The 243,793-nt window shown below is 40.1% G+C and overlaps 1 protein-coding gene and 1 pseudogene across 1 annotated transcript; both read right to left on the bottom strand.

Moving 5' to 3' along the window:
* Nucleotides 1–919: 919 nt before the first annotated feature.
* Nucleotides 920–204,500, bottom strand: LOC136885466 (uncharacterized). Its single transcript, XM_067158029.2, has 13 exons — nt 204,401–204,500; nt 99,484–99,644; nt 87,199–87,255; nt 80,062–80,249; nt 68,471–68,591; nt 63,332–63,585; nt 52,372–52,485; nt 44,425–44,585; nt 24,455–24,660; nt 15,550–15,787; nt 13,978–14,111; nt 6,879–7,134; nt 920–1,544 (listed from the first exon to the last, which is right to left on the bottom strand). Exons 2-13 carry the CDS (start codon nt 99,615–99,617, stop codon nt 1,428–1,430), a joined length of 1,980 nt encoding a protein of 659 aa, XP_067014130.2. The 5' UTR covers nt 99,618–99,644; nt 204,401–204,500; the 3' UTR covers nt 920–1,427.
* Nucleotides 16,457–16,571, bottom strand: LOC136885835 (5S ribosomal RNA; annotated as a pseudogene).
* Nucleotides 204,501–243,793: the final 39,293 nt, after the last annotated feature.

Below are 243,793 nucleotides of genomic sequence, written 5' to 3'. Positions count from 1 at the left end.
ACTGAAGAAGGAGAGAAGTTCAGGGACCGCAACTGGTGGAGAAGCCTCGTTTGCCGACCCATCGCTTAAGATGGAACGACGTGGGATATGTATGTATGTATGTGTGTATGTATGTTGTTATGTGGAAATTTGTTGAGTTGTTGTTTTTGAAGAAATATAACCTTCAGTTCAAGCTTTAAATTAATTTTGGTATTGTAGATAGACCCATTCACCCCGGCACCTTCTTTCACCATCTCTGCGTTCCACACAAACCCCGGAACAGATAGTATTGAGGAGTAACCATAGATCAAAAATCTTTCAAAACACCACCTTGAAAACACAGCTCCCAAAATCAGAAGCTGTACTAACATTTTGAAGCTTTGTGGTACAAATTGGGGTGCTTCTGTAGCAACTCAAGTGTTCTCATTAAGGCCTGGTCTTCTCTACATCTGGATATTGTGTCCAGGATTGGTTGAACAGCCATCATGACCAGTTAATAAATACCTAACTTAACAATTCCAAGGAGACTAATGACTGGCCTAATCCCTAGACTCCAATGAGTTCTGCATTTTTTAAAACCTTTTGCTGTATCTGTATGACAGTTTGTGTTGTCTGTCTCACTCTCAAAGAAATACGTTTTCGTAAGCGCTAGAAACAAAAATATCTTCACGGTCTTGAATGTGGTATATTCTTCATCCATTATCAAATGTTTTGAAACTGCCAATTCCCCTCTGCTACTACTCTGCAAGTATATATCACTTGCACTTTCTCCAGCTTTGCTTTGTAGAAACTTAAAAGCAGTAGAGCCACAAATGTACAGAAGTACTGAGCCAAAGTTCATCTTCATCCCCAGAAGAATTGGAAACTTCAGCCAAAAGTGCCCTTAGTGACTTTTACCTTTAACCCAACGACATAGATCCATACGATAATGTTGTCACAACCAGGTACATGATCAATTTTCAGCATTTAAACAGCAAGAAATGAATGCTGTTAAGCTGGAAACACACTGCCTCTGAAAATCAACTCTGCCAATATACATGCCTTCAATAAAGAGTGCCATGGTGCATAGTTAAGAACCTACCTGTTTCATTTGAAAAATTAAGTGCCTTGGCAAATTTAATGTACCATCATTGATAATAGTATCTATCTGCGCTGAATTCTGGGAGAGCACTTTGACACAAGTAGTATGGTAAAATGTTGCATGATTTGTGATATCTTCTTATAAAACTAAAGGTATAATAATTTAATTCATGCTGCAGGTCCTATAGAAAAAATTTTAACTCAAAAAATGTATATCCAGCAATGAATTTTACACTGTTCCTGAATAAATTTCATCAAACACACTGTGGTAACTTCTGATTTAACGCCGGTATCGCAACACTCACACTCACACAAACACAAACACACGTTCATTCTAAAGCAAACACCATACTGAGAGGAACCGTCCACTAGTGTTCTTTAGGAGGAGGCTCCTTGCAATAGCAATATTTCCGAAGCTGCTCTTGGGTGTTCGTGATACAGTGAGCATCCGAGCCGTACTTATTGATGCGGCTGATGTCCGATATCTGAAATGGTAAAAAGAGAAAAACATTTAGCTTTCTCTCAAGAAGGGTCTTAGTTCTCTCTGGCAAACATCTCAGCATACACGATAAACTCTCAGAGGTTGTTCAGGGATACTTTCTGAACATACAAGGTGTATCAAAACTATATGAAAATCCACAGCCTGTTTCCAGTCATTTGACCAGGTCAGGAATGGAATAAACGATGCCCCATCTAGCGGTGAGGATGGGAATTGTGTCGGCTGCCGAAGCCTGTCACTTTCCTCTGGGGCAATGATTAATGGATGACCGACGAAATTAAATGATACTGGAGAGTGTTCTGTTTGAGAGCTCGCTGCGTACGTCACCCAACCACAACAACAGCAATAACCATAGCACTGGTACACAAATATAGACAAGGAAGAAGTTACCACCAAAAATCGAAATTCAACCAAATCCCATAAAACCAAGACTTCATCATCTGCATCAAACTTTTAAGAACAAGCTTACAGCTGAGCCACATATTGTCTTTGTCCACAATATTGGACCATTTAATGATTTGTGTTTTTATTGTAAGCATACATGAAGACATCTTTTAGTCAAATAGAACACTCTCAAGAACCTACACCACTGTTTATGAGCACAAAATCAACCAATATAAATATATGCACACAAGACTAACTAGGAAGTCTGAACAAGGAATACACAAGCTATGAACTTTAAATTCATCCCAAGTGTTTTATATACATGTTTTCAATGTTATTAATGTGTTTAATGTGTACGTACAATTAGTTTTAAGTTTAGGTTAAGTTTTTACAACAATATTTAAATCTCAAAAACAATTTTACTTTCACGGACTTACAAATGAAATGACGATAACATCCAACTCATATCCCCATTAGACATCCGGATGTGCTAATGGATGAAGACATCCTTTTAGATAAGCAATACAAACCAAGCCTAACAGATGCAATATTATGATTTGTCAGCTGATGATGACCAAATAGAGTCAAAACCAGTACTGATGTTAAGTCTATATTTACAATAAACAGTATTGATAAGGTGGAATTTCTTTCTTATCCATATACACGTAATCAGTCAATACGGACATGAAACTCATAAATAACTATGTGGCAGGGAAATGGATGGTGGGAAGACCAAGAACCCACTGGATGGACATCGTAAAGATGGACATTACAGATCGGGGAAGGACACTGGAGGACGTCATTAACAACAGAACGTATCTCAATAAGACAGAATGGAAGAGGTTCGCTAGCAGTACCTAGGACACTGGACTGCAAAATGAACAGCCGTAACTGCACACACAGTACAAGAACACACTGTAATTAAGACGCACTTGTCAGTCAAGTAATCCACCAGATCATTTCCCTTCTCGCCTATTGGTTGCAGTAACGTTCTTTATTATTTAACATGCTCGAAGATGCAACGCTGCCATGCCACGATTGTGTATTCCTTTACTCACATGGAATTAAATACTGATCGAAGGAAACAATACGTCCAATGGTTTGATTACAGTAGATGTTCAATATGGCCCCCTCGTACTTGGATGTACAGTATTGACTTCTGGACTGTGTTCAGGATACGTGGTGCGTTGCAAACGACCTGGAAATCTGCCCATTCTCTTCGTACAAGTTAGTCTTCTCTTTCTATGGGGTTCGCATAGTAGTAAATTTGTGCGGAACAAACTGTAAACTGCCTACTGGGGCGGCGGGGAAGTGACTATGCAAAATGAATGAGAAACATGTGCATTTGCACCACCATTAGCTCTATCTCACTATCTATTTCCCCTCCCTTCCCTCCTCTGATGCACAACAAGCAATGGCTGAAAATGTTGAAAATTACACACTATCAGTTGCTTAATGCTGCGGAAAAGGAGTTAAGAATGCAATGGTGGTATTTCCCAACACATTTAAGGTGTCTTCTGTTAGTAGTCTAAGTCTCCCGTACAAAGTATGAAGAAGTATTACTATGGCATTATAGACATACTCGATGACTAGTATGATTGTCTTCCTCAGGGTTAGTTCTTAAATGACTGTGGAGGCCAATCCTCAAACCACAAATTCTTCCACAGTGGTGGCAAACATTGCCAGTGTTGAGATCCAGTTATTGAGGGTTATTCACTCTGAGGAACGCCTGCTCTTTCCGAGCAATTCTCTTCTCAGTTTCAAATCTCCGGCGTTGCTGTTTGAAGTTCTTAGTACCTTCGTGGATAAGACAACACCATTTCAGGCAGTTAGCTGCTTTCGTTTCCCAGTTAGTGGTGTTGATATGGCGTTTCTTCATGTCAGAATTTAGTATGTCCCTGAATCTTTTTTGTTGTCCACTGTGGTGTCGACGGCCACCCTTCAGTTGCATACGTAATTTGCTTTGGGAGGCAAAAATCAGGCATATGAACGACGTGACCTGTCCAACAAAGTCGATGTTTCACGAACATAGCCTCAATGCTGATGGTGCAGGCTTTTTCCAAGATACTGATGACAGTTTGGTGATCTTGCCATTTAACTGTAAGGATCCTCTTCAGACAGCGCTGATGATATTTCTATAGGCACGTTATGTGCCTCCTGTAAGTGGTCCAAGTTTCACACCCATAAAGACATAGTGATGACATTTTTTGATATTGAGAAAGCTCATGACAGTATGCCCAGACAGTTGGTATGGGACACATTAAGGAAAAAAAAAGAAGTTAACAGAGTGGAAGTGCAAATGATATAAGCTATGTACAAAAATTGTGTTAGTAGTGTGAATACTAGCATAGGAAAAACAAAATGCTTTAAAGTTGAAACTGGTCTCTGACAGGGAAGTGTACTATCCCCCCATACTATTCATCATAGTCATGGATGAAATTCATAAGAACATTAAACAGAGACTGGGAAGACAGGCAACAAAAGCCATGTTGTTTGCAGATGATATAGTGATATGGGGTGAGGATGAAACAGAAGTGCAAAAACAAGTAGATGTATGGAATCAAGATATAGAAAAATGTGGGAAGAAAGTAAGCACAGAGAAAAGTGAAATAATAGTGATGACAAGAGGAAGGAAGGAAGGAAGGAAGGAAGGAAGGAAGGAAGGAAGGAAGGAAGGAAGGGGAAAGATAAAACTGAATGGTAAAATTCTGGAAATGGTTAAAAGTTTCAGGTACTTGAGAAGTGTGATCACAGAAGATGGAAAGATAACTGAGGAAATTGGGAAAAGAATACAACAAGCAAACAACTTCTACCAGAGTGTAAGGGGTATTTTGTGGAACCAAGATGTCCTGAAGAAATCTAAGAAAGTATTATATTCAACCTATTATGAACCCATACTAACTTACGCAGCTGGATTGTGGACTACAACAAAACGAGAGGCGAGTAGAATACAGGTAGCAGAGATGAAATTCCTAAGAGGTATTGAGGGCAAGACCAGAAAGGATAGCATTAGAAATGAAGAGATCAGGAAAAGGACAGAAATCTTGAAACTTCAAGACAGGATAGAAACAACAAAGCTAAAGTGGTATGGGCATATGATGAGAATGGGAGAAGAGAGAGTGCCAAAAAAAGTTTTTTCAGAGATGTTAACAGGAAAGAGACCACGAGGAAGACCCCGAAAGAGGTGGACAAATTCAGTGTGGGAGTGCATAATAATAAATAATTTCATGTGGCTATTTCTAGCCGAGTGCAGCCCTTGTAAGGCAGACCCTCCGACGAGGGTGGGCAGTATCTACCATGTGTAGGTAACTGCATGTTACTGTGGTGGAGGATAGTGTTATGTGTGGTGTGTGAGCTGCAGGGATGTTGGGGACAGCACAAACACCCAACCCCCGGGCAACTGGAATTAACCTAGTAAGGTTAAAATCCCCGACCCGGCCGGGAATCGAACCCGGGACCTTCTGAACCGAAGGCCAGTATGCTGACCATTCAGCCAACGAGTCGGACGGGAGTGCATAGAGAAGAGGGGAGAAGAACCAGAAGTGTTGTTGTTTGAGTCATCAGTCCATAGACTGGGTTGATGCAGCGCTCCATGCCACCCTATCTTGTGCTAACATTTTCATTTCTACATAACTATTGCATCCTATGTCTGCTCTAATCTGCTTGTCAAATTCATACCTTGGTCTACCTCTACTGTTCTTACTGCCTACACTTCCTTCAAAAACCAACTGAACAAGACCTGGGTGTCTTAAGATGTGTCGTATCATTCTATCTCTTCTTCTCGTCAAATTTAGCCAAATCGATCTCCTCTCACCAATTCGATTCAGTATCTTTTTATTCGTGATGCGATCTAACCATCTTACCTTCAGAATTCTTCTGTAACACCACATTTCAAAAGCTTCTATTCTCTTCCTTTCTGAGCTAGTTATCGTCCATGTTTCACTTCCATATAATGCCACGCTCCAGATGAAATCTTCAGAAACATCTTTCTAATTCCTGTATCAATGTTTGAAGTGAGCAAATTTCTTTTCTTAAGAAAGCTCTTCCTTGCTTGTGCTAGTCTGCATTTTATGTCCTCCTTACTTCTGCCATTGTTAGTTATTTTACTACCCAAGTAACAGTATTCATCTACTTCCTTTAAGACCATCTCCTAATCTAATATTTCCTGCATCACCTGACTTTGTTCGACTGCACTCCATTACTTTTGTTTTGGACTTATTTATTTTCATCTTGTACTCCTTACCCAAGACTTCATCCATACCATTCAGCAGCTTCTCGAGATCTTCTGCAGTCTCAGATAAAGTAACAATATCATCGGCAAATCTCAAGGGTTTGATTTTCTCCCCTTGGATTGTGATTCCCTTTCCAAATTCATTTTTTGATTTCCTTTACTGCCTGTTCTATGTAAACACTGAAAAGGAGGGGGGACAAACTGCAGCCTTGCCTCACTCCTTTCTGAACTGCTACTTCTTTTTCAAAGCCCTCGATTCTTATCACTGCAGACTGATTTTTATACAGATTGTAGATAATTCTTCGTTCTCGGTATCTGATCCCAATCACCCTCAGAATCTCAAATAAATTGATCCAATCAAAATTATCGATGTACTTAAAAAAGGAGAAGAATGGTGGAGAGACAGACAGCGATGGAGGTCCTTGATTTACAAACCGACCCGGGAAGGTGGAAACGGGAAATGAAGATGATGATGAAAGGAGTGTTGGTATAGGGTGAGAAACAATGTGAACTTTATAGGACGGTCATCTGATCTGCCCCATGCAGATTTAGCAATACCACCTCTCAAAGTGTTTTTTTTTTTTCCCTTTCTTAATTTTTTTTTTTTTTTACAGGTATGTTACAGTGTAGTATTTATATTGTACTTGTGTGTTTGACAGAGTGAAAAGTATGGCTTCCTTCTTAATACAGACTAATGATACTTACCCTGATTGCGAAACTTTTGTCGTTAACATCATATCTTAGAGATACCTCAAACAGCCCATTTCCTGGTGTGGTAGAGAGCTTCAGTTGGTACGTTTCCTGGGAGATGCCAGTGCGAGCTGTGAGGTCAGCGACGAAACCATCTTTGTCTGCATTTTTGAGGAAGCGTAGCAATCCTTGGGTAGGTACCAGTTTGGCAGCCCACGTAACTTCATTAAGGTGAAGTATATGGCACAATTCTCGAGATTCTTCTGTGTACCTGAAAACAGAATTCAGATCATAAAAGAATTAATTATCAATTAAAAGGAATATTCAGGAAAGGCAACATTAACTTTTATAAAGACGAACAAGATTCTGTAGAGATTAAAAAATGGGACTCAGAAGTAAAACATTACTTACGACTGTATCCATAGAGAATCCCTGCTTAAAATTTTAAGACGCCTTGGACTATACCCCAAATTAATAAACATGATAAAATTGATTCTTACTAACACCAAATCAAAAGTTTAGGGGTGAAATATAAGAATCATTTGAAATTAAAACTGGACTACAGCAGGGAGATGTACTCTCACCACTATTATTTAATTGTGCTCTAGAAATGTTAATGACAGAATGGTTTAGGAAATGTTTCCCAAAAATATGGATTGGCCAAAAAATCAAAACAAATTGCCTGGGTTTCGCCAATGATTTAGCATTACTAGCAGTTGACATCATCATCATCATCAATGTTCCACTCCAGTTGCCCGGGTATGGTTAGCAGTCGACATAAAAGAAGCAAAAAAACAGATATCAGAACTTCAAAATATTGCAAATAAAATTGGCCACAAAATATTATTTGAAAAAAAACCCCCCCCAGAAATTCACCATCCTCTTCATTTCCCATTTCAAGCTTCCCGGGTCAAGTTGTGAATCAATGACCTCCATCGCTGCCTGTCTCTCCACCACTCTTCTCCTTTTTTAAGTACATCTTCTGGTTTTCCTCCCCTCTCGTCTATGCATCCCACACTGTATCTATCCACCTCTTTTGGGGTCTTCCTAGTGGTCTCTTTCCTGTTAATTTCTTTGAAAAAAGCTTTTATTGGCACTCTCTCTTCTCCCATACCACTTTAGCTTTGTTGTTTCTTTCCTGTCTTCAAGTTTCACAATTCCTGTCCTTTTCCTCATCTCTTCATTTTTATGGAAAAACTCCAGAAATTATGCCCCAAAAACCAACATAACTAAAAGAAGTTACCATGAATGGTAATAAAAACAAAATAGAAACACAATTTAAATATCTTGGAGAAGAACTAACACATAACCGAAATGAAAAAATTCTCAGTGCAAACAAGAACAAATAGATTAGCTAAAGCACAAAAATTAACACGGGATATCTACAAACAGAGCCTCCGTGGCTCAGACGGCAGCACGTCGGCCTCTCACCGCTGGATACCGCGGTTCAAATCCCGGTCACTCCATGTGAGATTTGTGCTGGACAAAGCGGAGGCGGGACAGGTTCTTCTCCGGGTACTACGGTTTTCCCTGTCATCTTTCATTCCAGCAACACTCTCCATTTTCATTTCATAGCATCTATCACTCATTAATGTAAATCACTTAGGGAGTGGCGACCCCATCGTAATAACAGCCTATATATGATTCATTCATTACATCCCTGACCCGGTCAAAGACTGGAAAGCAGGTTGTAGGTTTTCATTCATTCATTCATTCATTCATTCATTTTCATTCATCTACAAACAGAAATGTCTATCAATAAATGCAAAAATAAAACACTACAACACAGTTATGAAACCAGAAGCTACATATGTATCAAGAACACTTTTCATCTGAATAAACAATCAAAGACTGACAGACTTAAGAAAATTGAAAGGAGGATTGGAAGAACCTGCATCAACAAAAAATACCAGCAAGACGGACAGTGGTGGATAATACCAAATACATTAGAGACAATACGCGACACTTCCGGATTTAGCCTTGTTAAAATGGGAGATGCCGGGCTGATTGGCTCAGACGGTTAAGGCGCTGGCCTTCTAACCCCAACTTGGCAGGTTTGATCCTGGCTCAGTCCAGTGGTATTTGAATGTGCTCAAATACGACAGCCTCGTTTCGGTAGATTTACTGGCACGTAAAAGAACTCCTGCGGGACTAAATTCCGGCACCTCGGCGTCTCCGAAGACCGTAAAAGTAGTTAGTGGGACGTAAAGCAAATAACATTATTATTAAAATGGGAGACAAGGTGCAAGTGGCGCTCCTAGTGGCGTGACCTGAAAATTTGCGCTAAATTCATATATTAATGGAAATGTATTAACGGAAATGGATAAACAAATTATGTCTTGAAAGAAAGTGTTACTGATACTAAGATATTAACTTCAAAGTTGCTAAAGCAATTCTGGATAAATGAATGAAGAATTATTTAACAGGTTATTATTTAAAGACTGAAATTAGACATATAATCAAGATGTGAAATGGACTGCTGTGAAAGAGCTTGATCTTTCATTCATGCATTACTTTTTTTAGCTTTAGCATCCCTGCCTGAACTTTCACGGCTAGATTTTTCTTTTTTCTCATTTAAAAGCATTGTATCATCACATTAAAACACTTATCAACAAACAAATCGGCACATTCCTTACACACATGATTCAATGAATTTACATTTAAGAGCTGGACAATTTTCTTTTTAACTTGAAGCCTGCTAACAGAAAGAAAATCTATAAATTTAGCCTCAAAATCATTCAAACTTTCCCTATAAGCAATACTGCCATTACATTAGGGTAAAGCAAATTTGCATCATCATATTGTTCCAACAAAATATGTACATTTCTTAAAGCACCCATATTTCCTTCAGTGCTTGACAACGCATTACGGCATTCCAAATGGGGTAACTTGGAACACAACCAGACACACACATACAGTATATAGTTTCCTAAATTAAATCAAACCCACAGATCACACCTACAACAACACATCGGTATTGAAGGTTAAGTGCTGCATTATACAATAAAATAAGCTTATTATATTTTAAGCCAGTTAAAATGTAGGCCGTGCAGGTCAGAAGTTTAGGAAGTACTATACAAATCTCTTTGTAACTGGAAGAATATCTATGCAAACACAATATTTACTTACATTTTCTTGTCATGAGGGAAACGGAAGAAAGACCGCGAATCCTTCTGCACTTCATAGTTATTGCAGTCAAACACAGCACATATCTTTCCACTCGTATTGAGACGAGATATAAAGGAATGACACACGCTACTATTTACTTATGTCAACTTAATGCAAACGCGTAAATAACGCCACAAAGTTCACAAACAAATACATGTGCTGTTATGACAGAATCAGTAATTCTCAGGTCACTCCGCTAGACAGAGCTCTAATCGCTGTCCCTCGATATCTTGCAGAGTGTCACGTATTGTCTCTACTGTATTTGATAATACTTAACAAAGTCATGTACAAAGAGCTAGAACCCATTACAGATACTATGCGTAAGAGGAGACTGGGATTCTTTGGACATATCATGAGGATGCAGGATTCAAAACTTCTGAAACAACTAGTACCAACACAATCTCGTCTCAAAATATACCACAACGGGATGTAAATGGATCAGAGAAGAAAGAGAGGATCTGAAGGAAATAGGCCTTACAACAGAAGAAACAACAAATAAGATAAAATTGAATACAAAACTCAAGAATTAAAACCTCCGCTTTACCCTTACACGAAACAAACTAACAGCACACATATTTTTAACTGAGGAAAGGGCACAAAGATTGGAGCGTCTGAAGAAGTACTGGGAGGACCGCAAAACTCAAACAATCCCTTCAAAGAGATATGAACGATGGACTGACTAAAGTGATCATATGCGGTTATAAAACAAGAAAAAGAAGAAGTATTTGTCATGTAAGGCTATACACTAAGAGACAAATATCACCACCCTATTCTCTTTTTCTTAAATGGCTCATTACAAAATACAAAAATAGTTCACGCATGCTGTGTCCTTCACATTTTGTTAGAGAAGGAGATGGTACAATTTTGAAGATAAATGATATAACGCTTTCCAAAACACGAGACCACTGGTATTTCCGACATTAAAGTTATTAAGTTCTCAATGTCTATTTCAGGTTCCATAACGACCACTGCACATCATACGGGAAAAGAAAAACGCACATGAATAACTTTTAAATTGAAAATGAGAAATAAATACAGCATGTCAAATGGGTGAGAGCAGGCCTACTTTTGTTTATTGTCTAAAACCATTTCTACTTTCTTATAGTGCACTATCGGATTCTGTACTGGTGTCGCGAGCACGGTCGATCCGTTATGTATGACGACATGCATAAAAACTAATGTCCAATTACAAGTAACTGTGGGCGTGGGACCGCGATTCACCACGGACTGCCTGCCCAAACATTTTTCCTGCACGCTGTTACTCTCCGCCTCTGCATCATCTGAAAGATTCTATTTGAACAATCAGTTCTTAGTTTAGGCCTAGGCTGACCAGAAGCGGGTCGAACCCACGCCATCTGAAAGAGGCCTCACGAAGTACCAATACGCTGATGATGATGATGCTTGTTGTTTTAAGGGGCCTAACATCGAAGGTCATCGGCCCCTGATCAATACGTCAGACGCAAAGAGAATAAGACTGGCTTGGGACTGATGCCCCCTGCAACTGTAGGCCAACACGCAACTGCGCTCTGCGGCTGTGAAATTAAGTTCTCTACCAAATGCCAAATGCTTACCCAGGCCAGCAACAACTGTCGTGCGCGCAACGTGGCCGGGAATGGTAATTTAAATTGCTTATGGTGGGAGTTACGAATGTACTAAAGTGACGTAAATGTTCTATCTAGGTTTCTTTAGCATGTATTTAATAGGACACGTCCTGGGACTTTGGAATAATGGCATAATAACCAGGGAAACGTGCTAGAGAGGAATGTCTTAACCAGTATATTTACACTGGTTTTTTTTTTTTTTTGCAAGTTGCTTTACATCACATCGACGCAGACAGGTCTTATGATAATGATGGGACAGGAAGGAGCTAGGAGTGGGAAATAAGCAGCTGTGGCCTTAATTAGGGTACGGCCCCAGCATTTGCATGGTGTGAAAATGGAAAACCATGGAAAACCATCTTCAGGGCTGCCGACAGTGGGGTTTGAACCCACTATCTCCCTAATACTGGACACTGGATGCAATTAAACAACTGCAGCTATCGAGCTCTTGGAGTGCGATTAATTTTAATTGGAACGTTTTATTATGATTACACTATTCTTGATTTTCAATATACTGTATTAGAGGTAATTTTTGTGTATTTCAGTACGCATTTCTATTGCATTAACACAGAATCTGATCTACGTATGCGCAAAATATGTTTGGAGTTTGCATTTGTTTGTATCGCACGGTTCAAAATCCGCAACACTGTCTGAGAAACATCAGGGTCGGACAGCCGGTGGCTGGACTATAGTCCCACTATCACAACAAATGTAATGTAATCATTACATAATAAAGGTAATGTAAAGGTGGACCATTCAGATATAACTGTTACTATTGTGATCACCGGGCTGAGTGGCTCAGACGGTTGAGGCGCTGGCCTTCTGACCCCAACTTGGCAGGTTCGATCCTGGCTCAGTCCGGTGGTATTTGAAGGTGTTCAAATACGTCAGCCTCGTGTCGATAGATTTACTGGCACGTAAAAGAATTCCTGCGGGACTAAATTCCGGCACTTCGGCGTCTCCAAAAACTGTAAAAGAGTAGTTAGTGGGACGTAAAACAAATAACATTATTGCTATCGTGATCACAATTCAATAGGGTCAAACATGAAGTTTATAACTTACGATAAGGCACGCTATTCATGAGCCAGTCAGCTGCCGAATCACTTACTTTACAAAGAAAAAAATTAAATGTATCCTCCTAATTCAGTACATAACATAATTACATCATTAAATGAAGCAATAAAATTCTAACAAGTTTCGACTTGTTTGAGCCATCTTCAGTGAAGTAGGGGGCGGGGGGTAAAGTAATCTACATAATACAAGAAGGAACAAATAAAAAACAAAAGAGACAGACCGAAATAAAAACAATAACAATATACAATATTTACATTACTAGATGGAGCAATAAATAACTTTGCTGAGACAAATTCAGAGAAAAAAGGTTAATATAAAACATAATTGAATCCAAAAAATGTGCTAAACCTAAGAGGAAAATAAAATAAAATAAATGATACAGACGGAAATGAAACAATAAGTGCTAATAGTGAGGTTGTGAACCTCTTAGACTAAAAATTTTTTGATAACAATTCCAAAACAGGACAAAATCACTGTGTTGAAAATTCAGGCTGACAGTCTGTCTTTATAGAAGCACCATCCCACAAATGGTTAGGAGGGGAGCGAAAAAGCTTGAGAAACCAAGTTTGAGAGGAGACAACGTGCCAGGTGAAATGTATTTGACAAGGGAAGGAAAAACGCCGATGAATTTAAAATTTTAGAATAGCAGCATTCTCAATTTCTTCTCAATTTAGCAGTCCCTTTATCGAAGATTTTTTCCAATATTAACTAGGTGTGTTTGCCTTATTTTAAATGGTCGGGAGGGCAGGGACAAAATTGTGAAAGCTGTGTTAGAGAAGTAATAGGTGCATGGTAAACTGTAAGTGACCATAGTGGAAACCTTCAATGAAGTTTCAATCTGTAATGGATAAAACGAGGTTGTGTGAGAAACTTGGGCTGATAAGTAAAAAGTGTAAAATGGGTGTGAAGAAAACGTTAAACTTACGGTATTTAAAAGGTGGTTGTCTTATCGAACCAGCCTGGCCTTCTTAAAGTTAACGGCCCTGTTCGTATGATCGAGTCTATTGTTGGCTCAGCTGTGTTTGTAAGGATGGGAGGAGCGGAGGGAGAAGGGTGGTGCAGGTCTCATGGGAAGAGGGTGGGGATGAGGGAGTGGTGGCGAGTTGGAGAGATGGAGGCGGGTTTTGTTTTTATTGTAGAAGTTCTGACAAACATGGATGGAATGATGATATTATGTATTGTACTGAATTAGGAGGATACATTTAATTTTTTCCTTTGTAAAGTGAAAACTGTCAATACGGAATGATTCTAGTATCTTGTAATGAATCACTTACTTGTTAATGAAGTCAACTACCGCATCTGCTGCTCGTTGGACCATGCTGTCCGAGAGGCTGACGGCTTGCCAGTCTAGACAGGCACACCAGTGAGGCTCAATATAGGCATCAGCACAGGTTCGCTCCAAGGGAATCTGAAGCAAGGGAAACTATTTTCTTGTGAAAATTACTTGAATATTTAAGTACATAAAAGTTCAAAGCTAAACGCAACAAAAATTTGGATTTTAATAAACACATGGAAATGAAACAATTCTTCTCGTTAGTTTTCCCTCAAATACTAAGTAACAGATCAAGGATGATGGATAATCACTAGGAGTGGATGTGGTTGACAAAAATGAACTGAAAATGATCAATAAAATGCCCTTACATGTATGGGAATGCCTACTGAAAAGGAATGTACCAAGAAAAGGTCTCAAGCAAGGAAGCGCACTGTCACCATTATTGTTTATTATATTGATGGATGAAATGATAAAATGTGTAAAACAGAGTATCAGTAGTGATGAAGTTAATGCTTTGGTATTTGCAGATGATGTGGTGATATGGGGAAAGGGAGAAAAGGAAATACAAAGGAGACTGGACATTTGGAATGAAAATCTGAAGGAGTTTGGGAAGGTAATTATTAAAAAGAAAATTGTAGTCATGCACTGTGGAAAAGAGAACAAGAGAAGCCAAGTGAACATAGACGGTTAGAGAATGCAGAACTGTTTACATATCTGGGTAGCATTATTAATGGAAGTAATGAAATCAATCCTGAAATTAATAACAGACTAATTAAACGTACAGAATTTTATCATCAAGTCGGAGAGCTTTTATGGGATGACAAAGTACCCAAGAGAATGAAATTAACATTATTTAAACAGTGCTTCATACCAATTATAACATACAGACTAGAAACGCTGGTAACTAATAGCAGACAAGATAGTAAGATCCAAGCAGTAGAAATGAAATTTTTAAGAACGTTGGTTAAAAAGACAAGAAGAGATAGAATTCAAAATATTAAAATCAGAGAAGAGCTAAATATACAACCATTAGTACAGAACATACAGAAAGCAAGACTGAGATTGTTTGGACCTGTAAAAAGAATGGGAGAGGAACGGGTAGCAAGAAGGGAATTCGAAAGAGAAGTTAAGGGAAAGAAACCACTTGGAAGACTGAGAAGAAGGTGGATGGATCAGATTTGGAAGGACATTAGAGAAGCTGGGTTGGATGTGGCAGAAGTAATGGAGTAGGAAAAGTGGAAGGACAGAAAGGAGTGGAGGAGGCTTGTTAACCACACCCAGGCAACGGGAGTGGGACATTGAAGAGAATGATGAAAATGATGATTCATGGAAAAATGTTATAAAATAAATTATTTCTATAAAATTTTGTTTGAAAATACAGTGAAATTACGCTTTTCCTTAAATTTTCATCAAAATATCAGGGTGCATCTTATGGTCCAAACAATACATGATATTGTTCTATTGGGCTATTTTTCTCTTTTTGTCTTTGCCCTGCAGAATATTGAAAAAGGAGGAGGAGAAAAAGTATTAAAAGGGTGGTGTATTCCTTAACAAGTGTCGAACACACACTCACCTCCTTGAAGAGACTGATAGAGCGGTTGCGTATGTCTCCCTTACCAACACCTTGGTAATGGAGTACGTTTTGTAGGGTAGGATGTATGTCAAAAGGCGAGGTTAGACGCTGTATGTTGCGTTTGAAGTTAGCCACAGCCTGAGGAAACGAGCGTATGAACCATGGAGGGAACACAAATGAGAACATGGGCAATCGTTCTTCTTGTTTACCCTGCTGTGTGTTGCGGATGTCTGCGAACCTGTGAACAAAAAATCAATGCAGTCAGATGTACTTCATCTACATGTGCCTGTAAGTTAAATAATAGAAAAAATGTATATATATGACTTTCTTTAGTCACAATCAGGGCTTTTAGAAACTCCACTCTTTAGCCTGCCCCAATCTCTTATTTTTAAAAACATCTTCATCTTTGTAGTTTCCCCTATATGAGGATGGTTTAAAAAAAAAGAAGAGGTGTCCAAGAAGGGATTTCTCTTTCCCCATTGTTCTTCATTTCACTCATGGATACTATTATAAGGGAACTCAAAGGAATAGCTAAGGAAGATCTTAATGTATTTGTTTTTGCTGATGATGTTGCCATTTGGGAAGAACCAAACCCCATGGCACTACAGCCCTTGAAGGGCCTTGGCCTACTAAGCGACCGCTGCTCAGCCCGAAGACCTGCAGATTACGAGGTGTCGAGTGGTCAGCACGACAAATCCTCTCGGCCGTTATTCTTGGTTTTCGAGACCGAGGCCGCTATCTCACAATCAGATAGCTCCTCAATTCTAATCACGTAGGCTGAGTGGACCTCGAACCAGCCCTCAGGTTCAGGAAAAAATCCCTGACCTGGCCGGGAATCGAACCCGGGGCCTCCGGGTAAGAGGCACGCACGCTACCCCTACACCACGGGGCCGGCATAAGGGAATTGAGCCAACGGCACGTGGTGTTCCCAAGTACCCATCCAAGTACTGACCACGCCCAATGTTGCTTAACTGCTGTGATCGGACGAGAACCGGTGTATTCAACATGGTATGGCCGTTGGCCATTTGGGAAGAAACTGAGAGAAATATTGAGGAGATTGTACCTTTGGAACACCAAGTTTAAAGAATATAAGTTAACTGTGAGCAAGAGCAAAACAGTGGTAATAAAAATTAACAGGACGAATATACCCTGTAACTTCACCCTCAAGGGAGAGAAGATTGAATGTGTGAATACCTTTAAATATCTGGGGAGTATCTAATGATGGAAGTGCCAAGAATGCAGTGTTGAATAGGGTGCAAAAAGGATCCAACTTCTTCCATCAAGTACGGAACATGGTATGGGACAAGGAAGTTTCTCGGAGCTAAACAGACCCTGTTTAAGACTTATCTCCTGCTCATCATGACATATAATCTGGAGAACTGTGTCATACATAAAAGAGAAGTAAGTCAACTGCAAGCTGTTGAAATGAAGTTCCTTAGATCAGCTGTACAGAAAACAAAGAAGGACAGAATCAGGAATGATCAGATACAAAGAGACCTGCAGGTCTGCCTGGCCATGGAAGAAAGGATGAGTGCTGCAAGGCTGAAGTGGCTAGGACACATTTAGCAGATGCAGGCGACTCGAACTCCAAAGTTGTATTTTGAAAAGACCCATAGAAGAGAGAAATGAAATGGCGTATGGCTTTTATTGCCGGGAGTGTCCAAGCACAAGTTCGGCTCACCAGATACAGGTCTTTTGATTTGACTCCTGTAGGTGACCTGCACGTCGTGATGAGGATGAAATGATGATGAAGACGACACATACAGCCAGCCCCCGTGCCAGCGGAATTAGCCAATTATGGTTAAAATTCCCGACTATGCCGGGAATTGAACCTGGGACTCCTGTGACCAAAGGCCAGCACGCTAACCATTTAGCCATGGAGCCAGACAGAAAAGAGAGAAGAAACATAAAAAGACCATTATAAATGGAGGCACATTTTCAAACACACCATACCCGGCTCGCTGGAAGGAATTCATGATGACGATGATGATGATGATGATGATGATGATGATGATGAGTCTGCCTTCTTGCAATGTTTCCTCCACTTCAATTGATCTATAGTTTTGTGAGCTGCATGTCATCTCTCACCCAGTCAGCCAGAGTATTTGAGGTTACCCAACCCTCCGCGTACAGTTGAAGGACAGTCTTTGAAACTGAGGTTTTCACTGCCATTGAGAGTTCATGACCACACCATCGCAGCCGTGATTAATGCATTTTCACTGTGATTGGGGCAACCCTAAATTTTTTTCTGCAAATCATCGTTCCCGATGTTGTCTAGTCATGTCAAGCCCTGGCCAGGTTCATCTTGCTGCGGTAATAAAGCAGACTGTGGAGCCAGTGTCTCTGCTCCAAGAGTTGGGCGGCAGGAAATAACCGAACACGCTGAAGGAGCCAACGGCTTTGGTGGTGATGATGCTTATTACAAGATATTAGAATCATTCCGTATTGACGGTTTTCACTTTACAAAGGAAAAACTAAAAGTATAATACAAATCATAATTCCATCATTAAATGGAGCAATAAAATTCAAACATGTTTTGACTCATTTGAGCCATCTTCAGTGAAATAAGAGGATTTAAAGTAATCTACATGATACAAGCTAAACATGTGCTTAAAAACATAATGGAGGAACAAAAGAAAAAACAAAAGAGACATGACTGAAATAAAAACAATAACAATATTAATAATATTCCCCCTCTGCTCCTCCCATCTTCACAAACACAGCTGAGCCAACAATAGTCTCAATCGTACGAATGGGACCGTTAACTCTTGATAAGGCCCGGCCACTTCGAGAGGACAACCACCTTTTAAATACCATCAGTTTAAAGATTTCTTTACACCCATTTCACATTTTTACTTATCAGCTCAGGTTTCTCATGCAACCTTGTTTTTTCCATTACAGATTGGAACTTCATTGACGGTTTCCACTATGGTCACTTTCACTTACATTTTACCATACACCTGTTACTTCTCTAACACAACTTCTCAATTTTGTCGCTGCTCTCCCGATCATTTAAAATAAGGCAAACACACCTAGCCAACAATGGGAACAATCTTTGAGAACGGGACTGCTACACCGAGAAAAAACTGAGAATGATGAAAATCTAAAACTTTAAATTCATCAGCGTTTTTTTCCATCACTTATCACTTACATTTCACCTGGCACGTTGTCTCCTCTCAACCTTGGTTTCTCAAGCTTTTTTGCTCCCCTCTTAATCATTCGTGGCGAATTTTCAACAAAAATTTCGCTTTGTTTTTGAATTGTTTATGAAACTAACATTTTTAGACTAAGAAGTCTGCAACCTCACCATTAGTACTTATTGTTTCGTTTCTGTCTGTATCATTTATTTTTTCTTCTTAGTTTTAGCACACTGTTTGAATTCAATTATGTTTTACGATAACCCTTTTTTGCACTGAATTTGTCTCAGTGGTGGTGGTGGTGATTATTGTTTTAAGAGGAAGTACAACTAGGCAACCATCCTCTATATAACACTAATCAGAGGGGAAAAATGGAAGGGATCCGACACTTCGAAAAATGAAAATATTGGTCAAAGGGCCAAGGAGGGCATGAAATTGAAAGACTCCCTAGCCCTCGCAAACCTAATAGTGTCGGGGTCGAAAAGAACAAGAGCTGACCAAGAGAGGTCGAATAGGATAGATGAAAGTCAGGAGCCTGGCACAAGTAAGTGGAAGCAATGCCAGGACTCAGCTAAGGGCCCCGTGGTCGCCAACTCACGCTCCAAAGTTCAGACCCCCTGGGGCCCTTTTAGTCGCCTCTTACGACAGGCAGGGGATACCGTGGGTGTTATTATTATTTATTGCTCAATATTTTGATGTAAATATTGTATATTGTTATTGTTTTTATTTCCATCATGTCTCTTTTGTTTTTTCATTATGTTTTTAGCACATTTTTAGCTTGTATTATGTAGATTACTTTAATCCCCTTATTTCATTGAAGATGGCTCAAATGAGTCGAAACATGTTTGAATTTTATTGCTCCATCTAATGATGGAATTAGGAGGATACTTTTAATTTTTCCTTTGTAAGGATGAGAATGCTTGTCGTTTAAAATGGTCTAACATCTAGGTCATAAGCCCGTAATGGTATGAAATGCAATGACAACTTTAAAGTCCAAAATTCATACACTGATCAGAATTCAAAACCTGAAGATGAAGACCGAGTGGATGAATATGAATTTAAAACAATCAGTGGATCCGACTCGCAGTGCCTCACCTTCTCAGAAACTATATCAAAACAATATTATTAATGACCAAGGGGCTGCTTCCAAATCACAATCCTGAATCGATGATGCTTGTTGTCTAAGGGGCCCTTCAAAATGGTACTTATCGCTAGTAAAGGAGAACCATGGTATTTCTCAAGTTGCGGTGATGTAAACTCACAGTGTTCCAAACATCATTGTGGTACTACTCACAAGACTTATGGTGTTTCTCACATAATAGCGCCATTCGTAGGCAACGCAAACCCATGGTGCACCTCACATAGTGGGTACAAATCGCAGGCAAAGTAGCCTGTTTATGTTCCGCATACAGTGGTACTAATTATGGGTACTGGAAACCCACAGTGAACCACTCTCTGCTGATACTAATCACAAACCTATTGTGTACCTAACATAGTGGTACTACTCGCAAGTAAAGGCTTATATAACACTAGGTCGTGTACACGAAAACAGTCCCAAGGCGGTGGAGTATAAAAACCATTCCAGAAAGATCGTGAAGCAAGCTGCCCAAATCTGAGGACCGCCATTTCACGCAACTTAATAGAGAAGTCACCATAGGACCATTGTAAATTAACAGTTCAACACAACCTGCTACTAAAATTAAAAAGCATCTTTCAACGAAGATAATCAACACAACAGACAATCAATAAGAAACATGAAGACTGTTAATACACATCAATTTTAACATAAGCAAGATCAAGCCACCTAGAGTTTTTACAAAAAAGTGCCTAATTACAGATTTTTTAAGAGTTTTTAAATATGTTTGATTAGAAAATAAGTTTTTAATATTACCATAGATGCAAATTGTAATTTAAGTAACTTTTTACACACCACATCACAAAAATCCCCCCACCCCCCAAATTTCAAGTGCTTTACGCAATAGTTATAAGTTCCCATGGGAAAGTAATTTAAGATTTTAATGTACTTACTAGTTAAATTGTTTCATCTAAGCTATTTAAAGACAGCTGAAGATGACCACTAAGTGGTCAAAACATGTCCTGTATATGATAATGTTTCTATAATTCTGCCAAAAGGCAAGAAAAAGTATCGATTAGGTGGTGTATTAAAATTAATTTGTTTAATAATTTATTGGTATTTCATATTGACCAAAAAAAATCTTCACCTAAAAGCAGCCTTTAAACATTATTATCTGGCGCAAATTTCAGTGTTCCGACTGTTCCTTAACGTTCTGTGCAGCTTTATGCCGGCCGTAACTTCACACGGCACGTCTGGTACAGCAGCACATTCCTGCTGACGTGGAGCATGTCATCTTGCCTCACAAAGTTCTGTCTACTGCGCAGTTACAGTTGCGTGTTCCGTGTGCTGTCAAACTGTACCAAAACACTCCACCTCAAGCTCCTAATGTTCCGGAACAACTGACAGTTCCGGTCTGCCCAACCCTAATTCATATACTTCCCATCCGTTATCGTGAAAGGCTTTTGCAATAAGGCCGCAAATTGTGTGATGGCGAATATTCCAAAGCAATTAGCTGAATGGACAGACATATCCCAGTGGGCGAGTTGACCATGCGGTTAGGGGTGCGCAGGTGTGAGCTTGCAACCGGGAGATTGTGGGTTCAAACCCCGCTGTTGGCAGCCCTGAATATGGTTTTCTGTGGTTTCCCATTTTCACACCAGGCAAACGCTGGGGCTGTACCTAGATTAACACGTTCCCTGCGGCAGTGAATTTCGATGACTTAATGTTACGCCGTATCGGCCCACCGGTGACCTGACGAATTTGACTTTGTTTACTCCCTAGTATGACATCCTAAACCATGCATGTGCTCTTGTTGTGTGTGTTATTGTTGAGGAGACATTCCAGCGTATTTACCTATGCGACAGTGTTCTGATTCAACAAATGCGTGAAACAGAAATGACCCCGGAAATAACTGGGTCACCGGTGGGCCGATCAAAACTAGCAGTATCCTTTACTTCAATTGGAACACTATGTTGCCATTAGTTAACAGAAATTCGTAACTAGGGCGTAGTTACTTACTTCGCAATTCTGGGAAGTTCGCACCGACAGATAAGAGTAACATGTTTCGGGGCACATGGTGACCCGAACCGCATGGAACGTGATATAGGCCCACCCCAGTGCTGTCCTAACCCTCTTTCTTTTCCGTGCCACCGGTGTGTCAGAATGTGAAAGCTCCATACCTAAAAAAGGACGTGAAATTGCTTGTAAATATTATATACGGAAGATAGTAAATATGTCAATAACTATTCCAATAACTCCAATAACCTCTATTGGCTTTCCTAAGAGCAATGTAGAAAGCAGATATCAGAAGGGTGGTACTCCTTAAACAACAATCTATGATCTGCGGGCAGCAACACTCTAAGCTTCATTAACCGTAACCGCGCTAAGCGATTCCCGCGTAAAAATATAGGTCAGACAACAATCGGGACTCAGGGTGACCCGAAGCGATATGAATGGAAGATGAAAAAAACTTCCTTCGGGTCACCGGTGGGCCAATCAAAACTAGCAGTATGCCTCGATCCTTTGCTTCAATTGGAACACTATGTTGCCATTAGTTAATGGAAATTCGTAACTAGGACGTAGTTACTTACTTCGCAATTCTGGGAAGTTCGCACTGACGGATAAGAGTAACATGTTTCGGGGCACATGGTGACCCGAACCGCACGGAACGTGTTAAGGCCACGGCCACTTCCTTCACACTTCTAGGCCTTCCCTATCCCATCATCGCCATAAGACCTATCTGTGTCGGAGTGACGTAAAAAAAAAAAAAAAAAAGAAACATATCCCAAAGATTCAATCTCGCCGCAAGCACACCTGCATAGGTTGTTCTCCTGGCTTCCACCATACAAGATTCTTACTGGAGCCACATCTGCCATCATTTTGATGCTTCCAGTCCACTTTGATGTTGAATGGCCTACCTTTTCTACGAATCACTTACTTCCTTGAGGATGCTGTGCGAAGAGAGCAATTCCTTTACCTTTTTGAACTAGTCATTTATTAGCTTTTCCCTGATAGCTTTGCTATTTGTTTTTTTGATGCTGTTTTTCCCACAGGCAATGTTTAAATTACGGAAGCAATCTGCTTTTTCTTTCTCTGTATTTCTCCCACAGAGTGCATATATGTTCTTAGATTTTTCTAGAATGTTACGTTCAGATGTTGAATAAATCATGGCAGATGTAAGGCTTTTCAGGCGTTTGCTCTATTAACCAGCGTTTCGTCTTAGGTCTGACACTAGACTCTTCAGAGTGGGATGTGTCAGACCCTACCCACTGACGCTGGGTGTATGCAGGTGAGCTTATCAGAAGCCTATATATGAGGCACAGTCTGATAACTGCATAGGGGAGATAAATCTCCACAATGGAATTATTGCCCGCCTAGCAATTCCGAATGGAAAATTCTGATTCCCATGGAGGGAATTAGATATTTTTCACAAATAGAGCATGACAAAAACATATCAGATGTAAGGCTTTTCAGGCGTTTGCTCTATTAACCAGCGTTTCGTCTTAGGTCTGACACTAGACTCGTCAGAGTCATGTGTCATGCTCTATTGGTGAAAAATATCTAATTCCCTACATGGGAATCAGAATTTTCCATAAATCATGGCATCCGGAACATATATTTTTTTGCTATTTGCTTTACGTCGCACCGACACAGATATGTCTTAATGCGACGATGGGATGGGAAGGAAGCAGCCGTGGCCTTAATTAAGGTACAGCCCCAGCATTTGCCTGGTGTAAAAATGAGAAATCATGGGAAACCATCTTCAGGCCTGCCGACAGTGGGGTTCAAAACCACTATCTCCCGATTACTGGATACTGGCCGCACTTAAGCGACTGCAGCTATCGAGCTTGGTCCGGAACATCAATAGGAAGGGAAAGAATCTCTTAGGCACTCCAGTTTTCAAGATGGCATTTTCACAAAAGGTCAGATTAAACTTGCAGACAAGCCCCTGGAAGTAGTGGAAATGTTCAAATACCTGGGGAGTGAATTAATGGAGAATGCTCGACTGGATGCTGAGATAAGCAAGAGGATTCAAGTTGTTTCTATCATAGTGTAAGAAACATGTTATGGTACAAAGATGTGCCAATGGAAGTGAAGGAAACTATGTACAAGATGTACTGCGTACCCATAACAACTTACAGAGCAGAAACTTGGACAATGACGCAGAAGGATGAGAGTCGAATATAGGCAGCCGAAATGAAGTTCTTGAGGAGTACGATACAGAAGAGTAGATGAGACAAAATAAGGAATGAGAAAATCCGGAAAGAAATTGGAGTGGAAAAAATGAATGACAGAATAGAGAAGAGCCGACTAAGATGGTTTGGGCACATAAAGCGAATGAGTGACGAAAGAATGCCAAAGAAGGTGATGGAAATGCAAATGAAATGAAGGGGAGGCCCTGGACAACCACGATTGAGATGGAAGGACACAATCCAATGCAGTATTATAGAAAGAAACCTGGACTGGGACACAGTGTTGGAGGAGGAGCGGTGGAAAGACCGAAGAAAGTGGAGAGGAACCATATTTGCCCCTACCTGGGTACAGATGGATAAAGGGAAATGATGATGATGATGAGGATGATGATTTTCTCAAGGAAAGTGTGTTTAAAAATTTTGTGCATAGGGTTATTTTATTTTATGACAAATGAGATAGTGAGGAAGAGGTTTAACAAACACAAAAGAAAAGGACTCACCTATGCCCATGATCACTCATGATTATGAGTAGTGTGTTATTAAGGTGGCCCTCCTGGTTCAACGTTTGCAGCCACTCCAGCAGGTCCAGGTCCGCACTACCTACGTTGTTGTACGAGTCGTGTGACAGCTCCCCGTGGAATGCGAAGAGAAACTTGGGTTTCTCCCGATATACTTTGAAGAAGTCGTGGACGTAATTCATCATCACCTGGAATAATAATAATAAACAACGTACACACTATTAAACAAATGACTTGTTTTATTGTACAAGAACATCCTCAGATTTTATCAAATCACTTCATCATCATCAGTTAACTGTCTCCAGTTTCCCAGGTGCGGTGTATGAGCGCTCGCCACTTCAGTCGATTCAGGTACCATTCTTCTTCCTGTACTTTGTTCCAATCCACTCCTCTGTGTTCTAGATCTTGTTTGACTTGTTCGATCCATCTCCTTTGAGGTCTGCCTCTAGGTCTTTTGCCGTCTAAGATTTTCTCCAATCATTCCTTAGCTACTGAGCAAGAATCCATTCTCATTACACGGCCATATCATTTCAATCTTGATCTGATTATGGTATCACATAACGATTTTCTTATTTGAATCTCTTGATGAAACCTCTCGTTGCGGACCTTGTCTCTCCTGGTTTTTTTGTTGCACTGTCCGGAGGAATTTCATTTCTGGAGCTTGGAGTATACTTTTATCTCTGCCTGTGATGATACAAGTTTCATGGCCATAGGTTGTTATGGGCAAGAAGTAAGCTTGATAAAGTGTTCGTTTGGCTAGTATTGGAATCTGGCTGTCCCAGAAAAGGCTTCTAACCTGATGGTAAAGGACAGCTCCTCTTTGAACTCTGTGATTTCAGCATTTGATCGGTTATCTTCAGTCAGGATACTACCGAGGTATTGGAAGTGGTTAACTTCTTTCAATTTCTGTCTGTCTACTGTGATATTTGCTCCTGACTTTTGTCTGTTGACTGTCATAACAACTGTTTTCTTAAGGCTGATTTTAGGTCCAAATTCCTTAAATTCACATCATCATTTCCCTTTATCCAGCTGTAGCCGGGTAGGGGCAAATATGGTTCCTCTCCACTTTCTTCGGTCTTTCCACCACTCCTCCTCCAACACTGTGTCCCAGTCCAGGTTTCTTTCTATAATGCTGCGTTGGATGGTATCCTTCCATCTCAATCGTGGTCGTCCACGGCCTCTCCTTCCTTGGATTTGCATTTCCAGCACTTTTTTTGGCATTCTTTCGTCGCTCATTCGCTTTACGTGCCCAAACCATCTTAGTCGGCTCTTCTCTATTCTATCATTCATTTTTTCCACTCCAATTTCTTCCCGGATTTTCTCATTCCTTATTTTGTCTCTTCTAATCTTCTGTATCATACTCCTCAAGAACTTCATTTCGGCTGCCTGCATTTGACTCTCATCCTTCTTTGTCATTGTCCAAGTTTCTGCTCCGTAAGTTGTTATGGGTACGTAATACATCTTGTACATAGTCCTTAAATTCACAATTCCAAGCATTAATCTTTCCTTGAACCTTTTCCTCATTACCTCCCCAAATAACCACATCATCTGCAAATGCAAATGCCCTGAATGCACTGTTCGTGCTGTGCTGTTTCACTCTTTTCATTATCTCATCCACAAATTAATTTTAGTAATATTTACATGTCCTCAAGCAATCAGTGAATCGTCTCATCAACAGAGGTTCGCCATTAACATCTGGGCAGGCATTGTTGGCGATTCCTTGTAGGGACCCTACGTTCTTCCGAATAGGCTTACTGGACAGAACTACACTCGTTTCTTGCGTAATGCATTGCCTGATTACTTGGAATACATGCCACTTGTATCCTGTCGACAAATGTTTTTCATGCACGATGGTGCTTCCGCACATTTCAGTTTGCTGCCCGCAGGTACCTGAATACCCATTTTCCTGAGCTATGGATAGGTAGAGGAGGACCGACTGCTTGGCCACCACCACGCTCTCCTGACTTGAACCCCCTGGACTTTTACCTGTAAGGACACGTTAAGTCTCTCGTGTATGCAACTCCTGTTCCTGATGAAACTACTTTATATGAGCGCATTGTGACAACCTCGCAGGCAGTACGCACTACACCAGGCATTTTTGATCGCGTGCTTAACTCCATGCAATGATGAGCGGAGGCTTGTATTCAAGCTGAAGGTCGTCGCTTTGAACATTTCCTCTGATACACGCTCAAGGTGTTTCAGCTGCCGTTACAGATGCACGGTGTAAATGTACAAAAGTTTGAATAAATCTGTAAGTATAAGTCTCCGGACCCATGTCATAAACTTTTTTCTTCTCTGTATGTGAGGAATCCATTCCTAAATTTTTGCTGTTGAGTTTTGGTACACCCTGCATATGTACTGTAATGTTGTCAATGATTGTGAACTGGTGATGTTATGAACAAATAAGACAAATTATGATTGTAGTAGTCCTCCACTGTCACCATAGTAAAAGCTGTTTCTCGTGCATGCAAAATTGTCAGACCAGGTATTAACAATTAAATTGAAATAACAAATAATGTAGTTCAACCTATTCAATACAAGTAAATAAGAAATGTAGTGTTACATTCCTATTTAATTATAAGCAGAAGTGGTACCGGTTTCAACCCCAATCTGGGTCATCATCAGCTGTGACCCATGTAAGAGAAGGCTTTATGTTTAGCTTGGTTAGCTTGAACATTTAAAGATAAAAATTTCATGATGTTTCGTATTGAACTGTAACACTACATTTCTTATTTACTTGTATTGAACTACATTATTTATTATTTCAATTTAATTGTTGATACTGTTCAATACGGAACAACATACATTTTTTTAAATATTTAAAGACCAGGTATATCGAGGTGATGAGCTAAGTGGTAAGAGCGAAAAATCATGACGCAATAAGCAAAGTATTTTTATATAAATTCAATATGGTGGGAATTGGAACTTTGAATTTACAATGTGTTAAGCGAGGAAACGTCTTGAGGATTGCACTAATGAAGTTTCACAGCTAATGTGCATGTTATAGCATAACAGTGAATTGGGCACCACGTGCTTCTACACAGCTAGCGTAGAGTGAGATGCGAGGGCGGGGGAGAATGAGATAGTGTGACAGTGATGTGAGGTGCCTTTCCAATACAAGTGTTCTGTACAGCGAGCAGTCTTACTCAAAATAAATCATCCTCATTTTACAGTTGCAGTTTCCCGTGTACTGTTGGCGAGCCTCTTCCATTCTGTCTTGCTTCCTTCGTCCGCATCCGCGAATGGTTATCCGCGGATATTATAAATATTTACCTACAGCATGTTCAGCTGGCCCCGTGGTGTAGGGCTGCCTCTCGCCCAGACACCCGGGTTCGAATCCCGGCCAGGTCAGTGATTTTTCTCTCGACCTGAGGGCTTGTTCGAGGTCCACTCAGCCTATGTGATTAGAATTGAGGAGCTATCTGACGGTGAGAATGTGGCCCCGGTCTTGAAAGCCCAGAATAATGGCCGAGAGGATGCGTCGTGCTGACCACATGACCCCTTGTAATCTGCATGCCTTCGGGGCTGAGCAGCAGTTGCTGGGCAGGCCAAGGCCCTTTCAAGGGCGTTAAGTGCCATGGGGTTTGGTTTACAGCATATACATTTTGCTTATTCGAACTTTATCACCAATTTTATATTTTGGCTTATACTTCAAAGTTATATCTCTATTAATATCAATATCAAACTGTTTCCACATTTTTTCTTTTAAAGTTCTATTAAATCTTTCTACAACAGAAGATTTTATTTCTGAATAAGCTGAATAATGATTAATATTCATTTTAAATTTATTCAGAAAATTCTTTATTAAAACTTTCTTTATCATTATCGGTTTGCACCGAGCTCGATAGCTGCAGTCGCTTAAGTGCGGCCAGTATCCAGTATTTGGGAGATAGTGGGTTCGAACCCCACCGTCGGCAGCCCTGAAGATGGTTTTCCGTGGTTTCCCATTTTCACACCAGGCAAATGTTGGGGCTGTACCTTAATTAAGGCCACGGCTGCTTCCTTCCCACTCCCAGCCTTTTCCTGTCACATCGTCGCCATAAGACATATCTGTGTCGGTGCGACGCAAAAAAAAAAAAAAAAAAAAAAAAAAATATATCGGTTTGCAGATTCTTTTAAGAGTCTATCTTTTTAAAATAGTTTTGAAAATTTTAACAATATGTTTGCCAGTTTTATCTTCAACGAAGTTAACATCCTTCTGCGATTTGCAATGTCCATCTTTATCATGTCCATCCAGTGGGTTCTTGGTCTTCCCACCATCCGTTTTCCTGCCACATGTCTCCCTCAGAGTTAACCTTTTAAGTGCTGAGTTACCAGTTGACTGTTTGGTACCTCAGTGCTGAGTTTTTTCATTCGTATGTAAACATTTTTGTAGAAGCCTCAATTTTTAACTTATCAGTGGGGTGATTAGCTTAAAATGTTTATAAATGTTGATTGTTTATAAATCTAAATGCAAATGGAAAATCCTACACTTATGTTCAATATTATTTTCAGAGAAAACAAAATTACACTTATGTGCCCATGTGTGCATTATCTTTATACAAAGTAAAGAGCTCAAAATAATATTATTTCTTAAAATCTGTAGGCAACTAATACGTGTAACTTCTTAGAAATATATAAGTTGATTATTTTACTTTCCAAACCTGGAATGTGATGATAGTTACACGTTTTCCACGAGTTTTTTGTGATGCCGATTTGCTAAACTATCTGTACCAACTCGACTGGCAAAATTTTTTCTAAAAAATCAACGATTTTCGGGTTGTCATCAAACACTACTTGGCCCTCAGAGCCTGTCACAGTTACTTGAAACTCTGGTGGAAAAAAGTAATCCGTCCGCCACGAAAATAGTGATAAAATAGCTTTTGTACTCATCGTGTTTTTCTTCTTTCGTTTAGAAGAAGGCTCTGTTTCTCTCTCAAATACAATATTTTCGGCACTCTCTCTATCACTAACTTTCAAAATCGCTTAACAATTCATTAAGATGATCATCTCCATAATCACTTTCCGCTGTGGTTAATAACTGAAAGATTCTCTGATCCAAAATAACATCGCTGCAAGAGCAAGTAAATTGTTGTTCTGCCATGTTTGTTTACATCACAGATGTCTACAAAAAGCTCTGTAAGTTACTTCCCGAAGCTATAATCTCTGATCTGTTAGTTCTATATAATGCCCAATAGATGGCAGAACATGTCAGAGATCAAATTGGCACTCAAAAGTGAACCGAGAAACTCAAAAAAATTAAAATTCTCGCGCACCGTCTATAGACGGGCGTAGGAGCGGTGGACCGGCCACGTCAGCCCGTCTATAGGCGGGCGTAGCACTCATCGGGTTAAAATACGCCGTCCTTGTTGGCTCCATCCTCATTACATGCCTAAACCACCTCAATCTGGACATGCTGACCCAATCTAATAACGATGTAACAATCCCAGATTCCTTGCTAACCATATCATTCCTTAACTTGTCCAGTTTGGTTTTCTGAATCGTGAACCTAAGGAACTTCATGTTAGATGCCTGCAACCTTGATGAGTCTTTCTTAGTGTTAGTTAAAATAAACATTGTGTGAAGTTATTTAAATTCCATCACCAGTAATATCTGGTTATATCAGAGGCTCACTTTACTGACATTTTTCTCCCCTTGCTAGCTTACTGGGCCTAACACAAGGTCAGGGTAAACTCCCTTAGCCGTTGCAAGGCAGCAGCGCTGTGATAAATTTGTGTTATTTCCTACACACAGGTTTTATCAAACCTGCTAAGGGAGAACTCCTCCGCCCGCAGCCACTGGTTCACCCTTATGGTGCGTCCACACCAAGATGTTTTTGTTAACTTTGTTAACAATGTTAACCCATTCCAGTCTGGGCCTTAATATCCCTAACAAACGTTCTGGACTGGGCATTTTTAAGGATATTCAAAACATTATATCTCTGTACCTGTAGGAGATATTTGCATGATTCTTTTTTCTTTGTGCTTGTTTGAGCATCTAGTTTTGAAAAATGCTGTTTGTATTATGTCAACTATCACTCGACATTTTAAAATTGTTTATATATTACACCATGTTTTGCAAATGGGAAAAAAGGTCTGACGGATAACTAAGCAAGTACAGTGTTCTGAAATACTGTTATATTTACCCTATTTTGGTAATATAAAATGTGCATCGCAATTACAAAACAACAACAATAATGAGTAAGATATAAAAATAATAATTTTTCAATGATAATGGTAATAATTACAATAATGAAAATGGGAGCTCTTATGAAATTTTATTTTAATTGATAAATTCTGTCAAAAGTTACTGAAATGTAAAAATATCGTTCCATTTACCACAAAAGACTTCTGAGAAAGAGAAAATATAGTCTTCTAAGCCGACAACTTTACTAATATGTAGACAATCTTACGTATTCACGCAAATTTGAAATATGCGGGAACAAGCGCTTGGCCATAAAACGAACTCCAATCATAATAAGAAGTTGTTTTGAATTCATCATAATAAGAAGTTGTTTTGAATTCATATGTCAATAATATGTTCATTTGCGCATTAACTTATATCATAAAATATCGAAAATATCACTTTCGTCAGCACGTTTCTAAGACTTATAACAATAAAAATCTTCCACCTTTTTGATACTTATATTTGCATTTTAGCAAATTAATTACACAAGTACATGTTTAATTCTTTTTTAGAACATCTTCAGCTGTTTATATAGCTTAGGTAATTCACTAAGGCCCGGTTTCACAGTTTGAGTTTAAGCCGAAGCTTTAGTAAGCCACACACGCCGCTTAAGCAAGGCTTACGCTTTGGCTTAAACACTACGAGTTTCACAGTAGGGGGACCATGTGCAACTTTACTAAGCTGAACATCTCCGAAGTTGGTAATGCTTGCGCATGCGCAATGATTCAATTCTCATCTTTGTTTACATCCGTAGCCTATGATTGATTGACTTGTAGGTTATACATTGTTTATCAGCCAAGATAATTGAGAAAAATGAACGGAAAATGTGATTCCAATAATAGTAACAAAAATAAAGTTTAAAAAAGGTCACTCGCCCGTCCTGCTGAGACGTATTACCACTACAGTCTAAAATGGCCATAACTTCTGAACCATTCATGCAAATAATGTCCTGATAAGGTTATTGTAATCCTTATAAAATACTGGAGGAGGTCAAACAATTTATTTCGATGAGGAATTTGAGGATAATATAGAAATATTTATTTAATACATACATACATACATACATACATACATACATTATCATTATAGACTGTTATGCCTTTCAGCATTCAGTCTGCAAGCCTCTGAGAATTTACTAAACGTCGCCACAATCCTCGATTTGCAACTAGTGTTGTGGCCTCATTTAGTTCTATACCTCTTATCTTTAAATCGTTAGAAACCGAGTCTAACCATCATCGTCTTGGTCTCCCTCTACTTCTCTTACCCTCCATAACAGAGTCCATTATTCTCCTAGGTAACCTATCCTCCTCCATTCGCCTCACATGACCCCACCACCGAAGCCAGTTTATGCCTACAGCTTCATCCATCGAGTTCATTCCTAAATTAGCCTTTATCTCCTAATTCTGAGTACCCTCCTGCCATTGTTCCCACATATTTGTACCAGCAATCATTCTCGCTACTTTCATGTCTGTTACTTCTAACTTATGAATAAGATATCCTGAGTCCACCCAGCTTTTGCTCCCGTAAAGCAAAGTTGGTCTGAAAACAGACCGATGTAAAGATAGTTTCGTCTGGGAGCTGACTTCCTTCTTACAGAATACTGTTGATCGCAACTGCGAGCTCACTGCATTAGCTTTACTACACCTTGATTCAATCTCACTTACTATATTACCATCCTGGGAGAACACACAACCTAAATACTTGAAATTATCGACCTGTTCTAGCTTTCTATCACCAATCTGACATTCGATTCTGTTGGATTTCTTACCTACTGACATCAATTTAGTCTTCGAGAGGCTAATTTTCATACCATACTCATTGCACCTATTTTCAAGTTCCAAGATATTAGACTGCAGGCTTTCGGCACAGTCTGCCATTAAGACCAAGTCGTCAGCATAGGCCAAACTGCTTTAATGTTGAGTTATATTTTTTTACCGCTGAGTATAGCATAAAATCGCTTCTAGAGGGCAAACGGTTGGAAATAGGTATATACCATCGCAGACTTTTTTGTAGAGGTTTCTATGCTCTACAATTCGTATGCTTACACTTGGGGTCTATCGTTGATGGTTCACGCAGCGTAAGCCAAGAAAGCAAGTGACCGACCGACACGTTTGTCTCTTTTACTGTATATCGGAACACGGAAACTGTATTATTTCACAAGCCTCGAAATATATTCAGAAATATAAGTTATTTAATGTTAATGTTATTGGTTTTACGTCCCACTAACTATGAATTTGAGCACCTTCACCACAGGACTGAGACAGGATCGAACCTGCCAAGTTAGGCTATAAGAAGGCCAGCGCTCTACCATCTGAACTGAATCTTTAGCTCGCAGTTAGACCAGAAAGGGTTAACCAACAATGTTCATGAACATTTTTGACTGTTAATAAACAAAATAACCCGTCCGTAAACTTTTTGTGCATGTTGATAAACAAAATGGGCCGATGGCATAAACGGTGTTTAGACGATGTCTATGGTTAAACAATGCCTATGTATGGCTGCCGCATTGCAGAGATGTTATTTATCACTTGGACACTGTCTAAAACCGATGTTCAACCGGTCATGTTTAAACACTGCCGAGAACACTCTTTAACCTCAAATGAGAGGAGTGAATCACAATCAGAGGTTATGTACCATGAAACATGTGATTATGCCGAGACAATTCCGGGAAAAAGGTTAGTCCAATGGCCTCTCTGTGGGTCGCCCGCTGCTAAATCGCAGCAGTTCATTTGGAATGTATGGGGAGGTAGAACACAAAATATGATTTCGCTTATTTCTTGAGACTGACAAAGGGACAGTCCGGTAAATATAAACTTGAATACAATTCTTGGCAACCGATATATTTTATCATGCATGCGGTGATTTCAATGGAATTATAGGTCACTTTGACTACATACATGTCAGAATTACTTGTCTCAATCGTCAGAGGGTTGTCACATACATCAATCGGCAGGGATTCACTTATATTTACTGCCAAGTAAGCAAACATAAAAGTTAAGAACTAAAAAGTAGTTTGTATGTGGTTTTTATATACAATCGTCGCGCTAATTCAGGTAAGTTTTCGGCAACTATAAGATAGGAAAAGGCAAGTGGTGGTGATTATTGTTTAAAGAGGAGGACTGGGGAAGAAGAGCTGTGGCCATAATATCAGGCCTAGTATTTGCCTGGTGTAAAAATAGGGAAACTACAATTTCCAGAATGCAAGCTACATCTGTATGGCCCATACAACACATTCGGTTACACATTACTATTGTTTCATCTTCCCTTCGTCGAAGCTATTTACGAATAGATTACACTCACCATAACAACGCTATAATCAAAGCTACACTTCCCTGTACAGTGGCGTGTCGCTTTAGTGTCTATAATATTATGAGATTTAATTTCCACCGAAAACGATACTCTTATCTGTGGGCAGGTCATGCTCATGCTCAGCCATATCTGAGTCATGTGTAGGAAGACAAACAGCTGACTGGCGTTCGGCGCATGCATCGACAAGCAAAGAGTTGCATAAAGATACTTCTGTCACCATTTTTTAAAGCAATATTGAAACTTTAAACAATGTCTAGTTAAATACCAACTGAACACTGTTTATGCAATAGAAGATCGTGATTGATTTAGACGTTGTTTAGGTAGACGTGGTCTAAGGCTTAAAACTAGTCATCGTTTCTGCTTAACTTTTGTGAATGAAACTTTTAATTAACTTTTCGTGTTTTTGTTAAATTTCGGTTTGCACACGTCCAAGGACACACACAGAGCATGCAAATTCATAGTTCAGAATATGGTGCTTTCTTATTTATAGGTCACTGACTATCAAATTGCAAGCAAAATTTCTAATATACGGTATTTTTAATTCTGTATGATGTTCAGTGTTCTCTGCAGAAATTTTTGTCAGTCGGGTGGCAGGAATAAGTTGCTGGAAGGGAAGAACTAGGTAAAAAAATGAAAATAATAAAATTTCAGTTTATTCCCCTCAGGGCATTAACAGCAATGTCCGGCTCCATGACTGAATGGTTAGCGTGCTGCCCTTTGGTCACAGGGGTCCCGGGTTCGATTCCCGGCAGGATCGGGAATTTTAACCTTAATTGGTTAATTTCTCTGGCACGGGAACTGGGTGTGTGTGTCGTCTTCATCATCATTTCATCCTCATCACGACGCGCAGGTCGCCTACGGGTGTTAAATCAAAAGACCTGCACCTGGCGAGCCGAACATGTCCTCGGACACTCCCGGCACTAAAAGCCATACGCCATTTCATTAACAGCAATAGGTAAACATTAACTGCAAAACTGAACTATTTTAGTGTTATTATCATGAACAAGATGTTCTACTGCTCATTCATAACCATGTAACACCAGGGCTTACCACTCTGTTGCTGTGAAGTGCCATACAGGTTCGTGACGTTATGCGAATAGAGTGCTCGCACGCAGTTCCACACTAATCCAAACCCCGCTCGCGCATGACACTATATGATAGTCAAACTAAACATTTAAACTCTGATATAATTTATGCAATTATGCTAACAATGAATAAGATTTATAATTTACGTAAACAATTTTACAGTACCGTATTTACATTTTAATTTGGAGCACCTAATTACTCAAATATATGTTAATATAATGTAACTAGCATAATATATCTAGGTTATGTTAGCCGGGTGGTCTGTAAAAATGGCAGGGTGGTGCGCTTATTAAAAAGGTCCTAGGGAGAACACTGATTATTATTTTAGCCATGTTAATGTACAGAGAGAACTCTAATTCAAAGTTGGTTAATTCGAAATACGTGCATTTTGAAGTAAATGCCATTCCCCGAATTCAAATATAGGCCTTCATGTGTTATTTCGACTGGTTAATTCGAAATATGGTTAATGTGTAGTTCGAAGTTCTCATCAGGCCCCTATTCTATGTAATTCGAAATCAGTACTGTAATCTGGTTGCTGCAGCGCAGGTAACAAATAAAGTCAGTGTAGACAACAATTGACAATAATTAACAACGAGAGACATCTTACATATCTCATTATCGTATATGCCGTACTTCAGTTTTTCAGGAATTAAGGCTTACATTGTTGCTTCTTTGTTACATTTTTATCGCATTGTCAATCATCATCATCCTTTTACAGTTCCAGTTTCTTGGGAACTGCTGGCGAGCCTCTTTTCTGTCTTACTTGAGATACATTCTGTTGTTAATGACATCCTCCAGTGTGTCCTTCCCCGATATGCAATGTCCATCTTTACGATCTCCATCTAGAGGGTTCTTGGTTTTCCCACCATCCGTTTCCCTGCCACATGTCGCTCCAAGTTAACGTATGCTGTCCTTGTTGGCTCCATCCTCATTATATGCCCAAACCACCTCAGTCTGGACATGCTGATCTGATCTAACAATGATGTAACAATCCCAGCTTCCTTCCTAACCACATCATTCCTCAACTTGTCCAGTTTGGTTTTTTGAATTGTGGACCTAAGGAACTTCATCTCGGATGCCTGCAACCTTGGCGAGTCTTTCTTAGTGAGGGTGCAGGTTTCAGTACCATATGTTAAGACTGGTATGAAGTACTGATTGAACATCACCAGCTTTGATTTTGTTGGTACTTTGGGATCCCAGAGGAGTGTTCATACTTGTTGGTAAAAGGGAGAGCTCTTTTGCACTCTACTTGCCACCTCCTTTGTGGCTAGTGTATCTCGAGATATTACACTGCCGAGGTATGTAAAGCTTTCCACACTTTCTAGTGGATGGTTTCCTAGCATGATGTTCGCTGGTCATCCCTCTCTGTTTATTGTCATTGTCAATGAGACTTCTTATTGTCATGAGGTACACGTTTGGTACGGTCGTGGAGTTATCTTTGTTCAAGTTTCGTAGAGTCTAAATTTGTTTATAATGGAATCGCAAGCAGCAGATGAAACGGAGTCTCTTCTCACGCACCCACTGGCGACGACTTGGTGGCGTACTTAACCAAATTTCTAGCCTGTCAAGTGTGCATAACTTGTCAATTTCAAAGTTCTTGCTGCGTCCGCATTTTATTGCTGTATGCTTTTCGTGATTGTAGACACTGCCTATGAATTGTTTCCAATTGTCTAATGGAATTTGCTACAATTGCCCATCCTTTCTGCCAATAGCAGGAGATCGACAATAGTTTTGTTGCTTCAGTTTATTGTTTTGTATTTAGGAAAGAAGTAATCAAAATAATGGATAGGTGTGTTCTAAACATTCAGGAATAGCTGGCCAGTCTATTTTAAGACTGGTGAACCCTGGACTTCTTTATTATTACGTGTCTCTGTACTGGTACCCTATTTTGTGAACTTCCTTTCATTCTTGTTTTATTCTAGATTGAGAAAATGGGAATTATTATCTTTCTTACAATTTCTGCTCTTTTTGTCTTGAAGATCAGAGGTATCTGGGTTCAAGTCGCGAATACATCACTAACATATTTTCAATACTTTTTGTTGCGCAGAAATTAGTTTAATTCAAAGTTACTATCGTTCTGCGACGCAATTTTATTTGACGTAAATAAATATCACACGAGAACACGTTCACTTCCTTGTATAAACTACTTTATTTACACTGTACGTCACAACACACAATTATACACAGTAGTAAATGACACTACATATAACACTCAATAGCGGAGTACCCTGAACTCGATTCTGACAAGTACAGATATCAACAACACTGACGCGTGCACTATAACATACTCTCCTGAATTCACCGCCTCACTCACTTGACTTCACCTCGGAGCCCAACAGTCACTCCCAGTCCATCACTTGCCTGAGTCCCAAGAACTAAGAACTGCGAACTTAGAACTCAGAACTGACTTCACTGACTGACAGCTCGATATTTATACTACTCGATCAACCATCTAGAATGATCGACTTCTGGAAGAATTCTTACAACACTCTAATGAAACACACTCGAAACATTGATTGACTAGCTAGTCGAATGGGTACTCGAACATTCGTTTCGTATTTACAAACACCTATGGAAATATCTACAACATTCGTAATGTCTCTACATGTATGTGGATAATAAAACCTTACAGTAAGTTTCCAGAACCCTTCATATGTACCAAATGTAGTAAAACAAGTCTAACATATGAACATTATGGAATTTTCTACCGCTTTCGACTATCTAGATTTTGAGGTTACACAATACATATTTGAGGTTATACAATTTTATACTACATATTTACAGGGAAACCATATACTAGTCATGTTTAACACTTAATAAAAGATAATTTAGCATTAAATAAACTATAATTAAAATATATTAAACATACTAATTGAAGGTTTTACACCAATTAAGATGTCGTACCTACGACATTACATAACTCAAAGTCCGATTTTTTGGTTCCGACCACTTTGAATTATCAAAGTTTTACTGTAGTTTCATTTCCAGCTTCACTGCTCGCTGAATAACCTAACCTTCCATAATCACTTGTATATCATCAAAATTATACTATCCTAACTAGTTTAAGTGAAGATTTTCATTATTTCGTACCTTGACCAATTCCTTGAGACTGGTATAAATCTTCAAACACCTCAGGCAAAACAACTGAAATGGCTTGTGTTGATACTCTTAGACAAATATACACAAGTGAAATGTAAGAGTCACAAGTTGCTAGGAATCAAAGTTATACCTAGCCTGTCATTAGCTGAACTGGCTTTCTGATAATCTGCATCGTTTCTTGCAATTTCAGGCCCAATTACTGTTAACAAGAACCTGAAGACATGTGGGGGCATTCTCAAGAAAATTTTGAAAGCCTGCTGCACACCTACCAACTTAACAAAACCAAAAATCAGGAGGTTTAGATATGAAAATCAGGAAAAATCAGGAGGAATCAGGAGATACAATTGCTCAAAACTGCTTATTCTACATATCTTGCACAATACAGGAGTACTATGGTACCGTATATTATAACACTTATTGTCTCAAAACACGACTGTTGTTATATGAGGCTCACAGGAAGTATGTGAGCGAGATAATCGGTCTCTGATAAGCCTATCGAAAATAGGATGGACTCATGCTCCACACATGTAAATCAGTCATGCACTTAGATGCCATTACTTAGAAAATGCATAGATTAATATACTGCTTCTCGCGCCCGCACAATTATGAGAAGCGCAATGCTATTTTTAACAAGTAATAAATTAAAACTCGCCAGAATTGTCTCCAAATGGCTCCTAAATGGTTATCATTGAAATTCTGTCACTAAATTACTAAAACAGACTCCAAATCTAGTGACTAGTCTGTAGAATCAACTAGACTGATGCGAACGAACAGGAACATAGCACGCGAGAACGAGAGATTGACAGTAGATATACGCATCGCGATACACAGGTTTCAATAAACATCGCACATTCGTGCGCATTTCTCGTATTAATAAACGTCGATATTTTTCAATTCAAAGAGGCCAATGAGCGAAGGACTTTCAGCCACTTGCGTACAAAGCTGAAATGGTGGGATTTGAAAACAAATGTTTAAAGTTCACTAAAATAAGCTAAAATCGGGAGAAATATTATAATAATCGGGAGGCGGGAAAAACTGTCGAAAATCGGGAGTCTCCTGCCTAAATCGGAAAAGTTGGCAGGTATGCTGCTGCATTATGAATTTAAAGTTCTGACAAAAGTGTTCTCTTCAAACTTAATTCTAAACTCCTTTCCAATATTTTTCTTTTCCACACTTTGCGTCAATTTTCTTCTTCCTGACTCTATGCATCGTAACCTCACAAACAGCTACTTTTTTTGTGTGTGGAAATAATGCTTAAGAAGTTTGTTAACAAAAGTTTATTAACTATGTTGAGAAATTTTTTCATTAAACATTGCTTATTAACTTTGGTGTGGACTAGCCGTAAGTCTGCAGCCAGACAGTCACAGGTAGTACAGTCTACCGTCACATACGGTAGCAGGATAATCCTGACCTGACAAGTGAGATCTGTGTCAAAGCCAGTCTGAAATGGTTTGGTCATCTCCAGAGAAGCAGTCAAAGATGATGTGTACCGACTTCGGAGCAACTTAGAAATATACAACCACACCAAAAAGATTTCAGGCGTAATCCGGAAACGAAGGTTTACGCTCGCCTCTTCAGACTGCCAAGTGGAAGAATCTGGAAACGTTTGTTATCCTACTTGAGAAGTCTCAAAACGATTCCTCCTTGGGCAGTAAAGGTCGATAAGAATCTTTTAAAGTATGGTATCACAGAAACAGACATTCAACTCCAAGCATCACTAAAACCCAAACTTAGACAGGTTCACCAAGAAATAGTCCAATCTCGCAAGAGGACAAACAGTTGAGATCTGGCAGTCCTTAGTGGGCCTAACGATGAATAATAATAATAATAATAATAATAATAATAATAATAATAATAATAATAATAATAATAATAATAATACCAAGCTCGATAGCTGCAGTCGCTTAAGTGCGGCCAGTATCCAGTATTCGGGAGATAGTAGGTTCGAACCCCACTGTCGGCAGCCCTGAAGATGGTTTTCCGTGGTTTTCCATTTTCACACCAGGCAAATGCTGGGGCTGTACCTTAATTAAGGCCACGGCCGCTTCCTTCCCACTCCTAGCCCTCTCTTGTCCATCGTCGCCATAAGACCTATCTGTGTCGGTGCAACGTAAAGCAATTAGCAAAAAAATAAATAAATAATTCTCAGCAGATGAACGAGCATGGATATAGACTGAGATCACGCAAAGGGACAGAAGACCTTTCCAACATTGCCGGCAAGTAGACTGACACACAAAATTCTCACCTACATAGAACATCTAAAAAATATTCCATGGGTACTGGAAGCGAAGAAGGATCTGGAAAAAACCCAGATAAACTCAAATGATACCACGGACAGAAACCTCTACAGGAAAAAATTAATCGATGGATAGTGCAACCAGAGAACGAAGTGAAAAAAGAAGATTGGAGCAAAGTGGACAGAAGAACGAAAAAGGAATAATAATAATAATAATAATAATAATAATAATAATAATAATAATAATAATAATAATAACCCGTGTGGAGATTTACCGGTTACCTCCATCAGGCGCGTCCCATTGGAATTGGGGAACCTCGCTGGCTCTGCCGCCAGCAGAGTTAGAGGGTAGTAGGGAAATAAAATACCACCGTGAAAAAAAAACTGGTCCCTTGCCAGGGTTACGGCGAAGACTGGTAAATGACCAGAAGCCAGAAAACATCTTGAGGCAACCTCTAGGGCTAATAACCCTAGCTGTAAAAGGATAGGTACCCGTCCAAAGCAAAGTCAAGTCAAAAAGCATGATGGCACAACATTTCAAGAAACATACCCCAGGGGGTAAATCTTCGGATAAATGCCTCGTCGTGAACACCGCGGCGCACGAGTCTCGTTCGGATTCTGGGGGAGACTCGACATCATGCAAGAGACGAGTCGGAGCGTCTCGGTGTACCCCGAAGAGTCAAAAACTCAGGCCAAAATCTAAAACCTTTCTAGCAACTTTCAACATAAATTCACTTACACAAACTGGCAAGCTGAAAACCCTCACCAAAGCTCTTCACAAAAATCAGATATCCATAATGGCCCTACAGGAAACAAGGTACCCAGATGAAGAGATTTTTGAATCCGAAGGCTACGGATTTTTCAAGAGCAAAGCGCAAAGAGGAATCCTCAATGGAGCTGTGATGCTTGGAACCGCGTTTGCTGTTAGAACCAAGATCCTTAAATTGGTTGCAAATTTCGAACCTGTGAATGACAGATTGTCTATACTCACAATTAAATGCGCGAACAAAACCTACGCCCTAGTTAACGCACATGCTCCTACAAATTATAAGAACAAGTCTGATGATAATTTCTGGGACCTACTGGATGAAAAATTAAACAAAATCCCCAAACACCATGTCAAGCTTCTTTTGGGTGACTTCAATGCCCAACTAGGACGTGAACAGAAGTACAAGAAAGTTCTAGGAAATTACCCTGCTCACAAAAGAACCAATCCCAACTGAAAAAGACTGGTGTCCATTTGCGAAAATCACAACCTGCAGGTCATGTCGACCCACTTTCGCCATCTACCCAGAAAGCAAATGACTTGGCGTTCTCCCGTCCAAGCTCTCGGAGAGTTCCAAATTGATCATGTTGCAATCTCCAGGAGAAACAGCCCTGAGATTATGAATGTCAAGGTAAAGAAAGGCATCAATGTCACCTCAGATCATTATATGTCTCTTATCAAATTCAAACCAATTCCCGCAAACACAAGGAAGACAACCAAACAGATCACACGCTTCGACAATGATAAACTTCGGCAAAGGGTCGAGGAGTTCCAGGAGAAGGCTAGACCAAATGACTGTGACTTTAACAATGCCAAAAGTCTCCTTGTTGAGGCCGTTGCAGAAATCAAGAGAAGCAAAAAGCATGCCTGGTGGAATGGTACCTGCGAATCAGTCCTCCAAGAAAGACTCAATGCGTGGAAACAGTACTACTCTACGAAATCCGAAAATGATTGGGAAACCTACAAAACCTAACGTGCCCAAGCAGCTAGGGTGTTCAGAACTGAGAAACGTAAATAAGAAAAATCTCTCATTGAAAATATAGAACAAAACTTTAGGAAGAATGAAAGCAGAGAGTACTACAGAGCCTTCAAACGCAAACTCACTGGCTATAAACCACTATCTCTATGCTTTGAGCGAAAGGACGGCATACTGGCGACGTCAAATGAAGAAAATTGCAGCATTCTGGCAGATTACTTCAAGAATTTACTTAACTGCTCTAAACCGCAAAGCGCCATTGAGACCAAGGAACCCTTACTCAGATACCCAGATTCCATACCACCCGACAGAGATGAAATCAAGCGCCACATTGCCCGTCTCAAAAAAAACAAAGTGCCGGGGAAAGACTCAGTAGTAGCAGAACTATGGAAATATGCCCCAGAAGAATCACTTGATATCTTGCAAAAGCAAATAGAAGAAATTTGGAACAAGGAGACCCTACCTGAAGATTGGAAAATAGCTTTGATCCATCCATTACACAAAAAAGGCAGCATGAAGAACATCAACAACAACAGAGGAATATCTTTGCTACCCGTGACTTATAAAATTCTATCACTTGCCATCCTGGAGTGTTTGGAAGCACAAGTCGAACATCAAATAGGTGAATACCAAGGAGGGTTCAGAAAAGGTCGCTCAACAGCTGAACATATCCAAACTCTCAAAACGATCATCAGATATTGTACACTAAGGTCCAAGCAGTATGTGTCTGTCTTTGTGGACTTCAACTGTGTTCTTGAAAAGATCATCAGAACCTGGCGGGTGAGATTACAGGAAACCAACTACAGTCCATTGAGAATAGGAACCAAATCTATGGGGATCGCAACAGACTGCTTAGCATTTGCTGATGATATTGCTGTTCCCTCAAACGACATAGAAACCGCTAGAACTCAAGTTGAAATTTTAAAGGAAATTGCCGAACAAACTGGTTTGCAGATATCGTTTGAGAAAACAGAAGTTATGACTAACATCAAAGAAGCTCCACCAAAACTCCATACAAAATACAGGGACATCACCCGAGTAGATAAATTCAAATACCTGGGTGAGATAATCATGAAAAATGGACTGGACAAAGAAGCACTTCAGGAGCGAGTACGCAAACTGGAAATAGCCTACCAAACATCCCGCACAATCTAAAACAAAAAATGCCTTTCCCAAAACACCAAGATACGTCACTATGAAACAGTTCTGAAGCCAGTAGTTCTATATGCAGCCGAAACCCTGTCTCTAAATGCCAACAAAGGACTCCTTGAAGAACTGGAGAAAAGAGAAAGCAAAATTGTGAGAGGAATCTTGGGATCAAAGTACAGAAATGGAATCCATCAAAAGAGATCCAACAAGGAAGTCTACAGCAAAATAGAGAAAATTACCGACACAGTCAGAAAAAGACGGGCACGATTTTACGGTCATCTGAAAAGAATGGACGGAAGAAAGTTAACTAAAGAAATCTTTCACTTTTTTGATTCAAACCCCAAAACCACAATTCCCTTGTTTAGAAATACCAAAGAAGACCTTCAAATGCTACATATCTCAGCTGAAGACGCCCTTAACAGAGACCTCTTCCGCAAGAAAATATTGACGAACGGGATAAACCGAGACGAGCAACCGAAGAGAAGACACGGTGCCCCTTGGACAGAGGAGCGTAAGCAGGCCCACTCACAAAGAATGAGGGAAATTTGGGCTCTAAAGAAGGCCAAGTTCAGTGTCAAATGCAACGAGACTTAACGTGGTCCTTGATGGCCCCAGCGAATTATATATATATATATAATAATAATAATTGCAGCTAGCTGCATTCACTTGATATCTACTTACAGTATGAATTGTAGAAACAATGTTTTTCCATCAATTCTACAAAAGTATCATTATGTAAACTTTCCTGTTCAGAATGGCTTTCGGGTAAATTATTTACTAATTTACTTATGCTGGTGAGGAAAGCTGTGCCAGGTCCACCTGCATTGCAGGCCTTTTAGGCCCTAATGTTATGCCGCTGTTCAATTCAAAAGAATGAACCTACAAGGAACAGCTAAAGTGTGGTTCAAGAGATGGATCGATCAAATTAGAAATGATCTAACTGGACGAGGTCTGGATATGCAGCAGGTTATAGCAGAAGACATCTACATAGACAGAAGAAAATGGCGAGCGCTCATTCACCGCACCCGGAAACTGGAGGTGGTTCATGATGATGATGATGATGATGACCGTAATATCATTAAATCTCGGAAGCTCTGTGGCACACCCATTGAGAATAATGAAAATATCTGTGAGTGATAAAAGACTTATTATTTCTTAAGACTTACCTTATGTCTAGGGATTGATCCTAAACAAAATTTCTTATTCTTATTGTACATTTTCGAAGCCTCCACGTAGAAGGTCCTCATATAATGATCCGTTGGGGGAGAGTCAAATCCCTTCAGGCGGTAAGTGAAGGTGCCGATACTGGGACAATCCTCAAGGTAACCTGTCAATACAAAATTTCACATTTAAAAACTAATGGTCGGTAGTTTTAGTACAGTAACTTTTTCTGGCACATAGAGACAGATTACATTGAAAGGAAATACACAGGAGGATAAACATAATGACAGGTCAATGCAGAAAGAGAACACAAGGACAAACATGAAAACACAAAAGGGCAAATACTGTATTTACTCAATTCTAATGCACACTTTTCTGCAGCATTCACATATGAGTTAAGCCTAATATGTAAGACGTGACCAAAAAGTTTCCGTTTGAAAGCATCGTTGCAGTAGACATGCAACGTAGTGTGACTCCGATGCGGGTATATAAGCATGGATATGTAGGCAAAGGGATTATACCCTATCTCAAATAATCTGGGAGATAAGGTAAACACAAAAAACATGTGACAAATGCGGTGGTCCTGTCTATCTTTTGGTAAAGAGTTAAAAATACTTTACATGTGTTAAGTGAAGTTATTTCCACGAAAAATGTACGTATATCGTTAAAATCTGTTTATCTTCACTTCTAAAAAGCTGTTTAATTTCAATTTACACTGACTGACAGAGCAAATGCAACACCAAGGAGGAGTGGTTCGAAAGGGATGAAAGTTGGGGAAAAAACAGAGACGGCACGGACGAATAATTGATGTTTATTTCAAACCGATATGCAGGTTACACAATGCGCACGGCATCGACTCAGTAGGATGTAGGACCACCGCGAGCGGCGATGCACGCAGAAACACGTCGAGGTACAGAGTCAATAAGAGTGCGGATGGTGTCCTGAGGGATGGTTCTCCATTCTCTGTCAACCATTTGCCACAGTTGGTCGTCCGTACGAGGCTGGGGCAGAGTTTGCAAACGGCGTCCAATGAGATCCCACATGTGTTCGATTGGTGAGAGATCCGGAGAGTACGCTGGCCACGGAAGCATCTGTACACCTCGTAGAGCCTGTTGGGAGATGCGAGCAGTGTGTGGGCGGGCATTATCCTGCTGAAACAGAGCACTGGGCAGCCCCTGAAGGTACGGGAGTGCCACCGGCCGCAGCACATGCTGCACGTAGTGGTGGGCATTTAACGTGCCTTGAATACGCACTAGAGGTGACGTGGAATCATACGCAATAGCGCCCCAAACCATGATGCCGTGTTGTCTAGCGGTAGGGCGCTCCACAGTTACGGCCGGATTTGACCTTTCTCCACGCCGACGCCACACGCGTCTGCGGTGACTATCACTGACAGAACAGAAGCGCGACTCATCGGAGAACACGACATTCCGCCATTCCCTCATCCAAGTCGCTACGTCTATGCTGTGGAGTCAATGGTAGTCTTCTGAGCGGACGCCGGGAGTGCAGGCCTCCTTCAACCAATCGACGGGAACTTGTTCTGGTCGATATTGGAACAGCCAGGGTGTCTTGCACATGCTGAAGAATGGCGGTTGACGTGGCGTGCGGCGTGCGGGGCTGCCACCGCTTGGCGGTGGATGCGCCGATCCTCGCGTGCTGACGTCACTCGGGCTGCGCCTGGACCCCTCGCACGTACCACATGTCCCTGCACCAACCATCTTCGCCACAGGCGCTGCACCGTGGACACATCCCTATGGGTATCGGCTGCGATTTGACGAAGCGACCAACCTGCCCTTCTCAGCCCGATCACCATACCCCTCGTAAAGTCGTCTGTCTGCTGGAAATGCCTCCGTTGACGGCTGCCTGGCATTCTTAGCTATACACGTGTCCTGTGGCACATGACAACACGTTCTACAATGACTGTCGGCTGAGAAATCACGGTACGAAGTGGGCCATTCGCCAACGCCGTGTCCCATTTATCGTTCGCTACGTGCGCAGCACAGCGGCGCATTTCACATCATGAGCATACCTCAGTGACGTCAGTCTATCCTGCAATTGGCATAAAGTTCTGACCACTCCTTCTTGGTGTTGCATTTGCTCTGTCAGTCAGTGTATAATTGATACTTGTGCATTAAAGTGCCTTTTGAGAGGGGCGATGTGTCAACAGCAGAACAGCCATTGCAGTGTTCAGTAGTGGTTCAGTTAGCTAACACACAACCCATGTGCTTTCTGTTTATTGCTGTGTTCCGGGTGTTATTGGTGTGCTAACGACTTTGCATATTATTACGAGTTGGTAGTCAGTCTTTGTCTTGGTGTTTAGGATTAAGTTAACTGTTTTAATTTATGCTTACTTAACCTTTGTATGTAATTGTAATTGAAAATTGTATATAAATTTGAAACAATTAAGTTTATTGAAGTGGTCAACCTATTCAATACAATACATTTGTGAGAATGTTTATAAATTAAGCATGACACTTAAATTGGGACGAGTTTCACCCTTGTTGTGGGTATCGTCAGCCTATCTCTCAGCCTCAAAATCACTCACCATTGGGATCCCGATACAGTCATATTAAACCATCATATAACTAAAATAGTACTACGAGTTAAAAATACAATGTGATGGTCCTTTACTGACAGGTAAACAAGATTTTGTGGGGTTCTTAAAAGAGTCTTTGAAATAATTTGTAAGATATCTGGTGTTGGCACCTATTAAAATGATTATCATCTGGTTAGGCACTCTCAGTCTTATGAAACAATGTTTAACTTTTAAAGAATACACTAACACTTGATACAAAATAAAACACTACGTTAAGACACTACGTACAGTCACAGGATAAATATTTAAGCGAAAGTTATCTGGATGCCAATTACAATGTTTGATTTTTGATAACATCTATTAATCGTGCTCGAAGGATGTTATAAAACCTCTTGGTGTTTCTATGATCATGGTCATATTGTTCTAAGTTGAAGTCTTCTTTACAAAAGGCATATCAACAGACTGTGGAATTGAAACAGCTGTGAGTTGTATTGTAGTCAACCCTTGGTTCACGCTATTTTAAATGGTCTATTGTTGACTGGTGACCTAATTTGCACGCTGTAATGGTTTAGAAAATAAGCAAATAATAAGGATAGGTAGATCAATGATAGTTCCAAAGTGTTTGAGGGGTGGTGTCGGCCACTGTCTTGATCAGTGTTGCCAACTTATATTTTCAAGATCCGCGAAAATCTGCTAAAATTCCACCAAAAAATCCGATCTCAAATAATAAGCAATGAAAAATGAAATGGCGTATGGCTTTTAGTGCCGGGAGTGTCCGAGGACAAGTTCAGATCGCCAGGTGCAGGTCTTTTGATTTGATACCCGTAGGCAACCTGCGCGTTGTGATGAGGATGAAATGATGATGAAGGGAACACATACATCCAGCCCCCGTGCCAGCGAAATTAACCAATTAAGGTTAAAATTCCCGACCCTGCCGGGAATCAAACCCGAGACCCCTGTGACCAAAGGCCAGCACGCTAACCATTTAGCCATGGAGCCGGACATGAGCAATAAAAATGAGCAATAATAATAATAATAATAATAATAATAATAATAATAATAATAATAATAATAATAATAATAATACATGTCTGCACTCACCTGATCTGCGAGTTTCACTGGGATTAACCCCCTGCCTCGAAGCCGGCGAGCTAAAATTTGTAGGCGTTTTAGTGCTGGGTGCAAACTAGGTGAATCCCCTACCTACAGGGCCACACACAGAACTGGCCAGTTCATTAAACGGTCTTCCTTCATAGCACAAAATAAATGCTACTCTCACAGTTTCATTATCTGTCGTCATTCATCAACTAAGAGATAAGCAACCTTTCCCCACGCATTACAATTTTATGATACAATGATCTCATAACATCAGATCCAAATAGCTTGTTTTCCTCATGTGACTGCTAGCTCCTGACAAGAAATATGGAATAGCTCGGACACAGACTGGAGTACAATTTTTTTTTTAAACGTAAAATGGATAAAACACTAAATTCCGCTGTAATAAATCTAGAATTCCGCCAAAAAATCCACTGTCCGCTAAATGATATATTTCTCCGCTGACAGTCTTCTAATTCCGCCCAATTTAGCGGAAAATCCGCTAAGTTGGCAACACTGTTTTCCTCATGTGACTGCTAGCTCCTGACAAGAAATACGGAATAGCTCAGAGACAGACTGGAGTACAATTTTTTTTTTAACGTAAAATGGATAAAACACTAAATTCCGCTGTAATAAATCTAGAATTCCGCCAAAAAATCCGCTGTCCGCTAAATGATATATTTCTCTGCTGACAGTCTTCTAATTCCGCCCAATTTAGCGGAAAATCCGCTAAGTTGGCAACACTGGTCTTGATGTTGGTTGAATGGGAGACTCACAAAATACTAACTTTTTAGATGGAAGAATGATATCCATTGGGGAAATGAGGTTGTTAGAAATGTCTGTAACAAAATTGAAAAATGATGTTTTTTTTACAAAGATAGTGTTATTAATTGCTTAAATTGTATTGAATAGGATGACCACTTCAATAAACTTAATTGTTTCAAATTTATACATAAGCTTTGTTAAAGTTCCATGTAGAGGGAAGACGGTGAGCCCGGCCATTGTCCGTAAAGGATAAGAAGGGAAAAGCATTGAGAAGTGTAGAAAAACAACGTGTTCTCAACGTTTCTAAGAAGTTTAGTGGCGCAAATCCTGGTAGCGCCCTTGAAAATGTGACGAGCTTAGTAGCCGCTACTTCTTAATGCCATCCCACAGCATATTAAGGACTCTTGTGGTGCGTATCAAGTAGATGATATCGCATTCCAATCGGGCAGGCAAGTTTTAAGGTGTCCAAACCATTGTTCTTTAAATATAATTGAAAGTGTGCGGAGCCGGTTACGGGTCATGCGGCTAGGAACAACAAAACTGCTGCTGGAAGGGATTGAACTAGTGACCCCTCAATGGTGGGAAATGTATGTAAAACACGTGATCAAGATGGAAGAAAAATGAATTTGGGACATAGACCATTTAGTAGACAATGCCATTGAATGGATAATGATAAATGTGAATGACTCCAACAGTGATGACAACTATAAGAAATAAATTGACAAGAGGGTCCACCCTTTCAGTACAATAATATATCAAGTAAATAGTATTACAGGTAATTTATTTCTTATAATTGCACTCCAATACGCAACAAAAATGAAATTTATAGCTTATAATTAAGTGATGACGACGACGACGACGACGACGACATGGAGGGAATTGAGTAACCCATCTTTCTTCTGAAGGCGACACTGGTGAGTACATTAACCCTTTGCAGTCCAATTTTCTATCACTAGTTCCAATAGTCTGCTCCAAATTAATTTTGCACAATTTTACCTAGTCAGATTAAACTCAGAACTTTTATTAGTAACTATAATTATATTATTATGATTATTATAATATTCTATAAACGTGAGTCCAGTGAATTATTTACAGCTTCACATGAAAGTCATCTGTGCAGGAGTGAAAAATAACGTAAAAAACTGAAGTGGAGTGATTCAGCTAGGAGGAACCTGCAGTCTTCTAGTTTTCTGACCTGATGAATAACTTAGTCTAGGAGGCTCACGATCATGAAATGTTACATTCCGCTAAACACTATTGTCGTTTGCATTCCCATTTTCTGCATCACTGTTAGGCCTACTCAAATTATCAACACTGACCTGAGAAGCGTCATTGCCATGTGCCGTATCCCCTCCTCCACTCCGGCCAACTACCTTCACACGTCTTGCTTTTGTAGCATTAACTGGAACTTCCTCTTCCGAATCTTCAGAAACAGAATATGACAGCCCGGGATAATTCTGTGCTTTTTTACGCACAGGTTCAGTTGCTGAAGTTTCACTTGCAAGTTCATTACACCTTCATTTTCACTAGACAGTTCTCTAAACTCTTCGTCTAATTCAAATAAATAATCATCTTCAGTGCTGTCTAAATAAACGTGCTTAGGTATTTCGTCATTCACATTTGCCACTTTTATATCACAAATTCAACTGAGACAATTCACATTCACAGATAAACACGCCTAGTACAACACGCGTGCAGCTCTACTCAATGCAAACACAGGTGACAGGCCACGGGTAACCATGACGATACACGGCTACAAATATCTCGTACTATTTCCATGGAAATAACAGAACGCTTCCTTTGTGCACACAAATTTGCTCTAGAAACTCCAGGGATATTGATCGACCTCAATGAGGTCAAAGAAGTTCAATGAATAACTTCTCAAGTAGAACGAAACATGTCGAGGTAACCTCGACGTTGGACCAGAAAAGGTTAACCTTTAGAATTGTATTGAATATCATCTCGATTCATTCTAGTGATTGTATAAATGTTGTATTCTTCTTATAACATGTAGGGAACGATGACCTAGATGTAGGGCCCCTTTAAACAGCAAGCATCATAATCATCATCTTATACATGTTCGTTACAGAATATTTGAACTAGTTATCGATTAAGAAGTAAGTATAAATAACCACCTAATCGATACTTTTATACTTACTTCTTGATTAAACATCGATACGGTCATGAAATGGACAACTTGTAATAGTTATCGATTAGCGATTTCTTGACTGATGTATGTATGAGACTAGTACTACAATGCACACGTGGCCGTACTTGTTATTTGAGATAGAGTATAGTGTGGCAGTTGTGTCATGCCGAGGTGCGTGCGTTAAATCACGTGAATTATGGCAACATTATTACCAAATACCAGTATTCGGGAGATAATAGGTTCGAACCCCACTGTCGGCAGCCCTGAAGATGGTTTTCCGTGGTTTCCCATTTTCACACCAGGCAAATGCTGGGGCTGTACCTTAATTAAGGCCACGGCTGCTTCCTTCCCACTCCTAGCCCTTTCCTGTCCCATCGTCGCCGTAAGACCTATCTGTGTCGGTGCGACGCAAAAAAAAAAAAATTACCAAATACGTCCGAACTGGACCAACGTGCTGTTATTCTGTTCTTGGCTGCCGAAGGAACAAACACCGGGGGACATCCATCGGAGAATGAAGACTGTGTATGAGGCAACCTGTCTGCTGAAAACCACCGTTGCAAAATGGTGCACCAAGTTCCGTGCAGGTCGCATTTCGACACAAGACACCGGTCGATCTGGGAGGCCAACCTCATCCATTACAGACAACAGCAAGCAGGCAGTGGATGAGGTGATTAGGGTGGACCAGTGCATAACCATTTGTACGCTAGCAATGGATCTCTACATCAGCTTCGGTAGCACGAAGGGTCGACGCTTCCTGTCGGACGAGGATGTGCAGTAGGACATGGTGATTTACCACATGGGGATTTTCAACCTGGTGCATCGGTGGAGCGAGGGTCTCAATGCTCACGGCAATTTTGCCCAATTGGCATCCCGATTCAGGACTGTACGGCCATCGAATGGAAACTTTTTGATTGCCCCTTATACTTTTACAGTTCTTTTATATCCTATATAGGCTATGTGATTTAACATTTAACTTCTGAAATCTCTCGTCTGACATTAAAACAAACTTCTTCCTTATCCTCAGTGGACAACATTTTTCAATGATAGAAAGGTGGCACAGAAAGTTTGCTATTTTCTTATGTCACTGTCACTTGCAGCTTAACCCACCCGATTCATTTGACGTGACGTTCATGCGAGCATTTAATCTCCAAAGTCGGACTGCGAGTTAAATTGTTGGTGTATTATATTTGGCTGATGTTTCTTGCTTCTTTAGAAAAATGGCAAAAAAACATCAGGATTTATACACCAGACGGACTTTTATAAAAATTCATGCAAATATTATCAAAATGTTTATCTGTTAAGTCATTGCTGGCCATTTATTTTGTTAACCTGCAATAGACTAGGGTATTGACTGTACTTACTATGAACGAGAGTTAACAGACAACACACAAAAATATGCTCACCTACCAGTCACATATCCGTTGTTCTGGAACTCTTTCCACACAAAAGGGTAAACATTTACAAATGTAGCCTTGTCGCCCATCCTTTTCCTCGTCTCTGGTAATTCAAGTTCCGTCTTGCCTGGAACAGAAAAGTAAACTTATACAGTTGGACCCGAGTGATAAATATATCAAGGAGAAGAAGGCATTATGAAAACTGGTGGTTAACCCTTTCCGCTCGTGCGTCGAACTCAGGTCGACAGCCGTCACTCAGCGTTATAGCTTGTGAGTCGACAATGTTTTGCCGCTCGTTGCTAGGTTACCTGGCATGCCAGGGCTTTGTACTCCGTTTCATAAGTGCTGGTTCCTTCCAGAAACCGAAAGAAACCAAATAGGAGTGTTTTAGTTTCTTTTTGCTTAGCAAAATTGCTCCGTTTCCTTGACAATGGAAAGCAGTTATGTGAAGCAACATGGTGGCACACAGTCTGACCGAAGCTGAGATTCTTGTGTCTATTTCGCCTGATTTTGATGATAATGACCATGAAAGTGATCATAATTTTGAATCTGGCGATGAAAGTGATATATCCATTAGTTATTCAAGTGACGATATTGATATTAGCGTCGTAAGACATCATGGAGGAGGCGATAGTATTATGACTCGTCCTGGTCCTGGTCATACTATGCTGACTTCAAACATACCTTGGAGATCGTGGAGAATGGGTGATGCAGGATTGCCCAAATTTCCTTATAGGTGAGTCAGTGGATTCATATGTTGTGGCAATAGACCTAAAATAGAACTAGGGTACTGGCAGCTATTTTCTACTGATCAGTTGCTAACCTCTATTGTCCATGAGACAAATATGCCGAAATTAAAGTACAGCAAAACACTCCACTCCAGAAGAGATCTGTCTGGTTGTCTTGGAGAGCAGTGACTTCAGAAGAGCTGAAGGCATTTATTGGTGTAATTATCAACATGGGGATGAACAGTAAGGTAGAAATGCAGGATTATTTTAGTGAAGACTGGTTGGATAAGTAACCAGGGCTCCATCCAGGCATTTGCTTTGAACGCTTCCACACACTCAAGACATACCATTAAGAAAGTGAAAAAACATTACTTTTTGTCATGTAAATACCAAACATTAATTAATTTGGTAGTTCCTTCCTGTATATATTGTTACAACCAGTACTTAATACCAGGTTTTAAAATGTGAAGACCGAGCTCGATAGCTGCAGTCGCTTAAGTGCGGCCAGTATCCAGTATTCGGGAGATAGTAGGTTCGAACCCTACTGTCGGCAGCCCTGAAAATGGTTTTCCGTGGTTTCCCATTTTCACACCAAGCAAATGCTGGGGCTGTACCTTAATTAAGGCCACGGCCGCTTCCTTCCCACTCCTAGCCCTTTCCTGTCCCATCGTCGCCGTAAGACCGATCTGTGTCGGTGCGACGTTAAACAACTAGCAAAAAAAAAAAAAAAAGTGAAGAATGCAGACAGAAATAAACACAAGTTGGGAGAAATGAGGACTTACAAATACGGTATGTGCCAAAACATACAGTACTCATTTTCGCGCAGTGCGCATGCGCACGCCTGAGTGACTGCGTGTTGTTAGATTGCCATGATGAATTGTGAGTTGTGTAAAGAACGTTGTGCTCTGTGATTGGAAGTTACAATGGGTCTTGCGACGGAGGAAAAAGTGTTTATAGTGGAGTATTATTTTTGCTTGTACGGAAACGGTTATCCAGGTGGGCCGAGTTTAAAGTTAGTGGTGGAACAATATTGTGAACACTAGAATAAGCCAGCACCTAGCTGCTATCTACTGTTAAAAAATTTCGTCGTATGGGTAGTGTATTGTGTCAACGCAAGGGAAGGTCTGGTAGACCAGTAACTGTGTCCATAAATGACAATCATGGATGTGTCCTCAATCAGGTGTTGCAGTCTCCAAAGTGAAGTCTTTGGCGAACAGCCCTGAAATTAAACATCAGCCCTACGTCATTTCGACGGCTGTTTAAAGACATAGGTGGATTTCCGTTCAGAATACAGGTTGGACAACGATTGACGGAGCACGATAGGCATGTGCACGATTTTTGGCCATGGTGTACGAGGATCCAGATTTCTTGTTCAACGTGTGGTTCTCCGACGAAAGTCACATGCACTTGGACAGTTTTATCAATCGCCGAACAACTCGCTTTCTTGATTTTGAGAGGCCAGACACTATAGTCCAGAAACCGCTACATAGTGTGCGTGTGACAATTTGGTGTGCAGTGTCAGGAAACGGTGTGCTAGGTCCATACTTCATAGAGAATGATGATGCTGCACCTTTTACTGTTAACCAGGAACACTATAGGAACATGGTGATCAGGCCATTTATTCAGTATCTAAGAAGGTTTTGTCGTGCCAGGAACATGCAGATGAATAGACAGTGGTTCCAACAAGACCTGCCACACCCCTTGACAGACTACGGCTATGCTGCAAGAAACCTTTCCAGCACGAGTAATTTCCCGTGGGGCTGAGTTCCCCTACTCATCACATTCCCCCGATCTCACACCAGCTGATGCTTACGTGTGGGGGAATGTTAAAGGAGCAAATTTTCAATTGTCCAGATCCATCCAAAACTGTGCCTGCATTACGTCAGAAGATTGCCTCATTCTTTGGGACTCTGCAGCAACCTATGTTCCAGAATATGTTGGAAAATCTGTGTGATTGTTATGAACACTGCCTACAGCGCAATGGATCACATTCTGAACATTCACACTATCATCTTGACAAGTAAGGTAATTTAAAGATAAAAATTTCATTGTTCCGTATTGAAAAGTATAGCAGTTAAAATTGAAATAATAAATAAAGAGGTTCAACCTATTCAATACCAAAGAATAAGAAATGCAGTGATTACATTCTTATTTAATAAGTAGAAGTGATATCGGTTTCGACCCTAGTCCAGGTCATCATCAGCCGATTAAAACATGAAAAACAATGCATAGGAAAAAGAAAATAAAAGATCGAGTTCACTCCGGATCAGTAGAAGAGGCGATATAAGAAATGACGGGGGTAGACACTGTAAAATTCAGAAGTAAAATGTAAGTCACTTAAAAGAAACAGTGCGTAATTTTCTGAGCAGCAGTATGGCACACGCAGTGTTAGGCAAAGTCTTATAATGTTTATGAAAAGCTTTTTTTTTTGAGCACGGTTAAATGAGCTAGCTTGTATACACTGTTATAATAATAATAATAATAATAATAATAATAATAATAATAATAATAATAATAATAATAATAATACAATCGAACACATATGAAGATCCATAGTCGTGCTGAAGCTGAAGATGAGTAGATCAATTGAAGTAACTTGCCAGCTCCCGGTGATCAGCACGATATATTCAATGTCAGGCAATGTGGTTTCTTTTTTTTTTTTTTTTTTTTTTTCTTTTTTTTTTTTTTGCTACTTGCTTTACGTCGTACCGACACAGATAGGTCTTATGGCGACGATGGGACAGGAAAGGCCTAGGAGTGGGAAGGAAGCGACCATGGCCTTAATTAAGGTACAGCCCCAGCATTTGCCAGGTGTGAAAATGGGAAACCACGGAAAACCATTTTCAGGGCTGCCGACAGTGGGGTTCGAACCTACTATCTCCCGAATACTGGATACTGGCCGCACTTAAGCGACTGCAGCTATCGAGCTCGGTCAATGTGGTTTCAAACGCCAACGTAAAATGAAGAATAGCTTAAAGATCCAGTTTTTTTTTTTTTTTCACAATTTTTTTTTCACGTCAACTGTTCCAAAAATTCTACAGGATCACAATTACTTATTCAATTATATTGAATTTTATTACATGTATCTACATATACCTACATTCCCGCAACCGAAACAAATACTGATCTTTAAGCTATTCTTCATTTTACGTTGGCATTTGAAACCACATTGCCTGATGTTGAATATATCGCGCTGATCACCGGGAGCTGGCAAGTTACTTCAATTGATCTACTCATCTTCAGCTTTCGTACGATTATGGATCTTCATATGTGTTCGATTGTATTATGACTTTGTGCCTAACAGTGTATACAAGCTAGCTCATTTAACCTTTCTCCGCTTTTCATAAACATTATAAGACTTTGCCTAACACTGCGTGTGCCATACTGCTGCTCAGAAAATTACGCACTGTTTCTTTTAAGTGACTTACATTTTACTTCTTCTGAATTTTACAGTGTCTACCCCCGTCATTTTTTATATCGCCTCTTCTACTGATCCGGAGTGAACTCGATCTTTTATTTTCTTTTTCCTATGCATTGTTTTTCACGTTTTAATCGGCTGATAATGAGCTGGACTAGGGTCGAAACCGGTACCACTTCTACTTATTATTAAATAAGAATGTAATCACTGCATTTCTTATTCTTTGGTACTGAATAGGTTGAACCTCTTTATTTATTATTTCAATTTTAACTGTTAAGTAAGGTAATGACAATAAGACTAGCATAATTTCCAGTACTGTATATTTTGGCGCATACTGTAATTTGAGTGGAAAAGGTTAAAGCCTTGAAATTGTTGACAGTTTCAAATACCTAGGGAGTGAATTTAAGACAGAATACAAGGCTGGATGTGGAGATTAGCAACAGGAGCAATGCATTCTACTAGGGCGTAAGAAACCTTGTCTGGAATAAGGAAGTGTAAAGAGATAATGTAGAAAATGTATTGTGCACCTATACTGACTTATGCGGCTGAGACCTGGACGATGACAAGTAGGGCAGAGAGTAGAATTCAGGCCAGCAAAATGAAATACCTAAGAAGTGTGATAGGAAAGACTGATTGAGAAACAAAGATGTAAGAGACTAGATCGGAATGCAAAACCTGAATGAGAGAATTGATACTACGATGGTTTGAATATGTGAAGAGGATGGCTGAGAAAGGAATACCAAAACAGATGATAGAGATGAAGTTCTACGGAGAGAGACTAAGAACAAGGTGAACTGATTCAATAAAGGGGAGTGCAAGAAGAAGAAGAAGAAGCCTGGACTGGGACAAAGTGATGGAAGAGGAATGGTTGAAGGAGAGAGGAAGGTGGAGAAGTGCCATAAATACCCCGACCTGGCAGGAGCTGGATAAGGGGAAAGGAGGAGGATGATCAGTACAGCAGGATAAACATTTTTCACTTCCTCATCTTCTCAGGAAACAAGTTGCTTCAACAAAGCAACAGTTACAAGGTGTACAGGGAAGTTGTTTGCCTGTCAACAAGTGCTGGCTGATTCTGGGATAGAGTTCTACTGTGAGATAAGACGTACTGAAGCAGAAAACATTGCAATGGAAAAGTTTGGCGATTCCATGCATGTGTAAAATCTCTCTGTCCGTTATCTCTCTCGCACAACAAATGTCACGAGTTGCATAATTACTACAGCCCATCTCTACGGCAATGTCTACAAAATTGTCAGCTGTCAAGTGAAATTTTACAGTGAAAAATCCATATAATCCTATTTTTTAAATATTTTTTTTTTGCCCACCAGACTTCACGATGATTGTTAACCAAATCACGTCATTTGACAAGATGAACTTGCCTTATAGAGCATGAATCGTTGACAAGGTCAGCTGGCAGCAATAAAAGGCCAAGTATAAACACATGCAGTTCAAATCCTAATCTAAAGATGTCTCTTGAATGCATTACAGAATGAACTACAGTCTTGTGTCTTTGGAAGTATCCCAACCTAATACACACCCCTATACACCTTCGATGAGAAACAACAGTTATTTGTTGTGTGTTCTATCAAGACCTCAATTGCCATTATGATGGTGAAAAGGTGTAGTTGCACAGAGGAAGAAGAGATAAGAAATCCCCTAAAAAAGTTTTAGACCGTGATTCTGAAGGTGCAGATTATTAGTGATCACACAAAAAATTGTGCAAAGGAAATTTCCATGATACTGATAACAGTATATGGGAGAGCCTCTCAAACGCCCCAAATCTCACGCGTGCAAACAGCGGTGCAGGGTTCCTGTGCACAGTGCATCGGTCCCGCTTGGCTCGGACCAACGCTTCGTCTCTGGGCTACTCGGCTAAGCTCGGCTCAACTCAGCTCGGATTTGGAGCGCTACGGAGCAAGTGAGAAAGAGGGAGACAGGGGGAGCGAGCGGGACAGGCGTGGGGAAAGAGAGAGACAGTGCTATTGCTCCAAATCGAGGAGTGGGGGTCTGCACTCTGGTCAACCAAGCAAAGTCATCTTTTGCGCAGTGCATGCACCAGGCACATGCATCCTGAGAGGCCCTGGTATAAGGAGTACTTTACAAAGGAAAAATTGCAGTAAGTGTATCCTCCTAATTCAATACATCATATAATTCCATCATTAGATGGAGTAATCAAATTTGACTCATTTGAGCCATCTTCAGTGAAAAAAAGGGTAGGGGGTTAAAGTAATTTACATAATACAAGCTAAAAATGTGCCAAAAAACATAATGAAGGAACAAGTGAAAAACAAAAAACAGACTTGACTGAAATAAAAATAACTCAGTATACAATATTTAAATCATCATATGGAGCAATAAACAACTCGCTGCGATAAAATTCAGTGAAAAAAAGGTGTTGATACAAAACATAATTGAATCTAAAAACTGTGTCAACCTAAGAAGAAAAGAAATGAAAACAAATAATACAGATGGAGGCAAGTAATAAGTGCACATAGCGAGGTTGCAGACCTCTTAGTCTAACAAATTTTGGTTTTATAACAATTCAAATTAGGATGATAACCGTGTCAAAAATTCAGGCTGAAAGTCTGCCTATGTAGAGACGCCATCACATCAAATGGATAGAAGGGGAGCAGGAGCATAAAAGTTTGGGCTTCTCAAACTCTACAAAGGCAGACTTTCGGCCTGAATTTTCGACACAGTGATTTCATCCTATTAGTATCAACATTTGACAGTCATTCAATGGACGACCAGGAAAGGCAATTAGTTGACGAAGAAATGGATGAAGAAATTACAATGAATGAAATTGAAATGGCAGTAAGAAAGATGAAGAATGGAAAAACTGCTGGGATAGATGAAATTTCAGTGGAGATGATAAAGGCAGCTGGAGCTGTAGGCCTGCAGTGGACATATCGGGTTCTCAGGAATGTCTGGGAGAATAAGGAGGTCCCTGAGGATTGGCAAAAAGGAATAATCATCCCAATTTTCAAGAAAGGTGATAAGAAAGTTTTGAAGAACTACAGGGGAATTACTCTAATATCCCACGTTGCTAAGATAATGGAAAGGATACTGGAAAGTAGAATAAGGTTGAGGGTTGAGAAGCAGATACAGGAAAATCAGTTTGGTTTCAGAAGTGGAAGGTCAACAATAGAGCCCATTTTCATTATGAGACAACTAATGGAAAAGCATTGGGAGTACGGGAATGATATGGTGATGACATTCATTGATATTGAAAAGGCATATGACAGTGTCCCTAGGACGAAAGTTTGGGACAGTCTGGTGCAAAAAGGAACTGGACAGGGATTAATAAAAATGATCATGGCATTGTATAAGGAATGTTGTAGTTGCATGCAAACACAAGTTGGCAGGACAAGTTGGTTCAAAATAACTAGTGGGCTGAGACAGGGAAGTGTTCTATCACCAATCCTGTTTACAATAGTAATGGATGACATCATGAGAACGGCAAAAGCAGCATATGGAGGAAGAGAAATGAACATGATGTTATTTGCAGATGATATTGTAATTTGGGGAGAAGACGACAGGAAGGTTCAAGAACAGTTGAATGTGGTGAATGGGAAGATTGAAGAATGTGGATTGAAAATAAGTGTAGAAAAGAGGAAAACTCTTGTTATGACTAGAGGGGAGAAAGAAGGGAAAGGTCAGATTAGACTTGCAGACAAGCCCCTGGAAGTAGTGGAAACGTTTAAATACCTGGGGAGTGAATTAATGGAGAATGCTCGACTGGATGTTGAGATTAGTAAAAGGATTCAAGCTGGAAGTTGTTTCTATCATAGGGTAAGAAATATGTTATGGGACAAAGATGTGCCAATGGAAGCAAAGGATACTATGTTCAAGATGTATTACGTACCCATAACAACTTACGGAGCAGAAACTTGGACAATGACAAAGAAGGATGAGAGTCGAATACAGGCAGCCGAAATGAAATTCTTGAGGAGTATGATACAGAAGAGTAGAAGAGACAAAATAAGGAATGAGAAAATCCGGGAAGAAAATGGAGTGGAAAAAATGAATGATAGAATAGAGAAGAGCCGACTAAGATGGTTTGGGTACATAAAGCGAATGAGCGACGAAAGAATGCCAAAAAAGGTGATGGAAATGCAAATCCAAGGAAGGAGAGGCCGTGGACGACCACGATTGAGATGGAAGGATACCATCCAACGCAGCATTATAGAAAGAAACCTGGACTGGGACACAGTGTTGGAGGAGGAGCGGTGGAAAGACCGAAGAAAGTGGAGAGGAACCATATTTGCCCCTACCCGGCTACAGCTGGATAAAGGGAAATGATGATGATGATGATGATGATTATCAACATTATCACTATCACTTGCTTGGCTATGTACAGTCACAATCCGCACAGGTAGTTCATTGTCTGAGGTGGAATCGGCACTTGATTCATCACAAGATCGGAATCACTGTCCACAAAGTCCGAGAGTATACCAGTCATTAAGTATATGGCAGTTTATTTTCACTGCCATAATTTAATTGTGTTTACTTGTGTGACTGCCATTGTTTGTGTATTAATATGCTAGATTTTTAGAATTTTGGATTTCTGACACTCCTGCAGATATTTTTAGCACAAAAAATGTGTTTCTTTGTGTTTCTTTGCCTTCCAGTGTTCATTCTTACTCCATTTGTATGCATGTGGTAGCAGGAATAATAACATTTTCCAACTTTTATTTTCCTGATCAAATGATTTTAATTCATTAATTAATAAAGTGAGAAATACATTTCATAATGATCTCAAAATTATCCTTACCGAGCTGGATAGCTGGAGTCGCTTAAGTGCGGCCAGTATACAGTAATCGGGAGATAGTGAGTTCGAGCCCCACTGTCGGCAGCCCTGAAGATGGTTTTCCGTGGTTTCCCATTTTCGCACCAGGCAAATGCCGGGGCTGTACCTTAATTAAGGCCACGGCTGCTTCCTTCCACTTCCTAGGCCTTTCCTATACCATCGTCGCCATAAGACCTATCTGTGTCTGTGCAACGTAAAAGCAAATAGCAAAAGAAAAAGAAAATCCTGAATTTAGATCACTATGTTTTGCACACCCTGATTAAGTTTCGGTTTCATATCTTGAACAGCAGAGGAGTTACATACATTTTTTCAGAAAGCCTTCATTTTTCATTAAATCACTAAAAGGATTGAACATCGCACCGACATAAACAGGTCTTATGGAGATGATGGGATAGAAAGTAATAGGTCAAATACGTCAGCCTCGTGTCGGTAGATTTACTGGCACGTGAAAGAACTCCCGCAGGACTAAATTCTGGCACCTCGGCGTCTCCAAAAACCGTAAAAGAATAGTTAGTGGGACGTAAAACAAATAACATTATTATTAGAAAGTAATAGGAGTGTGAAGGAAGTGAACGTGGCCTTAATTTGCCTTCAGGGCTGCCGACATTGAGGTTCCAACCCACTACCTCCAGAAAGCAAACCAATAGTTACGTGACCAGAAAGGAGCGTTGTTTGCTACTTTTGGGAGAAAGGAAGTGGAAGCTCTTGACAATGTAAATAGCGTGGTGTTACTCTTCATTTAGAAGAATGTTTTGAGGTCTACCATTCCAAGCAATCGTGGTGAGGCAATGTAAAGCCGTGTATACACTTGAGCATTCGCCCCGAATGAGCATGCGTTTGCCCAGTTTTGCTCAGATGAGTACAGGGCGAACTGAATGGATCCGCATGCCTCAGCCCGATCCAAATGTTGTCGGTACCTCAAAGTGAGCACGTGCTATGTTCGTGCTCAGTGTGGACGCTTGATGACGAGTGGGGTAGCCCGAACAGTATGAGCTGACTGCTTCCGCCTATGCATATGCGATCTCGCTCGTGCAAGTCAAGTGAAGGAAGAGTGTGAAAGTAATTTCAAGTTGAAATGGAATTGTCCCAGGATAATTCTCTTATCCTCCTGGGGTACTACCACAAGTATCCCGTTCTGTGGAACCCCAAGGATGAGTTCTATTACAATACCTTAAAATCATCTCTCTTCGTACAGTTTTCTTTGCCACCACGCTTTCTCCTTTTTGTTTTCAAGGAATGCAATAAATACATATAACAATAACTGGCGAGATCAATTTTCAATTCACCATTGTAGCCTCAGGTCAGGTAAAACAATATACCACACCTAAACACAGACTGTGTTTTTGGTCCGCTCGAGGTCCGAACACAGTGGAAACTTGCTCAACAAATTGGCATGCGAGTCGTGCTTGTGCGCTCCCGCATTGACAACACATGCTCATTCGGGGCGAATGCTCAAGTGTATACCCGGCTTAACTGGCCAGTTCATAACTACATACAAAATTAAAAAAAAAAAAGAAAAAAAAAAACAAACAACCTTTCCTGGTAGATTTTATATGATATTTTTATATGTTAGCATGCTTCCAATCTCTCTGCTAGGTCATTTAAATATGATTTGTAACTGAATTCATCAAGGTATTTAAATACAATGTTACATATTTTTATTTTACAATTTGTTTTATGTTTTACCGACACAGATATTTATTTATTTAATTATTTATTTATTTATTTATTTATTTATTTGTGTCTTACAGTGATGATGGGACATGAAAGGATAGGAGAAGGAAGGAAGGAAGGAAGGAAGGAAGGAAGGAAGGAAGGAAGGAAGGAAGTGGCTATGGCCTTAAGGTACAGCCCCAGCATTTGCCTGATGAGAATGGGAAACCACACAAAACCATCTCCAAGGCTGCCGACAGAGGGGCAGTGTTAACTGAATCCCAAAGGTTAACGAAAGTTATTCCAAACTACTCATTTTAGGATTTGTAGAAAATTAATAGTAATACCATGTAATAATCCATTATACCAGTAAGAATGGGTATGAGAGCTTGAGGCGTGCCGTCTCCCACGATGTTGTATCCCTGAAGCTCGATGGACTTCAGAGTCTCCCGCATGTAGTGGTGAGAGCGCGGCAGCTTGCGGATGAACATGTTGCGAGACAGAGAGTCGAAACCCCACATCAGTACGTTCAGGCGGAGACTGTCCTTGGGTACTTTGTCCCATCCTGTCCGGTCGACCACGTCCTGGTCGTGTCGAATACCTGCCATAATGTTGTGCCACCTGGAAGAGGATAAAGAATAAATCATCTATCTTTCACTAATGTTAGGTTATTCTACTTGCAACCAGGGTTGATTAAATGACCAGTTCTGTTTAAAATTACTTAGAAAAAAAAAAAAAAAAGAAACAGCTAACAAGTTAAAAATTTCCACCTTTCCACCATTTTAATAATATTTGATTATATATTAAGAGTTTACTAAAAAAAGCTTTGGCAAATCCATCCATCAGTTCTACCGGACCGATGTGCTTCATTTTTGTTGTATTCTCTCCGGAATTACCTGACAGTGAATCATGAGGCATTGATAGGTCTCTAAGTTCAGTAATCATAAAATCAAATCATTAAATGATCACTCCAGTAATTGCAGGCAAAGGCTTACCCTAATCCGCAATACACTCTGTACTTAGCAGGTTGCTAAGCAACTAACACTCATTAACTCTTTCTGGCGAGCATAGCTCGCAGCGGCTGAAATTACGCTCAGGCCGCACTGCGGGCATAGCCCGTAGTAAGGTTTGACAATTCACTAAAAATCGAACGAGCTATGCACGCATTCTAGTGGTTACATAGTGTTTCTTCATGTATTAGTTATGAGAGTATTTAAACAGATGGCAGTATTATATGTGTAAGTCAGAGAATTTACGATATTTTCGATAAACATGCATAAGTAGATGTTGTCACTCAGTCAGCTCTAAGACATTGCTTCTTGCAGCAAACATGTGCTTGACGAAAGTGATATTTTCGATATTTTATGGTATATTATAACTTTATGCGCAAATGAACATATTATTGACATATGAATTCAAAACAACTTCTTATTATGATTGAGTTCGTTTTACACCTAGCGCATGTTCCCGCGTATTTCAAATTTGCGTGAATACGTAAGATATTAGTAAAGTTGTCTGTTTAGAAGACTGTATTTTCTCTTTCTCATAAATCTTTTGTGGTAAATGGAACAATATTTTTACATTTGAGTAACTTTTGACAGAATTGATCAATTAAAATAAAATTTCATAAGAGCTCCCATTTTCATTAATGTATTGTTATTATTAAACTATTATTATTGAAAAATTATTATTTTTATATCGTACTCATTATTGTCGTTGTTTTGTAATTGCAATGCACATTTTATGTTAGCTAAATAGGGTAAGTATAACAGTATTTCAGAAAACTGTACTTCCTTAGTTATCCATCAGACCAACGTGGCATAATACAAACAGTGTTTTTCAAAAACTAGATGCTCAAACAAGCACAAAGAAAAAAGAATCATGAAAATATCTCCTACAAGTACAGAGATATAATGTTTTAAATATCCTTAAAAATGCCCAGTCCAGAACGTTTGTTAGGGATATGAAGGCCCAGACTGGAATGGGTTAATATTCTGATATATGTGATTTTCATCCTTGGTAATGTCATTGCAAGCAGCCGTGTTTGATTACTAACTGTCAAGCCAGAGAGTATACACTTCCTCTGATCACAGAAGATTAGTATTCCCTGCTAGATATATTCAACAGATGGTAGAGTATTCCTAATAACTTACATGCTGCTAAGGGAAAAAATGTCTACACACAAACAGATCTCATCATGACACACGTCTCAAGACATTATCTGGGAAAACCTATTGAAGGATAACCTAGCTACACTAGAAAGAGTGGAGGTCATTTATCTTACGAAAGTTCTCTGCCGGGCAAAAAACGCTCCTTCGGGACTAACCCATGAGCTCACAAGACAACCATTCTATATAGGCAGAGCTGCCAACCTCTGGAATGGCTTTTCCGTAATTCCCCTTCCCTACCCTCGGAAAAATGTTGGAGTCAAATCCAAAGCACACTCATCCCTTCTGGACACTCTCTTTGTCTTTCCCGACAACAATCTGTTCTAAAATATATCCTATTACACAATACGTTTGCACATTACCTGTTCTGTCATAAAATATTCTTTATAGCTTGTTTCACATGCAGCAGGTGCTTTTGTGGGGGATTTTTCTTTTAGCATCCTTCCTCCTGTGAGGACATTTTCCGCTTATGAACAATAAGCGATTCCAGTGTAGATGTGATTATTGTAGCCCTGAAGTCCTTCTGTTTTTTCCTATTAACACTGAGAAATCTTTCTGTGGGAGAGTTACTGGAAGGTATACTTAATACTGCAATAATAGAAAATTACATTTTATAGTGAAAGATAGCAGAGTAGAGTTCCTCACAATGAATTTCACAACGCTCACGGGTATGAAAAGGAAGTGACGATCGAATAAAAATCGTTGCCAACTCATAAGCATTGAAATGAAGAGAGTCGAGTACTAATGCTCGAAAAGATTCATTTTTCCTTTTTTCCTTATTTTTTCCGTAGAAATTATAATGTCGCTTTTCCGTAATAATTTACCCTTTGGCCGTAATCCCGTAATCGTGAGGGGAAATCCGTTATAATTACGGATAATCCGTAACAGTTGGCACCTCTGTATAGGAGAACTGTGATTAAAAGTACCACTGCCTTCTACAACATAATACCAAGCTTTACATCAAGAACTGCAGGATTAAAAAGCAAATACAGGGTGTCCCAAAAAAACACCGACAACGCTTAGTATGTTGTGCGGGAAGGCAAACTGATCCATTTTCACGAAGGAACCCATATTCAGAAACGCACGGCTTGGATGCTGTAGCGCATTGAACTGTGAGATGGGTGTGCGCTCCGCATGTCGTCTGTAAACCCAACACGAGTAAAACATCGGGCTCATTACAAACGGTGTTAGAACTGTGAACCTCCTACATCACTGCACAGCCTACATCGCCGGTGGTGAGCCTCACACACATAACTCGATAGTGTGGTTGTCTTTGAAGAATTTCAATCACTCCGTGGATTTGAGCAATAAAGTCCTCGGCTGACGTTACTGCGGTGTCATACACCATGCTCTTCATACTATCTACGTGGAACTGTCCGGTTTCTCTTAGTCGTCTCTCGATGGCCGCGAACGTGGAATGATGTGGGGTACATCTGTTTGGAATACGTTCCGCATACAACCTTGCAGCAGCTCTACCATTGCAATTCGCTTTACCGTATGCAAGCACCATGTCAGTCATTTCCTCAGCTGTGTACTGGTACATGTCGCACTGCTGTTAACGACGTTACTGCACCGGCAGACTGCAGTACTCAAATAATGCAGCAGAATGCGCATCAAGAAATGTTGTTAGGCTGAAGTTGTCCAACCGCAGTACACAGATAGCTAAAGGTATGCATACCTTCCGTGTTAAGACACCAAATCAGAACAAATTTTCACAACCGTTCTCAGACTTTGACGCTCTCTAGCGCCCTACTGGTGCATTTCTGGACAGAGGCTCCTTCATGAAAACCGATCAGTCCACCATCCCGCACAACATACTAAGCCTCGTCGGTGTTTCTTGAGGACATCCTGTATATAGATAGAGTTTTACCAAACACGGCAATATGATGTCAGAATGGATGAATTCAGACTACAAACTGCGGCATATCATAATGCGCTTCTTACTAAATGTTCATAAAACTATTGAAAACATCACGCAAAACAATATGACTACGACAGACATATCAAGACGAGTTTTCTGACCTATTTATAACCAATGCTACGGAGCAGCGCGGGTCCTTCAGTTCTTGTGCATGTTTTCAAAATATCCTCAGCCGTGTTCATAGTTCAAGATTAAAATACATAGAAAGTACAGGTTTCACAGATATACACAGTTAACAATGCATTGTTATGAACATCTTGCCCTAATCGTGGGAAAGGCTTAAAAAAAACTGAGTCTTTGAGTCTTGAGCATGCAAGATATCTCGTTTGTAAAGGCATATTACACGTGAAATCCACTTAATATTTTGTCTTCAATTATCTTAAAAACCTTCCAAAGAATGAAGAATTACAACTATATACAATTATTGAAGAGTAGAGCGTTCAGCAGGTCACTTCCTGTGAGTGAAAAGGGAAGGTTTTTAAATTCGGACGAAATAGACCAACTATGTTTGAATTAAAAGAGCATCTCCATGTGCAGTTGTATCCAAATCCCGTGTCACCTCCCACAGCTGATTCACATCTGACCACCTACTGTCCTCACAGCTGCCTTCCTCCTATAAAATTACGCACCGTTTGCAAAGGGAGAAAGACAGGAAAATGATGTGAAGCACTACATGAAGTAACGGTGGTGGTGGTGATTATTGTTTTAAGAGAAAGTACAACTGGGCAACCATCAAATCATATCAGTGTTTTTCGGGCTCGTAGGCCGTGCGACGTTTCACTGAAGACTGTGCTCCGAACTATCAAGGGTTACAAACCATCATTTTCGTCATTATTCCGTACTGAAAATAGCTTTTCTTTTTTTTTGCTAGGGGCTTTACGTCGCACCGACACAGATAGGTCTTATGGCGACGATGGGATGGGAAAGGCCTAGGAGTTGGAAGGAAGCGGCCGTGGCCTTAATTAAGGTACAGCCCCAGCATTTGCCTGGTGTGAAAATGGGAAACCACGGAAAACCATCTTCAGGGCTGCCGATAGTGGGATTCGAACCTACTATCTCCCGGATGCAAGCTCACAGCCACGCGCCTCTACGCGCACGGCCAACTCGCCCGGTCTGAAAATAGCTAATCACAAAGTTTACACAAGGAGTAATTTATAATACCACCTATTCAATATAATTTATTCTACTATTGTGTGGTCAAATACACATAGAAATTACCAGAATTTTAAATGTACATGTTTCGCCCACTTTTTATTGGGCATCATCAGCCTCGTTCAATCTTAAAACGCACACTGCTCTGAGGAATCTTAACAAATTACATAAAACGTATCGATGAGAAGTGAACTCCATCGCAGCAAATGGTCACATATTTCTCCAACAGAGTAAAATGAACCGACAGATCTAAAATCGAACTTACGTGTCTCCTTTTTCAGACTTGCAGTAAACCTTGACGAAGTCTGACCCTTCTAAGTTGTATTCGGTATGCGACTTGGTCGTCAATCCATCGTGCGTGTTTTGGTCACTACCCCTCAGCACATCTGTAAGAGGAAAATACAGAAGTGAGTAACAATTCTAAACGCTGGGGAAGTATTCAGTACATTACTATGGTGGTCTGATGAGAAGTCACGAGAGGTGTGAGGGGTAAGCATGACTGCCGCACATGTACGCATCTCAATTCTCAAGGGCTGACAAACATCTTTTCCATCCATGGTGACTTGTGAATTGAGGTGCTTAATATTAAAACTTTTTAAAAAATTATTATTATAATTTTTTTTTTTACACAGTCCGCTTTACATTGCACTGACACAGAGATATCTCATGGTGATGATTGGGATAGGAAAGGGCTTGGAATGGGAAGGAAACGACCGTGGCCTTACTGAAGGTTGATGCAAGTGTGATAACAGGTATAACTTGAAAACATTACTCTTTCACCCATGGGTAGGGGCATAATTTTTTAGCATTAATTTTTGTTGGATTCCGCGAAAAAGGAAACAATTTTTCACGTTATTTCGCGAAAAAGGGCTGACCTCATCGCTTTAATTTCGCGTTAATCATTTCCTAAAATTATCCATAAAAGTTCAATTCGTGAGATTTGTGAATTATTCATAAACCAAACAAAAAACCAAACCCCATGGCACTACAGCCCTTGAAGGGCCTTGGCCTACGAAGCGACAGCTGCTCAGCCCGAAGGCTTGCAGATTACGAGATGTCAGCACGACGAATCCTCTCGGCCATTATTCTTGGCTTTCTAGATCGGGGCCGGTATCTCACCGTCAGATAGCTCCTCAATTCTATCATGTAGGCTGAGTGGACCCCGAACCAGCCCTCAAGTCCAGGTAAAAATCCCTGACCTGGCCGGGAATCGATCCGGGGCCTACGGGTAAGAGGCAGGCACGTTACACCTACACCACGGGGCCGGCTCTGTGAATTATTCATGTGAAAGATAAATAAATAGAAACAATATTGATAATGATTTATTATTCGTTATGTAATCTTGATGAGACTAAAATATAGCCCTAATCAAGATTACATAACAAATTACACTTTCACCCTACATGGCCGTAGCTTTCACCCTATATGGCCATGCTTTTAAGGGATTTTATACAATGTTAATAAGAAGAAATACTTCTGTCGAAATGATAAACCTTATTCTGTATCCTGTTTCCCTTCACACACGTGATATTGGAATTAAATTTCATTATTTTCCATGAATTTCGCTGAATTTTGGCACTTATCGCAAAATAAGTAAATTTCGCTTTAAATAGGCCTTGGCGCTGTAATTCGCGAAAACAAAATGACTAATTTCTTAACTAGAACCATATGATTCATTATGATATCTCAAAATCGCTTCAAAATATTTCTTGTTGCGCTTATCGTTAATGAAAAAAATCATGCCTCTACCCATGGGTAATTAATACAAGTATTAAGCTTGAATTATTATTATTATTATTATTATTATTATTATTATTATTATTATTATTATTACTTGTATGTATAGCTATGAAGTGTACATCCATTTAGTATTAGTGTTGTTATTATTTACATAGTTCAATGATCACGCTGTTTTTTAGGTTATGTAATGAAAGAAGCACTGTATCTAGACATTTATATCAGTTAATGTAAATACCTATTCTTACCTGTATATATATAAATTGTAATCCCTAATTGTGAAACACACTGTCTCCCAGAATGGTATAGACCAAGGTAACTAGAATAAAAGGTAGGCTACTCCGGCGGTTGAAGCTTCCATTGGCTGGAGCGCTATGACGTCACGGGATATGAACGATAGCGAGTAAGGTACACAGTCGCAGTACAGCAAGCCTGTGAGTTCTCCTGCCTGTGAAACATCTTCTCAATCTTTCATCAAATAATAGTCTGGTTTAGTCCGATTCGATAAGTAACGGCACTTCCAATAGATTTAAAAACGTGAAAATGCGTTAAATTTCGTCACATGCTGAGCAGGTAGAACATCAACTATCAAATACACAACATATAATACGATAAGAAATAAAATATTGCCATGCAACTCAAAATAATTAATTTATTTCCTGATGAAGTAAATGTTTATATCAAATGGCATAGGAAAATATGCATCATATGGACATCTTATGGAATTATATTAAATTATTAAAACGTACGTATCAGGAGACTTAATTACTTGATGAACCAGCCCAAAGCTTAGCCTTCTTATTGGCATATTTTCTCAGTGCTAGCTCCTTACCCTTTGCATTAAAATGCCATATCCTAATAAATGTCCTGGTCCTTATGTAGAGACAAATTATTTTGTCATGGAATACTAGAAATTTTGACTAAATAATAGAAATAAGAGTTTTCATTATGTTTTTGCAACTGGATACAGTCTTACTGTGAAATACACCATATGAAATTTCGAACTGGGCTATATTATTTAACTACTCATGACTCGGATGTGTGAGGCCCTCTTTTGAAATAACCGAGATCCAGTAACAGGTCTGTTTTCGCATGACATTTTTGTCTCTTTCTTCGTATTTACTATATATCGGATCACGGATACTGTATTATTTCACGAGCTTCAAAATATATTCAGAAATATAAGTTATTAGCACATAATAATGTTAATGTTATTGGATTTTACGTCCCACTAACTATGTATTTGAGCACCTTCACCACCTGACTGAGACAGGATCGAACCTGCCAAGTTGGGCTAAGAAGGCCAGCGCTCTACCATTTGAATTGTTACTCAGCCCGGCTATTAGCACATAACAATAATTATAGAAAATGTGATTTTCATTCAGTCATTTATATCCGACACCTTTTTACCGTATGAGCTGTAATAATGGAGATATTCAAGAGTTTATTACAAAGTGTTTCAACAACCAAGCATTGCTGACGAGGAAACATTGTTATGCCATCACAGTAGCAAACTAACTGGCTATGATGGTTGTTGTCGTTATTGTCTTTATAATATGCAAAATAATAATAATGTTATTTGTGTTACGTCTCACTAACAACACTTGCGGTTTTCTGAGGGTCGAGGTGCCATAATTTTGTCCCAAGGGAGTTCTTTTACGTGCCGACAATTTTTAGCGCCACACACGTTTCCATAATACGTTGACTGCATTTTAACCAGTACAGTGGTTCTACTTCAGATACTGACAACACGAACACTTTTCACGTAGTGAACCACTATAAAAGTATTATGTATCCGTGATCTGACATACAGTAAATATGTAGAAAGAAATAAAAATGTCGGGCAGTCGGTCACTTGATTTCTTGGCTTACGCTGCGTGAACCATCAACGATAGACCCCAAGTGTAAGCGTACGAAATGTAGAGCATAGAAACCTCTACAAAAAAGTCCGTGATGGCACATACCTACTTCCAACCGGCTGCCCTATACAAGCGATTTTATGCAACAGTCCGCGGTAAAAAAATAACTCCTTAAAATTAAATAATTATTTCGATATTATCCTCGAGTTCCTCATCAATAAATTGTTTGACTTCCTCCAGTATTTTATAAGGATTAGAATAACCTTGTCAGGACATTATTTGCATGAATGGTTCAGAAGTTATGACCATTTTAGACTGTAGTGGTAATACGTGTCAGCAGGAAGGGCGAGCGCTGTCTCGTATCACATGACGTCACTCAGAAGGCGGCCAGGGAGAGAAAAAAGTGAGCGCGATGCGGGAAGAGACCTCCTTGGGTATAGACATTAGAATGACTGAGAATATTCTGTACACTATTTCTATGTATTGGGCACTCTAGAATATTCAAGAAGGTATTTTTTTGTAACGTATCTTTCTGGAAGACTGGCCAGCATATATATAAAGAGACGATCTTGATGGTGAAGTGAGTGACAGTTGTTGGATGAGTTGTGGTTTGGAAGAGTGTTACTGTTTAGTAGCACAAGGCTGTCACGCCGAGCCAGGCAGTCTCCATGTTGAATTGAACAGTAGTCATCTGTTTTATCTTTGTTGCAAAGTGTAACCTCTGCGGTATTCGGTGTCAGTTGTCAACTGTTTAAAAATGGGGGCTTTGCTGATATCCTACAAGTGAAGTGTTTTTGTTTTGTTATAGAGTGATTTAAGGTTGTGTGTGTATTAATTTGTGAATATGTAAATAAAAGTATTGTACTAACTGACAGCATCTCGTGTGCACCTGTGTGGCTACATTAAGGTACAGCCCCAGCATTTGCTTGGTGTGAAAATGGGAAACCACGGAAAACCACCTTCAGGGCTGCCGACAGGTGGGTTCGAACCTGCTATCTTCTGAATGCAAGCTCACAGCTGTGCGACCCTAACCGCACGGCCACTTGCTCGATAGAGGTGCTTAATTAATAGAGCTATGAACATAACTAAGTCTAAGAAGAATTATAACAGAAAAGTAAATATAATATATAATCCACCAAACTGCTCGTAACAATGGATACTTCAGAAAATGTATTAATAGAATGATAAATAAAGTGAAAAATGAACCAAAAACAACTTTAGTTAAAGATCGAAAGGAGGAAAATAAATCTGCAGTTCTAACTTTTCTAAATAAGCACTCTTATCAACTGGCTAACATTTTCAGAAAAAGGAACATCAATATCGCATACAAAACTGATAATACTAATAAGATAATTTTGCGTCTGGTGAAGTAAAGCAGCATCAAACGTTCCTCCAGGGTCACAGTAGATTCGGAATTCAGTTATAGCAAGAAATTTGAAACGAGGCTCCCTTCACATTAATAGATCAGCAATCAGCTCCAAAGTTTCCACATTAGACTCAATCAAAAGCACTATAAGCAAGCACACAACATACAAAAACTTACCTGGAAGGAAAGGAAGAAAAACTTTCAACAATTCAAACAATGTTATGAAGTTAAACATTTTTTAAAAATTTGTAATTGTATACAGACTTTTTATGTAACAAAGTGAAAAATTTTTTGAACAACTATTCTAATGAATAGACAGTTTTAAGTCAATCAACCATGTAATCATCTACTCTCATACCAGTAACACACTAACCCCACATTGTTTTTAATATCATCTATCTTAATTCGTATTTAGTTTTTAAGTGAATCAATGTATTGTAAATCTATGTGTTTAAAATCTTAACCATTCACCTAAGCCACTATAACAGCTGAGGATGTTCCTACATAGGGAACGAAACATGTACTGTTGACATATAAATAAAAAATTTGCCAAAAGGCAAAATAAAGTATCAAAATGGTGGAAGAATCTCAATAGTGTAAAATTTAGTGAATAGATTTTGATACGGAAAATGAAGCTGATTACTTGCAAAGTGTCCAGTGAGCCGAAAAGGAGCCGTGTGTATCTTGTGTCTCACTGAGCCGTGCTCGTTCACGATTCTTTCGATGTGCCATGATTCACTGTCTCACTGCAGTGGAAGCTCGGCTCCCCGTCAACGTCCAGTGAGTGTGCCACTCAGCACTGTCCGCTGGGAGTAAACTGAATCGTGTGCCGTGAGCTTGCCTTTCCTGTGAATCAATTCACTCGGATACTTGAATGAATCGATACACTGCTTCGAATCATGCATTCAGTAACCAACACTAGTGTATTGACAATGTGGAGCAACACATACTATTTTAAATAGTTTTTAATAGCAAATGATGTACTGTCATGAAGTTTCAGAATGGTAGAGCAATTCTGTCTTAGTTACACATTTACTGTTCGTACCTCATAACGAACAGTTAGATAACGAATATACATTGATTCAGAGAGCTCGCATTATCTGTCCCAACTGTTGTTTGTAGTCAAGAGTGTAGTATATGTTACTCATGCCGCACCTACAAGCTGCCGCGATTTCTCATCAGTCGCAGATTGTAATTATTTACCTAAATCAGAGTGTGTAACAAAATTGAACCAGTGATACTAACAGAATATACTTTATGTCAAATACTCTCTTCCACATCATTTTAAACAAACAATATAATGAACATAAAAGTATAATTCATCATCTGAAATCTGTGGCCAGCAGTAATCTTGCTAGGAAGGATGCAAAATTTCTGAGTGTCATGTCATCGTTGAAACAGGCGACCTATTTTTAATTCACAAATGACAATAGCCGATGGCAGTGGTTTCTTATTGATTTACATGTCTTATATTGTGTTCCAGTATTAGAAATCTTATTTCCATTTCTGGCAGGCTATTGAGAAATGCATTAATTTTTTGTTAACAGTACTTTTCATGAATTGAGTGTTCAGCAAAACAATAAATACTAAGTATTTCATGTTATTTTCTTTTATAAGGAGTGGTCATCTTATTTCACATAAAAATACACATTGCCACAAATTTTTTACAATACCAATATAGTTGGTCCGTTATTGGACATTATAAATTTTCCAGCCAACTCATTCCTGGTTGCCAGCGTATTGCCCCAGCGTACCACGTCAGGCTCATCATTTGGTAAATACCACACCTACCAAGACGCATGGCTACGGCACACCGTGGAAGCCTCTGCGTAGGCTATTTGGAGCCACCGGCAGTGCCAATGTGCTATGAGAGACTCTGTCTCAATTTCAAAATCTGATGTCTGCCCGGCCATCAGATGATATAGATGTTGATTCCAATAGGAAACCTGAAATACCGTCCTTAATGAGCAAATTTATAATACCAATTTTGTTGGTCTGTTAGCTAGAAGTTATAAATTTCCAGCTAACTCGTTCCTGGTTGCCAGCGTTTAGCCCCATTGTGCCCAACTAAATTTATATTATAAATTTGCTAATTCGGGATGATATTTCAGGTTCCCTATTGGAATCAACATCTGTATCAATTTTTTAAATGTAAAAATGTAAATGTTGCATCTTGCAGCACCAGTCAGTGTCCGTATTCATAGTGAGAGAGATGGAGCAAGAGGTAGGGCCATCGTATGCAGTGAAGCACAAAAGAGGAAAAATTCTCAGAAGTGACCATAGGCAGTGCACTGTGAATGTGTTCAATAAACTAAGTGAACAGAATCCAGGTTTAGTCGTAAAAGAGGTAGAGAAAGTAAGTGCAGAGTTGTGTGGTGTGTCGGCTAACTAACTAACTAACTAACTAACTAACTAACTAACTAACTAACTAACTAACTAACTAACTAACTAACTAACTAACTAACTAACTAACTAACTAACTAACTAACTAACTAACTAACTAACTAACTAACTAACTAACTAACTAACTAACTAACTAACTAACTAACTAACTAAAGTAGGCCTCAATCTTCAGCAGATCTCCCTTCAAACCGCTCCGTTTAGTTTCACACAGCTCAAAAACTGTTCCTAGTCTATTTTAGGTACGGTACACAAATATGTTTATTCAGAAGTTCAGATCTTCGCACTGTTGTCATGTGCGATGCACAGCTCTGTACGTCTAAACACGAGACGTTGATTGAGTGGAGCCGGTACTACATGCTCAGTGAATCACAACTCTTTCTTTGGTGGAGGCATGGGATTGTGTCATTCCTAAGAGTAACTTTAGTTGTTCAGGTCCATATATCATTCCTGTGGTCATGTGATTTTGTCTGAATTTCTAAGAGACAAGAAATATTTCCTTCACTGTCTGCTGATATTCTTTTCATTGAAATAGTGATTCACTGTAAATGCGTGCGTAACCTGCAAAACAACAACAAAAGTGAAGTTGAGTACAGGAGCAAGTTTTCAACAATATGTAGAGAAATTTAAAAACTTTTTCACTACTGATGGAAGAGTATTATTTTGCCCACCATGTGGTAAAACAGTAAGTGCAGATCAACGTTCTCAAGTAACCCAGCATTTGTCTGGAAATAAGCACATTGCGACTGCTTCACGTGTGCATTTGCGACAATTACTAATAGATGAACCAGCTACTTCAAATGTAGGCCCATTCAAATACTCTCAGTATTATTTAGATTTATGTAGAGCATTTGTTTGCACCAACACTCTTCTTGGCAAAATAAATAATCTGGGACTGAGAAATTTCTTAACAAAATACATTAATTTTGAGCCTCCGCTTCCTTCCCACTCCTAGGCCTTTCCTATCCCATAGTCGCCATAAGACCTATCTGTGTTGGTGCAACGTAAAGCAAAATATCAAGCCTCCAGATGAATCCACATTAAGGAAAAAACTATCTCCCAATATGTTACGAAGAACCTTTACAAAGAATTCGGGCAGTAAGTGATAGCGAAAAACTGTGGGTGAGCATTGATGAAACCACTGATTCAAGTGGCAGAAAAGTAGAAAATATTGTAGTTGGTGTGTTGAAGAATGACAAAACTACTTGTGAACATTCTTAGTTGCTAGCATGTAAAGAAATGCCTGCTGCAAACCATGTCACTGTAGCTAGGTTGTTTAATGAAACCATGTACTTACTTTGGCCAAAAGGTGTAAAATACCACAATGTATTGTGTTTCTACTCACTGATGGTGCAGCTTTCTGAAAATTAAGCATGTCACTTGCGTAGCGTAGTTCATGCTTTACACAGGTTATGTGAAACTATAAGCGCTCAGTATCCTAAAGCGGATAAATTACTTTCTAATGGAAAAAAAAAAAAAAAAAAAAAAAAAAAAGTCTTTGTAAAAGCACCCTCAAGAAACAATCTGCTTAAAAACAAAACCCCAAGTCTTGCACTTCCTCCTCCGCCTATTGTCATCCGGTAGGGGTACCTGGCTTAGCGATGTGGTATACTATGTAGACAATTTTGAAAGTTTCACATCCATTGTGAATGCTATAGATAAAAGTTGTCAATTGAGATTATTCAAGAATTACTGAAAGACAGCTCTTTGAATAATGATTTAGCGTTTATATCTGCCAATCTAAGTTTCTTGTGTAAAACCGTAGACATACTTGAAAAATCCACTAACATGTTGTCTGAAACATTACAGGAAGTGTGTGCTGTTGGAAATAAATTAGATTCGCTCTCGGCTTCGCAGGTACGGGGACTGTTAAAGGTCAAATATCAAAATTTGTCTAAAAATACAGGATTTTTTAAAAAATGTGCAAAGTTGCTAAAGTATTGGAGGGTGCTCATGTTGGTGACATCGAAGGCTGACAGTCCCCCCTTTAAATATGCAAGTCTGATGTCCTGTGATATGAAGTGATCGTTTCCGCAGTATAAGGCATTCTTTAAAGATAATTGGCACGAATTTGTGATGGACAATTTGGAGATGACCTTCGTTGTTCACTGAAATTCTGAAACTACTTCTAGCAACGAATATTCCTTCGTATGATTGGCGAGTTCAAACTGGTACGATGTTTTCAAAGATGACAGGTTGTTTTTGCTATATTTAAATGAAACATTATCATTTTTGTGAATACCGTAATATCTACTCGGGCATATCAAAAATTAATATAATGGTACCATATTGTACTTTTCATATACAGACATCCATTTGCTTTAAGGAGCACGTTTGGTAGCACCATACAGGGTCGTCCAAAAATGTACTCGCTATTGGATAATCTATATATTTTGACACATTTAACTTGCAGGTACACCCTTTGGCACTGAAAGAGTTATGTCACAGCATGCTCGAAATGACCACCACCAACTTCCATTATTGCTGATGTGACCGAGGTGGGTACTCAGCAACAGAACCTCTGCGACCTACCCACTATCCTGGTAGAGTGTCTTCCAAGTACAACCTGACATCTCAATGGTAGTGAGGTGGGACTCCATCTTTTCGGAAGTAAAACATTTCATTGCCATAAAGGGTTTGGATGGCAGGCAAAATCCTTGTCTGAAGCATATCGAGGTACAAGTGACCAGTTGCAGTACCCTCAAAGAAGAAGGGACCAACTGAACCACGTGATGACAGGCCGCACCAAACAGTAAGCCCCTCTAGATTCACTGCTTTGTCCACATGAACTTGTAGATTTACAGACGCCTATTAGACACAACTGTGGCAGTTTACTGTACCGTTAAGTTTGAATTGCACCTCGTCAGACCACACAAATTTCCCAGCAAAATCCTCATCCTCGCAAACCACGTGCCCAAACCAATCGCAGTATTCATTCCTTTAGCCCGTGTCATTTTTGTTCATCACGTGTAGCAGTCATGGAACGTACACTTTCTACTTTACATCCTTAAGAACGTGTCTCACGCTCGAATGGCTCACCCCACTTTCGTGCGTGCCCTGGCATGTTGATTTCTGTGGTGATCGTGTATAAAGTTGCAACACCGCAGCACTGGACGCTGGGCTTGTCGCTGTTCGTCATCGGCCAGATCCTGCCTTGTGCACATCATGCACCGTTCTGTCACTTTCAAACTTATCATGAATACGGGTAACTGAATGTGTTGGTGGAGGTGTTGCAAACTTCTACTGCCAACGCCTTTGTACCTCCTGAGTGTTCTCGCACTTCCAGCACTGCTTCAACACAGCAAATCACAACCTTACTGCGACCATTGTCCCTACTCGACTGTTGTCCGTTGTTCTGGCCACCACCACTTGTGCACGTGCAGCGAATTGCCAGCGTTACCTACCCATGATAAACGTAACGGTTACACTTATTAATCTCATGTGCAAGTATAATATAAGTCCCTTTGTTTTGAAATGATTGAATTAAGTTACAAACAGTGTGTACAATTTTTTTGAACCATCCTGAATTTTGATACTTTATACTTATTTACTTCTTGAACCAGCCCTTGCTGGCAAGATGTAGTGGTTTTTTTTTTTTGCTAGTTGCTTTACGTCGCACCGACACAGATAGGTCTTATGGCGACGATGGGACAGGAAAGGGCTAGGAGTGGGAAGGAAGCGGCCGTGGCCTTAATGAAGGTACAGCCTGGTGTGAAAATGGGAAACCACGGAAAACCATTTTCAGGGCTGCCGACAGTGGGGTTCAAACCTACTATCTCCCGAATACTGGATACTGACCGCACTTAAGCGACTGCAGCTATCGAGCTCGGTGATGTAGTGTTTACAGTGCACTACGTCTTCTGGTATGGGCTAGAATAAATTTGTTACTTTCATTGACCTGTGTCAGTCTTATCCTTGGCTTTGACAATATGAAAGTGGCTGGAGTATGAGTGACGCTAGTAATGCCATTCCTTATGCAGCCAGTCCCTGCTATGAATGGTGTGAAAATGTCGCCGATAGGGTCAGTTGGTGCATGCATTTCAGTGGGCTTGGCAGACTGATATGCAATAGCAACTTCTGGCTCAGTGAGGAAAGCAACGGGAAACTACCTCACTCCTCACTTCCCTAGTACGCCTCTTCAGTGACACCTAGGCCATCTATGACAGCTAATGGTGAACCTGTTGAGGATCCAACCAGCTTTCGGGCTGAAAACCCAACATACATACACTTCTTGAACATGAGTTGTTATTTGATATATACAGCAGAATATTTTAAAATTTTTATCAAATGATTTTAGGTTTTTTAGCACATAAAAATCTGCTCCCTAGTTTTCACACATAACTTAAATTGTTTATCATGTAATAACCTTACTCTGCCTTCACTACCTTTCGATTCATTTGCTCATAACATTATCTACAATTAATAAAGTTTCCATTTAATTCTGATGCATAACATGGCCTGTATTCAAGACTACTAACTAGAAAACATGTAGACCTGTGAAGTCGCACTCGATGTTGCCGAACTGCTCACGGGCGTGGTCTGTGATGCGCAGGGTACTGCCATCTACTTCCACCCAGTCCTGCACATTTGAACATTTGATTGGGCCGATGTCTTTGATGAATCGCATTATGTCACTGTTCTGAACCTCCAGGTGTGGATGCCGGCACGCCTGCCCTCCAGCACTGCAAAATAACAAGGTCATTCTTTAGAACACCAATAAATCATAATTAACAGCGAAAGGTACCAACGATGTCACTTCGATGTCATTACCTTTTGCTGTTTTGACATGGTTTTGACATTACATATTTAGTATGTGGATTTTCCTCCCCTGCGAACCACGTGACCTTGCCATGGTGGGGAGGCTTGCGTGTCCCAATGAAATAGACAGCCGAGCCGCAAAATTATGTTTATGTATGAACAACAGCTTATTCATTTAGGTTGAAGTGAAGAGCTACCACTCTAGGGAGTGTTCGGGGACAGATAGAAATACCATCAACATTTAACTGACGCAATTACTGAACTGGAAGATTTTAGTAAAATTTTAAGACCCGCTAATTTTAATAAGTTGATAGTATTTTTAGGGGCTGCCTGGCCAAGCGGTAAAGGCGTGCTTGGTTCGCCCGGAAGGACATGGGTTTGAATCCCCGTCAGGAAGTCGTAAAATTTAAGAAACGAGATTTCCACTTCCAGAGGTGCATATGGCCCTGAGGTTCACTCAGCCTACACCAAAAATAAGTACCAGGTTAATTCTTGGGGGCAAAGGTGGTCAGGCGTAGAGCTAACCACTCTACCCCATCACGTGCTGAGGTTAACAATGGTGGAAGCCTTTACCTTCTACTCCTCCAAGGGCTTTCATGGCCTGTACGGAGGTGACTTTGCTTTGGTTTGCTTTGCTTTGCTTTGATAATATTTTTACATAACAGACAAGGATGACATTTTAAGAATATTGTAAATAGAATAATGGTGTTTAGTGTTCTTTTATGACATTTAAAATATATTTTATTTCATTTATGACACACATTAGATATCAATTAAGATACGTTTAGAACTTTGATGTTTGGTGTTAAAAAATAAGTAAAGAGGTCCAAGAGATATTTGGTAGTGTGAAAAAAAAATGCTGAGAAAGAGGACAATACGGTCCTTGAAACATGTGTGGTGTATTAGGTGATAACAAATAATTAATTAAATAACTCTAAGTATTGACAAGGCTGATTTTAAATGTCCAATGTGTATTTATTGTAGTAGAGATTGTAGTCAGTATGGACCATTATAAAAATCAAACCACAATGGTTACGTTAATAAAGACCAGACTAATGAAGGGTCCATTGTAGGGAGGTAGCAGCCTTTCGGAAGGTGCAAGGGCAGCAGTCTGACTGATATGGCCTTGTAATAATACTCAACATGGCTTAGTTGTTGCTACACAGCTGAAAGCAATGGGAAACTACAGCCATAACAAACTCCCGAGAAAGCGCAGCTCTCTCTGTATGAATGATGTACTGATGATGGCTTGCTCCTGAGTAAAATTTTCCAGAGGTAAAATAGTTCCCCATTCGGATCTTCGGGTGGGTGTGGAATGTCAGAAGTCTGAATCATTGTGGTAGGTTAGAGAATCTGAAAAGGGAGATGGATAGACTAAAGTTAGATGTAGTTGGTATAAGTGAAGTACGTTGGCAGGAAGAGCAAGATTTTTGGTTAGGTGACTACAAAATTATCAACACAAAATCAAACAGGGGAAATGCAGGAGAATGTTTAATAATTAATAAGAAAATAGGGCAGTGGGCAAGCTACTACGACAAGCATAGTGAAAGGATTCTTGTTGTCAAGATAGACACCAAGCCAATGCCCACCACAATAGTGCAGATCTATGTTCATACTTGTTCGGCAGATGATAAATCAAAAGAATCTATGAAGAGATAGAAGATTTTGTACAATATGTAAAAGGTGACGAGAATCTAATTGTGATGGGAGACTGGAATGCAGTGGTAGACCAAGGAAGAGATTGTAATACAGTAGAAGAATTCAGATTAGGACAAACGAATGAAAGACGAAGTCGGCTGGTTCAATTCTGCACCGATCATAATTTAGTCCTTGCTAATACTTGATTCGAACACCACATGGCTGTATATGTGGAGGAGACCTGGAGACACTGGAAGGTATTAAATAGATTTCATTATGATTAGAACAGAGATTCAGAAACGAATTGTTGGATTGCAAGACATTTCCAGGAGCAGACATGAACTGTGAACACAACTTACTGGTCATGAAATGCCATCTGAAGTTGAAGAAATTGGAAAAAGGGAGGAATGCAAGGAGATGGGATCTAGACAAGTTGAGAGAACAGAGGGTGAGCGAAACACAATAGAGGAAGAATAGACAGTTGTACAGAATGAGGTCAATAGGCCTGTTGAAGAAAGGTTAGGAAGAAAGGAAAGATCAGCTAAGTATCAATGGATAACTCAGGAGATACTAGAATTGATTGATGAACAACGAAAATACAAGAATGCTAGAAATGAAGAGGGCAGAAAAGAATACAGGCAATTAAAGAATGAAGTGGAAAGAAAATGCAGGACAGCTGAGGAAGAATGGCTGAAAGGGAAGTGCAAGGATGTTGAAGGTTGTATGGTCCTACGAAAGGTAGATGCTAAATACAGGGAAAACAAGGAAACTTTTGAAGAAAGGAAAACTATGTGTATGAATTTTAAGAGCTCAGATGGAAAACCACTTCTAGGGAAAGAAGACAAGGCAGAAAGGTTGGGAAGAACATATCCAACAGTTGTATCCAGGTAACGATGTAGATAATATGATTCTGGAGTAGGAAGAGGCTGTTGATGCTAATGAAATGGGAGACCCAATTTTGAAGTCAGAATTCAACAGAATTTTGAGAGACCTAAATAGGAACAATCCTATTTTTGGCAGAATGTTGTTATACCTATTCCCAAGAAAGCCGGTGTGAAAAGTGTGAAGACGACTGCATCATTAGTTTAGTACCTCCTGCCTGCAAAATTTTCAGACGTATTATTTACGTAAGAATGGACAGACAAGTCAAAACTGAGTTGGGAGAAGATCAATTTGGCTTCAGAAGAAATGTAGGAACACGTGAAGCAATCCTGACTTTACGTCCGATCTTAGAGGATCAAATTAAGTACAAGCCCATGTACATGGCATTCGTAGATCTAGAAAAGACATTTGATAATGCAGATTGGACCAAGCTATTTGAGATTCTGAAAGTGAGTGGGATCAGATACAGAGAACAAAGAATCATGTACAATCTGTATAAAAATCAGTCTGCTGTGATAAGAATCGAGGGCGTTGAAAAAGAAGCAGCAATCCAGAAAGGAGTGAGGCAAGGCTGCAGTTTGTCCCCCCTCCTTTTCAGTGTTTACATAGAACAGGCAGTAAAGGAAATCAAAGAGGAATTTGGAAAGGGAATCACAATTCAAGGAGAGGAAATCAAAACCCCAAGATTTGCGAATGATGTTATTGTATCTGAGACTGCAGGAGATCTGGAGAAATTGCTGAATGGTATGGACGAAGTCTTGGGGAAGGAGTACAAGATGATAATAAATAAGTCCAAAACAAAAGTAATGGAGTGCAGTCAAACAAAGTCAAGTGATGCAGGAAATATTAGATAAGGAAATGAAGTCTTAAAGGAAGTAGATGAATATTGTTACTTAGGTAGTAAAAAATAACTAACGATGGCAAAAATAAGAAGAACATAAAATGCAGATTAGCACAAGCAAGGAAGGCCTTTGTTAAGAAAAGAAATTTGCTCACTTCAAACCTTGATATAGGAAGCAGAAAGATGTTTTTGAAGAGTTTCGTCTGGAGCGTGGCATTGTATGGAAGTGAAATATGGATGATGACTAGCTCAGAAAGAAAGAGAATAGCTTTTGAAATGTGGTGTTACAGAAGAATGCTGAAGGTGAGATGGGTGGATCGAATCACGAATGAAAAGATACTCAATCAAATTGGTGAGAGGAGATAGATTTGGCTAAGTTTGACCAGAAGAAGAGATAGAATGATAGGACACATCTTAAGAAACCCAGGACTTGTTCAGTTGGTTTTTGAGGGAAGTGTAGGCAATAAGAACAGTATGGGTAAACCAAGGTATGAATATGACATGCAGATTAGAGCAGATGTCGGATTTAGTAGTGACGTTGAAATGAAAAGGTTAGCACAGGATAGGGTGGCATGGATAGCTGCATCAAACCAGTCTACGGACAGATAATTTAGAGAACATATGGTTTTTAATGCTGGGAGTGTGCGAGGACATATTCGGCTTGCCTGGTGCAGGTCTCCAATTTGACACCACCCATCTGCAAACTTTTCTTCTGGATGGGTAATACACCTGTTTCTTTTCCTCTCCCCTAAATCATCGTTCGTACTTCTGCAGCAATTAACTGATCTGCCGGTTCAATGTCAGCTTGGCTGGCAGGCAGCACACAGCAATTCGAGGCCACTGGGGAGTGAATATGTAAAAACTGTCTCTTGTTTCTTTTCTTCTTCTTCTTCTTCTTCTTCTTTTTTTTTTTATTTTTTTGAATAATTTTTTCTTCTTTCATTTCTACACATTCTTCAAATCTACTTAAAAGTAACACACCTTTTGCTGCCTCCATTTTATCTTTATGCAATATCAAGCTTTTCTGGCAGGAAGTTTTTTAACAGAGACTTTTTTTAGGAGTGGTGGTGGTGACTTTTGTTTTAAGAGGAAGTACAACTAGGCAACTATCCTCCCTGAACAAAATAAGAGGAAAATAAAACTATTTATCCAACGGAGGAATTTAAAAAAGATTTTAAAAATAAAACAAACTGCTATATTAAAATGAAAAAGTCACAAATGTATTAAAATGGAACGAAGCTTCCTCAGTAAGAGAACACTTGACATTTATATGCTCTTGATTATTCCACTCTTACACATAAAGCAAATGACAAGATTAGCAGTATTTGTTAGGATGAATTTGAGTCTCTAATACGGGCCAAGGTTCCTGGACTTCTTTTATGGGTACCCGATATATACTGGCTGGACCTAGGTAAAAATCGAGAACTACGGACAAGAGCACCAGAAAACCAGATCAAAAATCAAACAGAAAGGAGAGACGTGGCTAGGACACACAGTCGGGAAAGCAGAGAGTGGCAGTGAGAAAGAAGTACTTGATTGGAATCTCCGAGGTGCTCAAAGAAGGGGAAGGCCTAAACACTCGTGGAGATGTTCCACAGAGGACAAGAATCGACAACAAGGAACGACAGAGAGGTGAAGAGGATCATGAGCAATAGTGAGAGGGCTCGGCTTCATGGATGCCCTACGTTCCAGTAAAAACTAAAGGAAACAATAATTATATCGCCATGGGGAGTATACATAGTTTGGAAACTGAGAATTCACTTCTCCTTTAGCGGGTTAGCAATCCCTATTTGCTAACACGACGGGACCACGCAGATTTTCTACCACTGCTAGGTAGAGCCTTCGAGGGGCGTGTCAATCCGACTCATCATCATTATCATCATAATCATTTCCCCTTGTCTAGTTCCTGTCAGGTCGGGGTGTTGATGGCACTTCTCCACCGTTGCCTCTCCTTCCACCACTCCACTTCAGTAATTGTATTCCAGTCTAGTCTTTTTCCTACGTATACTGTTCTTAACAGAGTCCATCCATCTTGCTCTGGGCCTCCCTCTTGGCCCTGTTCCTTCTGTCTTAGCCCCTAACACTTGTTATGGCATACCTGCCAACTTTACAAAACAAAAATTCAGGAGATTTTGATATGAAAATATGGAAAAATCAGGAGATATAGTATTGGTCAAATCTGCTTATTCTACATGTATTGTGCAATACAGGAGTACTATGGTATATAGGCCTATTATAACACTTTCTGTCTCAAAACCCGACTGTTGCTATACGAGGCTACAAGGCTAAAAATCACCTATTGTATTTCTATACATTGAATCACGCGCCCACGCGATTATGCGAAGCGCAGTGTTATTTTTATCAAGTAACAAATTAAAATTCCCCAGAATTGTCCCTAAATGGCTCCTAAAATCTTAAGAAAGGTCACTAATCGCTATCTTTGAAATTCTTTCACTAAATTACTAAAAAAGACTCCAAATATAGCGACTAGTCTCTAGAATCAACTAGGCTGATGTGAACAAACATGAACATAGCACCCGGGAACGAGAGATTGATAACAGATATGCGCATTGCGACATACAGGTTTCAATAAACATTGCATATTCGTGCATATTTCTCGTATTAATAAACGTCGATATTTCATTTGAAAGCGGCCAATGAGCGAAGGACTTCCGACCACTGGTGTACAAAGCTGAAATGGCGGGATTTGAAAACAAATGTTTGAATTTAACCAACAAAATAAACTAAAATCAGGAGAAATAATAGAACAATCGAAAGGCGGGAAAAGCTGTTGAAAATCGGGAGTCTCCCGCCTAAATCGGGAAAGTTGGCAGGTATGTTATGGTATATTCTCCATCCTATCACTCAGTATTTTTCTGACCTCAACATTTCTTACTCTGTCTCTCCTTGTCTTCACTATCACACTGCTCAGGAACTTTCATCTCATTGGCTTGAATTTTACTCTCATCTCTTGCTGTCAAAGTCCAAGTCTCGGATGCATAAGTGTTAATACAGGGGTATAGTACATCTTGTAAGTTATCTCTTTACATTTCATAGGAACTTCTCTGTTCCACACCAGATTCCTGACATTCCTGCTTGTAACCTTCTGCAGATCTCCATATCCAACCCTGCATTATTTGACTTCCCAAATATTTGAAGTATTCAACAACCTCAAGGTTTTGTCCCCTGATACTAAAGATTCCTTTTCCTTCTCTTTCTCCTCTTGTGATCGCCATTGTTTTTCTCTTCTCCACACTGATTTTCATACCATATCTTTCAATATTGTCATTTAAAGCCTCTAGTTAGATTTGAACTTCTTCCAAGTGATGAGCCCAAGTGGCACGTCTAGGCAAAACTCTGCAAACATACACAGCCTAACCATCCAAAAGCTAGTTCTATTCCTGTGATTTTTAAAGAAAAAAAGTTAAAGCAAATCATAATCATTTCCAAAAATCAGGTGACCTAACAATACCAACTGAAAGAAAAATGGCAGAATAATTATAAGTACTTACCCCAATTTTTTCCATACTGCACCTGACGACACATCCAACAAAATAGAAATCTGCTTCCTACAACAGAAAAAAAAAAAAAGAGAATATTTTAATCAAATTCTGAATGAAAGAGTCAAAACTTCACCTCGAGCATTATACCTAAAACTTGACAAAAACAGTAATAGCAAGCTCGATAGCTGCAGACGCTTAAGTGTGGCTAGTGTCCAGTATTTGGGAGATAGTGGGTTCAAGCCCCACTGTCGGCAACCCTGAAGATGGTTTTCCGTGGTTTCCCATTTTCACACCAGGCTGGGAAGGAAGTGACCATGACCTTAATTAAATGACCTTAATTAATTAATTAATGTTCAGTCCCAGCATTTGCCAAACTTCCAAATGGATTCCAGCTACCACGTAAAACATGGTCTGCTCTGAACAGAATAAGAACAGGCCATGGCAGATGCAGGGACATGTTGTTTAAGTGGAACAAGTTGCCGACACCCGCATGTGACTGCGGAGCTGCACGACAAACCATACACCGTATTGTCAGAGAGTGTGAAACGCGGCCATACACAGGCAGCAAAGTGGATTTTCTGATGGCAACTCCAGAAGCAATACAGTGGATCAATGATCTTGACATTCAGTTGTAAGGAGTCTTTTCTTGTTCATTGTTTTCTTGTATGTAAACATGTATATAATTTATTTCTGTGCTCAACTTGATTGCATGCGCCATACGCTAAATAAATAAATAGACAAACAATGGTTGCCATGGTTACAGCTGTGTCAGGAAATTGATGAGCCTAATTCCCGATAGACTTCCAGCCTTTGTTAACAAGATAAAATACAGTGACTGGAAGCAACAGAAAGAGGAGATGGGGACAATCTCCATATCTTCAATTACTGTTGTCTTCATATTGATCTCATCAACCCATTCTTAAAACATTCATTTCTTCTCAGCCTACAATGAGCTTGTTCCTGCTTCGCAGCTTCACCACGTGGGTGGGCATCAACACCTGACTTGACACATCGCAAGTCTTGACAGGGATAAAAACAAACCGACAAAAAGACAGAAACAACAAGTTACAATGAGCTCTGGACGAAAATAGATCAGCCACTCCTAACATGTGGCACAGACACTGTCGGGGTACTGTCACTAACATGTGAAACCGTCATGCCCTTTGTCCGTATCAACCTTGGACAATAGGTTGTCTCCTCCACCGTCTTTTAACATCTGTATTAACTCTTTCCCCCTCCGAAAAGCAATGTAACAACCATATGGCCTATTTTAATTTAACGCCATTTCAGTGTTGACATATTTCTCTATCAGATGGCAGAGAAATCAGAACTCTACTGGGCAACCTAGAGTCGAGTTTTAATTACTTTTGTCAGGCAATAAAGGAATGTATCACTAAAGATCCTTTACATGCCGACACTGTATGACGTAGAAGATCAGCTGGACTTTTATTCTGTCCTGCACAAATCTGCCTAGAACCAGGGACTGTGGGATGTGGAAGCCGGCCATCAAAATTACTGATCCACTCAGGGAGTTTATGAGATTACAATGGTGATAGCATGAGCAAAAAACTTGACAATATGTCCCTAATTAATCAAGAACAGAATTCACTGTTTATAAACCAATCTAGTACAGGCTAAAACTTAATTTTAAAAAAATTAACAGACTGAAGAGCCAGGTGCGACCAATATTAACATTTTTTTTGCATCATATTTCCAAGTTTGTATGTCATATTTTGTTATCATTTGGGGGAGAACTGCATGCATTTTTCCAGAAATTTTAGGTCATAGTAAATCAAGCCCAAGTAATAACACTGTATTGTTAATCAATATAGACCAAAACTTGTTCTTCTTCTCCTACCCTCCTCCCTTATCACTCCTAGTCATACAGTTTTGACTTCCTTAATCTCAAGGTGCCATTTTTTTTTTTTTTTGCTATGTGTCTTTTTTCAGTGTGACCCAACTATTTCATGTCCCTGATCTTCTGGAAGGCATAACCAGAATGTTCTTGTTCCGGCTGCACCCTGAAAAGTCTGGACATGCTTCAGCAGGAATATAAAACAGGCTTGCTGCGAACAGACAGTCAGTGTAGGAGAGTTGGACAGCAGTACTGCTGGCTGTCGTCGGAGTTAGACAATGTGGCACTTGAAAACAGTGTCTGGGCTGTACTGAATGAAGAAGCTTTCGCCAGTATTGAAATTATGAACAATTTCTTCAAGTATACTATAGTTAGTGCAGTATTATTTATTCATTTATTTATTTTCCAAATAATGCTTTTCCAAAACATCTGCAAAACATCTTCCTTTGTGCACAGTGATGGTAAATGCGGACAAACCAGAAGGTGGTCTTCATCCTGTAGTAGTCCACAATCACAGTTCATGTCTCCCTGTACATAGCCCCACTTAACTAGGTTAGACTTGCACTTTGAAACACCGGTCCGCAGTCCATTGAGGGTCTTCCAGACGGCATACGGAAGGCGCAAACCTGCAGAAGGTTCTTCCTTTAAACTCAGGGATGAATTACGTACTTCTTGTTGTCACAGTTCATGCCTTCGTTTTTCTGGCATATCAACAAGTGGTATGGTTGTTCTTAAAAAAACCTCTTACTTGACCCGAGTCAAATGGGCTGCATTTGATGCCCATAAAGGCAGTAACGTGGATTGGTTGATTGCTTCCGACATTCAAGGCAGAGTTCCTCCATATGCCATACACACCTTTTGTTTGGTGTTCTGTCCAGTTTAACACCAAGGTACTTTGGTGTACAGCAGTGTTCAAGGACTACTCCTCACCATTCCACGCGCACTTGCTTCTTTGTGACATAGATGAAAGGCACAAACTTGAGTTTTGCTGGGGTTGGGTCTTAAATGATTGTTCTCGTAATTTGTAGCAAGTTCTTCGAGAGATTTTGCCAGTTTTTCTTCAACCTGTTCAAATATGTTCCCCTGTGATGCCAATGCTGTGTTATCAGTACTTCGGTAGGATTTGGTTGGTCGTTAGTGTAGATATTATAGAGCAATGGTGCAAGAACACTTCCTTGGGGTAATCCATTCTTTTAAGTTCTCCAATGGCTGTTCTTGTTTTGAAGAAAGATGTAGAAACATTGTTCTCGAAGAATGCATTCAACAGATTTTATAAAACCATAGTCAAATACCATCAGATTGGCGACGGAGCATTACCGTACCAATCTTCAAGAAGAAGGGAAGTCCTGCTGATTGTTCTAATTATCGCCCAATCAGACTTCTGAGCCACGCGATGAAGATCTTCTAACGTATTCTCGACAAAAGGATTCGCCAGATAGCTAAACTTACAACGAACCAAGCTGGATTCGTGAAAAACTGTGGCACAACGGATGCAATCCACGCTGCACGGCTGTTGGTTGAGAAACACCATGAAAAACATAAGCCTCTTCATCTCGCTTTTCTGGATCTTGAGAAGGCCTTTGATCGGGTGCCACATGACCTAATCTGGTTAGTGCTACGAGAACATAGCATTCCAGAGCACCTTGTTAAGTGGGTACAGATGCTCTACGTAGAACCAAGGAGTTATGTTCAAGCTGCCGCAGGAGCGTCCGATGATTTCCGCATCACTGTAGGAGTACATCAAGGCTCTGCCTTATCACCACTGCTGTTCATTCTTGTGATGGACACTGTTACATCCAATCTGCACAAGCCAATACCATGGACACTTCTCTATGCTGATGATGTCATGTTGGCTGCTGAGAATAAGTCTGATCTCCAGCGCCAAACAGAAGAGTGGAACAACCGACTAGCGAAATACGGCCTGCGCCTCAACAAAAAGAAGACAGAGTACATGACATTAGATCCTCGAGAAGTTGGAACCATCCACGTTGATGGTGAAGATCTACCACGAGTAGAGAAATTTAAATATCTTGGCTCCACACTCTCTGCCGATGGCAGACTTACTGATGAGGTCAATACAAGGATACACGCAGACTGGCTGAAGTGGCGAATGACAACGGGCGTCACCTGCGATCGTCGGATGAAGGAGCATCTGAAATCTAAGATCTACCGGACTGTTATCCATCCCGTCGCTCTCTACGGCACCGAGTGTTGGCCTGCTACGAAGGAGGTAGAACGTCGACTAAGCGTCATGGAGACAAAGATGCTTAGGTGGACAGCTGGCATCACTAGACTGGATCATATTTCAAACGACAATATTAGGAAACGCTTTGGCGTTGCACCAATCCAGGAGAAAATGGAGGAAAATCGTCTGCGCTGGTTTGGACATGTATTGCGTGCAGAAGACAATACATTGGCAAAGTCAGCGTATACACTGGAAGTCGCTGGAAAGAGGCCCAAGGGACGACCAAGACAGCGATGGATCGATACAGTGCACAACGACCTGAAAGCTGTAAGACTACATCCTGACGTGGCCCGTGACCGAATTAAATGGAGACAATGAATCCATACAGCGGACCCTGCCACCAGACGGGACAAACGCTAAAGAAGAAGAAGAAGATAGTCTTTTGTTATTTGATACAAGTTATAAACCAATCTTAATAATGTTATTAGCTTTACGTCCCACTAACTACTCTTTTATGGTTTTCGGAGACACCAAGGCACCGGAATTTGGTCCCGCAGGAGTTCATTTACGTGCCAGTAAATCTATCAAATACCACTGGACTGAGCCAGGATCGAACCTGCCGAGTAGTTGGGGTCGGAAGGCCAGCGCCTCAACAGTCTGAGCCACTCAGCCCAGCTTATACACCAATCTCTTATGATTAATGATATCATAAGCGGTAGAAGTCCGCAACTATATGCCAAGTACGATGACGAGCTGAGGAGGCAGAGATCTTACAGTGGCAATTTCCTTTCTTTTTTTTTTTGCACTCGTACTGGAGCTTTGATGAAGATTTTTTAATAAATTTCTGTGATTATTTTGTCCACATGAACACATTCACGCCCATCATCTGAGCGGCTAATTAAAGGGCTGGCCCAGCTATTCCAGCTGTTAGTGGCAGAGCAAACAACAGTGAATTCTTTTCACAATAAGTCCTAAACTAAACAAGATACGGAAACAAAAATGTCCACATACCTTAATGAAGTCCTCTAGTATCTCTGTAGGGTGTGGTAGGTAATGTCACACTTTCCTGGGTGAATGGGAACACCACACTTTCAAAAAAATAGCGTGTTTCACTAATAATTTTATTTTTGAAGCACAATTTGCACCTTCTTCAGGGGAACTTGATTATATTTAATGAAGGAAACTTCAAGAGAATATGCTCTTTTCTCTTCCCATCTAACCTAAATGATGGATCGTTGGCCGGTACCCTTTTTGGCGGCACAATCGCGAACGTTTACTTGGAGCTGATGAAGTAGATGGAGCTGAGATTTCGGAGAGAAGTGACTGTTTTTGTATGTCGGGTTCACTTCCCCCTCCCCCCGTTTGAGAATTGCCTGGTGTTCCTTTAGATCTTTTGGTACACCCCTATTTGACCGTATTGTTCAACATATGGCAGTGTTCTGTTCCCGTAATAGTTTCGCGAGTCCAACGCTATTTGTAATAATTGTCCGTATAGACTGTATACCCCTGGCCAAGATAATTTTCAAGCAGCTAAAAAACTGTGCTTTGTAAATTCGCATCACTTGCATCATTTATATTGTCCCTACATGCCAAGTTACACTACAGAACGCGATTATACCAAAGGATTATACACACACTTGTGCAATCACAAACCAACTACGCAGCTAGTTGTGCCAGCGCTAGGCTATCTTCAGAAACAAACGAAGAAAGTGCATTAGGAGGGAAAATCGCCGTGGCCATGTGGTTTCTGATGAGTAGAAGCATTCATAAGGGTATTACTTTCATCTCTCTCGCACAAATTTGTGACCAAAATAGATCCCAGCTGCGTAGGAACGGCTCCAGTTCAAGGTTGTGCTTATCCGGGCTAACTCGGATACGCTCCACAGCATGGTCACGCGCTATAGGCAATAACTCGGATACGGGCGTGAATGTGTTAAGATAACTTCCTTCCTTGAATATTTTCAACCAACGTTTGTAACAAACGTGCATCATCATCACCAAACACCTTTTATGCATTAGTGCAAACTAAATTGAAGACGCGTATCCCAACATAACGATACGAGTTGAGAATTTTCCTCACAATGCCAGTCTCAGTCGTCTCATATTAGAGGAGCTTTAGCAAACTAAAGACAATTAAAAAAATACTACAGAAACTTAACATACCACAAGAAATGCATTTCATAATTAATCCGTATTGTCAACCTCAACAAGATAGAAGGTCTTAATGATTGGGTAACTCCACCTTTACAATGCTGTATAATATTATTCCTTTTTATTTTATTTTTAAAAGGGACATGTTTCGTCTCTTTTGTGTGAGGCATCTTCAGCTTATATATAATTATAATAAAAGACACATCATATTCTTGGTAACACTGAAACAATGACTTATCCATACATTTTTTGAGAGTCAAATGACTCAGTCTATCATATGTGGACATAGTTAAAAAAAAAACAGTTCATGTTGCTAAAATATTTTGTGTCACAAGAACAAATTACTAGATGATAAAAGTTCCATTGAGTTTTGATTTTCAAAATAAAACGTTCTAAAAGTTGAAAGTAATATCTTGATTAAGTTGATGTCGTCTCAAGTTTATGGACGCTTGATTGCATATGTATCTGGTTGAATAGGGTTTGTTTTTCCCAGGTGGAATTTCCCAATATACCGGATGTGAACCGGACAAATCGCATGGTCCATATATTGAGAAGGTAAGAAACTCGTACAAATTCTAAGGTAAATTAGGTTTTTACGGTCTGAGTACTTACTTCTCCGCCGCGTTTTTTCTTCCAGGCAGTGGCATGCGGTGAACATATTCATTAACCCAGCTGCAAAAAAGTTTTTTAAATATAAATAATCGTAGCCACACTACACTCTCTAAAGTCAACGTTACCATTTTATAAGGCTGTATTTTTCGTGGGAAAGGTCTACCTGGGAAAGATTTTTCAAGAATATTTTCAACCATACGATCACACATATTTCCAAATTGATATTCACAGCAGTGACCACACCATCACAACTTAATCTATAACAGATTTTAAACAACGCACTTACAGTTTCATCCGGTGACGCTTCGTGATAGTACAGTCATGGTTTTCACAAAAATACACTGGGAATATTTGTTTTTTACTTAAAAAGCCTAATCTAAACTAATCAGCAAAATTTAACTGGTATTTTACTGTCGAAATTTTATAGTTTCACTCGCATACTGAGTGTATGTGCATCAATGACAAACGAGGGAAAATATCTGGCACGACGTATAACACGTTTTATTCATGAAGAATGCCACAGAACTCGCAAAACCTTCACCTACAATCCAAGAGGAACACTATAAAAATTCACCATATACCATCATCACAGACAACCATTTGCGCTTGACACTGTGTTCATGCTGGGCAACTAAATATTTTTCTGCGGTTATTGGAACACGTACTCTACACGTGCCATCAATGAATCGCTCAAAAAAAACTGTATACATGCCGAAACACAAGACTAAAATATATTCTTCTATATTATAATTGATTTCATACACTGGCCATATTTTTATTAGCAAGACGATGTGCAAGTGGCTATACTGTTAAGATGTTGATATTTTTCTTGCAGTCTCTAGTGTGTGGCACTGAAGACTTCGAGTGTCAAGTATTAAAACTAACACCCCTTACCTAAGCTAGCTGGCCTGTCACCGTAAATTGTTGTCAGGGGAGGGGCCACAGCTCCGCCTCGAGGAAGCTTCAAGTGCATGCGTCACCCAAGCGACCTTAAATTTCACTACGGGTAGCTCTCTATCACGCCAGCAAGAAAACCCAGCTTGCTGGAGAAGCTGAACTGCGGTAGTGCGAGCGGATTGTCGAGACAGCTGTACTTGGGTTGGCTTAGATATTCACAATTTTTTAAACATTATAAAAAGCGTTCTAAGGAATGAGAAGATGTTAATACAAAGTTCTTTACCCCAGCAGCAACAGGGTAGATGGGGTTCAGTGCACGCCACTGCTTCCAGGCTCATTACGGGTCACTTTTACTCCTTCCATCCATTCAGAAACAGAGAGACCTGACTGATTTAAAATCCACTAATTTACACGTGAGTATTCTCCATATAAAATCAATCCTTTTCCTTTATGCCGTAACGCACACCAAGAATCAAATTTGTGATCTTGTAATATAGATCTGACTTTTCTTCTTTGCAATGTGCAATGCAGTTGTCCTTTGTGTTGAAAAGGGTTGGATCAGTTGTTATACAGTATCAAGGGCTTGCACACAGTGCTCAGTTTCACTGTCTATAATTCTTGTGGATTGGATGTGTATCAGATTTTGAGAGCACTTCTCTCTCTCTCTCTCTCTCTCTCTCTCTCTCTCTCTTTCTTTCTCAGTCTCATAGAATCTGGTGTGTCTGATGAAATCTGCAATACAGTCGAAATAGGTTATAACGACACCGAAGGAACAGTCAGTCAACAGTCGTTATAGTCGCACAAACCGATTTTTCTATGTTTTGTTGCTAAAAATGTCGTATTTGTAAGTTTTAGGCTGCACTCTTACATGGTTAATTAACATAATTAAGTTAAATCTTCAAAAAACGTAACTAAAAGAAGTCATCATCACATCATCATAGGCATTTATTTGTCAACGAATATATAGTAAATAAATACCATATCATTTGGACATATTAACTGTGTCGTCTCAGATGGCTGAACAGTCCGATTCTGGATGCACAGATTTTACTGCAGTGACAGCACACACTAGTTGTTGCAGCTGATGGTTCTTTCCTGTGGTTCCTCCTCTAAGCTTCTAATCTTCTATCTTGTTCTAGATGTTCAATTCCGTTGTATAGAATGCTACGCCATTTGGGCCTCTCCTCGGCTGTAGTTTCCCAGTTGACCGTATCAATGACACATTTTGAGATTACACTTTAGAGCATCCTTATATCGTTTAAACTGTCCTCCATAGTTACGCTGGCTATTCTTAGTTGGGAGTACATGATTTTCTTTGGGAGGCATGTATCTGGCATGAGGACGATATGACCAGCCCAACGTAGCTGATGCCTGACTATCTTTGCCTCCATGCTTATAGTGTTGGCTTCCTCGAGGATACTAATGTTCGTTCGACGATCTTGCCATTTAACTTTCGGTATTCTCCGCAAGCATCGTTGATTGTATTTCTTCAGGCATTTTAGGTTTATCCTGTAAGTTGTCCAGGTCTCGCAATCATAGATAAGAGTAGGGATTACAACAGCATTGTAAACGTAGAGTTTCGTTCTCACACTGATATCGTGATTGTCAAACATTCTTAGGAGCCAACCGAAAGCCGCACTAGCACATCTTAAACGATATTGGATTTCTTCATCAATGTTTGCACATGTTGAGAGGTAGCTTCTAAGGTAAGGAAAATGATTTATGTTCTGCAGAGATTGGCCATTGATTGTAATAGTTCTCTTATTGGAATTTGGTGCCGGCTGGTAAAAGATCTTAGTATTATTAATATTAAGAAGTACTGTATTTACAGCATGGTACAGTATTTGTGGAGTCGGACTGCGAGGAATTTAATTGGTTTTCACTCGAAGAACAGGTCCATTGATCGGCACATTATTTGTTCTTTGCTGCTCAAACCATCAAAGTTAAGATTATTCAATGCCTTTGTGTTCAGATATTGTGGCACGCTTTATTTTTAAATAATATTCTGCGAAAAGAGACTGGATTTTCTCTCTGACCTTCGAAATTGTGGAAATCATTCAGTGTGATTCACACAAATCCTCCACGATGCTGACATTTCTTTTTCCAATTTTCTAATCGCAATATTATGTGCGACTTTTCTACAATATTAAACACTTTCCTTTAACTTTTCAACGTCTTCCACAACGATGCTTGCCTTGACTATTTAACAGAGAGAGTAATTTGAAATCTACAATAATAAGCGATACGTTGTTGTCAGCAATCCCCATTTACTTAACAAACAAAAATCAACATTGGACGTTATAGCCGATACATTTTCCCGGAAATATGATGAAAATATGTCGTTTCGTACGATGTCGTAATAAGTGATTTTTAAAATACAGTGTTTATATAGGATTTGGACAGGACAGTTAGATTTTGCAGTTATATACTGTTGTGTGTGTCCTCCACGCTCAAGCGCCGTGCCTACAAGCTCCACAACCCGCCGCATCACCGATGTTTCCAGAGTTTACAAGAGGACTGCACTGCGCCTGGCATGCTCGTCGGTGACGTCAGCCAAGCGCTATATAAGGAGCAACATTCCTCGCCTTGCGGGGTCTACCCCAGTGTCCAACAGCCAGCCCACACCGCAAGTCAAACACGGAGGCATTCCTCTTAAAAAGGTGTCTTGAACAGGTGGACAGATTGCTGGTTGTGAGGTCTCACCTCAGGACTCTGCCTCATCTTCCCTGATTCCCGTAGCTACGTCGAGCCCCGAGTCAAGCATTCTGCTACACTCCCAAGTCCTCACCAGTGCTCCGATGACTATCTTAGCATTCTGCGAATTAAGATACTGATGCAAGTTCCTTGCAAGCCTAAGTCCAATACTAGCATTATATTAACGCGACTCTCTCTACAAGTTACACTTGTTATCCCACGACAGATAGTTTTCAACTATCTAAGGACATTTCCCAGTGAAATAGACTATCTCTTCAAGATAGGTGTAAATGTGTATATAGGACTCTCCCTGTATATAAATGTATATATGTTACAGACTTTCAGTCTACCCTTAATCTCAACATTAACTGCGTGCAAATCATTCAAGTTTCGAGACAAGTTTTGTTATATTTATTGTAAATACTGTGTCAAACTATTGAAACAATAAACTTTATGTTGTGTTACTGTATACCAAGTTCCTTATATACAACATATACAATACATCGTTAAATGCAATGTCGCAATAAATGGTTTCGACTGTAATTCTTTTTGCAAGTGATAAATATCATTATGGTTCCGTATTGAAGATACTATACTTGTACGATGCTAATTAGTTTATTATTTAACCACCTATTATATACATGAACATTCTCTCAAATTACTGGAATATTTTTCCTAACATTCCAAATAATGTAATATTTAAATTTTCAGATCAGACCACTGCTACCAAGCACTGCATATGTACCTTTGTCACAACTGGTAATCAACAGCCAGCGGCTGATATTGTTGTTTTACTCATTAATACTGAAAATTGTATTCTTTTTCCTTAGACTGCTCCTATTGTAAATATGTTAATATTAAACTTAGTAGTTATATTTCCTATAACATTCCAAATAATGTAATATTTAAATTTTCAAATCAGACCACTGCTACTAAGCACTGTATATGTACCTTTGTCACAACTGGTAATCAACAGTCAATCAGGTGCCTGATTTAACCTTGAGGAGGTACAAAGACTGATGATGCCTTCTACGAAAGGCGAAACGTCTCACATTCATAAGGTAACAATGATCACCCTAATTGTATAAAATTTTTAATGTACTGAATAGGTGGTTAAATAATAAATTAATTAGCATCTTACAAGTGTAATTCTTTTAGTGCATTTTTGATAATTTTATCGCCATCCAACAAAAATTGGTGCCTGGCTTCAAATATCTAAAAAAGATAAAAACTGAGTGGTTATCTACTTCAGAAGCATTCTATGTTATGACTGAAGCATTGTATTTAACTACAAAGTATTTAAATATTTCAGGACTGAAACAGAATTTAACGTAAATTTCTATACATTTATAAATGTTTTCAAGGGTGATTTTTGAAATGTGATGATTATCTTTTAAGAACAAAACATGTAATTCTATTTTGAATTAAGTAGTTTCATTTTCAGGCATAATTCTGTTCTAATGTGTTTTATTTTTCAGGCAGTTTCTAAATTTATTTATTCGTATGTTAATTTCAACAGACTGAAGAAATTAAGAGTCTTAAATTGACCAAATCGAAACTGAGAAAAAATGGCTTCAAATATGGCAAGAAATAAAAATTGAGAGATATCTTCCTCAGAAGTATAGTCTGAAAATTGATAGATTAACGATGGACAGTTGGAAGATTTCATTATAGTGAATATCTGGTCAAAGTGCAGAAGTGGTGATGATGTTAACAGGTCCAGTTTTGTCCTCAACTCATCCAAAATAATGCATGGATTGAAAACAGGAATGTTAGCAAAATTAATACCCAAGTAAAAGACTTATTCTTCTGGCAATATACAGGCAATTTTAGTATACAAAAAACAGGAGAAAATAATTGAAAGATTAAAAATAAACAGTAACATTAATAGACTACTCACAGCCTGGCATTTCTATCCAAATCGTCCACAAATCCATTCCCCATCTGTGTGCGCATGATCTGTATGCCGACATAGACGAAACCAAGAAACACAAAGATGTACAGCAGTCGCCTCAAGTGGAACGTTGATGTCATGCCGTTCCACGTGCCAATGCGGGCAGACTGAAAAATACAAGAAAAGACACACAATAAAGTATGGGGCTAAAAGCTCTCAGGGGGTCTATTATGAAAAATCATATCTCAACTTGTTCTTATAACTTTCTTAATGCTTTTTCACTATTTTTTTTAAAGAATTGTTTGAAATGGTAGATCGAATTTCACCAATTTCTTAAAAAAATTATTTGAGTTACTTAGAAACTATTTCTTTTTTAAATTAATATTTGACCAAATAAACACTTCATACCTCATTTAAAGATGCACTAATTTTTATACCTTATATAGACCCAAGTCAGAACTAATTCATTCTTTTATATCATTTCCTTGTTTAAATATTCATTTGGTCTGAATAGATTATTTTTGATTTAGAAAATATAAAATCCAAACTTCAGCAGTAGATGAGCCCTCACAAATGCCAGTGCTAAGTCTTAACCATTATAAAAATGGGTATGGGATCCATACCAAATCTTTAACTCCATGCCAACGTCACTGTGGACATTTTATGCAACGTAGCATTCATGAACAGCTGAATGTGGTGAATGGAAAGATTGAAGAATGTGGATTGAAAATAAGTGTAGAAAAGAGGAAAACTCTTGTTATGAATAGAGGGGAGAAAGAAGGGAAAGGTCAGATTAGACTTGCAAACAAGCCCCTGGAAGTAGTGGAAACGTTTAAATACCTGCGGAGTGAATTAATGGAGAATGCTCGACTGGATGCTGAGATTAGTAAAAGGATTCAAGCTGGAAGTTGTTTCTATCATAGTGTAAGAAACATGTTATGGTACAAAGATGTGCCAATGGAAGCAAAGGATACTATGTACAAGATGTATTACGTACCCATAACAACTTACGGAGCAGAAACTTGGACAATGACAAAGAAGGATGAGAGTCGAATACAGGCAGCCGAAATGAAATTCTTGATGAGTATGATACAGAAGAGTAGAAGAGACAAAATAAGGAATGAGAAAATCCGGGAAGAAATTGGAGTGGAAAAAATGAATGATAGAATAGAGAAGAGCCGACTAAGATGGTTTGGGCACATAAAGCGAATGAGCGACGAAAGAATGCCAAAGAAGGTGATGGAAATGCAAATCCAAGGAAGGAAAGGCCGTGGACGACCACGATTGAGATGGAAGGATACCATCCAACGCAGCATTATAGAAAGAAACCTAGACTGGGACACAGTGTTGGAGGAGGAGTGGTGGAAAGACCGAAGAAAGTGGAGAGGAACCATATTTGCCCCTATCCAGCTACAGCTGGATAAAGGGAAATGATGATGATGATGATGATGATGATGATGATGAGCATTCAATGAACAGTGTTGCCAACTTATATTTTCAAGATCCGCTAAATACTAATAAAAATCTGCTAAAATTCCGCCAAGAAATCCGATCTCAAATAATGAGCAATAAAAACAAGCCATAATAATAATGGTAATGATAATAATAATAATAATAATAATAATAATAATAATAATAATAATAATGTCCGCCTCTGTGGTGTAGTGGTTAGTCTGATTAGCTGCCACCCCCAGAGGCCCAGGTTCGATTCCCGGCTCTGCCACAAAAATTTGAAATGTGGTACGAGGGCTGGAACGGGGTCACCTCAGCCTCGGGAAGTCAAATGAGTAGAGGTGGGTTCGATTCCCACCTCAGCCGTCCTGGAAGTGGTTTTCCATGGTTTCCCACTTCTCCTCCAGGCAAATGCCAGGATGGTACCTAACTTAAGGCCACAGCCACTTCCTTCCCTCTTCCTTGTCTATCCCTTCCAATCTTCCCATCCCCCCGTGCAAGGCCCCTGTTCAGCATAGCAGGTGCGGCCGCCTGGGCGAGGTTCTGGTCATCCTCCCCAGTTGTATCCCCAACCCAATGTCTCGCGCTCCAGGACACTGCCCTTGAGGTGGTAGAGGTGGGATCCCTCACTGAGTCCGAGGGAAAACGAACCCTGGAGGGTAAGCAGATAAAGAAAGAAGGAATAATAATAATAATAAAAGTAAATGTCTGTACTCACCTGATCTGTGAGTTTCACTGGGATTAACCCCATGCCTGCGAGCCGGCGAGTTAAAACTTGTAGGAGTTTTAGTGCCGGGTGCAAACTAGGTGAATCCCCTACCTCAAGGGCCACATACAGAACAGGCCTGTTCATTAAACGGTCTTTCTTCATAGCATAAGAATATAAATGCTATCCTTTCACAGTTTCATTATCTGTCGTCATTCGTCAACTAAGAGATAAGTAACCTTCCCCCACGCATTACAGATTTATGATACCATGCTCTCATAACATCAAATCCAAAAAAAACATGTTTTCCTCATGTGACTGCTAGCTCCTGACAAGAAATACAGAATAGCCCAGAGACAGACTGGCATACAAATTAAAAAAACGTAAAATGGATAAAACACTAAATTCTGCTGTAATAAATCTAGAATTCCGCCATAAAATCCGCTGTTCGCTAAATGATATATTTCTCCACTGACAGTCTTCTAATTCTGCCAAATTTGGCGGAAAATCTGCTAAGTTGGCAACACTGGCAATGAATACCAAGAAATATTTTAATTGCCACTGGTGTAAGAAGTGGTTTCAATCCTTCGTTCTTCTCTCATTGGTAGTACTGGCTGGCACACAGTACTGTACACTCTAAGAAATTTTCATGGAAGCACTCCTGGAAGTAAATCGCTCGGATTCTAGTTTTGCCTACATTATTCATTTCAATTTGTCTTTAGGTATTTTTCTTCCCCTTTTTGTCATTTGACAAATATTATTTCAAATGAACTGACACTGGTGCTCCCCTTCCAAATTCAATTGTCCTGGGTATAATAGTATTCACTTTTTAATTTCACTCTTTTATGCAATTGTGAAATAACGTTTTAAGCAATTAAAATTATTAAACGTTCATTTCAATTGAACTACGCATGTTCTTTCATACGGGTACTTCTATCTGCGGAATTTTATAAAAAGTGGCCTATTATTAAAGTGCGGCCTGCGAACATGCCGTCGAGCCCTTGCTAATTGGAAACCCCTGCTCTAGGTGTCACTGAATGGGTGGCTATATTTCTAAAAAATAGAACTCAGAGAAGTAGAGTAGGTGAAGCATTGTCTGATCTTGTAACCATTAAGAGGAGAATTCCTCAAGGCAGTATTATTGGACCTTTATGTTTTCTTATATATAAATGATATTCTGTTTAATCTAGTGCTTGATAAAGTCATCAAGAACTGGGAATGTACACTGAGGAATCTAGAAATCAAACCAGTTGCCATTGGAGCCGGGACCCGAAAGATTGAGATCAGGTGCCTAGCATTCGCAGATGACATTGCAATCTTAACCAAGAACTCTAAGGATGCTGTCATTGCTATCGAAGCCCTGCATGAGATAGTGGTGAAGGCAGGATTACACATATCGTACGACAAAACTAAGTACTTTGAGACTCGGCATCCCGGAAACCCCCCTTTGACGACCATACATGGAACGATTGGGAGAGTCAATCGCTTTCGCTATCTTGGTGAATGGGTCCACCCCAATGGCAGAGACGGTACATCCATCCTAGAAAGGTGTAACAAACTCAATGCAGTGTACCAACTATCCCACAACCATTATAATGAGAGGTGCATTTCAAAAAATCTAAGATCTATCTGTCATTATAAAACTGTTGTCAGACCACAGTTTTTGTATGCCTCAGAGACCCTCCTGATGAACAAAAAAGACACTATGGATGATCTAGAGAAAGCCGAAAAACGTATCCTCAGGAAAATTTATGGACCGAGATTGCTCCCAGATGGAACCTACAGACTTAAATCAAACTCTGAGCTGTATCGACAGTTACAATCAGCCAATACCAGCATGCGACGTAGGAGGCTTAAGTTCTACGGACACCTACAACGAATGGTCAGCAACAGGCTTAGCAAGAAGATCTTCTCTTTGGTTAAAAGCTACAAGACTGGAAGCTTGTGGCTTAATGAAGTAAAGAAGGACTTGGATTCGGCTGGGATTTCAGACATTGATATAGAAGATCGTTCCAAATTTTGTGCTATGGTACAGTCTTGGACCCCACCACCTAGAGTTCCTAGAAGTCGGAAGCCCCTTTCACAGGAGAGAAAGGAGAAATTATCAGCAGGGCTCAAGAGATATTGGGAACAAAGAAGGGCATCGAGAAAGAACTAGTCATCAGCGCTCCTTAGTGGGCTTAAATCATTAATAATGATATGAGTAAAGAAGTGGAATCAGAGGTAAGGCTTTTCGCAGATGATTTATTCTGTATAGAGTAATAAATATGTTACAAGATTGTGAGCAACTCCAAACAGACTTTGACAATGTTGCGAGATGGATGGCAGTCAATGGTATGATGATAAACGGGGTTAACAGTCAGGTGGTGAGTTTCACTAATAGAAAAATTCCTCTCCAGTTTGATTACTATCTTGATGGGGTTAGAAGTCAGGTGGTGAGTTTCACTAATAGGAAAATTCCTCTCGGGTTTGATTACCATCTTGATGGGGTGAAAGTTCCTTTTGGGGATCACTGTAATTACCTAGGTGTTAACATAAGGAAAGTGCTTTACTGAAGTAATCACGTAAATGGGATTATAGTAAGGATGTAAAGGAGAGGGCATTTAAGTCTCTGATAAGACCCCAAATAGAGTATGGGACCCTCACCAGGATTACTTGATTCAATAACTGGAAAAAATCCAAAGAAAAGCAGCTCGGTTTGTTCTCGATGATTTCTGACAAAAGAGTAGCATTACAAAAATGTTGCAAGGTTTGGGCTGGGAAGACTTGAGAGAAAGGGGACGAGCTACTCGACTAAGTGGTATGTTACATGTAACTAATCTCATGATTAGACCCGTATTGAAATTTGAAATTGAAATTTGTATTGAATAGGTGGATTAAAATAATCATTATATTGTAAGCATTTATAAGTGGTATGTTACAAGTAACAAACCTCGTGTCTGTTCCGTATTGAAGATAACAATAAGTAAAATTCTTTCAAGAATGAAATTTACTGTATCCACCTATTCAATACAATTCACAGTTTATAGTGATTAAATTCTACATGAATTACGGTACATACACTTTTCAGGTACATGTTTTGCCCGTTTTGGGCATCTTCAGCCTATTGACTCTTTGTCAGATGATCAGATGCAACTGGAACAGGTGGATCCAAATAACATCAGACTGGATGAACAATATTCGTAAGGCATTCCAGGGTGGAACAACGAATCAACGAGAACAGTAGTCTAATAAGAACAGCATGAAAAATCCAGGAAGCATTTTGTTAGAGGAGCAGCTGCCTATGAAGGATATTTGAAAACAATTTCAACACACATGAAATTTAACCCATAATTATACCAAATTCCTTAAAAAAATAGTATCGTCCAACGTCGTTTCTTTCCACATGGGATATTCAAGCTCTGCATGATTGACAACATGCACAGTTACGGTTTTGTTGCTGCCAAACGTACGACATAGGTGATTAAAAAGCACCTCTGGATGAACATACTTTTCACAAACTTTATTAACATAAATATTCATCCAATAATTGATGAAGATCCAATTTTTGCTTTGGACAATTTTAGTTAAATGTAGATAATTTTATTGTATTCATGTAACAAATTTTCGTTTTATTCAAGGTACACATTTTAAACCCATGTGTACAGCATCTAAAGAAAAAACTTTTTTTTTCACAACAAATTTTTAGAATAAGATCATTTTGTATAGTATTAAGTTCAAATGTTTAACTCAAACAAGGCCTTGGACTTGACCTTAAGATTGTCAATAGGCTGAAGATGTCCAAAACAGGCAAAACGTGTACCTAAAAAGTGTATGTAATTCATGTAGAATTTAATCGCTGTGAATTGTATTGAATAGGTGGAAACAGTAAATTTTATTCTTGAAAGAATTTTACTTATTAATTGATATGTTCCGAGCTGTCAGTGGAGAGTTGGCGTGGAATGATATTAGTAGACGAATAAGTCTGAGTGGTGTTTTTAAAAGTAGGAAAGATCACAATATGGAGATAAAAGTTGGAATTCAAGAGGACAAATTGGGGCAAATAGGAAGAGGAGTTAGGGATTGGAATAATTTACCAAGGGAGATGTTTAACAAATTTCCAAATTCTTTGCAATTATTTAAGAAAAGACTAGGTAAACAACACATAGGGAATCTGCCACCTGGGTGACTGCCCTAAATGCAGATCGGTGGTGACTGATTTATTGATTGACTGATTGATTGATTGATTGATTGATTGATTGATTGATTGAAAAGGCATTTTCAAATAGGCAAAAACGTTATTTGTATTTTTAAAAATGTGTATCTCTATTCAACATCTCAATATATCCACACAAAATAAGAGGCATTTTTCCCAACTTACAGGCTCTGCAGACAGTAAACAATACAAACACACCCACTCTGCTCGTCATTGTGAAGTTCCTTCATTTCCATGTTTAACCTTGCCGAGGCGTACCCAGCATTAGAAACCACGCCATAACAGGCCTCATAGTGAGAAAAATGAGTCCCCTATCCATCCCACAAAGACAGACACTGTTGATGAAACTGTTATTTGAGGAAAGGAGGAATCCAAAAACAGCCAGATGTAGTAAATAAGAAGTTGGGAAATTGGACAACTAGAAACTGTGTGGTGAAAATCAAGATAAAAGTGATAGCATGAGGAGAGGGAGGAGAACAACGAGTAGGGCTCGGAAGTTAAAACCTATAAATTGCATAAAAAGAGACCTAAATCTGGCAAAAGGGCACAAAAATGCGATCCAAATTGATTCATAATTTTAGTTTTATTTACATATTTAATGAAGGAATATACACTGAGTGGCTAAAAGTCATGGGAAGACACTGAATGTGATGTTAATAACGAGTTGCTCCTCCGCGAGCCCTTAGAACGGCAGCAGTACGGTGAGGCATCGACTCTACAAGGTGTTGGAATCGTTCTGGAGGGATCTGGACCCACACATCTTGCACTGCTACCCAAAATTGGTCTTGTCTAGTTGGTGCAGGGTTCGTGGAGCGTACACCAGCATCAGCAGCATCCCATTAATGCTCGACTGGATTATGATCGGGGGAACTGGAGGGCTAATCCTTGGTCGTAACTTCACCAGAGTGCTCCTGCAACCACCTGCGTGCCACCACAGAGCGGTTGAAACATGGCATCTCCATCAGGGTACTCCAGGGCCAGAAAGGGATGCAGATGGTCTGAAAGGATGTCCACATAACGTGCACCTGTCAGTGCCTCCTGCAGCCGGACAATGGGGCCTGATAGCGACCATAAGAACGCCACACAGACCAGACCTGTGCCGCCTCCCGCCTGGACACGACCTTGTTGACACGCAGGATCCATAGCTTCATGGGGCATAAGCCACACTCTCACGCGCCCGTCAGCTCAATACAACTGGAACCGGGATTCATCGGACCGTACCACACGCCGCCACTGTTCCATGGTCTATTGCCGATATTTGTGGGCCCACGGACGTCGTTGAGCTCTGTGTCGAGGTGTCAGCAAAGGGACACGAGTTGGTGGTCGGCTGTTGGAAGTCTATGCAGCGTAATGTTTAAAAATGCAAATTTCTGGTGGTGTGCAACATATAGTGCAAAAATATATGAGTGAAAAACTTCTCTCAGATATTACTGTATAGTTTTAGTTTCAAATAAAGGAATTCTGTGCTCGATAATAAAAGTACTTCCAGAATTTAGAATGAAATACTTTTTCTGCCTAGAATGAATTCAGTGAACCCACAATGGACATCCTGGAGGAAGAAATTGAAGTTACTGTAACTGGAATCATATTTTTCTTAACCACACTAGGGTTTCACAAATTGGAATTCGGAAATCAATCAATACTAATCTGCATTTAGGGCAGTCGCCCAGGTGGCAGATTCCCTATCTGTTGTTTTCCTAGCCTTTTCTTAAATTATTTCAAAGAAATTGGAAATTTATTGAACATCTCCCTTGGTAAGTTATTCCAATCCCTAACTCCCCTTCTTATAAATGAATATTTGCCCCAATTTGTCCTCTTGAATTCCAACTTTATCTTCATATTGTGATCTTTCTTACTTTTAAACATGCCACTCAAACTTATTCATCTACTAATGTCATTGTTTATAAATGAACGCAATGAACACAACCAAAAGCATTGCCTTTTTGAAGGAATGCATTTCAAACAACTTAACACCAAAATTTCTCCAGAAATACAATAATAAACACAGACGAACTGCTCAGACACGCAAAACACAAAACAGGACTAATGAAATTTGGTTAAAAGAAGAAATAAAATTCTTATATCGTAAGAAACAACACCTTAATAAAGAACTTTATTCAACACATCTGAAAGCATCCCATGAACTCCCACACAGCTATTGGAATTACTTTCAACAAATTTCCAGAGATAAAATAGAAGACTTAGCCATAAAGAAACAAAACACACTAAACAAAAAACGGGAAGCACTGAAACAACAAAGTAAACCAAAACCACTAACCATAATCCAAAACAAAGATCCCTCTCTTCCTAACAAGGATTCCCAACATAAATTCCATCCACCTATAAAAAACCTTACACTAACCACATCTGACGACGTAGAAACGGATATGTTGAGCAAGGGACCCAAACACGACTGGGGTAATGCATCATCCTACAGAATGTTATAACTACCGTTACCGAAACAGAACATGCTTTACAAAGGATCCCATATGATATACGAGACGAAGTTAGACATGAAATCAGTAGAAAGATCCCGCAATACATCAATAATATTCACAATAATGACTTTAACACGAATACCACCAATAGATCAAACTTAAACAAACTCAAAAATAAAATAAAACTGAATAATCTACTAATAACGAAGGCTGACAAAGGCAACACTACGGTCATTATAGATAAAAATGAATACATAACAAAGACTAAAAAATGCTTTCAGGACAACACCTTTTCTATTAAACACAGAGATCCAACCAATAACATACAAAGGAATTTAAAAAATTTACTCAAAAACACACATTTTCTTCTTACCAAAACTGAATCTGCTAAACTTATAACAATGAACCCCCAATTACCATCCGCGAAAGCCTACCCGAAAATTCACAAAGAAGATGTACCCATGAGACCAATTAGAAACTACAGAGCCAGTCCAACCTATAAATTATCACAATTCATCCAAAAATTTAAAAAAAAAAAGCATTTTTAGCAAACAAAACAATACAGAACTCAATAGATTTTTGCAACAGATTCAAAGAACTAAACAAACATGTACCCGAACATTCCTGTTAAACAAACAATCAAAATAATAGAATCTAATTTTAAAAACCATAGCAACTTGAGCACCTTAGAAATAAACAAATTCATAAATTTACTTGAATTCACCATAAACAATAACTATTTCAGATTTCATGACACCATATATCAGCAACAAGGCCTACCTATGGAGTCTCCTGCCTCTGAAATATTAGCAAAAATATATATAGATTACTTAGAACACACGTCAATTAATAAAATAGATAATATACATTTTTGGTGCAGATTTGTTGACGATATCCTTGTAATTATAGATAATAGATCCACTGACGCACAAACTATACTAGATAAACTTAACATTTAGACCCCCAAATTAAATTCACTTAAGAAACCGAAATTAACCGTACACTAAATTACTTAGACTTGACAATAACCAGACACGACAACCACTTATCTTGATGATGATGCCTATTATTTTAAGGGGCCTAACATCGAAGGTCATCGGCCCCTAATGGTACGAAATGAGACGAAATGAAATGACAATTGAAAATTCCAAAGTCCTCCACTGACCAGAATTCAAAGCATGAGGACGAAGAATGAATGAATGGACGGATATGAATTTAAAATGATCAGTAGATCTGACCCACAGTGCCTCACATGTACAAAAGCTGGCACAAAACAATAATAGTACTGACCAAGGAACTGCTTCTATAGTACGATGCTGAATCGATTATGCGTATAGTCGAAACGGGTAAAAAATCCAGGTCATCAGCACCTCATAATGGTATTTATCGCTAGGAAAGTAGAACCATGCTGCGAATATTGCGGTACTAATCAAAAGTAGCGGAGACTCGCGGTATTCCACACAGTATGGTACTATCCACAGGTAGTGTAATGCGCACATGTAACACAGACCTATAGTGTCTCGCACACTGCAGCGCCACTTACAGGCAACGCAAACCTATAACGGCAACGCAAACCTAAGGCGCTCCTCACATAAGTGGACTAACCACAGGGAATCGTACTATCCCGTGGAAATACTCACACAGTGGGAACGGAGCATAGGTAAGGCAGAACCATGGTGTCGCTCATATAGGGGTACGAATCACAGGTACTGTAGGATCCCCATCCTAATCCGCACACTGTCGCTACAAATCACAAACCTATTGCGTACCTAACATAGTGGTACTACGCAAGAAAAGGCAACTCATGGTGTTCCCTGCGTGATGGTACTAATTACAAGTAGTTTCATGGTTCTAATTCGATCGTCCCTTGGTCGCCCCTTTTAGTCGCTTCTTACAACAGGCAGGGGATACCGTGGGTGTATTCTTCGTCTGCCTCCCCCACCCACAGGGGGTGTGTGTTTGGTCCGCGAGAGGTATTTTATTTCCCTCAAGTCCGCCGGCAAGCCGGGATGCGCCACGTGGGAGTATCACCTCTCCCCCTGCTACGCCTGCATAGCAGGTTCGTGGACCACTCATCTTACAAGATCTACAGGAAATCCACATGCACCCAAATACCATAAAAAATGACTCCATTCATCCCAATACACACAAAAGAGTAGCCTATTATAGTATGATATATAGAGCTTTTAACATCCCAATGACAGTAGAAGACCAAAATAATGAATTTAAATTAATCCACGACATAGCTAAACATAACAGAGCAAAGAAATGGTCAACAAAATCATTCACAAAATAAAATCCCAACCTAAAACTAACTAAAACAACCAAACCCAAAAAAGATTATGCCCTATTTACCTCTAACAACACCTGTATATATACCATAACTAATATTTTCAAGAAGCACAACATGAAAATAGCATTCAAAACCACACACAACAGCACCAACATTATACATAACACTAAAACAGTCAATAATTTAACAAATATAACCAATCAGGTGTCTACCGTATCAAATGTAACAACTGTGACACAAGTTATATTGGACATACAGGCAGAAATTTCACCATCCGCTATAATGAACATATAAATGCAGTAAAACATAACCATTTCTCATCAATAGGCCAACATGTAGAAGAATCTAAGCATAGCTTCACAGACATCAATAACGGTATGACGATACTAAACATAAACTCTCAGGGCCCCCTGCTCAACATAACCGAAGATTTCTATGTTTTTTTGGACCAATATACTAATCCTAATCATAACATTAACGATATTACAGAGAAAACCAGCATCATTTTTTATAAAGCCATTCCGGCATTAAAGAATGATTACCCCAAAATAGTAAACACACGCTCTAACAAACCAACGAATCACAAGCCTGACCCTGCCCCTACTTCCCCAACAGTCACTCCTTCTTCCCATCCACCTATATCCCTCTCCACAGCAAACATGAGCCCCAGATGCACTCGCAGTAGAACAACAGCAAGCCTTCAGACATATTGGTACAAGACCTCCACAACAACAATAGTAAGTACTCTTTCCATATACACACAAGGCATTCCTTCATACATACACTATACTTATATTAGCTTATCTTTACAGACTACACCACAAACGAACATAGACGAGAGAGGTGTTGCCACCAACAGCTTCCAAATTCAAACTCAAGACCTGCAGTTTATTATATTAAAATTTACTGGAGTACATCACAGTTGGATCATATAACACAAAACTTTTTCATGACGAAGGTTCATACCAACATGACACATACCAGCCTCAGAACATTCTCGAAGATTACCTCACACAGCTAAGCCAACATGACATAGAAGCAAAGGAACCACACAGAAGATAGAAGAATGGAATCTAAGCAACATGAACTTTCAACAAGCATTTTAATGTGTTAAAACTTTTTAAGTGTTTTATACTGTGGCCCATATGTTTTAATGTGTTCTGTATACTCATGTACACCCAGATACTTACAATGATCCCCACAAGGAACTTTCACCCCATCAATGCAGTAATTAAAACCGAGAGGACTTTTCCTATTTGTGAAACTCACAACCTGACTTTTGACCCCGTTTATCAACATACCGTTGCTTGCTGTCCATCTCACAAAATTATCGAGGTCATTTTGCAGTTGCTCACAATCTTGTAACTTATTTATTACTCTATACAGAATAACACCATCCACAAAAAGCCTTACCTCTGATTCCATTCCTTTATTCATATCATTTATATATATAAGAAAACATAAAGGTCCAATAATACTGCCTTGAGGAATTCCCCTCTTAATTATTACAGGGTCAGATAAAGCTTCGCCTACTCTAATTATCTGAGATCTATTTTCTAGAAATACAGCAACCCATTAAGTCACTCTTTTGTCTAGTCCAATTGCACTCATTTTTGCCAGTAGTCTCCCATGATCCACCCTATCAAATGCTTGAGACAGGTCAATCGGGATAGAGTCCATTTGTCCTCCTGAACCCAAGATATCTGCTATATCTTGGTGGAATCCTACAAGTTGAGCTTCAGTGGAATAACCTTTCCTAAAACCGAACTGCCATCTATCGAACTAGTTATTAATTTCACGAACATGTCTAACATAATCAAAAAAGAATGCCTTCCCAAAGCTTACACGAAATGCATGTCAAACTTACTGGCCTGTAATTTTCAGCTTTATGTCTATCACCCTTTCCTTTATACACAGGGGCTACTATAGCAACTCGCTATTCATTTGGTGTAGCTCCTTCAAGCAAACAATAATCAAGTAAGTACTTCAGATATGGTACTATATCCCAACCCATTGTCTTTAGTATATCCCCAGAAATCTTATCAATTCCAGCTGCTTTTCTAGTTTTCAACTTTTGTATCTTATTGTAAATGTCATTATTATCATATGTAAATTTTAATACTTCTTTAGCATTAGTCTCCTCCTCTATCTGGACATTATCCTTGTAACCAACAATCTTTGCATACTTCTGCCTTTTGAAGATCCTCACACACACACTCCCCTTGTCCATTAATTATTCCTGGAATGTCTTTCTTGGAACCTGTTCCTCCCTTAAAATACCTATACATAACCTTCCATTTTTCACTAAAATTTGTATGACTGCCAATTATGCTTGACATCATGTTATTCTTAGCTGCCTTCTTTGCCAGATACAATTTCCTAGTAAGTTCCTTCAATTTCTCCTTCCACAGCCATCTCTGACTCTATTTCTTTCCAATCTGCACCTCCTTCTTAGTCTCTTTATTTCCCTATTTTTTTTAAGGTGGGTCTTTACCATTTCTTAGCACTTTTAAAGGTACAAACCTGTTTTCACATTCCTCAACAATTGCTTTTAACCCATCCCAGAGACTTTACATTTTTATATACCGTTTTCCACCGATCATAGTTACTTTTTAAAAACTGCCTCATGCCTGCTTTATCAGCCATATAGTCCTACTTTTTAAGACCTTCCTTTCTAACACATTTATTTTTAACTACGACAAAAACAGCTTCATGATCACTAATACCATCTATTACTTCGGTTTCTCTATAGAGTTCATCTGGTTTTACCAGCACCACGTCCAGGATATTTTTCCCTCTAGTTGGTTCCATCACTTTCTGAATCAGCTGTCCTTCCCATATTAGCTTATTTGCCATTTGTTGGTCATGCTTCCTGTCGTTCGCATTTCCTTCCCAACTGACATTTGGTAAATTCAGATCCCCCGCTATGATCACATTTCTTTCCATGTCGTTTCCCATATAGCTGATTATCTTATCAAATAATTCTGAATCAGCATCTGCACTACCCTTTCCCGGTCTGTACACTCCAAAGACATCAAGTTGCCTATTATCTTTAGAAATGAGCCTTACACCCAGAATTTCATGTTTTTCATCCGTAAATTTTTTGTAACTTACAAATTCTTCTTTCACCAGAATGAATACTCCCCCTCCCACAATTCCTATCCTATCTCTACAATACACTCTCCAGTTCTGTGAGAAAATTTCTGCAGCCATTATATCATTTCTCAGCCATGATTCAACTCCTATTACAATATCTGGTAAGTATATATCTATTCAATTAATTAATTCTATTCCTTTCTTTACAATACTTCTACAGTTCAACACTAACATTTTTATGTCATCCCTACTTGACTTCCAGATCTCTGTACCCTTATCACCGCTCCCTAGGCCACCCCATTTCCCTGAATGTACCTCCCTATTACCCTTCCAAACAAATTTCCTAACTTATGCGTACCACTGCGGTTTAAGTGAAGGCCACCTGAGCGCAGATCCCTATTTCCTACACCCACCCATTAGGATCTAGAAATCTCACTCCCAGTTTCCCACATACCCACTCCATAGTCTCATTTAAATCCCCAATCACCCTCCAGTCAGTATCCCTCCTACACAGAATTCCACTGATAACAATCTGTGCTTTCTTAAATTTCATCCGTGCTTCAAGTAACAGATCCCACACATCCCCAACTATGTTGGTACTTATATCAGCTTGCCTTACGTTGTTGGTACCAATGTGAAACACTACCACCTTCTCCTTCCCCTACTCTCTCTCTCTTCTACTTTCCTCAACATCTGCCTCAACCTAATTCCTGGATAACACTCTACCCTGGTTCCCTTTCCTCCACACACTTTCCCGACATGTCTAACGATGGAATCCCCCATGACCAGAGCCTCAACCCTACCCACCTCATTTGATCCCCTCCCCTCCTGGCCAGCCCTATCTTTCCTGATAGCTGCAGAAGTTACTTCCTCCTCCTTTTTTTCCTTCCCATCACCCTGTTCCACCTGTCTTTTCCTATCTGCTACTCTACATTTCCCTTTCCTACCTTTATCCTTCCTCCTACTTCCACACATCTCAGCAACAGTTCGCTGTCCCTCATCTTCCCTCTGTTGTTCTACCTGGAGTGACTCGTACCGATTTCGCACAGACACCTGTCCTGAATTCTGATCCTGAATAGAGCCCTTAGCCTGCAATCTCGTTCCCCTTAAAACATAAGTCCACCTGTCTTCTACAACTCCCCCCTTTCCTTCCCCTCCCTCTTGTACACCTACTGTAACCTGTACATTGTTTGAGGGAGTCCTATCTTCCTTCCTGTCTTCCGTGAGAATCCTAATTATCTCCCTCAAACTCTCCATCTCCTCCATCATACCTCTCAATGCATCGCCACACCCACAGTCCCTACACTTGCACTCCTTAGCCCTTTTTTTCCGGAAAAAAATCAAAATAAAATAACTTCTGTGCGAAAAAAATGAACGGAGGGATATATTGTCTGGAATAGTACTCAAAGATCGCACGACAATAAGGTTATTAATATACAACTACGCTACAATACTACTTAGTCGAACTCTATTTTTATCCTACAACACCTGTTAATTACTGAATACCGAAAGGAATACAGAAGAATTACACAAATCTAAACTGCAATTAAGCCTATCCTAATTACAACAACAGAGTTTTAGTAAAAGAGTTTCTACAGATACCTCTACTATACCGGCACTACACAAATATTTTACAATAATAAAATAAGCACGCTAAATTCTAATAAGATATTACTCGTATACTACTGTACAGTACACTACAATAAGTTTAAACTACGTTCAGACGTATCCTAATTACAGTTGTGTAGGGCCGGTATAGTAGAGGTATCTGTAGAAACTCTTTTACTAAAACTCTGTTGTTGTAATTAGGATAGGCTTAATTGCAGTTTAGATTTGTGTAATTCTTCTGTATTCCTTTCAGTATTCAGTAATTCTACTTTAACTAGAATATCTTACTATATATAAAAATGTGTGTGTGTGTGTGTGTGTGTGTAAATGACATCTCCTCCTAAACCACTGGAGCCATTTCAACCAAACTTGGTACACTTATGGCTTAGTACCAGGAGACAAACCTCGTGGGGGTAAGACGCCCCGAACACCCATAGAGGCGGGGGGGGGGGAGGCGAGGGGGGGTCGGATATAAAAATAAACGAAAGTAGTGTCCAATCCATACTTTTCGGACTCGCTGAAATGAATAGTGATAATATGGAATTTTTTAATGTCCTAGTATATATATTAAAGCAAGTCGATTTGGAGCGATCTATATATACAAGGTATAAAGTGAAAATAGACTTGGCTTTTAGTGCCGGGAGTGTCCGAGGTCAAGTTCGGCTCGCCAGATGCAGGTCTTTTGATTTGACACCCGCAGGCGACCTGCGCGTCGTGCTGAGGATCAAATGATGATGAAGAAGATACATACACCCATCCCCCGTGCCAGCGAAATTAACCAATTAAGGTTAAAATTCCCGACCCTGCCGGGAATCGAACCCGGGACCCCTGTGACCAAATGCCAGCACGCTAACCATTTAGCCATGGAGCCGGACATTAATGAGGCACTTCCAGGCATCTCAGAAACGCACAACTTGGTACCAGAGAAGCCGATGACCTCAGGATCCCTAGAAAAATAGAAAATTCTCAAAATTTCCTGAGGGTGCACGCTGGGGGGGGGGGGGGTTTCAAATTTGGAGCTCAGCATAAGAACGCAGTCGGATATAGCTTATTTATCCAAAGCGGTAACCTATAGGTTTCGTGGGCTTAAAAACTTCCAGGCTATTCCTAATTTTTACTCCCCCCAAATCAAGATGACGGCACAATCTGCCAGACGAGGTAGAAAATTGAAATTTGGTGAAATGATAGCTTTTAGCCTGTAACCGATGGAGACATTCCAAGATGTTTAAATGTTTCACTTCTCACTCTCGAAAAATATCGAAATTTGGAGGTAATTTTAATGACGGTGCAGACCTTCATTTCGAGGTATTTGGTGGTTAAGCCGTAAGTGGTATCACAGAACGGATGACACAATCATGTTCAGTTTGGTGTGATCTACAACTTTGGTCCTAAGACTTTTTGTCACATCTCTCTCCCTTATACGTTAGATTTTTTTGTGTTTCTCGATTGTACGCAAATGTCGTGCTTTTTACCGTATATTTCATAGTTTGACACATTTATAGGAAAGATAGTAGAGTCATCTAAGTTGGCACGCACATTGACACGACCGACCGCCACAGGCGTGCCAAATTTCATAAGTATGCAAAAATAATGTGAAATGTTAAAAATGTACCCAAATTTCACCCTATTCAAAGTTTCCAACTCAACCTACGCCATAAATAGAAGAGATACGAGAAACTGTTATAGGAACAACACTGTAAATCCCTAAATGAGGCGTCTTACTGTACAATCCGTTTGTCGATATCACGTATCGTTAAGGTGCACTTAATCTGTAAACGAATGCCTACAAAATTGTAAATGCACATACTTTCGAATATCATTGAAGTCGATTTGTAGCGAGCTAGGAAGGGCGTGTCTGCTAATGTTATCAGTACTTTACAAATTGATAGTGACTGTCAGCAGGAGGGCATCTGCTATTGTAATGAATACTTCCCACATCTGCTTCGACTGGCACTAGGAATGGTGTCCTTCTCCAACCTCTGTGTAAATGGCATTAGTAAGGAGTGCCTACCACTGTAATGAATAATTCCCTTCTCGATTTGACTGGCAGAAGGCAACGGAGCATGCAATTGTGATCAAAACTCCCCTGCCTAATTGTGTCTTGTAGTAGGCAAGGTTGCCCGCCATTATAAACAAATTTACCCATCTAAAATATGACTGGCATTATAAACGAAACAACTCGAGTGTAAGTGGCAGTAAGCTGACTGGCATTAGGGACGGTGCCTGCCATTATAATGAAAACTCCTCAAATGGAATGTGTCTAGAAGTAGGAAAGGGGGCCTGCCATTGTGACGAAAACTCCTCAAATCGATTGTGAATGGCAGTGGACAAGTGAGCCTGCCGTTATCATCACAACTCACACCTTCCACTGGAAAGAACGTATGGGGACCTCCACATGGAGTTTCTTCGATAACGCTAAGAGACATGTAATTTAATAAAATTCCCACTCACCGCGAGTACAGTAATTTACGTAGAAATGCGTATACAACGTAGAATACCGTAGCGAAGCACGCGTACATTTACTAGTCACTAACTGTCCGGCTCCATGGCTAAATGGTTAGCGTGCTGGCCTTTGGTCATAGGGATCCCGGGTTCGATTCCCGGGAGGGTCGGCAATTTTAACCACAATTGGTTAATTCCCCTGGCACGGGGACTGTGTGTATGTGTCGTCTTCACCATAATTTTCACCACGACGCGCATGTCGCCTACGGGAGTCAAATCAAAAGACCTGCACCTCGGACGCATCCCGGCACTAAAAGCCATACGCCCTTTCATTTCATTTTCGGTCACTAACTAACCCCATGGCACTACAGCCCTGAAGGGCCTTGGCCTACCAAGCGACCGCTGCTCAGCCCTGCAGATTACGAGGTGTCGTGTGGTCAGCACAACGAATCCTCTCGGCAGTTATTCTTGGCTTTCTAGACCGGGATTTTCTGGTCACCGATACGGCTTTATGCCGATGTTGTTACACTGTATAGAGTAATAAATAAGTTACACGATTGTGAGCAACTACAACAAGACCTCGACAATGTTGTGAGGTGGACAGCCAGGTTGTAAGTTTTACCGCGAGGAAAATTCTTTTCAGTTTTAATTGCTGTATTCATGCGGTGTAGTAATGGGAAAAAGCAATTCACCTCTGGGAACTAGTTCATTCTCTCTCGCTCCCAAGAAAGAACTACTTCACGAACTACTTCGCGAACTACTTCAAAATGTGTAACTTTCCCGCCAGAGCACTCTGCAACATCTGAAGTAGTTCGTCCGCGAACGACTTCCTTCTCATTCCCTTCACACAAGTCTTGATCGTTTCGCTAGCTTTCGAGAACGAGGAAGTACACAAATATGGACAACAGGTAGCACGCAGGTGCACTTCTCTATAACATTCGTAGTTTCTACAGAGATGAACGTTCCTATTACCGGCAATGTCAGCTCACGCTCTCTCTCCCTGCCCTCAACCCCTCAGGAATGGGAGTGTAAGAAAAACCTATTTCTTTTCAAGGATAATGACAATTTCTGTTAAATATTGTCGACTTGAAAATGAGATGTTTTAAACGCTGATCTGTTATCGCAAGAGAACCCTTTTCTTGGTGGTGATTGATTTCATCCCCTGACTTAAAAGTAAATTTATAACATCTGAGCGTTGGTCAAATTTTTCTCGTCGGTGGCGCTAAACGTCAAGGCGGATTTAAGTAAAACTACTTTAAATAGTGCTGTAATAGATTCAGACTAGTCAGTACGGATCAAACGGTCATATTAATCTATCATGGTTAAGTTTATCAATAGACTCCAAGACTCTCGTTCCCAAGAAATAACTACTTCAAAATGTGTAATTTTCCCGCCAGAGCACTCTGCAACCGCTGAAGTAGTTCGTCCGCGAACAAGTTCCTTCCCGATACCCTTCACGATCGTGAAGTTCTGCAGATCGCGAAGTAGTTCTCGAGATACGAGCGAATACTTCACAATTCATTCGTGATGTTCTTTGCTCTGTGTATATGTAGTTCGCGAAGTAGTTCTCGAGAGACGAGTAAACACTTCACAGTTCGTGAGAGTGAAGTAGTTCCCGAGAACTAGTTCGTTCGCGAACTACCCATCACTAATGCGGTGATACCTCACGGGGATCACTGTAAGTACTTACGTGTTAATATGAGAAATAATCTTCATTGGGGTAATCACATTAACGAGATCGTAAATAAAAATTACATATGTCTTCATATGGTTATGAGGGTATTTAGGGATTGTAGCAAATTAAGATTGACTGAACAGGGTTGAGTTAGTGGAAGAACGCCAGACTTAACTAAGGTCCTAAGCAAGCCATCTTTCCCGAATGAATGGTAAACCGCTGGAGGATAATCCTTGAATATCATCTACTGCACGTTTATCAGCTCAATTTCACAACCTCGAGAATCTTTCCGTACAATTAAGAGATATAAAATCAAAGTATCAACTCAAGATAAAATCTGAATGGAAGAATCTTAAAGCTAACATGGAAACCATATCAATGATTTATTACCGTACTTTAGGCCCCTATTTACTTTTCAGGTTTGAAATCTCACAGTATTGATAAAAGAATAAGAACCGAAAGATCAAAGCCATGATACGTAACTGCGTTAACAAATACGGGAATATTAAAGAGAAAAGAACAAAGATTTGTAAAATAAATAAATAAATAAATAAATAAATAAATAAATAAATAAATAAATAAATAAATAAATAAATAAATAAATAAATAGCTCTTTCTCTCCTATCGCCGCTGTAAGACCTATCTGGGTCTGTGCGACGTAAAGCCAATTTGTTTAAAAAAAAAAAAAAACGGTAGGCTATAAAGACAGAGTGGAACCTTACAAGACCAACAGAACACCTTTTCTGTATTCATGAATAAAATTGTAATTTTGTCTTTCTGCTAATTTTCCTTCCTTTTCGTCTCGGAGAAGATGTACAAAAGTTGGTTTTAATTTTTTATCACAACAATTTGTTTTACGTCGCACCGACACAGATAGTTACGATACCAAAGCTAGGTATTGGGAATAACAACGTGTAATTCTGTTGTTCAGTGACTGAAAACTATCGACCTTTTCTGAGTGAATTGGAAATTCAAGTGCGTGAACAAGGATACGAGAATGTACCAATATTGTAGCCCGATTTTATTTCCAATGTTGAAGGTTGCGTATAAATGCATACTCGGCCATTTTTTATTGCTTTGGTCGTATTTTGATCATTTTAGTCATATGAGGTCATATTTGGTTATGTTTTAAGAACTTTTGTTCAAACTGAGGCGTCGTTTTTAACAATCTGCGTCGATTTTCAAACAGGATTTCTATATGTGCTGCACTTCGTTTTTGACAAAACAAGCGAGTCCGCTCTTATTACGGATTCCGTCCGATTTTTTTTTTTTTTTTGGAAAAGAGACAGAACTACGTCTCAGGGTTATGATACCGTAATGAATGTATAAAGTTTTAATATGCCTACTGTTGCTCTGTCCGTTTGTATGCTTAAATGTGTCTGCTGTATTGTCGCTTTCATTTCTTGATGGATACAGTACTTTTGCATCCATCTCTTGGCACAGGCCAGAGTAAAGTGTAGCTTCCACCGAAGTCCCAGTCAACATCCCTGGCTGTGACAATATGGAAGTTGCTGGGGTATGGATAGTGCTGAGTAATGACATTCAGAGCACAACTAGTGCATCTGAGTGTTATGAAAGGTGTTGTTCATAGGGTCAGTCGTGCTGCAATAGTACTTTCTGATCCAATGAGGAAAGCAATGGCAAACTACCTCACTCCTCATCTTGCCTAGTACGCCTCATTTTGGTGCTGCCATTGGTTTTTGGGGTTTCCTTATAACCGCATAACCCTTGGTGGTGCTATTTGAGGATCCAACCAGCCTCTGAGCTGATGACCTAACAGACAGACAGACAGTATTGTCGCTTATCACTTTTTAACACGTTTAATGTTAGTAATACGCTAATACTATTTATTGCAATTTGTTTTACGTCGCACCGACACAGATACGTCTTATGGCGACGATGGGATAGGAAAAGCCTAGGAATAGGAAGGAAGCGGCCGTGGCCTTAATTAAGGTACAGCCCCAGCATTTGCCTCGTGTGAAAATGGGAAACCACGGAAAACCATTTTCAGGGCTGCCGACAGTGGGGTTCGAACCCACTATCTCCCGAATACTGGCCGCACTTAAGCGACTGCAGCTATCGAGCTCGGTGCCTCTGGATGTAGCTAGCAGCATTGTGTGCGGAATCCGTTGCCAACAATGCGGAAGCCATAGTATATCTGCTACAAGGTCTGTTTTCCCGATGGTGAGAATATTATGGTGCAGTTGTGTTCAGTGTTGACTTCCCGCCATGGCTCTCAAGCCGGGCTGGTTTACACGGGTAGAGTAGCGAGGCGAGTAGAGTGGATAGTAGAGCTACTAGCATCGTGTAAACGACCGGGATAGTAGCAAGTAGAGTAGAGTAGTTAGTAGGCAGTAGAGTAGAGTGGGTTTCCGCTGCGGTAAAGTAACTCTACCACTATCCTTCCCCCTCCACCGGAACCGAGCTCCGAGAGCTGGCGGAGAAGTCCGAGGACGTTCGATTTTTCAGCTGACGCGTCATTCGACTGCTGTATTTGCATGTGTGTACATACGGTGGTATTACGTCGAGCGTTTATTTGGCGGCAAAATAAAGTGGACGGAAGAAGAAACTTGCAAATTTGTGGAGCTCTACAGCGAAAAAGAATGTTTATGGAACATAAACAGCGTTACTTATAGAAATAAGAATATGAGACGGGCGGCGGAAGAGGACTTGATTGCGAAAATGGGTAAAGAGGGTTTTGGGTTAACGGAACTGAAACAGAAAATAAAAAAAATGACGATGTACATACAATCAAATACTCATGAAAATACGAAGATCCAAAAAGTCTGGAGGTGGTGCCGCAGACATCTACACTCGAAGATGCAACATAAAATATAAACAAGTGTCAGCTGGATTTTCACTTAATATGAAGATTTCTCAAGTTTCAATGTTACACAGCGTGTTCGTCATGTGTCTCGACATGTTTAAGTTAGGCAATACAATGGTGCAGGACTGTGTACATTAATCATATTAATAACATACATAGGGATCTTCTACACATCACTTGCCACTGCCGTTAATTTTCAGCAATAACAGTAATTTCCCCAACAAATTGAATAGTTCCATATGTTGTTTGGAATATCCAAAATAATTATTGTTTACAGTACAGTGTCAGATCTAGAAGCTTAAGCTCTACACCTGGGCCGTACAAGCAACGAAAAAAAAAATGATAATAATAATAATAATAATAATAATAATAATAATAATAATAATAATACACCTCTGTGTCATTCATCGACCATTATTTTCCCCTGTGTGTTGGGGTGGCAGAGTAACATCCACAGTATCCTCTGCCTATCGTAAGAGGTGACTAAAAGGGGCCCCAGGGGTACTTACATTTTTTAGAAAAGGCCCTTGTCTTTCTTTGCCCGAAACCTTCATTTTCTCGAAGTATGGGCCACCTTCCATTTTTTCCCTCTGATTAGTATTAATAGAGGATGGCTGCCCAGTTGCACTCCCTCTTAAAACAGTAATCACCACCACCACCACCTTTTCCTTCATTGTTTTCAACACTTATTGATTTTTAATGAACCTTTCCACATTTTCTTGGCTGGGGAAAGAACCACCATCATAAAATATCATCAACATCAGTGCTGTGGAGTCTTTTTTAAGTCATATAGCAACAGAACGTCAAAGATAGCGATTGGCTACTTCGCTATATTTCAGATAAAATTCTGACACATTTTAATTTATGATTTTATAAATTTGGTGAGCCAAGTAGTCAATACTACAAGTATATAACATTGCGTATCGTGTAATCGCGTGGGGGCGTGATGTAATATATTAATCTATGCTAAGTAAGGCATCTGGGAGTACATGACTCAGTCATACGTGTGGAGCATGAGTTCATATTATTTTCGGAAAGCGTATCAGAGACCGTTCATCATACTCGCCCACTTTCTGAAGGGAATGGAGATAAGTAATTTAATTTCCCTGCGATGAGATTCATGACCAAATTAATCTCTAATGAAACTAAATGAGTGAATTAACAGTCGTAATATTTAATATCGAGAAAATAAAGTTTCTTATACAAGTAAATGCCGTCTTCTGGCCTCATAATAGAACTAAGCCCCGGTAATTACTACCAACTGAAAATTTATTTTAACTAGCAGCAGGCAATATACCTACTTTAATTTTATGTCGTCCGGCTGCATGGATACATGATTAGCATGCTGGTCTGTGGTCCAATGGGTCCAGGGAGTCCCAGGTTCGACTCCTGGCCGGGATTTTCACTTTCATTTGTTAATTCCTATGGCTCGGGAACTGAGTGTTTGTGCCGTCTTCAGCATTGGACTTCATGGATTCCAAAAAAAGGGGCGTATTTCTATTTTTCATCTATTCACATAATTCAATCGATTATCCATCCGACACACTTACACCGAAAAATGTATTCATGACGCAACCGATTATTCTACGCGATATAACTGAATGATATTTGAAATTCATTTGATTATTTATTCCATTATTTAAATAACCGGATGGAAGCTATTTGATTTTAAAAAAATATCCGATTATATCATCACTAGTAGGGTGGGCACATATCCATTCAAAGAAGAACTGGTCCTGCTCGTGAGGTTTGAGACTGGCCCAGATAGAGAAACCTATTCTTGCTAATCCTCTTCTTAGAATTCGTGAATTTTGATACTCGTGAGTTTTGAGACTCGTGGGTTCTGAGACGACACACTGATGGCCAATGGGTATTCTTTCTATAACTTTTGAAATGAATTCTGTAAAATTCCATTCGGATAAGATTTAGGTTTGCTGAAAAAAAAAAAAAAAAAAAAAAAAGAGGAAATAAAAACATCACTACAGTCTAACTGGGGAAAGGAGTACCTCACCCCTTCACCGTGGAACAAAAACCTTCGCCAGAATTATGATCTATAATTAGACTGGAGTTCGTTCATATAGTTTTATCTTAGAAATCACCACTACAGTATTTACAGACGAAGACTAGTAAAATCCTGAGGGGATGATTACACTGTCGTTACTTTCTGTACAATAATGAATAAAGTCATAACAATTCAATCGTTTGTGTTCCTGGGTTAAAATACATGCTTGTAATGCCAGGGAACTGCTCCTTCATTAACAAAATGATTCCTGAGACGATCCCTCATGTTCTTGGCCAACTGTGTCGAGTTTGTTCCCCCATATTTCTCCAAATTGCCAAGTTCTCTCAGAATTAATGCCGATGCCCCGAGTGTATCTCTCCTACTAAGCCAGCCTCTTACCCATTCCCTTTTTTCCTCATTTACTTCTTCTAACGCTTCACTAACCTCTTGCAGTAATATGTTTGTAAATGTCTTTAAACACTTCCTTACGATGTGCTTACGTCTTGACATGGTACTACTACTGTACTCTACTCTACTGTATGACTCTACTCCCGTATGAACGATACGAGTGTCAACTCTACCAGACAGCGGTAGAGTAGAGTAACGTGGCTACTCTACTAACTACTCTACTCGCCTCGCTACTCTACCCGTGTAAACCAGCCCTTATTAAGTCACGTGCAGATTTGGCAATACCGCCTTGAAAAGACCATTTGAATTCGCCCGCGAAGCTCTCTGATTGGCTACATCCAGCAGCTGATAACATTATAGCGGCACCAGATATCGAATTATTTTTCTCAACTTATTTATCAGTATTACCAACCCCCTAATGCTCATATTCCCTGGTGCATATTATTTCCGACCATCCTGTACATTCATTATAGACGGCTATGCCATTCATCGCTCAGTCTGCAAGCCTCTGTGAGTACTTTCTTTTAAAATTAGATTTACGTCGCACCGACACAGATAGGTCTTACAACGACGATGGGAGTGGAAAAGGCCTGGGGGTGGGAAGGAAGCGGCCGTGGCCTTAAGTAAGGTACCGTCCCAGTATTTGCCTGGTGTGAAAATGGGAAACCACAGAAAACCACCTTTAGAGCTGCCGACAATGTGGTTCGAACCCACTATCTGCCGAGTGTAAACTCACAGCTTCGCGGCCCTAACCGCTCGGTATTCTGTAAAGAAATACAGCGCAAGAGCCAACAGACTTATTTGCATTTAGCCATAACTTGAAGTCTATCACTTTCTAGCATTTTTTAAATTTATTTTTTTATGTTCTTCTTACTTTCCATGTCTTAGTTATGTATACTTCTGTATTCACCTCACACGACTGAAGGCAGCGCATCAGAACAAATTCATCCATGGAATTCAATCCTAACTTAATATTTATCTCTTCATTATGCCTTCTTGTTATTTACACCTAATTTAATTCATTCTCGCATCCAGCTTACCATATGTTAGTTTTTTTTAGGTCATATTTAGCTAACTTTAAGGACATATTTGCTTGCATATTTTGTACCTTTTCAGGTAATACACTTTCGAACACTATTATAAGCATCGTGTACGAGGAAAATAAATAACTACTTTAAAAGTTGTCATAAGCAATGAAGTATAAAACATGAGGCATTTATTTTGACCGTTCAGAGAAATATTTCCAGTCTCTTGTGGACTACGTGAAAAGTGAAAAAAAAAAGAAAAGAAGCAACCATATTTTAACTTAGTCTTCTTACGTAACAACTGAATAATGAGTAACCTTCACTGAATAATGAATGCAAGACAAACAGGCTATAAAAGTCAATAGCAACAACAAAGGCTTCAGAAGATAAAGAAGGGTAGAGAAGAGAAGAAAAGAATCTTGTTTTCAGATGTATCTGCAGAATTGTAAAAACTTACACAGCATAAATACAATTACATTACACAATATATCCCATAGGTGAGCCTGCGTGGCTCAGGCAGTCACAGGCAGCCAAGCGCTCGTACTGAGCAGACCTACCAGATCCAAGCTCAGTTAATCAACAGACTAGTTCCCTGTAGACTAGCCTCATCGCCGCCAATTGCGAGATCTACGGTACAACAATACCCGGTACCCGCCAGGCCACCTGCAACACAGCCTGTTCAAACGCAACAATCACCAACTGCCACCAAGAATCAGACAGAACCTACCACCGCCTGCCAGCCGACAGAGGAGCGCAACGAAGCGCACCGATATCGGTAGCTCACATACCACCTATCTTGTGGCTCATACGAATGACCAGGGCCCAGGCAGTAGCGCGCCGGCCTCTCACCGCTGGGTCAAACCTCAGTCACTCCACGTGAGATTTATTTTTTTGCTCAACTCTGCTATGAACAATTATGAAGCAGAATTATACCGAATACTATGCCGCTACTGTATCGTTTCTGTAGCAAAGTCATGTATTATAAACTTAAACAAGAAAAAATGGGCTATGATAAAAGTAGCATCACTTCAAGCAACCGTGTTGATACAGAAGTTCACAAACACAAACTACGAGGGCGAATCAAAAAGTAAGGTACACTTCAAAGTTACGGCCAATTATGAAACCATCTACACATAGAAAACACGTCTATGGCAACATACAATGTAGGTTCACTTTTCACATACCGGTAGTCCACAAGAGACTGGAACAATTTCTCGGAACGGTCAACCTACTTTTCGCTTCTCGATGCGTAGAAATAACCTCCAGCACTATGTAAACACCTCTGCTGCTTTCACCTCCTCGTAGTTTCCGAATCGTCGTCCACCAAGAATCTTTTTCAGCTTACCGAAAACATGATAATGGCATGGCGCTAAGTCCGGACTGTATGGAGGATTTCACCATACCTCCCCACTTGAATCGCTGCAGCAGTTCGGACGTTTGGCGGGCCGTATAAGGTGTTGCGTTATCGTGCAACAAAATCACATCGGCGCTCAATTTTCCCAGCCACTTTTCTTTAATTGCCTTACGCAACCGGTTCAACGTTTGACAATAAGAACCCGTGTTGATTGTCGTGCCTTCCGGCATAAATTCCACGTGCACCACATCCTGCATGTCAAAGAACACTGTCGCCATTACCTCCCTGCTGAAAGTTGGACCTTGGCCTTTCTTTCGTGCTGGTGACGTGGAGTGCACCTATTCCATCGATGTTTTCTATGTTTCAGGGGTGAAGTGGAGGACCCACGTTTCATCCGCTATGATGATTCACCGCAGAAACTTGTTGCCCTCCACAGAATACCGTTGCACAAATGCCAGTAACGATTGGAAACGTTGTCAACATCGGTGAGCAGACGTAGGGCCCATCTTTACACAGTTTACGAAATCCAAGGTGCTGGTGAACAATGGGGAACACACTGACATACGAAATGTTCAGCATGCTGGACATTTCCTGCTGTGCTATGCGCCCATTCTCTCTAATGATCCTATCCACACGGTCAACATTTGCAACGGTACTGGACGTTGCGGGCCTTCCTTCGCGATTTTGTCCGTGAAATCCGTGCGTCCGGCGTCAAATTGCTTACACCACTTTAAAATACCTGGGCGAGAAATTGTACGCGCACCACATACAGCAGTGATTTCTTTATGAATGTCCGTGCAATTGAGCCGTTTAACCCACAGAGATCTGATCGTTGCACGCACATCCAATTAGGAGTGGAACATCCAGTAGGCGCGCCATTGAACCTTGCCCACTCTGCACACACAATACGACGGGATTCCACACCAACCTTCCTATCGGACGTGTCAGCAGTTACTGTAGCTTGCTCCGCATTGGCCACGGTCACGACACACCAATAGCGGTGATTGGGAATTAAAATGGGAGAGGGGGGGGGGCTGGTAGGGAAGAAGACGGCGTGGTGTATCCATGTAAACTGAAAAAAAACCTCCAAAGTGAGAATTATTTATGCTCTCTGAGCTAATTTCCACAGAGAGGTAAATGTTTTACCAACTTAAGTGTGGCAATAATTTGAGATTCTGATTCAATAATAGACTATACAATAAAAATTTCACCAAAGGAACAATATATACATCTATTACAATTAAACAGAAGTACGGCGTGGTTATGCAATTAAAATCATTTAGTATTTGACTAGGCCTATACACTAAGAAACTAATAGACAGTAAAGAGACTGCTACACGGACGAATGTGCGCGGAAAGTCGGTGAATCATACCTCAGTGTCCATGATCTTGGCAAAAAATTATACCCCTGCTACCCTTTCTCACAGCATATGCAAAGTCCCGACTACTTGCTGTGGCGCTACGCAAATAAGTTAGCTGCCACGAGCGACATTTTGTGCGTATTTCCGCTAACAATGAACGAAAATTAAGTAAAGAATTAGCTGACAAGAAAACAGGGCTTGTACAAAGTGCTTTTATATATAAAAAAACTCCTATATTCCTAGTTTCAGACGGCTAAAATGGAATAATTTTTTCTCCACAAAGTGGGGGGGGGGCAACTGCCCTCCCTCCTCGCCCCCCTTTGTCGCCACTACTGCGACACACATCTCCTCTCGCGGCGAGCTAGTGTAACTTACTTTTTGATTCGCCCTCGTAACAAATTACTGTGTCTATCTTTACGACCAAAACAGGTAACTGGAGCTTGTCACGGCTAGGCGTGCACAGACCTGAAACAGCAACGTGGGGAAGTGCAAGTCGACTTGCGCCTCCGTGCACAGGTATTCCTAGCACTGGCACTGCGCTTACGGCGGACGAGCTTTGACACCTGTGCAGTAGGCCTATACAAAAATTCGAAAATACAGTCCCTTCTCCCACGACTCATTTCAGATGGGTTAAGTCAACGAAGGGTTCAGCTAGTCGAAAAACAAAACAAAACAGGTATTTTCTATACATGCCACAACGAGCACTAAGAACTGGAAGGACAAGAGCACGGGAATTAAAATGCCCAGACTAGAGAGCCTTGAACTTTCAACTGGCTGAGAAGTCTTACCTAATATTTATGCATGGGCCTTTGTGTAAAATGCTTTGAAAACATCAACTAGATGACGGCAAGTAATGAAAGAAGCAGCCATATCTTAGTCTTCTGACGTAAGAACCTGAATAATGAGTAACCTTCACCGAATAATGAATACATGACCGACTATAAAAGTCAATAGCAACAACCACTGCCTGCTCGATCTGCATCCGATCGGATACATCGTTACTTCACCAGGTCGCGGTCAAAGACAGACCCTCTAGACAGCGCAGAATAAACATCTTTTCCAAACAAGAACGAGAGGCAAGATGTCCTATTCTGATGACCTCCATTTTTATCAAAGGAGTCTCCAAAGAATTTTTATTTGTGCTTATTGTCATAATGTTTTTTTCTTTTCAGTTCTTTATTTATACAGCTGAAGAGGACCACTAAGTGGTCGAAACATGTCCTGTAAGTTTTAATTTTATTCAATTTTGCCTGGGGCAATAATAAAGTATCGATTAGGTGGTTATTTATACTTACTTCTTGATTAAACATCGATACGGTCATGAAATGGACAACTTGTAACATTGTAGAAGGTAACATCAGGAGCTTGGGAGAGAACAAACTGCTTCGCGCTACGAAATGATGTGTTCAATATTAGACATTTCTTCGCCAGTTGCTACATAACCTTGGTAACACCGTAATTTCTCTGACCCGCCTAATATGGTGGCCGCGACAATAGACCATTCCGCTGAAGTGCAGGCGATTCGGAACAGGATGTTGCGGCGTCCTGTTCATTTACAGAAAAGTTCCGTGTTATTTTTTTTGCCCACCTCTCCTAGTTAATCTCCGTACAGAATATGGAAGGTTAACGAACGTACAATTAAGCAAATAAAACAACTAGAAAAAAACGCTAAGAAAGAAAATGTCAATGGCAGGGGGAAGAGATACAGCGCAGGATTAGGAACATACCAGCTAAATTATCGGAAAAGTCGATGAAATATGCAACATTTTTGTGATTCAAAGATGCGTATCAGAAATGCTATTGTATGTTGGCCCGGCTCTGTGAATGGCAGCACTATTTTCAGTAAATGTCAGGTCAGAGCACAATATTTGAAACTAGAGAAATCACTGAAGACATTTTATAGAGTGACTAGCTGTTACCTGCGGCTTCGCTCGCGTAAATTTCTTAATTTGATAAAAAGTAATAATTCCTCCGTGCTGCACAAAGATAGCTTCTGAAAATGCCGTAAGTATAAAAATCACCGAAAAATTGAGTTTCTTTTAACCCAGAATCTCTTTGTAAATCACGTGTGTGGTATTGCCTTTTGGGGCTAAGATGCTAGCTGCTTTACGTCGCACCGACACAGATAGGTCTTATGGCGACGATGGGACAGGAAAGGGCTAGGAGTGGGAAGGAAGCGGCCGTGGCCTTAATTAAGGTACAGTCCCAGCATTTGCCTGTTGTGAAAATGGGAAACCACGGAAAACCATTTTCCGGGCTGCCGACAGTGGGGTTCGAACCTATTATCTCCCGAATACTGGATACTGGCTGCATTTAAGCGACTGCAGCTATCGAGCTCGGTGGGGCTAAGATGACCAGACTACTGGCAGAGCTAACTCTGGAACGTGCGACATAGAACTGTACATGCGAGAAACTGTCCCAGTCGAAAAGAAATGCGTTTCTTTATTTTTAAAGGAGGTTCCAAAAACCTATTTCCACGTCAGTAATATATTCAGCTTTTAAGATATAAGTATCCTCATAAAAATATTTAACCCCTTTTTAACTTATTTTTAACCCTCTTAATTGGATTTTACGAAAACAAAAATACATCTTTCTTTATTTTGAAAGGAGATTCCAAATACCAATTTTCACGTCTTTGAACTATTAAGTTCTTGAGACATAGATATGCTCATTTTAAAAATTCACCCCCCTTTTCACCCCCTTAGCGACGCAATATCCAAAAATCCCTCCTTAGTAAGCAGATACACTGTAAAACAAAATGTATCCCCAAAATTTCACTTCTTTATGTCCAGTAGCCCTGGCTCGGCGATGATTCAGTCAGTCAGTCAGTCAGTAGATGCTATTATATATAATAGATACCTTCTCAAGGAATAACCATTAATTCAAGTATTAAATCCTCAAATAAGAGCAGAAATAAGGTACAACAGAGCTCACATCAGAACTAGGGTCCGACTCGTTGGCTGAATGGTCAGATTACTGGCCTTCGTTTCAGAGGGTCCGGGTTCGATTCTCGGCCGGGCCGGGGATTTTAACCTTAAATGGTTAATTCCAATGGCTCGGGGGCTGGGTGTGTGTGGCGTATTGAGCATTAGAAATCATTCTAGGTAGGGTCCCCATCTTCACAGACATGCAGGTCGCCTAATATGCCGTCTACGAGAAAAAGATCCGCACCAGGCCTCTCCGGAGGCCATACGCCATTATTATTATTATTATTATTATTATTATTATTATTATTATTATTATATTATTATTATTATTATCACTAGAAACTGTGTAGTAAGGATGTAGGGTATATGGAAGAGACGTTCTATGAACTGCTGTTCAGTAAAATCATTGAGTATAATTGAAATCACCGTAAAACAAAATGCCATTTTCTACAAGGATTTTGTGGTGTCCTTGATTATTCTTTCGTTTCATTCTCTCTTCTTAGTGTCCAGTATTTCTTCTTTTTTTCTTTCAGATCTTGGTTTCCTCTCTTCTGCCGAGATAATAGCTTTGGCTTTTAATGTAGATTTGTCTTAGAACCTTATATTTTCGTCTTCAGTTATTACTTCAGCTGTTCGATCGAATAGTAAATTTTCTGTACATTTTAATTCTACTGGGTCTTTTTTCATTTTCTTTAAACCAGTTGGCTTTTGTTTTGTGGTTACGGAAGAAGTCAGAAATTTGTTTGGTTAATCTAATAGAGTTCATTCTGAGAAAATGATCGTAAACATTTATCCTTTCCCGCATAGTAGAGTTTTAGAATTGTCTTGTAGAATGTTTCATCTTTTATGTATATTACCTTATTATCCTAAAATTTTGGTCCTATGATCTTTCCTAAAAATTTTCCTTTCTTTTAGTTCGAGTTTCTCCATCTGGCCTTTGAAATTTATGTTTACGGTTTCAGCTTTATTAGGTTTAATTTTGGACCTCCATATTGTATACAGTGTTGCCAACTTTGCGGATTTTCCGCTAAATTTAGCGGAATTAGAAGACTGTCGGCGGAGAAATATACCATTTAGCGGACAGCGGATTCTTTTGGCGGAATTCTAGATTTATTATAGCGGAATTTAGCGTTTTATCCATTTTACTTTTTTTTAAAATAAATTGTACTTCGGTCTGTCTCTGAGCTATTCCGTATTTCTTGCCAGGAGCTAGCAGTCACATGATAAAAACATGTCATTTGGATTTGATGTTATGAGATCGTGGTATCATAAATTTGTAATGCGTGGGGAAAGGGTACTTATCTCTTCGTTGACGAATGACGACAGATAATGGGACTGTGAGAGAGTAGCATTTATATTTATGCTATGAAGGAAGGCCGTTTAATGAACTGGCCTGTTCTGTGTGCAGTGTCGCCAACTTAGCGGATTTTCCGCTAAATTTGGCGTTTTAGAAGACTGTCGGCGGAGAAAAATATCATTTAGCGGACAGCGGATTTTTTTGGCAGAATTTTAAATTTAATATAGCCGAATTTAGTGTTTTATCAATTTTACGTTTTTTAAATTTATACTCCAATCTGTCTCCGAGCTATTCCGTATTTCTTATCAGCAGCTACAGTCACGTGAGTAAAACGTGTTATTTGGATTTTATGGTGGTGGTGGTGATTATTGTTTTAAGAGGAAGTACAACTAGGCAACCATCCTCTATATAACACTAATCAGAGTGAAAAATTGAAGGGACCCGACACTTCGAAAAATGAAGATATCGGTCAAAGAAAGACAAGGGCCATGAAGGGCGTGAAAATGAAAGACTCCCTAGCCCTCGCAAACCTAATAGCGTCGGGGTCGGAAAAGAACAAGAGTGGACCAAGAGAGGTCGGATAGGACAGATGAAAGTGAGGAGCCTAGCACAAGTAAGTGGAAGAAATGCCAGGACTCAGCTAAGGGCCCCATGGTCGCCAACCCACGCTCCAAAGTTCAGAGCCCCTGAGGCCCCTTTTAGTCGCCTCTTACGACAGGCAGGGGATACCGTGGGTGTTATTCTACCACCCCCACCCACAGGGGGATTTGGATTTTATGTTATGAGATCATGTTGTCATAAATTTGTAATGAGAGGGGAAAGGGTACTTATCTCATAGTTGACGAATGACGACAGATAATGAAACTGTGAGAGAGTAGCATTTATATTTATGCAATGAAGGAAGACCGTTTAATAATCTGGCCTGTTTTGTGTGTGGTCCTTGAGGTAGGGGATTCACCTAGTTTGCACCCGGCACTAAAACGCCTACAAGTTATAGCTCGCCGGCTCGCAGGCAGGGGATTAATCCCAGTGGAACTCACAGATCAGGTGAGTACAGACATTTATTATTATTATTATTATTATTATTATTATTATTATTATTATTATTATTATTATTATTATTATTATTATGTGCGTATGGACCCAATGGATCACGCAAAGCTCTAACGATTCTGTTTTCTGAGTTGCCAAACAGCTCTCATCCTTTCTCCGTAGATCCTTTTTCGTTGTCTACCTTGCTCCAGTCTTCTTTTTCACTTCGTTCTCTGGTTGCACTTTCTATCCATTAATTATTTTTCCCATAGAGGTTTCTGTCCGCGGTGTCAGTTGAGTACATATGGGCTTTTTCCAGATCTTTCTTCACTTCCAGTACCCATGGAATATTTTTTAGATGTTCTATGTAGGTGAGAATCTTGTATGTCAGTCTCAGTCTGCGGACGTGCCCATAAAATTTCAGACGTCTTTTGCGGATGTCCGCTGCAATGTTGGAAAGCTCTTCTGTCACTTTGCGTGACCTCAGTCTATATCCATCTTCTGTTTTTCTGGGGCCGAGATTTTTCCTCAGATTATTATTATTATTATTATTATTATTATTATTATTATTATTATTATTATTATTATTATTATTATTATTGCCCATGATTTGAGATCGGATTTCTTGGCGGAATTTTAGCGGATTTTTAGTAGTATTTAGCGGATCTTGAAAATATAAGTTGGCAACACTGGTTGTATGTATCTTATTAGTTCGAAGGCCAGTTCAAGTTTGTTTTTCCTGGATTCCCCTGCTTTGCATTCCGCAGCATTTCAACTAATCCATTCTCCGGGATATTTGAATTATTTTACTATTTCAATCTTTTGTTCTTATACTTTGACGTATTTATGTGGGTGTTTGTTGTTAGTCATGATTTTGTTTTTTGTTTTCGAAGGAGATGTGAAGACCTATTTTAGCTGCTTGTTTCTTTAGTTCAAGGATTTGTTCCCTTGCTTCCTACACTGTTTCAAACAAGGCCATATCATCGGGTGTCCATTTGTTATTTACAGAAATAATTATTTAGATTTCACTGTACTAAAAAGTACACATTTCCTTTAAGCGAGGATAAACCTGTAACTATTTTGGTCTTGACCGTGACCTTTGTAGACATCAGTGAAATGAACTGCAACCTAGCAGACTAACAAGTGGATACACTTAATAATAACCCTTAACAAGTCTTAATTCGTCACTTAGCAGCTAGCCGACAGCTGCGATGTCCACAAGGGACCCCTTATACGTAGTGGGTAGATAGTTCAAAAGGATGATGATATTATTACTGCTTATGTGGGGGTTCTCAAAATAGTACCATCTACTTCTTCGATGGTTCTCAACTTGTGATGCTTTACATGTGTACGTAACTATAGCTCATTGTTAAGAAAATAGTATTGCTCTTCTGAGAACAAGGTTGCCATATTGAACGGCTCTACTCAACAGCATTACGGGAAAACCGTGGTGGAACTCAGTACTTAATCATCATCATCATCTGTTTACCCTCCAGGTTCGGTTTTTCCCTCGGACTTAGCGAGGGATCCTACCTCTACCGCCTCAAGGGCAGTGTCCTGGAGCTTCAGACTCTTGGTCGGGGGATACAACTGGGGAGTATGACCAGTACCTCGCCCAGGCGGCCTCACCTGCTATGCTGAACAGGGGCCTTGTGGAGGGATGGGAAGAATGGAAGGGATAGGCAAGGAAGAGGGAAGGAAGCGGCCGTGGCCTTAAGTTAGGTACCATCCCGGCATTCGCCTGGAGGAGAAGTGGGAAACCACGGAAAACCACTTCCAGGATGGCTGAGGTGGGAATCGAACCCACCTCTACTCAGTTGACCTCCCGAGGCTGAGTGGACCCCGTTCCAGCCCTCGTACCACTTTTCAAATTTCGTGGCAGAGCCGGGAATCGAACCCGGGCCTCCGGGGGTGGCAGCTAATCACGCTAACCACTACACCACAGAGGCGGACACTCAGTACTTAATACAAAATAAAATAAAATAAAATAAAATAAAATAAAATAAAATAAAATAAAATAAGGAAGAAGGCTAGCTTCCCGCGGTTCAAATCCCGGTCACTCCATGTGAGATTTGTGCTGGACAAAGCGCAGGCAGGACAGGTTTTCTCCGGGAACTCCGGTTTTCCCTGTCATATTTCATTCCAGCAACACTCTCCACTACCATTTCATTTCATCTGTCATTCATTAATCACTGCCCCAGAGGAGTGCGACAGGCTTCGGCAGCCGGCACAATTCATATCCTCGCCGCTAGATGGGGGCTTCATTCATTCCATTCCTGACCCGGTCGAATGACTGGAAACAGGCTGTGGATTTTCAAGGAAGAAGGCAAGATGCAATTTTTCAAAAAAAAAAAAAAAAAATCAAGGCACAGGGGTTGTAGGGCTGGGGAGGGGGCTTATTTCGGATTTTACAGAGATATGGATAAACTAGTGCACATACAAAATCTCAGTATTGAAGTTCAAGGCAAACTGGGAGAAAATAGACAACAGATAAAAAAGTGCTAAAAATGTGGGAAAAAAATGCGCTTAAGAAACAAAAGCTAAATAACAAAACCAGGCACAGATAAACATCATAGCTAATTTCTATCATGCCGTGATGTATCGCTGCACACCATAACATCAAAATCTTCAGTAACAACTGCTGTACAGTACAAGAGTATTAGAACATGACTAATAGTAGCGGCGATTGGGGATTAGAAGTGGGGGGGGGGGGGATATACAGACAACAGAAAATAGCCGGGTTGAGGGATATAGCGGGCGGGGGGTATACACATCAAAACTGAACAAAAAAAAGCTACAAAAAGGTAAGATTTTATGCTCTTTGAGCGAATTTCGACAGAAAGGTAAAGGTTGATAGTTTACTAACTTAAGTGCGGCAATAATAGTTTTTTGAGATTTTGTTTCAATACTGTACTTTCACCAAAGAAACAATATTACACACGTATTAAAATTAAATAGAAGTAGGGCGTGACTATAAAATTTAAAAAAATCATTTAGTATTTGACTACACTGCATTTTTCTTGTGCTCTAAAGGCAGTAGAGTACTTGTCCAGAAAGGTGAAAAGAATGTGTATAATTTCACTAACATTGATGAGAAAGAATGTCTCACGACTTTAGTAACAGCTAATGCGTCTGGTAAATTAGCGCCGCCTATGGTGATATATTCTTACAAACGGATCCCAGCTTCCATAGCTAATTCAATGCCTCTTAACTGGGGAATAAGTAGATCCGAATCCGGGTGGATGACAGGAGGAACATTTTTTGAGTACGTTTCTAATGTGTTCCATCCATGGCTAGTGAAGACTAACATAAAATTTCCAGTTCTACTTTTTGTTGATGGGCATGTTTCACATCTTACAGAAACGCTCAGGAATTTCTGTTCTGAAAATCGCATTATTCTGGTGGCATTATATCCCCAGTCTACGCATATTTTACAGCCCATGGATGTGTCTGTCTTTCATCCTATTAAGAGTGCTTGGAGAAACGAAGTGCATCAGTGGAGAATAGATCATCATGGTCAAAGATTAAAGAAGGAAGATTTTGCTCCACTTCTAGATAAGGTGATGAAAGATTCTGTGACACCCTTGACTGTAAAGAATGGGTTTAAGGCATCTGGACTATATCCATTTAACCCTGATGCTATCGAATATAAGAAATTCATGAAGGAATCCAGAAGGTCGGTACAGTAAGCTCATGATAGCTCTATAAATAATCCAGATATCAATGGTCACTTGTTATTCCTAGAGCAGAAGATTGGTCCAGATCAAATCAATATGTTTTCCCTGTCTGGCAGTACATGGACATGTACTATTGAAGATACAACCCTGTTCTACTTGTGGAAGTCGATTAAAGAAGAAACTATTCAGAAGAATGCTGGTGGTAATCAGAAAGACACGCCCGATGGTGCCGAACAGACTATTGATAATAGGGATAACTTGATACCTAGACCTAGCACATCGAAAGCTACACCAAGCAAAGTTCCACAGCAACATCTAGGCAGTAATTCTCAAGAAGATTCCACATCAATTCATGTGGCCAAATAATTCCTTCGCCATTCAAGAAAGCCTTCAAGCACACCTAAGAGCAGATTTAAGGAGAAGATCCCATCAGTGGTAACATCGAACGAGTAGAAGAAGTATCATGCTAAAAAGAGGGAAATGAAGGAACGTACTCAAAGAGAAAAGGAAGAAAGGAAAAAGAAAAGAGAAGATAATAAGAAGCAAGACAGATTCAAATAAAACACAATAAAAGAAAGGGAGACATTTCAGAAGATTCATCTAATTCTTCAGACAATGTGGTGTTGGAATCTGAAGGGGAAGGAGATGACTTGTGGAAAGATTCATCTTCATCTACCAGTTCTGATGAGGTGACCCATGTAAAAGTAAATGATTATGTAATAGTACAGTATGAGGGGGAGTTCTTCCCTGGAAAGGTATTGCGTGTTAAATCAACAGCAACTTACGTTAAAGTAATGTTGATGAGTTCCTGCGGTTGGAAGTGGCCACAAGTAGAGGACAAACTTTGGTATGATTTTAAGGACATCTTAGAAACAATTGGTCATCCGATTTATGACTCTAGAAACAAGTGTATCGTGTAAAAGAGATTTCAAAATACAAAAATGAGCAATGTCACATTCACTTAAAAGCCATGTGCAGTTAGTTTTGTGAGTATGGTGTTGTTCGTTACTATCCTCACAGATGTATTTGCAAAGTTTCGAGTTAATGAAATAAAGCACATGATCTGCTGTGGTAATAGAATGTAATATTATGTCAACAAAACACTTGAAAATACATCACACAAAGAAATTGAATTAAACGTTCCTTGGAACAACACTACACGCCGAACTGTTAAAAAGTTCTTCAAAGTTCTTCGTCATGGAGACAAATGTACTCATAACTTTTCTCAAAATCTACCAATTTAAGTAGTTATCACTTCAAAAGAACGCGCTTGGTCCACTGAGTGTTTTTAGACCAAATCTAACTGCGTACCTCAATTAGAACGAAAGATATGATTGCTTTAATGAGAAAAAAATGTTGAAGAAATGAGACGTCAAATTGAATGCGCACTCATAACTTTCTTCAGAATCAACCCATTTGAATAGTTAAGAGCTGAAATGAAAGAACTTGATCTGTTGAGTGTTCTTAGGCCAAACCAAACTCCGTACCTCAATTAGAACCAAAGATATGATTGCTTAAACATCAATATGTCAGCCACTGGAACACTCAATTTTTTGACCTGTGACTTGTAAACTGTATGCATAATCCGATATTTCTTTCTTAAAGTGTTAGGCTTAGATGCACTTACCTTACATTTATAAGCGTACTGTACATGCACCTACGGAAGGAAAGGACGATGAACTGCAGGATAAGATTTATGAAGAGGGGTATGATGCGCAAAGGTATCACCCAAATATCACTATAAAATTTGTCATAAATGGAACATAATAATTACTTTTACACATATCAAGTGAAAAATCCCTGGCAAATTAAGAAATACCGTCGTTATTTGAGAAATATGAAAACATACTTAAGGCTTGTAGACAGGGCTGATTTATGTCGTACTGCGCCGCTGATGCCGTCTTTTGTTACTTTCTTCAGATCCAGGGCTAGCACCGTGAAATGGGAGTGCTATGTCTGTAGATTCCCATTATCTTTGGCCAGTACAAACAGCAAAATGGAGGTCAAAAGAAAAATAGCATGATCCCTGGACCAATAAATATTTTTATTTCTGTTCGAACGAAAGTAGCTGGATCCCTGGACCAATAAATCACTAGTCTACTGAATTTTTCTTATGTACATTGGCCATACCATTTTGTCGCCTATTAAATATTGCATATCGCGATACAATTCATGAAAAGATGTCATTGACAAGTGAAGAATGAAACGAAAGCGAAGATCTTCAGTGAACACAGATATCACACACGAAATTGTTCAAAGTGTAAGACAAAAGACATACGTGTGTCACTGTGAGCGCAACACTAAATGTACTTGTAAAGTGGTAAAGTACGTATTAATATTCTCCCAAAAACATAATTTCTTAATTTGCCAGGGATTTTTCACTTGATATGTGTAAAAGTAATTATTATGTTCCATTTGTGACAAATTTTATAGTGATATTTAGGTGATACCAATGCGCACTATACCTATGAAGAGCTTGAGAAACATTACGATGAGGCACCTAGACTTGACATTAAAATAGTAATTGGGGACTTCAATGCAAAAGTGGGACACGAGGAAGAATTTAGACCCACAATAAGAGCACAGAGTTTACATTTGGAAAGTAACAACAATGGGTTATGGTTTATTGACTTCGCTACAGCAAAGGATATGGTAATCAGTAGCACTACATTTTGAGCACAAGATAATTCATAAAGAAACTTGGGAGGCACCAGATGGGAGCACCAAAAATCAAATCGACCACATACTGATTGATAAAAGACAGGCGTCAAATGTAGAGGATGTGCGTACTTATAGAGGTGCGGATATAGATTCAGACCACTATTTGGTGAAAGCTAAATTGAAACAAAAGCTTGAGGTAAAAGTCAGAGGTAAAGCAGAAAGGAGGAAAGGATTTAACCAAGAACAACTTAATGATGATGCAAGGAGAAAGGAATATGAAAGACAAGTTGAAGAAGGTTTGAAAAACCATAAAAATGCAGTAACAGTGGATGAATCATGGCGGGTGATTAAAGAAGCCATCACGAATGCAGCCCAGGAGGTACTAGGCGAAAGAAAGAAAGAAACAAACAGCCAAAGAAGGATTGGTATGATGAGGAAGTAAAGCTAGCCTTGGAGAAAAGAAATAAAGCAAGGATGATATATATGCAAAGGGCAACAAGAGCTAGGCCTACTCACCAAACATATGCGAAATGCAGAAGGGAAGCTAAGAATCGTTGTAGAAAAAATAAATGGGTAAGGATTTGATAAAAGAGATTCAACAAGATTATGAGCATTAAAGAAGTAGAAAGTTTTATAGAAACGTCAACTGTATCAACTGTATGTTGATTTTAAACAAGCGTACGATTCAGTACGAAGAGGAAAACTACTCGTCGAAATGGAAACCCTTGGTTAACCTGGGAAACTGATTACGTTTGTAAAAACAGCTTTGAGCAGAAGTAAATCTAAGGTACGTGTACAAGGGAAAGTATCGCGAACCTTCGATGTAAAAGTGGGTTTGATGCAAGGAGATCCAATGTCTGCTGTCCTCTTCAATATTGCTTTAGAAACAGCTGCGCGTACCATCACTGCAAATCGTGAAAGGAACATAAATCATAGACTAATTCAAATATTGGCATATGCAGATGATGTGGCCATAATTTCTCGTACAAAGAATGCACTTCTTGAAATCTATGAAGAATTGGAGAGGGGAGCACAGCAAATTGGACTGGTAGTGAATAACAACATAACGAAGTTCTTAGTGAGTTCCAGATCTAGTCAACCTGCAAATGCACTTAGGTGTGGAGAAAAGTGTTTTGAAGGGGTACAGGAATTTAGATATCTACGCTGTCTGGTTACTTCACAAAATGCAACCAAAAAAGGAAATAAGCGCTAGACTGGCTGCAGGAAATCGATGCTATGTTGCCTTAATTCCAACATTAAGAAACAAACAAATATCCAGTAAAGATAAGCTGAACATTTATAAGACTGTCATTAGACCATTGATTGCATATGGAGCTGAGACCTGGGTATTAAATAAAACAGAAGAAAATAGGTTAATGACATGGGAAAGAAAGGTATTGAGTAAGATTTTTGGGCCATTTAAAACTGAGCTGGGATGGTGTATTAGATCTAATCAGGAGCTTAGAGACCTGTACCAAGAACAGGATATAGTATATTTGATGAAGACTTCTATGCGTTGGCTAGGACATGTCCATCGAATAGAGACTGCAAGAGAACCCAAGAAAGTGCTAGAGGGGCATCCAGGTGGAAGACAGTGTAGAGGTACACCAACAAAGCGATGGATAGAAGAGGTGGAGGCTGATCTACGTACCATGGGAGTCCGGAGATGGAGGGCCAAGGCAATCGATAGAGAGCTTCGGAAGAAGATTGTTGCGGAGACCAAGGTTCTACAAGGACCGTAGAGTGAGTGAGTGAGTGAGTGAGTGAGTGAGTGAAGTCCAACATTGGAAAAGTCACTTTGGGTAAATATGGACTACGACAATGTAAAGAAAAATTAATATCTGGAGTATGGAGAGCAAAGAATTTGCTCCACTAACATCAACGGCGTTAGCTTTCCTAACACAATCATCATCATACACCAAAGGCTTCAATCATACTCCTCTCGATCACAGTGCTGTTCTCTTCACTTCCTTGTAGGCTTTACACCCCATCAAGTCTTCACATCCTCGAAGTATGTCTTCCTTGGTCTTCCTCTTCCTTTCTTCCCTAGTATTTTTTCTTCACAAAGACGTTTACTAGGAAGTCATTAAGTCTCAGGATATGACCTACAAGTTGTTTCTTCCTTTTCTTTCCATATACTTTATCAGTCCCCATTTGTTCATTGATTTCCTTTAGAACATCTCAATTCGTCTTTTTTTAAATTCAGTCCTCCATGTCTCCGTCATTTTCCTCCAAATCCACATTTCAGTTACTTCCAATGAATCTCTTCCTTTTTTTCGATAGTCCAGCTCTCACAACCGTGAAGTAGTACACTCCAGACAACGGATTTTACAAATACCTTTTTTGTTTCTAAACTTATATGGGTATTTGTTAAAAGACTTCTGTTATTCTGAATGGCCTGTTTAGCAAGAGCTATTCTTCTTTTGATTTCCTAAGTAACAGAAATGTTGCACTTGTTCTATTTTGGAATTTCCTATTCTGATGTTTGTCATACTGTGAATTTTAAGTTTGTAATATTTCAATGCATCACACAGAACAATCAACATTCTATTTAATTCCTTTAATTCCTTCTCAGAGTCTGCTACTATGGAAATATCGTCACCAAATCTTTTCCCATTTATCTTTATTCCTTTAGTCCTGCCCTTTAAAACATATACTGCATCTTCAATAAACAAACTGAAAAGTTCTGGTGAGAGTGGACAACCCTGCCTCACTCCTTTCTTAATTCTTGCCATTCTTCTATATCCATTCACCACTAATTTGTACAATGATTCTTGTAAATTTTCCAGATGAGCCTGCTATCAATCCAGTCAATTTCTACTTTCTTCATACATTTAAATAACAGTTCCCAGTTTATTATGTCAAAAGCTTTTTCCAAGTCAATGAATGTTATAAACACCTTTTATAAACACCTTTCTGTTCATTCATAACCTTCTCTCCGGTATCATTCTTAATGCAAGGATTGCTTCTCTCGTTCCTTTGTCTTGTCTACAACCTAACTGATCATCATCTATATACATACATACATTATCATTATAGACTGTTATGCCTTTCAGCGTTCGGTCTGCAAGCCCCTGTGAATTTACTAAACGTCGCCACAATCCTCGATTTGCAACTAGTGTTGTGGCCTCATTTAGTTATATATCTTTTATCCTTAAATCGTTAGAAACAGAGTCTAACCATCGTCGTCTTGGTCTACCTCTACTTCTCTTACCCTCCATAACAGAGTCCATTATTCTCCTAGGTAACCTATCCTCCTCCATTCGCCTCACGTGACCCCACCACCGAAGCCGGTTTATGCGTACAGCTTTAGCCTTTACATCCTCATTCCGAGTACCCTCCTGCCATTGTTCCCACCTTTTGTACCAGCAATCATTCTTGCTACTTTCATGTCTGTTACTTCTAACTTATGAATAAGATATCCTGAATCCACCCAGCTTTCGCTCCCGTAAAGCAAAGTTGGTCTAAAAACAGACCGATGTAAAGATAGTTTCGTCTGGGAGCTGACTTCCTTCTTACAGAATACTGTTGATCGCAACTGCGAGCTCACTGCATTAGTTTTACGACACCTTGATTCAATCTAACTTACTATTTTACCATCCTGGGAGAACACACAACCTAAATACTTGAAATTATCGACCTGTTCTAGCTTTGTATCACCAATCTGACATTCAGTTCTGTTGAATTTCTTACCTACTGACATCAAATTAGTCTTCGAGAGGCTAATTTTCATACCATACTCATTACACCTATTTTCAAGTTCCAAGATATTAGACTCAAGGCTTTCGGCCCAATCTGCCATTAAGACCAAGTCGTCAGCAAAACCCAGATTACTTACTACATTTCCACCTAACTGAATCCCTCCCTGCCATTTTATACCTTTCAGCAGATGATCCACGTAAACTACGAACAGCAAAGGTGAAAGATTACAGCCTTGTCTAACTCCTGTAAGTACCCTGAACCAGGAACTCGTTCTACCATCAATTCTCACTGAAGCCCAATTGTCAACATAAATGCCTTTGATTGATTTTAATAATCTACCTTTAATTCCATAGTCCCCCAATATAGCGAACATATTCTCCCTCGGTACCCTGTCATATGCTTTCTCTATATCTACGAAACATAAACACAACTGCCTATTCCTCTCGTAGCATTTTTCTATTACCTGGCGCATACTGAAAATCTGATCCTGACAGCCTCTCTGTGGTCTGAAACCACACTGGTTTTCATCCAACTTCCTCTCAACGACTGATCGCACCCTACCTTCCAAGATGCCACTGAATACTTTGTCTGGTATACTAAATCAATGAGATACCTCGATAGTTGTTGCAATCCTTCCTGTTCCTTTGCTTATAGATGGATGCAATTACTCCTTTTGTCCAATCTGAAGGTACCTTACCAACACTCCATGCTATTCTTACTACTCTATGAAGCCATTTCATCCCTGCCTTCCCACTATACTTCACAATTTCAGGTCTAACTTCATCTATTCCTGCTGCTTTATGACAATGGAATTTATTTACTATCCTTTCCACTTCAAGCGTAATTTCACCATCATTTTCCTCCTCCCCATGAGTTTGGCTGTTCGCAACACCACCAGGATGATTTCCTTTTATATTGAGAAGATGTTCAAAATATTCCCTCCATCTCTCCAGTGATTCCCTGGGATCTATTATGAGTTCGCCTGAATTACTCAAAAAACTGTTCATTTCTTTTTCCCTCCCTTCCTGAGATTCTTTATTACAGTCCAGAAAGGTTTCCCTGCTGCTTGACCTAGCCTTTCCAGGTTATTACCAAAATCTTCTCACGACTTCTTTTTGGATTCAACAACTATTTGTTTCGCCTGTTTCTTTCATCTACGTACAAATCCCTGTCTGCCTCGGCCCTTGTTTGGAGCCATTTCTGATAAGCCTTCTTTTTACGTTTACAAGCTGCTCTCACTTCATCATTCCACCAAGATGTTCGCCTTTTCCCATCTTTACACACAGCTGTTCCTAGGCATTCCCTTGCTGTTTCTACTACAGCATCCCTGTATGTCACCCATTCACTTTCTATATCCTGAACCTGCTTACTGTCTACTGTTCGAAACTTCTCATTAATCATATCCATGTACTTCTGTATAATTTTCTCGTCCTGGAGATTTTCTACCCTTATTCGTTTGCAGACAGATTTAACTTTCTCTACCCTAGGCCTCGAGATACTTAGTTCACTACAGATCACACAGTGGTCTGTATCATCGAAAAGTCCCCGAAAAACTCGTACATTCCTAACAGATTTCCTGAACTCGAAGTCGGTTAAGATATGGTCTGTTAAGGATCTGGTACCCCTGGCCTCCCACGTGTAGCGGTGAATAGCCTTATGCTTGAAGAATGTATTCGTAACTGCTAAACCCATACTAGCACAGAAGTCCAGCAAACGCTTCCCATTCCCATTAGCTTCCATATCTTCCCCACATTTACCAAACACCCTTTCGTATCCTTCAGTTCTACTCCCAACTCTCACATTGAAATCGCCCATTAGCACTATTCTATCCTTGCTGTTGACCCTGACCACGATGTCACTCAATGCTTCATAAAACTTGTCAACTTCATCCTCATCTGCACCCTCACATGGTGAATACACGGACACAATTCTAGTCCTGATTCCTCCCACTGACAAATCTACCAACATCATTCGCTCATTTACATACCTAACAGAAACTATGTTGCGTGCAATGGTATTCCTGATAAAGAGCCCTACCCCAGACTCTGCCCTTCCCTTTCTAACACCCGTCAAGTATACTTTAATCTCCTATCTCTTCCTCGTTATCTCCCATTACCCGAATATCACTTATTCCTAGCACATCTAGATGCATCCTTTTAGCTGACTCAGCCAGTTCTACCTTCTTTCTTCCATAAGCCCCATTAATATTGATAGCTCCCCATCGAATTCCATTTCGTTCGCCAAGTTGTTTCAAAGGAGCCCCTCGCCTGTCAAATGGGAATGGGACTCCGTTACTCCCATAGGTCCGAGGCTTGCTTAAAATGTTCCGAGCTCGGTAAATTCATGGAGCAGGATGCTACCCTACTTGCACATAGTCCAAGTGGAGGATCTCTCCTCTAACGGGTTATGGACCACCGGTGAATTGTATAGTCCTAGCCGCCTGAGCACAAGGAGGGCCATGACTCAGAATATGTCCGAGATGCCCACTCCCATTCCATAGCAACTGGTATCCCGACTCTCAGGACCACTTACTAGGCCACTCAGCCGTTGCCCATGGTTCACGAACTAGGACGTGACTACAGTAACCCACACACTGCTCTATCTTAAGTTTTATACTGTTCTTTATTATATTTAAAGTTAAAAACTTCATGATTGTTCCGTATTGAATATAGAAATAAGAAGATGTACAATATTATAGGGAAGGATCCACCTTTCAATACTCCGTAGTAAAAAGTAGTTACAACCTGTTTATTGGGACCGGTTTCAACACATTTCAAGTGTCATCATCAGCCAATTAGCGAAGATCTTAAAACAACTAATATATTGAACACAGGCAAAATATTAACATTGTATCATATTGTAGCAATTCAGTTAATGTTCAAAACACAATAATCACAGTCAAGAGAGTAAACAGAACATCACTATCTTGCGCCGAAAACAAATATATTTGAAGTTCATAAGCAGATCAAGTATGCACTTATGTAAAGTCGTTGCTAGGCAGGTCTTGTAGGCATTTGTTTCTCTGGCCGAAGAGTAAAAGGTGACGTGAATGAAGTCTTAGGAAAACAGTGTAGGATTTAATTTCGTCAAAATCAAAGTGGATATATAGGTTTTAAAATAATTTAAAACGTTAAAAAAGAATAAAGCCAAATAAAAATATATTAAAAAATGGGAAGAAATAATGAAAGAAATACGAGGTTCAACTCGAAACAACTTGCCGTAGTAATTGATAAAGAAATGATAAATAGAGAAAGGGGGTGGGGAACGTTTATTAGAGGGTGGTGATGGTGGTTACTGTTATTAGAGGAAATAAAATTTGGCAACAATCCTTTATATAACATTAATTCGAGGAAAAAAGAGGAAGAGAACCGACACTTCGAAAAATGAAGATATCGGTTAAAGGAAGACAAGGGCCACGAAGGGCGTGAAAATGAAAGACTCCCTAGCCCTCGCAAACCTAATAGCATCGGGGTCGGAAAAGAACAAGAGTTGACCAAGGGAGGTCGGACAGGATAGATGAAAGTGAGGAGCCTGGCACAAGTAAGTGGAAGCAATGCCAGGACTCAGCTAAGGGCCCCGTGGTCGCCAACCCACGCTCCGAAGTTCAGAGCCCCTGGGGGATGGAGGGTGGGAAGGAAAGAAAAATGGAAGGGATCCGATACTTCGAAAAATGAAGATATCAGCCAAAGGAAGACAAGGGCCACGAAGGGCATGAAAATGAAAGACTCCCTAGCCCTCGGAAACCTAATAGCGTCGGGGTCGGAAAGGAACAAGAGTTGACCACGGGAGGTCGGACAGGATAGATGAAAGTGAGGAGCCTGGCACAAGTAAGTGGAAGCAATGCCAGGACTCAGCTAAGGGCCCCTGGGGGATGGAGGGTGGCTCTGAACTTCGGAGCGTGGGTTGGCGACCACGGGGCCCTTAGCTGAGTCCTGGCATTGCTTCCACTTACTTGTGCCAGGCTCCTCACTTTCATCTATCCTGTCCGACCTCCCTTGGTCAACTCTTGTTCTTTTCCGACCCCGATGCTATTAGGTTTGCGAGGGCTAGGGAGTCTTTCATTTTCACGCCCTTCGTGGCCCTTGTCTTCCTTTAACCGATATCTTCATTTTTCGAAGTGTCGGTTCTCTTCCTCTTTTTTCCTCGAATTAATGTTATATAAAGGATTGTTGCCAAATTTTATTTCCTCTAATAACAATAACCACCATCACCACCCTCTAATAAACGTTCCCCACCCCCTTTCTCTATTTATCATTTCTTTATCAATTACTACGGCAAGTTGTTTCGAGTTGAACCTCGTATTTCTTTCATTATTTCTTACCATTTTTTAATATATTTTTATTTGACTTTATTCTTTTTTAACGTTTTAAATTATTTTAAAACCTATATATCCACTTTGATTTTGACGAAATTAAATCCTACACTGTTTTCCTAAGACTTCATTCACGTCACCTTTTACTCTTCGGCCAGAGAAACAAATGCCTACAAGACCTGCCTAGCAACGACTTTACATAAGTGCATACTTGATCTGCTTATGAACTTCAAATATATTTGTTTTCGGCGCAAGATAGTGATGTTCTGTTTACTCTCTTGACTGTGATTATTGTGTTTTGAACATTAACTGAATTGCTACAATATGATACAATGTTAATATTTTGCCTGTGTTCAATATATTAGTTGTTTTAAGATCTTCGCTAATTGGCTGATGATGACACTTGAAATGTGTTGAAACCGGTCCCAATAAACAGGTTGTAACTACTTTTTACTACGGTGTATTGAAAGGTGGATCCTTCCCTATAATATTGTACATCTTCTTAGTTCTTTATTATATTTAGAAGTACCTTTGAAACAAAATGACAAATTAATTTAAATATTTCGGATAAATCATCGTTTCAGACTGCGATACGCTGCCAGATGAAAGGAACAGAATAAATGCAGCCTGGATGAAGCGGCGCGAAGCTACGGGAGTTCTTTCTCAACCGGAAGAATCCGTTGTACTAAAAATGTAAGATTTATAGAACGGTCATTCGTCTTGTAGCACTATACGGGGAGGAATGCTGGCCAATTACAACAAGACATGAACAACATCTCCATGACACATAAATTAAGATGCTTTGAAGGTCTCGGCAACACACTAAACTGGACCGCGCAAGAAACCAGGATGTCACAGCGGCATTTGGAGCGGCTCCAATTACTAATACAATGGGGGAGACTCGTCTGAGATGGTATGGCCATGTACTGCGCAGCAGTAATACCTCAGTTGCGAAGATGGCACTAAATCTGAACCCTGAGGGCGGTTATGTAGACCAAAGGTATCCACGAAAAGTCACTGTAATATTTGTCCCAAATAGAACATAATAATTGCTTTTACACCAATGAAGTGAAAAATCCGCGGTAAATTAAGAAATACCGTCGTTACTAGATAAATATGTATACGTAGTTATGGGCCTAGACAGGACTTCCGCTGCTCGTGACGTCTTTTGTTTCTTTTTTGAGCAACGACATGAAAGATAAAGACTGCTACCTGCCGACCATCTTTGAATCTACTGGAACTGCTGGCAGCCATGACACTTACAGGCAAAACAAACGACAGGTGCCATGGCATCAAGGAGCTAGCTCGTTGCATGGCATAGTGGCTGCACTTGTATAAACGTCACAATAAATTAGTTATTCTTTATGTTTCATTCAATAAAACTGGCCTTAATTATTATTATTGAAGTTGTGTGATGAGAGTGTTTAACCAATGTGATTAATTCGTTTGTGGTAATGTGGCAATATACTGTGTTGGTTGAAAGGTGGCTCCAGTTTCCTGTTAAACAATAATATTTGTTAATGAAATAAAAAACTATGGTACCTAAATAACAATTAACAAGAAGTGCACTCATAAGGTGTATCGTAATGATGCAATATTAAATCCTTCTCTCTCCATTGTAGTCCTAGGAAAGGGGAGTGGTGTTGAGTATTGTTTTAAAAGGAAGTGCGACTAGGCAACCATCCTCTATAACACTAATCAGAGAGAAAGTATGGAAGGGATCGGACACTTTGAAAAATGAAAGAATCGGCCAAGGATAGACGACGACCACGAAGGGCGTGAAAAAGAATGAAAGACCCCCTATGCCTCGAATGCTCTAATACCATCGGCGACGGAAAACAAAAAGACTTCACCAATGGAGGTCGGATAGGGTAGATGAAAGTGAGGAGCCTGGCACAAGTAAGTGGAAGCAATGCCAGGACTCACCTAAGGGCCCCGTGGTCGCCAACCCACGCTCCCAAGTTGAGAGCCCCTAGGGAGCCTTTAGGTCTCCTCTTACCACAGGCAGGGGATAATCTTATGGCCTCAGCTACCGTGTGCAGACATTTCAATTTGACGCCATCTGGCTGTCTGCTCGTCAATTTCGACGTTCCGTTTTACTCTAGGCCCGCTAGATGGCAGACCGAGTAAACCGAAACTCTCTTGAGCGTCTATGGCTGAGATTTAATGAATTTTGTCGGGTAAACACCAAATGTGTGACCAGAGATCTTTTACATCCCGACATCGTACGACATGGAGTGTCGAATGGACTTTTTTCCGCCCTTCAAAAATCCGACTACCTCTGCCGGGTTTGAACCCGCTATCTTGGGATCCGGAGGCCGACACTCTACTACTGATCCACAGAGGCAGCTAACTGTGGGTGTTATTCTACCGCTACCACCCACATGGGCAGTTCAAAAGAAGCCTTGAAGAAAAATAACATGTCGTTATTAGAATGACCTACGGGATATGAAATTGGGTTTAGGCCTATACTAAAAGAACCCGCAAATAATTATTCATACATAAGGCCTACTTGTGAAATGTAATGTTAATGCCTTTCTGATGGCGACTGGTGGAGTTAAATATTGCGCGTGACATAGATATCTTGAAACAGAAAAACGCATAGCCTATTATTACAAATTAATACCGTTCATCTTCTTTCCAACCAAACGGCCGCCAGATTTGCTGCGTTTTATAAATTAAAAATCCTATAATTATTAATTGTAACAGTGTTTTCAAAGCGTCTGAACTTGATGCGTTTATATAAGACTATTTTTTGCATAAAAATAACCACAGCTATTCATGAACTGATAATAGGGCTAAGCTAAAGCGACATGCACTAGACCAGTATCGAAGTGTCAACTTCTCTTGCCTGCAACTGTCATGGCGGCCGTAGTTCAGTGAACTTCAGTAAGGGGCGCTGTAAGGAATATGTTTAGCAGTCTATATCTTTCATGTCTTTGTTCTTGAGATCCAGGGCTTGCACCGACGAATAGGAGTGCTATGTCTGTGAATTGTCATTATCGTTGTCCATATTACAAGCGCGGGCAGTTCAAACAGCAAAATAGCATGATCCCTGGACCAATAAATATACTTATTACTTGTTTGTTGAAAGGAAAATAGCATGAACCCTGGACTAATAAATATATCATTTCATGATAGAGTTAGGGCACAAAACGAATGAGCAATATGAAGAAAACGACACCTAATTAATTCAAACAACTTCAGTGAGCAAAGACATCACATACGAAAGTGTTAGACAAAAACAAAACACATGCGGAAGCGCTGCGACGTAGCAGAAAAAATAGTTTTAAGGTAGTAAAGTATGTATCCATATTATTCCCTGCAAGTAAAATATTTCGTACTATTTCTTAATTTAGGGGCTGCCTGGCCGAGGCAGTAAAGGCGTGCTCGGTTCGCCCGCAAGGACGTGGGTTCGAATCCCCGTCAGGAAGTCGTAAAATTTAAGAAACGAGATTTCCACTTCCGGAGGTGCATATGGCCCTGAGGTTCACTCAGCCTACATCAAAAATGAGTACCAGGTTAATTCCTGGGGGCAAAGGCGGCCGGGCGTAGAGCTAACCTCTCTACCCCATCACATGCCGAGGTTAACGATGGTGGAAGCCTTTACCTTCCACTCCTCCAAGGGCCTTCATGGCCTGTGCGGAGGTGACTTTGCTTTGCTATTTCTTAATTTACAGCAGATTTTACACTTTATTTGAGTAAAATGAATTATTATATTCCATTTGGGACAAATATTAGAGTGACATTTCGTGAATACCTTTCGTCTACATAACCCCTGAGGGCCGTCGAACCCGGAGACGGCCGAGGCAGAGATGGCCTTTTTTTCCTAGTTGCTTTACGTCGCACCGACACAGATAGGTCTTATGGCGACGATGGGACAGGAACGGCCTAGGAATGGGAAGGAATCGGCCCCAGCATTTGCCTGGTGTGAAAATGGGAAACCACGGAAGAGATGGCTTGACGCACTACGGGAGGACATGGGCTTGGTGGACATTACTCCAGTTGACGTCAAAGTTCAGAAGCGATGCAAAGCGGGATAAATACTAGTAAAGAAGAAGAACTCCACTGGACTAAGCTAGGATCGAACTAGCCAGCTTGGCCTCGGAAAGAACTCTTGCAGTTTGAGCCAGTCCGAGGAGAAACCGATGATATTTTCAGAAGGGGAACGAGCTAAGACAAGCCAGAAAATGAAGAGGTACAGTACTTGCAGAACAGGATGGAAAAAGAAAATAACTTAAAGAACTCACGGCAACTGTAATCTTAGTCCAAAGCTGGCAGAAACGAGTACCAAAATAATCGTATGGCATCCGGGAGATAGTAGGTTCGAATCCCACTATCGGCAGCCCTGAAGATGGTTTTCCGTGGTTTCCCATTTTCACACCAGGCAAATGCTGGGGGTGTACCTTAATTAAGGCCACGGCCGCTTCCTTCCAACTCCTAGGCCTTTCCTATCCCATCGTCGCCATAAGACCTATCTGTGTCGGTGCGACGTAAAGTCCCTAGCAAAAAAAAAAAATCGTATGGCCTTAACTACCGTGTAGTAGGATTTTTAAAATCTGACGCCATTTAAGCAGCGTGAAGTCAATTTGGACGTTCTGTTTTTCTCTACCAAATGGCAAAGAAACTGGAACAATGTTGGGCGATCTATGGTTAAATATTTCATTAATGTGTCACCACCGTCCGACACGGAGTGCCAAATGGACATTATTTGCGTCCTCAGCCGGGTTTAAACCCATGATCATAGGATCCGAAGGCCGATACTTCATCAAGCCATATTAACTCTGCACTAAAGATCTCTATGGCAAGAACGCAATATACATGGCTTATCTGAAATGGTTCATCTAAATTTAATGTGATCGTAAAAATACAGTTATTGTTTTACTACACATCTTCACAAATTGCTTATCATCACGAGGCAGATATGGCAGACCTCTGATATCCACAGCGCAGCCCACACGCCCCTAGGATTCCAGTAACACGGGCGACCAGAATTTAAAATAACATTACCGAAAAATTTACATTCAAGTATGAAGGATGAGTTCTCCACCTAATCACCTCAGAACTCATCCTTCATACTTGTACTTGAACTATCGATACGGACCATGAAACTAATAGATTATAGTAAATTTACATTCTATAAATAATATTTCGAACTTTTTAAGCTTCGTTTTATCTTGTGATATCTATTACATAGTAATAATTCTACAAGTTAGACCTGAACTTTCTGATACACATATGAATTAATTATTTTCCTACCGAGTGTGCTGGCTGTGCGGCTAGGGGCGTGCAGCTGTGAGCTTGCATTCGGGAGATAGTGAGTTGGATCCCCAGTGGTGGCAGCCTTGAAGATGGTTTTCCGTGGTTTCCCATTTTCACACCAGGCAAACGCTGGGGCTGTAACTTTACGGCCACGACCGATTCCCACTTCTAGCCCTTTCCTATACTTTCGTCGCCATAATACCTATCTGTGTCGGCGCGATGTAAAGCCCACTGTAAAAAGAAAAAAAAAATTTATTGGGCTCATCAGTTGGATTGGCACGCCCCTCCAAGCAAATAGGAATGGTTAACGTGCTAAAAGAAAAGTGAATTCTCCATTTCCAAATTATGTATACTCTCCATGGAGATACAATTACAAAAATGTCTTTGCTAACACGGCGGGGGCATGCAGTTGGTCTGCCACTGCTAAGCAGACTGGAGAGGGGCGTCCCAATCCAACTGACGAGCCCAAATGGTACGTCTGGGCAAAACTCTGCAAACGCACAGGGCCTAACAACCCAAAAGCTGGTTCTATTCCTGTGGTTTTTTAATGCAGACTGAAGTTCCTCGACTCCCTGGTTATCGTATGTGCCACCTACCTCCGGAGAGATAGATGGTATGTGACGTACCGATACCGGTGCTGTTAATCGCATTCCTCTGTCGGATATTTTAATATCTTGTGTGTATTTAATTAGTAAGTTAATTGTTTTATTTGTTTTTAAACGTTAGCGGCGTGAAAAAAAAACATTTTAAGAATTATTGTTTACCGAGACGAAGCTCCTGGTGGTCGCCCATCCACAACGGGAAAGAAAAAAAAATGAAGACGCTTTTAGTGTTGGGTAGAACCACTGCCTTCGTTAAGTACAGGCCGTACTGCAGCAAGCGCGGGAAAGCAATCAGCTGATCGTTAGGGGGGAGTTTAGCACGTGAGTTAGTCGAGTTACATGTGAATTCTTCGTGTTTTATTGAAATTTTTAACGTTGGCCGCATGTTTACTCAGATATATATCAGACTGAGTCGTTATCGACTGCATTATTAAGTGAAAAGTCCTCAATTAGTGAAGAAAACTTACTGTGAGCGTGTATTCATGTGAGGCTATAGGTTAAGAATATCGCTCTGCAGTGTTTTAATTTTGTAGTCTGTGTAATGTTATATCCATAGTGTAAAATTAATTGAGTCAGTGCATTCAGCGTTTTATTATCAACCACGATATGTATATAATTGAATTAAAGTTATAAGTGAGAGAAATCACCATGCTAAGAGTTGCTGTATGCCAGGCTGCAATGCAAACTATAAAGGAGGAGAGTACATTCCAGTATTTGTTTCCTTCTGATGAAGAAAGAGTTAAGTTATGGAAAAAGGCTATTCCTAGGGAGAAATTAATAGTTAATCACCACACAGTTGTGCGTTTCTTATTATGTCAAAAATATGGGTAACATTAGATATATTTTTATGTAATCAGTCTTACGGCTTATTTGAATTCGGTGTATCTGAAAATTCAAGTCCAATTTATGCATTTTACCATTTTGGGTAGAAATGTATTGTGAAATAACTTTCACATCATAGGCAATAATAATAATTTCGTGTGGCTATTTCTAGCCGAGTGCAGTTCTTATAAGGCAGACCCTCCGATGAGGTAGGGCGGCATCTTCCATGTGTAGGTAACTGCGTGTTATTGTGGTGGAGTATAGTGTTAGGTGTGTAAGTTGCAGGGATGTTGGGGATAGCACAAACTCCCAGCCCCCGGGCCATTGGAATTAACCAATGAAGGTTAAAATCCCCGACCCGGCCGGGAATCGAACCCGGGACCTTCTGAACCGAAGGCCAGGGTTATTCCATAAAAATTGAATATGAAAATAATTGTAAAGGCATTATATGCTGTTTAAAAACCTACATTTTTAAACAATAACTGAATTTCGTGACAATGACAGTAAATGTTTTGTTATTGTTGGAGGTTAGCTTACTTGTAATCTTTATTGTAGGTACTGAATTGGTGATACAGAAATAATTTACATTTTTAGTATATTGAATTGATAATTGGTTGCTTGTTTTCTATCAGCGTGTATGATGTGAATGTTTCAGTTGACTAGAAAATGAATAGAAATCGCAAGAATATGTCTCTTAAGTGTTAGCCCGTATTCACGGAAACGAACGGATATACGCGAGAAATAGAACGTTACTGGGAGGTAGTTGTTGCCATGTAAGTGTGCCAGCAGGGATACTGCATTCTAATACAAAGAGTGCTCAAAATGTCCACCGCACCAAACTTGAACACGCCACCTCATTGATGGTCGCACACAGGCATTGCACATATTCGATTGCAACCTTGTTCTAACGAAGTACTGCCGTGTCCCTAACAGTGTACTTGACTTCAAATGGTAATCCTAAACCAAATAAAGTAGAGACAATACGCGACACTTACGGATTTAGCCTTGTTAAAATGGGAGAAAATTCGACGGTGGCGCTCCTAGTGACTTGACCTGAAAAATCGCGCTAAATTCAAATATCAATGGAAATGTATGTACGGAAATGGATAAATAAATTACGTCTAGAAAGAAAGTGTTATTGAGATATTAACTTCGAAGTTGCTAAAGCAATTCTGGATAAATGAATGAAGAATTATTTAAAAGTTTATTATTCATAGACTGAAATTAGACATATAAACAAGATGTGAAATGGACTGCTGTGAAATGGCTTGATCTTTCATTTATGCATTACTTTTTTAGCTTTAGCATTCCTGCCTGAACTCTTACGGTTGGATTTGTCTCTTTTCTAATGTAAAAACATTGTATCATCACATTAAGACACTTGTCAATAAAAATATCGGCACATTCCTTACACATATGATGCAATGAATTAACATTTAACAGCTGGACAATTTTTCTCTTAACATGAAGCCTACTAACAGAAAATCTATAAAATCCCGGCTTTAAACTGAGAAGAGGGATAAAAGAAAGAAAAGTATGAAAATGTTGTCGATAGTGATGCTTTGAGGAATATTTACGTACAATTAGAGTAAAAATGTAACATACCCTTGGCTGTATAGTCGAGGATTTTTAAAGTCGCTGGCCTGGAAATGACCGGAACAGATCTTATAATTCTTATATAAGCGTAACGTCCCTTCTTTCTTGTACACCTTATCCGAATCACTTATGTGATATTTCAAAACCCACAGATCACACCTACAACACATCGGTATTGAAGGTTAACTGCTGCACTGTACAATAAAATATGCGTATTACATTTTATGCCAGTTAAAATATGGGTCGAGCAGGTCAGAAGATTATGAAGTACTATAAAGATCTCTGTCACTGGAAGAATATATATCGTCGCTTCACCGGTAAAAGGTTGTAATCCACAAAGCTCTTCCTATCGATTATTCTCCTTAAGACTGGTCACGCCTCCCAGCCATATATGGATATGCAGCCCATCAGAACAATGTCCGCTGTGTTCGTTTTCCTATGCCGACGAGTAACCGAAAATGAACCTAACGTGCATTATACAATAGGAGTGCGTAAATACATAATGCAAGCATACATTCGTATAGTACGGTACAGTAAGGTTAATTTTCCTTTACACATCGGCATAGGAAAATGAACACAACAAAATTTGTTCTGATGGACTGCATAACCAGTGGCTGGGAGGCGTGACCTGTCTTAAGGAGAATAATCGATAGGAAGAGCTTTGTGGATTACAACCTTTTACCGGTGAAGCGACGATATGCAAACACAATATTACTTACATTTTCTTGTCACGAGGGAACCTGAAGAACGACCGCGCATTCTTCTCTACTTCATAGTTACTGCAGCCAAACACAGCACATACCTTTCCCCTCATGTTGAGAGGAGATATCAAGGAATGACACACGCTACTATTTAATTATGTCAACACACTGAAAACGCATAAATAACACCAAAAACTTCACACAAAAATACACGTGCTCTTATGAGAGAATCAGTAGTTTTCAGGTCTACTCGTTAGAGAGAGCTCCAATAGCTGTCCCTCGATATCTCGCTCAGTGTCGCGTATTGTCTCTACAGTATTTGCCTAAACACCCCCCCCCCCCATTCTATCTAGTAACTAAAACAGCTCGTAAATGATCGACGATAGGAACTTCTTGTGTGTTTTTGGGGCGTACTACCCATTCCCTGATTACTTCCTCTTTGTTTGGGAACACCTTGTATACACACGCATACGAATCTGATATCAGAGCTGTCCCTTGTCAGTAAAATAAATCATCGACAGTAATCACTGTTTTAGTATCATTACTGATGTCTAAAATTGAACAAGCTGCTGGGAACATTCTACGAGAATGGTATTCGTACAAACATGATTGTGTCACATAATTCAAGGAGAAATATATAACTGGCAGTGGACAGCCCTCACCAGCTCATTAAAAGGATATCTAGGATTAAAGTTCTTGCAGAAGATTACAGGGAGGTTGCTGTGCAGGTGGATGATACAACTATATCTTGGTTCAAATTAGTTATCGGCGTAAATTTGCCTAGAGATGGATACTGCAGAGAATATTGAGTATGTTATGATGGATTATTGAACTGAATTGAATTGAGAGCTGCTCCTTGGAATTGTGCTCTACTCTTCTTCTTCTTAATAATAATTCATGGACCGAGATTGCTCCCAGATGGAACCTACAGACTTAAATCGAACTCTGAGCTGTATCGACAGTTAGAATCAGCCAATACCAGCATGCGACGTAGGAGGCTTAAGTTCTATGGACACCTACAACGAATGGACAGCAACAGGCTTACCAAGAAGATCTTTTCTTTGGTTAAAAGCTACAAGACTGGAAGCTTGTGGCTTAATGAAGTACAGAAGGACTTGGATTCGGCTGGGATTTCAGATATTGATATAGAAGATCGTTCCAAATTTTGTGCTATGGTACAGTCTTGGACCCCACCACCTAGAGTTCCTAGAAGTCGGAAGCCCCTTTCACAGGAGAGAAAGGAGAAATTATCAGCAGGGCTCAAGAGATATTGGGAACAAAGAAGAGCATCGAGGAAGAACTAGTCACCAGCGCTCCTTAGTGGGCTTAAATCAATAATAATAATAATAATAATAATAATAATAATAATAATAATAATAATAATAATATATTATTATTATTATTATTATTATTATTATTATTATTATTATTATTATTATTATTCCGCTGCATCTCCCACACTCTGGTGAGGTCGTGGTTGTGACCTCTGTCGCACATGTGGACTTTGGCCCTGTGTTTCAGATGGATTCAGGTACATTCAGGGGAAACGGGGTGATCTCGGGAGCAGTGAAAAGGGTGCAGGGGTCTGGAAGTCAAGTAGGGATGAGATAAAAATGATGAGTGTTGAACTGTAGAAGTATTGTAAAGAAAGGAATAGAATTAAGTAATTTAATAAATAATCCTTACCATAATATATTGTAACAGGAGTTGAATCACGGCTGAGAAGTGATATAATGGATGCAGAATGAGTGTCTGGAGCAGCCACCCAGTGTCACTGATAAAGGTTGTGCACGTGCCATGTATATAACACCTTAGACTGTGATAACACTTCGATGACTTCCGGGCAGTTCATTGCTTAACATGACAGACGACAGTGTGGAATTCCAGTCCGCATGTTTCTCCATTTTAAAGGAACATACAATTATGTTTTCAAAGTCACAGTTACCGGATAAGAAGCACAAGAAAACAAGTGCAATAAATGCAGTTCAGTGTGAACTACAAGCTAAATTAAACTCAAACATTTCCGTCCAGCAACTGTTTGATTGGCTGAATGGTCAGCATTGAGGCCTTCGGTTCAGAGGGTCCCGGCTGGGTCGGGGATTTTAATCACATCTGATTAATTCTTCTGGCCCCGGAGACTGGGTGTTTGTGTTTGTTCCAACACTTCCCTCTTCATATTCACACAACACACTACGCTACCAACCATCACAGAAACACGCAATAGTGATTACATCCCTCCATGTAGGGTTGGCGTCAGGAAGAGCATCCGGCCGTAACACAGGGCCAAATCCACATGTGCAGCACAATTCACACCCAAGACCCCACAGAGGTGGGAAAATCGGTGTTGGTAAAACGACTACAAATCATGAAAACAAGACTGAAATGTAAAGTAGAATTAAAGCGTACGGGAAAACAAATGTAGGCCTATATCGTTAAAATAATGGAAGAAGCGGCTGATGAATCTGATGCAGGGGGAGAATAACCCTACCATCGGCCGTCTGAAAGGTAGGAAATCATAGCCTGAATATTACGACATTAATAAATTGAGGAAAATGGTAGGCTTATAACGTAAATGAAAATGAATGAAAACCTATAACCTGTTTTCCAGTCTGTGACCGGGTCAGGGATGTAATGAATGAACCATATATAGGCTGTTAGTACGATGGGGTCCCCACTCCCAAAGTGATATATTAATGACTGATAGATGCTGTGAAATGATAATGGAGAGTGTTGCTGGAATGAAAGATGACAGGGAAAACCGGAATACCTGGAGAAAAACCTGTCCCGCCTCCGCTTTGTCCAACACAAATCTCACATGGAGTGACCGGGATTTGAACCACGGCATCCAGCGGTGAGAGGCCGACGCGCTGCCGTCTGAGCCACGGAGGCTCTCCTATAACGTAAATAACAAACATTAATAATGATGAAAATAATATATTGACAATTGAATGAAATGTTGAAGGAGCCAGCTCTGCAGGACCGGATGAGTTGGCCATGCGGTTAAGGGCGCGCAGCTGTGAGCTTGCATCCGGGAGATAGTGGGTTCGATCCCCACTGTCAGCAGCCTTGAAGATGGTTTTCCGTAGTTTCCCATTTTCACACTAGGCAAATGCTGGGGTTGTACCTTAATTAAGGCCACGGCCGCTCCCTACCTACTCCTACGCCATTCATATCCCATCGTCGCCATAATGCCTATCTGTGTCGGCGTGACGCAAGCAAGTTGTAAGATCTGCAGAAGTTGTCATCTCTTCGACTTCCTACAGTGGCGTCATAACTCTGCAAACATCGGAGTTTCTCCAAATTCGGGAATCATAGACAGAGTCAGGCCGTGATGCACCTACGCTGGTTGAATTCTTCCTTTCCATGCAAGTGGCCTGTACATTAATGCTACGGACGCCTTTTCTGTAAATGTAGTCATTCCCATGAACATGTAGCTTCTAAATTTGTACATGAGTACAGTCTACAGTTGCGACAGCATAAGGGAACCTCAAATGTTCTTGTCACTTAGCCCGTGCTTACTACATCTAAGCAACATTTGTTGGAATTTTATCAATAATATGCTTTCATTTCTGTTCATGTCAAAACCTGCGAAAATGTTTTTGACACAGTTCTCCGAGATGTCTTCACCAACTCCACTCTGAAACCCAGGGTCACCAACAAAACGCAAGAAGATTTACATTTTTTCTTCATTTGTTAGTGCACCACCTTTTGTTTGTTTGGAGTGCCCAAGGAAATACTCCGCTAACCATTCAGCATGCTCCTTGAAAATCCACAGCCTATTTCCAGTCATCTGACTGGGTCAGGAATGGAATGAATGAAGCGGCGAGGATAGGAATCGTGCCGGCTGCCAAAACCTGTCGCACTCCTCTGGGGCAATGATTAATGACTGATAAATATAATATAATATAATATAATATAATATAATATAATATAATATAATATAATATAATATAATATAATATAATATAATATAATATAATATAATATAATATAATATAATATAATATAATATAATATAATATAATATAATACAATATAATGAGAGTGCTGCTGGAATGAAAGATGACAGGAAAAACTGGAGTACCCGCTTCAGCTTTGTCCAGCACAAATCCCACATGGTGTGGCAGAGATTTGAACCACGGAACCCAAAGGTGAAGGGCCGGCGCGCTGCCATCTGGGCCACGGAGGCTTTACAGGATGCTCCTTACTGGACCTTAATAACACTCTGTAATCAAGTTGAGGTGATTCTCTGCGAAGTTTATTAACCACCACCATCACCTTTGCCATGCTATTGAACTTGACACTATCATTTGGAGTCACCTGCTGAGTTAGCTCAAGGAAACAAGACCAGGCGCTTACCGGAAAGAGTGCCTGCTTCATCTTGATTCACCAGAAATCTGGAGCACCCACTCTGCTACTAGAGCGAGTGGAGTGTGTGCTCAAGGTCACAGGTCTGCTGTGAATGGCTGCTTCCGACAGGCGGTTTTTATTCACCTCATTGCGAGTGCCTGCTCTAAATTCGCGAGTAAAGAGTGCGTGCTCATTTTTATTCCAAATTATCTCACGGAACAGGAGTGTGTATCATAGAGATAAGATAGGAATGGTAGGAGTGGTGAAAGAAGAATTTGTAAGCTACGCAAAAGTTCAATATGACAAACATGAAATTCTTGGTGCAAGGCTCTCATTACTGCGTTGATGGGGTGAAAGTTCTTTTGGGTATCATTGTAAGTACCTGGGTGTTAATATAAGGAACGATCTTCTTTGGGGTAATCACACAAATATCATTGTAAATAAAGGGCACAGATCTCTGCACATGGTTATGAGGGTATTAGGGGTTGTAAAGATTTAAAGGAGAGGGCATACAAGTCTCTGGTAAGACCCCAACTAGAGCATGGTTCCAGTGTATGGGACACTCACCAGGATTACTTGATTCAAGAACTCAAAAAAATCCAAAGAAAAACAGCTTGAATTTTTCTGCGTGATTTCCGACAAACGAGCAGCGTTATAAGAATATTGCAAAGTTTGGGCTGGAAAGACTTGGGAGAAAGGAGACGAGCTGCTCGACTACGTGATATATTCCGAGCTGTCAGTGGGGAGATGGCGTGGAATGATATTAGTAGAAGATTAAGTTTTAGTGGTGTCTTTAAAAGTAGGAAAGATCACAATATGAAGATAAAGTTGGAATTCAAGAGGACACATTGCAGTTAGAGGTTGGAATAACTTACCAATGGCGATGTTCAATAAATTTCCAATTTCTTTGCAATCCTTTAAGAAAAGGCTAAGAAAACAACACACAGGGAATCTGCCACCTGGGCGACTGCCCTAAATGCAGATCAGTATTGATTGAATTCAATTGAACGGGGAAGGATATGCATTGTATGTCAGAACTAACAAATATTTATGAATGGTATTTGATTTTATAAGGTGTTAACTGTTTCTTACGTAATTTAAACGAGTGTGTTATTCAAGCGGAGCGAATGTGTATCGCCTCCAAGTCCCACCCAAAGCGTGATGTCATCAGAACTACAGTACGGCCTGTATATCACGAAGGCAGTGGTAGAACGCATATATCCCCGGAAGTATTCAACTTACATTTAAAAAAAGTAAGGCAAAATTGGTGCTAAATATGTGACATCACACCCATACTATGACTGGCGCGCTCAGTTGGAGGTTAGTTGAAACAGCGAACACAATTTAATAAGTAGGTCTAAAAAACTCTAAAAACCTTGCGGCTGTTACAATAATGACAGCGTACCACCAATTAAAAATTGCAATTTGTCTCATTACATGAAGGTGAACTGAAGGGATTGTAAATTTTACAAAAGAAAAACAGTTACAGAAATTCAGAATCAGCTGCCTGACAGCATCGAAGTCCGCCGAGAAATATCACTACGAAGTGTGAATGAAGCCTTAAAAAACAGTTACTTTTTTACAACTTTCTTTTACGTCGCACTGACACGTCGTGTGAAAATGGGAAACTACGGAAAACCATATTCAGGGTTGCCGACAGTGGGGTTCGAACCCACTACCTCCCGGATGCAAGCTCACAGCCGCGCGCCTTAACGCCACGGTCAACTCGCCCGGTAAACAGGTATATAAAGCCTATCACAGCCTTGGTTGTGTCCGACTCGTTGGCTGAATGGTCAGCGTACCGACCTTCGATTCCCGGCCGAGTCGGCGATTTTAACCTTCGTTGGTTGATTCCAATGGCTCGGGGGCTGGGTGCTTGTGTTGTCCCCAACATCCCTGCAACTCACACACCACACATAACGCTATCCTCCACCACAATGACACGCAGTTACCTTCACGTGGCAGATGCCGCCCACCCTCATCGGAGGGTCTGCCCTACAAGAGATGCACTTGGCTAGAAATAGCCACACAAAATTATTATTATTAGCTTTAGTTGTACGATTTGAAAGTAGAACTGAAAAAATTGAAAATTAGTTGAAGAAGTGGTTAAATAGGTCCCCCGTCACCGATTTTTTATTTTTTTTTTTGCTTTACGTCGCATCGACACAGATAGGTTTTATGGCGACGATGGGAGAGGTAAGGCCTAGGAGTTGGAAGGAAGCGGTCGTAGCCTTAAATAAGGTACAGCCCCAGCATTTGCCTGGTGTGAAAATGGGAAACTACGGAAAACCATATTCAGGGCTGGCGACAGTGGGATTCGAACCCACTATCTCCCAGATGCAAGCTCACAGCCGCGTGCCCGTGACCGCACGGCCAACTTGCTCGGTGACCGAATTCTGCCTTCTTGCCTTTCTCGTGGACAGTCGAGATTTTCTTCTGATGACGCAGAGCACAGTTCTCTGCGAAACGTAAATAATTTCACCTTATTTTCTTAACACGGCATAAGCCTAAAAGCATATACAGTATCATGTACATAACGTTTATTATGTTTTGTGGCCACAATGTGAAGAGAAAATACCACAAACTGCCTAGTTGTACTTCCTCTTAAAACAATAATCACCACCACCACCACCACCACCACCACGACACAGCTCTCTGAAATACATTCAACTCATTCAAGTTATGAACTAAGAATGAACACAAATATATTGAAATACGCGCAACTACCACATACTAAACAGATCAATATGTCTCATTCATTATTAACATACGACTTCGACAGGGAGAGAAGCACAGAACTGCAAGAAAAAGTCACGTCGCCTACAACTCCAACGAAACTGCGCAGTGTTGCCAACTTAGCGGATTTTCCACTAAATTTGGCGGAATTAGAAGACTGTCGGCGGAGAAATATACCATTTAGCGGACAGCGGATTTTTAGCGGAATTCTAGATTTAGTATAGCGGAATTTAGTGTTTTATCCATTTTACTTCTTTTAATTTGTACTCCAGTCTGTCTCTGAGCTATTCCGTATTTCTTGTCAGGAGCTAACAGTCACATGAGGAAAACATGTTATTTGATTTGATGTTATGAGATCGTGGTATCATAAATTTGTAATGCGTGGGGAAAGGGTACTTATCTCTTAGTTGACGAATGACGACAGATAATGAAACTGTGGGAGAGTAGCATTTATATTTATGCTATGAAGGAAGACCGTTTAATGAACTGGCCTGTTCTGTGTGTGGCCCTTGAGGTAGGGGACTCACCTAGTTTGTACCCGGCACTAAAACGCCTACAAGTTTTAGCTCGCCGACTCGCAGGCAGGGGGTTAATCCCAGTGAAACTCACAGATCAGGTGAATGCAGGCATTTAATTTTTTTATTATTATTATTATTATTATTATTATTATTATTATTATTATTATTATTATTATTATTATTATTATTATTATTATTATTTTATCGATTTTGGCCAGCTGTGGACCACGTAAATAACTCCTCTTGATTTAAATTTTCTTTAGCGCCAGTACTCCTTCATCCTCCTGCTTGCTGTTTCTTTCCTTTCAGCCGTCCATTGTTTCTTCTTGGTCGCTGTTTCTGGCTCTAGGAAACCCTTAAATGTGTGTAACATTTTTCTGAAGGTGGTTCTATTGTGGATGTCTTGATGTTCATTACTTGCAAATATTTCTTCGTGTTAACAAACCATTTTTCATGAGTTGCCTTTCCTATTGGGCTTATTGAAGTGGTTAAAGATTTTCTTAGCAAGTCTGTCATCAGGCATTCTTCAAATATGTCCAAAAAATTTAACTCTTCGCTTTCGAATGAGATCTGAAATTATTATTATTATTATTATTATTATTATTATTATTATTATTATTGCTCATTATTTGAGATCGGATTTCTTGGCGGAATTTTAGCGGTTTTTTAGTAGTATTTAGCGGATCTTGAAAATATAAGATGGCAACACTGAAACTGCGCAAAGAACCTATGTTAACAGCGCGCGAACAGGGCACTCAGAGTCTTTCGTCCCGATTAACGGAGGCGCTAGCGCGCGCTAGCCTCTCTCGCCGTCCCGAATTCTCAGCTGTAAAACACACATGATGCTGCAGTGAGTGGGAAAACGATACAGGAAGGAGACGGACGATACACTTGCCAAATAAATACACTTGAAAACGAGGTTGCGTAAATTACACAAGCACACAATCATTTATCCTAGGGGAAGAGTATTGACCGTACTCGAGATTATATTGGTGAAAAATGGAAGGAAAAAAAAAATATCGGAAAATCGGAAGAAGAGTTTAAAAAAACGGAAAGATTCCGGGTAAATCGGAAGGGTTGGCAGGTATGTGTTCACCCATTATCTCGTGGCTCTGCATTGATATGGACGTAGCAACTAAAATCGAAATTCTTGAATATCTCTTATGAAAGCCGGTACGGTAAAAATGTGTAAGACATAAATTATCGGAAATTTAAATCTGTATAACGTAAGTTACGAGTATTTATCGATAGCGCCACTAATAACAGATTACTGAATTGAATTTTAGGCTTTCCCCTGAAGTAACATTTCAGTCAGTGTGAATAAAATTATTTATAGCCTAGATTGTAGTGCAACATTCCCCGATTTTACATACCGACCTTCATTAAATTCTCTTCAGCCGTATTCTCGTGATACCCGTACAGACAGACAGACAGACATGAAGGAAAATTAAAAAAGTGCATTTTCTTCTTACGGGCCGATGACCTTCGATGTTAGGCCCCTTTAAACAACAAGCAAGCATCTTTTCTTCTTACTGAGGACATGGCCGGTACAGGAATACTATTTTACATGTACACACAAAACTCTTATTTTATATACAGATTATGACAGAACGACAGTATACTCCGTCGCGATCCGCGAAGACGTAGAAGTTACACTCGAGCACTTTGAAATGGTTACGTGCCAGATGCGACCCGGCCATTATCGTGCCAATAGCGACCGAGCGGATAAGCACCGTGCCGCATGCGACCCATCAATCACTTACAATTGGGAACATGCATCATTTTCAAAAATATTTTTTTTGAAAAGTACACCAATGAAATAGTATGTAAACGTATTACATTGTGGTATGTTGCCTTGTTTTCTACCATTAAAAAAATATTTAATAGTGCCTTTCCGCAAGGCGAGTGAAACGGCCTCTGACGTAAGCGGCGCGCTGTGACGTCACGATCCAGGACCGCATGGAGCTCTACCAGTCGTTGTGCATCAGCCGTTGCTAAAAGCCGATTGTTTATTATTCATGATCGCGAATAACTTCAAAATGACAGAAGAAAGGTTCAAAACAGCACAATCAGACAATCTATCATGTGTAGATGTCATCATTCTTGAAAAATAGTGACTTTTGTGGCCGCAGAAATTCGCGGATAAAAAGCAAGTTTGTAAGTGGCGTCTTTTATATACGTGCAATGTACTGTAACCCATAGTATAAGGATAACAACGAATCTGGATAGATATCACATCACTTTCAACATTTCCTTCTAGACTGATTCCCCTATTAAAGAATAACATTACATTTTCGGGCTTTCAGCATTAGTAAAGTAAGAAATCGGATTTCAGCACTAACATAAACATATAGGTAGCATTATAGTACTAGTCCGCTTCTGTGGTGTAGTGGTTAATGTGTGCCACTCCCGGAGGCCCGGTTTCGATTCCCGGCTCTGCCATGAAAGTTGAAAACAAATAGTACGAGGGCTGGAACGGGGTCTACTCAGCCTCGGGAGGTCAACTGAGTAGAAGGGTTTCGAATCCCACCTCAGCCATCCTCGAAGTGGTTTTTCGTATTTTCCTACTTCTCCTCCAGGCACCTAAGGCCACGGCCGTTTCCTTCCCTCTTCCTTGTCTATCCCTTCCGATCCTCCCATCCTCCAAAGGCCCCTGTTGAGCATAACAGGTGAGGCCTCCTGGGAGAGGTAATGGCCCTCCTCACCAGTTTCATCACCATACTCAAAGTCTCACGTTCCAGGACACTGCCCTGGAAGTGGTAGAGGTGAAATCCCTCGCTGAGTCCGAGAGAAAACCAACCCTGAAGGATAAGCTGATTAAGAAAGAAAGAAAGAAGGAAAGAAAGAAAGAAAGATCATAGTACTATAGGGCTGTAATCTATCATTCCCAAAAAATATATATATTTATGGTTGGGACAACTGGCCTACCCACTTCCGGGGCCCATGAAAGATAATTAAATATCTTTGTGGAGGGAAAAAGTTAAACATGATAAAGGTAAATATGACTTCATCTAGTTTTCACAAGTCGGGCTGAGTGGTTCAGACTGTTGAGGTGCTGGCCTTCTGACACCAACTTGGCAGGTTCGATCCTGGTTCAGTCCGGTGGTAGTTGAAGGTGCTCAAATACGTCAGCCTCGTGTCGGTAGATTTACTGGCACGTAAAATAACTCCTGCAGGACTAAATTCCTGCACATCGGCGTCTCCGAAAATCGTAGAAGTAGTTAGCGGGGCGTGAAGCCAACATTAATTACATTTGGCTTTTAACAAGCTGAGCATATCAGGAAAGAAAAGTGTCCTGGTGACATTTTAGTCGCTCAATACAGGAATGTCTTTGGGTGCTGTGACTTTATTTTTTTTATTTTGTTGTTGTTTGCTTTACGTCACACCGTCACATATAGGTCTTATGGCGACGATGGGACAGGAAAGGCCTAGGAATGGGAACAAAGCGGCCGTGGCCTTAGGTACAGCCTCAGCATTTGCCTGGTGTGAAAATGGGAAACCACGGAAAACCATCTTCAGGGCTGCCGGCAGTGGGATTCAAAACCCACTATCTCCCGGATGCGAGCTCACAGCTTCGCGCTCCTAACCGCACGGCCAACTCGCGCGGTATTTTTACCCTTCGGTTTATTGACTTGGCTTGTATAACCTAAAACTTAGGCTAAGTTGGATTATATTTTAAACACCTACATCACTATTTTCACCTGTATCAATTATGTTATTTATTTCCTTAATATTATGATAATTATCATAATTGAGCATTGTTAACTTATAAGACTCCAACAGACAAGCATTGATTTTGTGTAGAGTTATACTTTTGTTAAATTCACGTCGTTTCGTTTCATGACGTACACGCCTATTCTTTGTTACATTATAGGGTATTTAGATATAGCCTTAAATTTCTTTACCAATTAAGCTCTTCAATAAAGACATACATAACTGTCCCATGCCAAGATATATTGGTAGAATTAGAGCTGTCAAAATGGTTCATAACCCCTTTGATTTATTATCTTGACATGGATCACCCAAAACATAGGTTAGGTTTGGAGAATACTTTAATAATCAGCATTATTTAATGCACCGTTTATTACTTTCATATTCCAAGATGTAATTGAAGCATTTAAATAAAGCATCATACATTAAAATTTAAAGTTTTACCACTAGAACAGCTGACATGGAAAAGTGATTTGAAAATTCAAACAAATTCATCTTACGTTAAAATCTTCAAAAAAATAAACTGTAGACTTTTCCGATATATCACCAGCATTTCTCCAGCTCGCCAAAATCCATTTCTCCCTAGTTTTAGCGTCTTTGGAACGTTTATAAACAATTTGTTTGGGATGTGCAATAGCACATCGGAACTCTACACCATTTATAAGTTTTCTGCCTCACTGTCTGCGCAGGATTCATTTTAAGTCTAAAATATACCACTGAGATTATTATCCAATGTATAGACCTCGAATTTAACCATACTAGACACTAACGTAAAGTAGAAATACGCGAAGTGTATCCTGCTTCTCACAGCACACTACGTGTTATTTCGTCTGCTAATTCAGTCAACCTGTACGATGACGTCAGGCCAATGAGATCGCGTACTTGCGTGACGTGACAGTTTCGTAGATTTTTATCATGTTTGGAGTTATTATTTGTACATTCTGATCACATTTTTGAATTCTGCATGCAATTTTGTATCAGATTATCATATTTTTAATTAAAACCCCGGATCATGCATGTTCCCTATTGATCTGCATTAAGGGCTGTCACCAAGTGGCAGATTGCTTATAAGTAGCTAACTTGGTCTTTTCTAAAATAAAGGTCTGACACCGCTGTTAGCAGGTTCGAGTGCCATTGGTCGAAAGAAAAATATAATAATGTTGCTGGCTTTACGTCCCAGTAACTACTATTATGGTTTAAGGAGACGCCGAGGTGCCGGAATTTAGTCCCGCAGGTCTTATTTTACGTGCCACTAAATCCACCGACACAAAGCTGACGTATCTGAGCATGTTCAAATACCACCGGACTGAGCCAGGATCGAACCTGCCAAGTTGGAGTCGGAAGACCAGCATCTCAACCGTCTGAGCCACTTAGCATGGATGAAAAAAAAATTCACCATCAGAATGTTGGCCGGCAGGGTAGGAAAGTTGGTGGTAGTTTCTAATCACTAGATTGCATGCCAAAAGCCGGGATTCAAATCCAAACCTTTTCTCAGTGTTCAAATGGAGTGAGGGGATATGATGCTGTTGATGGTGATTCGGCCGTCGGATGGCGACGTAAAGCATTGAGCAGACCCCTTGGTATTATTCGAGAGGAGTAGGCTACGTGCCGAAACCGAATTTCATCTCTTCCTACTTCATTATCACAATCCCACATCCAGACGGGCAGGCCGCCCAAGGGAGTCAGGTAGAAAGACCTGCACCAGGCAAGCTGAACACGTCCTCGGACTCTCCCGGTATTTATAGGACACGATAAATAAGTAGGCCTAAGTCGTAAATAATTTCAGGGAATTAGGATCTTTTTTATTGCTAGTGGCATTACGTCACACCGACACAGACAGGTCTTAAGGGGACGATGGGATAGGAAAGGGCTAGGAATGGGAAGGAAGCGGCCCTGGTCTTAATTAAAGTACAGCCCCAGCATTTGCCTGGTGTGAAAATGGGAAACCACGGAAAACCATCTTCAGTGCTGCTGACAGTGGGATTCGAACCCACTATCTCCCGGATGCAAGCTCAGGGCCGCGCGCCTCTAACCGCATAGCCAACTCGCCCGGTTAAGACGTAAACGCATCACCATGTTTCGTATTGTAAAGCGAGTTTCCCCCAGAAGTGTTATGTAAAGTAGGGGCAGTAGCTGCTTATAGGACTTATTGAAATGGCATTGCACTTCGTTTAGCTCACCTTATCTTGGGTGATGACACAACTTATCGAATGACAATTTGTTTGTCAACGCCGGTCGCATCCGGCACGGTTAGAGATTATGCGGTCGCTAGTGGCACGGGTCGCATGCGGCACGGTCGCATCTGGCACGCCACCTTTGAAACTGTGCGAAGACGTCGCAAGTAGTGCTGGGAAAGGAGCGGTAGGAACGGAGCAGTTGTTCGCGCAACATGAATCGGTATCTCCGATTACCTCCGTTGCCTCCGCTTCCTCCGCTAAAACCGTTATGGAAGGAAAGGAGCAGTAGGAGCGGAGTAGTTTGTTTCAGTATGACCTATTTTAAGTAGAGTGTCAACACGTCCAAGCCGTTGGGCTGTTACGTAAGGTACTGTTTTTAAGCAACAGATGTATATTAGTAGTGTTGCTTTGAATGAAGAAACTACCGTATAGGGCCTAATACCGATACATAACTCAGGCCCGGTTTCATCAACACATGTTAAATATATACTAACAAGTAGTTAGTTAATACGGAGTTAAAAATTTAACATCTTGTTAGGTTTCTTGCGTTTCATCAAACTTTTCTTGTGAAATGTTTACTAATCGACTGTTAACTCTCCCAATATTGCGAACTGGTGCGAATCAAGGAGGCAGTGGTACGAATATGCTGTTTTACAGCGCGCTCCGATGCGCTTTTGTTTGAGTACAGCTGTAAAATATGGCGCGTGAAGTGAAACGGAATCGTAGTTCTAATTCTTCCTTCTTCGAAAAAGAGTTGTTAATTGAATTAATTAGCTTGCTTGTTGTTTTAAGGGGCCTAACATCGAAGGTCATCGGCCCGAATTAATTAGTAAATATATATGTTATTGAGTGCAAGCGCACAGATGGCTTGACGATAAAAGAAAAGGACGAGGCGTGAGAAAAGTCCGCGAGGGTTTCAATGGGGTTAACAGATACTTTTTTAGCGGGTATCCACTGTCACCTAAGAAAATCACTTCGTTAATTGTCCCACTTCAAACTGTGCTCCGATATGGGAGTTATTAAATATTGTCGTGTGCAGAACCAAACCACCTAGCAAGTATATCCCTGATTTGGAGGTTAGGCTCACTAATCACCTGAACATTAACATTAACAGAGAAATATCCCTTCCGATCACGATATATTTCGGCCCAATTGCCTCCAGGTGATTGGATTCTTACATGTGTGCTAGCTATTGCACCTAGAACAAACACCAGGAAAACGGCTTATTTCATAGAAGTCGCGGATAATTTGCTGACGCTCTTCTACTGAAGGGAATGTTATATACCTCCTTCTCATGGATGCTATTGCTGCAGACACTCGACAAACAACTCTACTAACAGTGGCTTTAGAAATTCCAGCATTGTCTCCGACCATTATGTGAAAATAACCAGTAGCAAAAAATCGTAATATTATCAGTAGCCTACCTGCAACATTGGAGAAAGAGGTAAGTTTCTCTTCGTAGGATATTCCAACCTCACTTGAATTTCGTCAACAACCTTAGCAACGACTATGTTCGATAACCTGTATCTATGAAGAAATTCCGCATCCGTCAAATTTTCAAAGTCATTACGTCGCTGAACTTTTCTTCGATCAGGATTGTTTTGTAAAAGATCTAAATTGAGCAATACCGCCTCGAAAGCGAGATTCACAGCAGCCATTTTGGAACAGGTTGCTAAATGATAATGTTAGCCATTTAACATTGGAAATGGCTGATGTTAACTTTAATACGCAGTTTAACATTTGTTAATGTTAACAGTTGTTGATGAAACGCAAATTTTCTTTAATCGGATGTTAAAATGTTTTAACACCTTGTTAAGTACTAACATGAGTTGATGAAACCGGGCCTTAATGTAACAATAATTCATAATTTTTTGATATATTAAAGAGAAGTATGTTATAAAAAGGCAGCCTCATAATAAATACACCCAATTACTTCAGAGCCACAGCCATACACCAAACAATCAAACGCCAGTGTCAACCATTCGTCAACTGGAAAAAGTTGATGTCATACATTATATTTAAATGTTACATAAATACTGGGTTTTCAATACATTGCACTGTATTCGTAATTCTCATCCGTTAGTGCTTGCGGCGCTTTCACAAGTTCCGACTGAGCCACTATGAGTTGGTCCTTTACCTCGAGGAGACGGCGCATCATGGCAAACTGACTGTTCCTTCGGGTCGAACAGTACTGAATAAGCCGGAGTGGGTGCTCACCGGACTCTAACTGCTGATGTTTTAATTTATGGCTTGCAAAAGTACTTTGCCTAGAAGAAACATTAGGACACAAACACTAACAGCGTTGCGAGAAGGCCTGGAGCAAATAAATTTTTTATAAGCCATAGTTCGGCAACACCTTGAATTTAACATTTCCAAACTTACAACCCTAATCTTACTTTTACTTATGTTGTGACATACTTACTTGAAATCCGTGACAATATTTGAGGAAGTATCCAAAAGCGTACGAAAAGGGAACGTGCTCTTTACCACATCACTTATGGCCAAATTAAGTGTGTGCGCAACACAGGGAACATGGCGGATATTTAACTTTCGTACCGCAACTACCATATTTGCAGCATTATCTGTGATCATTGCTGGCACTTCCAGACAGCTGCCAAGAATTGATGATGTCTGACAAGCGGCTAGCGATATGCTCCGCGGTATAACTTCCTTCCAGAATTTCCGTTGCCAGACATGCGGACATCAGTGCAATTGGCGCCTTTAATATAAAATGGGCAGTCACAGTTATGTACGGGTCTTGTCTATTGGATGTCCAAATGTCAGTCGATAAAAGCGACATGTTTTGGTGCTGCCAGTTCGATGTTCAGCTTATTGTGTACTTCGTCATGTATTTCGCCTAGAAATCCATAAGAAAAAATAAATATAACATAGGTGTCGATCACAGGAAATAGCTGGCAATTAATTGTAATACTGTACAATAAATGGTGCAATATGAGTTCATTTTCCACCTACCTCAGATAGAGTTCAGCGATATGGTAGTTCATACGTCGGATTTAAATCGTTAACAAACTTCCTGAAACTATCATCCCGGACAATGTCGAGCGGTTGCATATCTATAGAAACAAACATACCGTAGCCAAACTTCGATTCAGTTAGCGTGCTGGCCTTTGGCCACAGGGGACCCGGGTTCGATTCCCGGCAGGGTCGGGAATTTTAACCATGATTGGTTAATTTCGCTGGCACAGGGGCTGGGTGTATGTGTCGTCTTCATCATCATTTCATCCTCATCATGACGACCCCTACGGGCGTCGAATCAAAAGACCTGCACCTGGCGAGCCGAACATGTCCTTGGACACTCCCGGCACTAAAAGCCATACGACATTCCATTTACTGTTTATGACTCCTCCTTAAATGATCAAATAAATTAGATGTGCCGTCTCCCGTTAAAAAAACTACGTGCACATAACTTGCACTTGGCAGATTTCTTCTGATCGCCTTCTGCATCGAAAAAATTCCAAACATCTGATGGTTTTCGTGGCATTAGCTTCACATTGAAGGTAACGGTGCCAGAAATTTCACAAGTTACACGCAGCAACTGATAGGAAGGAGTGTTTTGTCTGAATGAGCAGAGCACGTTCGCTCCGTTTCCTCCGCCACCCTCCGTATACCTCCGCAATTCTCCGCAGTAGTACCGGAGAATACCGGTGGAGCGCTTCACTTGCTACAACCGATTCAATTACTCGGAGGACTGCCTCCTCTCCCAGCACTGTATGTTGGGTATTCAGCCCGAAAGCTGGTTGGATCCTCAACAGGTTCACCATTAGCTGCCATAGATGGCCTAGGTGTCACTGAAGAGGCGTACTAGGGAAATGAAGAGTGAGGTAGTTTCCCATTGCTTTCCTCACTGAGCCAGAAGTTGCTATTGCACATCAGTCTGCCAAGCCCACTGAAATGCCTGCACCAACCGACCCTATGAGTGACATTTTCACACCATTCATAGCAGGGACTGGCTGCATAAGGAATGGCATTACTAGCATCACTCATACCTCAGCCACTTTCATATTGTCAAAGCCAAGGAAGAGACTGAGACAGGTCAATGAAAGTAACAATTTTATTCTAGCCCATACCAGAAGACATAGCGCACTGTAAACACTACATCTTGCCAGCAAAGGCATCTCCCAGCACTAGCCACAAGTAAAGTTTCTACCGCGTCGTAACGAATGAAGTGTTATAAAATTTTCTCAGACTAAATCGTCATTATATAATATTTAGGAGTGTGTTAACCGAGTGAAGTTACTGTAGAAATTGTGAATTGAAGTGTAATTGGAGACTCAAGTATTTCATTTACCAGTTAACAATATTGTGGCCTTTGTCATTTTCACGTAATTCTGAACTTTATCACTGACTGTGACAGTATTCTAAGACATTACGTGTGATAAACTAAACTTCTAATTTGTGACCATTTTAATGATTCTGAGACACATTTCTCCTATACTAGTACAATTGTGAACTATGTGAGATACTATTACACTAAACATTCAACCAATAACAGGTCTAAATGTGACTATTTTTTCGTGCATTTTCTCGAACTTTCGATCACTACTACGAGAAACTAACTGAATATTAAGAACATTTTATGTCAATATTAAGTCGTACGGACTCGTGTTATGCAAATTCAGTCATAAAATCTTCTTAATCTATGAACAGTGTTATTGTAGAGACTGTTGATAATGACTTTTTTTCAAGTGTTTTATGGACTGTGATGATTATTCTACGGTCGAACCTAAGACATAATCAGTGACTATTATGAAGTGTAACAGCGTTAAATCCTTATTCCATAAACTGGGTATGTGTGAAAAACTGTGTTTTCCGTGTTAAAAACGATTGTAAGTCACTACTTCATTAACCTGACTTACGAATCATATTGTAGCATAGACTGTGGTATTCTAAGTCACATATTCAACACCGTAAAACCAACGTGAGAATTCGAACTGTGCACTGAGACTTGTGCCAGTGTATCGTACTAAATGAAAACCTACAACCTGTTTTCCAGTCATTGACCGGGTCGGGGATGGAATGAGTGATGCAGATATAGGCTATTAGTACGATGGGGTCGCCACTCCCAAAGTGATTTATTAATGACTGATAGATGCTATGAAATGCGAATGGAGAGTGTTGCTGGAATGAAAGATGACAGGGAAAACCGGAGTACCCGGAGAAAAAACTGTCCCGCCTCCGCTTTGTCCAGCACAAATCTCACTTGGAGTGGCCGGGATTTGAACCACGGTATCCAGCGGTGAGAGGCCGACGCGCTGCCGTCTGAGCCACGGAGGCTGTATCGTACTAAACTTAATGATAATTGAGAGCTCCACAGTCAATTATTTGGTGCCATTTGAACTTTCCGTGTTCCGACATTATCTTCAAAAGAACATCGGAAATCTTGGCAAAGTGTTGTGAGATTCTGCTGCGTCGAACGTGGTTTCATCGATCATGGTACCCATCGAGGGACGTCGACGAGGGATAATAACGTGGTATCTTCATTGAACGGACTTGTCACGCTGCTGGTGCTGAGTTCGAGCCTTGGCTGTACGCTGCAGAAAGTTCCAGTCACCAAGCCGCAGGACAGCACTTCACCAACACTTATGAGCAGATTCCAGGTGATTTTTGAGCGAGTAATTCCACTAACTGACATTTAACAAAGCACTCAGTTAATCATAGTGCTCCATCCAACAACATACAAGTGCTTCGTGTGAATTGCAGCTTGCTATTCCTAATAATTTAAGAAGACTTCATGTCTTGTTTTTGAACTGTAAATTCATCTTTAAAATCTTTTATAACTTCAAGCAATTTCACGTAGATGAACTCTAGGGTTTGCAAGTGCACTATTTTATTTTCAACTTAGATGAACTGTAGGAGTATACAGCAAATGATCAAATATTTTTATTTGAACTATCAACTTATTCATGGAAGTGTGTGTTAATACATTGACTGACAGAGCAAATGCAACACCAAGAAGGAGTGGTTCGAAAGGGATGAAAGTTGGGGAAAAAACAGAGACGGCACGGACGAAAATTGATGTTTATTTCAAACCGATATGCAGGTTACACAATGCGCAAGGCATCGACTCAGTAGGATGTAGGACCACCGCGAGCGGCGATGCACGCAGAAACACGTCGAGGTACAGAGTCAATAAGAGTGCGGATGGTGTCCTGAGGGATGGTTCTCCATTCTCTGTCAACCATTTGCCACAGTTGGTCGTCCGTACGAGGCTGGGGCAGAGTTTGCAAACGGCGTCCAATGAGATCCCACACGTGTTCGATTGGTGAGAGATCCGGAGAGTACGCTGGCCACGGAAGCATCTGTACACCTCGTAGAGCCTGTTGGGAGATGCGAGCAGTGTGTGGGCGGGCATTATCCTGCTGAAACAGAGCATTGGGCAGCCCCTGAAGGTACGGGAGTGCCACCGGCTGCAGCACATGCTGCACGTAGCGGTGGGCATTTAACGTGCCTTGAATACGCACTAGAGGTGACGTGGAATCATACGCAATAGCGCCCCAAACCATGATGCCGCGTTGTCTAGCGGTAGGGCGCTCCACAGTTACTGCCGGATTTGACCTTTCTCCACGCCGACGCCACACTCGTCTGCGGTGACTATCACTGACAGAACAGAAGCGTGACTCATCGGAGAACACGACGTTCCGCCATTCCCTCATCCAAGTCGCTCTAGCCCGGCACCATGCCAGGCGTGCACGTCTATGCTGTGGAGTCAATGGTAGTCTTCTGAGCGGACGCCGGGAGTGCAGGCCTCCTTCAACCAATCGACGGGAAATTGTTCTGGTCGATATTGGAACAGCCAGGGTGTCTTGCACATGCTGAAGAATGGCGGTTGACGTGGCGTGCGGGGCTGCCACCGCTTGGCGGCGGATGCGCCGATCCTCGCGTGCTGACGTCACTCGGGCTGCGCCTGGACCCCTCGCACGTGCCACATGTCCCTGCGCCAACCATCTTCGCCACAGGCGCTGCACCGTGGACACATCCCTATGGGTATCGGCTGCGATTTGACGAAGCGACCAACCTGCCCTTCTCAGCCCGATCACCATACCCCTCGTAAAGTCGTCTGTCTGCTGGAAATGCGTCCGTTGACGGCGGCCTGGCATTCTTAGCTATACACGTGTCCTGTGGCACACGACAACACGTTCTACAATGACTGTCGGCTGAGAAATCACGGTACGAAGTGGGCCATTCGCCAACGCCGTGTCCCATTTATCGTTCGCTACGTGCGCAGCACAGCGGCGCATTTCACATCATGAGCATACCTCAGTGACGTCAGTCTACCCTGCAATTGGCGTAAAGTTCTGACCACTCCTTCTTGGTGTTGCATTTGCTCTGTCAGTCAGTGTATTATGTTGAAAATTATTAGAAGAACTGTAGGTTTGCGTCACAAGTGTTGGACTTAATGAAATTCAATGTGCAAAGTGCTATTTTGGTATTTAAATCCATCTTAGATGAACTGTGGGGTGTTTACAATCTCAAAAAAGTGATTATTTTGGACATTTCTAATCAAGTGGATGTTTCAGAATACAACAGCATCGATATTTTATTTTGCATTTTTGAAAATTTAAGTTTGACGATTCAATAAATATTGTCAAAAAAGATTTTTACCATCTATTATTCGCCCTGCCATACTATCCATCTCTGTACCTGCTCCAATAAGTAACCGAACACTTCCTGAGATCCTTCCCATGCTCTGGCCCCATAATCATTTCCTGGTACAGTACCTATGCATACCCTTTCATTTTTCACTAAAATTTGTATGGCTGCAAATTATGCTTGCTATCATGTTATCCTTTTTTGCTAGTGGCTTTACGTCGCACCGACACAGACAGGTCTTATGGCGACGATGGGATAGGAAAGGTCTAGGAGTTGAAGGAAGCAGCCATGGCCTTAATTAAGGTACTACCCCAGCATTTGCCTGGTGTGAAAATGGGAAACAACGGAAAACCATTTTCAGGGCTGCCGACAGTGGGATTTGAACCCACTATCACCCGGATGCAAGCTCACAGCCGCGCGCCCCTGACCGCACGTCCAACTCGTCCGGTCATGTTATACTTAGCTGACTTCTTTGCTAGATTCAATTTCTCCTTACTTCCACAGCCATTTCTAACTACAGTATTTCTTTCCAACTTTCACCTCCTTCTTAGTCTATTTATTTCCCTATTAAAATAAGATTGGTCTTTACCATCCCTTACCACCTTTAAAGGTACAAAACTGTCTTCTTAGGTACTCTTTGGGGAATGCAAAAGATTCAAATATTATTCACACAAACTGACAACACTTCTTGCAAAAACGTTTATCTTCAATGTTAAAAAATGAAATTAACTTGAAATTGATAAGCCTGCCATAACGTCTCGTACGGAATTAATGGACTAAAAGTTTTTGCAATTAGTGTTGTCAATTTGTGTAAGTAATGTATATATATTTATATCTTTTGCATTTCCCGATCAGTCCTTAAAAAGACATTGAATTCTTCTATTTATTACATTTTTTTTTTCAGTTTCTGATTTGAGTTTTGTAATCTACCACGTGATTTTATGGCTGATGAAGTTTCAAACATAGACGAAACATGCTCCTAAATATTTTAAATATGTTTTTAATTAAATAGTTCACTTGTAAAGTGATGTGTATTGATTAGGTGGACGTAAATGACTGTATTTCAGGCTACGGCATAATGCCAGATGAATAAATTATTGCCTCTTTTTCCTAGGCAGGTAATGACGTGAGTGATGGTGAATTCGAAAATGAAACCATTGACGAATGGAAATGCAACAATGCAGTTGGACAAACTGGTGGCCTATTTATTATCCCAGACTGGAACCACACCGGCATAACTCATGTTAGTAAAACGTCTCCGTGATCGTGCTGCGCGCAAACGATATACAAATGTAAAACAGAAAAAAGCTCACACATTATTTTAGTGCATAAAACAAAATCGTAAAAGTAAGAAAAGTGTGCTTATATTGTTTTGTACAATTGAGAAAAAGGTATTACTGTACAACTATGTTAATCTATTATATAACATGTACTTATTTTTTCCAGATTATCCGGATTTTCGATAATCCGTATCACCTCCGGTCCCACTTAATCTCGATAAACGAGGTTCCTGTGTAATACCGAAAACGAAGGATTATCTACAATCTGTATCAAAATCAGTGTGCTGTGATAAGATACAAGGGCTTAGATAAAGAAGCAGCAATCTAGGAAGGGGCGAAGCAAGGTTGCAGTTTGTCTCCCCTCCTTTTCATTGTTTATATAGAAGAGGCGGTAAAGAGAACCAAAGAGGAATTTGTAAAGGGAATTACGATCTAATGAGAGGAAACCAAAACCCTGAGATTTAACAATGATTTTGATATTTTATCTGAGACTACAGAAGATCTGGAGAAGTTGCTGAATGGTATGAACGGAGTCTTGGGTGAGAAGTACAAGATGAAAATAAATAAATCCAGAACAAAAGTAATGGAGTGCAGTCGAACGAAGTTGATGAAGGAGATATCAGATTAGGAAATGAAGTAATAATAATAATGTTATTTGTTTTACGTCCCACTAACTACTCTTTTACGGTTTTCGGAGACGCCGAGGTGCCGGAATTTAGTCCCTCAGGAGTTCTTTTACGTGCCAGTAAATTTACCGACACGAGGCTGACGTATTTGAGCACCTTCAAATACCACCGGACTGAGCCAGGATCGAACCTGCCAAGTTGGGGTCAGAAGGCCAGCGCCTTAACCGTCTGAGCCACTCAGCCCGGCAGGAAATGAAGTCTTAAAGGAAGTAGATGAATATTGTTACTAGGATAGTAGAATAACAAATGATGGCAGAAGTCAGGAGGACATAAATGCAGACTAGCACAAGCAAGGGAGGCCTTTCTTAAGAAAAGACATTTGTTCACTTCGAACATGATATAGGAATTAGATGTTTTTAGGGTGGCATGGAAGCTGCATCAAAGCAGTCTATGGAATAATGACTCAAAAACAAGAACAACAACAACAACAACATTAATGATTTACTAGGTAAATGCAAAATCATTTCAAATGCTAAAAGTCGTTAACTAAAATGAAAATGACAGGAAAAGACCATTTCGAAAAATCCAAGATATTACCGTATTTAGTCTTACCTAGTGATAATAGCCAATTAATGTCTGTGCTAAAAACCACACACACAAAATGAAGCAATATCTCGGAGAATTACTCTTTGCCTTGTAAGCTGAAACAATGCACACTTCTGATTCTTCCTCTGAAAGAAGGGTATGCAAGACCTCATATACACTTGTACACACGTTTAAGAGCAATTCTAACGGGACCGATAACTCATGTCTGTTTAAGCTATTAAACCTGTTGTTTTCCACTGCTTCGTTTGATATGTTTGAAATACAGCACCAGCAATTAAGTTTACTAGCTAGCTTAAAAGCTACATGACCAGAAATGTAATGACAGGAAACATGTTATCGAAGTCTACTTCTATTTCATTTACTCTAACTAGCACACAGGAAAATTCAGTGCATACATCTGTTTCCTCAGTTATGTTCAATGAATCGGAATCTAATTCAGACATGTCCCTGCTTAAAGATTTTTCTTTATATTTTGCAGACCTTAATCCTAGCAAACACTGCACTCTTATCTTCTTCTCAGCTTCAAAATCTTGTAAAACAGCAACGCCCTGGCAACTGAAATTAAGCCTAGCTTTAGTTGTGGTTGTCATACTTGTGCAACGTAAAATAAAATACCACAATCATGCTGCACTTTTAAACTATTGCAATTTGAAAAATACAAACACAGAATGGCTTTAAAAAATATGTGGATTGTCACTATTATACATACTGCAACATAAATTAGCGTAAATTAACGTAAATAAACATAAATTAATGTCGTTCTAGGATACCAAATAGCGTGTAGGATAATTTTTAAAACTATCTATATATTTTAAAAAATTATGATTTTTTTTTTTTGCTAGAGGCTTTACGTCGTACCGACACAGATAGGTCTTATGGCGACGATGGGATAGGAAAGGCTTAGGAGTTGGAAGGAATCGGTCGTGGCCTTAATTAAGGTACAGCCCCAGCATTTGCCTGGTGTGAAAATGGGAAACCACGGAAAACCATTTTCAGGGCTGCCGATAGTGGATTCGAACCTACTATCTCCCGGATGCAAGCTCACAGCCGCGCGCCTCTACGCGCACGGCCAACTTGTCCGATTATGAAAACTAAAATCCGGTCAATTTCCTTCATTTTTTACTGAAAGGTATTCATGCACAGATTTATCATCAGGTACTATAAATCACTTAACTTCCGCCTTCCTCAAATTATTTGATTTTTCAATTTTTTGTCTCTTTGAAGCAATCATATATTTGGTTCTAATTGAGGTACGGAGTTCGTTTTGACCTAAGAACACTCAGTGGATCAAGCTCTTTCATTTTAGCTCTTAACTATTCAAATTGGTTGATTCTGAGGAAAGTTATGAGTGCACATTCAATTTGACGTCTCATTTCTTCAACATTTTTTCTCATTGAAGCAATCATATCCTTCGTTCTAGTTGAGTTAAACAGTTCGTTTCGGTCTAAAACATTCAGTGGATCAAGCGCTTTCGAGGTAATAAAAGACTTAAATTGGTAGAATCTGAGAAAAGTTATGAGTACATTTGTCTCCATGACGAAGATCTTTGAAGGACTTTTTAACAGTTCGGCGCGTCGTGTTGTTCCAAGGAACGTTTAATTCAATTTCTTTGTGTGATGTATTTTCATGTGTTTTGTTGACATACTATTACATTCTATTACCACAGCAGATCATGCGCTTTATTTGAACTTTGCAAATACAACCGTGGGGATAGTAACGGACAACAGCATACTTTGTACATCGCAGGCGGAGCCAGCGGAAAACTGCTAGTAACACATGCAAAATCATTTCAAATGCTAAAAGTCGTTAACTAAAATGAAAATGACAGGAACATAATCTCTGTTTATATAACTTGACAATATAACATTGCATTACTTCCACCTGCTGTAATTAAATGTATATTATAAGTTTTTACAATTTGAGGGGGCCCGAATTTTTATTTTGGCAGTCGGGCTCGTGGCACGTTCAGTACGCCCTTGGCTGACAGCCAACTCGTTCCGTGTGTTTGTTACATAAATATTGCAAGGTTACGCAACATACCCTAGAGATTTTTTTCCCTTCTTTTTTTTTTGTAGGATGCTGCGGAAATCAGCACATCTGGTCACGTTATGACGAGCTCCCCTTCTGGCGAGTAGAATACAACTTGTTTCCAGCTTGTGTGTCCTGTCGGTTTATTTTTATTGTGATGGCCTTGTCACAATCACTTGGAGGGTCAGTTTTAAATGGGAACGAAAGTGCAGAGTAAATCTCACGTACCGTACATAAATAAATACGTCTGAAAAGAGAACGCTAACACGAAAAGACATGCAACTTCCTCAACACGATATACAAGATTTTCAGGCATCAACAGAAGATTCAATATATTATTATTATTATTATTATTAATCTTTTTTCCTAGCATTAGTACAGGGTCCGATTTTAAACATGCCATCCTCCACTTCCTGCAATAAGGGCGTTAGTTTCAGTGATGCCCAGAAGACGCATGTCTTCCTTGATGCAGTCGAGCCGGGATCAGGAACCTCCAGAACCAAATTGGAGAGCTGTATCATTTGAGTCTGCAGGGCTTCGGACGACATGACCATACCATGTAAGTCGTGCATGTCGCATCTTCCAATCACCTTCGGACATCTTAATTTCTGATATGGTCCAGTCTCGTGAGAGCCAGTGACCAACATAACATTTTCATCTCTATACCATGTAGAACCTGCTCATGCTTCTTAGTAAGTTGTAGGCCAACATTCCGACTCACTGGTCGGACCATGGATTTGTAGACTTTTCCTTTCAGCCGGGTGGAAATTTTCTTGTCGCGTAGCTAGAGACGGGAATTTGCCAATTTTATTCCTGAGTTCAGAAACGTAGGCTTTTGAGATATACATCCTTTTTAAGGTCTTTTAAGCTAGATTTCGTTGGTTTTATTGTGCCTATAAATGCCTATTTCAGGGGTTTGTGCCTATTTGGAGTATAATTGCCTATTTGATGCCTTTTGAATCTATTTTAAAGAAGCCGATCTTCTTCCAGTGCATCATATTGTAATTGATGTGCTCAACAATATTATCTTCTCATTTCTCAAGATCTGTTTACCCCACAAACAAAAATGGAAATTCTCGCAAGTCACCAGAAATAGTTCTTGGGAAATTTCCGTCAGGAGAAACAAGGAACAATTTGACCTTCATCCTTCTAAGACATATACGAAAACCATTCAACTTCGAACTACGTTGCACAGCCCATATCCCTTATACCTCCTCGATGTGAACTGTCGTACCCTTGCGCTTCATCTTCAGAACGTGTTGTGATTTGTTGTGAAGAATTGTATCTGTGGCAATGCCCAAAGAAAAATCACCGGGCGAGTTGGCTGTGCGCTTAGGGGCGCGCAGCTGTGAGCTTTCATCCGGGAGATAGTGGGTTCGAGCCTCAATGTCGGCAGCCCTGAAGATGGTTTTCCATGGTTTCCCATTTTCACACCAGGCAAATAATGGGGCTGAGCCTTAATTAAGGCCACGGTCGCTGCCTTCCCACTCCTAGGCCTTTCCCATCCCATCGGCACCGTAAGACCCATCTGTGTCGGCGTGACGTAAAAAAAATGTAATTGCAAAGAACCACGTGTGTAAGTCCTACTGGCTGAAGCGGAGGATCACAGGGGATCCCAATTTCACTACGGATGGAAGGGTAGTCTTCTGCCAAGCTTGCTGTAAGGAGGTAAGTTAGTTTGTTCCTTTTATCTCTTTTTGGTGAATGGACTACGATCGCATTTCATTGTAGCATTTATAGGCCTGTTAATTTACGTACTGTGGAAAGTTGTTTTGCTGCGATGCTGTATTAGTCGTGAGCTTTCAATCATTTATAGCCTACTGCTAAAATATAAATAATAATTTAATTACTGAACGAGGAGTTAGAACGCCAGTGGTCTCTTGTCACAGACTGGATGAAAATTAAAAATCGGTATTTTGAACTCTGATTCAATTTCCTGTGAAAATAGAGATTTACAACTGAAATATTTTCTTTCTTTCTTTCTTTCTTTCTTTCTTTCTTTCTTAATCGGTTTACCCTCCAGTGTAGGTTCTTCCCTCGGACTCAGCGAAGGATCCCACCTCTACCGCCTCAAGGGCAGTGTCCTGGAGTGTGAGACTTTGGGTCGGAGGATACAACTGTGGAGAATGACTAGTACCTCGCCCAAACAGCCTCACCTGCTATGCTGAACAGGGGCCTTGTGAAGGCATTGGAAGATTGGAAGGGACAGGCAAAGAAGAGGGAAGGAAGCGGCCGCGTCCTTAAGTTAGGTACTATCCCGGCATTTTACTGGAGGAGAAGTGGGAAACCACAGAAAACCACTTCGAGGGTGGCTGAGGTGGGAATTGAACCCACCTCTACTCGGTTGACCTCCCAAGGCTGAGTGGACCCCGTTCCAGCCCTCGTGCCATTTTTCAAATTTCGTGGCAGAGCCGGAAATCGAGTCCGGGCCTGGGTGGCGGCTAATCACGCTAACTACTACACCACGGAAACGGACTACACTGAAATGTAATTTTAAAAAATCGTGAGTAACTTTTACCAGAACCACGTGTAGGCTCTAGTGAACTCTATTACGCTTCCGCTAAGCCTTCGCGAAACACAGGTTGAAGATCAAATGTGGTGCAACTAAGACGATGTCACAGAGGCTAAGCGTACAAAATGGCACGGCTATCTTTACAAGACCAAAGCAAAGCAAAGCAAAGCAAAGCAAAGCAAAGTCATCTCTGTACAGGCCATGAAGACCCTGGGAGTGATGGAAGGTAACGGCTTCCACTATTCGTAACCTCAGCACTTGATGGGGTAGAGTGGTTAGATCTACGCCCGGCCGCCTTTGCCCCCAGGAATTAACCTGGAACTCATTTTTGATGTAGGCTGAGTGAACCTCAGGGCCATATGCACCTCCGGAAGTGGAAACGGGGATTCGAACCCACGTCCTTCCGGGCCAACTGAGTACGCCTTTACCGCCTCGGCCAGGCAGCCCCCTTTACAAGACCAGGCCAGTGAAAAGACCGTTGGTCCGGATTGGTGAGGTCCGGTTGGTAACCGTTGTGCTGGGGAGGGGGGAGAGGGGGGGAGAGGGGGGGAGAGGGGGGAAGAGGGGGGGAGTAAAGACGTCTGGGGTGCATAAGCTCTAGCATCCCATCTGCTAAATTGTGACAAAAAGTAAGGTTATGGGCCCATGCCACGACCATTTCAAATCACGCGGTTTTCTAATTTTCAACGAGGGTGGCAGCCTTGTGGGTACACATGATGCAGGATCTATTGCAGGCAACAAAGCCGGTGAATAGCAACATATAAAATGTTCACGAATCTGAGATTTATAGTGCCTCCGTTTTAATTCTTCTATATACGTAAGAATACTGTCAGGGGCAGCTAGGCGAGTCCCTGGCAAGCATATAGAAAGTATCTTTCCTCTACGTTACTCAGGTATCGTTTCACGTCATTTTTATAAAAAAAATTCACCCGGTGAACTCGAAAGGAAACGGCCAGATTTTAACTGAACATTTTTGAAGACATATTTCCATGTAAATTACGAATTTTCTTGTTCCTACTTTGAAGTTTTGTACTTCTAGAAACATCACCTCTAATAGTCTTTCTTTTTTTTAATGAAATAAATGCATGTTTATACTAAGAATTGTTGAATTATCGCCAGATAGCCCAGGTGTAGAAAGTTAAGACATAGGAACATTGTAATTTAAGTCAATTTTATTATTTTTCAGATCAAATGTGAAAAGATACCATATAGATCAACATAGAAACACTGCGATGCATTTGACACGAGTACAGAAAGCGCTGTCATCGCAGCTTTTCTACCAATTCACTGTGAACAGCGACCAACAACAATTTTCTATAGACCTGTGCACTACAATAGTGGGAGCTAATACCCCCCTGCATAAACTGGAGCACCTTCAAACTTCAACAAGCTGCCAGGAGCAATCACTGAGTTGGAGAAGAGTGGCTTTCCCCTGGTGGAGTCATTTAGAGTAGTGGAAGAAGTCAGGAGACGTTTTGACCGAACCTCTGGGAAGGTAGGGGTAGAACCACAACAGATAACAGTCACCGTAATGTAACAAAGTCCACAAGGTTTTGTAGTAGCAGTCAAAGGGACGCACCATCATTCAAATATTATGAAAGAAACAAATCAACCCCTCAAGATTTTGGATTGACGTCCCTTTCGACTAAAAAGCTCATAAATACAAACTACTACCAACGGAAAATCTGATCGTAAAAACAAGACTAGTTCGATGAAACTAACTAATTCCACATTTTACTGTTCAAAACTATTAAATTACAGTAGCAAGCCTCAAAATTAAAACATGAAGCTGAATTCCAACGGATCCAAGATTTTAATTTTCAGACACCAATAAGTTTTAACTATAATTACGACTCAAATTTTAACACAGGAGCCAAATTACAATTGTTTTTAATAAACTAGAACTTTGAGAAAACAATTTTCAACATTTGAAGGTACTGTGTTTTGGATCAATCAATACTGATCTGCATTTAGGGCAGTCGCCCAGGTGGCAGATTCCCTATCTGTTGCTTTCCTAGCCTTTTCCTAAATGATTTCAAAGAAATTGGAAATTTATATAACATCTCCCTTGGTAACTCCCCTTCCTATAAATGAATATTTGCCCCAGTTTGTCCTCTTGAATTCCAACTTTATCTTCATTCACATTGTTTAGATATTTTATTACTTTATTTTTAGAATTATAATTAAGCACAAATTTGTCAAAACAAATCAAATACGACAGGTGTTAACCTTGAGATGATTACATAAGCTGAGGATGCTTGAAATTCAAGCGAAACATGTCCCTATAAAATAGTGTTGTAGCATTATGATCTAACAACATAAAACAAATTGTATTGAAAAGGTGGAATAAAAAATCACAATATTGTAAGCATATTATAAGGTAGCCGTTGTCAGCAAAAAGTTCCATAAGAGTCCTGCAGCAGAGTTTATGATGGAAAGCGACGGTAAAAGTAGCCAGGTTGCTACGAGGTGAGGTAGATGAAGCAGATGAACTAAAACCAGATGAAGTGGCTTCATTGAAGTTTTGTACAATCACTTCCTGTGATGTTGAGAGATCTTTCTCTGCCCGACAGGAGAACAAGACTGTTACCAGAAAACACTGAAAAGTTGCTTGTTGTAAATTCCTTTTACATTAATGTAAATCACAGATGGATTCCCCCTGTGGGTGGGGGCGGTAGAATAACACCCACGGTATCCCCTGCCTGTCGTAAGAGGCGACTAAAAGGGGCCCCAGGGGTTCTGAACTTTCGAGCGTGGATTGGCGACCACGGGGCCCTTAGCTGAGTCCTGGCATTGCTTCCCCTTACTTGTGCCAGGCTCCTCACTTTCATCTATCCTATCCGACCTCCCTTCGTCAACTCTTGTTCTTTTCCGACCCCGACGCTATTAAGTTTGCGAGGGCTAGGGAGTCATTAATTTTCACGCCCTTCGAGGCCCTTGTCTTTCTTTGACCGATATCTTCAATTTTCGAAGTGTCGGATCCCTTCCCATTTTCCCTCTGATTAGTGTTATATAGAGGATGGTTGCCTAGTTGTACTTCCTCTTAAAACAATAATCACCACCACCACCTCACAGATGGATTCAGTGAAAACAATAGATATGGAGTTTACAATTGTGACGTGTCAGAATGGACAACGAAAGCGTAGTGTGTAGGTGGCGCTACTTGATGGTGGCTCAGCCAGAGTCATATGAATATATATAAATATTCTCAATAATAATAATCATAATAATAATAATAATAATAATAATAATAATAATAATAATGAAAACCTACAACCTGTTTTCCAGTCATTGACCGGGTCAGGGATGTAATGAATGAATCATATATAGGCTATTATTACGATGGGGTCGCCACTCCCAAAGTGATATATTAATGAATGATAGATGCTACGAAATGAGAATGGAGAGTGTTGCTGGAATGAAAGATGACAGGGATAACCGGAGTACCCGGAGAAAAACCTGTCCCGCCTCCGCTTTGTCCAGCACAAATCTCACATGGAATGACCGCGATTTGAACCACGGTATCCAGCGGTGAGAGGCCGACGCGCTGCCGTCGGAGCCACGGAGGCTCGTAATAATATTATTAATAATAATAGTTACGAATAAAATAGCGTCTGTTTTATTCCTAGTAGTGTTACGGACGCCACGATTTATTCACCTACAAAATACAAATGTTTAGCGTTAGTTAAAGCCCAGTAGGGAGCATTTATTCAACATTTTAACGTGGTGAACATTCTGGAAAAGTCTAACAACGTATAGGCACTCTGTGGGAGAAATACTGAGAACGAAAAAGCCGATTGTTTTCGTAATTTTAACACTGCTGCGATTAAAAAAAAAAAAAAAAAAAGCAAAGCTGTCAAGGAAAGGCGTTGGGTGAAGTTCTCCCAATCACTATCACTGCGGTGATACACGAGTTTGAAATGGAGGCAGAAAATAATGAGAGAAAGAGGGTAGGCCATGAAGGCCCTTGGAGGAGTGGAAGGTAAAGGGTTTCACCATTGTTAACCGCGGTACGTGATGTGGTAGAGTAGTTAGCTCTACGCCCGGCCGCCTTTGCGCCCAGGAATTAACCTGGTACTCGTTTTTGGTGTAGGCTGAGTGAACCTCAGGGCCATATGCACCTCTGGAAGTGGAAATCTCGTTTCTTAAATTTTACGACTTCCTGACGGGGATTCGAACCCACGTCCTTCCAGACGAACCAAGCAGGCAGCCCATTTATTTATGCTCACTGCAGTTTACGTGTTTCGACCTGATACAGTAAGGAGTTAGGACTACAACCTCAAATATTTTTGTAATGTACGTACCGGGTGAGTTGGCCGTGCGGTTAGGGGTGCGCAGCTGTGATCTTGCATCCGGAAGATAGTAGGTTCGAATCCCACTGTCGGCAGCTCTGAAGATGGTTTTCCGTGGTTTCCCATTTTCACACCAGGCCACCTTAATTAAGGCCACGGCCGCTTCCTTCTAATTCATAGGCCTTTCCTATCCCATCGTCGCCATAAGACCTATCTGTGTCGGTGCGACGTAAAGCCACAAGCAAAAAAAAATGTAATATACGTAATGAATTACAATTTTCACTATTACATTTTAAGAGGTGCTTTAGAAGCATTTCTACTATAATATAGAGTTAACGTGGATAAGCTGTGGCTTGTCGTTGCTTGGGTTTAAATTATCTGATACATAATGTACATTACCATCAATAACATCAGTTAGGTCATTTATTTGAAGACATACTGTACATCTATTTTGTAGATAAATTTACATTGTTGTGGTAGATACATTTACAATGTCGTTGTACTTTAATCTTGGATACTAAATATCCATGCCCCCACTCAATATGAAACTCATTCGCTATTTAGTTATTATTAGGGCTCGGATGTTTAAGACCTAATAATAGCCCAAATAAGCAAGCAAATATGACCTCTAAAGTGACGAAATATGACCTCAAAAGTAGAGAAATGTGACGTAAAAATTACAAAATATGATCCGAAAATGATTAACCTAAGTGGACATTTTAAATAAATTATAAATCGAAAGGGTAATTCCTACGATACATATTTGTTAAATAAATTCTTTATTCTTACTTTCACATTCATTTTCTGAATATATATGTTTAGCAGGTATTCACAGTCTATTGTCCTTGATTCACTTATCGAACATTTGTGAATACATACCTATAAACAAATACAGTAGAGACAATACGTGACACTTACGGATTTCGCCTTGATAAAATGGGAGACAATTCGACGGTGGCGCTCCTAGTGACTTGACCTGAACAAATCGCACTAAATTCAAATATCAATGGAAATGTGTATACGGAAATGGATAAATAAATTACGTCTAGAAAGAAAGTGGTATTGAGATATTAACTTCGAAATTGCTAAAGCAATTCTGGATAAATGAATGAAGAATTATTTAAAAAGGTATTATTCAAGGACTGAAATTAGACACATAAACAAGATATGAAATGGGCTGCTGTGATATGGCTTGATCTTTCATTTATGCATTACTTTCTTAGCTTTGGCATTCCTGCCTGAACTCTTACGGTTGGATTTGTCTTTTTTCTCATTTAAAAAATATTGTATGATCACATTAAGACACTTGTCAATAAAAATATCGGCACATTCCTTACACACATGATGCAATAAATTAACATTTAAAAGCTGGACAATTTTCCTCTTAACATGAAGCCTACTAACAGAAAGAAAATCTATAAAATCCCGGCTTTAATCTGAGAAGAGGGATTAAAGAAAGAAAAGTATAAAAATGCTGTCGATAGTGATGCTTTGAGGAATATTTACGAACAATTAGAGTAAAAATGTAACATACCCTTGGCTGTATAGTCGAGGATTTTTAAAGTCGCTGGCCTGGAAATGATCTGAACAGATCTTATAATTCTTATATAAGCGTAACGTCCCTTCTTTCTCGTACACCTTATCCAAATCACTTCTGTGACATTTCAAAACCCACAGATCACACCTACAACAACACATCGGTATTGAAGGTTAACTGCTGCACTATACAATAAAATATGCGTAGTACATTTTATGCCAGTTAAAATATGGGTCGAGCAGGTCAGAAGATTATGAAGTACTATAAAAATCTCTTTGTCAGTGGAAAAATATATCTGCAAACACAATGTTACTTACATGTTCTTGTCACGAGGGAACCTGAAGAACGACCGCGCATTTTTCTCTACATCGTTATTACTGCAACAAAACACAGCACATACCTTTCCCCTCATGTTGAGAGGAGATATCAAGGAATGACACACGCTACTATTTAATTATGTCAACTCACTGAAAACGCATAAACAACACCAAAAACTTCACACAAAAATACACGTGCTCTTATGAGAGAATCAGTACTGTTCAGGTCTATCCGCTAGAGTGAGCTCCAATAGCTGTCCCTCGATATCTCGCTCAGTGTCGCGTATTGTCTCTACTGTATTTACTATAAAGTACCGGTACTAGGTTCGATAAGATTATCAGATCACACAACATTTTAAAAGTCAAAACATGTTTGCACCCTGTAGTGGTGATTTAAAATACGAGAAAACTAGAAATCAATCTATTTTTTAAAAATATTTTGGAACGTTCAAGCCCAGATTCATTAATATTATTAAATGCGTTAAAGTTTAAACTGAGCACCACGAAACGAATTAAGTAGATGTCTTTCAATACATTATGGTAGGGCGGCAGGGCCTACAGTGCAAACTGGCATATCTTTTTCATTCTTCTCCGCGGGTGGAATTGAAGTGTATGACAAGATTCATCTTCAAACCCATCAGGCGCAAAAGAACTCCGATTAATACTTAACACATTTTTGTGAGTAGAGAAGCTCGTTTCTACGTCACAAGGTTATTGGTGCATATTTAAATCATGTAAACGGTGCAGTGAAGTCGAGGGCCTTTATTCTATACCACCGGTATTCCACTTGTAATAACTGCAGATGTGATACCGAGAAGCAGTTTTGTGAACAATAGTTCGCATTCGATAAGTTGATTTTGTATAGCTATAGCTGTCGTCAGACCACCGAAATATGACAGAAATATGGCGTTTCTACGAAAATAGCTCAAAATATGACCTTAAGCCAAAAAATAGCCAAAATATGCATTTATATGACAAATAAAAATCGCTTAATTTTGACGATAATCACCCGATTTGCACCAAAATACAATCAGGCAAGAAAATAGACACAAAGAAAAAATATGACTTTTCCTAAACATCCGAGCCCTAGTTATTATTATTATTATTATTACCATCGGACGGCTGATAAGTTTTAAATACTATTGCCAAATTCAGTGAACATGGAAATTCAAACAACACAGCAAAATCAAGCACTAAACTGGTTGAATTATGTAAATATAATACTTTCTGCTGAATGTATAACAGGAATTTTACTTTTCAAGAAATGGAAATGTCCACCTCTGTGGTGTAGTGGTTAGTGTGATTAGCTGCCACCCCCGGAGGCCCGGGTTCGATTCCCGGCTCTGCCACAACATTTGAAAAGTGGTACGAGGGCTGGAACGGGGTCAACTCAGCCTCGGGAGGTCAAATGAGTAGAGGTGGGTTCGATTCCCACCTCAGCCATTCCTCGAAGTGGTTTTCCACTTCTCCTCCAGGCAAATGCCGGGATGGTACCTAACTTAAGGCTACGGCAGCTTCATTCCCTCTTCCTTGTCTATCCCTTCCAATCTTCCCATCCCCCCGCAAGGCACCTGTTCAGCATAGCAGGTGAGGCAACCTGGGCGAGGTACTGGTCATCCTCCCCAGTTATATCCCCCGATCCAATGTCTCACGCTCCAGGACATTGGCTTCGAGGCGGTAGAGGTGGGATCCCTCGCTGAGTCCGAGAGAAAAACCAACCCTGGAGGGTAAGCAGATTAAGAAGAAGAAGAAGAAGAAGAAGAAATAAAATACTGCCATTCCCATCCAAAGAATGGTAAATCGTAGCTTGTACGCTTAAACCATGTACCTTTGTAAATTATTGTAAAACAATAATGCGTTAGTTCTCTTTGAATGTATGAATGTAAACAAATAAAACTGTTTGCATCAAGCGCACTATTAATCAAACACGAATATCTTGAAGAGATCTGTTTTCTTGCAATTATAGCGTTTTTTCTTAAACACTCTACCCCATTCAGCTTTTCGCTGAGTAATAACGGAAAGCTTTGTAATGACAATCGAACAATCCTTTTAATAGTTTTATTAAAATATCAATTAGGTTTGTTGATAAAATACTTACAAAGACGGGATAATAAAAAGAGTCGTAACTTCGGCAGCGGTTATAGTCAATTAGTGCAGGCATTTGACAGGGTATTTCAAATAGCAGTTCAACGGTCCTACCTATCACGAAGGTAACAACTTCTTTGAATAACGCGATACTGTTGTAAATTTTGTTTAAAGAAAGGATTTCAACAGAATAGACAGTATTTCACTGGCCAAATAGTTAACAGTCGTAACTGTTATTTATTATTGTCGCTCTTTGGATTCAAATATTGGCATTGGTGGCTACAGTAGTGCAGTGTACCAAGAAAATATAAATAAAAATAAGCTGATTCTTGTATTCCGATCATTTGTAGTTCTGAGTAGGCAGTTAGAGTATCCGTGATTTATATTTCACACCCTCGATATTTCAGTAGTTATGAGCGGTTAGCTAATAATCAAGTTTCTAAATTCCAATAATTGCAATTCAAGTCCCTGGCGTAGTTTAGACAGAAATACTTTGGAGAAATTATTGTAAACAAGCTCATATTTTTCAGTATTTAAGGACACTTATTCTCCGTCCCCCGGGGGAGTAGGGATAATAATAGTAATCCACCATCTGTAATAATCACATAACCACATTTCAGTTGAGAATTGTAGTGTAGATACGGTATATCAGGTAGTATCTTGCTTGTTATATTCGTGCAGTGGCGAAGCTATTAGTTAATTAATGGGTAGGCAGGAAATTTTACCTTAAAGTTTCTTGTTGAGGAGTTCCATAAGTCGAGTTGTCTTGGTTGTAAAATGGTCAATCATACGGCCCTTCAATACTTGATCACTCATCAATTCCTTCACAAGCATTTTCTCGATAGAAATGGTACTAAGACTGCTGAGTCTTTCAATGTTAATTGAATTACGCAAAAATGTTTTTATCCTCTTCAGAGTGATCATACTCCTTACAGAGGAAGCCGTGGCCACAGGAAATGTTTTTTTGCTAGCGGCTTTACGTCGCACCGACACAGATAGGTCTTATGGCGACGATGGGATAGGAAAGGCCTAGGAGTTGGAAGGAAGTGGCCGTGGCCTCAATTAAGGTACAGCCCCAGCATTTGCCTGGTGTAAAAATGGGAAACCACGGAAAAAATCTTCAGGGCTGCTGACATTGGGATTCGAACCCACTATTTCCCGGATGCAAGCTCACAGCCGCGCGCGCTTAACCGCACGGCCAACTCGCCCGGTACAGGAAATGTTCATATTAAATGAATCAATTTTGACACTTCCTCATACACTGGTCAATCTTTCCCTATTAAAAAGGTATAAATGTTCATAAGACTGCTCTGTTTAATACCAGGGAAGCTCTCTTTGTAAACTATGAACTGATTTCGATCTAACAACTCAACAAACCGGATGCTTTCAAAATCGCCAAACCGTATTTCTATTTGCATAATTAAGGTGTCACCACCAAACAAAACACACGTATAACAAAAAATGTTATTGCTTTCGGAACAGGCTGTTAACCACGAATATCGTGTATACCAAGAAAATTGAAATTTTCTCGCTACTTTACCGTCAAAATACTTAATAAGTTAATAACCAAATTAGGCATACGTCTTTTGTATTTGGCTACACACTTTTCTTCGTAAGTCCAAGATAAGAACGCTTTACGTTTTAAAGAGTTCAAAAGACTCGTTAATTTCCCGAAGGGGCCTACATCACATATCATTTCAACGCGATTTTCAACCGGATGATGTCAGTCTCGTTTTAAGCAACTAACAGTCCATGACTCAGTTGTTACAAATAAATCATATAACCTAATGCACGGATTTCCCACTAATTCCAAAGAAAAACACACACTTAAAAACAGGGTACCGCTACTTCATTGTCACCTTCGCGCTGGGAGTTACTACGCTCTCAAGTAACACAGGAGGCTTGCCTCTCTGGTGTTTTCCAGAAATATAGCCAACCCATTCAAACACTTTTGTCTAGTCCAATAGCCCTCGTGATAACTCGTCACCAGTAGTGGAGTTCGACGGCTTCTTAAGAGCTGATGTAAATCTATTAATGTTCTGAGAGTGCATATTTTTGTAGATAAGAGGATGGTTGACCTAGGGGTTAGCTCCGCACAGGAAAAGGATATCTGATATCAACCGTAGTCTGGCAGGAAGTGACATTTCAGTGGCTTCGACTAAGAAAACGTTCGTGAGTGATGATTTCATAGCTCCTGAACAGAGCCTGATAGCTAGATACCAAAGAACGTAAAGTTTACGAAGAACATAATGTGGAGCGTTGCCGAAGAAATCCAGGACAGGTCGAAGAAGAATGCGATGGAGTGTTAAACATAGTGGATGGGTCCTCTCCCCACCGTGTACTAGTAACAGCTTGAAGAACATTGAGCGCACACTGGACGAAATTTGGATCATAATGGGCTAGGGATGGAGTAAAGTCGAGTCCTGTGCCTGGAAATCGGTGCTACTTATAGTCTGGAATCGAGTCCTGAGAATGTGTAAACTAGGACGATGAAATGAGGCAAACCTCGATATGGGACAGTTTTACGATCATTGATCTGTATACTGTAGTTCTTACACAGGTATTAACGGTCCAATACCCTTCTCTATTAAACCAACTGAACAAGTCATTGGTGTTCGATCATTCTACCTCATCGTTCGGTCAAATTTAACCACATCGTTCTCTCGCCAATTCGATTAAGTATTTCTTCGAGAGATTAGGGAGACACCACCCTGGCATTTACCTGGAGATGAATGGGATGCCACGGAAAAGCCTTTCGAGGATCGTCGGTGATGCTATTCGAACGAAGGTGTCTCCCGAATCCCTCGAAGAAATACTGAATCGAATTGGCGAAAAGAGAGCGATGTGGTTAAATTTGACCGAAGGATGAGATAGAATGATCGAACACCCAGGACTTGTTCAGTTGGTTTAAGAGAGAAGTGTAGGAAGTAAGAACGGTAAGCGTAGATCAAGGTATGAATATGCCAAACAGATTAGAACACGTTAAGTAGTTACGTATAAATTAAAAGATCAGCAAAGGATAGGGGGGCATGGAAAGCTGCATCAAGCTAGTCTACAGACTAATGACCCGAACGACAGCAAAAACAACACGATCGGACGAAAACTAAAGTTGATTACTGAGGTCTGGTAGGAAATAAACTTATAAAGTGAATGGATCCTGGCACAACTACATAAAGTAATGTCAACCTCACCTAGGATCTCGTGTTCGCCATTCAATGTTCATAAAGTAGAGAATCCTGGTAGAAAAAAAAAAATATATATATATATATATATGCGTACGTCTGTTAGTGTCGGGAGTGTCCGAGGACATGTTCGGCTCGCCAGGTGCAGGTTTTTTGATTCGACATCCGTAGGCGACCTGCGCGTCATGAGGATGATGAAATGATGATGAAGACGACACACAGATCCAGACCCCGTGTCAGCGCAATTAACCAGTGACTGTTAAAATTCCCTACCCTTCCGGGAATCGAACCCGGGACCCCTGTGACCAACGGCCAGCATGCTAACCATTTAGAATTATTATTATTATTATTATTATTATTATTATTATTATTATTATTATTATTATTGTTTCCTGGTCTTTTCCCCAAACCTATATGCAGGAATGTAGTCAATATTGCGTGTTTCTGTGGAGGCAAGTAGTGTGGTGCTTTGTGTTTTATGTACAAGAAAAGTATATTAAGACGAACACAAAAATGCCCAGTCCCCGAGCGGGAGGAATTAACCATACATAGTTAAAAGTCTTCTCGAAACGACCGGGAATTGAACCCGGGACCAACGGAACTGAAGACCAGTACTCTGACCATTCATCCAAGGCGCCGGATGATGATTAATAATAATAATAATAATAATAATAATAATAATAATAATAATAATACTTTTTTACGTCCCAATAGAAATAAGACTACATAGGTATGAGGATAGATTTTAAACGTTAAATTTTGAACAAAATAAAGCCCATTCACAAAAACGCTCGAACAGGGCTGAAATATTTTTAATGAAGGGCAAAAATCTCAAAATTTGAACACTTTTCTAGAAAATCACATAGCCACCTCTTGTGAGCCAGGATCGAACCTGCCAAGTTGAGGTCAGAAAGCCAGCACCTTAACCGTCTGAGCCACTCATCCCGAGAATAATAATAATAATAATAATAATAATAATAATAATAATAATAATAATAATAATAATAACAATAACTCGTGTCCCGCAGCTGTTTTCAGGCGCACCCCAATGAAGGTGAGCTGTCTGTGTAGCATTTTAATCAAATACCAACCAGCCTTCCTGCCGTTCTTAAATCATATTCTACTACTACTACTACTACTGATAATAATAGCCTACACTATTTTCACCGGGGTCCGACTCCTTGGCTGAATGGTCAGCGTTAGGCCTTCGTTTAAGAGAGTGTCGGGTTCGATTCTCGGCGCGTCTGGGATTTTAATCGCGTCTGATTCTTCTGGGTTGGGGACTGGGTGTTTGTATTCAGTAGCGGCGATTGGGGGAGAAAACACTATATTTGTATTCCATTTTATCCAGCTGAAACTAGGAATTATTTAAAAAGAACAATTAGTACAAACCCTGTTGTATTATCAGCTAATTCTTTCCTTTATTTTATTTAATTAATAACAAAATTATTAGCGGAAATACTCACAGAATATCGTTAGTCGAGGTTAACCGATTTGTATAGCACCACAGCAAGTAGTGGAAATTTTGCATGTTCTGTGAGGAAGGGTAGCAGGGGTATATTTCTTTTGCCAAGATCATGGACACTGAGGTATGATTTACCCGCTTGTCCCGCGCATTCGTCAGTCTGGCAGTCTCTTTAGTATCTGTTAATTTCTTAGTGCGTAATCCAATACTAAATGATGTTCAATCAATCAATCACTACTGATCTGCATTTAGGACAGTCGCCCAGGTGGGAGATTCCCTATATGTTGTTTTCGTAGCTTTTTCTTAAATGCTTACAAAGAAATTGGAAATTTATTGAACATCTCCCTTAGTAAGTTATTCCAGTCCCTAACTCCCCTTCTTATGAACTAATATTTGCCCCAATTTATCCTCTTGAATTCCAGCTTTATCTTCATATTGTGATCTTTCCTACTCTTAAAGACTTTAAAGACGCCACTCAAACTTATTCGTCTACTAATGTCATTCCACGCCATCTCTCCACTGACAGCTCGGAACATGCCACTTAGTCGAGCAGCTCATCTCCTTTCTCCCAAGTCTTCCCAGCCCAAACTTCGCAACATCTTTGTAACGCTACTCTTTTGTCGGAAATCACTCAGAACAAATCGAGCTGCTTTTCTTTGGATTTTTTCCAGTTCTTGAATCAGGTAATCCTGGTGAGGGTCCCATACACTGGAACCATACTCTATTGTCGCGGCCACGAAATTAGGCGGGTCAGAGAAATTACGCTGTTGCCAAGGTTATGTAGCAACTGGCGATGAAATGTCTAACTGAACACATTATTTCGGAGCGCGAGGCGAGTTGTTCTCTCTCAAGCTCCTGATGTTACTTCATACAATGTTAGAAACAAATTATAGTACAAGCTTCAGAAAAGACTGCTGATTCCAGTGGTATAACTATTTTCCATATAAACCACTTTAAATAATTATGAAAAATAAAATCTTGAACGACTAAGTTTAAATCCGTAGAATCATGTATTAACAATTTCAGTAAGCGGCCAAGTTTTTATTTCTTCAGCCAATAAAATTTTGTCTGCGGGAAAAATGTTAAAAATAGCCTGACATATTTTTTATCTGAAACATAGTTCCGTGAGTCTTGTAATTTTCCTGGAAAATGGCCCGGAAAGCGATCATGTAAATGCCGCTAGCCGAGGCAGTTCGGGGCGCGTGCACCAGCACAGGCTGCAGGACGCCGTAAATACTTTCGGATTACATATTAATCCGTATCAGTTTTAATTTATTTTGAATGTCTTGTTCCTCTCTGCCACTCCTCTCTTGACTTGAGCGCAAATCAATTCACATTCACTATCCATCTTTAACTGCACTTACGATTCGAACTCAACTGCTTGACAGGGAATGACGGGTAAGGTGGCCTGGAGCGGATGGGCTTCAGTTTGACAGCACTACACGATCGGCGTTGCCAATCCGTGCCCGGAGGTAAGCGACTTTCGACCATCTGTCGCTTCGCCGTTCCCATATCTGACGACAGCGCGGTTTTCCTCACCCGCCAAATTTGGTGGCCGCGACAAATAGTTGGGGTCTTACTAGAGACTTACATGCCCTCTCCTTTACATCCTTACTACAACCCCTAAATACCCTCATAACCAGGTGCGGAGATCTGTACCCTTTGTTTAACTGCAGAATCACACCGTACTTCCATTTAATTGTAAAACATGTGTAATATTGTTCCGTTGGTGAAAGTTTTACTGTATAGTATTGAATCAAAATCTAAAAGAAAAACTCATTATAACACTTCAGTTGTTAGACTGTCAGCCCTTACCTCTATTTTTTCAGTTTCAATTTATATGCCCCCACACTCCCACCGCGGCACTATATCCCACAAACCCAGGTACTTTTTGTTGTATGCCCAAACACTTCTAACTCCCAATCGCCGCTACTGTAATTGTATTTGTCCCAACACTCTCCTCTTCATATTCAGACAACACATCACCACAGAAACACGCAATAGCAATTACATCCCTCCACTACGGTTGACGTCAGGAAGCTCGTCCGGCCGTAAAAAGGGCCCAAATCCACATGTGCTACACAGTTCGCAGCCGCGACCCCACAGGTCTTAATATAAGGAAAGATCTTCATTCAGGTAATCACATAAATGGGATTGTAAATAAAGGGTGCAGATCTCAGCACATTTTTATGAGGATATTTAGGGACTGTAGTAAGGATGTAAAGGAGAGGGCATATAAGTCTCTGGTAAGACCCCAACTAGAGTATGGTTCCAGCGTATGGGACTCTCACCAGGATTACTTGAGTCAAGAACTGAAAAGAAAAAGAAAAAACAAAACAAAGAAAAGCAGCTCGATTTGATCTGGGTGATTTCCGTCAAAGGAGTAGCGTTACAAAAATGTTGCAAAGTTTGGGCTGGGAAGACTTGGGAGAAAGGAGATGAGCTGCTCGACTAAGTGGTATGTTCCGAGCTGTCAGTGGAGAGATGGCATGGAATGAAATCAGTAGACGAATAAGTTTGCTTTTTTGCTAGTTGCTTTACGTCGCACCGACACAGATACCTCTTATGGCGACGATGGGACAAGAAAGGCCTGGGAATGAGAAGCAAGCGGCCGAAGCCTGGTGTGAAAATGGGAAACCACGCAAAACCGAATAAGTTTGAGTGGTGTCTTTAAAAGTAGGAAAGGTCACAATATGAAGATAAAGTTGGAATTCAATAGGACAAATTGGGGCAAATATTCGTTTATAGGAAGGGGAGTTAGGGATTGGAATAACTTACCAAGGGAGATGTTCAATAAATTTCCAATTTCTTTGCAATAATTTAAGAAAATGCTAGGAAAACAACAGAACAGGGAATCTGCCACCTGGGCGACTGCCCTAAATGCAGATCAGTAGTGATTGATTTGTTGTTGTTGTTGTTGTTGAGGTGAGGTCCGCCTCTGTGGTGTAGTGGTTAGCGTGATTAGCTGCCACCCCCGGAGGCCCGGGTTCGATTCCCGGCTCTGCCACGAAAATTTGAAAAGTGGTACGAGGGCTGGAACGGGGTCCACTCAGCCTCGGGAGGTCAACTGAGTAGAGGTGGGTTCGATTCCCACCTCAGCCATCCTGCAAGTGGTTTTCCGTGGTTTCCCACTTCTCCTCCAGGCGAATGCCGGGATGGTACCTAACTTAAGGCCACGGCCGCTTCCTTCCCTCTTCCTTGCCTATCCCTTCCAATCTTCCCATCCCTCCACAAGGCCCCTGTTCAGCATAGCAGGTGAGGCCGCCTGGGCGAGGTACTGGTCATACTCCTCAGTTGTATCCCCCAACCAAGAGTCTGAAGCTCCAGGACACTGCCCTTGAGGCGGTAGAGGTAGGATCCCTCGCTAAGTCCGAGGGAAAAACCGAACCTGGAGGGTATACAGATGATGAATATGATGATGATGATGATGATGATGATGATGATGTTGAGGTGAGGTGAGGTGGGGGGACGCGGTAAAAGAAGCAGAAGAATAAAAGTAAGAAGAGGCTGAGTGGCTCAAAAGGTTAAGGCGCTGGCTTTCTGACCTGGGATTGGCGGGCTTCGATCCTACGTCAACCTCGTATCGTTAGATTTACTGGCACGTAAAAGAACTCCTGCAGGACTATATTCCGGTATTCGGCGCCTTCGAAACCGTAAAAGCAGTTAGTGGGACGTAAAAAAACAACATTTTTATTGATCCTGACTCAGTACGGCGGTATTTCAAAGAGCGCATATAGGCTATCAATCAATCAATCAATCAATACACCAATACACCAATCAATACACCAGTCTCGTGCCGATAGATTTTATTTATTCTTCTTCCAGACCTTTACCATTTATCTGGGGTCGGCACTCTATGGTTTTAGCCCAGCTTCACGGTCAGATGCCAGATGGAGGGATTTATTACGTGTTTCTGTGGTGCGTGTTATACACAAATTAATCCGTTACGAACACCCAGCCCCCAAACGATATATAATTACAGTAGAAGTCCGATAGTCCGACACGATCGGGACCGGCCCGGTGCCGGATTACCGAAAATGCAGGACTATCCGGCGGTACCTGTTACTACAATATAGGTTAAGGCGTACAGCGAAAAAAGCTGTAACATGGCGTTTTTCAGTAAAATCTTTTTGTTTTTATAATGTCGTAAATTTTTGACGAGCCAATATTAAATTCATTCAACAAAATATTTATATTCTCACCTTTCTCCAGGCGTTCGATGATTTTCAGTTTCTGGTTGATGGTCAGAGTTACGTGCTTACGTTTCTTTCCTGATTTGAAAATTGAAGAATATTTCAGTTTCGAGAACATTGTCACTGCTTAAATACCAGGAAAACATACACAGGGCGCTTTGATATGTATGTTCACTACAGTACTGCACTACTGTAATACGGATCCTAGATCGCAAGAGGAAAGTACTGTAGCGAAAAGTGCTGGCAATCAAAACAATGAACTGAACCTGTGTGTGGTGACAGCCAACAATGCCTATTGTGTCTAGCAATTGCAGACGCGGAGTGGACACTTCCGTGTGGTTTCGAACTGCGCCGTGTGCTTTAACTGTCACAAACGCAAAAAAAACAAAATAACATTAAAAAAATGTCCGACTCGTTGGCTGAATGGTCAGCATACTGGCCTTCGGTTCAGAGGGTCCCGGGTTCGATTCTCGGCCGGGTCGGGGATTTTAACCTTCATTGGTTAATTCCAATGAGTCGGGGGCTGGGTGTTTGTGCTGTCCCCAACATCCCTGCAACTCACATACCACACACAACACTATCCTCCACCACAATAACACGCAGTTACCTACACATGGCAGATGCCGCCCACCCTCATCGGAGGGTCTGCCTTACAAGGGCTGCACTCGGCTAGAAATAGCCACACGAAATTAAAAAAAAAATTAAAACATAAAAAATCCTGGATTGGTGCCGGACCATTGGGCGTTCCGGACTGTTGGATGCCGGACTAATGGAATTCTACTGTAGCTGGACGCGGTTAAAATATTCCCAACCCGGCCAGGAATAGAACTCGGGGCCTTCTGGACATAGTCCCTACGCTAATCATTCAGTCAAGGGGCCGGACTAGAGTCGATATATTTACCGGCATGAAATATAACTCCAACGAGCTAAATATTCCGATAAGCTCAGTAATAATAATAATAATAATAATAATAATAATAATAATAATAATAATAATAATGAGGGATGTATTTCCCTTCCTTTCTGAACCACTTTCCAAACCACCAGCATACAGGCAAAGGCCAGTGCTGACTGTATTACACTGTCCTATTTATTGATCTGTTCTCTTTTTCAGTAGTTGATGGATTAATGATGCATTCTAAATCTATTCCTGTTCGTCTATTTTAACAGTATCATCCAGAATTAAAAAAGAAAAGAAACAGTATCGTTTACATCTTATCACCACTGCATTTTCCTGTATTAAAACACATGGCAAAGACTCGGAATGATGTAAGAAATGCAAATCTCTGATTACTGGTTAATGAAAAACAGCATTAATTCAATATCTCAGGAATATAATCCTCTTTTTTTTATGGACAGGTTTTAACAATCGGCCATTAAATTATGGAATTAAGAAGGAAGAAAAAGGTTGTCGCAACAAGAAGCTAATAAATATTGGATTTATGGCGGCAGGAAAGGACTTACTCGTTTGATAGTTTTTTATTTGTAGGCAGAGAGATAACGTACTGTAATCTTATCCATACGTTCTCCTTTAATAACCTATTACAACTCGCGCCGTATAAACCGATACCAACCACAAAAAAAAATCCGCCAATAATAATTCTTAAATCATATTGTATGTATGTATGTTCAGTCCGTCAGCGATGCCGCTGGTGGGATCCTCAACAGCTCTGCCATCAGCTGTCATAGATGGCCTAGGCATCACTGAAGAGGCGTACTAGGGAAATGATGAGTGAGGTAGTTTCCCGTTGCTTTCCTCACCGAACTAGAGTTGCTATTATATATCAGTCTGCCAAGCCCACTGAAAAGCATACACCAACCGACCCTATGAGCAACATTTTCACACCATTCGTAGCAGGGACTGGCTGCATAAGGATTGGCATTACTAGCATCGCTCACACCTCAGTCACTTTCATATTGTCAAAGCCAAGGACAAGACAGAGACAGATCTATGAAAGTAACAAAATTGCTCTAGCCTATACCAAAAGACATAGTGCACTGTAAACACTAGGTCCTGCCAGCAAAGGCGGTTAAATAATATTAAGATTAGTAAATGTAATATTAGAAACAGTCTGTGGCTGTTTGTTATTTATCTATAAACATATCTATACTTAGACACGATGGTAGTAAGAAACAGTGTACCAATCTTTAATTATAATCATGTCAAATAATGAATTGTATGTTTTAAACAAATACAAAGGCCTTGTTAACTGTTTTAACTTACCCTCCCAAGATGAAATCGCGGCGTGACGTAGGTGGTTGCGGTTTTAAAAGGTTATAAGATGGCGCCTCCGCCCCTTTCGCTTTAAATGGTGAGCTCCATCAGGGTAACTTTGTATTCGTTGGAACAACCTTCTGATGTCACACTGAACAGAACGCACTCACTCACTCACTCACTCACTCGTAACATAATAATAATAATAATAAAATACACTTTTAAAGGGTTATTGAATTTCGAGTAATATAAAAGTAACGTAACAAGAAGGGAGGCGTATTTATAAACACAAGTTATGATGAAGATTCACTTTATAAATAAAACAACTACTGGTACTCGATGTGTATTTCCAGGCTACTTAGCGCGAGACAAGAATATCCAGCTGCAGCAGCATAATCCAGGCACTGACAACAGTCCCACTGGCAGCGCGGCTAACTGAAAGACTAAAAACGTACGTACTCGACATCGATGAGTTTCTAGGTGGCTAGAAACGGAACTGCGCATGCGTCAGCGAAGCGCAAGGGATGATTAGACGCAGGGGTATCAAAAGCGCATTCCATTACATCCAACAGTCAGTCCTTGTTCGGTGGCAATGTTTATCTTTTTTCTTTCACGACACCTTAGCGACACTAATATTTCCTTTTCTTGCTGAAGTACTATGGAAACATTCCAGGAACGCTGAATTGATACAGACGCTGCAGGAGAAGCAGTTTTATTATCTATCTATCTATCTATCTATCTATCTATCTATCTATATATATATATATATATATATATATATGTTACGGAGATCTCCGTGGTAGTTAGAGGTGAAAGAAGGTGCGGGCTGGAATAGGTCTCAACTACAGAAGTTCGAAAGATGAATTAAAATTTCAACAAGGTTATATTTTCAAAACTTAACAATGGTAACATATATTTTGAAAACTTAACAAGTCAACAACAAGCCAAAACTCAAATACAGAAAAATTACAAGTGTTAGAGGATTATTACAAGGTCTGGGCTTCGAGCCCCACAATCACAATCCTTGAGCTATTAGCCCAACTTTACCAAGGTACAAAATCGAACAAAGGGGCAGAAAACCCCATCATGCCAAGGAGCACTTGCTCCTAATTACAATGTTAAGCCTCCTAGAGGCACACATAAATCAAATTTAGGAAAGAGCAGACCCGCTCTCAAAGTTCAAGTCCATCAAAGGCCACAACGAATTTTTACTTCTATCTGCCCTCAAGGCACACAAGGAAACAGGGGTATTTAATACCCAACCTACAGGGTCTTCGCAATGAAGAAAACAAAACATCAGGATGTGTTACTGGCCCAAAGTACAGAAGGAACTGGAGGCGTAACTTTGCACTCCAAAATACACCTTTAAAACCTAAGTGGCTCTAGGCCGATACACAGGGGCTAGTCCCAAGCTAGGGAGGTGACCCGTACGAGAAAACTTTAATACATTAAGGAAGAGAAGAAACGGTTATAAAAACGTGGTCACCTCAATTTCAAAATGAAGGGGAGTTCGAGAGGGAAGAGCACTCTCTATCCCCGCTTTACAGTAAAAGATATTTGTAGATTTTACATAGACAGAAAAGGAATTTACATTTTAAAAGGTAGGTTACATACTAAAGGTTTCGAACCCTCCCCGAGAGTTAAACTGCTGAGCTAGCAAGAAATGAAGATGTTAAACGGCCATTACCTTGTTGAAGAGCTGCTGCTTGAAGAAAGTGGCGCTTCCCGCCTCCTGCTACATATCCACACACTGAGTTAGATGTTATACTAGTGGCCCCGAGACAAGAAAATCAGCAGTTTTTATACCCTCGTGGAAAATTCGAGACCTTTCAAGAATGAATAGACACACCCCCTAAACTTTATTGGATCACTTAGAGCTACATATCCATATCGAAGAAGACATACACTATTGGTCAAAAATTAATTTTAAAAATTCGGGATTGGCTGAGTTCAAAACTGGCGGACAGAAAGATTAATATTGCCAACCCAGAAAATAAAAGAACAAAATGTAGTAAAGACAAAACTTAAGAATACAACATTTCTTCAAGAAAGTTCATTCCTTCTACCAGAGTGCGTAATTAGTTTTTAGTAGAGACATCTGGTAGAGAACGTCCACACTTCTTGATCAATTACAAACAAAAACACATCAAAATTCACACAGAGCCATCTTCGGAGAAACTGTTGAGTTAATACAGTTTTTTAAAGTTCAGGCTTTCTCCTGTAGAGGACTTTCAACTGGCGCAATATTTGAACTAGCGGCGTGGAGGTGTACCGTCCGGTACAATATATATATATATACAATATCATGTCCTGACTGATTCACTGATACATCATCGTCGAGGCAAAACTACTAGACATAAGGACATGAAATTTTGGGAATACACTTGTATTACGGTGTAAGTGCTCACTAAGGGAGTATTTAAGGATATTCCGTCAATAAGGGGGTGAGAAGAGGGATGGGGGTTAATTGTTTAAATGAGCATATCTATATCTCAAAATCTTAAGAGTTTAGAGATGTAAAAACGGGTAGCTAGTATCTTCTTTTAAAATTAAATAAACATTTACTTTTTTGTTTTCGGGAAAGTCCCTTTAAGGAGGAAGGGGTGAATAAAAGGTGAAACAGGGATTGAATACTTTTTTTTTCTTTGCTATTTGCTTTACGTCGCACCAACACAGGTAGGTCTTATGGCGACAATGGGATAGGAAAGCTCTAGGAATGGGAAGGAAGCGGCCGTGGCCTTATACAGCCCCAGAATTTGCCTGGTGTGAAAATCGTAAACCACGGGAAGCCATCTTCAAGGCTGCCAACAGTGGGGTTCGAACCTACTATCTCCCCAAGGGCGCCCATACCTGGGGGTAAGGGATTGGGGGACGCGGCCTCACCCTAGCTCTCAGGGAAAGGAAAAAATCTAATGTAGTCAGGTGTTTTTCTTTCAAGAAAATGATTTAAAAGTTGGTATTACGTAGAAGTGGTACGGGATACCGTGGGCGGTATTCGACCATGGAATACAAGTCGCCATTCATCTTCTAAAATATTAAAATTACTACAAACTCCCACGTCTAGCCCACAAGGGCGCCCATAGGATAGTTTGTACCCTATACTAATAAAGGAAAACAATTAATTAACTGTAATTTAATTGCGACGAAGTGTGCATGATGTAATCCCACCCCAGTATATGGCATTTAATTGTTTGATCAGCGCTGACAATAACTTCATAGGAACGGATTTCCAAACGCCCTCACGCCTCTGACAATCATAATTATTCAATGCCAGGTTATTTTTACTTTAATTATTGAGGATAACAATTATTATTATTATTATTATTATTATTATTATTATTATTATTATTATTATTATTATTATTACCACCGTGGTTTGGTGGATCAGCAGAGGTGAAAGAAGGTGTGGGCTGGAATGGGTCTAACTACAAGTCCGAAAGATGAATTTAAAATTTAAATAAAGGTTATATTTTCAACTGATAAGATTTAACAATTTTCACTAGGTGAAATAACAAAGAAAAATCAGGTACAATGCAACTTTACAAACGAAAGCACAAGTTAATGGGGCTTTACAAATTCTGGACTACGAGCCTCAAAGTTTAATAATTTCTGAGCTCTCAGCTCACAACCACAAATTACCAAAGGGCAGAAAACCCCTAATTACATGTAGCACTTGCTCCCACCTCGTAATGTCAAGCCTCCTAGGGGCACCTTTCAAAATACGAGAAAGAGCTGACCCGCTCTCAATTGTCCAAGCCTATTAAAGGCAATAACAGATTATTACACTAAACTGCCATCAAGGCACAACTTATAATGGAACAGGGGTACCTCGTACCCAATCTACTGGACCCTCGCAGGAAGGAAAACAAAACGGGTTAAGTTAATGGCCCAAAATACAAAGCTAAATGGAGGCGAGTACTTGCACTCCTACATGAAAGCTTGTTAAAACCTAAGTGGCGTTAAACCGATACACAGGGGCTATTCCCATACTATAGAGGTGACTCGTATAAGAAAAATAATTTAACACATTAATGAAGAGAAGAAAATCGGCTATGAAAACGTAGTCACCTCAAATCCAAATTGAAGGGGAGCTCCAGAGGGTAAGGCACTCTCTATCCCCGATTTACAGTTAAAGTAATAAGAAAATGTTTACATAAGCCGGCACTAAGTTACATTTTTGAAGAGGTAGGATACTTTGAAAAGGTTTCGAACCTTCCCCGGGGGCTAAACTGCTGAGCAAGAAAGAAATAAAGATGTTAAAAGGCCATTACCTTTGCTGAAGAGCTGCTGCTCGAACGAAGAGGCGCAACCCGCCCCCTGCTATACTTCCATACACTAAGCTAGATGTTGTTGAAGTGGCGAAGAGCCGAGAAAATCAGCAGTTTTTAAACCCTCGTGGAAGATTCGAGACCTTTCATGAATAATAAAGACACACCCACTCAACTTTATTGGGTAGCTAAGAGTTACACATGGAAATTCGAAGAAGAAACCTCTGATAGGTGGAAAATTAATTACAGAAATTACTGATTGTCTAAGTTCAAAACAGGCGGAAAGAAAGCTTAATATTGCCAACCCACAAATGAAAGAACAAAATTTAGTAAAGACCAAAACTTATAAATACAAAGCTTCTTCAACAAAAGTTCCTTTACTTCGCACCAGGGTGCATGTTCATAGTTTTTTTGGGTAGAGCCACCTGTTAGCGAATTTCCACACTTTTTGATCCATAGAAAACAAAACACGTTGAAATCCACACAGTATAGACAACTTTGTAATCCCAAAATTTATAGTAGAGACCTCTTCTGAGAAAACTCATGAATTAATACAGTTCTAAAAGTTCACAGTTTCTCCGGTAGAGGAGGATTTATTGGCGGAAGATTTAAATTTGCGGCGTAGAGGTGTACCGCCCGGTACAATTATTATTATTATTATTATTATTATTATTATTATTATTATTAGTAGTAGTAGTAGTAGTAGTAGTAGTAGTATTTAACAGGGCCTATATTGACGAAAATAAGGGTAATTCTTTCTTACAGTGGTTGAGCACGATGCCATTTGGCAATGAAGTCATAGTTGAAACCGAGACCGCTAACATTTCAGCCAGACCTCGCTGAAACTATTTCTAAAGGCTTAATTTACTAGAAACAATACTGTGAAAGTTTGTCATCATTCGATGACGAAAGATCACTGGAGGAAAAAAACATATTATGTACTCATCGGAAAATTACGATCTGTCCGAACACTGAAGGGCATGTCGAAGGAATCTTGCCTTTTGATCTATTCGAGATACGGTATGCAAGGAATTGCTGATCATGGTACCGTTGTGAAAGGAGAATTACAAAGAAACTGGAGAATTTGACCCTCAGTGAGTTGACATACACAAAACGTCTGTTGCCTTGAAAGAGGCGTGTGGTTCCTCCCTTCATTCCCCTCTCCCTTCGTCGTCGAGCCAGTGGAACGTGTGGGCAGGCAGAGAAGCAAGTACCTTCCTCTTTCGTTCATGCTAGATATCCTCGTACTTCCGTTTTCTCCACCTCCCCTCACTCTCCAGATGTGTGCATGTGTTAACGCGTCTGATGGATGTGACCAATGAGAGAGAGTGAGTAACCAGGTACTGGGTGGTTCTGAGAGCTGTACTAATTTATTGCCTGAAATGAATGTTTCTGGCCGCGAGATGCTAAAGATTTCGAGTGTTCTAGGGCCTGGGGTAATTGTTTTGTCAACTGACATTTCCATCATGCTAACAAGTTGAAGATAGTGGGGAGATCGATCGAAGTCGGTCTCAGGGATACAACTAAGATACTGAGCGTTTGAGGTTGCCTCAAAATGTTTCCAGATTTCTTGGCTGTTAATTTACGGCTTTAAGCCAACCCCCCTACTTTATCCGGGCTTGGGACCGGCAACAGCAACCACTGAGCTACTCACTCCACTCAGTGGCAACTGTAAGTGGAATTATTATTATTATTATTATTATTATTATTATTATTATTATTATTATTATTATTATTATTATTATTATTATTATTCATTGCGGGCGACAGTGTTGTTGGTGCAAAAATGTACACGCTGAAACTATTTCTAAAGGCTGAATTTACTAGAAGCACTACTGTGAAAGTTTATGTCATCATTCGATGACGAAAGATCACTGGAGGAAGAAAACATATTATGTACTCATCGGAAAATTACGATCTGTCCGAACACTGAAGGGCATGTCGAAGGAATCTTGCCTCTAGATCTGCTCGAGGTACGGTATGCAAGGAATTGCTGATCATGGTACCGTTGTGAAAGGAGGTGATGAAATGACAGGTACAACTATTGTAGTAATTCCACCTATTTATAATCAAGGGAACAGGAATGTATACCAGGCAAGGTGTACACTGGAAGGGAGGGTGCGGTCAATAGATGGAAGTTTTCTTTTGCTAGGGGCTTTACGTCGCACCGACACAGATAGGTCTTATGGCGACGATGGGATAGGAAAGGCCTAGGAGTTGGAAGGAAGCGGCCGTGGCCTTAATTAAGGTACAGCCCCAGCATTATAGATGGAAGTTGAATGTGAACCAGTGTGGTTTAAACCAGGTGCTATCAGGATCAGATTTTCAATATATCCCAGGTAATTGCAAAATGCTACGAAAGGAATAGACAGTTATGTTTATGTTTCGTAGATTTAGAGAAGGTCCGCCTCTGTGGTTTAGTGATTAGTGTGTTTAGCTGCACCCCCCCCCCCTTCGAGGCCCGGATTCGATTCCTGGCTCTGCCACGAAATTTGAAAAGTGGTATGAGGACTGGAACGGGATCCCTTAAGACTCGGGAGGTCAGCTGAGTAAAGGGGGCTCGAAGTCATACCTCAGCCATCCTCCAAGTGATTTTCCGTGGTCTCCCACTTCTCCTTCAGGTAACTGCCGGGATGGTACCTAACTTAAGGCCACGTTCGCTTCCCTGTTCCTTGTCTATCCCTTCCAATCTTTCCATCTCCCATACGGCCCCTGTTCAGCATAGCAAGTGAGGCCGCCAGGGACATGTCCCTTCGCTCCAGCTGTATCTGCGACCAACGCTCCAGGACACTGTCCTTGAGGCGGTAGAGATGAGATCCCTCTCTGAGTCCGGGGGGGGGGGGGCACCAAACCTGAGGGTTAAACAGATTAAGAAAGAAAGAAAGAAAGAAAGAAAGAAAGAAAGAAAGAAAGAAAGATTATGATATTGTCGAGTATAATTTTGTGTGTCGTCCTCGATTAAATTAGTTCTTACAGAATACTTTTGATTGCAGCTGCAAGCTCGCTGTATTAGCTTTACTGCACCTTGATTCAATCTCACTTAAGATATTACCATCCTGCGAAAACACACATCCTAAATACTCGAAATTATCTATCTGTTCATGAGATTGAGTATAAGACTTTGGGTCGGGTGTTACAACTGGGGTGGAGGACCAGTACCTCACCCAGACGGCTTTACCTGCTATGCTGAATAGGGGCCTTGTAGGAGGGATGGGAAGATTGGAAGGGATAGACAAGGAAGAGGGAAGGAAGCGGCCGCGGCCTTAAGTTAGGTACCATCACGGCATTTGCTTGGAGGAGAAGTGGGAAACCACGGAATACTACTTCGAAGATGGCTGAGGTGGGAATAGAAGCCTTCTCTACTCAGTTGACCTCCCGAGGCTGAGTGGATCCGGTTCAAGCCCTCGTACCACTTTTCAAATTTCGTGGAAGAGCCGGGAATCGAACCCGGCCCTTCGGGGGTGGCAGCTAATCACACTAACCACTACACTACAGAGCAGACGGATAAATAAATAAATAAATAAATAAATAAATAAATAAATAAATAAATAAATAAATAAATAAATAAATAAATAAATTAATTAATTAATTATTTAATTAAATCCTTCGTTGCTAGGCAAATGTGGACGGCAGATGAACAATAATATCAGTGTCGATGTTTTGCCGCTTACCGCAGTCTGAGTGGTGGTGGTGATTATTATTTTAAGAGGAAGTACAAGTAGGCAACCGTCCTCTATATAACACTAAAAAGAGGAATAAAATGGAAGGGAAAGGAACTACGAAAAATGAAGGTATCAGCCAAGGGAAAACATTAGAAGTGTGGTGTTCCAGGTGTACCAGGGGTAACAAGAACTAACTGCGTGCCGGGCTGAGTGGCTCAGATGGTTGAGGCGCTGGCCTTCTGACCCCAACTTGGGAGGTTCGATCCTGGCTCAGTCCGGTGGTATTTGAAGGTGTTCAAATACGTCAGCCTCGTGTCGGTAGATTTACTGGCACGTAAAAGAACTTCTGCGGGAGAAAATTCCGGCACCTCGGCGTCTTCGAAAACCGCAAAAGAGTAGTTAGTGGGACGTAAAACAAATATTATAAAAAACTAACTGCGTAGTTATTAATGATTACAAACAAAAAATCACTCCTTAGTTGGTAGAGAGTATTCTGTTTACATGACGTTACCAAAGGAGGAAATGACAGCAATCTGACAGAAGCTAATGTATCTCACACGGATCACCTGTTATGAGCCTCCGGAGGGCGTACACCACTATCATACACTGTCGCATCATTTCTGATAACGTTTCTCCATGAAAAGTAGGAGTTACGTTTTCATGACCGGAAGATAAAAACACATGGCGTTCACCTTACAAGGGCGTGGATCACAGCAACAGCCTCATCAGAATTCAGTGTGCATATTTATGCTTGTCTGTGCTGCTGGGTTGGCGGACCGCCGCTATTAGTGCGAAACCAACCTACGTTTATTAGGAGAGTTTGCATGGAGAGATTTCCCTTCGTATATCTTTAAACTAGCTGTATCCGCTGATACCTCGGGTTTAGAAAAGATTATTCCTGTGAGGCTCAACTTGTAGGATTCCAGCAAGAAATAGCAGATAATTTAGATTCATGAGGTCAAATGGAATACGAATCACTACTGATCTGCATTCAGGGCAGTCGCCTAGGTGGCAGATTCCCTATCTGTTGTTTTCCTAGCCCTTTCTTAAATGATCGCAAAGAAATTGGAAAATTATTGAACATTTCCCTTGGTAAGTTATTCCAATCCCTAACTCCCCTTCCTATAAACGAATATTTGCCCCAGTTTGTCCTCTTGAATTCCAACTTTATCTTCATATTGTGATCTTTCCTACTTTTAAAGACACCACTCAAACTTATTCGTCTACTGATATCCTCCCACGCCATCTCTCCATTGACAGTTCGGAACATACCACTTAGTCAAGCAGCTCATCTCCTTTCTCCCAAATCTTCCCAGCCCAAACTTTGCAACATTTTTGTAATGCTACTCTTTTGTCGGAAATCACCCAGAACAAATCGAGCTGCTTTTCTTTGGATTTTTTTCCAGTTCTTGAATCAAGTAATCCTGGTGAAGGTCCCATACACTGGAACCATACTCTAGTTGGGGTCTTACCAGAGACTTATATGCCCTCTCCTTTACATCTTTACTACAACCCCTAAATACCCTCATAACCATGTGGAGAGATCTGTACCCTTTATTAACAATCGTATTTATGTGATTACCCCAATGAATGTCTTTTCTTATATTAACACCTAGGTACTTACAATGATCCCCACCGAGCTGGATAGCTGCAGTCGCTTAACTGCGGGCAGTATCCAGTATTCGGGAAATAGTAGGTTCGAATCCCACTGTCGGCAGCCCTGAAGATGGTTTTCCGTGGTTTCCCATTTTCACACCAGGCAAACCTGGGGTTGTACCTTAATTAAGGCCCCGGCCGCTTCCTTCCCAGTCCTAGCCCTTTCCTGTCCCATCGTCGCCATAAGACCTACCTTTGTCGGTGCGACGTAAAGCCATTAGCAAAAAAGAAAAAAAAGAAAACAATGATCCCCAAAAGGAACTTTCACTCCATTTCCTATTTGTGAAACTCACAATCTGACTTTTAACCCCGTTTATCATCATACCATTGCCCACCGTCCATCTCACAACACTATCGAGGTCACCCTGCAGCCGCTCACAATCTTGTAACTTATTACTTGTATTTATTATTCTGTACAGAATAACATCATCTGCAAACAGCCTTATCTCTGATTCGACTTCTTTACACATGTCATTGATATATATAAGAAAACATAAAGGTCCAATAATACTGCCTTGAAGAATTCCCCTCCCCTGTTATAATGCCAGTATTCGCGTGTCGGAAGACTGATTGAAAATGAGGGCAATTGGATTAGACGAAAAGAATGACTGAACGGGTTGCTAAATTTTTAAAATATAGAACTCAGAGAATTAGAGCAGCTGAAGCATTCTCTTATCCAGTAATGATGAAAAGGGGGTCCCACAAACCGGTATTTTTGGACCTATGTGTTTGCCTTTATATACATTATTACTAAAAGTACCCGTGTTTCGCTACAGTATTCTACATTGTATACGGGTTTCTACTGAAATTACTGTACACGCAGTGAAGATTTTATTACTTTGCATGTCTCTTAGCGTTATCCGAGAAACAGCGTGGGGAAGCCCCCATACGTTATGTCGAATGTAAAGTGCAAGTTGCGGAGTTGTGATGATAATGACAGGCCCCCATTTCCACTCCCATTCACAACCAAGTTCAGGAGTTTCTACTATAACGGCAGGCTCACTTACCTACTGTCATTCACGTCACTATTGACTAACAGTGTACTGGAATTCAGACAGTAGTAGGACAGTGGACAAGAAATGCTAGCTCAGTAGCTGAGCAGACAAGGACATGCGCTAAGGATGTTGAAACGTAATGTCAGCGGACTATGGAGCAACGACCTGTTATAATTGCTGCGTATAAAATATGAGGATAGAGAAGGCCTAGCTTATATTTATTTAGGACTGGAATTGTAGGGTACTCAATTATTATTTTAAGTTTTATTGTATTTAATTGTACCAGTGAGAATTATTATTATTATTATTATTATTATTATTATTATTATTATTATTATTTCTGTCTGGTTTTATTTTCCTTATATTAATATATTACTAGTATTATTATTATTTTATTATTATATAGATTATTACTTTATTATTATATTATTATTATTTTTAGTACGTTAGCATCACGTCACTTAGTTGTATATATTTGGGCATGTGCTGTTTTCTCGCTATTTATGTGTAGTAAGAGATGGTAAGGAGAGATGGGTAAGGGAGAGCAATACTTATCCGTAAGAGGACGGGGTAAGACGGACCTACCACAAATACGAGGGCCATCCGGAAAGTAGTACCCGTTAGCGCCGCATGAAGCGCTGACGACTCAGGTAGCCGCTGGGCAAGGTCAGACCGCCAGTGTTGCCAACTTGGGGGTTTTCCCCCTAAATTTAGGGGGATTCAATCGTCCTAGAGGGCAAGTTGGGGGGATAAAAGAGTCGGGGGGAATTTTAGGGGGAAAATTATTTTTTGAGGAATTTTGAGGGGCTGTGCGAATAACATATTTATTTTTTTATTTATTTCTGTAATTATTTATTTATTTATTTATTTATTTCATTGCTATAGTATACTTGGGTCCGCTAGTGTGTCAAATTTTGTCTTGAGGTTTAATTTTTCACTGTTGGCCAGCCTGTCTCAGACACTGCAGTTAATCACGCAACGTCATTATTTTCTCTTCTAGCAGCTCTTAACGTACGATCCCTTCACGTGCCTCGGGATTCCCTCTTCTTGTCTCTTTTATGAACCAAACAGCCGCCTTATCCTTTACATTTCTGTTGACTGCCAGCGGATAGGTGTATTTATATGAAATCTACTGATTTTTTCAATTAATAAGAACTACAAACTACCGATACGGTACATCAAAACATTACAAATATGCATATCTCTCACTTTCTCTCTGTATCTCCTTCTCCTCGATAACCGCAGCAGCATTTATTCCTATTGGTACATGTTGAGGGGAATCAGAGACTTCGGGTCTCGCACATAGTTCATTGGTCTGTTTTGTCGAAAAAATGTCATGTAGGAGGAAAATCCCCGCAGTACGTGAATGTAACAGTCTGATAGCGTAACTCGAAGCAGTTTTCACTGTGACTGTGCTCTTCATGCAGTTGTAATGTTATTTGCTTGATGTGTTAATAATTCTGTGGAGTGATGTATTCTTTTTTGTGAATGTGTACCGGTGTAATATATAATGGCATCCAAATAGAAGAAGAAATACGTACAGAAGTATACAAAGACGTGGGAAACATTTCCCGTATAGTAAGATAAGTTATATATGAAATTTAATCAATTTGAGTATACTTAAAAGATGTTAAATACCACATTACAAAATGCTCTCATGAGATATTTATTTTGTCATCATCTCAAACAGAAAAGTGTACATTTAAAAATACGGTACAATATTGCTAGCTAGACATGAGGTGTCATTGGTAACCCACAACTGATTTTCCTACAGTCCTAAGAAATTAAGTCATTATAAACAGCTGTCTTGAGATGTTTGTAAATCGCTCATCAGTACACGGACACAGTGGATCAGTTTTGCTGTTATGGTTAGGTTATAAATATGTTCTTTTTCATCTTTGATGGTTAGTGAGTAACAAATCTCTTCATCACTTTTCAGAATGGTTAACACCCGACGCATCTGGGCAAAGCATTCTGCAGATATTTCCACGCTACACTCACAGCTCATAAAAAGGATTTGTTAGATCATGCAAAAACGAAAAAGCATTGCGATGACGTTCAGATGGAGAGGGTTACAAAATCGTGCCAAGAGATCAAACCTGTAGAAATTGGCAGGAACTTAAAATTGCTGATCATCTGGGGGAACTTATTTCTCTGTTAGAGTGTTCTACTTCTACTACTTTACAAAGTGTAAAGATCCATAACAAAATATACCATGCTTATTAAGAACGTTATAGGCCATTCTCTGCAAGAAAATTTGGTTCTCGAAATTGAAAATTCTCCTTACTCTATTATTATTGATGAAAGTGCCGATCTTACAACTCAAAAGCTGCTTAGCTTTATGTTACGGTACATTTCTGTTGTTGAAAAGACATTGTTTCTACATTTTATTGTATTTTGTAACTGACTACCGGTACTTGTGATGCAGAAACCATTTACTATTCACTGAAAGGATAGCTTGAAAGTGATGGCATTACACTTGAAAACTTAGTAGGCATTGGTGTGAATGGTGCAAGTGTAATGGTAGAGATCGATAATTCTGTAACAGATCTTCTGAAATGCACTGTCCCTGACCTTATCGTCATGAAGTATGTCATTCTCTTCATGTTTGTGACGAGAAAGCTACTAAAACTTTTCCTTGTCAGTTGGAGTTTCTAATCAGGGAGACCCGCAAGTGGTTTTCCTAGAGTCCTAAGAGACTAGGCCATTACAAACAACTGTTTAAAACAATGAATAACAATCGTAACCTCAAAAGGATTCAAGGGCTTTGTGGCACTCGGTGGCTCGCGAGATATGCTACCATTGAAACAACTCTGGAACAATGGCAAGATATGAAATTGCTATTTTCCTTAGCAAGAATTGAGGACAAATATTTCATGTCTGAACAACTTGATAATATAATGGACTGCTCTACGTAGCCTATAAAGCCTTTCTGGTGTTCCTCAAAACTGAGTTAAAAGCTATATGCAGGATTAATATGATATTTCAAAGTGAGCGAGTTGACGCAGAGAAAGCACTGAAGGATGTCTTTCTACTCTTTAAATCAGTACTGAAAAAATTGTTGTACCCACTCAGCTGGAAAAGCAGAAGGATGTAGATCTCCCATACTTTGACTTTGAGAAGTACGTGATGCATACTTCTGGTATGTATTTAAGATATGATTTTGAATGTTCGGTGCAAATTCCGAAACCTGATGAACGCAACGACGTTCATGAAAGATGCAAGAAGTTCTTAATTGACTTGTGCAAGGAACTACAGAAAAGATTACCAGAAAATATAGCAATTTTACAGACGATGGCAGTGCTACATCCTTCCACAGCAACATCACAGAAGAAACATGAAACACTTCAACTAGTCTCCAATTTCAGTGGTCCTAAAGTGGCTGGGAATATAGATGACATTGTCTCAGAGTGGAACAATCTCCCAAGATAAACAATGGCACAACACATCAAGTACTACGCCTTTGTGGGATGAGGTTCTTCAGGATAAAGATGCAGCTGGAAATGATCGTTTCTCTAATATTGGTAACTTTACAATTAGGCTGCTAACGTTACCAGTATCAAATGCCACAATGGAGCGCGCATTTTCAGTATTTTCTATTATAACAAACAAATTAAGGAACAGGATATCGTTAGAACTAATAAATTCTCTACTTGAATCTAGTTATTATTTAATAAGGAAAAAATGTGTTGTACTCGTTTTCAACAATCCCCTCGAGTGATTAAAAAGTTCAGTGAGTCCATGTATCATTACAAAAACGTTGAAATGAGTGAAAAAGAGGAGGTGCTAGAGGATCTGAGCAAATTTTGAGGATCACTCAGCAGGAATACAAGAAAGACAAACTTGTGAGTAGTTTTCTCTTCAACAGTAGCATGCACGGTTTCTAATAATTTTCTTGTATGTTTCCAATCATCCTTTTGTGTACCGTAGTATTTCTGTAGATTTTTTAAAATATTGTGTTTAATCAATATGATGGTGACGAAAATAATAATTATGATTTGGGGGGTTTTTGTCTCATTTAGAGGGATTTTGGAAGTGATCTGGGGGGAATTTGGACTTAGGAGTTGGCAACACTGCAGACCGCGTCAGTGGCTTGTCTGCCTGCTCTGTGCGAGGTTGCGTGACGCTAGCATTGCCTGTGTTGTGTCTGTGATCGTTTAAAATGTTTAAACAAATTGAGAACCCCGCCAGTTGGAAGTGAGGGCCGTGATTACATTTCTTAATGCACGAAACGTTCGACCTTGTGATATTCATCGCCAATTAACGGAGGTGTGTGGAGATAATGTGATGGACGAGTCGTTTGTTCGGCGCTGGTGTCGCAACTTCAACCTGGGGAGGAGCGTTCAGGGAGACCATCTGTCATTACAGAGCAACTGCTGAGCTCAGCAGACGAATGTGTGAGGAACGATCCGTGCGTCACAATTGATGAACTCTGTGAACATTTTCCTAATGCGTCTCGAACAATTGTTCATGAAATTGTCAAAGACCATCTGCATTATTCAAAAATCTGTGCAAGCTGGGTCCCTCGCATGCTTACAGAGGAGCACAAAACCAAGCGTATGGCTGCAGCACTGACGTTTCTGGGACGGTATTCCGATGAAGGAGACTCTTTCCTGACTCACATCATTACTGGGGACGAAACATGGGTTTGTTATGCATCACCTGAGAGTAAACGACAGTCAATGGAGTGGCATCATGCTCATTCACCAACCAAACCAAAAAAAATCAAGACAGTTCTGTCCACCAGGAAACTCATGGCAACCGTTTTCTGGGATCACCGAGGTGTACTGCTCATTGATTTTATGGCCCGTGGAGACACAATTAATGCTAATGCGTATTGTGAAACATTAAAGAAATTACGACGGGCAATACAAAATCAACGGCGAGGTCTATTGTCTACAGGCGTCATTCTCCTTCATGAAAATACCAGGCCTCATGCAGCTGCGATAACACAACTTTTGCAGTCATTCAAGTGGGAAACCTTCGACCATCCCCCGTATAGCCCGGGCTTGGCCCCTTCGGATTTTCATCTTTACGAAGCTTAAAGACTTTCTGGCGGAAAAAAAGATTTGACAGCGATGAAGAACTTAAACGAGCCGTGACTACGTATCTCAATACGCTGGCTGCAGAGGTCTATGACGCTGGAATACAAAAACTCGTCCCACGTTATGACAAATGCCTAAATTTGCTCGGAGATTATGTGGAGAAGTGGTGTAAAGTTCCAATAAAAATGTGTATATTTGTTATTATTTACTCCTGTGTCTTTATTGCGCATACGGGTACCACTTTCCGGATGGCCTTCGTCTGTAAAAGAATGATAGAGATATGAATGTATACCGAGGAGTGAGAGAGGCGGGGAACAGGAGGAGAGCAGTTTCAGCCTCACGTGGCCGGCCGCAAATGGAATGGTAGGGGTTGTGGAGTCTTCTTTTGGGTCCCAAGGACAGAGCCGGTCGTGTCATCACTGGGAGGGTGGCCTTTTTCTCACCAGGGGTGATGACACGGCCAGACAGTAGTAGAAGGTCGTTAACTTATCCTTCTTCTTCTTCTTCTTCTTCTTCTTCTCCTTATCATTATTATTTCTTGTTTTTTGTTTTGTCTTTCTTATCTTGTTTCTTAATATATAGTGGGGACGATGGACATGGCATGTAGGGACTGAGAATGACTGCTGTGGTGACCCTCCCTAGGGAGTGTCACGTTTCCAAAGTATCTGATGGACCTCGTGGCATGCCCAAAGATTCGTGTTTTTGTTGTTGTTGTTGTTGTAAGTTGTCTGTGCATGGAAGTGGGCATTGTGAACGTGTATCTGAGCTGAACGCCTGTTATATTCAATAAATACTAACTACTAACTAACTACTGTCATTCACAATCAAGTTCGGGTTTTCATTATAATGACAGGCACCTTCCATACTGTCAGCCAAAATTGAGTTGTGCTGTTATCATTGCAATGAAGGCCGCCCTAATGCCAATTGTAACTGATTGCGGCTTGATTACTCAAATAAAAGAATAAATGTGTTAAATTTTAAACACAGTAAAAGAAACCTTAAGGTTCAACAAAAGCCTTGCACCACAAAACGTGAACAACGGGTTAGGAAAGCGGCATGGAACTCTGAGGAAAAAAACGTAGAGGATAATTGCCCTTGGATTACACACATTTATTTCATTAAAAAGGAAACAAATCAAACCTCATAATAGAAAGGAACAAATTAAGAATTCAAAATAGAAAGATCTTTATAAAACGCAAATTAAATAATTGTTAAGCATGCCTGTAGACATGCCCATAACGTAAAAGAAACAGAACCACTTAATTTAAATTGAAATAAAATTATCCAACGATACACGATGATTAAAATGAGGGCTGATCCAAATCTACACAAAGTAGAAATAAAACCAAACACAGAGGCACAGCAAACTTGCATCACTACCTAAAACACTTCAGGAATGAGCATCGATTTTCAGTATTTGTGTAAGGCGACACAGAAATACGGTGAGGCAAACCCGAGGGATAAGTTAATTACATTATTAGCTAAAAGGTTAAAAAAAAAAGGATTGTCTCCGAAACAAAAGGTACAAGATCTTACGTAGCTGAAAAGCTGCCATTTCGACAAATTTTAACGGTGAACGTGAATGTCGACGATAAACTCCTGCGTAAGAAAAATAAATTATTACAATTTAAATGAATTGCAAGTTGTCCACTTCATGACCGTATCGATGAGTACAATCAACAAATTAATTTTAAAAAACACCTAATCGATACTTTATTTTTTGCCTTTGGTAAAATTAAAAATACATTAGCAAACACAGAACATGTTTCGACCACGTAGTGGTCATCTTCAGCTGTATATAAATAGCTTAGATAAAAACATTTGGATAGTAAGCACATTAAACCTTAAAACTGTGTCCCATGGGGTCGTAAAAACTGTTGCTCTAGGTTCTCTAAATGAAAGGAGTGGGGGGTGGGGGTGGGGGTGAGATAATATGAGTGAATGGTACTTAAATTACGATTCGCGTCTACAATTGTGTTTTAGAACTTATTTACAAATATACATATTGAAAATGTTTAAAAGCGACTACGGTGATACACTTTTTGTAATAACACTAGGTGGCATGAATAAAAAGGTCAATGTGTGTAACAGTCTTCAGGCATTTGTGAGAAGGATACTTAAATTAAAATTCGCGTCTAAAATGATGTTAAAAAACTTATTTACTAGTAAACATATTTGAAAAATATCTTAAAGCGTCTACAAGCTATATATTAATTATTTTTCTGAAAACTAAAATCAGTCAGTCCGGCCACTCTATCCGGTCGATTTCCTTCATTCTTATTTTAACTGAAAGGTATTCATCCACAGATTTGTCATCAGGTACTATAAATCACTTAACTTCCGCCTTCCTCAAATTATTTGATTTTTCAACTTTTTGTCTCTTTGAAGCAATCATATCTTTGGTTCTAATTCAGGTACGGAGTTCGTTTTGGCCTAAGAACACGCACTGGATCAAGCTCTTTTATTTCAGCTCTTAACTATTCAAATTGGTTGATTATGAGGAAAGTTATGAGTGCACATTCAATTTGACGACTCATTTCTTCAACATTTTTTTCTCATTGAAGCAAACATATCCTTCGTTCTAATTGAGGTACGCAGTTTGTTTTGGTCTAAAAACACTCTGTTGAGGCAATAACTACTTAAATTGGTAAATTCTGAGAAAAGTTATGAGTACATTTGTCTCCATGACGAAGATCTTTGAAGGACTTTTTAACAGTTCGGTGCGTAGTGTTGTTCCAAGGAACGTTTAATTCAATTTCTTTGTGTGATGTATTTTCAAGTGTTTCGTTGACATAATATTACATTCTATTACCACAGCAGATCATGTGCTTTATTTCATTAACTCGAAAATTTGCAAATACATCCGTGAGGATATTAACGAACATACATTGCGGGCGGAGCCAGCAGGAAACTGCTAGTGATGTTAATAAACTTATTTACTAGTAAACATATTTGAAAAATATCTTAAAGCTTCTGCGGTGAGGCACTTTTTTAAAACACTTGGGCTTGAATAAAAAGTCTACCAGTATTCGGATATTTGTTGTTTACTAGTAAATTTTTTAACATAATTTTAGACGCGAATTTTAATTTAAGTATCCTTCTCACAAATGCCGGAAGACTATTACACACATTGACTTTTTTATTCATGCCACCTAGTGTTATTACAAAAAGTATATCACCGTAGACGCTTTTAAATATTTTAAATATGTATATTTGTAAATAAGTTCTAAAACACAATTGAAGACGCGAATCGTAATTTAAGTATCATTCACACATATTACCTCACGCCCAAACTCCCGCCCCCCTCCCACTCCTTTCATTTAGAGAATCTAGAGCAATAGTTTTTAGGATCCCATGGGACATAGTTTTAAGGTTTAATGTGCTTACTATCCAAATGTTTTCATCTGAGCTATATACAACTGAAGATGACCACTAAGTGGTCGAAACATATTCTGTGTGTGCTAAGGTATTTTTAATTTTGCCAAAGGCAAAAAATAAAGTATCGATTAGGTGGTTTTTAAATTAATTTGTTGACATTTAAATGAAGTTAAAAACCGAAATAAACTTAGAAACAGTGCTTACCCTGAGACCAGTAATCCCATGACGAGACCGAAGGAGGAGCGCGGCAGCTCACTAAGATGGACAGATGATCAAAGACAGAGATCCTACCTCGCTCCCCCGGCGTCAGATCCAGAAACAGGAAATGGTTCAACCACCAAAGAGAACCAATGAGAATTTAGAATTTACCCTCGACTTTCACATTCACCAATTACATTAACTCTTATTTTGTCCAATCAAGAGTCTCTTCATTCTTGCTGATAAATGTTCGAGAAAAGTCTTCGTTTACGCAACAGGAAACGCGGTTCTAGAACTGCACATAGGGGCTGATGACCTTCGATGTTAGGCCCCTTAAAACAACAATCATCATCATCATCATCATCATCATCAGAACTGCACGTGTAGGTACAGGCCGTTTCACAAATTTTAACAAATAATTATTAAAATTCACAGATAAATTATAGTTTTGATACAACACATAAAAAAAGAGTTTCTAAAACAGAATTCTTCCAAGTCCAAAGGTCCAAACAAAAAATAAATTTTATACAACAACAAAAACAATAAATTAAGAAATTTCAATCAATTCCCACTTCTGTCTTAATACTGCCACACCAGTCAGAATCAAGTTGGCGAGTTATTATTATAATGCCAATGATAATAGACATTGGGAGTTTTAATTATAATGGCAGGCCCCCTTTGTGTACTATATACTATATGAGTAAGGGACTGGAATCACAGATAAGGCATTTTGCGGATGATACTCTACTGTTGTTTTTGTTGTTTGAATCATCAGTCCATAGAATGGTTTGATGCAGCACTCCATGCCACCCTATCTTCTGCTAACCTTTTCATTTCTACGTAACTACTGCATCCTACATCTGCTATAATCTGCTTGTCATATTCATACCTTGGTCTATCCCTACCGTTTTTAAAACCTACACCTCCTTCAAAAACCAACTGAACACGTCCTGAGTGTCTTAAGATGTGTCCTATCATTCTATCTCTTCTCGTCAAATTTAGGCGAATCGATCTCCTCTCGCCAATTCGACTCAGTATCTCTTCATTTGTGATTCAATCTATCCATCTCACCTTCAGCATTCTTCTGTAACACCATATTTCAAAAGCTTCTATTCTCTTTCTTTCTGAGCTAGTTATCGTCCATGTTTCACTTCAATACAATGCAACGCTCCACACGAAAGCCTTCAAAAACATCTTTCTAATTCCCATATCAATGTCTGAAGTGAGCAAATTTCTTTTCTTAAGAAAGCTTTTCCTTGCTTGTGCTAATCTGCATTTTATGTCCTCCTTACTTCTGCCATCGTTAGATATTTTACTACCCAAGTAACAATATTCATCTACTTCCTTTAAGACTTCATTTCCTAATTTAATATTTCCTGCATCACCTGCCTTCGTTCGACTGCACTCCATTACTTTTGTTTTGGACTTATTTATTTCATCTTGTACTCCTTACCCAAGACTTCGTCCATACCATTCAGCAACTTCTCGATAACTTCTGCAGTCTGAGATAAAATACCAATATCATCGGCAAATCTCAAGGTTTTGATTTCCTCTCTTTGGATTGTGATTCTCTTTCCAAATTCCTCTTTGATTTCCTTTACTGCCTGTTCTATGTAAACATTGAAAAGGAGAGGGGACAAACTGCAGCCTTGCCTCACTCCTTTCTGTATTGCTGCTTCTTTTCCAAAGCCCTCGATTCTTATCACTGCAGACTGATTTTTATACAGATTGTATATAATTCTTCGTTCTCGGTATCTGATCCCAATCACCTTCAGAATCTTAAATAGCTTGGTCCAATCAACATTATCGAATGCCTTTTCTAGGTCTACGAATGCCATGTACGTGAGCTTGTCCTTCTTGATTCGATCCTCTAAGATCAGACGTAAAGTCAGGATAGCTTCACGTGTTCCTACATTTCTTCTGAAGCCCAATTGATCTTCTCCCAACTCAGCTTCAACTTCTTTTTCCATTCTTCTGTAAACAATACGTGTTAAAATTTTGCAGGCATGAGATACTAAACTAATAGTGCGGTAGTTTTCACACCTGTCAGCACCGGCTTTCTTGGGAATAGGTATAACAACATTCTGCCGAAAATCGGATGGGACTTCTCCTGTCTCATACATCTTGCACACTAAATGAAATAACCTTGCCATGCTGGTTTCGCCTAAGGCAATCAGTAATTCCGAGGGATTGTCATCAATTCCATGTGCCTTGCTCCTATTTAGGTCGCTCACAGCTCTGTCAAACTCTGACCTCAAAATTGGGTCTCCCTTTTCATCAGCATCAACAGCCTCTTCTTGTTCCAGAACCAAATTATCTACATCTTTACCTTGATACAACTGTTGGATATGTTCCTGCCATCTTTCTGCTTTGTCTTCTTTCCCTAGAAGTGGCTTTCCATCTGAGCTTTTAATATTCATACACCTAGATTTCCTTTCTCCAAAGGTTTTCTTGATTTTCCTGTATGCAGCATCTACCTTTCCTAGGACCATACAACCTTCGACATCCTTGCACTTCTCCTTCAGCCAGTCCTTCTTAGCTACCTAGCACTATATATCCACTTGATTCTTTAATCGCCTGTATTCTTTTCTGTCCTCTTCATTTCTAGCATTCTTGTATTTTCGTCGTTCATCAATCAGGTCTAGTATCTCCTGAGTTATCCACTGATTCTTAGTTGATCTTTTCTTCCTTCCTAACATTTCTTCAGCAGCCCTACTGACTTCATTTTTCATGACTCTCCACTCTTCCTCTACAGTGTTTCCTTCAGCCTTTTCATTTAGTCCTTGTGCAACACGTTCCTTGAAACAATCCCTCACACTCTTTTCTTTCAACTCGTCTAGATCCCATCTTTTTGCATTCTTTCCTTTCTTCAATTTCTTCAACTTCAGATGGCATTTCATGACCAACAGGTTTTGTAATCCAACACCTGGTTTCTGAATCTCTGCCTAATCATAATGAAGTCTATTTGATATCTTCCAGTGTCTCCAGGTCTCGTCCACGTATACAGCCGTCGTTTGTGGTGTTTGAACCATGTATTGGCAAGGACTAAATTATGATCAGTGCAGAATTCAACCAGCCGACTTCCTCTTTCGTTCCTTTGTCCCAATCCAAATTTTCCTACTGTACTACCTTCTCTTCCTTGGCCTACCACTGCATTCCAGTCTCCCATCACAATTAGATTCTCGTCACCTTTTACATATTGTATTAAATCTTCTATCTCTTCATATGTTCTTTCGATTTCATCATCCTTTGAGCTAGTAGGCATATAGACCTGCACTATTGTGGTGGGCATTGGTTTGGGTCTATTTTCACGACAATAATTCTTTCACTATACTGGTCATAGTAGCTTACCCGCTGCCCTATTTTCTTATTCATTATTAAACCAACTCCTGCATTTCCTCTGTTTGATTTTGTGTTGATAATTCGGTAGTCGCCTGACCAGAAATCCTGTTCTTCCTGCCAACGTACTTATACCAACTACATCTAACTTTAATCTATCCATCTCCTTTTTCAGGTTCTCTAATCTACCACAACGATTAAAAATTCTAACGTTACACGTTCCGACTCGCAGGTCAGCATCCATCTTCCTGATGATCGCCTCCTCTTGTGTAGTTCCCACCCGGAGATGCGAATATTTTACCCGGGAGGAAGCCATCATCATTACATCATTCATACAGAGAGAGCTGCATGTCCTCGGGAGTTAGTTACGGCTGTAGTTTGCCGTTGCTTTCAGCCGTGTTGCAGTATCAACACAACCAAGCCATGCTGAGTATTATTACAAGATCATATCAGTCAATAATCCAGACTGCCGCCCTTGCAACTTCCGAAAGCCTGCTACCCACTGTACTGCTACTGTATGGACCAATAAATAAGATACAGGATTATGGACGACTGCAAACACACCTTGACCATGACGAATATAAGACCGGATGTATGAGGACTCAGCCATTATAGCATGGTAGTTCGTGGTCCCGCCACCCCAAGCACTGCAAGCGATTATATCCAACACGTGCTCCAGCTGTTCCGGCAAGCCGGATATAGAACAGTGCGGGAGACGATACTGTGTGAGATATTTCGGTGAATAAGTTGAATTTTCTTTAATTTCAGTTCCTAAACTCAGTTAATTGTGTGTTGTGTACTTCAAGCATGTATCTTAATGTGGCTTGATTAATTTAATAGTTCAGCATGCCGTACTGTTTTGTGCCTGGCTGTAAGCCAGGCTATGGTAGAGTAGCTAATGATACGCCATTTTTTCACCGCCGAAGGACAGAAATCAATTTGAAAAATGGGCCAGAACTATTCCACGGAAGGATACTGAGTTAATGCGTAATAGCAAAATTTGTCATGTTCATTTCTCTGATGATTTGATAATAAAATCAGATAATTTTAAAGTGAACGGTGAAAAGGTGGATTTAGAAAAAAATTCAGTTGATCCTTGAGGAGCTGGCTGTTGTAATCAACATGTTATGGATATAATCCCCAGACTTGTTTATCATTATCTGAAGTGCCGATTTTTCTTCAGAACGAGGAAATCCGGCGATATTTACTATCTCGAACATCCGCCAAATCTTCATGCAAGCTTTCGAAAGTCCAGTGACCGACAAAATGAGTTGGTAAGTTAAATAGTTCATGGCTGTTTGTTTTAATATGCTGGAAGTTATGTGCTATTTACATGTATATGTACACTTTAGTAACCTGTGCTTTCCGCAGCATGAAATGAAGGCCATAGCTCTTATTTCCATGTATGATTTTTTCCATTGTACCCTGCCGTGGGATTTTAATTGTAATACATCATTGTTTTTTCAAAGACAGTGTAAATACTTAACAGTTACGGAGTGATACGTTTCCTCTGGCATCATTCCTGAGACCAGCTGATTGGTACTGTGGAGCTTGCTCACTCTACCGCTGCCTGGAGGGGCGCGCTTGAACTCGAGGAGTCCTCACACCTGTTCTTATATTCGTCATGCCTTGATTAAGTTGTGAGATGTTCAATAGACATTGGAATGAGTGAACAGTCAGGATATAAATTGTGCCAAGAGAAGTCCTCTCAGTTTTAACTACTTCGTTGATGGCGTGATGGGTAGAGGCATGATTTTTCCCCATTAATGTTTGAACGATTTCGCGAGAAGGATATTAATTTTCGCTTTATTTTGAGAAATATATATTGCCGTATCACTTTAATAAAATTCTAAAATTAATAATTGAATGTTTCATTATTGTTCCAGAGTTTGTTTGATGCTTGCTAGTACTTCGTTTGAGCAACGGGGGACGTATTGTTTCCTGTTGGTTGGCTGTGAGAAGGTCTCTAGATCGTAACCAATAGAAGAAAGAAAAATCTTTATCAGACAGAGGTCTTAGAAAACCTAGTCATACTATCACTTATCGTTGATTGTGGAGGTTTAGTTGATAGACGGTACATACCTGGTACATACCTTTGAAGCCATTTCCGGACTGCAGGGTCGTCTACCTTCTCCAGCGGGATGTTGGCTTTGAGTAGCATCGCTGTTGTTTCGTGAATAAATTCTATTTTTTCACTCTTAGCTTTCTTTTGCATATCTAAAGAAAGTTCTATTGTTCCCTGCCGTTTCACTGTTGGAGTGCTAAATTTACGTTCTGAATGTTCCTTATTTTTAAAACAATGTTTTGAGACAGTATCTTTTTTCTCCCAGTCGATACGAACATCTACACATTAAAATATTGCTTTCCGAAACGTCTAAACCTTCACTCGCAAACTGTTTAGCTCTGCTGTGCACCGTAACACTTGTCGAGCGACCCATCTTCTCTACAGTCTGTGATCACTTAATTTTACCTCACCACAAAGCCAGTCCAGTCAATTGTGCTCCTTATAGACGTCATTAGGGATTCCAGGATTACACAATGCCACGAGGAGACAGGCTGGGGTGAGATTGCCAGCCACCACAAGAACAACATTTCGTTTGGCAAGAAGCCTGGAGCCAACCACTTTTCTTTGATGCCATGTCTTAAAGAGATTTTCCAGAACATTAATGATAACATATTTCTTTTCTTTCGATAACTCTTTGTTCGTTCTTTCTTTTCTTTTCATAATCTTGGAACAAAATGACAAGTTCGTTATTCACTACAGATTACGCTGTAATATCGCGCATATCGCGAAATAATTGAATTTCGCTTTAAAATGGCCTTTTCGCTTTAATTCGCCAACATAATATCAATATTTTCTTAACCAGAAACATATGATTCGTAAATATATCGCAAAATCGCTTCAAAATATTTTTGTCGCGTTTATAGTTAATGCTAAAAAATCATGCCTCTACTCATGGGGATCACTGTAAGTACCTGCGTGTTAATATAAGGAATGAACTTCACTGGGGTAATCAGATAAATTGGATTGTAAATAAAGGTTAGAGAACACTTTATATTGTTATGAGGGTATTTAGGGGTTGCAGCAAGGATGTAAATGAGAGGGCGTATAAGTTACTGGTAAGACCCCTACTAGAGTATGGTTCCTGTGTATTGGACCCTCGCCAAGATTATTTGATTTGAGAATTAGAAAATACTAGCGAAAGCATACAAGGGAAATGAGGAGTGAAGTAGTTTCTCGTTCAATCAATACTGATCTGCATTTAGGGCAGTCGCCCAGGTGGCAGATTCCATATCTGTTATTTTCCTAGCCTTTTCCTAAATGATTTCAAAGAAATTGGAAACTTATTGAACGTCTTGCTTGGTAAGTTGTTCCAATCTCTAACTCCCCTTCCTATAAATGAATATTTGCCCCAGTTTGTCCTCTTGAATTCCAACTTTATCTTCATATTGTGATCTTTCCTACTTTTATAAACGCTACTCAGACTTATTCGTCTACTAATGTCATTCCACGCCATCTCTCCGCTGACAGCTCGGAACATACCACCTAGTCGAGCAGCTCTTCTTCTTTCTCTCAATTCTTCCCAACCCAAACTTTGCAACAATTTTGTAACGCTACTCTTTTGTCGGAAATCACCCAGAACAAATCGAGCTGCTTTTCTTTGAATTTTTTCCAGTTCTTGAATCAGGTAATCCTGGTGAGGGTCCCATACACTGGAACCATACTCTAGTTGGGGTCTTACCAGAGAATTATATGCCCTCTCCTTTACATCCTTACTACAACCCCTAAACACCCTCATAACCATGTGGAGAGATCTGTACCCTTTATTTACAATCCCATTTATGTGATTACCCCAATGAAGATCTTTCCTTACATTAACACTTACAATGGTCCCCAAAAGGAACTTTCACCCCATCAGCGCAGTAATTAAAACCGAGAGGTCTTTTCCTATTTGTGAAACTCACAACCTGACTTTTAACCCCGTTTATCAACATACCATTGCCTGCTGTCCATCTCAAAATATTTTCGAGGCCACGCTGCAGTTCCTCACAATCTTGTAACATATTTATCACTCGATAGAGAATAACATCATCCGCAAAAAGCCTTACCTCCAATTCCACTCCTTTACTCATATCATTTATTTATATATAAGAAAACATAATGGTCCGATAACACTGCCTTGAGGAATTCCCCTCTTAATTATTACAGGGTCAGATAAAGCTTCACATACTCTAATTCTCTGAGATCTATTTTCTAGAAATATAACAACCCATTCAGTCACTCTTTTGTCTAGTCAAATTGCACCCATGTTTGCCAGTAGTCTCCCATGATCCACCCTATCAAATGCTTTAGACAGGTCAATCGCGATACAGTCCATTTGACCTCCAGAATCCAAGATATCTCCTATAAGTTCTGGAATCCTACAAGTTGAGCTTCAGTGGAATAACCTTTCCTAAAACCGAACTGCCTCCTATCGAACCAGTTATTAATTTCACAAACATGTCTAATATAATCAGAAAGAATGCCTTCCCAAAGCTTACATACAATGCATGTCAAACTTACTGGCCTGTAATTTTCATCTTTATGTCTATCAGCCTTTCCTTTATACACAGGGGCTATAGCAACTTTCCATTCATCTGGTATAGCTCCTCTGACCAAACAATAATCAAATAAGTACTTCAGATATGGTACTATATCCCAACCCATTGTCTTTAGTATATCCCCAGAAATCTGATCAATTCCAGCCGCTTTTCTAGTTTTCAACTTTTGTATCTTATTGTAAATGTCATTGTTATCATATGTAAATGTTAATACTTCTTTGGCCCTAGTCTCCTCCTCAATCTCGACATTATCCTTGTAACCAACAGTCTTTACATACCGCTGACTGAATACTTCTGCCTTTTGAAGATCCTCACATACACACTCCCCTTGTTCATTAATTATTCCTGGAATGTCCTTCTTGGAACCTGTTTCTGCCTTAAAATACCTATACATACCCTTCCATTTTTCACTAAAATTTGTATGACTGCCAATTATGCTTGCCATTATGTTATCCTTAGCTGCCTTCTTTGCTAGATTCAATTTTCTAGTAAGTTCCTTCAATTTCTCCTTACTTCCACAGCCATTTCTAACTCTATTTCTTTTCAGTCTGCACCTCCTTCTTGGTCTCTTTATTTCTCTATTATAATAAGGTGGGTCTTTACCATTCCTTACCACCCTTAAAGGTACAAACCTGTTTTCGCATTCCTCAACAATTTCTTTAAACTCATCCCAGAGTCTGTTTACATTTTTATTTACCGTTTTCCACCGATCATAGTTACTTTTTAGAAACTGCCTCATGCCTGCTTTATCAGCCATATGGTATTGCCTAATAGTCCTACTTTTAAGACCTTCCTTTCTATCACATTTACAGTATTTTTAACTACGACAAAAACAGCTTCATGATCACTAATACCATCTATTACTTCAGTTTCCCTATAGAGCTCATCTGGTTTTATCAGCACCACATCCAGGATATTTTTCCCTCTGGTTGGTTCCATCACTTTCTGAATCAGCTGTCCTTCCCATATTAACTTATTTGCCATTTGTTGGTCATTCTTCCTGTCGTTCGCACTTCCTTCCCAATTGACATCTGGCAAATTCAGATCTCCCGCTACAATAACATTTCTTTCCCACATAGCCGACTATCCTATCAAATAATACCGAATCCGCGTCATTGCTACCCTTTCCTGGTCTGTACACTACAAATATATCAAGTTGCCTATTATCTTTAGAAATGAGCCTTACACCTAGAATTTAATGTTTCTCATCTTTAACTTTTTCGTAGCTTACAAATTCTTCTTTCACCAGAATGAATACTCCCCCTCCCACAATTCCTATCTCTACGATACACACTCCAGTGCCGTGAGAAAATTTCTGCATCCGTTATATCATTTCTCAGCCATGTTCAACTCCTATTACAATATCTGGTAAATATATATCTATTAAATTACTTAATTCTATTCCTTTCTTTACAATACTTCTACAGTTCAACACTAACAATTTTATGTCATCCCTACTTGATTTCCAGTTCCCTGTTCCCTTATCACCGCTCCCTAGGCCACCCCGTTTCCCTGAATGTACCTCCCTATTACGCTTCCAAACAAATTTCCTAACTTATACGTACCACTGCGGTTTAAGTGAAGGCCATCTGAGCGCAGATCCCTATCTCCTACCCACCCATTAGGATCTAGAAATTTCACTCCCAGTTTCCCACATACCCACTCCATTGTCTCATTTAAATCCCCAATCACCCTCCAGTCAGTATCCCTCCTACACAGTATTCCACTGATAACAATCTCCGCTTTCCTAAACTTCACCCGTGCTGCATTTACCAGATCCCACACATCTCCAACTATGTTGGTACTTATATCAGCTTGCCTTACGTTGTTGGTACCAACATGAAACACTACCACCTTCTCCTTCCCCTCCTCCCTCTCTTCTACTTTCCTCAACATCTGCCTCAACCTAATTCCTGGATAACATTCTACCCTGCTTCCCTTTCCTCCACACACTTTCCTCACGTGTCTAATGATGGAATCCCCCATGACCAGAGCCTCAACCCTACCCACCTCATTTGATCCCCTCCCTTCCTGGTCAGCCCTATCTTTCCTGATAGCTGCAGAAGCTACTTCCTCCTCCCTTTTCTCCTTCCCATGACCCTGTTCCACCTGCCTTTTCCTATCCTCTACTCTACATTTCCCTTTCCTACCTTTTCCCTTCCTCCTACTTCCACACATCTCAGCAACAGTTCGCTGTCCCTCATCTTCCCTCTGTTGTTCTACCTGGAGTGACTCGTACCGATTTCGCACAGACACCTGTCCTGAATTCTGATCCTGAATAGAGCCCTTAGCCTGCAATCTCGTTCCCCTTAAAACATAAGACCACCTGTCTTCTACAACTCCCCCCTTTCCTTCCCCTCCCTCTTGTACACCTACTGTAACCTGTACATTGTTTGAGGGAGTCCTATCTTCCTTCCTGTCTTCTGTGAGAATCCTAATTATCTCCCTCAAACTCTCCATCTCCTCCCTCATACCCCTCAATGCCTCGCCACACCCACAGTTCGTACACTCGCGCTCCTTAGCCATTCTTTACGAAAAAATGGAAATAAAAATAAAATAACTTATTTGCAAAAAATAAATGAACGGAGGGATATATTGTCTGGGATAGTACTCAAAGATCACACAGCAATAAGGTAATTAATATACGACTATACTACAATACTACTTAGTCCTACTCTATTTTTTATCCTACAACCCCTAACAGGATAAAAATTGCTGTTAATTACTGAATATCGAAAGTAATTTACAAGAACTACACAATTCCAAACTGCAATTAAGCCTATCCTAATTACAACAATAGAATTTTAGTAAGAGTTTCTACGGATACCTCTACTACACCAGTACTACACAAATATTTTACAATAATAAAATAAGCATACTAAATTCTAATAGGTACTCGTATACTACTGTACAGTACACTACAGTGATTTATAAACTATTTTCAGACGTATCCTAATTACGATACCGGTACCGTATGTCACTACTAAGCACAAACAGAAATGAAACTTGCAAGAACTACTATACTCAAAGATTACCAACAAAGCTAAATGCTTAGACAAATTATTATTAATACCAAATACAGTAGAGACAATACGCGACACTGAGCGAGATATCGAGGGACAGCTATTGGAGCTCACTCTAGCGGATAGACCTGAAAACTACTGATTCTGTCATAAGGGCACGTGTATTTTTGTGTGAAGTTTTTGGTGTTATTTATGCGTTTTCATTGAGTTGACATAATTAAATAGTAGTGTGTGTCATTCCTTGATATCTCCTCTCAACATGGGGGGAAATGTATGTGTTGTGTTTGGCTGCAGTAACTATGAAGTAGATGAGAATGCGCGGTCGTTCTTCAGGTTTCCTCGTGACAAGAAAATGTAAGTAATATTGTGTTTGCATATATATTCTTCCAGTGACAGAGATCTTTATAGTACTTCATAATCTTCTGACCTGCTCGACCCATATTTTAACTGGCATAAAATGTAATACGCATATTTTATTGTATAGTGCAGCAGTAAACCTTCAATACTGATGTGTTGTTGTAGGTGTGATCTGTGGGTTTTGAAATGTCAGAGAAGTGATTTGGATAAGGTGTACAAGAAAGAAAGGACGTTACACTTATAATTATAAGAATTATAAGATCTGTTCAGATCATTTCCAGGCCAGCGACTTTTAAAATCTTCGACTATACAGCCAAGGGTATGTTACATTTCTACTCTAATTGTTCGTAAATATTCCTCAAAGCATCGCTATCGACAACATTTTTATACTTTTCTTTCTTTTATCCCTCTTCTCAGATTAAAGCCGGGATTTTATAGATTTTCTTTCTGTAAGTAGGCTTCATGTTAAGAGGAAAATTGTCCAGCTATTAAATTTTAATTATTTGCATCGTATGTGTAAGGAATGTGCCGATATTTTTATTGACAAGTATCTTAATGTGATGATACAATGTTTTTAAACGAGAAAAAAGACAAATACAACCGCAAGAGTTCAGACAGGAATGCTAAAGCTAAAAAAGTAATGCATAAATGGAAGATCAAGCCATTTAACAGCAGTCCATTTCACATCTTGTTTATATGTCTGATTTCAGTCTTTGAATAATAACCTTTTAAATAATTCTTCATTCATTTATCCAGAATTGCTTTAGCAACTTCGAAGTTAATATCTCAATAACACTTTCTTTCTAGACGTAATTTATTTATCCACTTCCGTATATACATTTCCATTGATATTTGAATTTAGCGCGATTTGTTCAGGTCAAGTCACTAGGAGCGCCACCGTCGAATTGTCTCCCATTTTAGCAAAGCTAAATTCTTAAGTGTCGCGTATTGTCTCTACTGTATTTGTTAATACTACGCTCTAATAGATAGACACGTAAGATAACACATGAATATAGCAGGCATGAAACGGCACTATCTAAATGTACTGTATCTACACTACAATTTTCAGCTGAAGTGTGGTTATATGAACTTCTACCGCTGGTGGATTAGTATTATTTTCCCTACTACGCGGGACGGAGAATGAAAGTGTCCTTAAATACTGAGAATAAGAGGTTGTCTACAATAATTTCTGTCAAAACTACGCCGCGGGCTTGAAGTGCAATATTATTGGGATATAGGAATTTGATGATTAACTTTTACTCGATGAATAAATGAAGGTGGTAAATACAAAGTATGCAGGGAACTAAGACTACAAATTATCGGAATAATGAATCAGCTGACTTTTTATTTATTTATTTACACTACTATCATGTGCATGTAGCAACAATCGTCAACAATCCAAAACACTGTTAAGTACCGTAATAATCCAGTGAAATTACCGTGAATTCTCTTTAGCTTCACTTTAAATCGATGTTTACAGGCTTATCGTGTCATTTAATGTAATCAATTATTACTTTGTGATAGTTTGAATGGATATCTGTACGAAATATCGGAAAAGTAGTGGCGGAAATTACAATGAGTTACAACTCTTTATGATAATCTGCTTTGTAAGTATAATACCAACGAACCTACAGATATTTAAAAATATTGTTTTACAAAAAGTTAATAAAAGTTAATATTATTACCTAAAGTATTTCCTAAACCTAAATTCGAAACTAAATACACCTAGCTAGCCTACTTAACCTAGAAAACGTAATCTACTGAACACCAAATGAATTACTTGTTATAAAATTCAAATAAATAACACTACTCCCGATTTCTACTAACAAGCACTAAACACCAATGTACAAATAGCACTAAATGGAACGCACGCGCACACACACACACACACACACATACTCTCTCTCTCTCTCTCTCTTTAAATAATTTCAATAGGTTTTAACTACTTTTTCACTACAATAATGCAAGAGCTCTCTCAACAGCCAACCGTTCACAAGCGCATCCAACAATGCAACAATCCAACAAAGATTCAAAGAACAGCAGCTCGATTTGTTCTGGGTGATTTCCGACAAAAGAATAGCGTTTTGAAAATGTCGTAAACTGTGGGCTGGAAAGACTTGGGAGAAAGGAGACGAGCTGCTCGACTAAGTGGTATGTTCCGAGGTGTCATTAGAGATCTGGCGTGGAATGTCATTATTAGACAAATAAGTTTGAGTGGAGTTTTCAAAAGTACGAATTATCACAGTATGAAGATAAAGTTGGAATTCAAGAGGATACTTTGCGGCAAATACTCGCTTATAGGAAGAGGTGTTAGGGATTGGAGTAACTTACCAGGGAAGATGTCTGATATATTTCTGAGATATCATTAAAGAAAACAGTAGGTAAACTAAGGATAGGGAATTCGCCACGTGGTCGACAGCCCTAAGTGCAGATCAGTAACTTTACTTACTTTTAAACTCCTCTTGACTTATACTAATAATAATAATAATAATAATAATAATAATAATAATAATAATAATAATAATAATAATAATAATAATAATAAAGTTGTGTCCTCATCCTGACGTACCGGGCGAGTTGGTCGTGCGGTTAGGGGCGCGCAGCTGTGAGCTCGCATCCGTGAGATAGTGGGTTCGAACCCCACTGTCGGCAGCTCTGAAATGGTTTTCAGTGGTTTCCCAGTTTGACACCAGGCAAATGCTGGGGCTGTACCTTAATGAAGGACACGGCCGCTTCCTTTCCATTCCTAGGCCTTTCCTATCCCATCGTCGCCATAAAACCTATCTGTGTCGGCGTGACCTAAAGCCACCAGCAAAAAAAAAAAAAAAACAAAGCATCATGAGGTGATGCAGCTCTTTTCAGGCACATCCCCAATGGAGGTGAGCTTCATGTACCATTTCAACTGTAGGCGACCTGCGCGTCGTGATCAAGATGAAATGGTGATTAAGATGACACATACCCCCAGCCCCCGTGTCAGCGGAATTAACCAATTATGTTTAAAATTCCCGACCCTGCCGGGAATCGAACCCGGGACTCCTGTGACCAAAGGCCAGCACGCTAACAATTTGCCATGGAGCCGAACACAACAACAACAATAATAATAATAATAATAATAATAATAATAATAATAATAATAATAATAATAATAATAGCCTGCAGTGATAAGAATCGAGGGCTTTGAAAAAGAAGCAGCAATCCAGAAAGGAGTGAGGCAAGGCTGCAGTTTGTCCCCTCTCCTTTTCAATGTTTACATAGAACAGGCAGTAAAGGAAATCAAAGAGAAATTTGGAGAGGAAATCAAAACCTTGAGATTTGCCGATGATATTGTTATTTTATCTGAGACTGCAGAAGATCTCGAGAAGTTGCTGAATGGTATGGATGAAGTCTTAGGTAAGGAGTACAAGATGAAAATAAATAAGTCCAAAACAAAAGTAATGGAGTGCAGTCGAACGAAGGCAGGTGATGTAGGAAATATTAGATTAGGAAATGAAGTCTTAAAGGAAGTAGATGAATATTGTTACTTGGGTAGTAAAATATCTAACGATGGCAGAAGTAAGGAGGACATAAAATGCAGACTAGCACAAGCAAGGAAGAGCTTTCTTAAGAAAAGAAATTTGCTCACTTCAAACATTGATATCGGAATTAGAAAGATGTTTTTGAAGACTTTTGTGTGGAGCGTGGCATTGTATGGAAGTGAAACATGGACGATAACTAGCTCAGAAAGAAAGAGAATAGAAGCTTTTGAAATGTGGTGTTACAGAAGAATGCTGAAGGTGAGATGGATAGATCGAATTACGAATGAAGAGATCCTGAATCGAATTGGTGAGAGGAGATCGATTTGGCTAAATTTGACGAGAAGAAGAGATAGAATGATAGGACACATCTTAAGACACCCAGGACTTGTTCAGTTGGTTTTTGAAGGAAGTGTAGGTGGCAAGAACGGTAGGGGTAGACCAAGGTATGAATATGACAAACAGATTAGAGCAGATGCAGGATGCAATAGTTACGTAGAAATGAAAAGGCTAGCACAGGATAGGGTGGCATGGAGAGCTGCATCAAACCAGTCTATGGACTGATGACTCAAACACACAATAATAATAATAATAATAATAATAATAATAATAATAATAATAATAATAATAATAATAATAATAATAATAATAATAATAACCTTTACTCTTCAACTGTGTCCTTGAAAAACTGATACCAGAATGCCGCGAACAGAAATTGGTCCTCAAAATTCACCAATCAATCACTTTAGGCAGAGGACCACTAGCGATAGATTCCCTAGCATTTGCGGACGACCTAGCGATATTAACCCGAGACATTTCAACAGCCCAAAATCAGATTGAACCTCTCAAGGTACGTGGAATACAAGGTAGGGATCACGAGAGAGGTGCGCAGTGGCAAAGCAGAGCTGTGACGTCACGCAGGACCCTCGCGTTGTATCTGCTCTGAGTGAGGTAGAGGTAGTTCGAATAAGAATCGCTGTGCACGCACAAGCTAGGTGCTAATAATACACGATAGTAACATATCTTTGGTGCATAAGAAACCGTGTGTGTTTATTTTATGTGATAGAACGTATAAAACGCAGTAATAGTGTACACTTTTCAGTATGTTTTGTCATGCCATTTTGCAGGCTGCACAAATCATAGCAGGCACGCGAAGGAACGAAACATACACTTTCATGTATTCCCTAAAGACACTGACCTAAATAAATGGTGACAGAAGTAATCAAGACATTATCGAAAGCTATCTTTCTCAGCTTCGAGGGTTCGGAAGGCTTTATGACGATCCTCTTCCGACAGCTGTGACGCAAAAGGTGAAATCATTGCTTCTTTTAGCCACAATGCTTCCGAGGCGATAAGAAATTCCATCTGTTCTCCGGAAGATTATGCAACATTACGCCCAAATATGTTACGTGCTACTGATGAACTCGTCGGATATTATGTGCGAGTCTAAGGCCAGCGTTGAGCCCACAACATCCTAATTCTTTACCGGAGGATGAGCAAGGATTCGTTAAAGCCCTTGAAGAGATAGTAAAACAGCTCGAGGACAGTCGCGAAACCAAGGACCGTGATGAGCTGCTTGAAAACTTCACGGGCTATATTGTAGCTCTTAGGGTAAAGAAGAAGAACCTCAATATAGAAAGCAATTACGGAGAGAAAACAGGTCAAACTACAAGGGATGGAAATTAGATTTCAAAAAGAGATTTTTTTTTTTTTTTTTTTTTTTTTTTTGCTATTTGCTTTACGTCGCACCGACACAGATAGGCCTTATGGCGACGATGGGACAGGGAAGGGCTAGGAGTGGGAAGGAAGCGTCCGTGGCCTTAATTAAGGCACAGCCCCAGCATTTGCTTGGTGTGAAAATGGGAAACCATCTGCAGGGCTGCCGACAGTAGGGTTCGGCCCACTATCTCCCGAATACTGGATACTGGCCGCACTTAAGCGACTGCAGCTATCGAGCTCGGTAGTTTCCATTTTACCACGGTAAAGAACTGAAAGAGGGTTCTAACATCATCACAAACCTTACGGATATCCTGAAGAAGAAATTCCCCGAAATTTATGAGCTTGCAAGTTGCTTCATGAGAAGCCGTTCTTTTATTCGAATGGACGCTTTAAACAAGAGTAAGACATTCACGAGACCGGGTTTCAGTTAATACAATATCGATAAAGAAAGAATAAAAGCAAAGAAATTCCACTGATGCTAGGTATAAGTGTGCTTGATCATCATCATCATCATCATCTGTTTACCCTCCAGGTTCGGTTTTTCCCTCGGACTTAGCGAGGGATCCCACCTCTACCGTCTCAAGGGCAGTGTCCTGGAGCTTCAGACTCTTGGTCGGGGGATACAACTGGGGAGTATGACCAGTACCTCGCCCAGGCGGCCTCACCTGCTATGGTGAACAGGGGCCTCGTAGGGGGATGGGAAGATTGGAAGGGAAGTTAGGTACCATCCCGGCATTCGCCTAGAGGAGAAGTGGGAAACCACGGAAAATGGCTGAGGTGGGAATCGAACCCACCTCTACTCAGTTGACCTCCCGAGGCTGAGTGGACCCCGTTCCAGCCCTCGTACCACTTTTCAAATTTTCATGGCAGAACCGGGAATCGAACCCGGACTTCCGGGGGTGGCAGCTAATCACGCTAACCACTACACCACAGAGGCGGACTACAACCTTTTATACAGGTTGAAATACTTCAGAACAGAGGTGTGACAAACGGTTATTTTTCTGTAACTGCTACGTATGTCACTGCTACAATAAAGTAACTGTGAAAAGTAACAGTTAAAAATAACGTCCAACGTACTCACGTTTTATTGTATTTATTGTATGGACTCGCACATGCGCGCACTCATCACTACACTGTTGAAAGTCGGTGCAGCAAAACACGCATTCCTATTTGTTTTAAAGTTAACGAGAGGCAGACAACGGATGAAATGAGAAGACAACATCGCGCCTTTTCTGAAATCTAGAGGAGTAATTTTTGACAATGCCCCGATCAAGGATAGAAGACAAGAAAACATGATGATCTGTCTGCCAAAGCTCGACACAAACCGCTACAAGAGGATCGATTAAGTAAAATGAAGTAATGTTATGTTACCTATAATATCAATATGGAAAGTTAGCATACTAATTTATCCCTCAACTGGTATCATACGTCTGTGAGACGGCCGAAAATTTTCCCAAGGCCATCCCCTCTCCTATACTCAGCCTACTGCTTTCTTCCCTTGTGTACCTCTCAGTTCAGTTGGAATGTTGTTTCCCTGCAGGGAAGGTGATGTACCGCTCGCTTTGTTTCACCTTGAATAAGTGAGTATTAAACTTATCGCGCCGTCTGACAGACGTATGATACCAGTTCCGTGACTATTGTTCGCGAACCCGTTATTCAGTATTGAGTGTTTATTGAGATAATGGCTAGGCTTGATTTTATGAAGACACTTGCCAAGTCACTGGTATATCCTCAAATGCATCGGAAGCTTACTGAGGTGGAGAAAATTCCACGTGAACTGACAAACTGGATGAGGAGGATTCATCAGATTGATGACGAACAAGAGGAACCTGAATTCTACGAGGTTCGTAAAACGTGCTACTTTTGCGATCCTCAACTGAAAAGAAGAACAAGTACCAGTGCCAGAAGTGCGGAAAACCGATCTAATTGGAGTACGCCAAAAAACTATATCCTGTGATAAGGAAAATTGTGCTTTCTAACAAACAGTGACTTTGAACCTTAAAATTTTAATTTATGTTTTGAGTTTTCCAGTAATTTTATGGTTTATTTGCTTGGATGGTCTTTGTATAATACTGATATATCAGCGAAATGATCGTAATAATAATATTTTCTAGATTTTTAAGAAAAGCAGAAGCGTCCACATTTTTGGAGCATCATTCTAATTTTTTATTATTTTTTTCTGGGTTTGTAATTTTTTCTACTGTTTGCACTGACATATTTGCAAACATATATTTAAAGGAATTAAGTTGAATAAATAACAAAAAATTAAGAACAATTTTTTAAATTTAAAAGTAAATATCTGGAGTCTGACAGACGTATGATACCAGTTACGTTACAAACGTAGATGATACCAGTTGAGGGTTATTTATGGTACAAGAAAGATTATACGGGCGAAACTTATAATAATATTATAATGTAGGTAGCCCTGCGTGAGTCAACTATTACACCTGAACAGTTGAATATGCCATAACAGTTTACACTTGATAGTTACCAGATGACAGCAGCAACTTAAACATATACACTAGAGTGTATTTCACTTAAAGCGCTCTCATTTGCAAGACATGCCTACTATCTGTACTCTGAAGGTCACATTCTGTGTCTGTAAGCTGCTACTTGTGACAGTTCCCACTTCCCAGTTACTGTTTTCACTAGAACGTTATTTCGTTGTCGTTACTCGCTAACCTGTTTTTTTTTTGTCCTCGTCACATTTGTAACAGTGACGAGCATGTAACTCTATCAAAGTAACTGCTACGTTATTTTTCAGCCATTTCTACTTCAGAAACGCTGCTGGATTCACACTGCATTTGATCTCCTATTATTACTCTACTGTAATAGTGAAGTGGAATGCCTTTTGTGAGGTGATGTTAAAATATCAATGAAGTTCTCTTATCTCTAACTTGTGGCTAAAACAGAATAGCGTACAGCAGTGTATTAGCCTACCTCATATAGAGGACAAGGCGCTGAGGGTTCACATTGACGTCATCGACCGCCAAGCGTGGTGGGGAGGTAGCGTGCCAGATGCGACCGTGCCCAATGCGACCGCATAATCTGTAACCGTGCCGGACGCGACCGGCGTTGACAAGCAAATTGTCATTTGATAAGTTGTGTCATCACCCAAGATAGGGTAAGCTAAACGAAGTGCAATGCCATTTCAATAAGTCCTATAAGCAGCTACTGCCCCTACTTTACATAACACTTCTGGGGGAAACTCGTTTTACAACACGAAACATGATGTGCGTTTACGTCTTTACCGGGCGAGTTGGTCATACGGTTAGAGGCGTGCGGCCCTGAGCTTACATCCGGGAGATAGTGGGTTCAAATCCCACTGTCGGCAGACCTGAAGATGGCTTTCCGTGGTTTCCCATTTTCACACCAGGCAAATACTGAGACTGTATTTTAATTAAGACCAGGGCCGCTTCCTTCCCATTCCTAGACCTTTCCTATCCCATCGTCACCTTAAGACCTGCCTGTGTCGGTGCGACGTAAGGCCAAATTCTCTGAAATTATTTACGACTTAGGCCTATTAACTTATCGTGTCCTATTAGTACCAGGAGTGTCGGAGGACGTGTTCGGCTTGCCTGGTGCAGGTATTTCTACCTGACTCCCTTGGGCGGCCTGCGCGTCTGGATGTGGGATTATGATAATGAA

The sequence above is a fragment of the Anabrus simplex genome, chromosome 14 (assembly GCF_040414725.1).
Source record: "Anabrus simplex isolate iqAnaSimp1 chromosome 14, ASM4041472v1, whole genome shotgun sequence".
Classification (NCBI taxonomy): Eukaryota; Metazoa; Arthropoda; class Insecta; order Orthoptera; family Tettigoniidae; genus Anabrus; species Anabrus simplex.
This window is presented reverse-complemented; position numbering and strand designations above follow the sequence as displayed.

Coding starts and splice junctions, on each gene's coding strand:
- LOC136885466 (XM_067158029.2), bottom strand. CDS start 99,617: ATGACATCAACGTTCCACTTGAGGCGACTGCTGTACATCTTTGTGTTT. Junction 68,592..80,061: donor CATCGAGTGCGACTTCACAG/GTCTACATGTTT, acceptor TTCCTCTTACAG/ATGTGCTGAGGGGTAGTGAC. Junction 44,586..52,371: donor GAACAACGGATATGTGACTG/GTAGGTGAGCAT, acceptor TTGTATTGACAG/GTTACCTTGAGGATTGTCCC.